At 47.7% G+C, this 219,694-nt stretch overlaps 4 protein-coding genes and 1 long non-coding RNA gene across 10 annotated transcripts; 2 read left to right on the plus strand and 3 right to left on the minus strand.

Moving 5' to 3' along the window:
• Nucleotides 1-14,397: 14,397 nt before the first annotated feature.
• LOC105482061 (ectonucleoside triphosphate diphosphohydrolase 4) lies at nt 14,398-43,705 on the plus strand. 4 transcript variants are annotated; one of them, XM_011741930.2, is made up of 13 exons: nt 14,398-14,548; nt 22,845-22,949; nt 23,905-24,102; nt 24,950-25,155; nt 28,227-28,377; nt 28,887-28,990; nt 30,797-30,856; nt 31,140-31,294; nt 32,945-33,111; nt 35,601-35,925; nt 37,388-37,473; nt 38,382-38,543; nt 39,848-43,705. In XM_011741930.2, the coding sequence occupies exons 2-13, from the start codon at nt 22,942-22,944 to the stop codon at nt 40,074-40,076; spliced, it is 1,851 nt and encodes a 616-aa protein (XP_011740232.2). In that variant the 5' UTR covers nt 14,398-14,548; nt 22,845-22,941; the 3' UTR covers nt 40,077-43,705. The 4 variants fall into 4 exon arrangements, with proteins under 4 accessions (XP_011740232.2, XP_070924593.1, XP_070924591.1 ...); XM_071068490.1 differs by lacking the exons at nt 14,398-14,548; nt 22,845-22,949 and adding an exon at nt 22,995-23,129; XM_071068491.1 differs by lacking the exons at nt 14,398-14,548; nt 22,845-22,949 and adding an exon at nt 22,995-23,129 and having other exon boundaries at nt 31,140-31,270.
• Nucleotides 43,706-57,255: 13,550 nt separating this feature from the next.
• LOC105482145 (uncharacterized) lies at nt 57,256-72,392 on the minus strand. The gene is made up of 3 exons (XR_003018111.2): nt 72,310-72,392; nt 69,620-69,746; nt 57,256-57,513 (listed from the first exon to the last, which is right to left on the minus strand). It is a non-coding gene; the product is annotated as an uncharacterized lncRNA (long non-coding RNA).
• LOC105482063 (lysyl oxidase like 2) lies at nt 72,346-171,491 on the plus strand. The gene is made up of 14 exons (XM_011741933.3): nt 72,346-72,455; nt 101,244-101,681; nt 109,744-109,919; nt 128,968-129,179; nt 136,512-136,734; nt 141,382-141,565; nt 148,691-148,842; nt 151,228-151,395; nt 154,115-154,280; nt 158,387-158,630; nt 165,268-165,383; nt 166,495-166,631; nt 169,737-169,848; nt 170,556-171,491. The coding sequence occupies exons 2-14, from the start codon at nt 101,327-101,329 to the stop codon at nt 170,633-170,635; spliced, it is 2,325 nt and encodes a 774-aa protein (XP_011740235.3). The 5' UTR covers nt 72,346-72,455; nt 101,244-101,326; the 3' UTR covers nt 170,636-171,491.
• Nucleotides 171,492-172,390: 899 nt separating this feature from the next.
• On the minus strand, nt 172,391-180,340 carry LOC105482146 (R3H domain and coiled-coil containing 1). Its single transcript, XM_071067438.1, has 9 exons — nt 180,328-180,340; nt 180,118-180,263; nt 179,643-179,770; nt 179,125-179,262; nt 177,812-178,412; nt 176,816-176,988; nt 175,305-175,375; nt 173,823-173,918; nt 172,391-172,697 (listed from the first exon to the last, which is right to left on the minus strand). The coding sequence occupies exons 1-9, from the start codon at nt 180,338-180,340 to the stop codon at nt 172,567-172,569; spliced, it is 1,497 nt and encodes a 498-aa protein (XP_070923539.1). The 3' UTR covers nt 172,391-172,566.
• Nucleotides 180,341-199,005: 18,665 nt separating this feature from the next.
• On the minus strand, nt 199,006-214,833 carry LOC105482064 (charged multivesicular body protein 7). Of its 3 annotated transcripts, none has more exons than XM_011741934.2 (10): nt 214,094-214,833; nt 211,682-211,853; nt 205,371-205,556; nt 204,217-204,350; nt 202,735-202,783; nt 202,368-202,487; nt 201,990-202,088; nt 201,694-201,754; nt 200,686-200,865; nt 199,006-200,470 (listed from the first exon to the last, which is right to left on the minus strand). In XM_011741934.2, exons 1-10 carry the CDS (start codon nt 214,390-214,392, stop codon nt 200,409-200,411), a joined length of 1,362 nt encoding a protein of 453 aa, XP_011740236.1. In that variant the 5' UTR covers nt 214,393-214,833; the 3' UTR covers nt 199,006-200,408. The 3 variants fall into 3 exon arrangements, with proteins under 3 accessions (XP_011740236.1, XP_070924594.1, XP_070924595.1); XM_071068493.1 differs by lacking the exon at nt 214,094-214,833 and adding an exon at nt 213,538-213,789; XM_071068494.1 differs by lacking the exon at nt 201,694-201,754 and having other exon boundaries at nt 214,094-214,778.
• Between the last annotated feature and the right edge of the window lie 4,861 nt (nt 214,834-219,694).

Consider the following 219,694-nt stretch of genomic DNA (forward strand, 5'->3'; position numbering starts at 1 on the left):
GATGAGGTTGGCACTGGCTTCTTAGGGGAGCCCTCAAGTCACTCCTGAGTACCTGGAGTACCCAGGTGGGGCCGTGGTCACAGCGCCATCTACTGCCATGTCAGGATGTAGCCAGGAAGCCAAGGGGTTAGATGCCCCCTTGATGTTCCTTTCGCTCCAAACAGGGTGGTCTACGAGGGGCAAGGAGCTGCTTGACAAATATTCGAAGGCAGGGGGACGTTTGGAGAGAAAAAGTTAGGGAAGATGTAATGGCAGCTCTTGGCTATTTGAAGAACTGACCTCTGGGAGAGGGATGAAACTCACAGAACTAGTACCCTTAAGGGGGGCTACAGGAAATTTGGGGTGAATGATGACAACTAGAACTGTCTAATGAAGAAGCGGGCTTTCTTCCAAGGGAATGAATTCCCATCCCTGAAAGCGTTTAAGCTGTGATTGGGATATCTTTAGTCAATGATAGGATATAAAATCTCCTATATTGGGTGCAAGATCAAGCCGCAACACGTTTAAGGTAGCTTCCAGATTATAATTACATGAGTTATTCACACCCTGAATGAGGAAGAAATCATCCACCAAATGGTGCAGTAGCTAAATGTTGTCTTCAGTGTCCTTTCACTTCCCTTTTGGGGCTCCTTTTTCCTGTCTCCAGGCACCTCTATTTCATACTTGGAAGCTTGAAGTTCTCATGAGGTCTACCTGCTCACAGGGTTGCCTTCTAGACATAACAATATCCCCGTTGCAAAATTTGTCATCTTCTTCCCATAAAATTTCTAGGGTCTGACAAACAGCCTGTAATCAACAAATAACCCAGATGTCAACTCACCTCTTGAATGTCAGAATTCAAGAAACTGAGCTCTGTTTGAGGAGCTATAAACTTAATTATAAACAGCCAATATCATACATTTTTATTTAATTAATTTATTTTTTTGAGACAGAGTCTCCCTCTGTTGCCCAGGCTGGAGTGCAATGGTACAATCTCGGCTCACTGCAACCTCCACCTCCAGGTTCAAGTGATTCTCCAGCCTCAGCCTCCTGAGTAGCTGGGATTACAGGCATGCACCACCACACTCAGCTAATTTCTGTATTTTTAGTAGAGACGGGGTTCCACCATGTTGGTCAGGCTGGTCTTGAACTCCTGACCTCAAGTGATCTGCCCACCTCAGCCTCCCAAAGTGCTGGGATTACAACCATGAGCCACCACACATGGCCGATCACACATTTTTAATTACTTTTCGTTTAGTAGCTTCTGTGTTCACTGCTAAATGTGTTTTCATTAATCTTGTCTTCTCCGGTCATTTTGTTAGACACCGTAGGCAACAGTTTCATAATATAATCTTCTGAATTCTCTACAAAATTTAGTGTTTCAGTAATAGAATAGTTGATGAAGATCAATGTTTGCAAATCCCATTTGTGAGTTTGTTCCTCTGCATGGAGGATGTCAGGCGCTGTGATAGACAAGAACGTGTAAAGGTGAATAAATAGAGCTCCAATCCACCTGGAATAGAAGTAAGATATAAAGCGCCTACTGAGTGCCAGAAACTGTGCCACACACATGACACAGCATTATTGTGTTTTACTCAGGCAGTTTCATGAGGCAGGAATTTCTAGTTTCATTTTATAAACTAGAAATGTAGGCCCGGAGAGGGCTTTGCCTAGAAAATAAGATCCAAAACTCAAGCCCAAATTAGTATGCCTCTCCTTTTCCTATAAACAAACAAACAAAATAAATTACAAAACAAATTAGTTTTTACTGGAAAAGGTGCACGTTTCATTTTGGGAGTCCCCAGAAGCAAAAGGACCACATTTTCCCTAGGATTGGATCCAGGGAATGGAGGAGCAAAAACTTCCTAGTTTAGTCTTGATGGATACTCCTAGGGAATCAGGCAAAACCAGGGGCAGGAGTGGCTGTGTCTGATGGAATAGAACTCTTGTCACCTCCCTGTCCGTGGCCACTGAGGCACCTCTGGATCGCTTCCTGCCGCCTTGCTGCGCCGCGGTGGAGAGCGCGAGCTCGGACGCCATCTAGTGGTAAATCCGAGGCTTCACTGGAGGGCTCAAAGGGGATCTGGTGCCAACATGCGTTCAGGATTCGCAAAGAGCTGGGATTCAGAGTCAAATGCAGTGGGTCCTGAATCCCAGGTCAGAACACATCATAGCATCCCAAAAGAAAGCCACTTGCTGCCCGTTTTGCGCTCAGTTCCATATCCCGGAGCTCAGTGGCTTCTCTCCACCCATACCCTCAACTTCCAGGCTTCCGGGAAAGATGCTCTCCTTATCCTTCTTTGTATTACACTTCCATTCATGTTAGTCACAAGTGAAAAACAAAAGCCTCAGCTTTCAAGTCTGGCAACTCCAAGACACACACACACACACACACACACACACACACCAACTGTGGCAGAGTCATTCATCACGCACCCTCTCTAGGGGCACTTTTACTAAACACAAGATCCAGGCGAGAAAAATCCAATAGCCTGGGGAAGCAGATGGATGAGGCCCACCAAGGAGGAAGATGTCCTTGCAAAAGGAAGCTCTGCACACAGAGCCTAGGAACCGGAGACATCCTCAGCAAGTCCACCTTGAGGGCCTCGCTCCTGCTCTCACCCCCTCTCTTTGCCTGATGCCATGCCAGGTCATGCCTCTGCCCTAGCCCCACTTTCCCACAATGGCAGGCAGTTGTGCCAAGCTTGAAGAAGGGAGGCAGGCCTCGCCCTGGGGTCACAGGCGATGGACAGCCAGGCTGCGTGGTATCCCAGAGAGCTTTCTCTGAATGCCTCCGGGGATGAAGAGTTCTCTGAGCTCATTTTTATGCTTGACTCACCCAATTTAGTCACTTGTTATGTAAGTGGATAAATAATGTTATATGTTCCATGGATGCGTATATATATTTTTTTTTTATTTTTTTATTTCCATAGGTTTTGGGGGAACAGGTGGTACTTGGTAAAATGAGTAAGTTCTTTATTGGTGATTTTTGAAATTTTGATGCACCCATTTCCCAAGTAGTCTACACTCAGCCCAATTTGTAGTCTTTTATCCCTCACCCCCTTCCTACCCTTTCCCCCTGAGTCCCCGAAGTCTATTATGTCATTCTTAAGATGCATATATTTTTAATTAAAGAAATATATTCCCATTTTAGGTCTTGTAGTAGCCAAAATAATCCCTCTCTCCACCTCTCTCACTCCCACGCATGTCCCTGATCTAATCCTTGGAACCTATAATACATTACCTCACATAACAAAGGGGATTTTACAGATTGATTAAGGACCTTGAAATGGGAGAGTAGCTTGGATTACCCAGGTGAGCCCAATGTAATCACATGAGTCCTTTAACATCAGAGAGACTTTCCAGGCTTAGGGAAGAGAGAGTTGATCGTTGCTGACTGTGAAGATGGAGGAAGAGGCCCAAGCAGCAACCAAGGAAAGATCTCTGGAATTTGGAAGTGGCAAGGGTGGTCTCTGGAAGTTGGAAGTGGCAAGGAAGCAGATTCCCGCTAGAGCCTCCAGAAAAGCATGCAGCCTTGTGACTGGTGAGACCCTTGTAGGCCCATGTCAACCTAACTGTAGGGTAATAAACTCGCATTGTTTTTAGCCACTAAGTTTGTGACAGTTTGTTAGAGAAGCAATAAAAGCTATTAATAGAGTTCTCACGTAGGCTTTATGATCACACAGTTTCATTTAATATCAAAGCAAGACCTGCCTGGAGCTATGCTGCCTCTCAGAGAGTTTGCATTACGGTAGGGCACATTTTTGGATTTTGTTTCAGGACCTAAGAGGAACGGCATCATTTCTGTTAATAATCCATGTTATTACTCAGAAACCAGAAGATCTACTCTGTTCCACCTAACAGAGATGGCCCCTAGTGCTCCTGGCCTCCAATGAATGTCTTCAGACCCTTCGAAGAGATCTCAGTTAGGGGCTTTTGGAAATGGCCTCTGGGCCTTTCATGGTTCACTAGGACATATTTAGAGAGAGATGCATGAATATGTTCTGTAGAGAGGGCAAACCCTTAAGAAACACACATTGAACCATAAAATTGTCCACACCTCCGAAAGGCAGTAATTCCATTCTTGGGAATTGATTCTAAGGCATTTAATTCCAAAGGTGCTAAAAAATGTGCGTGAACCTTTTTATGATAATATGTACAACAGTAAAAACAACAAAGGAAACAGTCAAAATTCAAACTAAATGAAACCTTTAATAAATTATGATTCTCTGCTGGTATGGAAACATTAAAAATTACAATTGTTTATACTCTAGAAGCATAGGGAATTGTTCCTATTACACTCAATGAAAACGGTGTATTAAAAAACAGCATTCAGGCCAGGCGCGGTGGCTCACGCCTGTAATCCCAGCACTTTGGGAGGCCAAGGCGGGTAGATCACTTGAGGCCAGGAGTTCAAGACCAGTCCGGCCAACATGGTGAAACCCCGTCTCTATTAAAAATACAAAAATTAGCCAGGCAAGGTGTCAAGTGCCTGTAAGCCCAGCTACTCCAGGAGGCCAAGGCATAAGAATCGCTTGAACCCTAGGCAGCAAAGGTTGCAGTGAGCCAAGATCGTGCCACAGCACTCCAGCCTGGGCGACAGAGCGAGACTCTCTCCCAAAACAAAAAAAAGTATTTATTCAATAATCATTTGTTGGCCACATGCTATGTATCAAGTATTGCACCAAGCACCAAGTAATGAAAGGGTACCAAAATAAATGTAGTCACTGCTCTTGTAAATTGAAGTATGCCACGATGGCAAAAATGTAAAGTGATCAGGTGTCAGGTGACACACCAAAAAAAAAAATAAAAGCAAGTTGTTTTGTTAGAGTATAGTTAATATTCTGATTAACCTTCTTACATTACCTTTTCAGTTATGATAATTATATTAAAGTACAGGGCAGGAAGAAAACGTAGACCTCTTGATCCAAGTCCCGATGCAGTGGACTCCTCACCGAGGAAGCCAGCCCTGAAAGCATTGTTTAGAAACACAACAACAGCCTCTTCCCCAGCGGGGGAGCAGGAAGCCAGCTGTACACACAGGTCACTCCCGGAGGGTGGTCAGCTTTGGGAGGCCACCTTTGAGCCTGAACTGACACCCTCTGTGTATGCGTATCTGGGAAACTTTCACAGGACTGACTAAGCACGGCCCTGAAAGACAGCAACTCCTGTCTCTACCTGTGCCCCAGCTGCTGAGAGGAGAACTGTGAAAGCAGATGTGTTGCTTTGCTCATCACTGTTTTTATGCTGCCGTCGGTGTGGGGCAAGTCACATACACCGGCCTCCATCTCCCTTCGTGGACAAGGAGACTCAGGGCTTGTTCATTTCTTTTTTGTTTGTTGGTTTTGTTTTTGAGACAAGAGTCTCGCTCTGTCGCCCAGGCTGCAGTGCAGTGGCATGATCTTGGCTCCCTGCAACCTCCGCCTCCCAGGTTCAAGCGATTCTCCCATCTCAGCCTCTCAAGTAGCTGGGATTACAGGCAGCCACCATCACGCCTGGCTAACTTCTGTGTTTTTTAGTAGAGACGGAGTTTCACCACGTTGACCAGGCTGGTCTTAAACTCCTGACCTCAGGTGATCCACCAGCCTCAGCCTCTCAAAGTGCTGGGATTACAGGCTGAGCTTGTTCATTTCTAAAGTGCCTTCTGAAACTGCAGCTATGGGAGCTGTCCAGGGCTCTAGGACAAGTAAGAGGAAACCCAGGTAGCCAGAGCCCCTGACCACTGGATTCTAATCTGAAGACACCTTTAGGATGGTGCAGACATGAAGAACATTTGGATCACCAAACAACTACAGAGCAAATGATATGAGTGAAAGAGAGACTCGTTAGCAATGTACATTAATTTTCCAACAAGTAGCATAGTTTGATTAGGAAGGGCATTTATAGAGATGTATTCTTCTCCCTTGACTTACCGTCCACTATCAAATTAGGAGGTGCCATTTAATAATGATTCACAGTGGACTTTGTATCAATTATTATTATATGTCAAGCTTTGTACTTAGCACTTCAGTTGGATTATTTCATTTAATTCTCACAGCAATCTAAACAGCTGGGTAATGTTACCTCCATTTTACCATTGAGAAAATGGGAGCTTAAAAAAGTAATAACGTGGCCAGGTACAGTGGCTCATACCTGTAATCCCAGCACTTTGGGAGGCCAAGGTGGATGGATCATTTGAGGTCAGGAGTTGGGGACCAGCCTGGCCAATGTGGTGAAACCCTATCTCTACCAAAAATACAAACATTAGCTGAGTGTGGTGGTGCACACCTGTAATCCCAGCTACTTGGGAGGCTGAGGCAGGAGAATTGCTTAAACACGGGAGACAGAGATTGCAGTGAGCCAAGATTATGCCACTGCACTCCAGCTGGGTGACAGAATGAGACTCTGTCTCAAAAAAAAAAAAAAAAGTAGTAACTTGCCCAAGGTCTCATAAGTGACTAATGGTTCAGTTCTTGGAAGTCCAGATTGAGGACTTCATGTATTGTCATTACAATTGGAACTTTGTGTCTGGTTATTTCTACTTGTTCTTCCAAATCCAGCACATGAAACTGCCACCCTGCCCTCCCACTGCCCCACCTCCAACCAGTCTCCAGCCTACTGTGATCTGTGTCTCTGTGATCTGTGATTGCTGCCCACATGATGTCCCTGCTGCCAGCCCCTTGGTCTTGGACCTCCCAGCCTCTGGGACCATGAGATAATACTTTTTTTTTTTTTTTTTTTTTTTTGAGACAGAGTCTTGCTCTGTCACCCAGGCTGGAGTGCAGTGGTACGATCTGGCTCACTGCAACCTCCACCTCCTGGGTTCCAGCGATTCTCCCGCCTCAGCCTCCTGAGTAGTTGGGACTACAGATGTATGCTGCCACGCCCAGCTAATTTTTATATTTTTAGTAGAGACAGGGTTTCACCATGTTGGCCAGGCTGGTCTTGAACCTCTGACCTCAAGTGATCCACCCGCCTCAACCTCCCAAAGTGCTGATATTACAGGTATGAGCCACCTCGCCTGGCCAAAAATTTGTTTCTTTTAAAATCTAAATTTCATTATAAATTACCCAGTTTGTGGTATTCTGTTAGAGCAACACAAAATGGACTAAGACATCCCCCATTTCTGGGTATACATCCAAAGGATTAAAAGCAGAGTCCCAAAGACACATATGCATACCCATGTTCATAGCAGCAGTATTTACAATACCCAAAGGTGGAGGCTACCCACCTGTCCATCAACAGATGAATGGATAAATAAAATGCAGTATATCCACACAGTGGAGTATTATTTGGTCTTAAAGAGGAGAGACATTCCAACACATGCTGCAACACAGATGAACCTTGAAAACCTTATGCTAACTGAAATAAGCCAGTCACAAAAAGACCGATGCTGTATGGTTCCACATATATGAGGTGTCTAGAGTAGACAAATTTATAGGCAGAAAGCAGACTGGGGGTTGCCAGGGGATGGAAAAGAAAGGAATGGGGAGTTGTTTAACAGGTATAGAGTTTCAGTTGTGCAAGATGAAAAAGTTCTGGAGATTGGTGGCACAGTAATATGAAGACACTTAACATTACTGAAGTGTACACTTAAAAATGATCAAGATGGGCTGGGTGCAGTGGCTCATGCCTGTAATCCCAGCACTTTGGGAGGCTGACGCAGGAGGATCACTTGAGCCAAGGAGTTTGAGGTTACAGTGAGCTACTATTGTGCCACTGCACTCCAGCCTGGGTGACAGAGACACTGCCTCTAAAAATAAATAAGTAAGTAAGTAAATAAATAAATAAATAAATTTAAGATGGTAAATTTTATGTTATGTGTATTTTACCACAATTCTTTTTAACAAAAGAAGAATCCTTCCTCCTCTTCACATTTATCGTTCTCCTTGTGTCTTCAATCCCATCTCATGCCACCTCTTCAAGGAGGTTTATTCATTCCTTCTGCGTTCTCCACTCTGGGATTGCCACAAACATTTGGAGGGGCAAGGCTAAGAGGACACACACATGTTTTAAGATGTTTAAGATGATAAATTCAGATAAACTAGTAAATCAAATGTTACAGCCCCTTTAATTTTTACTTTTTTGCATTTATTTTTACATATATATATTAAATCTATATATCTTTGTAACAACAACATAGAAAAGTCTGTAATGCTGTGGTTTCTGTACGACCGAAAGTCAGGCAAGTATCAAGGCTCAAGCTCTGCCCTGAAGCCCCACACTCCCCACCCATCCTCCCAGCTGCTCAGGCCAGCCCACAGCCTTGGGCAACAGCAGAGGCTTCCACAGTCAAGGCCATAGGGCTACACTTTCCTGGGGTAGCTACAGAGCTGCTTCTAGGACGTGGGATCTGTGCAGTCAGTCACAGATGGCTGGCACTTAGAAAAGCCCTGCTCACTGGGCAGAACATGAGGTCAGGAGTTTGAGACCAGCCTGAGCAACATGGTGAAACCCCATCGCTACTAAAAATACAAAAATTAGCCAGGCATAGTGGCACGTGCCTGAAGTCCCAGCTACTCAGGAGGCTGAGGCAGAAGAATCGCTTGAACCTGGGAGGCAGAGGTTGCAGTGAGCCAAGATCATGCCACTGCACTCCAAGGGAAGGGAAGGGGATGGTAGGCGAGGGTAGGTGAGGGTAGGGGGAGGGAGGGGGAGGGAGGGGGAGGGAGGGGGAGGAAGGGGAGGGAGGAGAGGGAGGGGGGGAGGGAAGGGAAGGGAAGGGAAGGGAAGGGAAGGGAAGGGAAGGGAAGGGAAGGGAAGGGAAGGGAAGGGAAGGGGAACAATCGGAAAACAAGCAAATAGTCCACTAAATATGTTAGAACACAGGGAAAATATATACGGGGAAGTGTCTGGACATCAGGCTTAAAAGTTGAAAGCGACTTAACCATGGCTTTGGGGTGTCATGCTAAGGAGACTAGTCTGAAGCCATCCTGTCCATGACAGCTGATCACCCCATTGATTTGCAGCTGATTTGCTCAGGAATTTCAACCTTAACCTAAAGATGATGGTGCATTCGGGAAGGATGCTGAGAGGAAGAATGGTATGTTATCTGGTGTGAGGAAGGAACAGAGGTTTAGAGGTTTAAGGGGTCCAATAAACTAATCACTGCTTCCTGCTTAAGTTTGAATAATTTTAGAAATGAAACAAAAACCGTACGAAAACCTGTGAAAGGAAAATATCTTGGGGCCCCAAAATCACTAAGCCAAAGGGAAAATTCAAACTGGAAACTGCTCAGAGCAAACCTGCCTCCCAATCTACTCAAAGTCATCCCTCTGCTCACTGACATAGATACATATTCTGATTGCCTCCTTTAGAAAGGTTTATCAGAAACTCAAAAGAATGCAACCATTTTCCTCTCACCTACCAGTGATCGGAAGCTCCCTCCTTGCTTTGAGTTGTCCCCGCCTTTCTGGACAGAACCAAAGTACTTCTTACATATATCGATTGATGTCTCATGACTCCCTAAAATGTATAAAACGAAGCAGTACCCCAACCACCTTGGGCACATGTCATCAGGACTTTCTGAGTGTGTGTCACGGGCACACATCCTCAACCTTGGCAAAATAAATTTTCTAAATTAACTGAGACCTGTCTCAGATTTTCTGGGTTTACAAACCAAAGTATCATCTTTATCACAGATGAAGCTGATATTGAAAAATGGGGCTTATATCTGATCAGAACAACATTGACTCATGTGCCCATCATCGTGCCAGGAGACAAAATTACCTTGATTAACCAGGCCAGGGTCATAATTTCTGACGCAAACGGACCAAGTACGACCTAAGTATATTCCTTCAGAAATTTGAGGTACTGTTACCAAAACTAGAGACATGGGTCCCGAGCAGTAAAAGCAACCATGTCTGCTGCCTACATGTGCGCGCGCGTGTGTGTGTGTGTGTGTGTGTTCAGTTACTCGTCTCCCATGTGACTCCTTTATGGTACAGTTTGATCACTCTACTTTGATGAGAAAAGTTTAGAGGAAACCCTGGATTTTGATGTTGCTTTGAACAAGTCACTTTCTCTTTCTCTCCACAACAAAACACCATGAAATAAAAATCCCTTGGCCTTAGGAATGCTGGGCTCATAAATGAGACCACGCCTGTAAAGTGACATGATCTCCTGAAGACAAAGGCTGTGTAAATATATAGGATTATTAGCCAAGTCACTCAAGACTAGCCTGTGCATGAATGTATTGGAAAGCAAACAGGGCCAGGGAAGAGGACTCCTCATTTCCAAGGGCCACAGGACTCCTTTGTTTCCTGACATCTAGCATGGTTACCTCCCCCCAACACCCACACACAGCCAGGAGGGACAGGTGAGCCAATTTAGGTTCCTTGGAATGATGGATTAAAACATTTGGAGAGCAGAATTTCAAGCAATTGCCATGTTGGAGGGTTTTCTAGAAAGATAATTAAAGAGAAATCATAATTGAGTTTTAGATATTGATTGTTGTTCATCTGCCCTAATCCATTCATCAACATTCCCGTATACACTGTTACAAAGAAATCTCAAGTTCAACAAAAGAAGGAAAGAGGTCTTCTATCTTATGTTTGATTTTTTTTTTAAGTTTTCTTTGGAGACAGGACCTTGCTCTGTCACCTAGGATGGAGTGCAGTGGTGCAATCACAGCTCACTGCAGCTTCAAACCCCTGGGCTCGAGCAATCCTCCCACTTTCACCTCCCAAAGCCCTGGAATTATAGGCATGAGCCCCTGTGCCTGGCCCTTATGTTTTATTTCTTAAGAAGAAAGAGGCCGGGTGCAGTGGCTCACGCCTGTAATCCTAGCACTTTGCAAGGCCGAGGCAGGTGGATCACGAGGTCAGGAGATCAAGACCATCCTGGTTAAAACGGTGAAACCCCGTCTCAACTAAAAATACAAAAAAAAAAAAAATAGCTGGGCGTGGTGGCAGGCGCCTGTGTCTCAGCTACTTGGGAGGCTGAGATAGGAGAATGTCGTGAACCTGGGAGGCAGAGCTTGCAGTGAGCTGAGATGGCGCCACTGCACTACAGCCTGGGTGACAGAGTGAGACTCTGTCTCAAAAAAAAAAAAAAAAAGAAAGAAAGAAAAAAGAGAAAAGGAAAAAAGAAGAAGAAGAAGAAAGAGAAGGAAGGGAAAGAAGAGAGAGAAGAAGAGACTGTCTTAGTTCATTTGTGCCACTATAACAAAGTACCATAGAATGGATAATTTATAAAGGACAGAAATTTATTTTCTCACAGTTCTGGAGGCTGGGAAGTCCAAAGCACATTTTGTATCTGGTAAAAACCTGTTCCTCAAAGATTGAGCCATCTAGATGTCTTCATCTGATAGAAGGCATGGAAAGACAGAAAGGATTGAGTACTAGGTACTTACAAGGCAGAAGAGCAGAAGAGAGTAAACACATTTCCTCAAGCCCTTTTATAAGGCCTCTAATCCTACCCCTGAGGGCTCCACCCTCATGACTTAATTAATGCTGAGAGGCAGAACCCCCTAACACTAATCACATTGGCCATTACATTTCAACACATGAAAACTGGGGGGCACATTCAGACCACAGCAGAGAGGGAAAGGAGAAGAGAGAAACGGAAAACCTTACTTCTAGTCTTCTCTTTTGCCTCTCAGAAATCATAGATTTTAGACCTGGAAAGAACCTTAAAGGTCAGCTTAGCCATCTCCACGAACCCCTTTCCTTTTAAAAATTATACATGGGTGGTGAGGACCAGTGAGGCAAACTAAAGTTTCCAAGCTTACACAGCCTATTGGTAGCATAACGGAATAAAGATTCAGGTTTCCTGCCTCCCAACTGGGTACTTTTTACATTAAGTCATCCTGTCTCCCATTCAGTTTTATGACCTTGAGCAAGTCACCTAACCAGTCAATAAACATTTTTAAAGACCTAAGAAGAAGTAATGGAATATCCAACGAAAAGAAATTTAAACAAATAAAGAGCTTATTTTTCTCTCCTAATAAGAAGTCAGGGGGTAGACATAGTCACCGGTACTAGTTCAGCGGCTTAATGATGCCTTCATGGACCCAAACAATTCTATCTTTCAGTTCCATTGTATTTATCGTTGGCTCTTACCAGTATGACTGTTGTCCCATGGTTGCAAAATGGTCACGTATCTCCACATATTTTTTCAATATTTCATTTAACACTTTTTAAGTCCCATGCATGTAATGAGTTACTTTGATTTTACAAGCATGATAACTGTATTCTTTTGTAGATGCTCCATCAAACTGAGGAAAATCATTCCCTTTACAGTTGATAGAGGCTTCTTTAAAAAATCATGAATGGGTGTTGAATTTTGCCAAATTATTTTTACATTGACTGAGATCATATGAATCATATGAATTTTCTTCTTTATTCTGTTATGTAGTGAATGACACTGATTGACTCAAATGTTGAGCCAACTTTGCATTCCTCGAAAAAAATCCCACCTGGTAATGCTTCTTGCTCTTTTCAGATGTCGCTGGATTTGATTTGCCAATTTTGTTTTTGTTTTTGTTTTTGTTTTTTTGAGATGGAGTCTCGCTCTGTCACCCAGGCTGGGTGCAGTGGCGCAATCTCAGCTCACTGCCATCTCCACCTCCCATGTTCAAGCAATTCTCCTGCCTCAGCCTCCTGAGTAGCTGGGATTAAAGGTGCGCACCACCTTGCTTTAAGCCACCCAGTTGAGGGCAATTTGTCACTGCAGTTCTAGGATATAATACTCCAAGTTATATGTTTCCATACTTTCCTGTATTTTTCTTTCCTAGCTCTTTTCAGACAATTATTACATATCAATTATCAGGAAATATGGATGGCGTGATAATACATACTAGTCTGGCTTTTTTTCCTCTCTCTCTGAGCCAGTCTCACTCTGTCACCCAGGCTGGAGTGCATTGGCGTAATCTCAGCTCACTGCAACCTCCGCCTCCCGGGTTCAAGCAAGTCTACTGTTTCAGCCTTCTGAGTAGCTGTGATTACAGGCACAAAAAAGTCACCATGCCCGGCTAGTGTTTCTATTTTTAATAGAAATTTCACCGTGTTGGTCAGGCTGGTCTTCAACTCCTAATCTCAGGCAGTCCACCCGCCTTGGCCTCCCAAAGTGCTGGGATTATAGGTGTGAGCCACCATGCCCAGCCTAGTCTGGCATTTTAGTAGAGTCCTCCTTAAGAAAGACTAACATAACCCCATACAATGTCTCCAATGGTAAGGATTTTGAAAGGCAGATAATTTCGAAGGAGCCTGTCCTTAAAATCACAGTATGTCAGTGGCCACCGTTAGCTTCTCAATGCTGTCCTTGGGTCACAGGGTTTTCTAGTGTATAAATTATCCAAACGAGTAATTTCTTACAGCAACAGATTGTCAAAAAAAGACACTGATGCGCGAGTCATGTGAGAGTCAGAAACATTGGTTCTGCTCTCCTCTCTGCCTCCAGGGGGTCTTGGCCAAGTCACTCAACCTCTCTGGGTTCCAGGCTCTTAACTGTAAAAGAAGGTGATTGGGGCTAGACAGTAGAGTCCCTTTGGCTCTAATCTTCTAAGGCTTCATAGTTTGTTCCATTAACAGTAGCTGAATCCAGGTGGAGGAGGGGACCTAGGCGGGTGCTGGACCAAGAAGGATTCTGTGTTAAGATGTAGAACTTCGAGTTCTGTCTAAGCTTGTTTTACTTGATAAATGAAATTGAGTAGAAGTTTCTAGGACTCTTGTTTTTAAAAATCTTTTAAAGTGGCTGGATTGGCTGGTCACTTCCTATCTCTGGGCCACAGCGCATTCACGTGTATACAAGGCGAAAGAAAGGATGGAACCCGGGATTCCCAAGGTCTCTTCCAGCTCTCAAGTGCAAAGTTCTGTGTCTTCAAAGCAGTTTATTGCTAAACCAGAGAGCTAAGAGAGCTTAGCCTTGAGCTAAGTGTAGGTCATGGGGTCAATCTCAGGAACAGTCCTCACTTTATTTCTTCTCATAACCATTGCGTGTGTTGGGGAGGGATGGGGCAGTCTGTCTCCCCCAACATAGGCTCTAACATATGCCATTGACAGGCAAGAATGAAATCCTGGCTCTACTTCTCACGAATTAGGTGATCTCAAGAGAGACTGAATAAGTGTGGGCCTCCGTTTCCCCATCTGTGAAACAGGGAGAGTTACCAGCAAAGGTGTAAATGTCAAGAGTTGAGCAACAACGCCTAGTCCTTACTAGGTTTTCAACCGCTATTTTCCATAACCGTTAGGAGCGCTAAGGAAAGATAAACTGCGGTGTCCTAAGTACGCTGCGGCTCGCTGACAACCAGACGAGCACCACGCCACAGTACTGGGTGCCTCCGTGCCATCACTTCCACATTCCTCGCGCACTGCGCGGAGGCACGCCCACGCGGATCCACGAAACAACCCAGCGCTCGGACGCCAATCATCCCGGATCAGGCTCCCCCTCCCGGCGCTCAACGTGCCCGTCGGCGTGCGCGCTCCCGCCACCAGCGTGCGCGCTCCTGGCGCAGGCGGTGACGCGTCGCCGGCGGGTGCCGGGTGGGGGTGCGGCTCCAGGAAGGGAGCGCGGCCTCCAGGAAGCCGGCTGGCCGTGATGCTGCCAGTTGGTGGTCCCCCGCTCCCGGGGTCCCCGGCCAGCCAAGCAGGTAAGGCCGCCTTCCGGGCGCGAGTGAGGGAAGGGCGGGCGGCCGAAGGGGCCGGCAACGGCGGGTGGGTTGGAGTGCGGTGGCCGGCGGCTCGGCGAGCGGGCCGCGGACGAGCCTCTCTGCCTCAGGCCCCAACAGCCGCCCTCTTAGCCCCGCGGACAGTTTCCCGCCGCCCCTGCTGCGCGGTCACATCCGGGCGCCCCGGGACCAGCGCCTGTGAGCTGTGGCGGCCGGCGCTGCCCCAGCCCCCGGCAGGGGACATCTGGCGGTCGCGCGCCTCGGTTGACCGCTCGGGATCCCCCCCTCGAATGGGCGGAGCTTGGCCGGGCAGCACGGATGCCGCACCGGGGACCTAGCCGGCCCTGCCTGCCGCTTTAAATGACATTCGCGCGTCTTGTCGTTTTCGGTTTGCTTTGCTTTGCTTTGCTTTTGCCAGATTTCATGTTAGATTTCTTCTTGGGAAAATGGAGCTCATTGGGCAGTAAAGAGATAATACACAGCATTGTTTCTGAACTTGAGTAATGCGCGGACCCCTTTTAAAGGGACAATTCTCTCATGGTCTAGAATATGTCCCAGAACCCTTAGGGTGCTCCAGACCCCAGTTAGATGTACCCTGGTGCAGAGCGTTTTCAGAGAACGTTTATCACGAAGGAAACCAAAGAGATCCTTTATAATCCAGGAACTTTCAGGCTAGAAGGTAAACTACAGGTAATGGAAGAATTCTAAATTAGAGACTCAAAGCCCAGGTTAATTTCACATTGCGCTGTCTGTTGTCTTCTGCTTTTTGTGATGAAAATACCAAATTATCCAGCTTTAGAGAGGCCTAGAAGAGTTATATTATTTGTGTTATATATTTGATGTTTTTGTATCAGATTTGTTAATTCTGTTTGACATATTAGAATTATAAAATGGAATACTAATTTGTATAGTTTAGTCGTTTATTTCTGTGTTTACCTTAACATTGATTTATCTCTTGTAGTTGTTGCATATTGAATCTATGGCTTATATTCTTCTCCTCTAGTAGGAAATGTGTGACCGAGGCCCTTGAGGGTGTAGTCTAGGAAGGAGACAAAAATGAACATTTATGTAAGGATTTATATTCTCTACGTATTTACTTAGCATGTTTACTTAAAATAGAATACCCATGAATAAAGAGACGAATCCAATTGTGAGAAAACCTCAGGATGTGTAACAGGTTAAATCTTGACAAAGAAAAATGTTGACTTGTGCTTTGAAAGAAGTGTAATGTTGAGAGGAGGACACGCTACCTTGGAGGAAGTGCTGTTAGTAAGTGCCTGAGGCAGGCATGGGGACAGCTTGTGTGGGAGAGAAGAGAGAGAACTGCCGCACTAGAGCAGAGAGATGGTATCTGGGACTGATGAGAGGATAGGTTGGTGAGATAAGGTGGACCAGTTGATGGATAAAAGGTTTCAGGTGCCACACAGGAAACTTATTGTTGATCCTTGGGCTTCCAGAAGGTTCTTAGCTGGTCATATTTTGAAGGCCTTGTTTTACAAAGAGTTGCCTGCAAAATGTGCAAAATGTGGCGTGCACAGTGAAGGCAGAAGGTGGGTGAGTCGCCAAGAGATCTGTCTTGAGATAGTGATGCCTGCTATGGTCATCTTAGATATGAGGGATATCTGAGGAAGAATCGACGGGCTTGGAGAATGATAGAATATGTCAACACAGGAAGTGGGAATCAAAGCTGAGAACCAGGTAATCCAGGTCAATGGGGATTGGTGATACCCATCTTAGACCTGGAGAATTTGGAGGGTGGTATTAGTTTACATCAGAAGATTTCAGCCCCAGACTTGGACTAACTGAGTTTGCGGTAACAGGGCTTCAATGAGCTTGGAATGTGGAACTGGAACTTGAGGAAAGTCAGAGTTAATGCAGGAAAAGTGACCAGAAAAAGACTAAAATGGCAACCAGAATTTTGCAAATGAATAGAGAGGGAGAAAGAGGTTAAGACTTTATACTGACAAATAAAATTGAAATGGTTAAGATAAATATTGAAGAACATACAGATCGTAAATAGCAACTACGTACGTTTCTTCTTAAAGAATAAATCAAGTTGTCTTCATGTATCTGTTGTCACAGCTGAGTAATGGTGCCACCCTGCCACCTAGCAGCCTTCACATCAGCCTCTCACTCTCAGAAAGCAAAACGCTGCTGGAATGGTTGAGAGCAAATTTAATTTTTCCAGGTTCTCTTGAATGCTTTGATAGTCAAATCATTCTTTTCTGAAGTACCCTTCCCTATGGTACCTTTGCTTATTCAGAAGCCGAGCTCTCCCAGAGGCTGACTTCTCTGTGATTTTGTTTGCCTGTGATTTGAGTTCACTAACATCTGTTTCCTTGCATCTTGCGTTTTTTCACCAGTGGAACCATTTCCCTTTGTGATTGATTTGCGTTGTTTTTGTCGTTGTCTGTAGAACTGTCAGTGAGAGACTGACAAAGACATTGACACCTGACCATGGGCTTTATTCCAATAAAGAATGATCAGCCAAGCAGGGACCCCCTAGCTGAAATCATGAGAGTTAATGCATCTCTCTGGTGATAGGTCTAACACAATTTAGGCCTTTTTAAAACATGTCAGTTTTGGCCAGGCGCGGTGACTCAAGCCTGTAATCCCAGCACTTTGGGAGGCCGAGACGGGCGGATCACGAGGTCAGGGGATCCAGACCATCCTGGCTAACACGGTGAAACCCCGTCTCTACTAAAAAATACAAAAAAACTAGCCGGGTGAGGTGGCGGGCGCCTGTAGTCCCAGCTACTCAGGAGGCTGAGGCAGGAGAAGGGCGTAAACCCGGAAGGCGGAGCTTGCAGTGAGCTGAGATCCGGCCACTGCACTCCTGCCCGGGCGACAGAGCGGGGCGACAGAGCGAGACTCCGTCTCAAAAAAAAAAAAAAATGTCAGTTTTATGTGGTGGTACTGAATTTGCCTCCCAGAGCCCTGGTGCGAAGATTCTTAACTAGAAGGACAATTGGAGTTTACATTTGAAGATCAAATTACCATATTGTTAACTTTTAGGCAATAATCTGTCGTACTTTTGTCCTGAGTAAAAATTATAGTGCTTCAGCAGTTATAAGCTGTCCTGTTTTCTCTGCTTTTAAACACAAGTTTTGTAACTTAAAATATCTGTTTATCCTTTTGATCAAAATCATCACATATCTCAAAAGAAAAAAAAAAAAAGAAGTCCTGAGACAAACCTCAGATGACACAAAGTTTCCTAAGCGTGCTGTGATCCTTCTCGCGGTCACCTTCCTCTTCGAAGTGTGTTCTCACCCCATCCAGAATTGACCGCCCACCTCCAGAAATCTTTTCCTGCTAAAGCTAGCCTTCGCTGTGCTCTTCTCTGAGCTCTTATAACAAGAATACGAGTAATTTAACATTGCCTTGAATTAGTAGCTTGGTTATTTTCTGGGTATTAGTATTTTCTCTGTAGCAATCTGCAAACTCCTTGAAATTTGGAGTTGGGTTTGTTACTCCTCATATCACCTTTGTAGTCCTGATTTTCTTCCCCAAGGACCAGTTTGCCTTTAACTGTGACTTGAAGCTGCTAACTAAAACTTTCTTTTCTTTGGTTCTCAGTTCAGCTATCACACAGCTCTCACTGAATTTTTTTTTTTTTTTTTTTTAGTGTTTGGATTGGAATTCCTGTGTCCTGATAGGCTTTTAAGATAGGCTTTTTCAGTATGTTCAGAAAAGTATTTGATCCTGGAAACAAGGTTTCATCAGTCAAAGGTAGCTTGTTAAAAATCGTTATTTCTTCTGATGATAAAATTAATATATGTCCTTTGAAAAATATAGGCAAGACTAGGGAAGAAAATAAAGATGATACCTGATCTCATTGCCCAGAAATAACTAAGCACTGTTAACATTTTGGTTTCTTTCCTAACATTTTATCCCCCCCAAGCATGGTGACATTTTTTCAGTTAATATATCATGAACATCTTTTTCATGTCAATAAATAGATCTGTATCATCACCTTTAATAGTCACATTGTATTCCACTGCATAAATGTACCCCACAGTGGACATTAGTAACAGTGTTTTGCTGTTACACACAATACTATGATGAACATCCTATAGATATTTTAGTGAATTTACCCCATGACTTCCTAAAGATGAATTTCTGGAAGTGTGATGGGTAGAGCAGAGGGTCGGCACGCGTAAATGTTTGTATGTGTCACCCCAGTACCCCCAGAATGTTAGTGATGTGCCTGTCCAGAGTCTCACAGTCTTCCCCGTCCCCTGTTAGCCAAGTATCACCAGGCCTTCATGACTGCCAATCTGATAGCTGTTTTTATTTCTATTTATCTGAATACTGGTAATTCTATTTTATCAGCCATTTCAATGAGATCATTTCAATAATCTCACATTGTCTTTGCTTATTTTTCTATTCAGTCTGTCTCTTATTTCTTTATGAGAACTTTGGATATGTAAAAGTTATTTACTCTTTGTCACGCACGTTGCAAGTACTTTTCCCAAGTTGTGTGTATTCGTACCGAGGAGGGAATTTTTTTTTTTTTAAAGCACATAGAAGTTTTAAACTTGTGTAACTATTTTATAAAAACATTAAAATCCATTTAAAGATCTAGATCACTGATTTTTTTTTCCTTTTTACTTTTTGTGTAAACTTTTAAATCACAGACATTGTTTGTCCTAAATTTGGGGTACAGGGTACAATATGGAAACCATATTAAAACTTGAACTAAAGTGATTTTTTCCCTTTGTCAGGTAGGCAGTATTCATACTTTTTACTGTCTAATATCTTTGTGTGTATGTTTTATTTCCTCCACTGCATTATAGATTCTTTAAGGTCTGGGCCTGTATCTAATTCATCTTTGTGTCTCCCATTTCCAGCCATTTGTGAAACCTGCAAGAGTTACCCATGATTTGTGTGGCAGGCACTGGTCACTGGGGAACCAGAAGAATAAGAGGCTGTCCCTGCCCTAGTGGGACTTGTCATGTAATGAGGAAGCCAACCACAAGTGTAATACTTTATCCCACTGCTGTGATAAGCAAATACTCTGGGGATGTGAGGATTAGGGAAACTCACCCAGGACTCATGCTTGGTTTGTGTCAGGACTGATTCTTAGTAATGCAACTGACGACCCAAGGGAGAGGTTCATTCTGCGAATGCCAAAGAATGAGAGGCATTTCAGTGATCTGTAGCTTGTGTTTCGTGTGGCTGGAGCCTAGGGTACATAGGAGGGGTCTGTCAGGATGAGACAGAAGATGGGCCCCAGATCAGTACTTTGCAAAGAGCTTTCTGCGATGATGTCAGTGCTTTATGTCTGGACTGACTAATGCAGAAGCTGTATGTGGCAGTTGAGCACTTCAAAGGTGGCTAGTACAACTGAGGAACTCAATTTTTAATCTTATTTAATTTTAATAACTTTTAATAACCACACGTGGCAAGTGGCTACTTTTATTTAATTTTAATTGGCTAATTTTATTTAATTTTAATTACTTTAAATAACCACTTGTGGCAAGTGGCTACTTAGTGGAGAGCACCGCACTAGATCATGAGGGATCTCTTTTATACCCTAAGGAGTGAGAGAGAAAAGTTGGGGGATGGGGAGGTATGATTCCCTGTTTGTTTTGGAAAGGTCACTCTAGTATAGAGGTTCTTAACCCTTTTGGGTCCCAGAACTCTAAAACTTGACTTCTTGCCAGGCCCTTTCCTGGGGTCTGCAAAGCTGCAACTAGCACTCAGCTGAGCAGACCAAAACCTGGGCCTGGGGGAGCTCCCATTCGGGAGGAAGAGAAAAAAAGAGAAACGTAACACACGCATTATGTTAGAGGATGCGTGTAACATACACATAATACATAATCGACGAGGGTGAGTCGATTCTCACGCTTGCATCCCACCTCCCCTCCCAGGAGCTGTGTGACCTTAGACAAGTTACTTAGCCTCTCTGCCTCATCCATAGAGTATTGTGATAATAGTGTCTGTCTTGTAAGTTGTTAGGAGGATGAAGTTAGTACTTGTGCAATGTGTGGAGCAAGGGCTGGCACGTAATGAGCACTGTATAAGCGTTTAATAAATAAATGCTGAGGAGAAAAGATCAAGCAGGGAAGGGAGTTGGTGGGGAAGGGGTAGGCATTACAGTTATTGATCGGGTGACCAGGAAAGTCCTCCTTGAGAAGGTGACATTTGGGTAAAGACCTGACGGGAATGAAAAAGTGAGCCATACAGATTACTCCCTAGCAGTTGGGGGGGCAACAAGTTGAGAGATCCTGAGACCAGAGAGTGCCTGGCATTTTTGAAGACCGCTCGGCACATCAGTGTGACTGCAATGCAGTGTTAAAGGAGAGAGTAGACGATGAGGTTAGAGCCTTAACAGGTGTCAGATCCTCTACGACTTTGTAGGTTGCAGTCTTTGGTGGATTTTGAGTGCAGAAGTAATCTGATCAGGGTTCTGAGCAAGGGGTGGGAGTGTGGAGCTATCAATTTCCGAGAAAGTATCTGTGCCGGAGGGTGTTGGAGGCAGCATTGTGGGGCCACTGGTTGAGACTGCCGATAGAAGACTAGTTAGTCTGCTCTTTTGATAGAGCAGGCAAGAGATAAGAGCCTGATCTCAGGAGAAGGTGATAACGAAAGGGATTTTAGATAAGCTGAGGTTAAAGAAATTAAAGGAATCGGTAAGAAATTACATTTGGGGCCAGGCGCAGTGGCTCACGCTGGTAGTCCCAGCACTTTGGGAGGCTGAGGCGGTCGGATCACAGGGTCAGGAGTTCGAGAACAGCCTGGCCCACATGGCGAAACCCCATCTCTACTAAAAATACAAAAATTAGCTGGGCGTGGTGGCAGGCACCTGTAATCCCAGCTACTCAGGATTACAGGAGAATCGCTCGAACGCGGGAGGCGGAGGTTGCAGTGAGCTGAGATGGTGCCATTGCACTCCACCAGCCTGGGTGACAAGAACAAGACAACATCTCAAAAAAAAAAGAAAGGAAAAAAAGAAATTACATTTGGAAGATGAAGGAAGAGGGATCACACTTGAGTCTGGTTTCTGATTTGTGTAGCTCTGTGGGATCAAGATTGAGACTGCAGGGGCAGAGCAGATTAGGAGAAAAAGGGGTGAAGACTGCAGTTGTTAGGGGTGCAGTTTTAGAATTTTCTCATGGTTCTGTGCAACATTCAGATAGAGACGGCTCATAGGCTGTTTGAGATGCGTAGAAGAGAAGCCTGAGGTGGAGAAAGAAAAATTTGAGTTACCTGATCATTGAAGCCTCAGTAATGATTGTATTAGAAGAGAATGAGGCTAGACAGAGAGCCTGGAAACATAAGAGTAGTCGGGGTTGGCAGAAAACAACACTTAAAGGATCCTGAGCAGCAGTTACTCCAGAGCTCAGAAGCAGACCAGACGAGACAGCTGTCTTGAGAGCTCAGGCAGCTTTGTGAGACCGAGGAAAGATAGAGACTGCTTGTCCTTTGGCTTCAGCAGATTGGAAGGAGGCCCTGGCTGAAGGCCTCTGTCTGCTCTGCAGTTTGAGGCCTGGAGGCTGGAGGAGGAGTGATGATGGTGGAGTCAGAGAACTAACTAGGGACACAGTGCCTTGCACAGTACTTTGTATATAAAAGGGAAGTCTAGGCCGGGCGCGGTGGCTCAAGCCTGTAATCCCAGCACTTTGGGAGGCCGAGACGGGTGGATCACGAGGTCAGGAGATCGAGACCATCCTGGCGAACACGGTGAAACCCCGTCTCTACTAAAAAATACAAAAAACTAGCCGGGCGAGATGGCGGGCGCCTGTAGTCCCAGCTACTCGGGAGGCTGAGGCAGGAGAATGGCGGGAACCCCGGAGGCAGAGCTTGCGGTGAGCAGAGATCCGGCCACTGCACTCCAGCCCGGGTGACAGAGCGAGACTCCGTCTCAAAAAAAAAAAAAAAAGAAAAAGGGAAGTCTAATAGACATTTATCAAGTGAATGGACATTTCAGGTTCACATTCAATTTATTCTGCCTGTCTCCTACCTCCACCCCAAATCTCCCTTGTACCATAAGGTATTTATGGCGTATTTGATATCCTGATATTTTGGGATCACTTTTGGTTAGAGAGCACTAACTAGTACCAGACGATTATCATCTCTTTTGATTTAGGTCTATATTGGACAGTATGAAATTAACTTAGAAGTGTGTTGCTCAGAATAAACCCTTCCAACAGCTTCAGTGCGAGGATCATGTATGTATAGATTATATGTGGCTGGATTTAAGCACACACTTAAAGAACGTAGACGTTTTCTTTGATGATGCTATCTTTGTGATTTGTCTCACTTCCTGGAACAGGAGGGCTCTAACTCCGTGAGGACCCCAGCATTATTTCTATAATTGTTTGTGAGAAGGACTGAATCCCAGAGCATTGCCTTGTTGCTGACCTTTCAGTATGGGGAGGTGAGTGATGGGCCTAATCACCATGAAACGTGAAATCTTGGTGACACAAAAACAGATCTGGAGAGGGAAAAAAAATCCAAATTGCAAGTGAAAAATGTGAAGTTGTGCTGTGCTTCTGTTTAATACCTTTTTTCTTCCAGGACCCAGTGAGGTATTTTAATGCATGAAGCACTCTTCAAGGTGAATAATAAAGAAATTAAGTGTAAAATAATAAAATTTATCCCAAAGGCAGTGCAGCTTTTTTAAAACCAAATCATATTTCTGGAATGAGCCTCTCATTCTTGACATAAACTGAGGGGAAAAGTTCCTGATTATTTGCAGAAATGTCTTGTAGGAATATTTCTAAAAGCACAGGACATAGAAAACTCATTTATTGATTTTGTTATGGGGGTGTTGTTAAAATGCTGTTTTCTCCCATTCCTCGAGTCATCTGGGAGAGATTTGCCTTGAACTTCAGTGTTAAGCCAATGTGCTCCTCCTGAGCTATTTGTGTATTTCTGATGTAATGGGCAGTGAGCTCAGTCGCATTTGCAGCAGGCCCACCTTACAACATGCCTTTCTCCATACTACGTTCCCGTTTAGTCTCATCATCCTCATACCCTATTTCATGATCAATTTATAGATTTATGTTACTGAACTTATTCTTGTAAGCTGTCTCTAATTCTGTATTTATTTTGGAACAAAGCAGGGTAAAATAAAAAATCTACACGATACTGTCAAGAAAAGGGGAAAACACAGAAGTGTCATAACCGTCAGGGCCAATTCTCATTTAGATGGTTTTATGATAATGGGTTGTGTAGCTGTTGTGTAGCACATGCAAGATGCCAGTATACAGATACCTACAGATAGGGAAATTCAGGTAGCTCAAGCCAAATATCTTATTTTAGGATCACTTTAGGTGAAGGAAGCTTCATTGGAGCAGATTCCTTTAAAATCTTTTTCTTTCTACTTTCAGGATTGGCATCTCCTGTCTTTTTCCTGCTTCTTGGCATTTTAGCATATCTCCAGTAGGGTGTCCTCGAATTCTGAATACCAATTTACGCCAGATTATTGTCATTAGTGTCCTGGCTGCTGCTGTTTCACTTTTATATTTTTCTGTTGTCATAATCCGAAATAAGTATGGGCGACTAACCAGAGACAAGAAATTTCAAAGGTAAGGGATAAAAACATTTGCCTTCTAGACCAGAAGCCATACCTTCTGTCTTACCTGTTTTAGGCTGCTGGAACGGAATTCCATAGACTGGGTGGCTTATCAACAACAGCAATTTGTTTCTCACTGTTCTAGAGGTTGGGCAATCCACGATCAAGGTGCCATAGGTTTTGTGTGTGGTGAGGGCCTGATTCCTTGTTCTGAGATGAGGAGGTCTTCTTGCTGTGTCCTCACATGATGGAAAGGGGCGAGGAGGCTCCCTGAGGTTTCTGCCCTCATGAACTAATCACCCCCCTGAGACCCCACCTCCTAATAGCATCACATTGGTGATTAGGTCTCCAGCATACGAATTTTGGGGGTCCACAAACATTCAGACCGTAACAATCATTTCGTGACTTCACGACGTTTGACTTTAGGTTGGAATTTAAGGAACTGTAGGAACTAGGTTCTGTACCATATACATCATGGCATGAACAGTTAAACCATTTGAAGCTAGTTAACTGCTAACTACCAAATCCCTATCATAAGAGGCCCTGGAATAATTATTTATGCATAAGCGTCTCCTGTAACATATTTTAAGCTGATTTTTGAGTTGGCAGTTTAGAAGTAGAATTTTGCATTTTGGAATTTGTTTGAACTTCTGTAAAGAGGTGTGTGTCTGATTTAGATGATCTTTATCATTATCACTTGTTTTCTTTCGACTCTTCAATTATTCGACAGTTGTGTTAACGTTATAATGAGGCTGCTACATAGCTTAGAAATTATGACTTGGTGTTCGTTGCATTTTTTCTGTTAGACATAAGATGATATTCTCTGTCTAAATTAAAGCGTACGTGTGTTTCTATCTAAGGTACCTGGCACGAGTTACCGACATTGAAGCTACAGACACCAATAACCCCAGTGTGAACTACGGGATTGTGGTGGACTGTGGCAGCAGTGGCTCTCGAGTATTTGTCTATTGCTGGCCAAGGCATAATGGCAATCCACGTGATCTGTTGGATATCAGGCAAATGAGGGATAAAAACCGAAAGCCAGTGGTCATGAAGATAAAACCGGGTATGTAAATGAGAATATCTGCCTGGTAACCAGGGTGCGTCCCGTCATTCTCCGCGGCGTCTTTCATATCGTTCTCTTTCTGCACCCTCATAGCCCTGAGTCAAATCTCACACCGGGACCTGATGGGTCTCCTTGTTTCACTTTCTTTTCCCTTTTCTGTCCATTTGGCATAGGGTGACTAACACCTTGATAAAACATCCAAACAGACATGTCTTTTTGTCTCCTGTAGCATTTTAATAGTGCCTTACTCATAGTATCTACTTAGATGGTTGCTGGTTGGCCTTAACTATGGAGAGTTTTTTTCCTATTTAGTAGTCATTGGTCTCTATCGTTAATGACAAAGTAATTTCAGATAACTCATGAAAATCTATAATATGTTGGCATATATTTTTCATTTTTAAAAATTGCTGGCCAAATATAGTTCTAGTCATCTAGATTGTTTGGTGAGTGTGACCACAGAACTTAGAGCTAATAATAATTATGTATAGTTTTTAAAGATACTATAATTTCTAAGCCAGTGTGACATGTAAAAGTTTAGATTTGGCTTCCTTATTAGGTAATTTATGTCAATGGTGCTCTTTTTTCTGTGTCATCACCATTTCCATGGACAGCAGCTTCTGTCAGGAGCATTTAGAATGGGAGATACTGGGAGTGCCTTGAATCAGGCTTTTTATGTCTTGATAGTTGATCACTGATTTCAAACAGTGGACCACTGATCTTAATAGAGATGCAGCACTTTTATTTCATCTTTCTAATGTATTAAAGTAGTAAAATATCAAATGCAAACAATCCAGGAAATTTATCTTGTAAATTATTAGAGAATATCGATAAATAATAATTTTATAGTTTATTATCCCCATTTCAGAAATAAAATTTAAAAGGATGTTCAGTTTAATGTGAGAAAAATGCATATCCTCATAAAAGAGTCTCCAACCACGTAGAATGGTGACCCCTTGAGTCCTCATTCTTCATGGAATAATTCAGACCCCACCTCCTCCTTCAGGCAGCCCTCAACAAGTTGATTATCCTTTGATGTGTGGGCAGCTAGGAACCAGCATATTACTCAGAAAATCTAAAGTCTGTACCTCACTTTTCAGGTTAAAGAGAGAACCTACTCTATGTCTATATACCAGCATTATTTTATCAGAGTACATTTCCGTGTAATTTTTTAGTGAGTGTCTTTTAAGTTTAGTTGTATGTATTTCTACCCCTTAAATTTTTATGTATCCCTAATCTAGAAACATTTTTAGTTAAATTAATATTGATCAAATAAAAAATTTATGAGAAAACTATAAAAATAAAGCATTTTGCATTTCATCTAGCTTCACATACCAGGTCCCATCAGTGACTAAACAGGTCTCATGGAATAAGATGAAAACTTCCATGCCTTGGAGTTGTTTAGAACAAAGGGTCAACTACATTATCATCCTAGAGTATATACGAAAATCTCATTAAAATCAGGCTTAACATGGGTCTGTCTTGCACTATACAAAGTGTATGAAATGGAAGTCAAAATACTTTTTTATTGCACTACTCTGTCCTCAAGCATGGATTTCCATGTATAGCATTGCAGCAAAGCTCTAGAAATTTCCTTCATAGGGTCTGGCTAGTTTAGGACTTTGACTGCATTGAAATTGAATTGTATGTGGCGTCAAAAGACTTATAGTTTAGTTCATTTTTTGCTAATTCCTTTGATGAATCACTTAATCTTTGTGGGTTTCTAATTTTCTAATGTGTGAAATAAGGAATTTTTAGACTTCTAAAGTGCCCCTCATTTTTAATATTGTAGGCTAAATGACATCTAGAAATATTCATTGATGTATTCATTCATCAGATACATGCTGGGCACCTGCCATTTGCTAGGCACTGTGTTAGGTGCTGGGAGTATAAGTTTGAATAGACGCATTTTGTGCCCTTAAGAAGCTTTCAGTTGTAATGAGACAGGCAAGTAAATAGGTAATTTTGATACGGTGTAATGAGTGTACATCTAGCAAAAGGAAGTAAGCATGGAATTTAACAAGAGTCGTCTTCAGCGTTCTGTTAGGGTGACTTCCATGGAGGCTGGAGCCCAGTGGGTATGCAGGAGTTAACCAGGTGAAAAGGGACAGGGAGGTGGATGGAGAAGACTCTTCCTGGTGGTGGAGTTTGAGCAAGGCCCTAAGGCCACAGTAAGGTGCACTGTGGAAATGTTAGTTCAGTGTAGCTGAAGGCGACAGAAGAAACATGGGAAGAGATAAGGGTGGGTGAGTTATGCAGAGCAGGATGTGCTGTTCTGGAGTTGAGCCTTATCTGGAGGGCACTGAACCACAAAAGAATTGGAAGCCTGAAGAGGCATCATTTGGGTCGGGAATGGTGGGGAGATGGTCAGGATCAGAGGGTGGGATGTGCTGTGGCAGGCTGGCAGAAGGTGTGTCCAAAGGGATGAGGAGTAAAGTCATGTGAGAGGCACCAAGGAGAGGGCATCTATGAAACCCAGGTTGTGTGTCAGGATGAGGGAAAGGGACTTCATTTAAGACCCTGGCTTGGGCCACTGGGTGCCCAGCACTGATAACCTCGGAGGGAGGTAACCGGCGGTGAGACCAGGTTTGTAGCGAAAGTTGAATTCAGATTTTGCCATGATGTGTTGGGGGTGGCTGCAAGGACACGCATGGGCAGTGTCTGGTGGACAGTTACCCCACGCTCACCTGGAGGCTAATGAGCGCTGCATGGCCAGTGGCACAGTTAGGAGTTCGTGGCATGCTGATGGTGATAGCGGCCTCAGGAGGCACTGAGCTCACCTGGCGAGATGGGCAGCACGTTTCTTGAGGGCGGGCAAGAGCCCATCCGCATGGCAGTGACACACCGCAGATGCTCAGTCAGGTCTGTGTGCTTTGATGAAGAAGAAAAGGACATAGCACTGAATAGTGCCACCAACGTTTAAGTAAGGTCTGCAGAAGAAGTTGCTAGAGGGATAGGAAAAACTAAGAAAGTATAATGTGTAGCATGATTTCCCTAAAACTAGCACTTTGAAGAAGCATCGCATGTTATAGCTAAAATATCTGCTTCTTAACTAAAGTATCCTGTTTCTCTAGGCATTTCAGAATTTGCTACCTCTCCAGAGAAAGTCAGTGATTACATTTCTCCACTTTTGAACTTTGCTGCAGAGCATGTGCCACGGGCAAAACACAAAGAGACGCCTCTCTACATTCTCTGCACGGCTGGAATGAGAATCCTCCCTGAAAGGTGATCCTCCACAGAAGGGCAAGGGCGAGGGTGGGCTCCTGGAGGGGAGAAGGGGTGTTCTTCTCCCCCCTCCTCCTCCTCTCCATCATCATCGTCATCGTCAAAAGGAAAACATTCAAAATTCTTTCTTCAAATCTGGAATAGTATCAGAACTCTTCCTTTAGCCAGAATCTACCAAATAGTCTTTAATTGACTTAGGACTATAGTCAACTCTAAAGTTGTCATTTTTAAAAATCTCATCTATTTTATGTAGTTAAGGAATGCTTGCAGTTGCAGTTTTACATCTAGATATCACATAATTCCCACAACTTGTTCATTTTGGAAATTCATTCCTAATATCTTTCCAACGAATTTCTTTGTTTTTAAAATTAACTGTTTCATACAAGATATACCAGAGCCCTGGTTTGTTTTTTGTTTTTGTTTTTTTGTTTTGTTTTGTTTTTTCTTTTCTAAACAGAAGATATCAAGCTGTAATCTTTTGATTTGTAAATGTTTTTGTTGCCTGACAGCCAGCAGAAAGCTATTCTGGAAGACCTTCTGACCGATATTCCCGTGCACTTTGACTTTCTGTTTTCTGACTCTCATGCAGAAGTAATTTCTGGGAAACAAGAAGGTTGGTATATTGGTCTTCAGTTTAAAATTTGGGACGCTATTCCTTTAAATCCTCCCCATTTTCACCAGCGTACCCTTTGTTACACTCCTATTATCTTAACATTTGGGAAATAATAGACTTGAAATATTATAATTTTTAAATAGCTAAACCAGTTTCTTACATGACTAGTCTTTGTTGCCCAGACATTAAGCCATTGAAAAATAACTATTTGTCTTCACCACATGTAGGGACATAGCTTGATGTAAACTCACTTTGATAGAAAAGGCTTGTGTGTCTTGCCTCAGTTGTGTGGCTTCCTGGGACTTTGATCATTATTAAGCTGTTGGAGCTTCTTCTCAACTTTGATACACTGAGAAATATCAAATCTTTGTTCTATTTTCAAAGAAATGATTCTCCTTGAGAATGAAATGTCAAGTCAATGAAATTATTTGGGGTATAGCTTGCTAGAAATGTATACCAAAAAGTATTTCAAAAGTCATGTGTCATTTCAGCGTTAATACTTCCTATGTGAAAGACACTGTAGAAAATACAAAAATGGGGTGAAATTTACACATTGCCATTCAGCTGCTTACAAACAAATGAGCTATACAATTAGCTGTTCTATGAGGGTTTTAGGTACCAGAAAAAAGATAGGAAAAAATACCACAGGCGTTCTTAAGAGGGAGGCATTTTTTTTTTCCAGCTAGGGCCATGTTGGAGAAAGTGACATCTGAACTGCACCTCAAGGGAGGGGATAGTTCTTAATAGAACGTGCCAGAGCATGGGAAGGGTGGGGCTCTGAGGGAGGGGCAGGAAGCACATGCCAGGCAGAAGAAAGGACTTGACTCAGGACAGGTTGGAAAGAGGGCACTGTAGACAAAGAAACACAAATGTTTTAGTGTGGGTGGTGGGCCTTCTGGAAGGAGTGGCGGGAATGTTAGCGATTGGCTGGCTCTTGAATTATCAGTCCAGGAATTTGGACTTCTTTCTGTAGAGGAGTCCAATGCAGAGAGTAGAGCAGGTGGCAACAGGAATAGGGGCAGAGATGGATTAGATGGGCTACCCCCCATCTGTAATGGTTCGAATCAAGGTGGCAATGAAAACCAGGTGTAGGGAATGTGAAACTAGAATCAGACTTGTCAGCTGAGTGAATGGAGGGATAAAGGAAAAAGTGGAAGATACTTTGAAATTTTTTTTCGTTTTTTTTTTTGTTTTTTTGAGATGGAGTTTCGCTCTTTCGCCAGGCTAGAGTGCAATGGCGCGATCTTGACTTACCGCAACCTCCACCTCCCAGGTTCAAGCGATTGTCCTGCCTCAGCCTCCTGAGTAGCTGGGACTACAGGCGCCCGCCACCACGCCCAGCTAATTTTTATGTTTTCAGTAGAGACGGGGTTTCACCTTGTTGGCCAGGATAGTCTCAATCTCTTGACCTCATGATCCACCTGCCTCGGCCTCCCAAAGTGCTGGGATTACAGGCATGAGCCACCATGCCCAGCCAATACCTTGATGTAAAACTTGACAAGTTTAACATCATAAAAGTGAAAATTCCAGTATTTTGAAACAACTCATAAATTTCTAAAGAAAACTAGCACCTAGCGTATTGTATTTTCAACCTATGTAGGTGGTATAACTATAAGCATTAAAGTTGAGAGTTCTTGGAAAGCCATTTGGAGTAATAAAAACATCAGTAGCAAGGTGTTATTTCAGATGACTTTACAGGTTATCAGGGAATGAAATAAATGAGACGTTTGTACAGACTGCACTGATAAGAGTTACACAAAATGTTTTAAAACTTTTTCTTCTCTTCACCCTGTAAAATGTCTGTAGGTGTGTATGCTTGGATTGGCATTAATTTTGTCCTTGGACGATTTGAGCATATTGAAGATGGTAAGTGTCGTGTTTCCAGCAAATGTATCTAGTTGGAAATTGGTGCTTTTCTGTTTAATCCAAAGGCTGAAAAAAGAGCTAAGCTTTGTGACACGTCTAAGCGTGTAGGAGTAGAATGAGAGGAGCTGCAGTTGAACATAATTCAACTTGATTTTAGTTGGGAGGAGTAAACTGGGTTTGCCTGAATATGCTTGAAATCGACCATGAAAAGAAGGTGACTCTTCAGAAGAGCCCAGTTCTCTGGATTAGTTCTGTTCCAATGAACACTTTCTGTTCTTTCCAGATGATGAGGCAGTTGTGGAAGTTAACATTCCTGGAAGTGAAAGCAGTGAAGTCATTGTCCGTAAAAGGACAGCGGGCATTCTCGACATGGGCGGCGTGTCGACTCAGATAGCGTACGAAGTCCCCAAAACTGTAAGCTTTGCGTCCTCACAGCAGGTCATTATCTGTACAGATTTCCTTCTGTTTGGTTTGGTTTTCATTTAACATGTGTCCATCGTTCTTGTTTTGTTTTCTGAGTCTGAACACATCTTTACTGTGCTTGCTGAGGTGCCGCCTCTCAACCCAGGAGAAAGGAGACAGGAGGAACAAGGCAGACCTCAGCTGAGCCGCTTGTGTGTGTTCATTGAAATCAGCTGGTTTGTTTTCTGACCGTAGTTTTTCTTTGGTATATACGCAGTCGCATGCTTGAGTTTCTGTTTCTGTTTTCTCTTCAGTCACGTCTTAACAGATTTTATAAAATGTCACATAATAATATCTGATTTTTTAAGTTAGAATTGGGGGAAATTCTTTTTTTTTAATGGTTCAGACTTTGAGCTTCCTTGGGGAGGACTGAGGTTTGTATCCACTGCTTCCACATCTTTCGACTGGGGCTTTCCCCGAACTGTTCTCCACCCTGTTCTGTGCCCTCTCAGTTGCTGCCTGGGCAACCTTGTGTGGAGAACCCGGCACAGTTTCCGGATGTATTTCTGAATTGCTACACGTCTTTATTACTCCATTTGTGTTCAGCTGTAGATTAACACCAAAGCCTAGCTTCCTGCATTTTCCCCTCAAAGGTGGGAGGCAGCATAGTGTGGCGCGGAGGGGAGGGTTCAAAGTGAGACCGTGGAGCTAGACAGGCCTGGGTTTCTTCATCATCCTCCTCCTCACTAGTTGTGGGACCTTATGCGAGTCATGTACCTTTAAGCTGGTTTCTTCATCTATAAATGTGAATGAAAGTACCTACAACATGGTGTTGTAAGAAGGTTTAAATGAGATAATGCATCCAGTGTATCTGTGCACTGCCAGGCAGCTAGTATGTTCTCAATAAATGTTACTGACATCTTTATTAAGCTTCTTGGAAAAATACTTTGTAAATTCAAGTATTAGAATTTGTGTTTCCTACCTCCCATTCCAGACATGCCTCTAGAGACGGTTATGCTCTTTGTAAAAAATCACGTTTTCCCTTCTCAATATAAAGTAAAAAAAATACATAGAAATAATGTTTGGAACAAATACTGAAAAATCAAGATTAAGAATTTCCCATGGATTCATCATCTAAAAAAGCCCTTGTTAGCCTTTTAATGAATTGCTTTTCTTTTTTTTTTCTACTCATAGTTTTAAAAAATATGGTTGTGATCGTCTTAGTTTATGTGATTTTTGTCCTTTATTTAACACTGCATGAGCATGTTCCTCTGTAAGCTATTGATTACTGTAATTAACCTTCCCTTGCTAGTATATATTTAGATGACATCTAGTTTTTTCTGCCATAGAATGACAAAGGACATATTTGCATATAGAAACATTTCCATGTTTAGGTTTATTTCCACAGCATAGGATTACATAAATAAATAATGTCAGAGGGTATGAACTGTTTGGCTCACTTCCTCTTTCAAAAAGTTGTAACAGTATCACAAATTTGCAGCCCATCTGAAATTTCCTGAATCAGAATTGTCATATTGAATTATGAAGGATGCTTAGAAGGGTCTTTGGGAAGTGCAGAAGCAGATGTTTTTGTTCCTCTTAGATGAGACTGTTTTTAGACCCTTGTTTTTAGTAGGAGGTTAAAGTAGCTTAAGCTATTAAAGTTTGTTATGCTTATGTTTGCAGGAAGAAGTAGCTAAAAACTTGTTAGCTGAATTTAACTTGGGATGTGATGTTCACCAAACTGAGCATGTGTATCGAGTCTATGTGGCCACCTTTCTTGGGTTTGGTGGCAATGCTGCTCGACAGAGATACGAAGACAAAATATTTGCCAACACCATTCAAAAGAACAGGTAAAGCACCTTTCACTCCTTGGCAGTCACTTGCAAACCGAGGTCTCCCCTCCTAGAAAACAGACCCAGGCAAAGCAGGAAGAACTCAATTAGCAAAAGTGTGTTGCACTGTTAGCTTTTTATTCCCCCACTAGCTGAGCAGGGAGAAGAGATGAAAGCACACCAGGGTCCTGCCTTCGGCCCTGTGTCCCACGTGCCCTGAAGGAGGTGCGTGCGTGCTGTCTCTCTCTCACCCGCATCTCAACTGATGGATTAGAAATTTCACCATCAGACTATAGAATAGTTTGGAGCCCTGAGTGATGCTACTCATGATGCAGAGTCCTTGGAAAAGCCAGTATCTGGAGCACTTCTGGTGTCCTGGAGGCCTCAGGTAGTGTGTTGTCTTGTTGTTGCTGAGGAGATTGAAATATGTGATGTTCTGGAGACTGTGTGGATGAACCAGCCTGTGCAGCTAGTTAGTGGATAAAAACCATCGTGAAGGGAATTAGTCGAGAGAAATAAATTATCTAGAAGAGTCAGAGTTAGTGGCTTTTAAATTTAGCAATGAAGCTTTAAAAAATGAGTGTATGTAGAATTGTGCTATAGAAAATATATAAAACAAAACAGCACTCTATTGGTTTAAATTGACTTTATAAGTGTAAGTATATAGCAATTATTTATTTGAAATTTGTAAGAACAGAAAAGCTATTTGGATGAATACAAAAAATCTGACTCTGGGGTTATGTAAGCTATCCTATTTATTACTGTGTTTTATTTGTTTGTTTATTTTGATGAAACAATTTTGAGGGGAAAGAATCCTGATTCATTGAGCTAAGAGATTGTATACTTCATTGATTAATCTTAGTAAACCTGTGAAGGCCTGAACTTGAAAAAAGACCAAGTTGGAGCTGTTCAGTACATTTACCACAAAGTCATGTGTGTAAATAGGAAAAGCAATAAAAACCTTTTCCTATGTCTGAATAGTTTTAATTATAAAATTGATAGTCCCATGGTTTTGTATTTTTAATTGGTATTTAGCATATCTTGGTATAATCATTTTTATAGTAGTCTTAAACTAGAAATATTTTATAAACAACATTTGAAATATATTTTTTCCAAAACCTTAATTTTTACTCATTGGTTTTAATGTCAGAAAGCTTTATATAATGGATAGTTTAGTAATACTTCTTAATTTAGATATAGGACAACTAAAAATAATAGCATGAAATATATATTTGACTATTTGACTTTTATAATAATTACAAATGTTTCATATATCATGAATTGAGCATTGAAATACACATTTATCTGTTTGCCATTTGTAGTGGTGGTTAATTTTTTTTAATTAAGTGAACATTTTTATGGCAAAGACCTTAATTTATTACATTCAACTGCATGATGAGTAACCCTGATCTGAGGAATGCACAACTTGTGAGTGAAGTGAAAAGTGAAAACTTGACTGTTGGTGATGAATATTGAATTCTGACCATGCTTAACTCTACCAGTTCAATACCTGTCAGGCCCCTGTGATTTCACAGTATCCAACACCAACATCACTTGACATTTCGTGAGCTCCTCTCTGTTTCTTACTGCTTTAAGGCGTGCACACACAATAGGATGACAGATGTTCACTCCCAGAAATTTCATTAGCAAGTAATAAACCTAGTGCCTTTCAGTTAACAAAACTAATATTTATTTTCTACAGGGCTTCTCAGAGCCCATCATGCAATGGAAACTGCTGTCTGCTGCATTTGGGACCCATAGCTGATCAAGAAAAAAAATAAATTGAAACAGAATCATAAAAATAGAGCCAGGCCTTAAACATTCTGTCTTAACTTCTGTATTCATTCGCTAATCCTTTGCTCTGAACCAAGGTCTGTTTTTAGACTCCATCCTTTCTTCGGCATGCACTGCACCCCTCATTGAGATACCAGTTTGTCTTTGTTTAAAGAACACTGAGTTCTTAAAGGAGATTTGCAAAGCAATTTGATACCAAATCCTTTTAGACGTTTGCTAATTTTTCCCAGTTTTAAAAATCCTGCCCACACCTGGTTTGATAATTTTCTAGTAACTTGACCTTAGTTTTCTAAAACATCTAACCTGCTATGCCCAGGACCAGATCTTGTCACAGTCACGTTCCTTCCATCTGTATTAGGTAAAATCACAAGCACTAGTGGCAAAAATGGGGCTGGCAACAGCACAGTTGCCTTGTGCCCAGCAACTGGGAACGTCAGGCCCAGTTGCCAGGAGCATCAGGTAATCGGATAGGTCATCTAACTGGCCTCTGGTAGCCTGTCTGCTGCAGACAAATTTGTATCCTGACTCTCCAAGAAAGTCTTAAGTGTGTATTTTCCTAACTAATTATCTCGGAACCCTTTTCTGTTCCACAGACACCGTCCTGCAGGTCTCATGTCCCACAGAGCGTATTTTGAGAAACCCTGGTTTGCAGCCACTTCTTGAAAACACAGTTTTCTGTAGGACTCACGATAAAGTTTCTTGTTTTGCCATAGGCTCCTGGGTAAACAGACTGGTCTGACTCCTGATATGCCGTACCTGGACCCCTGCCTACCCCTAGATATTAAAGATGAAATCCAGCAAAATGGACAAACCATATACCTACGAGGGACTGGAGACTTTGACCTGTGTCGAGAGACTATCCAGCCTTTCATGAATAAAACAAACGAGACCCAGACTTCCCTCAATGGGGTCTACCAGCCCCCAATTCACTTCCAGAACAGTGAATTCTATGGCTTTTCCGAATTCTACTACTGCACCGAGGATGTGTTACGAATTGGGGGAGACTACAATGCTGCTAAATTTACTAAAGCTGCAAAGGTACCCTTGAGAGACGCCATCTGCTCCGCATGCTTTTGAGAGACCAGCGTGGACGGTGATGGGTTGTGTCCTCACTTCACACTGGCAGGGAAGGATGGAGTATGGAAGGCTGCACTGCAGCATGTTGGAATCCTGTTCTCTTTGCTTGGAGGGAGGTTGAATAGTCACAGCAGAAGTAAAAAATGTACTGTAAGCTGACTTCTGCCCACCACTCCATTAGCTACCCTGGTCATCAGTTACCTCCAAATTACAGTGTTTTATGTCATTTTTATGCTTTGCTGCTATCTGACAATTCTCCTACTAGCCTTCCCGCTCCCTGACCTGCCAGGACACTCCTGTTGTGTTCTCTCTGCCTTCCTGACACACCTTAAACTTAGGTGATGCCAGACTTCCACACTTAGCCCCTCACCTTCAGGTTCTTGGATGGTCTCATCCATGCTCAGGGTTTGCTGCTGCCTCTCAGGAAGAGGCTCCAATCCTGACCCCTGCCCAGTTGCCTGCTAGATTCCACAGCTCCAGACAAACCCACCATTTTCTCTCCATTCTGTTCCTGTTGTTCTCTCTTAGTTAATGGCATCACCAACCATCCAGTCCCCCTCCCTGCAGCCTAGGAGTCATGGACTTCTCCCTCTAACCAATTCATGTCTCTGTACACCCCAGTGTAATCAGTCACAAATGTAATATTTTATCTCCCAAATGTTCCTCAAACCCATCTTGAAGCACAGAGCAGTGTATGCTGTAATCATGTCAAACAGCTGGCTTCCCTCGTGCTCTCCACGACGTCTCCTCTGTGTCCATGTTCATGTTCCTGAAGCGCCTATGCTGAGCCCTTTCTCAAGGCCAAGTGCTTTTTCCTTGAGCTCCCTGTCACCCAGGCCCATCTCCCACATCTCTCAGCAGTGTCTTCATCCTTTAAATAGAGGTCGGGATGGTAGCCACCTCGAGGAGTTAAGTATTACACTGAGAAGATGCACTTACACAATGCTCGATAAAAGTTACTAATATTATAACAAATAACTTCAGGAAATAGTGGGATCTCTTTCCCTTCTGTTAAAGACAAAAGCCTTTTGTTTCGATTTTCCCAGTAGCTTGTACTGTGTCCTCCGCAGGTACAGGATTTAGTTTGAAGTAGCTAAAATACTGCTTCACTTTTCCAAAAATGTATGTCTGTACCATGCAGTCATGGAGGGAGAAACTAAACAGTTTTGGAGAGGTTGGTTGTGTACAGCAAAGCTCTCTTTAACAATACCTGGACAAAATTTTAAAGCAAAGCATTGTGTTTGCGAATCAGTAAGTATTCCCTGAGTGTTTGCGTATATCTTGCATTTATTGTATGTTAAGCTTGTGTGTTTCCTAATGGGAAGGATATGCTTGTTACAAATATAAATTTGGTAAACCATTTTTAAAGTGAGAATTTTAATAAGCCTTTAGTAGTGATTTATTTTGGTAAATTTGTTTTCAGGATTATTGTGCAACAAAGTGGTCCATTTTGCGGGAACGCTTTGACCGAGGACTGTACGCCTCTCATGCTGACCTCCACAGGCTTAAGTAAGTACTAGAAGATCAAGCCCAGGGCACTCTTAAGAACCATAATTCAGTGTTGGCCCCACTGGCTGGCCACACCCTGGCCTCAATCCAGCTTCTCCTCACTCAGTGTTCTTCCCATCTACCCTGGACCCCTTTCAAACGGGACAAATACTTGTGCCCAGACATATTCCATATCTTTTTTGTTTTAGTCACTTTTACTGTCTCTTCCGTCTGAAATTCCCATGTTCATACCTTTGCTTGTTCAAGTCCTGCCCAGACATCAGAGTCCAGTCAGAGGCTGTCCCTTTCCAGTCTTGCTGTGTCCCCTCAATCAGACTTCATCCCTTTCTCTGAGTCTCAGGAATTCATCCTACTTCGTTAATGCATTTTATCATGTTCTGCTTTGTTTTTCTGTTGCTTTTTAAAAATCTCCTTTCATCGTAAGTCACTTAAGTGCAGACACTATCTTATTAATTATTCTATCTTACTACTTGCTTAGCACAGTGCTTGGCCAAAAGTAAACCTCTAATAAATATTTAGAGTCATATAATATCAGAGCTGAAAAGAACCTTCCTACCATCTCATTTTATAATCAACTGAGGTACAAAGAGGTTGGAACCTGTTCAGTATTCATTCAGGGAATGAATGGTGAAATGCCAGAGGGAAAAGAAATCTGTCTCAGGGACATATGACATTACGCCGAGACCGGGTTCATGCACTAACTGATTTGACAGGTGGACTGCTCCATGTTGTGGGACTAGGGATGTGAACCAAGTACATCAACCTTGAAACGCACGCAGTGGGTTTGGGAGAGCCGGCCTGAGGAAGCCCCTGCCCCACGGCTGTCCGGAGAGGGAAGGATTGTCTGTGCGCCTGCCGTCTTGACAGAGCGAGTCAGTCTGACTTGCCTTTGTGCTTGCCGTTTGTAGGTATCAGTGCTTCAAATCGGCCTGGATGTTTGAGGTGTTTCATAGGGGCTTCTCATTTCCTGTCAACTATAAAAGCTTAAAGACTGCCTTGCAAGTTTATGACAAGGAGGTTCAGTGGACCCTTGGAGCCATCCTCTACAGGACCCGCTTTCTACCATTAAGGTAGGGCTGTGAATTTGGTAGCAAGAATCAAAAAGATGCTTTTCTGCAGTTACAGTGCCTCATGGCAGCTATGGCCTGTGCCTGTTTGGGGCATTGCTATTAGAGCCAGCCACAGCAGAATTGTGGGGACAGTGATATTTGCTTTTGGTCTTGCCCCCTCCCCACAAGTGCTTCCTCCCTTCCCACCCTACCATCCTGTAATACACAGCCCTCCTGTCCTACTGCCCTGTGTTTGGTTATTCTCAACTGTCTGTTCCCCAACCCTGGTAAAAGGTCAGTTCCGGAGTTCTTTTTTTTTTTGTCTTTTTTTTTTTTTTTTTTTTTTTCCTTTTTGTGGAGAACGGGGTCTCGCTATATTACCCAGGCAGGTCTCGAACTCCTGGGCTCAAGCTATCCTTCCGCCTCTGCCTCCCTGAGAGCTGGGATTACAGGCGTGATTATGACTCAGGCCTCTTTTCCAAATACTGTTTTTAAATGCATGTATAAATACATAGGATTACAGAAGAAACCATCATATTGAAATAATATTCATCAAAATATTACAGAAAACAAGTTTGTGATACTGTGATATGTGTTCTTCTTTATTAACATATTAAATAACAGGATCTGGCAGCAGAATTAGCACTTTCTGTAATTTGTTTAGGCAATGAGCGTCAGTGATATTTTGAGGCATTAGTGGTACCATAATGTGATGTGAAAGATCTGTGATTTTCATTAGTAACAAAGTTGCAGGTGCTGCCAACGCTAATGATAGTTTGTTGTCTGCATTTCTGGTCAAAGAAATGCTACATTCAGTCAGCGCTTGGGTATAACAAAGATGTGCATTTTTCCCCATTCACGTTTGCAGATCTGCTGTCAGTTGACCTGTGGTATGAACCCGAGTTACCAGATAGATGAGATATTTGCTCTTCCTCCCACCCCCTTCATTTAATTGAGCATTTCTCAGCGACCCTTTTAACTGGGTTAACTGTAAAAATAGTGAGTCATGGGTGTTACTGATCACAAGCATGCAGTTTGTTTACACGTTGACTACTTTGTGTCAGCAAATCCCTCACGACTCTTCTAAATTCCTCTGATTTTGGTTACCCAAATTATAATGACAGACTTCAGAGTATACTTTCAGGTGTTATCTCATTGACACTTAGAAATTCCCTGCATTGGGCTGTTCTGTTCTCCATTTCAGAGGTAGGGTTGCAGTTCCTGAAGTACAGCTCTGGGGCCTGGGCCCCGCCATCCCCCGTGCACCGTGTCCCCCCCTTTCCTTGCTTACTGTCCTGTTTGTTGTTTGGTGTTCACATGGGCAGAGACATCCAGCAGGAAGCCTTCCGGGCCAGTCACACCCACTGGCGGGGCGTCTCCTTTGTCTACAACCACTACCTGTTCTCTGGCTGCTTCCTGGTGGTGCTGCTGGCCATCCTGCTGTACCTGCTGCGGCTGCGGCGCATCCACCGGCGCACTCTCCGGAACGGCTCGGCCGCCGCCCTCTGGATGGAGGAGGGCCTTCCCACCCAGAACGCCGCGGGGACCTTGTGATCCTGTGATCTTGTGATCCGGCTCATAGCTCCACGAAGACTCGAAGACTCAAAGACTCGAAAGGAAAAGCCATTTTTGCCTCAGGGTTTCTCCTCTTTATTTTCCTGTGGTTTTGTTTTTTATTTCCCTTTTTTGTTCCTCCAAACAAAAACAAAAAATCCATTGTTTGTAAGCCCTGCTGTCTAGAAGTATTGCATTTAGCCCTTTTGAGTACAGCTTTAAATTGAGGAGTGGGGAAAAGGGAAATTCACTTGATTTTTGCTGCACAGGGTATCTGCCAAAAATAAATGAGATTTCTGGGGTTTCTTTAAGGAATGTTAGATTTAAACAAATGCACTTTGATACCGGAGGGAGGTGGAAAGACACATTCTGTCAGTGGAGAGGGGACTGAATAGTGATGCTTTTATAGAACCAAAAAACTTACTGCCTGAAATGATAATCCTCTTTTTTCTCTGTCTTGAAAGCTCTAACCTGAAGAGGGTGATGTTTATTTTTTATTTATTGTTCAGGTCTGTTACTGTATTGTGTTCTTTGCAAATTTAAATTTTTTAAACCATGTATATCTAAAACAGAGAAATATAGGCACCAGGAGATAACCATTTATAAAAGTGATAGTGAACTATCGACTAGAGCTTTGTGTGAGTGTGTGAAAAATCTCCAGGAACCAGAGTGAGCGGAGGCAATGCTGGTTCTTCAAAAACACACACTTCAGAATTTACTGGTTCATTTTATTTGGAAAAATCCTTGTTACTATTATCTTTTCCTGACCGCAGGTAATTACTCTCCTTATTCTATATTTCAGTGGCGTTAGAACACTTTGGTTTTGAAAGAATTGGAAAAATCCTAGTTTCACCAGTTTCGGTTTTATTGGAACTAGAGCACATGCCCACTTCTTGCTCTTCAGTATTTCTCAGTGTTTCTGCTTAATTGTGCCTCAGTTTCTTCCAGCTTCCAATTGGTGTTTCCACTCCCCCCACCCTCCTTAATTAAAAGTCATCTCAGCTTTTAATCATACTTGGAGACCCCACGCACAGCCTGCCGAGTGTTCTTCGTCACTGCTTTGGCTGAGGCTGTCATTGTCAGTGCCACTGTAAATCCAGAAGGGAAGAGTCTGCATCCAATACAGAAAATAAATTCACATGTGAAGGAAAAAAAAATGACAATTTAAGCCAAAATCTAAAAAGGACAATTGGATTGGCATATGTGAGATCGTGTTTTTTCACCTATTTATTTAGTTGAGAAGTTTGGGGAATTCTCATACAGTTTTTTTAGGTGGAGTTTGTTTTGTGCAAGTGTCTGTATGTGCTGTTCCCTAACTCCAGAACAGTTAAATTCATGTACTTGGTAGCAGATTAGTGGGGTTGTTGCTATAACAGATAGCTGAGAATATGGAAGTGGCTTTGGAACTAGGTACTGGGCAGAGGCTGGACGAGCTTGGAGAAACAGGAGAGAAAAGGCCTGTATTGCCGTGAACTGAGCATTAGAGGCAGTTCTGCTGAAGGGTCAGAAGAGAAGACTAAGGGAATTCTGTCCCATTTGTGGCTCAAACTGCCTCAGGTGTGGCTTAACCTACCTCTCTGGAAGGTAAAATGCATCTAATCCTTGAGGCAAGAGCTGTGGGGGCATAGCTCCCTCCACCTAGATTTCAAAGCATGTTACTAGCAGCCGGGGGACCCAGGCAGAGGCTTGTCACAGGGCAGAGACTGGAGCTGGTTCATCTCCAGCAGTGCCTTGTACAGCCGCAGGGTCTCGTAGTTGTCCAGGTTATCGGGCTCCTGGAGGAGACTCTGCCTGTCTAGATTTGCCTGCATTGTATTTGTGCTTCATGGTCAAAGTTGTTAAGAAAGTGGGTGAGCTTCTGGCTACCTAATAAGTTGGTCCTGCCCACCTAATAAATTGGTCTTGGCCACCCTCCTGTGACTCCTCCTATAGGAGCCATGGATTATTGGTGGAGCTGCAGGGAGCTGACGATGGAGCCACTAGGGGTCAACAGCAGAGACAGAAGGAAGGAAAGGAAGGGGCCACAAATGGGTGAAGTGGGCAGATGGGCACCCAGGGAGTTAGGGGACCCCCGCCTTCCAGCTCTGGACATAAAAGTTAGTCACATACCTGAGGGTCCTGAAACAAGGGCTGAGAAAACCTCGCTGCTCCAGCTGAGAGGCAGCAGTGGATTTGCCATTTTTAAACAGTTACCTGAGAAAAAAACGTTGAAGAATATGCAACAGACACTATGTGTGGCCTGTAAAGCCTAGAATATTTACTAAAATATTTGCAGAAAAATTTGCTGGTCCTTTTGAGAACAGTGCAGTTCAAAAAAGGATACAGACAGCAGCATCCTCTTAAATCAGGAATGTAGTTTCCATTTGTGGGAACAAAAAGGTGGACAAGAGAAGTAACCAAACTTCAATCTTAAAATATTTGTTTATGCACCAGAATTTCACTTAGCATTTTTCTGTCTAGATTATTTTCAAGATGAGTTTTCAAACAAACCAAGAGACCTGCCCCTCCCCCAAAATTGTTTAAAAAGAGACCACTCAAGGGAGTTCATTATGCTGTGTGGAGATGTCTGCAGTCGCAGCAAATCACATTCCAGAGAAGGTCTCGCGTAGGTGAAGACAGCCAGGTGCTTTCTCTAAGAGATACGGGGTGGGTGAGAGAGAAGCCAGGGAGGAGCTTCATTCTAGAGAAGAATTCATATCAAGAGCTGACCAAGAAGGCAGTAAACTCTGTGTACTTGTAACAGAAGAAATTGGACTAGGAACTTGCCCAAAGCTTTATCAAGGAAAAGCATCATGTTCAATCTTGGTAGAAACATGCCAGCAATAAGTGCTTATGTTCCATAGCCATATCATAGGCTTCTCATTTTTAAACCTCCTCCAGGGGATGTTCTCAGAGATTTCACAATCTCTCTGGGGACATTACAGTAGAAGAGAAATACATGGAATTGTACCAGTGCTTTTTGCCCATGTTCATCCTAAGCTCTGGCTTTAGGCAGTGCTTTCTGACCTGGGCAGAGTGAAGGCACTGCTGGTGGCTGAGGCCAGTGACATGGGGCCCCTGCCCAGCTGCCCTGAAGGCTGGATAGGTCCCTGTTTCCACCATCAGTTTTCTATACCTGTGTACTCTAGATTAACTCTGGATAAACAGATATTTACATTTTAAACTCAGGCCTATACAGAGTAGTTTTCCTTAAGAGGAGCATGTATCACTTAGCAAGAAACTAAAAATGGCAAATGAGTTTTCCATCCTTTAAGGAAAAAAATCAGTTTTAGAATTCTGTGCGGTCGGTTGTATGCAATGCAGCAAAACTACCTTTCAGTAAATTACTTAGTTATTTATTTCAGTGTTTTGTTTCTTTTGATACTGTTTCCCTTTCAATAATTAATGATGTGACCAAGGAGAATTTTTTTGTTCTGTACTAAAATTGTTTTACAGTTAGGAATTATAAAAAGCAAGGGAGCATCTTTAAATGTTTTTTGTTTAAGTGATGTCTTCCATCCAAAGTAAGAATAATTCTCTCAGAAGGTCCTTGTGGTGTCATGTCACTTGCTGTATGTGGCAGCCTTACATTGCCACACTTAGGTATTGAAAAATCAATAAAATGAAAGTTCATCATCCCATGGCCCATAGACTGTGTGGGCTTGCTTCCTTGTCATCTTTGAATCTTCTTACTCATTAGAACGATGAGTTGAACTTCAGTCCAGATTCAGTGAAATACGTTGTCTGAGTCTGACACACACGCTTTGCATGTGTTGTGTTGGGTGTGCATACAGTGAATCACAATTGTGTGGGGTTGTGGAGAGGGTATCCACACACTCTGCAGCTCAGAAACCAGATATTTCATAAGTAGTGACCAACCCACGACGTTAAGCCATTTACCAACAATCATTGCCACTGAGATGACTGTTTATAAGGTCATCATTTTAAGGACCTACTTGTGTGTAGACAAGGAAAAGAAATAAAATGAACCAACGCTTATATATTTTATAGTAACAGCAAATGCTGACTTTGTGTTACACCGTTTTGCAGTTCGATCTAAGCTTAGAACCTTTGGCTTATTTCCAGAAAAGTATGACTGTCTTTATTAATGTTACGCGTTACATATATGGAAGATGAAATTAGACACTCAGCATGTTTCTCAGCCGTTGGAGAATACATAGATGTTCTCCTGGAGGAGGAAGGTGGGCCTGAGCCATAACCTGAAAATAGATGACAGAAACAGATGGGAAGGGAAGGGGACCAGCTGTTAGGACCAACAAAAATAAAGGCCTGAGACATGCTGGAGAGGAGAGGGAAGCGCAAAACAAAATGAGAGAACAGAGCCAGCAAAGTGAGCTCAAGGGGGGTGCTCAAGCCGTTGACCGCTAGGAAAACAGGACACAGCATTAAGATGGAACTGTCGTAAATAATTTTTGAGGCAGTGCAATAATTATAGGGCTTTTCGCCTGAGTATAAATACATTAAAATATCTAAGATGTCAAAAGGCATCTAAATTTTTATTCCACTTGGTGGAAGAGAAGTCAATGCCCGTTTCCAACACTAACCATATTGACAGGTCTGAAAAGCCATGGTTCTGTGTGTGTGTGTTTTCAGTCTGTTTCCATTTGTCCTGTGAATTGGCATGTGCCCGTGGTGTTTTTTGGTTTTTTTGAGATCCTGAAACGCTAATGGTTTGCACAGAGGGTTCGTGAAGTGCAGGTCACCTCCGTCAGAGTCAGTGTCTTTTGGAAACGTCATGAAAAGACAAAGGATTGCCCGGCTAATCCCAAAGCGCGCCTTGGCAGAGTGGATCTGCCTGGAGCATCCATCAGTGGCAGCATGAAAAGCAATCCTGTGAGTCTTCCCGGCCTCGCCTAGTCTGGGAGCCTGTGGGCCTCTGGGCCTGTGATCCCACCTCCTCCTAACAATAGAAGAGTGTGTCTGTTGATGTGTTTTATTTTGCTTTTAGCCAGGCTAGTCCCCCTTCCCCTGCGCAGTCCTGCCTCTTTCTATTAATAGATCCATTAAGGTTGACTGAGACCTGCTGCAGGGGACACGAGGGGCACTTTGGCCTTCGATCTTTGCCTTTCACCCTTGACACTGTTTGGCAGGTGAACGACATCCGGGCTCCAGACTTCATGACCACTTCAACATTTCTGTCAGCAGCCTGTGTCTGTTTCATGTAAGAGGCCCAAACAAGAAAACCAAGCCTTAAGAAGGATTTCTGCCCTGAGTAAAGAACTGAAAGCTCCTCACAGAACACAATGGTGACAGGCACAAAAGACAGGCTTCTTGTTTAAATATGTGAACTCCAAAGACGGAGGGAAAAGGAGTTTTTTTCCTCCTGTTCATCCAGTCATCAAATAAACATCTTGGGCCGGGCGCGGTGGCTCAAGCCTGTAATCCCAGCACTTTGGGAGGCCGAGACGGGCGGATCACAAGGTCAGGAGATCGAGACCATCCTGGCTAACACGGTGAAACCCCGTCTCTACTAAAAAATACAAAAACCTAGCCGGGCGAGGTGGCGGGCGTCTATCGTCCCAGCTACTCGGGAGGCTGAGGCAGGAGAATGGCGTGAACCCGGGAGGCGGAGCTTGCAGTGAGCTGAGATCCGGCCACTGCACTCCAGTCTGGGCGACAAAGCGAGACTCTGTCTCAACAAAAAAAAAAAAAAAAACATCTCAGGCATCTGGTGTTTTGTCAAGGGATTGGGATTCCAGTGGCCCCTGTGTGACTGGAAGGGGAAAAGCTGGTCTGTGGCAAGGCCATTGAAACACAAAGGAGCGGCTTTAGAATCCCCAGTGTGGGTCTTTCGTTGTGTTATTTCTACAAGGTCCCTGTGCCGGCTGTTCTTGCTGTTCTCTCAGGCTTCTGATTGGGAGTGTGAATACCACCTTTCACCCTTTTTGCCTTCATGAGAATCAGTTTGAAGTGGACAGTTCTGAAAATATTAATCATCTTATTCTTTTTTTTTTTTTTTTAGACGGAGTCTCACTCTGTCGCCCAGGCTGGAGTGCAGTGGCGTGATCTCAGCTCACTGCAAGCTCCGCCTCCCAGGTTCACACGATTCTGCCTCAGCCTCCTGAGTAGCTGGGACTACAGGCGCCCGCCACCTCGCCCGGCTAATTTTTTGTATTTTTAGTAGAGACGGGTTTCACTGTGTTAGCCAGGATGGTCTCGATCTCCTGACCTCGTGATCCACCCGCCTCAGCCTCCCAAAGTGCTGGGATTACAGGCGTGAGCCACCACGCCGGGCCTAATCATCTTATTCTTGCCTGTGATTATACAAGACTTAAACTCCAGGGACCAGACTTAGCATTTTCTTCTCCTAAGATTGCTGCTTCTCCCCCTTGGCCCAAGCTTTAATACCCAGATTTTAGACTCAAAACACTTAGACATGTAGCAGGCTCTCCTCAGCCTGGTAAAGTTATCTGATGCTGGTCATGGCAGCGCAAGAGAGTTTTCCGGAATTTCCTGGCTGTTTTCTCTAAAGTTCAAATTACACGTTTAAATTCTCTCCCACCTCCCGTTGCCCTGTTGTCCATCGGTGTATCTGTTTCTGCCCCAAATGTCCTTGAACATGGACCATGACAGGTCCTGCGTTTACTTTCTGTTTCTACATTTGTAACCCAACAAAGAAGACAACGAGTAGTACATAGTGTTTCATAAATATTTGTAAACTAATGAAAATCTGGTTTCTTTCACAAATCACCTCTTTAGGTTTCTAAAATTTGTGAAACAAATATTTTAAAAATATTTTATCCTAGGCCGGGGATGGTGGCTCACACCTGTAATCCCTGCCCTTTAGGAGGCCAAGGCAGGCGGATCACAAGGTCAGGAGTTTGAGACCAGCCTGGCCAACATAGTGAAACCCTGTCTCTACTAAAAATACAAAAATTAGCTGGGCAAGGTGGTGGGCGCCTGTAGTCCCAGCTACTCAGGAGGCTGAGGCAGGAGAATCGCTTGAGCCCAGGAGGCAGAGGTTGCAGTGAGCCGAGATTGTGCCACTGCACTCCAGCCTAAGCAACAGAGCGAGACTCTGTCTCAAAAAAAAAAAAAAAAAAGTGTGTGTGTGTGTGTGTGTGTGTATATATATATATATATATTATTCTTGATCTTTGCTGTTCTTTCCAGATGTGTGGAGTTGTGTGGTTTTAAAACCATATGCAATGTGCCGGGAAGGGCGGGATGAAACCCAGGCCTCTGAGTCTCAGTCCTCCGTTCACTTCTTCCCTCCACCAAAGTTTGTTAAGGGAGTGTTGCATTTTAAAGCTGTATTTAGAAAAACTTAGGAAAACCAAATTTACCTCAGGTGGTTTCCTTTCTTCGTAACCTGTTCAGGCTTGACAGAAAGGAAAAAGAAAGCCCAGAATTAGGTAGTAATAATAGAGGCAAAGTAAGACTGATGTTTTCTGAAGCCCTGCTTACAGAAAATAATTCCTGCATATTTATTTTATTCTAAACATAGCTTCAGATTGTTTTTCATTCTAAGTTGTCCTTAAAAGTCACTTTTTAAACCTCACAAGAAGCATCAAATGTAAGGGGGAAAGGATGGATTTGACTACATCTAAAGTAAGGCTTTCTGTTCATCATCAAAGCTAACAGATGGCAGACTAAGAAGGTATTTGCAGTCACTAAAATTGAAAAGGGATTAAAATGTACAAAGTTTCTTGCAAAACAACAAGAAAAAGGAAATCCAAAAGAAAAAACCGGCCATGGATATTAATAGGTGATTCACAGCAGGGGAAGCCCAAATGGTGAGCAAGAGATAAACTAAGAGAGCTGAAGAAATGCAAATGTAAATTAAGAGCCACTACCTTATGCCCCTCAGAATTGCCAGACTTCAAGTGCTGGCAGTGATGCGGGGCCCGGACTTCAATATTGCTGGTGGTGGTGCAAACTGCAATGCATACCCCAGAAGGGGAGCTGGCAGTTTAAAAGTTAGCAGCGTGTGCGCCCTGTGATTCAGAGAGCCACTCGCACGTGGCTCTCCGGAGAGATTTCTACCTGGGTCCATAAATGGACTTACGGAAGGATGCCCTTGCAATGATTTTGAGTGACTGCGTTGTTGGAGGCAAGCAAGGTCTTGGACAAGTCAAAGGCGGCAGGTGAGTGCCCTGGAATACTCTATAGTCCTGAGAGACAGACCTAGACCTATGGATAGCAAGCAGGTGACTTTTAAAAATAGTGCTGAATACTGAAAGCAAGACATGAGAATTGTTGCATAATGCCATTATGTTAATGTGGGACACACGACACTGTGTCCTATGGGGATGTGCATATTTTGACTCAAATACATTAAAATGGACATTATGGGGACACAGATTATTTATGAAAGGAGGACAAAAGATAAAACTGATCTTGTTTCAGGGTACCTCACATCCCAGTGAGCCCCTCAGTTCAGGGCCAGGGAGGATGATTGATTACCCCAACCCAAACCAGACTTTTCAGCACGGCAGCCTGATAAGGTGTGATTCAGACCTTGAAGTTGTCAGGCAAAAGCCCTCCACTCTGCTCTGTATTTGACTCAGGAAGAACCGAAGTATTTATAATGGCCTAGACAGCCCTGCACTGTGGCCTCCCACTCCACACCTCTCTGACCGCGGTCCTCATTTCTCTGCGACTCTCCACTCCAGCCACCCTGGCCTCAGGGCCCTCTGAGGACTTTCCATCCCCCTCACCCTGCTTCACTTTCCCCCCATGATGCTTATGACCTTAGATGTAGCACACTCTGTGTTCATTACATTGCATGTAAGACTCTCCCTACTAACCTACTAGAACGTGATCCAGGAGGCAGGGGGTTTTTGTCTGTCTGTTTTCATGTTGTATCGCCAGGCACAGGATCTGATACACGGTAGACATTCAATAAATATCTGTGGAATGAATGAACAAGGCAGGATCCTTAAAGCGAGGGGGAATAACCAGGCTGAGAACTGAGGAGAGAGCATACTAAACTCTACAGTCTGGCCCCAGGGATGGGGGCAGGAAACATGGCACCACCTGCTTGATTATTGGAGGGAAAGAAGGTGCTGCTTGTGCAGAACCGTCATCATAACAGAATGATAGCTTATTGCACTCCAGGCACTGTTCTAGCTCTTTGTTAGCTTACATAACCCCTGTATTAGTCCGTTTTCACACTGCTATAAAGAACTTCCCAAGATGTGGTAATTGATAAAGGAAAGAGGTTTAATTGACTCTCAGATCAGCATGGCTGGGGAGGTGTCAGGAAACTTACAATCATGGCGGAAGGTGAAGAGGGAACCAAGACACCTTGGCAGGTGGCAGGAGAGAATGAACGCAGAAGGAACTACCAAACACTAATAAAATCATCAGATCTCGTGAGAACACTATCACGAGAACAGCACGGGGGGAAACCAGTCTCATGATTCAATTACCCCCACCTGGTCTCTCCCAGGGATTGTGGGGATTATAATTCAAGATGAGATTTGGGTGGGGACACAAAGCCTAACCGTGTCAATCCCCAAAATGACACGAGGAGGTGCTTTGATTACCTTCACTTTACAGGTGGAGAAACAGATGTGGAAAGGGCACGTAACTTGTCCAAGGTACCCAACTAGCCAGTGGTGGGGCTGGGATTTGAACGCAGGCAGCCTGGCTCCAGTCTGTACTCTAGAGCTGCACTGTCCAGTATGACGGCCTCTGGCCACATGAAACAGGCCAATCCAAACCGAGAGGAGCTCTAAGTATAAAATACACACCGGATTTCAGGCCGGGCATGGCGGCTCATGCGTGTAATACCAGCACTTTGGGAGGCCGAGGTGGGCAGATCATGAGGTCAGGAGATTGAGACTATCCTGGCCAACATGGTGAAACCCTGTCTCTACTAAAAATACAAAAAATAGCCAGGCGTGGTGGTGCACACCTGTAGTCCCAGCTACTCGGGAGGCTGAGGCTGGAGAATCGCTTGAACCCAGGAGGCGGAGGTTGCAGTGAGCTGAGATTGTGCCACTGCACTCCAGCCTGGCAGCAGAGTAAGACTCTGTCTCAAAAAAAAAAAAAGTTTTATGCAAAGACTTTGTATAAAACAAGAAATAAGAAATATCTGTTTCTTTACATTGGGTACATGAGACATGACAGTATTTTAGGTATATTGAGTTAAATAAAATGTTGGATTAACATCACCTGTTTCTTTCTACCTTTTTAATGTGTACACTACACAACTCTAAATTGCCTGTGTGGCTCCCAGTATATTTCTATCAGATGGAGCTGCTCTCGGTCCTTGCTTCTCAAAGTGTGGTCCTTGAATCAGCAGCATCAACATCACTGAAGCCTGACGGAAGTGCTGTATCTCAGGCTTGGTCTCAGGCCTCTTGAATCAAATTCTTCATTTTGCCAGCCCTCCAGGTCACTCATAATGCACGCTCACATTTGAAAAATGCCACTGCAGACCAAGCCAGCAATTTTTTTCTCTAAAGGACCAGATAATAAATATTTTAGTTTTGCAGGCCACATGACTTACCTCACTGCTTCTGTAGTAATGAAATGAGCTAGAATACGCACGTGAATACCGATTCCACTGTAACCTGCACGGACCTAGGGGGACTGAACAAAGCAAGGCGAACGCGGGAATAAAAGACGAGACAAAAGAGTATATTTTGAAGCAGGGGTCAGGGGGTACCTTGCCTCTAGTGGACAAGGGCCCTGAGCTTTACACAGCCCTCCTTATTTATTCGGCAAAAGAGATAGTGAGAAGTGGGGGTGGAAGAAGGGGTCAGTTGCTCAGTCCAGAGTAGGCTTGCAAGACTGCATTCCTCAAACAACAGGCTAAATGTCGCAGTAGACAGCCTCGGCGCCAGGGAGTGATTCCAGCAAACCTTCTGTCGGCAGGAACAGTCGTGAGTTTTGCTCACATCCTGCATTCATGATAAACAGTTTGCTGTTTGATCATATAGCTTCCAGTGGAATGCTGGTTGGTCACATCCCATGGGCCTTCGGCTACCTGCATATCCCCCTTTCTGTTTATGAATTAATTGAAAGAATGTAAGACCAGGCTGGGCAGCTCTCATTCTCTGATTGGCAGTCCATCCGATTTTACAGACTATAAACAGATGACAGAGACAAAGCAACATTATTCCAAGAACCACATATAAGATGTAAATGTGGTGCCTTAGGTAGGTCCAAGGGTTGAGGCTCTCCAGGCCTTGCTGGAATTCGGTCTAGTCTTCAAAAGAAGGCAGAAATTTTTTTTTTTTTTTTTTGAGACGGAGTCTCGCTCTGTCACCCAGGCTGGAGGGCGGTGGCCGGATCTCAGCTCACTGCAAGCTCCGAGAAGGCAGAAATTCTTGAGTTTACCTATTAAAATCAAGAATTTTGTAATTCACCAATATCAAAGGTGATGTTGGATGTGAAAGCTCCCTGCAAATGGGCTTTCACAAGGCCCCAATGCCCCATGGATACTCACTTTGGTTATATTCCAAGTTGGTTACACAAATATGAGTGTGATTAAAATGACAACGCAATTGCTGCTGCAACTGAAAGCTTTGTACTTGTTCCCCTAACCATAGAACCGTGGATTTTAATATTGCCACTTCAGTTTGTAACTCAGTGTTAATTTTATTCTGAATTAGCCATGCTTAGTTGGCTATGCCTGTCCAGTTCTCCACATACTGAGCTGTTTGGATAGAATTATGAAAAGCTACAGGAGATATCACAACAGAAGTTAATAGCGTGACCAAGGAAACAGTAGCAAAAATGATCATGCTTAAGGTTCTATGGACACAATGAGTAAGCTGAGTTAGAAGAAGTTTCACAAAATGCAAAGCAGGTGTGGCAGCCCAAGACTTGGACAGATTAATGGGAATCCATAGCCCAGGGATGAGACCTAAAATAATCAAAGTAGAGATATTATGTGTTGGCAATGTGCTATGATCAATGCAGCGATATAACTGGCAAGACTTACAGGTCAATTGGGTGTTGTTTACCTGGAGCCGGTCCTTCTTAGCTGCCAAAACGACATAAGGATTAAAAACACAAACTGTAAATTGAGTGATGATAATCTTTACAAATGTAATCTTAGTGTGTCGTGACTCCAGTTGGCCTTCTCTCCACCTTTGCACTGAGGCTCCAGCTGACTCATGGCTCGTACCAGAGGGACCAGGTCCATGGTTGGCCACCCTGAGTTCCTCCAGTTTCCCATTCCATGGCCACACGCACCTTGAGGGCACCCACACGGTTTGTCCATCTCATGCAAAAACACAAGCATACCCTCGTCCCCATGTTAGTAAATCCACCAGACCTTTCCATTGTCCTTCTTCCAGGAATTTCCATAACACTTTTGGATAAACCTTCTTCTGTTCCTCTAACACTTACCAATGTCTTTCTGCTGGAGTCTTACCTTCTGTACCAGGAGTCAGAAAATTTAAAGTAAATAAGACTAAATGTAGTTTTGATTGAGGTGGTAGTTGGCCTCCTATACCCCCTTTTTGTTTTTTCAACATGCATTGTAATGTTTGATGTGCCCGCTTTATAATGCCTTGTCCTCTAGGATTATAAAGAATTCCTGTCTTACGGGTTATAGCCCAAAGCTGTAAGAAATTTTGAAAAGCATGACTAGTATCAGCAAGTCCATCGTCAGTTTTTAATTGTTTAGGTATCCCCATATGAGCAAATGATGACAGACAATGTCACCGTACATGACCAGCTGTCTCACCTGTTTGGCATGTAGCATGCAGCACATGAGAATAAGTGTCTATGGTCACATGAACATAGCTAAGCTTACCAAAGGTTGCTACGTGTGTAACATCCATTTGCCAGATTTCATCTGGAGCCAAACCTCATGAGTTACAGTCTTCTACAGGTGTGGTTCAAGGGACATGCTGGCAAGTAGGACAAGCTTGTATTATAGCCCTAGGTTGGCTATGAGATAAATGGAACATGCAAGTAAGGGCGGAAGTATTTTGGTGCAGAAGTGCATGAGACGCTTGAGCTTGCTGAAACACAGAACCAATCAGTTTGTCTGCTTTCTCATTACCTAGAGATAGGGGCCCAGGAAGTTGTGTGTGGGAGCGAATATGAGAAATATGAAAAGGAGCTGCATGAGAACAAATAACTTGTTGAAGTCTTAAAAATAAATTAAGCGGCCAGGCACAGTGGCTAACGCCTGTAATCCCAGCACTTTGGGAGGCCGAGGCAGGCGGATCATGCGGTCAGGAGATCGAGACCATCCTGGCTAACATGGTGAAACCCCGTCTTACTGAAAATACAAAAAATTAGCCAGGCATGGTGGCAGGTGCCTGTAGTCCCAGCTACTCGGGAGGCTGAGGCAGAAGGCTGGCATGAACCCAGGAGGCGGAGCTTGCAGTGAGCCAAGATCACGCCACTGCACTGACAGAGCAAGACTCCATCTCAAAAATAAATAAATTAATTAAACAGTTCTGGGTCTAGTGTACTTTTAATTGTAGCAGTTTCTATGCGACTGGCTACATTTACAACATAAGCTGAATTAGACAATGTTGCCAGAATCTGAGGCTGTGACCTGTAAAACCTGAATGACTGCAATCAGCTCTGAGCATTGAGCTGAAACACCGGAGGTATCTAGCTTCCCCTGTGTTAGAGGCACAACTGTGAGAGCATAAGTGTCTGCTGTTGAGGCCACCCAGTTCGTGGTGCTCTGTCATGAGGGCCCTAGGAGGTGAATATACTTCCTAAGAGCAGAGGACACTTGAGCTCAATAGGGAAGGCTGTGGAGCTTTCAGAGGGGACTGTGCAGGAAAATGTGGTGGGCAGAAGTAACATCACGAAGGCAGGGCCCACAATGTGGAAAAACACAGACACAGTTGTTCAGGCTGGAAGTCAAGTTGAGGAGTCTGCAGGGCCACGCTCCCTCTGAGACCCTGTAGAATCCTTCCTTGCCCCTTGCTGGTTTCTGGTGGTGACCAGCAATCCTCAATGGTCCTTGGCCTGCAGCTGTGTCACTTTCATCTCTGTCTCAGTCTTCACGTGGCATTTTCCTCTTCTTATAAGGACACCTGTCATATTGGATTGGGACTTGCCCTGATGACTTCATCTTAACTTGACTGCATTTGCAAAGAGGTCACATTCAACAAGGTCACATTCAGAGTTTCAAACAAGGTCACATTCAGAGATCCCAGAGTTAGGACTTCAACATATCTTTTGGGGGAACACACATCAACCCCCAACCGGAAGTCTTGCTTGACTGAGTTCAGGTCCTTCTCTCTGCTCACATGGCATCTTTTTACCAAATTTGTCATTGGAAGTGTCCGTTTGTATACTTGTCACCCTGCCCTCTGTCCCACCTCCAAGACTATGAGCTTTCCTTTCTTTTCTTTAGAGGCAGAGTCTTGCTCTGTCACCTAGGCTGGAGTGCAGTGATGCGATCATAGCTCACTGCAGCCTCAAACTCCCGGCTCAATCAGTTCTCCCGCCTAGGCCTCTCAAGTGGCTGGGACTACAGGTGCATGCCACCACACCCAGCTAATTTTTTCAGTTTTTGTAAAGACAGGGTCTCACAATGTTGCCCAGGCTGGTCTCTAACTCCTGGGCTCAAGCAGTTCTCCCACCTTGGCCTCTCAAAGCACAGAGATTACAGGAGTGAGCCACCGTGCCCAGCCTTCTGAGTTTTTTAGGAACAGGGACCCCATGTCAATTTTTATTTCTGCATCCCCATGGCCCAGTGCCCTGACTCATTTGTAGTAAGTGTCTGATGAAAGGAGCTTGCACTCAGAAAGCCCTGGCTGTGGCCTGGAGTCGGAAGGCCCAGCCAAGCCCTGCCTCTGTCACTTCGAATGTGGCCTTCGGCAAGCCGTGTCACTTCTCTGGACTTCAGTTTCCAATCCTATAAAATGTGAGTAAAAACTCCTGTCATGCCTCCCTCACAGAGAGGTCAAGGGGCTCCAAGATGATGTGTGTGATGAAAGCCCTTCGGAGCCGCTGTCTGTAAAACAGAGAAAGTTGTGACATTCATTCTTTTCCAGCCCAGGACTTTATCTCCTGCTCCATCTTTCCTGACTCAGGCCTCAACTGCAGCCTCCGTCATCCCATCTGGAAGGTTTGCCTCAGAGCCCAGCCAAGGTCTGGGCAGGCCTGGGCATCCCCTGATTGGAGTTGGAGGTCGCCTGCTGCCGGTGGAGAAACAATGTCACCACCCAGTGGCTGCCCAACCCAGTTCAGTTCCAACCTGAACTGCCCTTCTGAAAAGACAATGTGACCTTTGCAGCATAATCACTGCCAAAAGTAGTCATTTTATAGCAGAAATCCAGAGATATTGGGTAAACTCTACAAAGTGGAAGAGACAAAAATGTGAAGCTTTCTACCACCTCTCACTGCAGCTCCACTGTTGGAGGGACCACGGGGATGGGGTAATGGAACCAATTCGTTCCCCTGGATAGTAGTTCCCCTGGATAGTAGTTCCCCTGGATAGTAGTTCCCCTGGATAGTAGTTCCCCTGGTTGTCTACATCCAGGGCTCTTCCTCTGGTGTTTGTCTACTCTGGGTGTTTACACCCTGCCAGAGCAGAGGCTGGCTTAAGATCTGTGGGCGGGCAGATCCCAGGGTCCCTCACTCTCACACAAGCAGGTTTTAGCCCATGCTGGTGAGGCGTGAATGACAGACTGGAGAGGAATTCACTTCAAGTCAGTGGTTTGGGATGGCAGGGCTGTTCATTTCCTGTGGCTGCCATAAAAAGGTACCACAAACGTGGATGGCTTAAAACAACAGAAACTGATTCTCTCACAGTTCTGGAGGCTAGAAGTCCAAAATCAAGGAGCCTGTAAGGCCATGCTCCCTCCTTAGGCTCTAGCGTGGAATCCTTCCTTGCCTCTTGCAAGTCCCTGGTTGCTGCCAGTGATCCCTGGCGCTCCTTGGCTGCGGCAGCATCACTCGAATCTCTGCCTCTGTTGTCGCATAGCCATATCTGTGTGTCTCCACTGTGGCTTCACATCTCCCTCTCTTCCTAAGGAGCAGCGTTGGATTTTGACTCAGTGACCACCTGAGCAGGTGCCTGTAATCCCAGCTATTCGGAAGGCTGAGGCGGGAGAATCGCTTGAACCCAGGAGGAGGAGGTTTCAGTGAGCCAAGATCACACCGCTGCACTCCAGCCTGGCAATAGAGTGAGACTCCATCTCAAAAAAGAAAAAAAAAAAAAAAAAAAGAAATGAAATGAAACAAAATATGGAGTCTTATGCAGTTGCACTATCTTTGATCCTCTTGTAGATTTCCAAGAAGAAACAATTTCCACTTTACCTGGGCAAGCTGGTGAGGTCCCATGATGCCACAAGACAGAGCAGAACTCCTAAGGGCAGCGGATATCACTGGTCCCTGGATCCTTCTCCAGAGGTAATAATGGTGTGAGATTCTGTCCATAGGCATCCTGGGAGAGCAGCTGGTCTGTTGGGGGTTTCAAGATAGCCACAGAGAAAATCAACCCAACAACGGGACAAAGCATGATAGACAGTCGCAGCCCTGGGCTTTGTTCTGGATTTCACAGGCTCTTAGTATGACTGGGCTGGAGGAGACCTTCGATCTGTGCAACCTCCTTGGTCTACTGATGAGGAAATGGATGTGTGGGGCAGCAAGAAGGACACTGCGTCACCAAGGAATGTCTGGCCTAAACGAATCACTTCAGGTGCCTGCAGCCACACCGGAAATGGGGCCCTTTTGGTCTGTCCTTCACAGCTTCTCGTTCCCCTTCTTCTGGCCAATTAAGAGAATTGCATTTCCTAGCCATCATGACAGGCTCGGGGATACTCAAGCAGGGCCGGCTCTAGGTGCCCCTGGGATCGATGGGGATGCTGGAAAGAGAGGTGCTCTTTCAGTTGGATTTGCTGGGCTGGGATCATGTTAAGTTGGAACTTCCAAGAGCTATCTTCCCTAGACTCATGAAGAAGTTTTTTGCTGGAAGAGAAATGAAACCAACCCAGAGGGAAGCAGAATTGATAAAATATTCATGCCCCTGAGGCTGTGCACCAGGCAGCCCTGTCTAGCCACATCATCTGAGTCCCTGGATCCATGCTTAAGTCAGTCCACCCTGGGCCTTCCCCACTTCAGGAGTTCCTTTGGCACTCAGGGAGCTCACGTTGGTGAATTTATGATGCCCACTCGCAACTGAAAACAATGATGACTACAGAGGTCTCCCTGTGATGCAGTCCCGACACTAACTTCCCAGAGTCAGGCCACACTTCACAGGTGAAGGGCACAGTCTCTCTCAAGACTGCCCCCTCTTCAGACATCAGCTGCAGGCTCAGGGGTTCCCAGGCCACCTGCAAGGAGCTGATCAGAGAATTGGACATGATCTGATTAGTATTTTAAAAGAATTACTTGTCTGTGGTCTTGAAAATCAACTGTTGAGGCCAAGGTAGAAGCAACACAATCAGTTGGGGCTACTGCAGTCATCCAAATGGGGGATGATGAGCCAGAAGGTGAGGAGTGGCTGAATTCTGGAGATCCTTTGAAGGCAGAGCCAACAGGATGTGTAACAGATCTGAAGAATTAAAAGTAAGAGAGTCAAACAGCAGGAAAAAATGCCTTCCCCTTCAGGAGAAGTGGACTGGGGCAGGATAAGGAGCATAGATTTGGACATCACACAGTGAAACATCTCTTGGACACCCAGTGGTGAGGTTAAGCACAGAGTTGGATACAGGAGTCTGGAGGTTTTGGAGAGGCCCTGGTTGGAGACATGCATTTGGGAATTGGTAGCGTTTAGGAAGTATTTAGAGCCAGTAACCTGGATAAGATCACCCAGCCCTGGGCCCTGGAGCCCTGGACATTAAGAAGTCATGGAGAGAAAAGCAAGGAATTCATTACCATTTTAAAAAGGAGAGTTTACCTTCAGGGCAGGGAGGGAATTTTGGGAAGGAGCATGTGGGTTGTGAGGATGTTTTTGGGGTGCCAGTAATATTCTAGTTCTTGAGCTGGTTGGTAATTGTGTGGATATTCGCTGGATATTAGTCCATGATGCTCATATTTATGACTTATGAACTTTTGTGTATGTAGGTTATAGTTCATCATTTTAAAAGCTGAGAGAGACCAGGTGCAGTGGCTCATGCCTGTAATCCCAGCACTTTGGGAGGCCAATGCTGGTGGATCACCTGAGGTCAGGAGTTTGAGACCAGCCTGGCCAACATGATAAAACCCCATCTCTACTAAAAATACAAAAATTAGCCCAGGCATAGTGGCACATGCCTGTAATCCTAGCTACTCAGGAGGCTGAGGCAGGAGAATCGAGAATCAATTAAACCTGGGAGGCAGAGGTTGCAGTGAGCCAAGATTGCACCATTGCACTCCAGCCTGGCCAACAAGAGCAAAACTCCGTCTCAAAAAAAAAAAAAAAAAAAATGCTGACAGAGAGAAAGAGAGAGGAAATGGAAGAATGGGAATGACCAGAAATGATTTACATTGAGACACAGGAACCTGCATTTTTATTTTTTAATTTAATTTCGTATTTTTAAAAATGGCTTGGGGATCCTTTAAGGGAAAACAAATCCAATTACCAACATGGAAGGTGTGTGGAAGAAAGGGAAACCATGTTCAAAGACTGATGCTGTATTGGATTGAGGATCCTAGCAACAAAGGGCTGGTCTCCTAGCAACAAAGGAAGGCTGAGGATGGGCCTCTGACTAGACCCAGGGCTGACTGCTGATTCTCCTTGGGTTGCTCCTCTCTTAATAATCACATGTAATAATGATGGAACAATTTTCTCTTGTTAGAGAACATTCACATTTAATTTATTTGGCTTCCTTAACAGCTTTGTGAGATGTGTAGGGGATCTAAAATTATATCTCAATCTACGAAAAAGAACACCAAGATTCAGGGAAAATAGGACAATGCCATTTCTACAGTGAGGAGGAGGCTTTGTTATCTAAGTCAATGCCCCATTTCCTGAGGGGAAATCTAAGACTGGAATCCAAGTTGTCTAATGTCCCTGGAGTTCTCCCCAATGATAAGGCCTGGTCAGTATGGAAGAAGTGACTCCAGCTGCTCCTGACATATCACCAGCTCTAAAAAATGAGACTCAAAGGGCAAATAAGGTCTTAGTTTTATTTTTAACACAGTTTGACCCAGTGGACCCCCTGAAAGGGTCTTGGTAACTCCCAGTGGTCCCCAACCACACTTTGAAAACAACCACTGGCCCAGAGCAGGGAGGTAAACTGTGGAGGGGGTGAACAGAGAAGGAAAGTCCCCAGGGTCCCAGTGTTGGCCACAGCCAGCTGTGTGGCTGGAAGGCTGGGAAGGGAACACCACTCATGTGTTTGTCTCAGTCAGCTCAGTTGCTATGACAAAACACCAGACTGGGTGGCGTCAACAACAGACATTTCTCATGGTTCTGGAGGCTGGGAAGTTCAAGGTCAAGATGCTGGCCAATTTGGTTCCTGGTTCATAGACCCGTCTTTTCACCGGATCTTTCCTGGCAAAGAGAAAGAGTGATTCCTCTCTCTGCCTCTTCATAGAAAGCCACTAATAAAATCCCAAGAGCCCTTCCTCATGACCTCATCTAACCCTAATTACCTCCCCAAGGCCTCATGTCCAAATAACATCACATTGGGAGTTACCGCTTTAATGTGAATTTTGGAGGGACATAATTCAGTCCAGAGACGTGTTCATCCTGTTTTGGTGCTAATGCTATTGAGGTTTGGGGGCTAATTTTCCTGAACCATGGCTTCCTCTGAACATCTCATCCTCTGCCCACCATGGGTACCTCCTGGAGGTGCAGGGGGCTGGCGGGCAGAGCAGAATTTGCACCTTTCTTACCTCCCCTGTGATGTAGACCTGGGTCTGGACTCACAGGAGGCTCATAAATACCAGTGACTGGAACAGAGCAGTCAGGCTATGTCCTCAGCCAACCCTGAGCGCCCTAAGCAGGCACCTCATATGCTTTCTGGGAGACCAGTGAGGCGGTGCTGGGCTGCAGCCCGGAGTGTGGGCCTTGCCAAGCGCCAGCCCATCTCTCTGCAGAAAAGCTCCCATTTTTGTCTGGTGCTCCCCCTTCCCTGTTTCAGCTGCATCTTTGAGACAAGGTGGTCAGAGCTGGCAGAAATCAGGTGTCTGGGAATGAGATTTGAATCAGCGTTTTTTCCCCTCTGCATGACTGTGCTAAGTGAAAATCTCCCTCCTCTCCCAGCAGGAGACTCTCCATGTGGAGGGGGCAAAAGGGAAGTTAGGGGAAGCAGCAAAATGAGAATATTGGCCCAGCTTGTCTTCAGAATCTGCCACCCCATGTTCCGAGCATAGTTCAAATTGCCAGGGTCCGTCCACTGTAGCCCTACCCTACCTGCCCTATTCCCAGATGTCCTGGGGCTCCTGCAGGAGGAGGGATTAAACTGGCCTCCCTGGTCCGTGACTCTCTCATGTCACCCAGTTCCTACTCCAGTCTGGAATGCTTTGCTCTTCTTTCCAAGTCATTCCTCCTCTCACCTCAATTTCCTCCTCCTGCACAAGGGCGCCCCCTCCAGACTCCATGCAGCCCCCACCACCATCTCCAATCCCTCAGATCCCTGCTTGCTGCAGGATGCCAGGCATTTGCAATGCATCTCACATTGCTTTTTCTTGTTATTGAATATGAGATCGTCTCTCTCAAATCAGAATATAAGAAACCCCTTGAAGACTACATCAAGTGTTATTCATTCCTAGTACCCTCCCTTCCTTCCGAATGTTGTCCTTCTCTCTCCTCCTCCCACTCCATTAAACACACACACACACACTCTCACAGACAGGAAGGTACGATGGCATTCTAGATGCTTAGTGGAAAATGATTTGGAGAATGGAAAGACAAGCCACGAACTGGGAGAAAATTTTGCAAAACACATATCTGAGAAAAGACTTGAGTCCAAAATATACAAAGAACTCTTAAAAGTCAACACCCAGTTTTTTTTGTTGTTGTTTTTTTTTTTGTTTTTTTTTTTTTTGAGACGGAGTCTCGCTCTGTCACCCAGGCTGGAGTGCAGTGGCCGGATCTCAGCTCACTGCAAGCTCCGCCTCTCGGGTTCACGCCATTCTCCTGCCTCAGCCTCCCGAGTAGCTGGGACTACAGGCGCCCGCCACTTCGCCCGGCTAGTTTTTTGTATTTTTTAGTAGAGACGGGGTTTCACCGTATTAGCCAGGATGGTCTCGATCTCCTGACCTCATGATCCGCCCATCTTGGCCTCCCAAAGTGCTGGGATTACAGGCTTGAGCCACCGCGCCCGGCCAACACCCAGTTTTAAAAAATGAACAAAAATACAAAAAATAGCCAGGCGTGGTGGTGGGCACCTGTAATCCCAGCTACTCAGGAGGCCGAGGCAGAAGATCGCTTGAACCTGGGAGGCAGAGGTTGCAGTGAGCCACGCTCACACCACTGCACTCCAGCCTGGGTGACAGAGGGAGACTGCGTCTCAAAACAAAAAAAAAAAGAGGGGGCAAAAGATCTGAGCAGATACCTCACCAAAGATGTACAGATGGCAGACACAGACATGAAAAGATTCTCCACATCATATGTTATCAGAATTGCAAATTAAAACAACGAGACACCACTAGGCATCTGTTAGAATGGCTAATTCTAATAGATGGCTAAAATCCAGAACACTGACACCACCAAATGCTGACAAAGATGTAGAGTAACAGCAACTCTCATTCACTGCTGGTCAGAATGCAAAACGGTACAGTCATTTCTGAAGACAGTTTAGCAGTTTCTTTCTTTTCTTTTTCTTTCTTTTTTTTTTCTTTTTTTTTTTTTTTTGATATGGAGTCTGGCTCTGTCGCCCAGGCTAGAGTGCAGTGGCGCGATCTCGGCTCACTGCAAGCTCCGCCTCCCGGGTTCACGCCATTCTCCTGCCTCAGCCTCCCCAGTAGCTGGGACTACAGGCACCTGCCACCATGCCTGGCTAATTTTTTGTATTTTTAGTAGAGACGGGGTTTCACCATGTTAGCCAGGATGGTCTCGATCTCCTGACCTCGTGATCCGCCCACCTCAGCCTCCCAAAGTGCTACGATTCCAGGCGTGAGCCACTGCGCCGGGCCAGTTTGACAAAATTAGACATACTTTTACAATAAGATCCAACAACTGTTGTTTGTACTCCTTGAAATGTGCCCACAGGAGTTGAAAGCTTAAGTCCACACAAAAACTTATACATAAATATTTATAATAGCTTCATTCGTAATAGCTCAAACTCAGAAACAACCAAAATGTCTTTTAACAGATGAATGGATGAATAAACTGTGGTACATCCCAACAATGGAATATTATTCAGCAATTTGAAGAATGAGGTATCGGCCGGGCATAGTGGCTTATGCCTGTAATCTGAGGCGGATGGATCATTTGAGGTCAGGAGTTCAAGACCAGTGTGGCCAACATGGTGAAACCCCGCTTCCACTAAAAATACAAAAATTAGCAGGGCATGGGGGTGAGCGCCTGTTATCCCAGTACTCATGAGGCTGAGGCAGGAGAATCACTTGAACCCAGGAGGCAGAGTTTGCAGTGAGCCGAGATCGTGCTACTGCTCTTGAGACTCTGTCTCAAAAAAAAGAAAATAAAAAGAAAAAGAAAAGAAAAAGAAAAATGAGCTATCAGCCCATAAGCAGACGTGGGATCTTAAATGTATATTACTAAGTGAGACCGGTTGCAGTGGCTTGCTCCTGTAATCACAGCACTTTGGAAGGCTGAGGTGGGAGGATCACTTATAAGAGGCCAGGAGTTTGGAACCAGCCTGGGCAATATAGTGAGACTCTGTCTCTAAAAATAAATAAATAAGTATGTATATTATTAAGTGAAAGAGACCCCTCTTGGAAAGTCTACATACTGTATGACTCCAACTATGGGACACTCTGGAGTTGGCAAAACTATGGAGACAGTGAAAAGATCCATGGTTGCCAGGGGTTATGGGGAAGGAAGGGTAAAAAGGTGGAACACAGGGAATTTTTAACGCAGTGAAATCATTCTTCACGGTGCTGCAATGATGCATGATGCATGATGCTGCAAATGAAAATCTCACAAATTTTCATTTGTGAAAATCCATCAAATGTACAACACAAAGAATGAGCCCTAATGTAAACTGTGGACTTCAGTTAATAATCATGTGTCCATATTGGCTCATCAGTTGTGATAAATGTACCACCGAAATGCAAGATGAAAATAGTAAGGGAAACTCACTGTGTATGGGAGGCATATGGGAGCTCTCTACATTTTCTGTTTATTTTTTTCTGTAAATCTAAAACTAGTCTTAACATTTTTAAAGAATTATAACTAGAAAAAAGCTGTCAATTTGAAGCGAGTCTGTGTCTAACAAGTCACGTCCATGTAAATGTTTAAAACTGAGTGGCACTTGCTGTCTGCCAGGCATTGGGCTCTGAGCAGTTCACATGCATACATTCATTTCAGCCTTGCAAGAATCCTATGAGGTCCCTGCCTATTTTACAGGTGAGAAAACTGAGGCCCAGTGAGGTTAAATAACTTGATCAGTTATGGTTAGTAAGTAGTGGAGCTGAGATTCAAACCCAGGCAGTGTTGCTCTAGCTACTGTGCTCTATTACCCCTCATTACTCTTCCCCAAACTTTTCATTTTATTTTATTTCATTTATTTATTTAGAGATGGGATCTTGCTGTGTTGCCCAGGTTGGAGTGCAATGACATCATCATAGTTCACTGCAGTCTTGACCTCCTGAGATCAAGCTATCCTGCTATCTCAGCCTTCCAAAGTGCTGGGATTACAGGCATGAGCCTTCAAGTCTGGCCCAAACTTTTCATTTTGAAAAAGGATAGAAGAGGGGCCCCCAAGGGACTAATTTTTAAAATCAACTTTATTATGGAGTAATTTACCTAAAGTCACCCATTTTAAGTGTTCAGTTTCATGAGTTTGAGACAAACACCTATGCTAATATAAACACCACCACAACCAAGGAATAGGCCATTTCCATCACCACAGAAAGCTCCCTCATGCTCCTTCCCAGGCCACTCCCACCCCACCTCCAGCCTCAGGCCGCCAGTGATCTGCTTTCAGTCCTTGCCATTTAGTTTTGACTTTTTTTTTTTTTTTTTTTTTGAGACGGAGTCTCGCTCTGTCACCCAGGCTGGAGCGCAGTGGCCGGATCTCAGCTCACCGCAAGCTCCGCCCCCCGGGTTTACACCATTCCCCTGCCTCAGCCTCCTGAGTAGCTGGGACTACAGGCACCTGCCACCTCGCCTGGCTAGTTTTCTGCATTTTTTAGTAGAGACAGGGTTTCACCGTGTTAGCCAGGATGGTCTCGATCTCCTGACCTTGTGATCCGCCCGTCTCGGCCTCCCAAAGTGCTGGGATTACAGGCTTGAGCCACCACACCCGGCCGACTTTTCTAGAGTTTTCTAGAGTTATGAGTGGATCATACAGTATGTCACCCTTTTGTAGCTGGCTTTTTTTGTGCGTGTCAGAGCTAGGGTAGGCATCCTGATATGTTTGAAATTCCACCATACTGCTTGCTGTGGTTTGAATGTGTATGCCAGAGTTTATGTGTTGGGAACTTAACCCCCAATGCATCAGAGTTGGGAGTTGGGGTCTAATAAGAGGGGACTAGGTCGTGACAGCTCTGCCCTCATGAATGAATTAATGTTATTTCAAGAGTGGGCTTTTTATAAAGGGGACTCTGGCCCCCTCTTGCTCTCTTGTTTGCTCTCCCTTCCTAGTGCCATGCCCTTGGACTTCCCAGCCTCCACAACCTGGAGTCAAATATATTTCTGTTCATTTTAAATTATCAAGTCTGTGCTATTCTGTTATAGCAACAGAAAATGGACTAAAACACTGTTGCATGTATTGGTAGTTCACTCAAAGGAACTAATTTCTGATTGCAAGATTTCAGATATGGTAATCCCCAGGAGAGGAAAGCACACTTTTTATTATTATTGTTATGAATAGGACCTTCCCAGGCTGCTTGAGTTGTTCTGATCCTGGTCCCACTTCAAAGCAGGGGAGGCTGAGTGATGTCACGCTGAACTGGGCCCCAAATGGGCTCCAAGCACAAGAAGTTGTTGGAGGGACTGAGTCACTCCCAGCCCAAGCGAGTGATGGAAAGGGCAGGTTAGTTGTGGAACCTGGTCTCATGGAAGGGTTCTCCCTCCCAGACTGAATTTCCTTCTTTGCTGAATACAGAGGACTGCCCTGCATGGCTTTCTTCATTAGAGAAAGCTATGAGAAGCTTTGAGCTCCTCCAAGTAAACTGTTTCGTACTCTCAAACAGGCTGTTAATGATGATGATTAATAATAAATTAAGCAAAAGAAGGCCAGGTGCGGTGGTGGCTCATGCCTGTAATCCCAGCACTTTGGGAGGCCGAGGCAGGTGGATCACTTGAGGTCAGGAGTTCGAGACCAGCCTGACCAACATGGTGAAACCCCATGTCTACTAAAAATACAAAAATAAATAAATAAATAAATAAATAAATAAATAATTAGCCAGGCGTAGTGGCGCACGCCTGTAATCCCAGCTACTCAGGAAGCTGAGGCAGGGGAATCACTTGAACCCGGGGTGGAGGTTGCAGTGAGCCAAGATTGTGCCACTGTACTCCAGCCTGGGCAACAAGAGTGAAACTCCATCTCAAAAAGTATATATAATAATAATAATAATAATAAATTAAGCAAAAGGAAAGGAAAGGATGAAGGTAGCATGCTGTGGTTGACAGAATGATTTTACATCCTAGAAAATAGATTAAATGAAATTACACTTTTCAATGTAAAAACGTTGTGTTTCCTAGGAAAAAGGCAGATGTGTCCTAACCGCTCCTGACTGCACACATATGCAATTTACAATTGTGCTTTCTGAGCAGATTTGGAGCTCTCCTGGGGCTTAGCTGACCTGGGTCTGGGTCTGGTCTCAGCACTCCTGCTAAACCCTCCTAGGGAAGGTGCTCGGGTTGACAGCTCTCTGGGCCTCGGCTTCCATGTCTGTAAACAAGATGCTTGGAGCACAAGTTCTCAAGTTACCTGGTGGCTCTTTATATTTTTAACCCTTTAAATCTTCAGATTTTTAGGGTTTTAACCCCATTGGTATAGCTTGGCCCTGAAGAGAGCAAGCGCACATTGCCGTGTGACAGACAGACCACTAAGGGGAGCTGCTTCCTCAGAGGAGGCGGGAGTTCGCTGCCTCCTCCCCATTCTCTCTGAAGAAATGTCCACACTCATCAAAAGTGGTTGTGATAAAATGTTGAGGTTTGGAATGATGAGAAACACGGAAGCCAATCATAGGACCTGATAGATATCTGGCCAACATAGGAACAGTGGAATATGTGATCTTTGTGACCATCCCCTCCCCAAGGCCAGATCGAACACCAACCCCTTGGCATACACTGACGTGAATTGCTTAATGATAGGAGGAAATACATTCTGAAAAATTTGTCATTAGGCGATTTTGTCTTTGTGCAAACATCACAGAGTGTACTTACGCAACCCTAGGGGGTACAGCTTACTACACTCCTAGGGTATATGGGATAGCCAGTTGCTCCTACGATACAGAGTTGTATAGCATATTCAGACTGTTCTGAATACCGCAGGCATTTGTAACACAGTGGTAAGTATTTGCGTATCTAAACATCGCTAAACATAGAAAAGATACAGTAAAAAAAAAAAAAAAAAAAGATAAAGCCGGGCGCAGTGGCTCATGCCTGTAATCCCAGCACTTTGGGAGGCCGAGGCAGGCAGATCATGAGATCAGGGATCGAGACCATCCTGGCCAATACGGTGAAACTTTGTCTCTACTAAAAATACTAAAAATTAGCCGGGTGTGGTGGCGGGCGCCTGTGGTCCCAGCTACTCCGGAGGCTGAGGCAGGAGAATGGCGTGAACCCAGGAGGCAGAGCTTGCAGCGAGCTGAGATCGCGTCAGTGCACTCCAACCTGGGCGACCGAGCCAGACTCCGTCTCAAAATAAAAAAGATAGACCGGTTTAGGGAGGGCATTTACCATGAAGGAAGCTTGCAGGACTGGAAGCTGCTTTGGCTGAGTCAGGCAGTGCGTGGTGAGTGAATGTACACTGTTCTCTACTGTGAGCTTTATAGACACCGCACACTTAGGCTACACTCAATGTATACACAAGATTTCTTTTTTCAACGATAAATTAGCCTGAGCTTACTGTAACTCTTTTACTTTCTAAATGGCTTTTAAGACATTTTTTGACTCTTGTTAATAACGCTTAGCTTAAAACACACTTTGTACAGCTGTTCCAAATTGTTTTCTTGTATTCTGTAAGCTTTTTTCTATTTTTGAAATTATTTATTTTTGTCTGTGTTGTAAACTTCTTTGTTAAAAACTAAGACACAAACATGCATATTAGCCTAGGCCCACACAGGGTCATGATCATCAATGTCAGTCCTCCACCTCCACATTTTGGCCCACTGGAAAGGTCTTCGGGGCGTTAACAGACATGGAGCTGTCATCTCCTAGGATAACAATGCCTTCTTCTGGGTACTTCTTGAAGGACCTGACTGAGGATGTTTTACAGTTAGGCTTTTTTTTTTTTTTTTTTTGAGAGGGAGTCTTGCTTTGTCACCCAGGCTGGAGTGCAGTGGTGTGATCTCAGCTCACTACAACCTCCACCTCCTGGGTTCAAGTGATTCTCCTACCTCAGCCTCCCGAGTAACTGGGATTACAGGCACCCGCCACCATGCCCAGGCTAATTTTTATATATTTTTTTAGTAGAGACAGGGTTTCACCATGTTGGCCAGTCTGGTCTCTAACTCCCCACCACAGGTCATCCGCCCACCTTGGCCTCCCAAAGTGCTGGGATAACAGGCATGAGCCACTACACCTAGACAGTTTTTTTAAAAATAAGTAAAAGTGCACCCTAAAATAACAATTAAAAGTATAATATAGTAAACATATAAGCCAGCACCACAGTGATTTATTATTATCAATTATTATGTACTGTACATAGTGACATGTGCTAGACTGTCATATGACTGGCAGCCTGTAGGTTGTTTACACCAGCATCACTACAAACACATGAATAATTTCTTGCACTACAATGTCACAACAGCTATGGTGTCAATAGCAGAGAGAAATTTTTCAGCTCCGTTATAACATTATGAGACCACCAAGTGATACGGGACAGCCGTCATATACCTGGACTATCTCGACTGAAATGTCATTATGCGTGACTATATTTCCAAATCACTTTCCCACACGGCTGGATCAGTGTTTGTTTGATTGGTTAGTTGAATGGTTTCCCCATTTAATTTAACAAACACACCACAAAGAACTCTTCTTCAGTTCTATAAATTTAACTACTCGTTTCTGCATTTTTATTCATCTAAGTAATCATTACTAATACCTACTAAAATCACTCCGACTTTCCCACTTCATCAGACGGGCCTTCCCTAGCCACCCCCACTGGACTAGCACCTGAGCCTCCTTCACCTTCTGTCCTCCTCACCAGCTTTAGTTTTCTCTGTAGCACTCCGTCACCACCCGACTCCCACATTTCCTCATTTCTGTGTCTTTGTGTCTTGTCGGTCTCCTACCCTGGCATATAAGCAGCATGAAGACACAGACCGGCTACAGCATTCGCTGGGCCTCCCTAGAGCCTCAGCCTGTGCCTACTGGGACATGCTATGCTTCTTTCAATCTAAGTCTGCCCAGACTGGTAGGAGAGTGATTTGGTAAGAGAGTGCAAAAGCCAAGGGAAAAAAAAAAGAAAAAATAGCCTCTAGCCTTTGACTCAGTAATCACATTCTGGGAATGGATCCTAATGCAGTAATTCACATGAGCCCTGGGGATGGGATGGGCTGGAGGTGTTGCCTTCCCTCTCCCTGTGTGGGGTCTGAAGCCCTGAGGGACAAGGAGTCACTGTGCCCTCCTCCAAGATACCCTCCTCACAACGCAACATTTATTGTACAAGTACCATACCAGGGACTGTTCTGAGCCCATTCAGTCCTTTTACTCCTGTGGAGCTGTTTTTTTCTTTCTTTCTTTTTTTTAAACAGGTATCACTTTGTCACCCAGGCTGGAGGGCCGTGGCATGATCTCAGCTCAAATGCAGCCTTGACTTCCTGGGCTCAAGCAATCCTTCTGCCCCAGCCCCCCAAGTAGCTAGGACTACAAGCCCACACCACCATGCCTGGCTAATTTTTATATTTTTTGTAGAGACAGGGTTTTGCCATGTTGCCCAGGCTGGTCTCAAACTCCTGGACTCAGGCAACCCGCCCACCTTGGCCCCCCACAGTGCTGAGATTACAAGCGCGAGCACCCCACCCAACCTCTTAGGAGCATTTTGAGTGAGGCGCTTCGTACAGATGAAGCATGTGAAGGAAAAGGGAGTTCACATCAGTGAACTCCATCAGTGGAGCCAAGATTTGAACCCAGGTCCCCTGACTGCACAAGCATGCCCTGAACTCATTGTACGACTCTGCCTCTGCAGCAGTGCAGGACCTGAGTGGTGGAGGTGGCAGGGTGGGAGGTGTATCCAGACATACAGACATAAGGTACACCGCCATCATTTTGTTTCATCTGGGACAAGAGTCTACTGCTGTCCTGAAGTAGTCTCCTAGGTTTACATTTCAGTTCAACAAAAGTGCACCATTAAACCACTCAGTGCAAGCTTCAAATACTTTACTCATTTTCTCTTGGAAGTGAGGACATGGTGAGGCAGAGGTGTACTTACTGAGGCCTCCAGTGTGGGCCACTAATAATCGCTGGAGGAGTCAAGCTCCTTTTGGTTCTCCCGGCTAGGTCATTTACCGGCTCTGTGACGCTGGGAAAATCACTTCTCTGGGCCTGGGCTTTTTCATCTGTAACAATTAGCAGAAACCACACTGTACCCAATCAATAAATATTACTTTCAAAGGATAATTGTCATGGTGTAATTTACACTAGCAAAAAGCTGTAAACAACTGAATACCCAATAATGGAGAAATGACTCCATTGCACAATAATTTCAGACCAGAACTGTCTAAAACCATTAAAAATTACATTGAAAAATGAACACAAAATGTTATGGTAAAAAAAAAAAAAATCAGAGGCCAGGTGCAGTGGCTCACGTCTGTAACCCCAGCACTTTGGGAGGCAGAGGTGGGTGGATCACTTGAAACCAGGAGTTCGAGGCCAGCCCGGCCAGCATGGTGAAACCCTGTCTTTACTAAAAATACAAGAATTAGGCACGCATGGTAGTGCATGCCTGTAATCCCAGCTACTCGGGAGGCTGAGACAGACATGAGAATCGCCTGAACCTGGGAGGTGGAGGTTGCAGTGAGCCAAGATTGCGCCACTAAACTCCGGCTTGGGAGTCAGAGCTAGACTCTGTCTCCAAAAAAAAAAAAAAACTCAGGCATAACTACATTTTGGTTGAACAAATATTCTGAAGGAAATACCCAAACAGTAGCGTATTTATGGGTGATAAGACACCAGAGTGACAATTTCTTCCTTATATTTTTACATCTTTTCTGAATATTTCAAAAGAAGTTTGCTTTTCTTTGTAACAGACAAAGATTATTAACAAAGTTGGTCTCCTTTCATTTTCTACCGTATTGGTGAATGCTTTAGCAGGAGGGCGTAGGACTAGAAGTGGAAGGATGGGAGATGGGGAAAGCGGAAAGCCCAGTTTCACTAGCGTTTATTGAGCATCTGGTATATCCAGGCACTGTGTAGGGTGTGACAGCTGAGTGAAAGCTCAATAACCAGGCATTACTGTACAGAGAAGACAAGGGAATGTCATGTTCAAAGGCCCTGGGGTGTGAAATAGAAGGCTTATAGGAGCACAGAAAGTAAGGCCCAGGGGGAGAGGTGAGATGGGGTTCAGAGATGGGCAGGCTGGAAATGCCCCAGAGGCCCTGTCAGCTTAATCAAGGGATTCAGATTACATTTTGAGGACCCTGGAGCCACGGAGGATTTATTTTTTAATTTTTTTTTTTTTTTTTTTTTTTTTTTTTGAGATGGAGTCTTGCTCACCGCCCAGGCTGGAGTGCAGTGGCGCGATCTCGGCTCACTGCAAGCTCCGCCTCCCGGGTTCACGCCATTCTCCTGTCTCAGCCTCCCGAGTAGCTGGGACTACAGGCTGAAATTTTATTTGGTGTATTAAGTTCTATACAATTTTATCACCTGTGTGGTTTTCTGTATCTCAAGATACTGAACAATTCCACCACCACAAAGATCCCTCCCCCTGCCTTTGATAACTACACCCCCTTCCTCTGACTCTTTCTTTCCTTCTACTGCCCACCAGAGCCAGGGACTAATCAGTGGGGAGGGTAAGTAGGAGGCAACGGGAGAGCCTGGGAGAGCTCACAGGGGTCAAGGTTTGGGGCCTGCCTGGTTAGCTATGGCCATGGGAATGTCCAGGTGAAAGTCCCTCTGGGGCCAATGGATTTAAATATCCGTAGCTTAGGAGAGAAGCCTGGGCTGGAGGTGAGATTTGGGAGGGTTTTGTCTAGTCAGGGGGTGGAGTAAGAGAGGACTGAGAAAGGAGCTGCCTTTCAGGTGACAGTCCGCTTAGGCACAGGGGTCCCTTGTTTTGCAGTTAGCTGCCTCCTTGGGCCTGGCAAAGCCCTGGTGTTGCTTAAGGAGCCCTCTCTGTGCAGAGGGCTCTCCCAGCATGCCCATCCCCCACCCAGGAGTCTCAGAGCCAGGCACAGGAGGTCCTTCTGCACAATGGCCACCCGTTAGCTGTATCCTGTTCAGTCCCCAAGCACAGGGCTTGTTAATCCCAGCCCTGCCATTCCAGGAAGGACTCCAGAGGTCACGGAATCCAAAGCGTTGAATTTACAAAGAAGAAAATTAGTCCTCGGAGGAGAGGCTTGGCCAAGCCCATAGATGTGATCTGCTGGCCGAAAGGGGGCTGTTTGTTTACTCGTTCAGGATCGGTTTTCCCCCTACAGGAAAAGGGAGGTGAAACCCAGGCGAGATGGATGCAAGTTTCTCAACACTTTAATTCGGCAGCTTTAATTGAGCGTGTACTATGTGCCAGGGAGGGCCAGGGTTTTCGGGATAGGAGGTGAACAAGGCACGGGCCCTAAGGCTGCTGGATAAGGGCATCGAAGGGTTAAATTCTGGGAGCGCTGCGTGGGGGAAGGGGTAGAGGAATCTCCCGAGGAAAGGCCCCCTTCCAGGCTTCTCAGGCTCCGGAAACCCGGGCGCGAGGAGCCTGGGAAGGGCTGCCCCGCAGGCCTTGGCCTCCCCCGCGGAGCTCCCTCTGGCGCTGGGAGGGGCCGCTCTCGAATTACAACAAAAGAGGCTGGAGGCCGGGCCTTCAGCGGCAGCCGCCTTCGGGGAAGGAGGTGGGTCCGGGGAGGGGTTTGCCATCCTCCTCTGGTTAAAAGTAAGGGGGAAAAGAGTAAACGCGCGACTCCTGCGCGCGGCTACCTGCAGTTGGTGCTTGCTTTCTCCAGCCATCGAAGACCTCAGCCGCTTCCTCTGCTGGGGAAAGGGGCTCCGTGGCGGCTGAAGCAGAGGGAGACCACCGTGGAGAGCGCGGTCCCAGCCGGGCCACTGCGGATCCCTGAAACCAAGTAAGAGCGCTTCCCGCGCCACCCCCTCCCCGAAGCGGTTCGCGAGAAAGCGGGAGCGTCCCTGTGGGGTCTCCAGGCTTCGCCCTGCGCGGGGCTGCCTCTCGAAAGTGCCTGGCGGTTCCCGAAGACTTCTTGTGGGGAGCAATGAGAGGACGTGCAGGCTAAAGGGTCCTCCTGCGGCCCCGGGCGGCCCCGCCCAGCTCCACCTCGTCTAGGCCGGGTGCGGCGCGGCTGCTGGCGCGCCCGGGGAGTGAGGCGCTGGATCCCTTGATCGTCCCGAGAGCCCGTAGTCAGGCGGGACACAGCCAGTCGAGTCTCGGTGCGTGTTGGGCGTCTTGGAGAGTGCAGCGTGGCTCCAGGGACAGCGTCTTCCGAGTTCTGGCTTTGAGGAGTTGGGCACGCGGGGCGACGGGGCGTGGGACAGTGGGTGTCCTCGGGGCTGTGGTTTTGGGGATGTAGAGCGTGCTGGGCTGGGACGGAGTAGGGGCGGGAACACGGGGGCTGCGCCCGGGAGCTGTAGCGCCCACTGCCTGAACCCGGTTCAACCCCCAGCCTGCCCGAAAGGCTGTTGGGAGCGCGGGAGCGCCCTGAGTCCTGCGGGAGCAGAGGCGCGCTCGGCACGCCAGGTATGCACTCCCAAGTCTCCCTGGCTCTCCGGGGACCAGGGACCCTTTCCCGCCTCATACCGAGAAGCCCTGGAGTTGGAAAGAACGGGCACGAGCGAATCCACGGCTACAGCTGATCCTAATCTTGCGCCGTTGGTTCCGCGGTCCCCAGCGCCTACAACTTTTACGCAGGAGCTTTGCCCACCGCGTCGCTTCTCACCAACCCAGATCTGGAAGCCTTCCAGGTATAGCTGCCTGCCTGAAGTGTCCCAGGAATCAGCGCTGGAATAGAGATGATTGGGAGAAACAAGCGAGGTTCCCTCCTCTAAGTGCCCGGGCTAAGACCCATCAAAAAACTGCAGGAGTGCGGGGCGGAGCTAGGGTGAGAGGAAGAGAACACCGCAGAACTCGGCGAGGGAGGGGGCTGAACTACTCACTATGGTTAGGAAACTCCAAGCCCTGATGAGGGGGGAGATGTGCATGACAGAAACATGCTCCAAGTTAGTTTCGTCCCTAAGATCTTGAAACTGCGGAGATCTCAAAACCAGTACTTTTTTTTTTTTTTTTTTTTTTTTTTACTCCCAGAGGAAGAAAAACGATGAGACTCAGGGCCACTGGGTTAGTCAGTGTGGGGACTGAAACCGTACCTCTTACTCCAGGTCCCTCCCCTACACCACCGCTAGCCTGTCTGTCCTGGAACCCCAAAACACCATTTGTCATCTTTGGTGGAATGAATTAGTTATTGATGGTGTATCGTGTACTTAATGGTCAGGGGTGGGGTTTAGGATGGAAGAGGAAGAGTTCATTTCCCTGGGCAGCTCCCAGGTAAGTGACTGACTCACTGCATCCTAACTTGACTAAATTTTTAATCTCTCTCCTCACCTTTGTCCCATTCCTCTTCCTGGTCCCTAACATCTGCCCTGGAATGGCCATCAGACCCATGACAAAATGCATGCGCCTCATGGGTCCCTGGTGGCTAGCAGTGCTCTCCCCAAGAAAATTGAGTCACTAATCTGTGTGTGTGTGTATATGTGTGTGTGTGTGCGCTGGCACGTTTGTGTATGCATGTGTGCACGTGTATGTGTGCGCACATGTATGTGTGCGCACATGTATGTGTGCGCGCGTGTGCCCACACGTGTGTTTGTGTATATATGGGCACTGGTGCGTGTTTATGTGCACACATGGGTGTATATGTGTGTGCAGGTGTGTGTATGTGTATGTGCATGTGTGTGCTTATGTGTTCCTGTGTGCACACTTGTATGCGTATTTGTGTGCATGTTTGTGTGCATGTTTGCATGTGTGTGCGCGCGCACGTGTGTATTCCTGTGTGTATGTTTGCATGTTTATGTGTGTGCATATGCATTCCTGTATGCATGTGTGTGCACACCTGTATGTGTGTGTATGTGTATTGGTGTTTGTGTGCATGTTTGCATAGGTATGAGTTTGCATGCGTGTGTGCACTTGTGTATGAGTGCATATGTATGCATGTGTGTGTATGTATATGTGTGTGCATGCACGTGCATTTGCTTCCCTGTAAGTTTGTGTTAGAAAGTGACTTAGTCTAAGGTCACTTAGGCATTGAGTGACAAAATTGAGTATGAAACTCAGGTCTGAAAAGGAAACATGTACTTGACATCACACATTGGCTGACATTTTAAGCATCACAGATAGGAGATTCTGCAAAGATGCTTCTATTTATTTTCTTTCCAACTGGGCTCCTTGCCTGGCCTCTCCTGGCCTCTTCCCAAGTCCTTGTCCTTTGACCTCTAGATGGCCAGTGTGGAAGGGCTTTGTGAAGGAAACAGATTTTCTGTGCTCTGGACATGACCATCAGCGAAGGTGTTGAGTCCCAGAAAACACTACATTGTTTACTTTTTATTCGAAAAAAATTTCAAGTATGCAGAAAGGTAGAGAGAAGGGTGTAATGATGCCTCATAAGCTTCTTACTGAGTTTCAACAGCGATTTTGCCACATGTATGTCATCTGTCCCTTTCTCTGTCATTGAAGTAGTTTAAAGCAAATCCCATACATCATGTCATTTCGTTGCTACGTATTTTAGTGTGATTTCTAAAGATATTAAATAACTATGATGTTATCTTTAGACCTAAGAAAACTAAAAAAAAAAAAACTATTTGGTATCATCTAATGCCAGCTAGCAGTCTATATTTAAACATTTCCCAATTTTCCCCAAAATGTCTTTTTTTATAGTCGATCTGAGTTCTGTTGATTTGTGTAACTTGTTACATTCCTATTGTATGTTATTCCTTTCAAAGCACTTTTCTGTCCACGATGTCATTTGATTCTCACAAGGTCCCACTAAAGAGTTAGGTGGGTATTTTCAAATTCATTTCTCAGCTGAGGAAATGGGTAAACAGATAAGCTGTCCAGAGGGCACAGCTGGTGACCCAGGGAGCCAGGGTCTAACCCAGCCTCCCCAGCCTCCTCATGGCTGGGCTTTGGTGGTTCTGGTTCTCCAGGTTACTCATGGACTCTCAGCTGCTCTCTGAAGAGTTCTTCTTGGCTCAGGCTTCATCCTGGACTTATCACTTCCTATACACCTGCTGTCAGAAATCCCTGTGTAAATATTTAGTAATTGGACATTTGGTGCTTGAGATAAATGAACTGCGAAGTCAGGAAGCCAGGGTTTGTTTCCTAGCTCATTGCAAAACTGTAAGAGCTCAGAGCTGCCCTTTCTGAACTGGAGAGCAGTATACTTCCTCATTATTTGACTCCAAGGTATAAAAATAGGATGAGTGAATTGACTGTTGCTGGGATTCCTGGAAGAAACAAAGGCCCCAGAAAGAAATCTGGTAGAGGACAATCTCCCTTCTTTGAGCGTCACCTGAGTACTCTGACAGCTGGTACCTTCATGCTGAAGCCCTCAAATCCTATGACAGAGAAGTGGGGGTATGTAGGCTTCCCATTGAAATCGTTAGTTTATGCACAACTTTATTCTGCATTTGACCAATGAAGATATGTAACACCTGATATGGCTTGGCTGTGTCCCCACCCAAATCTCATCTTGAATTGTAGCTGCCATAATTCCCATGTGTTGTAGGAAGGACCCGATGAAAGGTATTGAATCATGGGGATAGATCTTTCCCCAGTTGTTCCTGTGGTAGTGAGTAAATCTCATGAGATATGATGGTTTTATAAATAGGAGTCCCCCTGCACATGCTCTCTTGCCTGCCACCGTGTAAGATGTGCCTTTGCTCTTCCTTTGTCCTCTGCCATGATTGTGAGGCCTCCCCAGCCATGTGGCATTGTGAGTCCATTAAACCTCCTTCCTTTACAAAGTACCCAGTCTCAGGTATGTCTTTATTAGCAGCATGAGAACAGACTAATACAACACCAGAGCCTTCTGCTTTTAGCATTTTCATTACTTATGTTTATTTGCTTTTGAAATGCAGTGATGGAGAAATTTCTCCCCCTTGTTAATAAGACTCGTGAGTTGGAATTCTCCTTTCTTGGCAGGTCATGTGGGAAAAAGAATTCCCTTTTCACAGGATTCCTAGATGTTCTGCTGTTATGCTTGTTGCTTTGAAATAGGGAATGAACCGACCTTCCATAAAATAACCAGTTAGAGGCAGAGAAACTGGTCAACCCAATTCCATTCAACTGGAGGAACTGCAAAGTGGCAAGACATTAACCTTAAACCACCCTGCCTTCTGACGGTCATAGATTCTTTTTCCTTAGCTAATAGGCTGTCTTCATGGAGGAAGAATTTCTAGGTGATTCCACACCAGCAGCTGCAGTTGCACAAGCATGACTGCTTCCTTCATTTTAAAGTTTGGGGAGCCTTAGGAGGTATTTTAGTCCATTTTCTGTTGCTTATAACAGAATACCTGAAACTTGGTAGTTTATTAAACAAAAGGAATTTAGTTCTTACAGTTATGGAGACTGAGAAGTCCAAAGTCCAGGAGCTGTATCTGGTGAGGGCCTTCTTGCTGGTGGGGACTTGGCATAATCCCAAGTTGATGCAGGACATCACATTCTGAGGGGGCTGAGCATGGTAACATGCTAGCTCAAGTCTCTCTTCCTCTTGTAAAGCCACCAATTCCCTTCTGTTGATAACCCATTCATCTATTAATTGATGAATGGATTCATCAGTTTATGAGGGCAGAGCACTCATGACTCAACCACCTCTTAAAGGCCCCACCTCTCAAAACTGCCACATTGGGGGTTAAATTTCAACATGAATTTTTTTGGAGGGACACGTATTCAAACCACAGCAAGGAGATATGATTTCCTGTTCCCAGGGGCTGCCTGGCTTTAAATGAGCAGCTTGTTACTGTCACCATCCATTTCCTCCTGGAGAAAGGCTTTTGTGGTCGGTCTGCATGGCATTCACACCCTGGGTGGTCCATGAGGCCTCAGATGAAGTGGCCTGCTCTAGGCTCACAGAATAGCAGGGAATAGCAGTTGCAGGCTAGAAAAGGAAGGGCCAACCAGACATTCACAGAGATGCAGCCAGAGCAACACACAGCTGAGTCTCTTAAGTCTTCAGTCCTGTGTAAGTTGAAGCAAGACATCAGAAATCTCTCACCTGAGCCATTCCACACATGCACCCACTGCTGTTCAACACAGCACTTGCTCAGCAGGGAACACATCTTAGCCGAGCGTGTTGGCAGCCCTTCTTCCGTGACCAGCGTCAGGGACGTCTCTAGGCACCTTTTCAGAATAGCTGGCAACATAGGGAGACCCCGTCTCTACAAAAAGAGAAAAAAAAATTAGCCAGGCGTGGTATAGTCCCAGCTACTCGGGAGGCTGAGGCAGGAAGATTGCTTTAGCCCAGGAGGTCAAGGTTGTAGTGTACTCCAGTCTGGGCAGCAGAGTGGGACCCTGTCTCAAAAACAAACTAAGAAAGAATAGCCACTTGATTGATGATGATGAAGGATGATGAGGAGGTCAAGGCTGTAGTGTACTCCAGTCTGGGCAACAGAGTGGGACCCTGTCTCAAAAACAAACTAAGAAAGAATAGCCACTTGATTGATGATGATGAAGGATGATGAGGAGGTCAAGGCTGTAGTGTACTCCAGTCTGGGCAACAGAGTGGGACCCTGTCTCAAAAACAAACTAAGGGCCGGGCGCGGTGGCTCAAGCCTGTAATCCCAGCACTTTGGGAGGCCGAGACGGGTGGATCACGAGGTCAGGAGATCAAGACCATCCTGGCTAACACGGTGAAACCCCGTCTCTACTAAAAAATACAAAAAACTAGCTGGGCGAGGTGGCGGGCGCCTATAGTCCCAGCTACACAGGAGGCTGAGGCAGGAGAATGGCGTAAACCCGGGAGGCGGAGCTTGCAGTGAGCTGAGATCCGGCCACTGCACTCCAGCCCGGGCGACAGAGCAAGACTCTGTCTCAAAAAAAAAAAAAAAAAAAAAAACAAACTAAGAAAGAATAGCCACTTGATTGATGATGATAAAGGATGATGGGGACTGTTCAGTTCAGATTTCTGTCCAGAGTTTTAACAAATCTTTTGCACTTCCTGTGGCAGTAACAATATTACCAGACAAGTAGCCTGTGTGGCAGATGAGAACAAGAACTAAGCAGATGCTGACGGTGTGGTTAGGAACACAATTAGTAGGTTCTTCTTGTCCAGGGCTTTTGATCCATTCACTTGGGATACCTTAAGTATTATATTTAATTATAGTCTTCCAAGCAAAGAGCGATGTTTTCTTTTTAGTTTTTTCATTCCTACAATCCATGTCAGACAGGCAGACACAGCTGGCCCTCTGGATGTCCTGTGGCAACAGACATATCCTCCTTGATGTGTTGCCAGCAAAGTGCCGAGGATATCTTCTACAAAAATGATGCCGCTTGCCTATAAAACATACACTTATGACAAGGTAACTTATGGTAATGACTTGTGAACAACTTGATTTGCAGTTTCTGTATAATATCTTTCTGGAACTTGGATCCATGAACTTCTTGTGCCCCCAGTCTTGTCCTGATATACCATTGGGGTACCAAGGTAAACACAGTACAGCTCTTCAGGGTGCCTGCATGACTCAAAAATGTAGTGAAAAAGATACTTTTCTAAATATCTTTCTAAAACAATTACAAATATAAAATTGAGAAAAGCACATTTCTTTTCTTTTTCTTTTTTTTTTTTTTGACACAGAGTCTCACTCTGTCACCCAGGCTGGAGTGCAGTGGTGCGATCTCGGCTCACTGCAACCTCCACCTTCCAGGTTCAAGAGATTCTCCTGCCTCAGCCTCCCGAGTAGCTGGGATTGCAGGCGTCCACCATGATACCCAGGGAAAAGCATTTTTTTTTCTTTTTTGAGGCAGAGTCTTGCTCTGTCTCCCAAGCTGGAGTGCAGTGGCACAATCTTGGCTCACTGCAAGCTCCACCTCCCGGGTTCACACCATTCTCCTGCCTCAGCCTCTTGAGTAGCTGGGACCACAGGCGCCCGCCACCATGCCCGGCTAATTTTTTGTATTTTTAGTAGAGACGGGGTTTCACCGTGTTAGCCAGGATGGTCTCGATCTCCTGACCTCGTGATCCGCCCGTCTCGGCCTCCCAAAGTGCTGGGATGACAGGCGTGAGCCACCACACCCGGCCGGAAAAGCATATTTCCAAAGATGCTTTCACCCACCCCAAGAATAGCATATCAGTAAAATCACACTGATCCTAAGTATATACCCATATAGGCTTTTTGGGTTGCTTTTGTGTTTATTGTGGTAAAATATAAATAACATAAAACTCACCGTCTTAACTATTTTCAAGTGTACAGTGCAGTGGCGTTAAGTATGTTGACACTGCTGTGCTACCATCACCGTCAGCCATCTCTGGTACTTCTGCATCTTCCAAAACAGAAACTCTGTGCCCATTGAACACTAACTCCCATCGCCCCCTCCCACCAATCCCTGGCAGCCCCCATTCTACTTTCTGTCTCCGTGAATATGACTGAACTCTAGGTACTTAATGTAATTGGAATATGTGATATTTGTCTTTTCGTGTCTGGCTCGTTTTACTTAGCATGGCTTCCGGGTTTTTTCATGTTGTAACCTGCGTCAGAATGTCCTTGCTTTTTGAGCCTGAATAATATCCCACTGTATGGATAGACCACATTTGTTTATCTCCTCCTCCCCTGGTGGACATGTGGGTTGTTTTCACCTTTTGGTGACTGGGAATAATGCTGCTGTGAACATTGGTGTACAAATGCCTGTTATGGATGGACTTTTACAAAGTGAACGTGCCCTTGCAACTACATCAAGAATGGAACATTAGCAAGAGTGCATGAATTTAAAGGCAAAGCAGGAGATTTCAAACACGTTTTCGTGCCCAAATATGGCTGCTTCAGTTACACCTCGAGATCTTGGGACTGGATGTTGATTTTCTCTACTATGAGGGGGTTTGGAAGAGATATTTGAAAGAACACAGTTTATAATCTGTGATTTGAAAGAGTCAGTTTATAATCACAGATTAGTTAGGAGATTTAAGTAGCTCCTTTCCTTAAAACGTCTAAGGATGGAGGGTACAGCCTGTTGAGATTTGCAGTTGTAGCTGTGTTAGGGGATCACCACTAGGGATCATTCCAGGCTGCCCCTTGGCCACTGTAGGGTTCAAATCCACCTGGAGAACTCCTGCCTTTCTGGCAGCTTCTGCTGAAGCACGAGTCTAGGCATTCTTTGGCTGTATCCTGTCTGCCCTCCTCATTTCCTTCCTTCCTCCTTCCCTTCCCGTCTGATCTCTCTCTCTCTCGTCTTTTTTTTTTTGAGACGGAGTTTCACTCTTGTTGCCAGGCTGGAGTGCAGTGGCCCGATCTTGGCTCACCGCAGCCTCTGCCTCCCGGGTTCAAGCAATTCTCTTGCCTCAGCCTCTCGAGTAGCTGGGATTACAGGCATGCGCCACCACACCCAGCTAGTTTTATATTTTCAGTAGAGATGGGGTTTCTCCACGTTGGTCAGGCTACCCCCAAACTCCCGACCTCAGGCAATCCACCTGCCCCAGCCTCCCAAAGTGCTGGGATTACAGGCGTGAGCCACCGTGCCTGGCTCTCTCTCTCTTCTTAAGTAGAATGATTTATAAGTGACTCTGATAGTTCATGTGTGTATTTAGAAATAAGGCTGGGCACGGTGGCTCACACCTGTAATCCTAGCACACTGGGAGGCCAAGGTGGGGGGATTGCCTGAGCTCGGCAGTTCAGGACCAGCCTGGGCAACAGGGTGAAACCCCATCTCTACTAAAAGTACAAAAATTAGCCAGTCGTGGTGGTGCATGTCTGTAATCCCAGCTACTCAGGAGGCTGAGGTGGAGGTTGCAGTGAGCCAGGATCGTGCTACTGTGCTGCAGCCTGGGCAACAGAATGAGACTCTGCCTCCAAAAATAATAAAATAATAATAATAAAGTCTTAAGAGTAATATTCTGATGCCTGGCAACCAACCCCATGCTGCCTGCATGACACTTTCAAGTGTCATCGAAGTGGATTCTTTTAAAAAAGACTTTATTGAAATATAATTTGCGTATCAGCCAATTCACCCATTAAAATGTACAAGTCAATGTATTTCAGTATATTCACAGGTATGTGCAAATATCACCCCAGTCAACTTTAAAATGTTTTCATCAACATAAAGAGAAGTCCGTATCCGTTAGCCACCACCGCCTATCCTCCCAGCCTTAAACAGCCACTAATCTAGTTTCTGTCTCTATATTGCCAATTTTGGATAATTTGTGTAAATATGTGGGGTTTGTTTGTTTTTTTGTTTTGAGACGGAGTCTTGCTGTGTCACCAGGCTGGAGTGCAGTGGCGCCATCTCAGCTCACTGCAACCTCCGTCTCCTGGGTTCAAGCAATTCTCCTGCCTCATCCTCCTGAGTAGCTGGAACAACAGGCGTGCGCCACAACGCCCAGCTAATTTTTGTATTTTTAGTAGAGACGGGGTTTCACCATGTTGGTCAGGATGGTCTCGATCTCTTGACCTCGTGATCCACCCGCCCTGGCCTCCCAAAGTGCTGGGATTACAGGCGTGAGCAACAGTGCTCCCCTAATGTTTTTAAGCCTCACCCATGTTGTAGCATGTGTCAGTTATTTCATTACTTTTTATGGCCGAATAATATTCTATTGTTTTCCATTTTTGTTAATGGAATAGTTTTATTATTTTGTTAATCCATTTATAGTTGACAGACATTTGGATTGTTTCCACCTTTTGAGCATTATGAATAGTACTGCTATGAACATTCATGTGAAAGTTTTGTTTGAACACCTGTTTCAATGTGTTTCAATTTTGGGGGGTATGTACTTAGGAGAGGGGCTGCTGGGTCATATAGTAATTCTACGTTTAGCTTTTTGAGGAATCACCAAATTGTTTTTCACAGTGGCTGTAGCATTTTACACCACTAGCAACATACGAAGGTTCTAATTTCTCCACGTCTTTGCCGACACTTTTTATTTTCCACTTAGAAAAAAATTCCAGCCACCTTTATGGGTAAGAAGTGGTGTGTCATGGTACTTTGTGTTTGCTTAATGACGAGTGATGTAGCACATCTTTTTATGTGCTTGTAAGCCATTTGTGTATCTTCTTTGGGGAAGTGTCTATTTAAGTTTTTGCCCATTTTTATTTGGGTTGGTTGTCTTTTTTTTTCCTGAGACAGAGTCTCAATCTGTCACCCAGGCTAGAGTGCAGTGGCACGATCTCGACTCATTGCAACCTCCACCTCCTGGGTTCAAGCGATTCTCCTGCCTCAGCCTCCTGAGTAGCTGGGACTACAGGCACATACTACCACATCTGGCTAATTTTTGTATCTTTAGTAGAGACGAGGTTTTGCCATGTTGGCCAGGCTGGTCTCAAACTCCTGACCTCAGATGATCCACCCACCTTGGCCTCCCAAAATGCTGGGATTACAGGCATAAGCCACTGCGCCCGGCCTGGGTTTCTTGTCTTTTTATTGTTAAATTATAAATGATTTTTACATATTCTGAATTCTAGACCATTGCAGATATATGATTTATAAATATTTTCTCCCATTCTGTGGGTTATCTTTTCCCTTTCTTGACAGTGTCTTTTTTCTTTCCAGTTCAAATCACATTTATTCGACGTCTGTTCTGTGTTGAGCACAGGGGATCCAGAAGCGTATAAGCTACAGATGCTTACCCTCTAGAGGGATCACCAGCTTAAGAGAGAAACAGACATGCAAATAGACAATGACAAAATAGTAGAATAAGTGCGATAACTATTTGGTCATCACCCTTTTTTATCACCATCACCACTGCTGCCCTGGTTCCTAAAGCATCTTCAAAACATTTTCTGTTTGATGTGCAGAAGCTTTTTTTATTTTGATAAAGTTTAATTTACATGTATTTTCCTTTTGTTTCTTGTGCTTTTGGTGTAATGTCTTAAGAAATCACTACCAGGCCGGGCGTGGTAGCTCACGCCTGTAATCCCAGCACTTTGGGAGGCCGAGGTGGGTGGATCACAAGGTCAGGAGATCGAGACCATCCTGGCTAACACGGTGAAACCCCGTCTTTACTAAAATACAAAAAAAACTAGCCGGGCATGGTGGCGGGCGCCTGTAGTCCCAGCTACTCGGGAGGCTGAGGCAGGAGAATGGTGTGAACCCGGGAGGCGGAGCTTACAGTGAGTCGAGATCACGCCACTGCACTCCAGCCTGGGTGACAGAGCGAGACTCCGTCTCAAAAAAAAAAAAAAAAGAAATCACTGCCAAATCCATGAAGACTTACTCTATGTTTTATTCTAAGAGTTTTACGGTTTTAGCTTTTACATTTAGGTCTTTGATCCATTTTCAGTTATTTTTGTAAATGCTGTGAGGTTGGGCTCCAACTTCATTCTTTTGCATGTGGCTATGCAGTTGTTCCAGCACTGTTTTTTGAAGACTATTCTTTCCCTATTGAATGATCTTGGGACCTTGTACAAACCAATTGACCGTAGATATATATATGAGTTTATTTCTGGACTCTCAGTTTTATTCCATTGATCTATATGTCTCTCCTTATCCCAGTACCACACTGCCTTGACTTTTGTAGTAAGTTTTGAAAACAGGAAGTATGAGTCCTCTTACTTTGTTCTCCTTTTCAGAATTGTTTTGGCTATTCTGGGTCTCTTGCACTTCCATGGGAATTTTAGAATCAATCAGCTTGCCAGTTTCTACAAAGAAGTCAGCTGGGATTCTGATAGAAATTGTGTTGAATTTGTAGATCAATTTGAGGAGTATTCTCATCTTAACCATTTAAGTCTTCTAATCCATGAACATGGGATGTTTTCCATTTATTTAGATCTTCTTTAATTTCTTTTAACAATGTTTTGTAGTTTTCAGAGTATAAAGTTTACACTTCTTTTGTTAAACTTACTCCCAAGTATTTTATTATTTTTGATGCTATTGTAAATGGGATTGCTTTATTTCATTTTGAATTTTTCATTGTATGTAGAAATATAGTTAATTTTTGTATATTAATATTGTTATCCCATAACCTTACTGAACTCATTTACCAGTTTTAATAGTTTTTGGCAGATTCCTTAGGATGTTTTATACACACACTTGAGTAGATTCTTAAAGAGTAGGTGTTCATGAAGTGGATATGTGATATTCTAGAACAGGAAATGGCAAGTCCAAAGGCAGGGAGGTGTAAAAGCAGTTGGAACGCCTTGCGCACAGGTCAGCATGGCTGGAGCTCAGGGTAGCAGGTTGAAGCTAGTTTGTGTCATGCTAAAGAGGATGGAGACATCCTGTCACTGGTAGTGGAGGCCAATGCAGTCTGGAGACGCAGTGAGAATATTAGAATCATTCTTTAAAAAGAGGCCCAGAAGAGGCATGTGATCAGCACCAGTGAAACTGATCAGCTTCACAGGTAGCTGACAAGGTCTGTCCCCTCAGTAAATGCAAGGACCTGCAGGTCTCTCTCTATATGCCACTACCCTGTGGATGACATTACTTTGATGAATGGTCCCTGGTGACCCAGAACCAGCTGGCATTGTAGCAGCCAAGCCCGGCCAGCTTCAGTGATGTGACACTTGGTGCCTGCTGCTATTGCTCCTTAGGCTTCTGGACAGGATCCAATGCTGTGATGGGCCACAAAGTTCCAGATCACGGGCTCTTAATGAACTTCAGACCAGCACTCCTACCTGACCACCTTATGGAGCCAGAAATTTCCAGACAAGCTGAAAATGTGGCCATGGTCTCTGTACCAGCGGCCCCTGCCATCACTGGGTTCTCTGGGTTTGGCTCTCATAGGACAAGCACAGGCCTGAAGAATTGACTGTTGGCCCAGGTTGCATTGCTTGGATGAGAACTTGGCCTGGCAGCTTCTGGAGATGCAAAAGGTATATGGAGCCAAGGGCGAGGTCTGCTGTGATAAGCCTCACGTGAGGCACGCGACAAGCTAAGCAGGAAGGGCATAGGTAGGATGTCACTTGGGGACTCAGCTCAGAAGGTGCCTCCCTGGCCACTTTTGATGAGTCATCTCAGAAAAACTGGTTCTGTACTCCCTCCAGCCCAGGACTCCCGCCATCTTTCACCCAGTACACTCATCTTATTTCCAACTACCCAAACCCCTCCTGACCTCAGCATCTATGCCTAGGCCAAATCTCAGCACTCCCCCTCCAGGAGTTTTCATGCCACGGGCCCCATCCCTGTAAGCCCTGGACTTGCTTGCAGTGATTTCGTTGCTTACCAAGTTTGCACGCCATTTTGGATTTGGCTTCTGATCACCTCCCCCTTGCCTGCCTTTTGTGGATTCAACATTGCCTTGAAAGTGGCACAGAAACTCAGACCGATTTGGCCATAGATGATTAACTCTGAGAAACAATGTGTCTGAGAGAGAGTGTGTGTGTAGTTGGGGAGGATGATTAAAGCCTGTTACCCAAGAGTGGTGGATGGGAATGATGGATGATATGCCTCCTGGATTTTATTCAGATTGTTGCTGATTTTATAATTTTGGTGACTGAGACAGTCACTATGCTGAGCACTTTAACTTCTTATGTAGCCCGTGAAGACCCTAAAACTCTTCCCCATTTGCAGAAGCCAGATTTGAATCTGAGACCACTCTGAGATGCTGGCCATGTTTTTCCAATTCTTATGTGTTACCTTATAGTCAAACCACATCTCTTGTTTTGTTGTTGTTGTTTGTTTGTTTAGGGTGTAGGGATTGGGTAATATGAACCCGATGGGCATTGATATGAATGGACTGTGTCCACACCCAAATGTCATCTTAAATTGTAGCTCCCATAATTCCCACATGTTGTGGAAGGGGCCTGGTGGGAGATAATTGAATCATGGGGGCAACTTCCCTCATACTGTTCTTGTGGTAGTGAATGAGTCTTACAAGAGCTGATGGTTTTATAAAGAGAAACCCCTTTTGCTTGGCTCTCATATTCTCTCATGTGTGCCGCCATGTAAGACATGCCGTTCACCTTCCACCATGATTGCGAGGCCTCCCCAGCCTCGTGGAACTGTGAGTCCATTAAACCTCTTTTTCTTTATAAATTACCCCGTCTCAGGTATGTCTTTATCAGTGGTGTGAAAACAGACTAATAAGATATGCTTGTCTCAGTCACTTCTGAATTGCCTTTAAGCAAAATCACCAATTTTGGATTTTCCCTGCTCCTTCTTTATGAGCTGCAGAGAAGAGATGTGTCTTATAGACACTATGTATTTGGCTTTTGCACTCTAATCCAATCTGAGAGTCTCTGGTAGGCACATTTTAAAGTCTTTGAAACTGTACCTTCAACCTTCCCAGGAAACAGCCTGGTCAGAATGAGATTCCATGGAGAGCCAGAGGTGGGCTGAAGGGAGCCTCCATCGGTCACAACAAATTATGCCAACAAAGACCTCTTTTTGGAGGCTGGGGAAAAAATGCAGTTTTGTATGCTTACCTTCTCGCCATCTCACTGTGCCCTGAACATTCCCACTTTGTGGCCAGAAATGGAGGAGACTGAAGTAGAATCTTTGGCCAAGGGCCAAGTGGACCAGACAGACCAAACCAAGCCTGATGTTAAAGTCTCCATTCTTGTCTAAGGTGGTTCTAAAGAGTCCTCTGGCTCCTGAGCCACTTCCCTCATTCTCTGAGCAAACCCCTTTCAGCCAAGACAGCCTCTTTCCACAAAGGAATGTGTTCTCCGTGGGGCCAGGAGCAGCCCCAGACCACAGCTGGGATCGCCACTCCACAGTGCGCTCTGGGCCATGAATGAGGACCATTCATCTCTCCTGTTGGTCCAAGCAGGAATCCCAGGCAGGGAGGGTCTGATGGAGGAGAGAGACCCCACCCTAGCCCCTGATCCCAAATGTGAATGCAGGCATCTGGCAGAAATGTCAAGCGGAACATTCTGTCTGGAGGGAAGAATTCAGCCGAGCTCTGGGCCACACGGTTGCAAGCAAGTGCCCTTGGCAGGGTAGGGCACTGTTCCTGGCTGAGAACTGCCAGGTTGTTTATGAGATGCTTCAAATTGGGGGCAGGCAGGACTGTTGCTGGGAGCTCCAGGGCACAAGATGTGGAGCCAGTGCTGGGAGGAATGAATCACTTCCCTATTTACTGGGGGCCTGTTGGAGGCCAGGCAAGCAAAGTAGGGTCCCATTGAAGCCTGCTTTGCGAGAGTCCTATGTCCCACATACTCATATTAGGGAAGGAGGCAGTTAATGAGCATCACATCAGGATCCGGTTGTGTCAGGGCACTTGAAAATCTAAAAGCATGATGTCCAAACACAGTGTATAATTTTTACGTGTTTTCCTTTATCTGTGCATGACTAGGAATTGTTACTGCTATTGGTAATAAAAACAATTGTTGCTATTGACTAGGAATCAGTTGGTCACATGGGGCGTTATTCGACTGCGTGACATAAGGTCAAGTGTCATTGATCAGAGGCCATGTTCTGGGTTTCTCCTGTGTTTAAGAATGAACTAGGAAGCCAGTTGTCACTGGATTTTCCAGAAGGTACCATTAAACAGGTGAATTCTATAACACAGAATGCCTTTTTAGGTGGATGATGAAATGATTCAAAAGGGATTGCTTTTGGAGGAAGAAAAAAATTTGAGTAGCTTCAAGGAAAATCTTGATAGTGGAGCATTTTTTGGAGTAGGCCTTTCACATTCCTTCCTAGGCAGACTGACTCAGCTATCAAGGTGGTAGTCTAAGAAAAGGACCCTGGAAAGGCCAGTTTTACATTTTCTTCTTTTCCTCTGTTAGCTCTGCTGGGTCAAAATTAAGTGAGGCTTCATGAAGGATTTTCAAACACTCATCCATTAGCAGGACAATACTACTACTGGGATGAGAAAATCAGGGATTCTGGAGTATACTGGAAAGTTCTTAGGGTGACAGGTGCTTCAAGGGCTAATGATGTCTTCCAATGAATGATGCTTGTTGGACAATTGTAACAGTACTGCTCATGACCAACTCAGAACCTTGAGTAAGATCAAGGTTTGGAACCTCTTTCTCTCCCTCCAACCCAGCCCCCTTCCCCAGCTCTCAGCAAGATCCGCAAGCACTGGTTGATATAAGCCCTGCTTAAAAGTCTTTTTTTCCCTACCCTCCTGCTTAAAAGCCTTATTTGCAGACGTGGCACAATTTTGCACATACCTAATTTATACAGTATATGAGAAGACACCTTTTTATTTAGATAATTAAGCTTTTTGCTAATACTGTATATTCTTTGGAGTAAATGTACATTTCTAGTTTTGTGTGTGTGTATGTGTGTATATTTTTTGTTTCTTTGTTTTTGTTTTTCTTGGAGACAAGTCTCAGCTCTGTCGCCCACGGTGAACTGGAGTGCGGTGGTACAATCACTGCTCACTGCAGCCTCGACCTCCTGGGCTCAAGTGATCCTCTTGCCTCAGCCTCCCGAGTAGCTGGAACTATAGGCATTTGCCACCATGCCCAGCCAATTAAAAAACATTTTTTTTGTAGAGACAGGATCTCCCTATGTTGCTCAAGCTGGTCTCAAACCCCTGAGCTGAAGCAATCATCCCGCCTTGGCCTCCCAAAGTGCCAGGATTATAGGCATGAGCACCCAGCCCATTTCTAGTTTTTAAGTTGTTGCAAGGAGCTGGATCCAGAAGGAACTACGTAGGCTCAGCCTTGGCAGCTCACAGTTCCCCAAATAACACTTGGGGAAGCTGAAGATAAAAATTAAATATAAACAACTGCATTATGCAGCTTAGTATCACTCAAAACTGTAGCTGGTGCTTGAATAACCTGACCCGAATCTAGCAGGCAGCACCAGTTCGAACCAAGATATATTAGCTGCTGTTTTTATTGACAACCTACTATGGGACAGGAACTTAAGATTTTTACAGCAGGCTTGAAAAGACGTTTCATATTTTTCCTTATAAAAGTTTTTTTTTTTTTTTTTTTTTTTTTTGGAGATGGAGTCTCATTCTTATTGTCCTAGCTGGAGTGAGATGGCGTGATCTCGGCTCACTACAACCTCCACCTTCCAGGTTCAAGTGATTCTCCCGCCTCAGCCTCCCATGTAGCTGGGATTACAGGTGCCCACCACTACGACTGGCTGATTTTTGTATTTTTGGTAAAGACGGGGTTTCACTGTGTTGGCCAGGCTGATCTCGAACTCCTGACCTCCAGTGATCCACCTGCCTCAGCCTCCCAGAATGCTGGGATTACAGGCGTGAGCCACCGCACCCAGCCAGAAAAGTTGTTTTTAACTACATGTTGTTTCCATTTGGTAGATGAAATCCTGAGACTTAGAAAAATCTAAGTGGGCCTAGGTCACAGAGCTAAGAAGCGAAGAAATAAGATGTGAACCAATTTCTGCATGTATAAGCCACGAGTCAATGCCGCTTATGTTCAGTAAAGAGGGGGCAGAGCATCCCGTCTGTTCTTCCTGGAAGGGCGTGCTGTGTGCTGTCTGAGTGAGCCCCTGCATTGGGAGGTGCCCGAGACCCTGGGGAAGGTAAGCTGATCTCAGTCCCCAAGTCCCTGTGATGTGAAGGAATTCTTTCCTGATCTTGCTCTGATACCCCCCAAGGACACAGTGCCTCTTGTTGGCAAAGCTTATACTAGAATCGGCTGTGCAAATGTTGTAGCCTTGAATGGATTGCATTGAATGTAAGAGTGTTCTCAGCCGTGCAGTCAAGAACCCAGTGAGACCGTATTAGGGGGATAATTTTCCCTTTCTGAAGAGCCAGGCACAACCAACTTTTCCTGGTGGTCTCTGGCTTTTATTTGTGTCAGTTGGAGACTTCAGTCCTTCGGCACCTTGCCTTGTCCCTCTAATTATGACCCACTCCTGGGCTCAACTGTGTGAATAATTAAGGCCATCTGCCACAGCAGCTCCCAGATCTCACTCAAACGAGGTTTGAACAGGATACTCTCCAAGGTGGGCCTCCCACCTTGGCTTATGCCTGTGATCCCAGCACCTTGGGAGGCCTTCCCCTTGTGGACGCTTGTGTGCCTGTGAAAGCCGCGTCTCTTTGGAGCGTGTGGAGGGAGCTACGGAAATCCTTGGCCTGAGTCTCCCACGTTCTGCTGACCCAGTTGGCAGATGCTCTCTGCTTGTGTTCAGGGTAGAGGAGGGTCCTGGAATTTCCACGATGGGGACGGAGGTGGCTTCACTGGAGCAGATGCTTCTTAGACAGTCGATGTTGAGACACCCTTGGAGGTCTTCCAAGGTGAATGCTGAGAATAGACCTGCCTGTTTTCTAAAAACTCTCCCCACTGTGATATCTCCACCAGGCTTTTTTATTTCTTTTGTGAAATTAAGATCTCCAAGCAAGGACTAATAGGTATGGAGAAGAGAAATGTGTCTGCCATTAGTACAGATGTCCTCAAATGTCTGGAAGGGTAGATGGAGAACTTACATATTTGTTTATTCTAAGACATCGTAAGAGACACAGAGCACTTATATTTTGTTTTCTTTCTTTTTTTTTTTTTGGAGAAGGAGTCTTGCTCTGTTGCCCAGGCTGGAGTGCAGTGGCATGAGCTCAGCTCACTGCAACCTCCACCTCCAGGGTTCAAGCGAGTCTCCTGCCTCAGCCTCCTGAGCAGCTGGGATTACAGGTGTGTGCCACCATGCCTGGCTAATTTTTGTATTTTTTAGTAGAGACGGGATTTCACCATGTTGGCCAGGCTGGTCTCGAACTCCTGACCTCAACAATTAGTGAATAAGGGCGTCTGCTCTGGTATCTGGCTGGCCTGGTTACAAATTCCAGCTTGATCACTTTTTAGCAGTGTGACTATAGGAAAATCATGGAGCCTTTCTGTCCCTCGGTTTTTCCTTAGGAAAATAGGGATGCTGATAATACCTTGCTCAGGGGGTTGTCCAAAGCTGTGTTGTGCAGTATGGCAGCCACCACCATATGGGGCCACCAAACACTTGCAAGGCACTGGTTGGAACTGAGATGCACTACAAACACAAAGTACATGCTGGATTTCAAAGACTTAGTACAAAAAGAAAAAAACGCAAAACATCTCATTAATAATTTTTGTATTGATTCCATATCGAAATAATATTTGGGATATATTGCATCAAATAAAATACATCTTTAACATTGATTTCATCTGTTTCATTCTACTTTTGGAATGTGGCTACTAGAGAATTTAAAATTTCATATGTAGCTCGCATTACGGTTTTATTGGGCAGTGCTTATCCAGACGAGAGGATGAAATGAGTGAATACCTGTCTTAGCACTTTTCACATGCTGATTGTTACTGATCAAAAACAGATTGATACTGATGAATGATTAATAAATATAGGTTCTGTTTTACTTTTAAACATCCAATTTTGACTGGGTGCGGTGGCTCATGTCTGTAATCCCAGCACTTTGGGAGGCTGAGCCAGACAGATCACTTAAGGTCAAGAGTTCAAGACCAGCCTGGCCAACATGGCGAAACCCCTTCTCTACTGAAAATACAAAAAAGAAAGAAAGAAAGAAAAAAAATTAGCCGGGTGTGGTGGTGTGTGCCTGTAATCCCAGCTACTTGGGAGGCTGAGGCAGGAGAATTGCTTGAACCTGGGAGGCAGAGGTTGCAGTGGGCCGAGATCACACCACCGCACTCCAGCCTGGGCAACAGGAGTGAAAAGCTCTATCTCAAAAAAAAAAAAAAAAAATCCAACATTCTCTTTCACAGAAGCCCACCTTCCACACCAGCCCATGTGGTGTCCAGGTTGCTGTATAAAAGTAGAAATGATCCTCTTCAAACAGGACGGGGGGCCCAGGGAGTGGTAAATAAATACATAAAACAGGCAGAGAGTAGGAAAGTCTTTATGTCCATAGCGGAGGGAAACTGCTGTAGAATTGTTCCCTCCAGTCTGTGCACGAGAAAATTATCAGACTCCCAAAGGTTACTGCAAATTGCCTCTTCGCACCTTCTACTTCACTGTCCATGCTGAGAGGTGGGAAAGCTGGAGCCTTTTTTCTTTTTTTCCTTTAGATGGAGTTTTGCTCTTGTTGCCCAGGCTGGAGTACAACGGTGTGATCTTGGCTCACTGCAACCTCCACCTCCTGGGTTCAAGCGATTCTCCTGCCTCAGCCTTCCGAGTAGCTGGGATTACAGGCACCTGCCACCATGCCTGGCTAATTTTTGTATTTTTAGTAGCGACGGGGTTTCACCACGTTGGCCAGGCTGGTCTCAAACTCCCGACTTCAGGTGATGCGCCCGCCTCGGCCTTCCAAAGTGCTGAGATTACAGGCGTGAACCACTGCGCCCGGCCACTGAAGCCTTTTAAGTTACTCCTTCCTTCTGCCTTCCTGAGACATCTGTTTGGAAATGGACTCAGATAGGGAATGAAATCTGTCCAACCCCTCGAGCCTCCTGAGCCAGCTGCAGGTATTGTTGGAAGTAAGCTGAGTGGACTTCTTGGAGGAGGTGAGACTTGAGGAATTGCCGTTCCCTGTTGGTTCTGCAGAAGTAACTGCAGGTAGCCTGTTCTCCCCTCTGTGTCAGCAGCACTCACTGCCTCAGGTCTTGACAGCCCCTTTGGAGCACCCATGTCCAGCATGTGTTTGGAGGCTCATTACCTTTAGGGCCAGCAGGTGTGTGCAGCTGAGCTGGTGTATTGCCTTGGAAGTCAGCTATGCTGGGCTGGGATCGTGCCTTGCTCTGCCCCTCCTTGGTCCAACCTTATAACCCATAATTCCTGTCTAGACATAAGCCTTGATTATCTGCTAGGGTGAGATTTTCTGATCCCAGATCTTTGTATGCCATAAAGTACCTCAACATTTGCCTACTGCCTTTACTACACAAGTGAATTTCAGAGGCAAACAGGCATATAGGCGAGCTGTTTTGAAGGGCACGGGTCAGGTCCAACTACTCATGAAAAAATCCTAATATTCTTACTTCCAGCCTTGCACAATAGGTAAAATTCATATCTAGAAATTCACATCTAGGAGTTTCTTGTTAGAAACGTAAAAGTGCCCTCATAGAAATAACTAATTATTCCTTAAGACTTAAATGTCTTAATATGAAAAATGACAAGGAATGAATTTGTCAGCTTGCATTCCAATGTAATTAGGTCAGAGGGAAAGGTATTATTGATAGGTTGTGAATATTGGAATAGAAATTTATACTTATTCACTCGGTCAATATTTACTAAGTATGAAGCACAGAGCCCCACAATCAGAGGTTCTAGATTCAAAGGAAGGAAAGAAGAAAATTAACATGACTGATTCGATGCTGTGTGCTAGGGATCTTCACATTATTTCATTTAACCATCACACACACACACACAAGGAAGGTAATTTCTATATTTGGAAGAAGAAATTGAGGCTCTTAATATAGCTAGGAAGTGGGGAAGGCAGGATTCAGACACCATTTTCTGATTCCAAGACATCCAACATCACCTCTGTACGGAAGCAGTGGTGCCAGTAAATTCCAGGAGGAGGGTTGCAGAGAGGCAGGAGGGCCCACACAATTGAAGTCAGGAAGGCCAGAGGTCCCACTCTACGTGCACTTTGACCTGGGGTCATAGGGTCGACTTGTTTAAAACCACTACAGAGAGGCATGTCAGGTACCAGATGACCACCAGGTCAGATCAGCTGGGTGTGGGCAGAGCATCCCTGGAGATGTCAGGGTCCAGAGTAAACACACATGGACTTGAGGGTGGGAGCAGGCATTTGGGGCAGGTTCAGCCATAATAATCGGATGTAGTCGCCTCCAGCAGACACAGCAGGTAGAGAGAATGGTCCACCCCAGAGAAGAGCATCTCCAGGCAGTCTTGAGAGATCCAGGCAGGAAGCATTATGGAGTTCTAGCAGCAGAATCAGGACCAGTGATGTTGGAGCAGGGTTTCGACAGGGAGGGATTCAGGTCCTAGACCGACTGACCACAGCAGGACAGAAAGACACACAATTCAGCCCATAATAATAGTCTTCTTCACCTAGGACTTTCAGGACTTCAGTGGTTCTATAAGTCTCAGGACAGGGCTCCCACCTCCTAGGAAAAAGTGAGGATAAAGTCAGAAAGTTTTTCCTCCGATTTGCCACTGTGTTGATTCGCTGATTGCATTTTTTTTTTTTTTTTTTTTTTTTTTTTTGAGACAGAGACTTGCTCTGTCCCCCAGGCTGGAGTACAGTGGCATGATCTCGACTGACTGTAAGCTCCGCCTCCCGGGTTCAAGCGATTCTTCTGCCTCAGTCTCCCAAGTAGCTGGGATTACAGGCGCGTGCCATGATGCCCAGTTAATTTTTGTATTTTTAGTAGAGATGGGGTTTCACCATGTTGGTCAGGCTGGTCTCGAACTCCTGACCTTATGATCTGCCCGCTTCAGCCTCCCAAAGTGCTGCAATTACAGGCGTGAGCCGCCGCGCCCGGGTGCTGATTGCATTTTATCACAGGTCAGAATGTGTCTACTTCACAGAGATAAAAACTGAAAAAGGGGGCCTGGTTTTCTGGGTGTAATGGAGCCCACTCATTATGCCAACCTAACTATAATCTCTATAATCTCAGAACTTCTGCCTGTGCTCATTCCAGCTGCTTTGTGAGCTCTCAGTTGTTTATAATGACATTGTGGCTCTCTCCAGCACCATCAGCAAAGCTGTGGTTTGCCTGGTCCCCTCCCCTGTCTTTCCCAGGAATGAGGGGTCTACTCCGAGCCATGCATCCCCTGTTATTATCCAACCCATCTTAATTAAGCAGCTAACATGCACCAGGCACTGTGTTAGGCTCGGGGGCCCAGTCAGGTGCCCGTTCACCTGTAACACCCACTTCTGTGTGAGCAATGTAAGCAGAGAGGGGACGACGTTGGCGCCCATGGAACCTGGCATGGCCTCGCTGTTCCCATCCTGATCTGCAGGAGGCATCGTGGTCACCCAGAAGGCCTGGCAATGTTTCCTCCCTGAGGTTGGAAGGATACCAGTGTGAAAAATGAATCTTACAAAGCAACAAGGGAAAAGCTCAATAGAAAAAGGGGTATAAGGCAGGAAGCTGTAATCTCCAAAAAGAAATACAGGTGGACAATAAGCACGGGGCAAGGGAGAGAAAAAGCTCTACCTCTTTAGTAATAAAAAGAATGCTTGTTAAAACAGAATACCCTCTTTTGCTTATCAGATGGAGGAAAGTTTGCAAACATGGTGATAGCCAGAGTTTTTGAGGTTTGGGGGAAACCTACATACTGCTGGCGGAGGTTTCAACTGGCACAGTCTTTCTGGAAGGCAGTTCATATAGTTTTGCAAAAGTGTTGTTTTGTACAAACCCTTGGGCCCAGCAATTTCACTCTTAGGAATTTATCCCAAGATTGTGCCAAGTTTCAACTACAACAACGTTTACAGCAGTAAAAAAATTAGAAACTTGATTATTCTGTATCCGTAAGATTGAATACTATGTTATAAAAATCTTATGAAAGAGTATTCCATAAGGCATAACGTTTGCAATATGCTGTTCAGTGTGAAAAGCAGTTTACAAAGCAGTGGGTAGAAAATGATTCCAATTTTTAAAAGGAAATGTGTACCAAAAAAAAAAGACTGGAGAGGTTTATAACACAGTTTTGATCATGGTTACCCGCCCCCCAGTGGTATTACAAGTTATTTTCTTACTTTTATTTTATTTTATTTTATTTTTTTGAGACGGAGTCTCTCTCTGGAGTACAGTGTCACAATCTCAACTCACTGCAACCTCCGCCTCCCAGGTTCAAGCAATTCTTCTGCCTCAGCCTCCCGAGTAGCTGGGATTACAGGCACCCAGATAATTTTTGTATTTTCAGTAGAGACAGGGTTTCGCCATGTTTCCCAGGCTGGTCTTTAACCCCTGACCTCAAGTGATCCAGCCGTCTTGGCCTCCCAAAGTGCTGAGATTACAGGTGTGAACCACCATGCCCAGCTCTTATTTTCTTCCTTTTACTTGTTTGCGTTTTGCATATTTTTTTCACCAGCTTGTGTAACTTTCACTATAAAGAACAACAACAAAAAAACTTGAGTAATTTTTAAACGGAGAGGAAAGCAGCTGGGTTTAATGTGTTACAATCCCCCAGAGGAGGGAGTAGGCGAAGGCCCTACAAAAGAGGCAAAAAATTCAGGAGCCCCGTTCTGGAAAAGATTTAGGAGTTGAACACTAAAGCATTCCCACAGATTGGAGAATCCAGGAAAATGGGTAGAGCAGTTTACAAATATACAAATCCAGAGATTAACATGTCTTTGTTTTGCTGAGACGGAGTCTCACTCTGTCACCAGGCTGGAGTGCAGTGGCGTGATCTCTCCTCACCACAACCTCTGCTTCCCAGGTTCAAGCAATTCTCCTGCCTCAGCCTCCTGAGTAGCTGGGACTACAGGCGCGCACCACCACGCCCAGCTAATTTGTGTATTTTTAGTAGAGATGGAGTTTCACCATGTTGGCCAGGATGGTCTCGATCTCTTGACCTCGTGATCTGCCTGCCTTGGCCTCCCAAAGTGCTGGGATTACAGGTGTGAGCCACCATGCCCAGCCTAATATGTCTTTTAAAACGTTGCAAGACCACGTATTTTTTTCATTTCTGTCTGGGATAGGATTAGAGGATCTGGAAGTCTCTGCAGCCCTTGGGGGATGGGGTAGGAAGGTCAGGGGAGGGAGATAGACAGGCTGGGGGCAATAGAGCTTTGCGGTGGGGGACAGAACCCAGGTCAGCCTGCCACTGCCTTCAGATCCTGGCTTGCACTTACCGTGAGCGCAACCTTAGGCAAGCTATCAAACTTCTCTGTGCCTCAGTTTCCTCCCAAGGGTAATAACGGTGCCTACCACATCAAGTGAATTAAAACACTAGAGCGTTGAGAACAGTGCCTGCACGTGGGGGTGCTTTATAATGTTAGCTGCCTGCCAAGCACTCTGTGTGACCTTTGGCAATTCATTGGCTTTCTGTCTTTAATTTCCACAAGATGAGGATACATTTAAAAATTAAAAAGCAACCCCAAAACCTAGCTAGGCATGGTGACACATGCCTGTGGTTCCAGTTACACGGGAAGCTGAGCAGCTGAGTAGGAGGATCTCTTGGACTCAAGAGGTTGAGGCTGTGGTGAGCTTTGATCGCACCACTGCACCCCAGCCTGGGTGATATAGCAGACCCTGTCTCAAAAAAAATAAAGACCGGGTGCGGTGGCTCAAGCCTGTAATCCCAGCACTTTGGGAGACCGAGGCGGGCAGTTGGATCACTTGAGGTCAGGAGTTCGAGACCAGCCTGGCCAACATGGTGAAATCCCGTCTCTACTCAAAATACAAAGATTAGCCAGGCGTGGTGGTGCATGCCTGTAATCCCAGCTACTCGGGGGGCTAAGGCGGGAGAATTGCTTGAACTCAGGAGGCAGAGGTTGCAGTGAGCCGAGATGGCGCCACTGCACACTCCAGCCTGGGCAACAGAGCAAGACTCCGTCTCAAAAAAAAAAAAAAAGAAAGAAATATAAAGCTAAATTGTTTTGTTATATTCATTCTGATGATCTTTGTCTTTTGATTGGAGTATTTATTTTATCTAATGTAATTACTCATATATTCGAGTTTAAATCCACCATCTAGTATTTTCTATTTGTAAGAATTGTTTCATGTTACTTTTTCTCTGTTTTATTGCTTCAATTTTGGATTAATCAAGTATTTTTTAATGCTACCACCCCCCCTTATTAACCTGTTAGTTCTACTTTTAGTAGTTCTTGCAATGATTCCTATAAAGATTACAGCATGCATCTATTAGACTTCCTAAAAATCTAATAGACAATAGTACTTTTACCACTTCCCCAGACAACACAAGAACCTCAAACCACTTGAGCTCCATTTAATGCCCTCCTGCCTTTCGTGCTATGGTTGCCATACATTTTAATCATACGTATATTTTAAACCCCACACAGGATGTTTTTCCTGTTTTACACACTCGAACTTTACTGAGATTTACCTACATCGTTTCCCTCTTCATACTCTTCATTCCTTCCTACGCCTCCATACTGACATCTGGGATGATTTTTCCTTTAGCCTAAAGAATTCCCTGTAGCATTTCCGTCTTGTGGATATTCTGGTGACAGACTCGCTCCTCTCTTGTTTATCTGGTATGTCCTTATTTTACCTTCATTCTCTTCACTGGGCATAGATTCTGGGCGGACATTTTTTTCTGCCCTTTGAAAATGTTGTGCTGTTAACGTCTCCTTATTTGTGTTGAGGGACCAGCTGTTAGTCTTTCTGCTGCTCTTTCTAAGGTAACAGCTTTTCTACCCTGACTGTATTTAAGATTTTTCTTTCTGTCTTGTCTTCTCTGCAGTTGGATTTCGATGTGCCCAGATGTGGTTTTCCTTGTAAACTACACTGTGTGGGCTTGATGAATTTTGTCATTCTGGAAAATTCTAGGCCATTATTTCTTCCATTATTTCCTCTGCACATCCTTTCTCTCCTCTCCTTTGGTATTCCATTTATGGGAATGTCAGACCTTCCTATGCCCTGGCTGCTAGAGTGCAGCTCTTCAGGAATGCATCTGAGAGCCTGGGCTGTTTAACGGGTCCCTTTGTCCTTGGCAGGTTCTGAACTCCCAGTCTCCCCGGTCCCTAGAGGCTGCCTGCAGCTTTGCTTAGCTTCTCAGCCTGTTGATCACTGCCGTGGAATTGGCGAGTGTCTTCCGGGGAAACACAGAGGCAAATGTGAGCCTCACCTCAATGCCCTTCCCATCTCTCTGGATTCTTGTCACCTTCAGTCCTTGCTGCCTCGGTAACTTTCTCATGTCTTCAAACATATGTTTTAGTATTTTACCTTCCTTTTCTAGTTGTTCTTGGCAGGAAGCTTTATCTACTAGAAGGTAGCCTGACACATCCAGAGGCAGATGCGTTGCTGAGCAGAAATGACAAAGAGGTGGTTTCTGTCCCTTGAGCCTGAGGGTCCGGTGGCAGAGCCAGACATGACAACAGTGTAAAGCACAAGCAAAATGTGATGTCAAAGGGAAGCAGAAAGACATTCAATCTGATAGGAGGACCTGGGAAGGTCTCCGTGAAGAACAGGAAGGATTGCACCATGTGCCATTTGGAGGGGAGGGGATGGAGGCACATTGTTCTAGGTGACAAAAGCTGAAGCTGGTACAGGCTGATATGATGGGACGTGTGCCATGGGCAGGGCTGGGGTGAGGGAAGGGAGACACCATCGTGGGAACTGAAGCAGGGGAGGTAGGTGCGTGCCACACATAAAGGCTTTTGTATCCAAGCTGAACCAGGACTTTTTATATGGGATGGCAGATTGGGAGTGACCCACTCTGGCTTTGCTTGCACTAACTGTGCAACTCTGGTAAAATCTCTAATCCTCTCTGGTTCTTGATTTTGTTGTAAAATACGAATCCTGATAGTACCTGCCTCTTCCACTCCCCAAGGTTCTTGTGAGACATAGGTAAGCTTGAGGATGCAGATGTGCTTTGATGGGAATGGTGCATGGCCAGGACCCTGATTCCCTTCAGAGTCACACCACTAGCGGATCAGGCTGTGCATTGGTTAGTTGGTCAGGAGCTATCACAGGAACCCTCCATCACTTTCTGGCCTTGTTTGTTAGTCACAGGATGAGGATGGCTGGCTCTCTGGCAACATCAGAAAACTTTCCAAAATCCTCAGTTCTGACTGTCCCCCAAGCTCCAACATCTCCACTCCAGCCTCCTCTTTGGGACACTGGCTGCTGCTGGTCGCCCAATAGATATGGAACTGCCTCTCTCCAAGGCAGATCATCCCTCCATGGGCAGCTCTGGACAGCTCTGACTACAGGAAAGTTACCCAGACCGTCCTCGAAGGTAGTGTGCCATGACCGGAAGAATATGATTAGCCTACTCTGCATAGGGTTAAAATAAAATACCTTATGCCCCCACCTAAGTTTCCACCTGCTTATCCTGTTTTACGGCCCTGCATCTTTCTCTGAGTCACACGTGCGGTCCTTTTACAATAGTCTCCTTTTTTCTCTGAATTACGAGAGGACCAAGATACACAAGGTCTTCTTGCTAGGTGATTTCACTCGGGAATTCTCAGAGGTAGGTTCCACCAGATACGATGACCATGACCTTCAGGATTTTAAAACTCGTTTAGCATTGCAGCCCTCAAAGCTGACAGGAACATTAGAATTCATCTAGCAAATGCTCCTGTAGTGTTTTGGGGTGCCATTCATTTAATGGAGGGTGGGTGTGTTGAATCTCCTGCCCTCGCCCCTTCAAACCTGCTCCTTCTCCACCAGCCCCCATGTTCTAGGAGACCGGCCCATGCAGGCTCCCCCAATGGGCTCAGCTCCCTTGCCACTGGCTTTGAGTTGCAGGGGGCTGGGTTTGCCTAATAGGAGGCACCAGAAAGATTCAAAGATGGGAGGAAAGGGAGTCAGGTATTTATTCTCCCTCCTGCATCCCCGCCGTTGCTGTGGGTTGGCTCTGAGACTCTCCAGTGAAGGCTCCTAAGAGACAGCTCCCTCTGCCACTCTCCAGTTCTCACCCCCCAGGCTCCCTTCAAGCCTAGGGTGGTCACAGCCCCCCTGAGTCACCAGCCCTAGGGTGTGACACCAGCCTTTGTTAGTTCCGCAGAACTCTGCCTGCATGTCTGTAGTCTTAAAAAACTCTCCGCAAATTAAGTTGGAGTGTGCTCTGTTTCCTGCCAGGAACTCTACTGGAAAAAGCATTCCAGAGAGTTCGGGAAGACGGTGGGTAAAGGAGGTGGGACCTCCTAGCCCTGCGTGGTGAAAACGTCAGGTAGGAGTGGGGCTGGATTGGTGTCGAGAATGGACGAGCTTTCCATATTAAGCCAAGGGGTATGAAATCTCTCGTTCTCCTTGTAGGTCTCCGTAGCCCCACGTTCTCATCCTAACACATCTCTCCTGTCTTCCAGAAAGCTCCTGCTGCTTCCGTACCCCGCCTGTCCCTCCCAGCTGCTCAGGGCCCCCTCGTGGGATCATCAGCTCGAAGACAGGGATGGAGAGGCCTCCGTGCTCTCGCCTCTGCAGCTGCCTGGCTGTGCTGGCCCTCCTGTCCCCCCTGAGCCTGGCACAGTATGACAGCTGGCCCCACTACCCCGAGTACTTCCAGCAACCGGCTCCCGAGTATCACCAGCCCCAGGCCCCCGCCAATGTGGCCAAGATTCAGCTGCGCCTGGCCGGACAGAAGAGGAAGCACAGCGAGGGTCGGGTGGAGGTGTACTACGACGGCCAGTGGGGTACCGTGTGTGATGACGACTTCTCCATCCACGCTGCCCACGTCGTCTGCCGGGAGCTGGGCTATGTGGAGGCCAAGTCCTGGACTGCCAGCTCCTCCTACGGCAAGGGGGAAGGTAAACATTCTGTGCTTTGGATCTGAGTGCTGTCACCTGGCAGGGCCCAGAGCTGCCTTCCCTGAGGTCAGCCTGGGAGAGGAGGCTGCACGCACTGAAAAGTGTAAACTCTTGGTGATGCCCATCTAGGGGCTGGCATCCTTCCGAGCACACGCAGGCTGCACCCTGCAGTAAGGCAGGGGTGGGGGACATTTGAGGAGGGGCACAGTAAGTGACCAGCCATACCGATGTGCCCAGGACTTTCCTGACTTTAGCACAGAAAGTCTCACATCCTGGGAAAACCTCAGGAAAACCAGGACAGTTGGTGACCCCACATATGGGGTGAAATCGGCCTGTGCTCCTCTCTCTACCCCATATTCCCTGCCTGGGGGCTGTGCCAGCCCAGGGGAAGTTGCACTTTACTCCAGATCATTCCCTGTTAGGAAAACCTCTTGCTCTTCCTCACAAAGGCTCCCATGTGCTTGAGTTCCCTGACGCCTCCCGCTGTCCTGGCACGTGGAGTTCATCATTTTAACACTAACCTGCTATTGCAGGCTTGCTCACGATAGGCACAGGATGCTTTGGATTTTTTCACTGTTGGTTAGCCTATTCTTTCCTCCCTGTGAGGTTCAAATTTATTAATTTTTTTTTTTTTTTGAGACGGAGTCTCGCTCTGTCCCCCAGGCTGGAGTGCAGTGGCACGATCTTAGCTCACTGCAAGCTCCGCCTCCCGGGTTCACGCCATTCTCCTGCCTCAGCCTCCCGAGTAGCTGGTACTACAGGCGCCCGCGACCGCGCCCGGCTAATTTTTTTGTATTTTTAGTAGAGACAGGGTTTCACGTGGTCTCGACCTCCTGACCTTGTGATCCGCCCGCCTCGGCCTCCCAAAGTGCTGGGATTACAGGCGTGAACCACCACGCCCGGCTATTAATTTATTTTTAAAAATTGTTTTAAGAGCTGGCCAGGCGCGGTGACTCATGCCTGTAATCCCAGCACTTTGGAAGGCTGAGGCAGGCTGATCACTTGAAGTCAGGAGTTCGAGACCAGCCTGGTCAACATGGGGAAACCTTGTCTCTACTGAAAATACAAAAATTAGCCGGGCATTGTGGCGAGTGTCTGTAGTCCCAGCCACTCGGGAGGCTGAGGCACAAAAATCACTTGAACCAGGGAGGCGGAGGCTGCAGTAAGCCGAGGTCGCGCCACTGCACTCCGGCCTGGGTGACAGAGTGAGACTCCATCTCAAAACAAACAAACAAAAAACCCCCAAAACCTTTGCTTTAAGAGCTTTGAGGCAGGACAGGTTTGAAGCCCTGAACCTAGAGCTCAGTCTGTACTGACCTCTGACACCACACTTTGTAGGAAGACACTTGTCCTCTCCAGCCTCATTTTCCCCATCTGGAAGTTGGGCTCTGTAAGAACTCCTGAAACCCTGACGGTGCATGTTCCCAAATGGGAAAGAGATGAGGGTGGAGGGCATTGTTTCTTTTTAAACATTTTTCCAGGAGCTAAGAGTTTCCCATCTGTGGGTCAGCCAGGCAAAGGAAGCTCCCACACCCGCCCCCCGGCTGAGCTGCAGCCCAGACCTCAGCACAAGTCTGGCTGCTGGACTAAAACAGGGCTGCCCACACTCCTGTCCTCGACTAAAGGGCTAATGCCATGCTGACTGCATAAGAATCGCCCAAGGGAGCTTAAAAGTACAGAATAGCACAGACCTCAACCCACCATAAATCTGGTTTAAAAGATCTGGGCTGGAGCCCAGGATTCTTGTCTCTTTTGGAAGCCTGTAAAGTGACAGGTTTGGGAGTCACTGAAATTGATAACTGTTATCCTCCCTTCCAACTTTCTGTTATTCTAGAAATTATAGGAGAAAGGAAGTCCCATCTCACACATCTCACCTCCATGCAATTGAAAATTTCCTGTTGGCATAACTGGATCAGGAGACAGCATAGCGTCACATGTTCTCTGCAGCTCGCTCTGGGCTCCCTGGCAGCGATGAGAGCCATGGAAGTGAAGTTAGCAAATGCTGGGCTTTAGAACCCACTTTCTGTCTTCTTTAAACAAATGTCTGATACTTCCACATCTCTGTTTATCTGACTGGCTGAGCGATCCAGGGGTAACCTCAGATTCATGTTTTCCATTCCAGGCTTTCCAACGCTCATTATTTTATAACAAATGCTTTCCAGTGACTGGGTATTTTTCCAGTGACAATTTTATTTCAACCTCAATTTAAAACTTACCTGTTGTCAGACAAGGGGGTTGTGGTTTTTCCCTATTAGGAGCAGGCATGGGGTAGTAGGAGACAGGTTTTTACCCAGGTGGGACTTTGCCATCCAAGCATGGTGAAGAGTGAAAAGTTCAAGGAGTGGCGGGAATATGAAAGGGAAGGATTAAACTCATGGTCCATGGAGACTGTGCTGGGTAAGGAGGGTGGTAATACATGGAGAAGTTGTAGGATTGTGCATAGCTGCTGTGATCACTGGATTGCGGGTCTCTGTTCAGATGGAGACACAAGAAGTTTACTAAAAGATGAAGGGAGCTGTGTGTGGGTACAGAGCAGGAAGGGTGAAATGGATATTGAAGGGTACAATCTCTGGTAATGAGAGACCATGGGACAGCGGCTGGAGCAGGATGGAGGACAGTCCCTGAGAGAGGAGGTATATCAACGAAGAGACCAGGAGTACTGGAAAGGCCATCTTTGTGGACATGGAATCCATCAAGGGTTTTAAAAGGAATAATGTCAAAGAGAGGACAGGAAGAAACAGGTGCCTGGAAAAAAAAAAAAAACAACAAGCAAACCCCGTCTTGTGTTCAAGGCTTTACGAGTTAAGCAGCTTACGTGAAGTGGTGCTTGGTTTATGACAGGAGAGACCTTTTACATCTAAATGTATTTGAATTTCACCAGCATCAGTCCAGATCTTTATCACTGGGTACATGGTGGGCACTTAGTAAATATTAGCTAATTGATTCATTTTGATTTGGCAGAATAGGAAAAAGAGTTGGCGAAACAGTTCTTGGTATAGTGAGTACAGAATGTGGCCAGCACCCAGGGCTTGCTCCGGTGGGGGTTAGGGGCTTTGTGTGCCGGTCACACTGTGGATAAGGCTGCCCCTCCAGGACCCCTCAAGCTCCTCGGAAGTTCAGGCTGGAGTAATGAAACCAGGGAGGGCACCAGGGACGTTCTGGGTTTTCTAGCCTGGCCTGTCCACAGATTGTTCTCCCAAAGCATCTCTGAGCTCAGGTAAACCGCAGGCCCTTCTAGGGAGTTCTGGAGGGAGCAGCTGTCCTGTTTCTCAATCCCTGGTCGAGGTTATAGCAGCTGAAGCTAAGGTGGTTGCTCTCCTTCACCTGTCTTCAGAATCAGGAGGCTAAGCCTATTCCCAGTCACATCCCTCGTTCTTTAGACCCGAGCAACGAAGCCAGCAATAACCACATTGTGACCCCACAGAGTTTTTTCTTTCCTTTTCTTTGAGACAGCGTCCTGCTTTATCACCCCGGCTGGAGTGCAGTGGTGGGATCTAGGCTCAGTGTAACCTTCGCCTCCCGAGTTCAAGTGATCCCCCCATCTCAGGCCCCCGAGTAGCCGGGATTACAGGTGTGCGCCACTAGGCCCAGCTGATTTTTTAAATTGTATTTTTAGTAGAGACAGGGTTTTGCCATGTTGGCCAGGCTGATCTCAAACTCCTGGCCTCAAGCGATCTTCCCACCTTGGCCTCCCAAAGTGCTAGGATTACAGGCGTGACCCACTGCACCCATTTGCAACCCCACAGATTCTAACTTGAATAGTTTCCATTGTCCTGGGCTCTGGCATTCCAGCTGAATTTCATTTATGATTTTTACTTTCCTAATGATCTGTTAACTTGTATATATATGTGTGTGTGTGTATATATATTTATATATATATATTTATCTCTTCTTTCATCCGGCATTGTAAGGAAAGAGTAAGATAAAATTTGGCTTCTATTGACTGGCTTTCTTGTGGTCCAAAGTTTGACTGTCATCTTGTGTCCCAAGGACACGGCTTTCCTGGCAGTTCTGAGGAGGCATCTACTGGATTGTACCTAGAACCACCCTGCTTTCCAGCAGGCAGACCCAGAAGCTGGTTGCATTGGAATCAGAGTAGTTAATAAGCACAAAACCTGTAGAAGAAAAAAAAAAAGGGCCCTTTGCAGTGGCTCATGACTGTAATCCCAGCACTTTGGGAGGCTGGGGCAGGTGGATCACTTGAGGTCAGGATTTTGAGACCAGCCTGGCCAACATGGTGAAATCCCGTCTCTACCAAAAAAATACAAAAATTAGCTGGGCATGGTGGCATGTGCCTTTGGTCCCAGCTACTTGGGAGGCTGAGGTGGGAGAATTGCTTAAACCTGGGAGGCGGAGGTTGCAGTGAGCTATGATTGCACCACTGCACTCCAGCCTGAGCGACAGAGTGAGACACTGTCTCAAAAAACAAAAAAAATTTTGTTATGAAATCAGGCCAAACGAGTATACCATGCATGGTGATGCTGTCTTGCACTAAGTACAAATTCACATTTCTACCATCTAAGTAGAAATTGACCAAGTATATGTGGAAGGGGTCCATGGAAAATTATGGGGGTCCATGGAAGATTCATAAGAGAGCAGCTCTTTGGGGCAGGCTCCGTAGGATCTCTGGTTTGCAGCTGTTCTCAGTTCCTTTGATGATGCACTGGTGGACTTCCAGGTCCTTAGCGAGGGGGGTTTCTCTCACTGCAGATGGAATAGGGTGACCCTGCTTTTCACCATCTCTGGCACTTCAGCAGCTTTGCGACAGAACGTTCCGCTTAGAATGTGGAGGGTCTTTTCCGTTGCTAGTACTTAGCAAGACAAACATTTGGTTTGTTGTTGAGACAGCAATCGATTAGGGAGTGTATGTTTCAGTGGAGTTTGACTGCTTGGAAACCAGGCCAAATTGAGAAGCCAGTTGGAAAACCTCAGCCCAGATGTTTTCAATTAGCTCTTTGTTCTCCACAATGGATCCAAGGTGCTGTCATTTGGGCCCTGACCAGCAACCGTGAGAACAGACACGTTTCAGCAGGGCCTGGACATCAGGAGACTGGCCCCGGGGTCCTTCTTGACCTTGAAGACCCTCTGTTTCTCTCCTTGGTTTCCTAATCTCTCCAATGGGAATGTTTTTGTTTGCTTTTCTCTTACATCATAGAAGCAGTAGAATGTATTGTTTTTCTGACGGACTGGAAGAAGGAAGGGGAAAAGGAGGTTGAAAGCGTACCAGGCACATACATTACCTCATTGAGTCTCCATGGCAACCTCTTTGCTCGGCATCATTAGTTTGGCTTTAGAAATGAGAAGCAGGTGTGGTGAGGCAGTTGCCCGCATCACACAGTGCCCCAGTGTGTGGCAGATAGAACTTGAACCCAGGTTTGTTTGACTATGTCTGCTGCTCCAGACTCCTAAAAGGAGCTGTGAGAAAAATGAGAGGTTTAGTTTTGTTTTCTTTCATTTTTTCAGCGACACTTATAAAAATCATTATTTGAAAACCCTCTAGTACTTTATGATTTTTTAAAAAATTATGGCAAGATGCGCATCACATAAAATTTACCACCTTAACTTTTTGGGGTTTTTTTTGGAGACAGGGTCTCACTGTCACCCAGGCTGGAGTGCAATGGCACAATCACAGCTCACTGCGGCCTCAACCTTCTGGGCTCAAGCAGTTCTCCCACCTCGGCCTCCTGAATAGCTAGGACTACAGGCATGCGCCACCATGCCCAGCTAAATGTTTTTATTTTTAGTAGAGACGAGGTCTCGCTATGTTGCCCAGGCTGGTCTCGGACTCCTGAGCTTGAAGGATCCTCCCGCCTTGGCCTCCTGAAGTGTTGAGATTACAGGCGTGAACTGTGTCCAGCCCGCCTTAAACATTTTTAAGTGTATAGTTCAGTAGTGTTAAGTATATTCACATTGTTGTGCAGCCATCATCACCGTCTATCTCCAGACTTTTCCATCTTGCAAAACTGAAACTCTGTACCGATTAAACAACCACACTCATTTCTTTCTCATCCCGGACCCTGGCAGCCACCACTCTACTTTCTGTTTCAATGAATTTGACTCTTCTAGATACCCCATATGATATTTGTCTTTTGGGACTGGCTTATTTCACCTAGCATCATGTCTTTATGAATCATCCATATTGCAGCGGGTTTCAGAGTTTCCTCCCTTTTGAAGGCTGACTAATATTCCATTGTATGGATAGACCACATTTTGTTGATGGATACCTGGGTTGCTCCCACCTCTTGGCTATTGTGAATAATGCTGTTATGAACACAGGTGTGCAGATACCTGTTAGAGACGCTGTTTTCAATTCTTTTGCTAGATCATATGGTAATTTTACTTTTAATTTTTTAAGGAAATACCATACTGTTTTCTATAGCACCTGTACCATTTTGCGTTCTCATTGACAGTGCACAAGGGTTCCAGTTTCCACAACCTTGCCAGCACTGTCATTTTCTGTTTTTTTGGTTTTGTTTTGTTTTTTTGGGGTTTTTTGTTGTTGTTGTTTCTTTTTGTTTTTTTGTTTTTTGAGACAGAGTCTTGCTCTGTTGCCGGACTGGAGTGCAGTGTTGTGATCTCAGCTCACTGCAACCTCTGTCTCCCAGGCTCAAGCCATTCCCCTGCCTCAGCCTTCTGAGTAGCTGGGATTATAGGCGTGTGCCACCACGCCCGGCTAATTTTTTGTATTTTAGTAGAGACAGGGTTTCACCATGTTGGCCAGGATGGTCTCAATCTCCTGACCTCGTGATCCACCCGCCTCGGCCTCCCAGAGTGCTGGGATTACAGGTGTGAGCCACTGCGCCCGGCCCATTTTCTGTTGTTTTGATAGTAGCCATCCTAGGGGTGTGAAGTAGTGCTTCACTGTGGTTCACCCTCTAGGACTTTGCATGCTGAATTCTCTACTTAGTGCAAGTGAGAAAAAAAACAGGAGGTAAGCGGAGTCCCATGGTGGCCTTCTGGAACATGATGAGGTGGTTCCATGGGCCAGTCTGGCTGGGCTGTCTCTGAGCCAGTGATGGGAAACATTGAGAAGTAAGAGGAGCTGAATAGGAAGTCAAGGCCCAGGCTTCTGGGCTCAAGGGGTGATAGGATAATCATGCCACCTCATCCTCTAGGTATTGGAAGACCAAGGAGATACTACATGTGAAAATGCCTTAAAAACCTCAAACCAGGCCGGGCACAGTGGCTCATGCCTGTAGTCCCAGCACTTTGGGAGGCCAAGGCAGGCAGATCACGAGATCAGGAGATTGAGACCATCCTGGCCAACATGGTGAAACCCCGTCTCCACTAAAATACAAAAAATAAGCTGGACGTGGTGGCGCACACCTGTAGTCCCAGCTGCTTCGGAGGCTGAGGCAGAATCACTAGAACCCAGGAGGCAGAGGTTGCAGTGAACCGAGATCACCCCACTGCACTCCAGCCTGGAGACAGAGCCAGACTCTGTGTCAAACAACCACCACCACCACAACAAAAAACCCAAATCTTCAGTGGCAGGAGAGTTTAGTTCCTCCCTGAAGGGTCAGAGTTCAGCCTCTGCTACAGATAGAAGGTGAGACTGGCTTGTGCCATAGTCAGTGCCACTAAGACATCATCATCATCACTATTTTTTAGTAACTATGGCCAGCAATGGACTAGGCACATGCTTCGTAGTATCTCTGATCTGCACGCAGCTGTGCAGCTGAAGTGTCATTGTTAGTCCCACTTTACTGATAAGAAAAAGGGCCCTTGACCCTGGCTGAACGAGAGCTCAAACCCGGCTTGGTACCCAAAGCCCCATTCTTTCCACTATCTCATGTGACCTCTGGGCTTAAATCTAATTTCTATCCTAATCATGTTCAACCTTCCACATCCCCAAATCACATCAGCTGCTTACTGTGGTGTGGGAATCCAGGTGGTCTTGAGCTACGTGCAGTATCTTAATATAATAAAAATTAATTGATGGCCACACACAGCTGCCAAAATTAGAGAAAAATTCTCTTTCCATGTAAGACACTGGTGTCCCTCAAAGACTCAGACCTGCATTGACGCATCTCTTGGTTTCTCTCCTCTCTGCTTCCTTCAGGGCCCATCTGGTTGGACAATCTCCACTGTACTGGCAATGAGGCGACCCTTGCAGCATGCACCTCCAATGGCTGGGGCGTCACCGACTGCAAGCACACGGAGGACGTCGGTGTGGTGTGCAGCGACAAAAGGATTCCTGGGTTCAAATTTGACAATTCGTTGATCAACCAGATAGAGGCAAGTCATGTGCTTTTGATGTCTCCGTCATGCAAACATTTTTCTTCTTCCATGTGACTCGCTTTTTGTGTATTGATTTCAGGAAGTGTGTGTGAGCAGGAAGGAGGGTACCTAACCCAATGGGATTAGATGCAAGGGCAGTTTAGGGAAGGATTTGTGGAGAAGGGAATCCCATCCATGGGGAAAGGGCATTTCCAGGCACAAGGAACAGCATGGACAGAGGCACAGAGGTGGGAAGGCTGATCTCAGGGAGCATGATCTCAGGGAGAGTGCATCTGGGAGTAGAGTTAACTGAAGCTGGAAAGACGGGCATGAAACACCTCCTGTGCCATATTCAGGAGCTTGCCCTTTGGGTAGGAAAATGTATTAGTTATCAATTGCTGCATAACAAATTGCCCCCAGATTTTGCAGCTGAAAACAATGAATCTTCATTATCTCACACGGTTTCTGAGAGTCAGGAATTGAGGAGCGGCTTAGCTTCTTGATTCTGCTCAGGGTCTGTCATGGAATTGCACGCAGGCTATCAGTGGGGGCTGGAAGGTCCCCTCCCACACAGGCTGGTATGGTTGTTGGCAGGCTGTGGTTCCTTGCTAGCTGTAGACTGCAGCCCTCTGTTCCTCTCTATGTGGCCTCTTGGTAGGCTGCCTGAGTGGCCTCAGGACATGGTGGTCATCTTCCCTCACAGTGAGTGAGGCAAAGGAGAGTGAGAGAAAGAGCACAGGATGGAAGTCATGTTTCATAACTTAATCTTGGAAGTGATAGGCCATCATTTCACTGTATTCTATGGATCACACAGACTAACCCTGGTAGAGAGTGGGAGGAGATTACACAAACGTGAGACACCAGGTAGGGTTGCTGGGGCCATCTTGAAAGCTGGCTACCACTGGCCAATGTAGCTGAGGATTGGAATCACTTTTTTTAATTAATTAATCTTTTTTTTTTTTTTTGACATGTAGTCTCGCTCTGTCGCCCAGGCAAGGAGTGCAGTGGGGCGATCTCGGCTCACTGCAAGCTCTGCCTCCCGGATTCACGCTATTCTCCTGCCTCAGCCTCCCAAGTAGCTAGGACTACAGGCGCCCGCCACCACACCGGGCTATTTTTTTGTATTTTTAGTAGAGATAGGGTTTCACCATGTTGGCCAGGATGGTCTCAATCTCTTGACCTCGTGATCCACCCACCTCGGCCTCCCAAAGCGCTGGGATTACAGGTGTGAGCCACCGCTCCCGGCCTGGAATCACTTTAAAAATGCAGGTACTGGGCTGGGCGCAGTGGCTTACGCCTGTAATCCCAGCACTTTGGGAGGCTGAGGCGGGCGGATCACGAGGTCAGGACATTAAGACCATCCTGGCTAACACGGTGAAACCCCGTCTCTACTAAACACGCGCACACACACACACACACACAAATTAGCTGGGCGTGGTGGCGGGTGCCTTTAGTCCCAGCTACTCAGGAGGCTGAAGCAGGAGAATGGCATGAACCCGGGAGGCGGAGCTTGCAGTGAGCCGAGATCACGCCACTGCACTCTGGCCTGGGCGACAGAGTGAGACTCCGTCTCAAACAAACAAACAAAAAAAATGGAGGTACTGGGGCCTCCCACTGACCTGCTGGCTCAAAATCTCCTGCTATGGGACCAGTTTATTTTTCTTTAAGCAGCCCCAGATGATTCTGATGTTGCCAGACTGATCATTTCAGCATTTGAAAGTCTACATTTATGGCTAAATTTCAGGGTTAGCTTTCCAGCAAATTCTTTACCGAAACAATTAAATTAACAAACATTTATTACATGACTCTTATTTGCAACATATGTGGGAATTAGGGCAGGAGGAGTTGGCAGCTAACACTCCTGTCCTCAAGGAACATGTCGGATGCCACCTCCAAGGAATTGTGGGATCTGCCCCAAATCCAGGTCAAGGAACCTTCGGTGTGCTTCAGCCTCCAACTGACCCCAGCACTAATGCAGAAGAAAGGTGACTTGAAATTGCCCTACTTGGGCTCCAGAGGAAGTTCTGCCAAGACTGTGGCCTTTACTGTCACGGCTCACACAGTCCTTCTCTCTCCATATATGTTCCCAAGTGTGCTGGGAATTTGTCCAGCCCTGTAGTATAGCATGGAAAAGGATTTCCAGGCTTCTGTCAGCTGTGGAGGAGGCTGCTTCTGGTCGACACCTGTCAAATGCTGCTATTTTATTGAAGATAACTGGAGAGATTGTGATGGAGTTGATGTACTTTCTTCAGTCTTCCAGTCACTAATGACAGCTTTGCTTTCTTTACCATGAAGTTTATGATCTGACAGTTGGGCTCGTCCAACCCAGTTTCACAAAATTTTCCATCTCCATTCCTTATAACCTCATGAGCAATAATTGGCCCCCACTTATGTGTATCTTATCTCTCTCATGAGATTGGAAGCTCCCAGAGGGCAGGGGCTATATCTTATGCATCATTGTATCCAACAGATAAATTCTAGGTACCTAATGGGAACAATGTCTCCAACTTCCAAATTTTCTTCTCCCCAGAAATGCAAGCCAGAAATTGTTATCCCCTTAGGTGGAGAATCTCCCAGGATAAAATATAAGCTAAACAGCAATGAGAAGCACATGGAAGCAAATAATTTCTTCACAGCTTGTCCTGCCTAATCAGACCATGAGCTGATTTGTAACATCTTGGATGGGCTTCTGTTCAACCTAGAACCTCAGGTTAATCTACCTGGAGTGTCCAGTGAAGACCCAGGCTTCTTGGCATAAGAAAGTCATTGATGACTTGAATTAAAAAAAAAAAAAAAAAAAAAAAAAAAGGACAGGCCAAAACATCAGTGAGCTTTGTGTCGAGAAAATGAGAAGGTTCATCTGGCATTAGAAAAAAAAAGATTTTGGAAAAAGGACTCTGAGTGGCACTTCATTAGATAAATGTTTGTTGAATACCTACTAAGTGCCAGTTCCAATGCTTAGCAATTCCAGGGCGAAATAAGATGGGTCATATCAAAAGAAGAGCTTTCATGGGGTGGAATAAACATAGAAAAGACTGAAAATGGCCGGGTGTGGTAGCTCATGCCTGTAATCCCAGCATTTTGGGAGGCCAAGGCGGGTGGATCACCTGAGGTCAGGAGTTCGAGACCAGCCTGGCTAACATGGTAAAATCCCATCTCTACTAAAAATACAAAAATTAGCCAGGCATGGTGGCAGGTGCCTATAATCTCAGCTACTCAGGAGGCTGAGGCAGGAGAATTGCTGGAACCTGGGAGGTGGAGGTTGCAGTGAGCCGAGATCGCACCATTGCACTCCAGCCTGAGCTGACAACAGCAAGACTCCATCTCAAAAAAAAAAAAAAAAAAAAAAAGACTGAAAAAAAAATATGTCGGAGACAACTTTCTTATTCTGGAAGGGCTGAGATTCCATGATGGGAAAGCTTAGCCCCTACCTTTCTTCAGGGCATTTGTTGGGTACCTGCTGGTTTGGGATACCAGTAGAGAAAGAAAACATGGCCCTTGTCCTCCAGCCCTTAGAACCTATAAGACAAGATGTACACCTTGGAGAAAGCTGGGGATCCTTCCAAGGCAAGGAGCATGGACCCTAACGAATCTCCGGAAACCCACAGAGGCAACCTATGGAGACGTCTGGCTTAAAGAGCCAGGTGACATCCACAGCCTTACACACTCTGCATTTTCCTAGAAGGCCTCCCTTTTGCTGTCAGATAGATCTGGCTGGTGCCCACAAGCCAGGGGGAAGCTTTCTGGCCCAACCACAGAGACTGAGGGAACTTTCATTGATGACCAGTCCCCTGCAACTTCTTCCCTTTGGTAGCCACTGAAAGTAGGTCATGAAAGGGCCTAGACTTCAGGATGTCTGGGGAGAACCTCCGTGAGTTGCCAGAAGGTTCTTGCATCCAGGGCTTTGTGGCTGAGGCTCATGCTTACTGGCAGTGCTGGCCTGATGAGTGGAGAACTGCCTGGACCACCTACACGGGATATTTATGGGATGCTGAGACATTTCTCCAAAATACCTTCTGGAATGGCCTGTGTTGGTAGCTGAAGTCATAGGATCATTCCTCTCAGCTAAAGAAATGCCTGCTATTAAATTTTTGTGGATAAGAAGAAGAGACATAGCTTTGGTGGACATGCAGTTGGGTGAGGTCATGAACACACTGACTAATGATACCCAGGGTAAACTGCTGACTAATTTGTGTAAACAGAGTGGATGGTCTCTGATGGCGAGCGCTAGGGCTCTGCTCCGGCCTCCCCATCATGTATCAGGAATGTTCATGGAAATTAAAAGGAATACTGATAAAATCTATGGGAGATACAAAACTAGGAGAGATTGCTGGAGTATAAAATTATGGAATGAACTTTCAGAAAAACTGTTGTAGGTTGAAATAATGGGCCCAAGCTGTAACATACTAGGGATGAATAGAAGGGTCTATATCAAAGTCCATGGGGGAAAAAAAGTCCCAGGAGTGCAGACTTTAGGGAGAGTAACTAAAAAATCATTGATCTTTTTTTTTTTAAAAAAGGCGTCTTTTGGGCCGGGCGCGGTGGCTCAAGCCTGTAATCCCATCACTTTGGGAGGCCGAGACAGGCAGATCACGAGGTCAGGAGATCGAGACCATCCTGGCTAACATGGTGAAACCCCGTCTCTACTAAAAAAATACAAAAAACTAGCCGGGCAAGGTGGCGGGCGCCTGTAGTCCCAGCTACTTGGGAGGCTGAGGCAGGAGAATGGCATAAACCCAGGAGGTGGAGCTTGCAGTGAGCTGAGATCCGGCCACTGCACTCCAGCCTGGGCAACAGAGCGAGACTCCGTCTCAAAAAAAAAAAAAAAGGCATGTTGTGGTGGCTCACACCTGTAATCCCAGCACTTTGGGTGGCAGAGGTGGTCAGATTGCTTGAGCCCAGGAGTTTGAGACCAGCCTGGGCAATATGGCGAGACCGCGTCTCTACCAAATTAAAAAAATTAACCTGACATGGTAGCATGCGCCTGTGGTCCCAGCTACCTGGGAGGCTGAGGTGGAAGGATTGATTGACCCTAGGAGGTGGAGGCTGCAGTGAGCAATGATGGTGCCACTGCATTCCAGCCTGGGTGACAGAGCGAGACCCTATCTCAAAAAAAAAAAAAAAAAGAACAAATCTCTGAGGCAGCAGTGGTTGACAAAAAGCTCGGTATCAGCCAAGAGTGTGGTAGGGCTGCTGGAAAAAAAAAAAAAAAAAAAAAGTTAATGTCAACTACTTTACAGATAGAAGAATTATTTCCCTAAGCTCTTTGCCTTTTGGACCAGTCGCTAACTGCAGGGTTCAGTTCTGGATCCAGATCTTAACCAGGTCACCAGGGAAAAGGCCAGCAGGATGGAGACAAATCTGGAAACCATATCACGAGGAACTGAAGTTTTTTGTCAAGAAAAGAGATATGGGGGGAGATGGTTCTTTTCAAATACTTGAACTACTACCATGCAGAAGAATGTTTAGAATGTATTCCAACTCCCAGCCGGAAGCAGTGGCTCATGCTTGTAATCCCAGCACTTTGGGAGGCCGAGGCAGACAAATCATGTGAGGTCAGGAGTTCAAGACCAGCCTGGCCAACATGGTGAAACCCTGTCTCTACTGAAAATACAAAATTAGCTGGGTGTGGTGGCGGGCGCCTGTAATCCCAGCTACTTGGGAGGCTGAGGTTGAACCCGGGGAGGGGGAGGTTGCAATGAGCCGACATGGTGCCATTGCACTCCAGCCTGGGCAACAAGAGCAAAACTCTGTCTCAAAAAAAAAAAGAATGTATTCCAACTCCCAGAGCCAAAGCGGAGGGGAGCATGATGGGAGATAGATCTTAGGCTCACTGGAAGCCCCACAGTAGGTAGCTCTACCCAAAGTTAGTGGTGAGTGTCACGCGCGTCCGTGTGAAGAGACCACCAAACAGGCTTTGTGTGAGCAACATGGCTGTTTATTTCACCTGGGTGCAGGTGGGCTGAGTCGGAAAAGAGAGTCAGCGAAGGGAGATAAGGGTGGGGCCGTTTTATAGGATTTCGGTAGGTAAAGGAAAATTACAGTCAAAGGGGGGTTGTTCTCTGGCGGGCAGGAGTGGGGGTTACAAGGTGCTCAATGGGGGAGCTTTTTGAGCCAGGATGAGCCAGGAAAAGGACTTTCACAAGGTAATGTCATTGCTTAAGGCAGGGACCGGTCATTTTCACTTCTTTTGTGGTAGAATGTCATCAGTTAAGGCGGGGCAGGGCATTTGTACTTCTTTTGTGATTCTTCAGTTACTTCAGGCCATCTGAGCTTATACGTGCAAGTCACAGGGGATGCAATGGCTTGGCTTGGGCTCGGAGGCCTGACAGTGAGCTCCTTGTCGGTGGAGGAATTCAAGCATGAACTGGACAACACCTGCCAGGAATATTGTGGTCGATTGCCTACATGGGGAGGGAAGTGGGATTAAGTGATTGCCAAGTTTCAAGACCCTATTACTCAGTGTCTGGGAAAATGCACTCATCCCACATAGTGTGTGCCTAGCTGGATATTGACACTGCGTACCATGTGTAAATTGGCATCATGTGTGTGTGAGAACATAGAGAGAGAAGGGATGCCAACCAGCATGTGTATTGTGTGCTTGGGTTCTCTGTTTGCCTTTTCTGCAGCCCCTAATGGCCTTGACCGTGAAACCAGGTACAGACTTTTCACTCTTCATATCAAAGTGTGAGAGTTAAAGCCCTCCTTCGAATTCCCCCAGTTTGGAAGGGGCAAATTGAAAAGTGGCCAGGAACGAAATGTCAGTGAATGATTTCTCTGTGTTTTGCGACCCCAGTCGTAGACCACTGGGCTAAAGAATGTGATGAGGGCCTCTGCGTCCCTTCCCATGCCTACTCTGCAGGGGCGTGGGCTGGGCTCTGTAACATTCACCCTCATTAACCCCTGGAGATTGGGGACAGGTTACAGATCATTACAGATGACCCTCACAACCCATGCTTCCTCCAGAGTGCACTGGAATTCCCAAAGCAGAGAATGGAAGAAAACTGCATCAGTCTAGACCAAGTTCATCCTACTCTGGAATGCCAGAGGCATGAGTCACTGAGCCCTGGAGGCTGGCTGATGGAATTTCACTTAATGAGCAAACTGTGCTTCCCTGGACTCCTACAGCTGCTTGCAGCATCCTTGGGAGCTCCTGATTGTAAAATCCCCTCTAGAGGAGGAAAAAAAAATCACACCTTCTTCACATAAGTGACCCCACCAAGGGAAAGTTCACAGGTTTGTACCCTAACCTGCCTTTTGACCAGCATCCAGAACAACAGGGCAAGTGTCGAGCGAGTTGAATTCAATCCCTTCCAGCTGTGACGGTCTGTAGTTCAGTGGCAATGGTTTCTCCATCAGAATGACGTAGTGTGCATTCATCATTTACAAGGTAGTTTTAAATATTCTGTAGGGGAAAAAATTCAGATGATTTCTGTAAAAGTGCTTTGCAGACTCTAAAAGTGCTGCCCTGGGTTAGTCCTACCACTGAATCCCCAGCCTTGGTTCATTTCATCCAGGAAATTAACCAGGCAGGTTCTCAGTTTTCCCCTTTTCTGACACAGGCTGTGCCGTCATATCTTATTGTATATTCTCAGTTTTGGACTCCAGAATTGAAGGCAGAACCCCTGGGTTCCAGTCCCAGTGGAGACTGGAACTCACAGCTATATATCCAGTGACTGACCCTTCTTGGGCCTCTGGATACTGTCCTACAAAACAGAAGTTTGTCTGGATATAAAGAAAATCAGTTTTAGGTCAATCCTCAAATCTTTCTTAAAAGGAGGTAAGTAGGAGCAAATAAGCAAATGTGAAATACTCTTGGCTCCAAATGAACAGATCTCTTTTAAACCTGGAAAACAGAGCCCAAACCAAACCTCCCAGGATTTCAGAGCCTCTTAAATGGAGAGGCTTTGTTTCCTGCCTGTGGCGGGTAGACTGGTTGGAAAAAGCATTAGATAAGGAAAGATGACAAATCCAGATGCCCTGCTGAGTAAACCTCTGCTCCCCGGCTGCTCTGCACGTTGCCCTGTCATGTGCTCTCACAGGAAGCCTCGTGGCTGGGCTGTGTGTCGCTAATCAGGAAACGTTTTGGTCTTTTTTCTTTACCCCACCCCACCCCACCCCACCCCACCTTCTTCCTTACCCATCCTTTAAAGGCTCTTTTGCAAAAAGCAATTCCATTGCCGGAACTGATTGGAAAATCCCCAGGCTGTGAGATAGATTTAGGTGTTGCCTATCCCCTGAGTGACCTCCAAGCCTCAGTTTCCCATTTGTGAAAGTGGGCAGCGCAGGAGGTCTGGAGGGGCCAACAGAGGGACGATGAGGACAGAACGAGGAGAAAGCCATTTCTTTCCACCCAAGGGGAGAACCCGGTCCCCCTATTCTCTACTCTCTCGCGTTCGTCTGGAAGGATGCTGAGACCTGAAAAAGCCCTTTCTTCTCGTCTTAACCACAGAGACTGAGGCTGCTGTAAATTTTTAAAATTCCTTGGGTCCAGGTTTTTATTAGTTACAGTCAGCTGCCAAATGTTTCAGCATTGCCCTCCCAGCGGCAGCTCTGTCTGTTTGGGGGCGGCCGAGGGTGGAGGGCTTCAGCCTAAAAGGGAAAGGTCTCTAGAAGGACTTCTGAAAATTCTGAACCTTCCCAGCCAGGAATCTCATCCTTCCCCTGACTCCCACCAGAGAGGTTGCACTGGGTGGTCTGGGGAAAAAAGGGGGCCTATTTTCACCTCTGTGCAGTTTAGAAGGTAGTGGTCCCCCCACGCCTAAATTTAGACCCCATTCCTGGATGGTCACAGGGTAGTTGGATGGCCTCTCTCTGTAAGAGGAAGAGAAATGGTAGCCAGGGGATAGTTTGCACCGGACTTTTCGGCAAGGGCAGAAGGAGCCAAGGTGGAGGCCCACAGCCTCTGAACTCTCAGTTTTACTGAACTGTCTGGCTGGACAATCAGATGTAGCTCTCCTGGGTTTTGTCTCTCCTACTTCTTGGGCAAGAGGATATATAACATCCTGTCCAGGGCTGGGCACGGTGGCTCATGCCTATATTCCCAGCACTCTGGGAGGCCAAGATGGGTGGATCACTTGAGGTCAGGAGTTCGAGACCAGCCTGGCCAATGTGACGAGACCCCCCCTCCCCCACTACTAAAAATACAAAAAATTAGTTGGGCATGGTGGCGCGTGCCTGTAGTCCCAGCTACTCGAGAATCGCTTTAACCCAGGAGGTGGAGGTTGTACTAAGCTAACATTGCACCACTGCACTCCAGCCTGGGCGACAAAGGGAGACTCCATCTCAAAAAAAAAAAAAAAAAAGAAAAAAAAGATCCTGTCCAGCCCTCACATTCCACGATTCTATTTACTAAGAGCCTGTATGTAGCCAGGGCTTGCCAGCTACCAAAAGGGACACACAAAGCAAGTAGTTCTAGAGTGACCTATTTTCCCGACTGAACATCTGAAATGCAGAAGGGTGTGTATGTGGATAACAGATGGGAACCTGGTTTCTGACCCGGCTGTTGTAGATACAATGCTTTGAAAAGTATAAATACCATTATAACTGTTTGTGAGATGAAATAAACCAATACATAACATTCTATTTATTTGACAGCACACATGAATAAGGAGGCTTATAATTTGTTTTAGGTGAAATAAATAAATGAACAGGATGTACTCAAACTTTGAAGAATGTGATTGGGTGCTCAAATGCATGGCAGTTTGGAGAAGAGAGAGGTGAATGAGGAAACCTGTGGGATAGTTGCTATCTGGAGGAAGTGGGGGCTTGAGCTGGGCCAGAGAAAGCCTCTGCCTGCCCTGCGTGGGCAGATCCACTCTGCAGGGAGGTCTGGTGACGTGACTAGGGCAGAGTGGGCATCGGTCAGCCTGGTTCTGCAATGCGCCTAAGTGGCTTATTTGAGTCACCTCAGCCATGCTGGGTGTCAGTGCCATGGAATTCCCCCAACCCATCCCCAGGAGCCTGTTGCTAAGGATCTGTTCGTTCATTCACTCAATACATTTCAATTCAGCACCAGACCCTACACTAGGCATGAGGATACAGGGAGTGATGGAACGGACCATCTTGCCCACCTCGAGCTTACCGTCCAGCAGTGGAGAAACAATCTCATGCATCATGACTATGTTACCATGGTGAGGATGGCTGTGAAGAGAACCCCAGATTCACCATGAGGTTGTGTGGTGGGCAGTCGGGCCTGACCAGGACAGGAGGAACTGCTGGGTCACAGGGGCTGGTTGTTGGAGCAGGTGTCCCACCGGCTTCCTGTCGACAGCAGGGTTTGCCCATTCTCCAAAAAAGCAGCCTCTGTTACCTACCCAAGTGGCTGCCTGCTTGGAAAATGAAACACAGAGCATTCAGTTTTCCAGCAGTGTTGCAAAGCTTTTGATTTACAGGAGGAAGGCCCCAACAGACTACCGGCTCTTTCCTTTGGTGGTGTCAGCATGACCTCAGCTCTCCAGGCCACCCCCACCCTACCCCCACTGGCCTCTGTCGCCTAGAGCTGAGGAACAGAAATTGTTGAAATGCCTTTCCTCTCCCACTTTCTTCCATCAAGAAGTCACAGGCTAAAGAACGTTACCAGCAGCTTATTTTTTGTTGAGTTGGAGTTTCGCTCTTGTCGCCCAGGCTGGAGTGCAATGGCATGACCTCGGCTCACTGCAACCTCTGCCTCCTGGGTTCAAGTGATTCTCCTGCCTCAGCCTCCTGAGTAACTGGGATTACAGGTGCGTGCCCACCACGCCTGGCTAATTTTTGTATTTTTAGTAGAGCCCCACGTTGGCCAGGCTGGTCTGAAACTCCTGACCTCAGGTGAACCACCCGCCTCGGCCTCCCAAAGTGTTGGGATTACAGGCATGCGCCACTGCACTCAGCCCCCCAGAAGCCCGTTAAACTAAGAGTTTCTGATTGGATCATCAAAAAGGGATAATTACAACATAGCCAGACTCCTGGAATACAGCATGCCTCATACTGTGTACAGATAATACCCACTTAGCCAAGCCATCTAACTGTGTGCTGAGGATCAGACGGCTTTTAATTCAGTTCAGTAACTATTTATTGGTGTCAGATCTCAAGGGAAAAGGGGAGAGGGTGTTAGGGAGCTCAGGTGACAAAAGGATGCCTGGACAAAGCACAGATGTTCTCCTGTCCTTAAGTCACACAAGTCATGCTTATGTTAGGAAGAGAGGGGAGGACTACGTAGCTGTTTATTTTGCATTAAACAAAGAATAGAAAAAAGTCTTTATTAAAATGTTTTTGTTTTGTTTTGTTTTGTTTTATTTTGTTTTGTTTTTTTTTTTTTTGAGACGGAGTCTCGCTCTGTCACCCAGGCTGGAGTGCAGTGGCCAGATCTCAGCTCACTGTAAGCTCCGCCTCCCGGGTTCACGCCATTCTCCTGCCTCAGCCTCCCGAGTAGCTGGGACTACAGGCGCCTGCCACCTCGCCCGGCTAAGTTTTTGTATTTTTAGTAGAGACGGGGTTTCACTGTGTTACCCAGGATGGTCTCGATCTCCTGACCTCGTGATCCGCCCGTCTCGGCCTCCCAAAGTGCTGGGATTACAGGCTTGAGCCACCGCGCCCGGCCTTTATTAAAATGTTGAACTTGGGCGCACAGCATGTCTAGCTAAGCTAAACTCCTGTTGTTGGATTTTGAAAAAATCATTACTGGTTCCTTCCAAACATGTTTGAGGACCCACTCTGTGTCTGGCTATAGTGAGTCCTCAGACATGGTTGGAAGGAACCAGTAATAATTTCTTACTGTGTGGGTAATAAAAAAATGAATAAGGCACAATTTTGCCCTTAGGGAATTCACAGTCCAATTGAGTGGCAAAAGGATGCGGAAAAGTAAATACTAGTACAAGATAGTCAGCATAAGCCAAGAACTCATGAGTCACCAGATGCCAGTGCTGGAGGAATAAAGAAGAAATGAAATGTGTGGATGTGCTATTTGGGGGCAGGGGAGGGGGCTTCACAGAGGTGCTGGTACTGCCTCTCCTCCTCTAGATCATGGACCTCATGACAGTGAGGACCGTGCCTATCCTTTCAGAGTCTCACACAGCACTTGGGACATGGTAGCACTGGACAAATATTTTTGAATGAGCAAATGATTAACAATTTCCCTGAGGGTTGGCAGGATTCTGATAGGTAAAAAGAAGGGATGGAGAATGGCAGGGTGTGGTTTGGGCCTAACACGGGGGTGCCACCAGGAAGATCTGAGCAAGACCCTTGAATGCACTGTGGTCAAAGAGGATGAACGGATGGGAGAAGAAACCAGGGGCCAGGAGACAGTGTGGGCCTAGGTGAGATGACAGCATTATCACGCCCTTTCTTATGCTCCCACAATTCCCCTTGCACAGCTGACTGGGAATTGGGAGTGAGAATGGCAAGCTAATAGAAGGGCAAAGAGAAGGTCTTGCTTGGGCTGAATGGGCGCATGAGTGAGGAAGAGAGACGGTCACAAAGGTCTGCAAAGCTGGAGGCAGGTGCATCCCTCGGTGACTCAATGAAAAGAGGAAGAGGTGAAGGCATCTTGAATGTGTTTGATTTCAGATGCTGAGGAAAGTGTCAAGCTGGTAGTTGGGACATGGGTCTGTATCTGGGAGGCCCCTGTTTTGTTTTGTTTCTTAGAGGAGATCTCGCTCTGTTGCCCAGGCTGGAGTAGAGTGGCACAATACTGGCTCACTGCAGCCTCAAACTCCTGAGTTCAAGTGATTCTCCCACCTCAGCCTCCTGGGAGCTAGGACTATGGGCAGGTACCACCGTGCCCAGCTAATTTTTTTTCATTATTATTATACTTTAAATTCTAGGGTACATGTGCAGAACATGCAGGCTCGTTACATAGGTATACCTGTGCCATGCTGGCCCACTGCACCCATCAACCCGTCATTTACATTAGGCATTTCTCCCAATGCTATCCCTCCCCCAACCCCACGACAGGCCCCGGTGTGTGATGTTCCCCACCCTGTGTCCAAGTGATCTCATTGTTTAATTCCCACCTATGAGTGAGAACATGCGATGTTTGGTTTTCTGTCCTTGTGATAGTTTGCTCAGAATGATGGTTTCCAGCTTCATCCATGGCCCTGCTAAGGACATGAACTTGTCCTTTTTTATGGCTGCATAGTATTCCATGGTGTATATGTATATATTTTCTTAATCCAGTCTATCATTGATGGACATTTGGGTTGGTTCCAAGTCTTTGCTATTGTGAATAGTGCTGCAATAAACATACGTGTGCATGTGTCTTTATAGTAGCATGATTTATAATCCTTTGGGAATACACGCAGTAATGGGATTGCTGGTGCCCAGCTAATTTTTTAACTTTTTTATTTTAGAAATGAGATCTCATTCTGTTGCCTAGGCTGGTCTTGGACTTCTGGCCTCAAGCCATCCTCCTGCCTCAGCTTCTCAAAGCATGAGGATGATAGGTGTGAGCCACCACACCCAGCCTGTTTTGTTTTTATTATTTATTTATTTATATTTTTTTGAAACGGAGTCTTGGTCTTTCGCCCAGGCTGGAGTGCAGTGGCGCAATCTCAGCTCACTGCCAACTCCGCCTCCCGGGTTTAAGTGATTCTTCTGCCTCAGCCTCCCAAGTAGCTGGGATTACAGATGCCCAGCTAATTTTTTTTTTTTTTTTTGTATTTTTAGTAGAGATGAGGTTTCACCATGTTGGTCAGACTGGTCCTGACCTCAAATGATCCATTCACCTCGGCCTCCCAAAGTACTGGGATCACAGGCGTGAGCCACCATGCCCCATCTATTTATTTATTTTTGAGATAGAGTCTTGCTCAACTGAGTCACCTCAGCTGGGAGTATAGTGGCACAATCTGGGCTCACTGCAACCCCCACCTCCCGAATTCAAGTGATTCTCCTGCCTCAGCCTCCTGAGTTGCTGGGATTACAGGCATGCACCACCATGACCGGCTATTTTTTGTGTTGTTTGTTTGTTTTAGTAGAGATGGGGTCTCACCATGTTGCCCAGGCTGGTCTTGAACTCCTGATCTCCAGTGATCTGCTCACCTCAGCCTCCCAAAGTGCTGGGATTAGAGGTGTGAGTCACCACGCCCGGCCCTGTTTTGTTTTTAGATAGCCAAAGTAAGAAAGCTGCAGGCTCTGAGAGGAAGATGCAGGAACTTGCTGGTGGTTGTGGCAGGCTGCATGCGAGGTGAGTTAGAGGCTGGCTAGAGTTGACAGTCATGCATTCTCGTTGAGATGTTGGCATGATGTTATGTCTTCCCAGCATTATCCTCCCACCCCTCCTCACCCCCAGGATGAGCTCTCAGGTCAGAAAGCCTGGGCTGATATTAAATTATGACCTCTAGAACAGAGGGAAGGAGAATGACTGCTGAGCTAAGACCCAGCCTTGCCAACGTGCCTAGTGCTGAGAGTTTAGGGCAACTGTGATGTGGATTCACGTAGTCTGGCTTGCTTGACTTGCTTCTCCTTGTACCTTTCCCTGATGCAACTTCCAGCTAGACTTTCAAAATGGGTGACTTTTCCTCACTGGCGACAGACCCAGACTATCGCATCCTGGAATTGGCAAGTCATGAACAGATGCTGCAAATATTAAATGTCATTCAGGCATAAACATGAGAGTCAGAGCCCAGAGCTCCCTTCCTCTCCGGCTGAAGTGACAAGTCCCTTGCCTGGCTGTGCCTTGGGTTTCCCTTCTGGGAGCGGATGCAAATCACTCCCAGAGCCTCAGGCCCTGCTGGAGGATGTGATGAGCTCTGAGGACCACGCTTCCCGGAGTGTCTGTGTGTCTCTTGGAGGGAAGCTTTCTGGAGGCCTGGGTGTACTGTTGTCTCTGGCAAGAGGGACAGCATCAGGTTTTAGCTTGAATTTTAATATGTGCAGGGTGTTTGACCGGCTTCTGGCATTTGGAGCTGAATTTTAAACTAGCAAGTCTAGAGTGCCTTTCATTTAAAACAAGAAAAAAAAAAGTGTATATATTTTTATATTTCAAACTTTCTCTTCACTTTTGGGACTGAACTCCTGGGGCAAAAAATATCCTAACACTTGTGGTCATGGAAGGGATTCCACAGCAGTGAAGTGTGTGTGTGTGTTTTCTGAGACGTCTAACTAAGTGTCTGCGAGCTGGTTAGCTAGTGTGAGCATCGAATGTGTGCCCCAGAGGGTTTTCCTGCCTCCGCCCGCTGGCCTGAAGACAAGAATGCCGGGAGCCCAGCTCTCCCCTCACGTACACAATCCAGTCTGACTCACTGCCCCTCGACATGGGGCGCTGGGCTTGCAATGTGCACAGCACCAGCCCCCTTCAGCTGGTTGAAGGGGACACCCAGAATTCTGGGCCCCAGGCCCTGCCCTGGGTGAGTCACTCTCAGTACCAACCAATGTATTGGACACAGGCATGAGATGAGGACTGCTCAGAGACCAGTGGTCATTATGAGCCTGGAGCACAGGTTTGGAGTCAGAACTCGATTTGCATACTTGTTTACCTACTTCTTGGCTGTGTGAACTTGGGTAACTTCCAAAAGCTTGTGAAGATTTATCATGTTTTTACCTCTAAACGGGTGGACCATGAACCATCTTGAAAGCTGCCATGGGGATTAAATAATGGAGTGGATGTAAAGTTTTCTGAATGAAACCTAGCCTGCAATTAATTGGTATTTAATAAATGATGCCCATAGCTGTCATTATTCAAAGCTGCTGGGCTTGGGGTGTAAGAAGGAAGCCCAGCAAGGCCCAGGGAGGGCAGAGACTGCGTTTTGTTAAATGAATGAATGAATAAGATGGATTTGCGCCTTAAAGACTGGGAAGGCTTTGGTTCTTTGGAGGGAGAAGAAGAGAAGATGTTCCAGTTTGAAGGAATGAATGCGAAGCATATCCTGACTGTTTTCCTAAGGCCTTGCAAGGAACAAGATCCTTTCAGAATTTCCTCCTCCACAAGACACACAAATAGATGCATACTTTATACATTCAGAGACCCATGTGTCATAGACACATACAGAGAGTACACGGAGACCCACATGACACACAGGCACACACACACACAACCCTGTCATGCATACATCATCATGCACACAGACACAATCCCAGAGACACACAATCCCAGAGAGACACACACATACACATATGCAGGGGCTTATATGACACATGGACATACAGACACTCAGAAACACACCATCATGCGTATACCACCGTGCACACACACAGACCTAGAGATACACACCACACACACACAGACCATCAAGCACATATCACCATGCATGCACACACACACACACACACATACACACACAGAGAGAGAGATTCATAAACTCATATGCAGTGAGTCGGTGGAAGAATGAGGATGATGACCCCTGGTGCTAGCTCTTTCTCTTCTCCAGGTTGCATTGCCTTCATCGTAGAGCCCCCGAGGCTCTTCCCACCAGCCATATTCAGTGGAGGAACCTGTCCTGCATCATCGCAGGAACGAGTGCAAGCTCCCTTGGCGTTTGGGTTGGTGTATGCTGGCCTCAGGCCCGCATAACTCTTTCCAGTGGGGTCTACTGAGCTCCTCCAGCTGGACCTTCTTCCTCCTCCTGTGGAGGCCAGGTGCTGGGGGTCACATCTTCCCTGCAGCGAGCCGGCACTGCTGCCCAATGCAGGGGAGAGGATCTGTGAACTGAAGGTCAGCCCGGGCCGCCTGCCCCGTGAAGCACAGGCCTGATGCTAGGCAGTAACTTTCCTTCTGGGCATGACAGTTACACACTGGAATTCCAGCCCGGCCTCCTGAGGTGGGAAGAGACAGAAGAGGGCTGGCTCGTGGGCTGGGTTTAGACCTCAGGCCCTTTCTTGGCTCGCCCCTGTCCACGTGTCTTGGTGGCACGGGTCCTGCGGCCTGAATGAGGCTGTAAAGGATCCAGCATCCAGACTGGAAGGCATAATCCTGCCGCTGGCAGCATTCCTTCTGCTGTGGTGGAAAGGAAACGGAGCCAAGTGCCATCACTCCAGGCCCACGTACTTTCCACCGCCTTTCAGGACCTGAGAGCGTGGCCTGGCTGTAGACCCTGAAGGCTGTGGCAAGGAGACCTGAATCCCTGGGCACCCAAAGAATGGTTTGTTCAAACTCGTGGTTCATTTGCATCTTGGCTGGACAGGGCTGGGGCAGTTGGGGTGCTGGGTTCCTCCTACCTTCCAGCCCCGCTTGGACCAGCCCCAACTCCCAGTCCCTGACCCACTCACAGTGTGTGTGTCTTCCCGTGCACCTCGGGGTGGCCCTGGGGAGGGAACTGGAGTCAGCTGGTATTCTCATCTGTAAGATGGGGATGGTAATAGCTATCAACCACCTCATTACAGCATGCGAGGTTAAGTACGAGAACGCAAGGAAGGCACTTCACATAGGGCTGGGCACCTGGCGTGTGCTTTGCGGTAGCTGTTGCTATTATATGCTGCAATTCGTGGTGTTTGCTGATCCATGTGAAGCTGGGAACAGTGAGGGGGCTGGAGGCATAGGTGGAATCAGTCTTGAATGGCTGAGAGCATTTTGCTCAATATTAGGGTATTACATAGACAAAGAGGAGCTAGCCAAGGGACAAGGTTAGATCTGTGTTTTAGAAAGAGCCAGCTGCAGTGCCTCATACCTGTAATTCCAGCACTTCGGGAGGCTGAGGTAGGAGGATGCCTTGAGGCCCGGAGTTCGAAACTACCTTAGGCAACATAGTGAGACCTCGTCTCTGAAATATATTTTTAAATTAGTTGGGCATGGTGATACACACCTGTACTCCCAGCTACTTGGGAGACTGAAACAGGAGGATTGCTTGAGCCCAGGATATGGAAACGGCAGTGAGCCCTGATCACACCACTGCACTCCAGCCTGGGCAACAGAGTGAGACCCTGCCTCAAAAAAGATTAAGAATTAATTAATTAAAAGAAAAAAGAGGCTCTTTGGTGAGTGGCCCTGTGGCAGACAGATGGAGGCAGGGACTCAGTCAGGGACTGTTGGAAGAGCTGGTGATGGCTGGCGGTGACTGATTCGGGAGGGAGCTTCCATAGAATTTGGAGCCTGTTATGGCATGTCTTGGAAAGGCATTAAAAAGTGCCACTGTAACTCCAGGGAACCTCTGCTCCTCTCATCCAGCTTAGCCTCTTGAGGCCCCCTCTCCTCCACATCCCCGGGAGGTCTAGGTGGTACAGGGACATTCCAGCTCCACGTCGAGGGAGGAGGAGCGCCCATGTGGCAGGCAGCCAGGCGCCTTCCTCCCGCCCATGCCCCTCCAGCCCTCCTCTACTTCCTCCCAAAGAGCCCTGCCAATGAATTTTTCCAACCCTGACCCCAGCCCCTGTCCTTTACTCCACAGATAGATGGGTGGGGTGGGTATGGGAAGGGAACCTCAAAGCGTTTGCAGTCTCTCCTTTCCTTGCTGCAGCCAAATAGTTGTCCCCAATCCTACCTCCCTGATCCCTGCCGGCAGGTGTGGGTCTCTGCACACAGCACACTCAACGCCAGGAATCTCTGCTTCCTTTCTCTCTAAGCCCTGACCCTTCTCTCAGGCCTCTCTAAGGATTTTTGAACAGAGGAATGCCCACCCCTGGGGTATACGGTAGTCTGCAGGGTGGCACCACCAGCTTCAGGACATCTGGGGCTCCTCTATCTGAAACTCAAGTTTTACTGAAAGATGAATCAGGGAGACACACACAGACACACTCACAGGCACATACACAGGTACTTTGGAGTGAAATGCAAAATCCACATTCAAAGAACACTTTCTCTCCCATGCATTTATTTCGAGGCCTGTGCAGGAGGAGTCCGCTGCCCTTTGCTCTCCAAGATCTTAGGTTTGGATGTGGGAGAAGCCCATGGGCTCTCCGAGTCTTCCCTGACTGTTCCAGGTCACCCCACTCCCTGTTGGGTCCTGGCAGCCTCACTACCTCCCATGCATAGCGCTTTCTAACTGCAGCTTGGGCCATGTGCCCCTCGGAGGTGCCCAGAGCTGACTGCGGGGTCCAAGGGCACAGGCAGGCCGGCAGCAGGCCCGGCCGGTAATCGCTAAAGAAGGACTGGTTGCCTGGTGTGTCTGCAGGCAGGCCAGAAGGGTAACCCTCTCCTTCCACACCTCCTTCTTCCCAGAACCTGAATATCCAGGTGGAGGACATTCGGATTCGAGCCATCCTCTCGGCCTACCGCAAGCGCACCCCGGTGACGGAGGGCTACGTGGAGGTGAAGGAGGGCAAGACCTGGAAGCAGATCTGTGACAAGCACTGGACGGCCAAGAATTCCCGCGTGGTCTGCGGCATGTTCGGCTTCCCTGGGGAGAGGACATACAACACCAAAGTGTACAAGTAAGAGGACTGCACCACACAGGTGGTTTTGAGGGTATCTGCCCTGCCTACCTGGTTAAAAGAGTCCACGCTGGCGGTGGCCTTTCCTTGGCCAGGCATGGCCAGGCCAGCTAGTATACCTGCAGGCAACCTGCATAGAGTTCCTGGGCCGGGCCAGGCAGCAAGTTCAAGGGCGCCCCGTGGCATCCTTACCCTTGAGGAACTCACACGTCTATAGGAGATAGACCCTAATCCCTAGAGTAGCCTGAGGGAAGGCATATTGCAGCAGTGAGGTGCAAGGTATCCCCAGTCCAGATAACCCCAGCTCGGGGTGCTGCCGGCCAGCTCAGGGACTGCATGAGCTAAGCTAGGACAATACCCTGGCCGGGCTGGGCAGAGACAACACCAACTTAAGAAGAAATGTTTACTTGCCCTCGGCAAATGATTCTTCTGAGAAATCTGGAAATTGCAGCAGGTAGTTGAGAAACTGATCAATGCAGCTCACTTCATCCAATCCCAGTTAAATCTGACAATGCTGTGATGGTCTCTAAGGTTAATATTTCCCAGTAGGGGAAAGAAGTAGACAGGGACAGAACCTGGAGTCGTTTGACTTAGGGGTGTCCAATGGAAGTATTCCAGCACCCCAACAAGCTGATGGCTGCATATACTTGGGATACCTGATTGATCATGGGGTCTTCCTCCCTCCTCTTAATAATGATAGAAATAGTAGCGTCTCTTTACTAAGGGCTTAACAGTGTTCCAGGCACTATTCTCAGTCATTTAATCCTCACAACACCACTGGGAAATAGGAGTCTGTTTCAGAGTTGAGTAAACTGGAGAAAGGCGATAGAACCAGGAAGGGGCAGATCCTGGCCTCTGGAGGTCCCCTGTGTCCAGCTGTAGGGTCCACACTCCTAGAGAGCGCAGACTCTCAGCACTGTCTCTTTCCTTCCAAATCAGAGGAAGAAAAGACATGGCTTCTGAGTCAGGAGACCTGGCTTGAAGCCCCAGCTCTACTCACCAGCTCCCTGGGGTCTGGGCAGACCACATATCCCTCCCTGACCCTGGCCCAGCCCTGCTTGGATGGGGTGGGCCATACTTTGGTCCCAGCCCCCAGCCCCCTGTGTGGGTGAATGAGTGCGGCCGCAGAGCTGCCCAGTTGGGTAAGCACACAACACCCCAGGGTGACCACCATGGTGATCCCAGTCCCCAGACATGGCCCAGACCTTCCTGTTGGCACCAGGAGTCGCCATCCTCTGAATACTTTGGAGAACTCCCACCTGACTCCTTCCTTGGTGACACCTTCTCAGCTTTTCTAACCAGTTGGAGCCAAGAAAAGCAAACCCCCTCCCTGGCAGGCTTCCTACCTGGCTGGCCCTACCAGTGCCCCCAGCCTGGCGCAGTTCTGAGCTGGACAGCACGCGCCTCATTCAGATGATGTTTGGAAGCCATCTCCCAACTGTGGCCAGTCCGGAGTCCTTCTCGGCTTTTGAGGAGTTGATCTCAGGCCAGTTTCAGCAGCTGGGCCCTGGGTAATCCTGTTACGTGCTGGATTGGAACCCCCCCCTGCCCCTCCCACCCTCGCGTCTGTGGCTTTGCCTTTTCAAGGACGGGGAGGACAAGGCTTCCAAGGCTGAGAGCGATCCAAGGAGCGGGTGGTGGGTGGTGCTGTCTGCAGGATGGGAGATGAAGAACAGAAGCTGCTGGAAACCAACCCCTCCTGCAGCCTTCTAGTTGGAGAGATGGGGCGGCCTTCCTAGCGGAGGAGTGGGAGGGGAAGCACGACCTTCTCAGCTTGTCCCTGTCATTTTGTGTTCGTGTCTGGGAGTCAGTTGACAGTTAGGCCTACATGTGCCCCAAAGAGAAAGGTGCTGGGAAGACTCTGTGTGCCTCGGTGGGCTGTCGGGGCTAAACTGCCAGCAAAACTAGGACTCCTAGGGAATTGTAAGGCTCAGAGACCACTGGCCTAAGCCCTGGATCTGCATGGAAGAGGCCTGAAGGGCAGTGGACTCAGGGTGTCACAGCCCACACCTAGCAGAGCCTGCAGGACAGCCCAGCTCTCTAGGGAGAGCACCACCCAGCAGTCTCCACCTGCTGGCACCGTTGCAGCTCCTATTCTCCCTGGGGTAGGGCCAGCTCAGAAGCACTGGCCAGTCTGAGGGCTGGGGCACAACTGGCCTGGGCCTAGGGATATCAGTGGGCCCTGCTCAGAGGCTGAGGACTGCAGAGGTCTGGAGGCCAGACTGAGGACCACTCCCCTGCCTGGCACTTGAAGCGGTGGCTTCCGGTTGCATCTTTCCCGTGTCCCTTTCCCTCTTCCTACAGTTTGTGGCTGCTGTTGCTAGCAGCACACCTCTGAGGCCCAGGAAGGGACCCCTTCCCTCCCGCCCTGCAGCACTGCCCACTCTATGCAGGAAATTATTTTCAAAGTAATTCTCGGTCTGGGGTGGAGTTAGTAATCTCCATGTATCCACCAAGGTCCCTGAAGGACCTTATAGCCTCAGAAACTCACCTGCTTAACCCCTGAGGGCCCCCCACCTTGGGCCCCCCGCCCCACTGCTGCCTTACTGGACTGGCTCCCTCTGTGAACCTGCTGGGCTGGTGGCCACTCGGAAGCCTTAGAGCTGCCCCCGGCCTCCAACTGCAGCTCTTCCTCAGCACCTCTGCTTCCCCCAGTGATAACGGTTTGGCTGTGTCCCCACCCACATCTCATCTCGAACTGTAGCTCCCATAACCCCACATGTCGTGGGAGGGACCCAGTGGGAGGTAACTGAATCATGGGACTGGGTTTTTCCCATGCTATTCTCATGATGGTGAATAAGTCTCATGAGACCTGATGGTTTTATAAAGGCCAGTTCCCCTGCACACACGCTCTTGCCTGCTGTCATGTAAGACGTGCCTTTGCTCCTCCTTCACCTTCCGCCGTGATTGTGAGGCCTCCCCAGCCATGTGGAACTGTTGAGTTTTTTGAACCTCTTTCCTTTATATATTACCCAGGCTCAGGTATGTCCTTATTAGTAGCATGAGAATGGACTAATACCCCCCAGTTACCTGCACACACCCCAGAGGCCTCTGCAGCCACAGGTAGAGTCAGGGGCTCCTCACCAAGGGCTGCTCTCCGATTGGCTTGGCCATGGCACTGACTTCCACGTCGGGCTGGGGTGCAATGCATGTACCTTGAAGCTAATGAAGCTTAAACTTCAGGCCCCCATTCCTGGTGCCGGGAGGGAGCATTGTGTAGTCATGATTTTGTTCTCCCGAAAGTAGGATCTCAATACTGACATCATTTAATTGAAATGAGCTCTCTAAGCAGAGATTCTGCATTTAATGTTGCAGCTCAGAAAGTTAGAAAGGCCTCCAGCAGTTTGCTTGGTGGATCGACTGAAATGTGGACCAAAGTGTGGCCCACAGTGAGTAAGCAGAAATGCTGACCCTGCCTCTGTTGTGTGTAGAAGACAGAATTCAAAAGCTTAGGGAGGTTGAATGTTAGAATGGATCTTACCTTTAAGACCTCCTCACCCACACTGTCCTGAAGACACGCCTTTCACCTTGACGGTGAAAAGTAAATATATGAAAGGAGCCCCAGCCTCCTTGAGGAGCTGTGATCACTCTTCTCTGAAGGCCAGGACTCACAGCAGGAACAGCAGCCACTGAACCAGTGACCTGAATGCGATGGGAGTAATTGGCTTCAGGGTGGCAGGGGTCCCGTGGCTGTAGTACTACCAAAGGTGGACATGCTGACCTTATTGGACACTGGAGTCAAAGCAGCGATCAGTCTGACTGCTGCAGACCTGTGGTGTTGGCTGGTTGATCATGGTGTTCCTCGAAGTGAAATAGACAGGAAGCCTACTAAGTTCGTACTTAATAATCTGCATAAGCAGAAAAGTTCTAGGCCAAGCAAACAAAAGTCTATCCCGAATCATAAAAGCAGAGTCATGACCCCTCAATCCATTCCCATACTTGAGCCAGTTTTACCAGTTCTTGGATGAGGGAAAGGCTGGGTACCCTCAAGGAAGCACCCTGGTACCCTGCCAGAAATTTATACTGTATTCTTTCTCCCACTTCTCCAAAGGCACCTTTCACCAGGATGAGCATGCATTGGAGAAAAGGAAATAATCAGATCTTTCGGACTACTAGCCACTGGTTCTGAGCTTACACTAATTCTAAGAGACTGAGAACATCAAAGTGGGGGCTTATGGGGTTTTAGCTTAAGTCCATCTCAAATCCATCCTGTGCTATTTCCCCACTTCCAGAAAGCATCATGGAAATAGTTGTACTCAGCAGCTGGCAGGATCCCACATCTGCCTTCACTCTAGGTCAGGGTAGGACTCTTGGTTGAATCAGTCCAGCTCCGTGTTCTTCCTACAGCCCAGCTATTGGCCTAGCTGCCTCTTTCACAGGCAGGCTTCCCGCTCCACTCCACCCAAGGCTGCCTCACTCACTCCAGTCACCCCTCCAGTCTCCAGGCCTGGAGCCGGGTGGGCTGTCCACCACCCACCGAGGGCCTCCATCTGCAGCTCAGAAGCCTGTCCCCAGTGAAACACTGGGATGGAGGAGGGGAGAAGCGCCTCGGCAAGGCCTGAATGTGCTAGAGGGTCTGCAGCACATTCCTGGGGGCTGATGTCAGAGGGATCTGGGCTGCTGGGGACAGTTGTTTGCTGTGGGCTCTGCATTGTCCAGTTAGAACGCAGAACATCTGTTCCTGGAGAGGGTGGCGCTGACTGATGGCCAGAAGCAGAGGGGTTTTCCTGAGCCAAGGCAGGCGGTGAGGTCTGACCAATCCCCAAGCAGCTGGTGTTCCCCCCGAGTATCTTCTCCCGCCCCTTGTGGGGGCGTCATGGAACATGCTGTAGGCTTCCAAGTGCAGGGGCCTTGCAGGAAGTGTGTCGGGAGGGCAGTGGTTCCTGGAATTATTAATAGCCCTCCTGAGCAGTTCTCTGCTCTGGGCTGCCGCTGTGGTGAGCACGCACCCTGGATTTGCCAGGGTAGTGGATAGTCCTCGGCAAGATTCCGTGTCATTGCATTCACAGGCACACTAGAATTCTAACAAGTCTCAGATTTGGGTTAAGGAGAGATGATAACTGTGTCTGTAGGATTTGCCCCTCCTCTGTCTTCACACTCCATTCACACTGAGATAAAGGAGGTACTTCCAGGACTGCTTGCTGGACCAGCAGGGATGGGATCTCGCCTCTGCCCTGTCTTGGGGTCAGCCTGCCCAGCGAGTCCCCTCTGCTGGCTCCTTCTGGCGTCTCACTGGGTCCTGCCATGCAGGGACAAGCACATGGGCCCTGAAAAGCTGGGTTGGCATGAGCAGGCAGCAGGGCCTTCCTGGACCTCCTTTGTTTCGAATTCCACCATCATTCAGGGCCCAATTTAAAGTCTTCTCTTCCGTAAAGTCGTCTCTCATCACTCCAACCACGGAATCCCTCCCTCCTCTCACTCTTCTTTTTCTTTTTTTCTTTAACCAAATACAATTTTATTTATTTACTTATTTATTTCACAAACTCTTATGTAGCCCTTCCTACGTCTGGGCACTATTTTAAGTGACAAGTATTAACGAATTTAAACTGTCACCACAGGCCAGGCGCAGTGGCACATGCCTGTAATCCCAGCACTTTGGGAGACAGAGGTGGGTAGATCACCTGTGGTCAAGAGTTCAAGACCACCCTGGTCCCGGAAGACCTCAACCTCTCCAGAGTGCTAGCCTCTTCTTAAAGGGCCAGAGTCATCGGAACCCAGATGGGGTGAAGGGGTCTCCTGCCAAGGCCTCCTTACAATGATATGACTTTGCAGACATTTGGACACTACCTCCAAATACAGATTTATGGCCCGGCGTGGTGGCTCATGCCTATAATTCCCAATACTTTGGGAGGCCGAGGGAGGCAGATTACCTGAGGTTAGGAGTTCGAGACCAGCCTGGCCAACACAGTGAAACCCCGTCTCTACTAAAAATACAAAATTAGGCGGTGTGGTGGCAGGTACCTGTAATCCCAGTTACGCGGGAGGCTGAAGCAGGAGAATTGCTTGAACTTGGGAGGCGGAGGTTGCAGTGAGCCGAGATCGCACCAAAGCACTTGAGCCTGGGCGACAGAGTGAGACTCCATCTCAAAAAAAAAAACAACAAACAAATAAGTAAACAAACTATCATAACAATCTAGTGAAGTAGATACTATTACTACTTCTGATTTTGGACATGAGAAACTGAGGTACAGTATCCTTTTGTTAGCCAATCTATTAGTTATCAGTTGGTTACTGTTTCAGAAAAACAAAAAAACAGAAAACAAAAAACACTGAATTACCTGCATCCATATTCTGCCTTAAAAAAAAAAAGAAAAGAAACATACAAAGGAACACTTTGCCTGTGCTAGCAATACAGGCTAAGGGCTTCCCTAGGATATGGTACAGAGACAACCTCAACCTCACTCATCTTCCTGGGTGCAGGAAGCAGCAGTTTTGTTCCATTATAATTTCTACTGCTAGGCAGATTGTACTTTGATTCAGCAGATGGAGTAATTTAAGACTGTTTGCATTGCTTCTCATTGGAAATACAAATTTAATCTTGTATATCACTGGGAGAGTTTAGCAATCAGCTTGTACTGCTCATTGACAAAGAAAAATAAAGCTAAAGAATGACAACGGGCCGGGCGCATTGGCCCACGCCTATAATCCCAGCACTTTGGGAGGCCGAGGCAGGCAGATCACTTGAGATCAGGAGTTTGAGACCATCCTGGCCAACATGGCGAAACCCCGTCTCTATTAAAAATACAAAAATTAGCTTGGCATGGTGGTGGGTACCTGTAGTCCCAGCTACTCAGGAGGCTGAGGCATGAGAATTGCTTGAACCTGGGAGGCGGAGGTTGCAGTGATTACACCACTGCACTTCTGCCTGGGGGGATAGAGACTGTGTCTCAAAAAAAAAGAATGACAGCAAATTATGTTGGAATTATCTGAAGAGTTAGGGTAAACAAATGGTTTACCTTAGACTGTGAGGGGTTTTCTAGGACCAGGGATCTCACCTGTTTTAAATACCTTTGTGCATTCTGTATTCTTGGGCTTCATTATTATTATTACTTCACTACGTTGAGTGAGTCCTTTCTTTCCTAGAATGAAAGCTGCCTGAGGGCAGGAGGCCTTGTCCACACTCTGGGTCCTGTCCCCCAGTGCCCAGTGTGGCGCCTGGCGTTAGGAGGTGCTCAGTGAATGCTGGCTGAATGGACTGAGCTAGGACCCCTCTGTGAAGCAGGGCTGAGCTCCAGGAGCAGGGCCCAGTCTCTCTTGTTCTGCCTCGTTGCAGAAGGAATCAGGATAGGTGTCATGATGCCCTGATCACCTGTCCCCTCCCACCGTCTGCAGAATGTTTGCCTCACGGAGGAAACAGCGCTACTGGCCATTCTCCATGGACTGCACCGGCACAGAGGCCCACATCTCCAGCTGCAAGCTGGGCCCCCAGGTGTCACTGGACCCCATGAAGAATGTCACCTGTGAGAATGGGCTGCCGGCCGTGGTGAGTTGTGTGCCTGGGCAGGTCTTCAGCCCTGACGGACCCTCGAGATTCCGGAAAGCCTACAAGCCAGAGGTGAGGACAGGGCACGAGGTGTGGCCACTTGGCACCTGGAGGGGATGGGAGGGTGTTGAGGGAGTAGGCAGGATCCCCCAGGAGAGTGAGGAAGGGTGGCCTCAGCTGAGATCACCATCATGGCTGCTTTACTCTGAGACCTGAGCGCCCTCTGCAGGGAAGGACCATCTGGGGGAGAAGACTACCCTAGCATCAGTTGTCATAGGCTGTGCGCTGTCTGCTTACCCAGCAGGAACAGATGATGAAGGGTGTGCAACAGGGACCTGGTGCCCCTGCACAGTTCCCAAAGGAGAACTGGAAATGTGACCCAACTCTGAAAAGTACACGCAGCCAACGACACGTTTTCAAGCATGTTTGGTTTATTTTGCAACAGAAAGGATAACAATTTTAAAAAGCTCCCACCAAGGTAGAAAATCTGCCATTATCCTAAGTCATCCATACATTAGTCACATTATACTTATGTGAAACAGCACGTGTATGTGTATGAGTGTGTATTATGAGTGTGTGGGGGGGTGTGAGTGTGGGGGGTGTGTATGAGTGTGTGTATGAGTGTGCGGGGGTATGTATGTGTGGGGGTGTATGAGTGTGTGGGGGGGTGTGGGCGTGTATATGAGTGTGTGGGGGTATATATGAGTGTGTGTGGGGGTGTGAGTGGGGGGTGTGTGTATGTGGGGGTATGTGTGTGTGTGGGTGTGTGTGTGGGGGGTTTGGGAGTGTGTGGGGGTGAGTGTGTGGGGGTGTGGGTGTGGGGATGTGTGTGGGGGGGTGTGGGTGTGTGTGGTGGATGTGTGTGAGGGTGTGGGTGTGTGTGTGTGGGGGTGTGTGTGGGTATGAGTGTGTGTGGGGAGGTGTGTGTGTGGGGAGGTGTGTGTGGGGGGTGTGTGAGTGTGTGGGGTGTGTGTGCAGTTGTGTGTGTGGGGGGCTGTGAGTGTGTGGGGGTGTGTGTGTGGAGGGTGTATGTGGGGGGCTGTGTGGGAGTGTGTGTGTGGGGGGGTGTGTGGGGGTATGTGAGTGTGGGGCTGTGTGCGGAGGTGTGTGTGTGTGGGGGTGTGTGTCAGGGTGTGTGTAGGGCTGTGTATGGGGGGGTGAGTGTGTGGGGGTATGTGAGTGTGGGACTGTGTGGGGGTGTGTGTGTAGGGGTGTGAGTGTGTGGGGTTGTGTGTGTGGGGGGTGTGTGTGTGGGGGAGGTGTGTGAGTGTGTGGGGGGTGTGTGAGTGTGTGGGGCTGTGTGTGTGTGGGGTGTGTGTGGGGGGGGTGTGTGTGTGTCGGGGTGTGTGAGTGTGGGGCTGTGTGTGTGTGGGGATGTGTGAGTGTGTGTGGGGGTGGGTGTGGGGGGGTGTGTGTATGGGGGTGTGTGTGAGTGTGTGGGCGTGTGTGAATGTGTGGAACCGTGTGTGAGTGTATTCCTAAAATGTAGATGAACATCTTCCCATATAAAGTAACAGCCCCATTTCAATGGGCCGATTTCTTTTTTTTTTTTTTTTTTTTTTTTTTTTGAGACAGAGTTTCACTCTTGTTGCCAGGCTGGAGTGCAATGGCATGATCTCTGCTCACTGCAACCTCTGGCTCCTGGATTCACGCAATTCTCCTGCCTCGGCCTCCCGAGTAGCTGGAATTATAGGCACCCGCCACCATGCCTTGCTAATGTTTATATTTTTAGTAGAGACGGGGTTTCACCATGTTTGCCAGGCTGGTCTTGAACTCCTGACCTCAGATGGCCCACCCGCCTTGGCCTCCCAAAGTGCTAGGATCACAGACATGAGCCACCATGCCTGGCCTAACGGGCCGATTTTCTAGAACAAGTAAAGTACCCCAACCATGGTAGGCTTGACCCAGCCTCTGAAAAAGAGCAGGTGCCCTATCTGTCTCTTCTTGATTCGCTTTTCTTTCTCCTCCTCTTCCTTCTTCCTGTATCCATCAAAGGGTCTCTGTGATTTCTGTGTTCAGGAAACAGCTACTATCTGGTGAGTGGGTGGGAACAGCAACTGGGAAGAGGAGAGGGAGGGATAGGAGAAGTGACTGATCATTTCTCAGGGGCTGGTTCCCTGTGCCAGGTAAAACCCCAGTATTTAGTGCACTGTGTGCTGACTCAGCATGAGTAGACGAGACAGCATCTGATTAGCGTGATGGTCGTAGTAATCATCACCTTGGCAGGGGTGAGTTCCAGGTGGGCTGTCACCAAGTCGGGGGTAAGAGGGAGCCAGAGCAGGGAGAAGAGCTCTGGGGTGGGGCAGAGAGTGTATCAACCAGGTGTGTCAGCCGGGTCCAGGCAGCTGAGCAGAAGCAGCAGAGGCTGAGCCAACCAGCCTTCCCCCAACCATGCCCTTTGTCTCCTCTCCTCTACCCTCCCTCCTTCCCCTCTCCCCTCTGCGGTCTCCCCTCTTTGTTGAGACCTGCTCTGGAAAGGAGGTGATTACACTCCTCCAATAGAAAAGGGACACCATGACAAGAGCTGGATAAACCACACTGGGCACCCCCCTTCCCGGGCTTGGTGGTGATTTGAACAAAAGACCGAGCCTTCAGTGAGGGGAGCAGAATGCATGCTGCGAGCCCAGCCCTCCTCAGCCAGAGGGAGTGGGAACTATTAGGAGTAACTTCCTGGCACTTTCAGGAGGCCCTGCCTCCTCTGTCCCCTCAAGGGCCTCTGAAGAGCACAGAGGTGACCACACCATCATATGTGTGCCTCCAGGACATACCTGGACAGCGCCACTTCCCCCTCCTCCGACAGTCAGCCCACCACCCCCTAAACCTCCATGCCCCCTGTGTGTGATTTCATGGCCACAGCCTTTCCACAGCCTCAGCCTGAGCCTCTGAGCTTTCCTTGTGTGTCATCCAGAATACCAGATCCTACTGTCTTGGAATTCCTCTACTGTGCGGTTTAAAAAAAAGGAATCAAGTTCATACCAAACCAATTAAAACAGAGCGAGCGTGCCTTACATCATATTTTCCCTTGGTTTCTTTCTTTCCTCTGGGGCCAGCCGACTGCTTGGCCACTACCGGGCTGGAGCGAGGTTATTGGACACTCTGCCTCCATTAAGCTTAGGTCATGGATGGTCCACTCTGTGGGAAGACAGCTTGGGAAGGGAGGTCAGGGAAGCAGGAGGCCACCATTCTGCAGAAAACAGAGCTTGGAGCCAGCCAGCAGTTATACTCGTTTTGCTCTGTTTGGGGTGTTCTTTCAAAGCTAGGATAAAAGATCCTGCAGCCACTGAGCGTTTTCCCCTTTCTTCTTCTCCCCATGCTGCCAGAGTCAGGGCAGTCCCTGAGGTCTGTAAATCTGGGTGCTGTCCCAGCACCCCACCCTGCCATGGCCAGCCCCAAGGTACAGTTGGTGGAGAGGCAAGTTCTTGTATGATGCCATCCCCCTCAACGTAGCTGGTGGACGTGAATGCTTGAAAAGGTCACCTCCACCCAGGCCTGTCTCGGCCTGGCCATCAATGGTAGGGTGAAGGCAGTTATGGGCTGAGGACAACATAGGCCAGGACAGGCAATGACTCTGGTCTGAGGTGACACACTTAGAATGGCTACACAGTCTTCCTCACTCCCTCTGTGGAGTGGAATTGAGCATCAGCAGTAGCTGAGAGCCTCACAGGCTTCTGAGCCTCCTCCAAAACACACACGCGCATACATGCAGCATGCATGCAGGTGAGCTTGCACACACATGAGCCACACATGCACGTGCATGCACACACATGCAGAGAAACAGATGCAAACCCAGGTATGTGGACAGCTGGAGTCAAGTGACCCAGCTCCCATCTTGTAAGACATGATCCACTGTGACCAAGACGTAGAGAGTGTCTTACTCCTGTCTAACTCAGTAAAGCCCACAAAGAGATGAAAGCTGCCAGACTGTCAGTGAACACTAGGGGTGTTCAAACTGTAATTCTCCACCCTCTCTGCATAGCCGGTTGGCTGCATCTTCTGGAGTCAGGCCAGCTGGGACTTGGAGTCAAATCCGGGGAGGCTGGGCATGCCCCCAGCCCTGGGACAAATCAGTGTGAGGCTCCCCATCCATTCTGTGAGTCGTGACTGTGTGAAGCTTGGCTTTCCAGCTCCCTGTCTTCCCGTTCTCCTGTCTGCTCCCTCCTGCCTCTGGTTGCTGTGCATAGCAGAATCGTTCCAGTGCCTGCCTACTACTGTGGAGTCTCCGCAGGCCTAGACTGTAGCACCGTGTTATAAGCAAGGTTGATCCAAACTTGCTTAGAAGCAACCTACGTTGTTATAAGAAAGAATTATGATCCATTTGGAATCTGCAGACTTTGGAGGATAGGCGCTTCTTTCTCTAGCTCTAAAGCATGAGGCTCTGGAGTTGGTGGGGAAAGTGCTGATGGAAGGTTGTGCCACGCATAGGTTGGGGTGATGAGTGATTGACAGTCCCCGATGGGCTCCCCAGGGGACCAGGACAGAAGATCCATGCGAGGGCTGCAAAGGGAGCTTGCACCAGAGCTGTCTCGGTAGAGGAAGCTCCCACAGCCCGACACACCCATGACACACACACACACACATCCATACATCAAGCACAGTTGCAGCTCTCAGACAGTGCCTGGCCTGGGAACAGGGTGGCGGTGAAGGGAGGGGGAGGGGACAGTGGTCACCCGCTGAACGTGCATCAGCATCTGTACTCAGCAGGACCGTGTGTCTCTTTAGCAACCCCTGGTGCGACTGCGAGGCGGTGCCTACATCGGGGAGGGCCGCGTGGAGGTGCTCAAAAATGGAGAATGGGGGACCGTCTGCGACGACAAGTGGGACCTGGTGTCGGCCAGTGTGGTCTGCAGAGAGCTGGGCTTTGGGAGTGCCAAAGAGGCAGTCACTGGCTCCCGACTGGGGCAAGGTAAGGAATGGGGAGGCTAGAGGGGGCCTCTCTTGCCGGGAGCATGGTGCCGGGAGCATGGTGCCGTGAGCACAGCCTGGCTGCTGGCCGTGAGCTCTCGGGCAGTCCTCACTTTCCCTCCTCCCTTTGGCGGCTGCCTAGGAGAGAATCCCAGGCCTCTCCCTAGACAGAGCTGAAAGGGGCCTTAGAGAACATTGAGACCCTATTTTATGGATTTGGAAGCTAAGGCCCAAAAAGCAGAGTAAACGTCCAAGGTGAGATAACATATTAGTGGCCAATGAATACTCCCCCGTAGATCTCCCAGCTCCTAACCCACTGATCTCTGCTGCCCCACCAAAAAAGCGGGGTTCTCAGGCCCCTCCTGCAGGAGAGGGCTCCGAGTTCACCAGACTGAACCACTCTGTACAACAAAAGGACCAAATGCCATCTTACTTTTCCTCCCCGGAGCAGCCCTGCACACAGTCCCTGCCTGACAGCAGAGAAAGGGAACAAGATGCCGCCCTCCGGATGTCCTCAGACTCATTAAGAAAGGGCCTGCTTTTTATTAACTGTCCTGAACAAATCTTTCATGTGAGCAAAAAAACAGAAGGAAAGGAGGCTTTCAAGTGGGTCCCTTGGTGGAAAGTGATGTTGCAGCTAGAAGATGACACAGAAGAGGCCATTTCCCCTCCCCAGGAAGCCTCACGAACACCACTTATCCTTGCGAACCTTGGTCATTGAACAGGAGGGGTTTTTTTTTTTTTTTTTTTTTTTGAGACGGAGTCTCGCTCTGCTGCCCAGGCTGGAGTGCAGTGGCCGGATCTCAGCTCACTGCAAGCTCCGCCTCCCGGGTTCACGCCATTCTCCTGCCTCAGCCTCCCGAGTAGTTGGGACTACAGGCGCCCGCCACCGCGCCCAGCTAGTTTTTTTTGTATTTTTTTAGTAGAGACGGGGTTTCACCGTGTTAGCCAGGATGGTCTCGATCTCCTGACCTCGTGATCCGCCCGTCTCGGCCTCCCAAAGTGCTGGGATTACAGGCTTGAGCCACCGCGCCCGGCCCACAGGAGGGGTTTTTACCCCAAACAGACTGTGCAGTCTAGGAGTGCCCAGCCCTCCCCGAGACAACTGTGACTTGAGCGAGAGAAGTCCTAGTCATTTCCTGGAATTTTTTCAGCCTTGACCAGCAGGGAGGCCACTGCAGACCGTCGGCTGCTATGGCTGGGAAGGGATGGGTAGGAAGCAGAATGGGCTACAGACACGGGGTGGGGTGGCCTGTCCAGTGGGGAGGGGATATTTCCATAGTGTCAGATGTCGGGCCATCACCCCACAGAAAGGAATGTGGTGAGGTCACTGATCACAGCCTGGAGGAAATGATAGTCCTCACTAGCCCAGGGCCTGACACCACATCCAGTGGTTTTTGGTGTGAGGCTCTAGAATCCTGCATTGAACTTAGCCTCCAGCTGAGTCAAAGACCGTGGAGCTTTCCCCCTTCTAGAAGTGGAGCTCATCTGTCTAGTGCCATTGGTTGTTTCCTTCTTCGGCGTCCCCACATCCTGGCCTGCAATTGGTCAGCTCTTACAGGGTCTCCGGATGTTGGAAGGAGGCCTGCATTCCAGAGGCCTGGAGAGAGTCCTGAAATCATGGACAGTACTGCTGGAGAGACCTCAGGTCCTGTAGTGCAAGAGACGCAAGTCTGAGGTCACCCCAATCGTTGCTGGCAGAGAAAGACTGAAAGCCAAGTCTTCTAACTCTCAGACGTGGGCCTCTTCCTTATGCCCACCTTGGCCCAGTCCTGTTCACATTCAGAATGTCTCTGCCTCTATTCTCCAGTCTGTGCAAGCTTCCAGGTGTACACTGAAGTTTGGGGGTCTGGGGTGTACTCTGAGTCACATTGTGCCACCTGGCAGCTTCCACTGGGCCATATAACAGTGCTCCTTCCCTGGGCACGGTGAGCTCCTCAGGATCCCCTGGATCTTTTTTTGAAGCAGAGTCTCACTCAGTCACCCAGTTCAGTGGTGCGATCTCAGCTCACTGCAACCTCCGCCTCCCGGGTTCAAGCAGTTCTCCTGCCTTAGCCTCCCAAGTAGCTGGGATTATGGGTGTGCACCACCATACCCAGCTAATTTTTGTATTTTTAGTAGAGACGGGGTTTCACCATGTTGGCCAGGCTGGTGTCGAACTCCTGACCTCAAGTGATTCACCCACCTCAGTCTCCCAAAGTGCTGGGATTACAGACATGAGCCACTGCACTCGGCCTCCCTGGATCTTGACTATCCCTGCAGTTATTTACTGATTGGCCAACGTGTGGGTTTGTGCTCTCCCAGGGCCTACAGGACAGAGTCCACTCATTCTGAGGAATAAACAGGCCCTCGATGACATAAACATTCCATTTATCATGGGTGTGTGCTATGTGACCTTATTATTTCACTGCCCAGAGCAGCCAGAGGTTTCCAGGGGCCTGCAGAACTCTGGGAGAAAGAGGCATTTGGCATTTTTGATGCTGTCCTGGAAAGAACCAGTGGATGATTGATCATCTCCTGTCATGCTGGGCGGGGTAACTCCAGTAGGCAGAAAGGGAAAAGTACCACATTTAATATCAAGTCACAGAGCAGACAGGGTCAGCCCCTCAGCCCTGGCTCTAGCCGACGGACTCAGTGACCACACCCACAGCCAGGAGGCATGAAAGAGCAACGACTGGGAGTCAGGCAATCTGAGTCCTCCTCCCTGCCTGGCCACCTGCTTGCTTGGTGACCTTGAGCAACCTTCTGGGCCTCAGATTCTTCACTGTGAAACAAGGTGACTGGACGCACAGCACCTGCAGCTCTGACTGGCTCCAGCCTCACCAGCATAGATGTGAGGTCCTGGTCAGGCTCTGCTCTCTGTGCCTCAGGACTCCCGCCCACATCGGGACTCCAACTGCCTGTTGGTGCCTCCACCTCCCTGCAAGGCTGCGTGCCACATTAGGGCGTTCCTGTTTCTGTATCTCTGTGTCCTTAGTGCCGAGGCTGCCAGCACGCAGCGCTCCAGAGCTGTTGACGTTGTAAAGAATGAATGAATGTGTTCTAGTTGAATCAGTAGGGTCAGCAGAACAAATACTTGGTGAAGAAGTTACAGCATTAGACAAGTTCCAACACTAGACCAGTGCTGTCTGATAGAAACAGAACAGGACTCACGCCTGTAATCCCAGGACTTTGGGAAGCAACAGGCAGGAGGATCACTTGAGCCTGGGAGTTCAAGACCAGCCTCGTCAACATAGTGAGACCCCCCCCTTTACAAAAATTTTTTTTAAATTAGCCAGGCATAGGCTGGGTGCGGTGGCTCACACCTGCAATCCCAGCACTTTGGGAGGCTGAGGCAGGCAGATCATGAGGTCAGGAGAGTGAGACCATCCTGGCTAACATGGTGAAACCCTGTCTTCACTAAAAGTACAAAAAAGTAGCATGGTGGCGGGCGCCTGTGGTCCCAACTACTCAGGAGGCTGAGGCAGGAGAATAGCGTGAACCCGGGAGGCGGAGCTTGCTGTGAGCTGAGATCGTGCCACTGCACTCCATCCTGGGCGGCAGAGGGAGACTCTGTCAGAAAAGAAAAGGAAAGAAAAATTAGCCGGCATGGTGGCACACACCTGTGGTCCCAGCTGCTCTGAAGGCTGAGGTGGGAGGATCACTTGAGCCCGGGAGGTAGGCTGCAGTGAACCATGATCACATCACTGCTCTCCAGCTTGGGTGACATAGCGAGACTCTGTCTCTCAAAAAGAAACGAAATAGAACAGGAACCTCGCATGTAACTTTGCATTTTCTAGTAGCCACAATTTTAAAAAGATGATATTAACTTTAATAACGTATTTTCTTTAAACCAGTGTATCCAAAATATTATTTCAACATGTAATCAATATGAATGCTATTAGTGAGATCATTTGCATATTTGGTGCTAAGTCTTTGAAATCCAGGATGTATTTGACACTTACCAGACATCTCAGTTTGTCTGCATCCCTGAGTAGACAAACTGGCTGGCTACATTTCAAGTGCTCCATAGCCACATGCGGCTGGTGGCTCCTGTACTGGAGGGGGCAGCTCCCCAGTTTTACAGCAGTGGCTTGAAAACCCTTTTGCATGCAATCCCCAAGAAGGAATGCATGTGACATGTAAAACTCCAGCAAAGGTTTTCTAAACAAGAGCTTAGCTTTACAACATGCAGAACCCGTGACATGTCCTGTTCTGTTCTCTTGTGCCTCCTACAATCTGATTGTAACCAGCTTAGTTGACAGTTCAGCCCACTCATTGGCCTGGACCCATGGAAGCCAAAACACTGCTCTATGATATTAGACGTGGCTTTTCCACCAAGCCCTAATTCTGCCTCAAGCCTCCTGGTCACCTAGGCCAGGGTTTGTATGTGGAGAACAACAGAGCCAAGGTGGAGACGGGGAAGGCACCGTGAGGAGGAGCAATTCAGGGGTGCTCCAGAACCCAGGAGTAGGTGACAGCTGCAGGTCAAGGTGCCGAATGCCAAGCCCAGGTCAGCAGAAGGAACCAGAAGCCCACAGACGCCATGGGCACGCTGAAGCCAGATGCCCAGTCCAGTGTCCTTTGGAGCATCTTCCACCCCCTGCCCAACCCCCCACGGAACTCAATGGGGCAGGAAGAGGGTGAGCCATGCTGGGCCTCTTTCTCTGTGCCCTTCCTTGGATGCACCATGGGTATATGTGCTTCAGGAGGGAGGCCCTGCCCCCCGAGGCCTCGTCCCCAGATGTCTGAGACAGCCACACAAGTTTACATAGAAGTTCAGCCAGAAGGAGACCAACCAGTTGAGTCTGAGGCGTGCTAGGCTCTTAAGTTGGCTTTACCTATCCTGTCCAGTCTTGAGCTCTAGTCTTAGCAATCCACAAACATTGGTTGAGTGCTCTTCAGCCTGGATCTTGGAAAGGAGAATTCATTTATTCCACAAATACTCCACTCTCCAGGAGCTCATGTCAAGTGGGAGAAATAAGAAATAACCTTAATCAGGCCAGGCATGGTGGCTCAATGCCCGTAATCCCAGCACTTTGGGAGGCCAAAGCGGGCAGATCACAAGGTCAAGAGATCGAGACCATCCTGGCCAACATGGTGAAACCCCGTGTGTACTAAAAACACAAAAATTAGCTGGGCGTGGTGGTGTGCACCTGTATTTCCAGCCACTCAGGAGGCTGAGGCAGAAGAATCTCTGGAACCTGGGGGGCGGAGGTTGCAGTGAACTGGGACTATGCCATTGCACTCCAGCCTGGTGACAGAGTGAGACTCCATCTCAAGATTAAAAAAAAGAAGAAGAAGAAGAAATAATCTTAGTCAGAAATAACTTACACTAACAAATAGATGATCTAGAAGACATAATACTGAAAATGCCCACCATTTACTGAGTCCCTAGTCATTTGACATACTTAGACACTTCATTCCCCATAATCTTAACCTGGGCCGGGCGCAGTGGCTCACGCCTGTAATCCCAGCACTTTGGGAGGACAAGGCGGGCAGATCACTTGAGGTCAGGAGTTAGAGACCAGCCTGGCTAACATGGGGAAACCCCATCTCTACTAAAAATACAAAAATCAGCTGGGCACGGTGGCACACACTTGTAGTCCCAGCTACTTGGGAAGCTGAGGCAGGAGAATTGCTTGAACCTGGGAGGCGGAGGTTGCAGTGAGCCGAGATCACATCACTGCACTCCAGCCTGGTAACCGAGCAAAACTTTGTTCCCCCCCCCAAAAAAAAATCCCAACCTGGCAAAACACATATTATAATTAATTGGCCTTTTACAGATGAGGAAGGTAGAGGTAAAGCTTTATCACTCTCCAAGGATTCAACCTAATCTTCAACCTCAAGCTGAATTCAGTCTCACGCTGCCTGCCCAGTTCATTGCCGCTTGAGCAAGATGTGTAACAAGCAGAAGTTCAGACAAGTGGGAGTTCTTTCAAGCTGCACCACGAAGGAGGATGGAGGTTTTTCTTCAAGGCAGGCTTCTCCTTAGATGGAGGCAGAAAGAGGGCAGTCCAGGAGGCAGGAGACAGTGAGGGCTTCCCTAGAGGGAGGAGAGCTCGGGCGTTTGGACCAGATCAGCCCAGCTGTTTCCCAGACAGAACCTTGTGCTCTTTCCCAACATGCGGTTTTCTCTCCTGACTGTCTCTGTGCCCATGAGCTGTGGGCCTTGCTTGCTTCCTGGGCTCTGATTAGGATCGATGCCTTGTCACAGCCTTTCCATGCTAGTCCTTCGATGCTTCCAGCCGCCATCACCAATGCGTTTTTATGCATTTTATAACATTCCAAGGAATTGGAAGCATCATTTATGAATTTCCAAGGAAATAGAAACTTGGCTCCTGCCTGCTAATATGGGTTGATCTAGAAGTCGGTTTTTGGCCTCAGTAAGCCTCGATACCAGCTGTCTCCAGAACCCCCCGGCAGAGTCAGGGGCCTCCTTTGAGCCCCAGAGCACCTGTTGTGAACTTCATCTTTGTTACTGACCACGTCAGTAACACAAGCCTTTGTGTAAGTTCTGCCTCCCCCGGGAACTGGGAGCTTTTCGGGGCAGGGGCCTGCCTTACCCATCTTTGAATCCATAGCCCCTAGCAGGGAGGCAGAGGGTAACAGGCGTGGTATCTATGCCTGTATCACTAGCTCCTGAGTACTGGACTGTGCTCTGTGATTTCCCTTCACTCCATCCATACCTTTATTTTTAAAATCCCTTTTTCTAACTCAATCCAATTTGTACATGCCATCTGTTTCTTGCAGGGACCCTTACAGATACAGCAGTAGTCGTACCTTTGAGATTCATAAATGCATGGAACATTAAAGTCGGGAAGGAAACGTATACTTCTAGTCCAATTCCTTTGGACTAGAAAAAGAATGAGAGAAAAGTGGTATTCAGAGAGGCTGAGTGATCAGCCAAGGTCACACAGCAAATTAGTAGCAAACTTTATTTGCTCTTATGGGATAAGTGAATCCCAAGAGAATTGGCACTGTTCTGTCTGGAGAGAAGAGGCTTGGGTCACTGAGCTGATTATGAGAGGCAGTGGGGAGAGTTCTGAGGATGGGAGAGGCATGTTGTTATTGTCCGGCCTTTCTTGCCGATCCAGAAAGTTTCCTTCCAAAGCTTTCATAGCGCCTGTTTATTGTCCCTCTGCAGGGATTGGACCCATCCACCTCAACGAGATCCAGTGCACGGGCAATGAGAAATCCATCATAGACTGCAAGTTCAACGCCGAGTCTCAGGGCTGCAACCACGAGGAGGACGCTGGTGTGAGATGCAACACCCCTGCCATGGGCTTGCAGAAAAAGGTGAGGGGACTGGACACCTCGAGGGGACTATAACTGAGGCCACAGAAAGTATAGCCACAGAGCTCTGGGGTGAACCCAGGAAGTGACCAGGCACTGCTGCTAGTACTGCTGCAGACATTGCCACTTGGCATTTGCAATGTTTCGTTCCCCCTCTGAACTTCGGGCCTGGCCTTGGCCTGGCAGCAGGCGCAAGCCCCTGTGTGCAATGTGAGCTGGAAAGGCCCTGCCTCCTTGCATGTTAACATCTGAGTTGAGTTACCTCACCTCTGCCTCACCACCTCCAAAGACAGGCGTGGGACCGGCTAGCCACAACCTTATCAAAACACGGTGCAGCCTGGCTGTGCTCCGCTGGCTGGAGGCGTTCTGTTTTCTCTATTCATGTTCAGAAAAAAAACTGGGCTGCCACACACTTCGCTCCCTTCTTTAAAACTCTGTGCTGCTGCCACTGAGAACCAAAGGAACAGGAAAAGGGAAATGCCTGGGCTGCTTTAAGAGACTTGGAGAGGGCCTGACCTTCCCTGGCATCCTCCTTGGGTGAGGAGGTGGAGAGGGTGAGGACAGAGGCTCCTGGCTGACCATGAAGTCCCATAGGCTCCATTGTCATCGGTGAGGTTAGACCCCGCTCACCAGAAAGCCACACGGTTTCCACGATGCTGGCGCCCCGCGTGGGGCCCTGGGAGTGGCAAGCTGGGTCCTTTGCTGAGTTAGAACTGCATGCCAGCTACACTGTGCGCTGCAGTCTAATCTAGAAAATGAGAAAAGCCCCCCAGTGTGTGAAGTGTCCAGATTCCTTCCGGAACAGTCAACCCTTCTCTCTGTCATGGAGGCCATTGCAGGCCTGGTCAGCCTTAACGTCTTGGAGCCTTGGGAAGTGCCCTTGATGACCACATGTTTTCCTGGCCCCAGAGGCAACGAGGCAGCCACATTCTGCAGCCAGAGCCTCTGAGACTTGCCTTGGCTTTAGGACCTAGAACAGGAACACTGCTCTGGCTCAGGCAAGAGATGAGGGAGGGTAGGGAAGGACTGGAGGAAAGTGGATGCATTGCAGAGAGACGAGAGATAAAACCCACAGGTGAAGACTTAGATAGGATGTGAGATAAGAGAGTGGGAGATGTCAAGAATTGCTCCTCTCTTTCTGGCTTGAATAACAGCAGATTCAGGAGCCCAGCAAACTATGATGTGTGGCCAAGCCCACCCCTCCTCCTGGTTTTTTATTCGTTTGTTTTTTGAGACAGGGTCTTGCTCTGTTGCCCAAGCTGGAGTGCAGTGGTATGATCATAGCTCACTGCAACCTGAAACTTCTGGGCTCAAGGGATCCTCCCACCTCCCAAGTAGCTGTAACTACAGGTGTGTGCCACCATACCTGGCTAATTTTTTAAAGTTATTTTTTGTAGCGATGGGGTCTCGCTGTGTTGCATAGGCTGGTCTCAAAATCCTGGGCTCCAGTGATCCTCCCACCTTGGCCCCCCAAAGTGCTGGGATTACAGGCATGAGCTACCATACCCAGCCTATTTTTTAAAATAAAGTATTGGAACATAGCCACACCCAATCATTTAGGGTAAAGGGAAAAGACAGCAAGTTCAGATTTGTGATCTCTGAGATACCAAGTGGAGTTGTCAAACAGGCAGCTAGTTAGGTGGGTCTCAGAGAGACCAGCAGGGGAGCCATGGGACAAGATGCCAGCAGGCTCTGGAACTTGCCAGGTAGGGGGTGTGGCAAAGAGAAAAGGGCCCAGGCAGGAGTCTCGTGAGATTCCAACATGTCAAGGTCCCGAGAGCACCATCCTTCCAAAGAGCAGCCCCCAATGATAGGCTCCTGGGGAGCAGCGTCAGCTTCTGCTGTGGTGCTCAGTGGAGTCACTGGGCCTCCCCAGCTGCTTAGGGTGCCTGGGGTGGGGACCTCACTATAAGACCACGCTAGGTGGCCGGGTGCGGTGCCTCAAGCCTGTAATCCCAGCACTTTGGGAGGCCGAGACGGGCGGATCACGAGGTCAGGAGATCGAGACCATCCTGGCTAACATGGTGAAACCCCGTCTCTACTAAAAAATACAAAAAACTAGCTGGGTGAGGTGGCAGGCACCTGTAGTCCCAGCTATTTGGGAGGCTGAGGCAGGAGAATGGCGTAAACCCAGGAGGCAGAGCTTGCAGTGAGCTGAGATCCAGCCTGGGCGACAGAGCGAGACTCCGTCTCAAAAAAAAAAAAAAAAGACCACGCTAGGTATGGCACTGCCACCAGGGGGCTGCCAAGAGTGCTGCTGAATCTGAGTGTGTGTGTCCCGGGCAGCACCACTTGGCTTAGGACTCCAGGACACTGGGGCTGATGGCAGTGCAGTGGGGAAGCTCCCTTGTCCCTCTTGGTGACCGCGGCCTTCCTTTGTGTCTGCAGCTGCGCCTGAATGGGGGCCGCAATCCCTACGAGGGCCGAGTGGAGGTGCTGGTGGAGAGAAACGGGTCCCTTGTGTGGGGGATGGTGTGTGGCCAGAACTGGGGCATCGTGGAGGCCATGGTGGTCTGCCGCCAGCTGGGCCTGGGATTCGCCAGCAACGCCTTCCAGGTGAGAAGCCCCGGCCTCAGACTCCACATTCACCCCCCGTGCTGTCTGACCACGCTGTCTTCAATCAGCCCCCCTCTCCCGCATACCTTCCCTAGCCGTGCAGGAAGGACTGAGCAAGGTGCCTGGATCCGGAGGCAGGGAGCCTCACCCTGGCCACAGCGCTGCTCCTTACAGGCCTGAGTCCTCAGGCAGGTTGCTCCCACCTCTGCTTCGATTTCTTGGCTGCAGAATGAGGGGCTGGGCTCTGCTTTTCATGGTCCACTCCTGCACTGCACACTGGGGTTCACCCTGAGCTCAAGGCTGATCCTGGAGCGGTCCTGATGTGCGTTGCGCAGAAGGAAACAACTCAGTCCTTCAGGGAGGTGGCCCAACGCTCAACGCCCCCTAAACACCTTAGCTTGCTCCCTTGGAAGCCCGCTCTGGTCTGAACACATTTCTCCACTGGCATCTGTGCCTAATGCATTCTCCCATTGACATGCTAGGGAATCTCCAAGACTTGTCACATCATCTGCACTTCCTCCAACTCCCCTTCTCCAAAGAGAGAGTGACTTAGCTGAGAACAGCTGAGCTCTGGTCCTAGTTCCCACCCTCCCACCCCCATCACAAAAGGAGCAACAGTATAGGAGGCTCTGGGTCTAATCCCGACGCATTCCCACCAGCTGGCTGTGTAATGGTCTGGGGCAAAGCAGCCAACCTTCCCTGCCTCAGTTGTCCTCCACGTGACGTGGAATGAATAATCCCAAGTCCTCAGTATCCTGGCTCTAAACACTTCCATTAAGCAAGCAGCTTACAGAATGGGAAGATGCTTGGAGACCCTCCTCTTGTGTTGTTAATCCTGACTCCAGCTCTCCTTCCCCAGTGGCCCTTCTTGGGACCTAAGAAAGGGGTTTAGGGAGAGAAGAGGAGAACTCCTACATCCTTGCTGAGCCTGACTGTCTCCCATGGGCTGGGTGGGTCCAGGTCGCTCTGATGGGAGGTCCTGAGCCCTGAGCAGAAGCTGCCCGGGGTCCCCTGCCCTGTGGCTCTTCATTCCAGCCTCTAGAAGGGGCAGGCGTTTGAAATAGCTGCTTACGCCCTCTGGGAGCTCAGCTTCCCCAGGCAACGCAGTGTTTCTGCTAATACTGTTTATGACAAGCCAGTGCACTCTCTAAATCTCCAAGGAGAGTGGAAAAACAGTGCTGCGTTTCAAGGGAGTCTTTGTCCACATATTTTTCTTCCCGGTCAGCTCATTCCTAAGACACCTGGGCCTCAGCTGGGGTCATGAAACTGGCCTGGGGTTGACATTTGTACCAAATCTGCCACTGATCACAAGCCCCATCCCTTCTCAAGTCCCCAGTTCTTCATCTGGAGGATGGAGGTGGGTATTGGTCAAGTTCTCTAGAGAAACAGAACCAATAGGTTGCATGAATGCGTATTTGTGTGTGTGTGTGTGTGTGTGTGTGTGTGCACGCGCTATCAACCAATAGGATGTATGAGTGTGTATTTATATATGTGTGTGTATATCTCACACATACAGCATGAAGAAAGGTATTTCTTTTCAGGAATTGGCTCATCCAGTTATGGGGTTGGCAAGTCTGAAGTCTGCAGAGTAGACCAGCAGGCTGGAAGCATTGATGTTGCAGCTTGAGTCTGAAGTCAGTCTGTGGTCAGAACGGCCTCTTCCTTGGGGGGGGCCTCAGGTTTTTTTTTTTTTAACCCCTTATGATCTTCAACTGATTGAATGAGAATCACCCATATTATGGAGGTTAATCTGCCTTACTCCAAGTCTACTGATTAAAATGTTAATCTCATCTAAAAACAGCCTCACATAAACATCTAGAATAATATTTGACCAAGTATCTGGGTACTGTGGCTTAGCCAAGTTGACACATAGTATGAACCATCACAGGAGAGCTTAGATGAGATATAAATACTTCCAAGGCCCTTCCTATCCTGATGGTCTGTCTCTGACGATCCTGAGAAGACCTCCTTGAGCTCTAATCCTACCTCAGCCTCCAAGCCCGAGAGACCTGAGGAACACAGCACCTGTGTGCTCATCCCGTTTCTATACCTGACGGCCCCCATTCTGCTCCTCATTTTTCTCTACTCGAAACTTCTCTGAAGTGTGAGAGTAAATCCTAACAGTATTTTGAAGCCCCATAGAGCAAAGGAGCCAAATAAATCCCAGCATCCTAAGCCTCGGATCTCCTCAGCTTCTGTGCAGAACTGCTCTATTAATTGCTCTTTAAACTGGGGAAAAGTCTAAATTCAGAAGTTCATCTTTATAACATGTCTAACGATTGACATATGCAAATAGATTTCTTCTCTCTCGCCACTTCCAATCAACCAATAGCATCTAATCCCATTCGGGATTAGAGGAGAGAGTGCAGTGATTGATTAGCAATGTCTGCCCTGGCTCAGGACTAGGAAGTGGGCAACCTGAGTTGTGTGCACCTGCCATTGCTGACATGCAGCCTTGCAGTGTTTGACCACAACCTTAGCTCTACTTCCCTAAGGGAGAGAGTGACAGAGTCCAAGTGCTAGGGTCAGGAGACCTGGATTCCCACCCACTCTGCCACCAACTAACTGCACAGCTTGGATAGGTGACTCTCTGTGCTGTCTCCATTCGAAAAATGGGATCATAAAAGTTGGGATTTTTGTGAGGCTGCAAGTTGCCAGGATATCAGAAAGTGACAGTTCAAGGTGATGTACCCACCACTTGTTTTGTTGGTTCTTCCAGGAGACCTGGTATTGGCATGGAGATGTCTACGCCAACAAAGTGGTCATGAGCGGAGTGAAGTGCTCGGGAACGGAGCTGTCCCTGGCGCACTGCCGTCACGACGGGGAGGACGTGGCCTGCCCCCAGGGAGGAGTGCAGTACGGGGCCGGAGTTGCCTGCTCAGAAAGTGAGAGCTCCTCCCCTCCCTCCCCACCGGGCTTCCGAGGGGACCAGAGTCCCACCAGTTATTCTTCAAGAGACTCTGAAGCCTTGCCATGAGCCAAGCAATAGAGGAAGGTGGAATGAAATCCTAAGGGAGAAAAACTGGGGGCAAGAGAGATGACCGCCACCCCAACCACATAGTGAGGAGAAAAGGGGGAGGGAGGGGCTGCAATCTGTAGCCCAGGTTCAGTCACAGGACCACTGCTACCGCAGTGACCCAGGGCAGACTACGTGACTGAGAGCTCCTCCGTCATGCTAGTTAAATGAGAACGATGACACCCTCCATGGGTGTTGGCTTCCTCCCTCCACCTCCTCCGTGGAGCATTTCCTGTTTTCAGACCCTGAAAGTCACTTAGCTGCCTGGTGGTTCACTGGGAGTCCTAGAGAGATTGAGGCCATAGAGGGAATGCCAGCGAGGGATTCAGGATGACCCACTTCCTGAAGCCTCCCTCCCATGCTGAGAGAAGAGGAGCAGTAGACTCCCTTTTGGAATGCTGTCCTCCTGAGCCCAAACCCTGCCCTCCCTTTCCTGGCGTTATAATATAAACCCACACGTAGCCATCTCCATTGGGAGGCCCAGATTCTGGCCAGAGAACTTGAGACCAGAGCCTGCCTTATTGGCTGATCTTGGAAAAGCGTGTCAGCCTCTGTGGTCTATAGTTGTAGTTTTCCCTAGAAATTAGAAATCAAGTGTGACAATATGCGCAAGGGCTTGGTAAACAAAGATTCACTGTCATCCTGCCATCACGGAGAATGAGGGATTGAACTGAGCCCAGCAGCTGCGTCTCCCACCAACCCCTTTTAGATTCACTAGCATCTCCTAGCCCTCACAAAGCAGGACCTCAGGGCAGGCTTCTCTGGGTAGACATAACACGCTATCACATCCTGTGTGAGAGGAGAGATGGTGAGATCACCACCCTACCAGCTCCCCAGGGGAAAGCATCCCAGCAGAGAGGAACAGCCACTCCCCTGTCGGGGAACTTTTCTTTATTTATCAATTTATTTATATTTGCAGTAGTCCATCTTTTCTAGAAGGAAATTAAGATAATACAAACCTAAATACAATTCAAGATAGCAGAAAATAAAAACAGATGAAAGACAGGTGCTGGCAAAATGGTAGTGGCTTAAGATGGAGCCAGGGAGGGGTTAATTTTAAAAACGTGTACTGGGGGTTCTATACATTTATTATGAGTAGCTCATTAATTTCACAGTGAGCTTCCTAGCGGCCAGAGCAAAGAGAAAACTGGTCACTAATATAACTAACAGTACCTATGAGATGAAAACTAACCCATGAGTCAAGAGAAGCCCACAACTCTAGAGATTAAAGGGAATTTCTCTCTGAGGACTGAGATTTATGAGATGAACGATGCCCTCAGATTCTCATGGAAGATCCAAAAATGAGTTTTGTGGGGCGATTTCTCAGAATGCTCTGCAGCTTAGGCTGAAGCATCACTGGGAGTGTGTCTGCAGCGGGGCAGTAGCCCTTGGGGCCAGGAACACAGCGCTTGTCTCCTCTGGCCGAATGCATGTGGGAGTATTCAGGGAAATAAAGTAATTCTTCAGCAACCCTTCATAATATCTTACTCTCACCCCACCAATTGCATGTGCTGGAAATCTACACATCCTCCTTGATTCTCCCTCTTCCTCACCATTCCCCATGTCCAGTCCCTCTTGATTTTTACCTTTCAGTATTTTCTCAACCTTCTCTGTATCTTTCTCTGCCACTGTTGCTGCCTGTGTCCAGATGACCACCTTCCACACAGCATCACTGCAAAGGATATCCCCACAGTGACACGTGCCCCTGCGGTGGTTTCCCCTCCTCTCCCCTCCCCAAAGCCAGAGCCAAGACCACCTCCCACTTAAATCCCACCCAAGGGTCCCACCGCACTTCTGTGACCAGGGGCTCACACAGGGCTCGTGTTGTCCGGCTTCCTCCCAGGCCACCCCCACCCATCCTCAGTGTCTGCACCACACTGGCTTTGACCCTCCCTCGTGCCACAGGGGCCTGGCACAGGCTGTGTGTTTTGTCCCAACCTCATCCTTAGTGTTATTTCCTCAAATCCCCACCCCTCCTTCAGAGAAACACTAAAACACAACTTCTCCCAAAGAAGCCTCCTGACCACCCACCCGACAGGCTCCTCCTGTTACAATTCCCATCATACCCCGCATTTCTCCTGCCAGCTCTTGTTGCAGTAGTCATTATTATGTGCTGCATATGTCTCTCTCTTGCCAGAGTCTAGGGTAGTTCCACCTTGCCTTGCTCAGCTCTGTCCAGAGAGCCTAGCACAGTGCATCGTAATACTCAAGCCATGGGTAGGTGGAAGGATGCCACTTAGGAGTTCCGCTGCCTGCAGGATGCAGGGGAGGCCAAGCCCCAGCCCATGGCAGGTGTTGAGATTGCAGGTCCCAGGCTCCCAGCTAAGCACAGAACATGGTACATTAACAATCTCTTTCCTCGAGAGCTGGAGGGAGAGCCCAAGTGGAGACCCCTGTGCTCAGCTCAGAAGTATTCAGAGGAGCTGTCAACTAATAAGAGGCTCACATGACACCCTCATAAAAATCAGCATGTCCAAAACACTCAGTGCTGGGCAATGCTGCATCTTGCATAGCCTCCAAGAAGACATACTTGTCAGTAAACGGGAGCCTCCTGATTTACGGCTTCCATGCCCCACCCCACATGCCATCTGTGTGCACCCTTTCCCTGCCCTTCGGTTCCATACCCAATTCTTGCGAGTGGATCTGCTCTCTAGAGGATGCCAGCTCCTTCAGGTGCCAGTGAGCGCACAGGGTTTACTGAGAACCCGCTGGGCTCTGCCGCAGCCTATAAGCCTGGAGGGGGAGGGGAAGAAGGGAGACAGAGCTCCCTCCATGTGCTGGTGAACTTGAGGGAAGCAAAACTCACAGACTCTGCTTGCTTAAAATTTACAAGCAATTCTGCCAAGCAGTCTAGGGGAAAAAAAAATTTACAAGCAACTTGTCAAAATAAAAGATGGCAGGATCTTGTGATCACTGATTCATATATGGCATTTTTCTAGGTACTAGAAATGCTCACTGAAAGCTCACTTTTAAAGGTAAAGCCTACAGTTACTCCTTTTGCAAAGAAGCTAAGCTTCCTAATACAATTGTTTAGTAAACGTAGATTGTAGCCATCAGTCATTCTTTTAACACCTGCTATGTGCAGTGCGCTAATTGAGTAAATCAAGCGTTGTAAAAGACAGGCACCTGGGGAAAACTCTCCCGTAAGGCAGCGGTATGTGCCGTGGAACCTGGAAGAACCTGTTAAGAAGGCAATTTGGCAATAGGAATCAGAGACTTAAAAATAGACAGTGCTTTCTCCTAGCAGTTTCACTTACAGAGATATATTCTAAAGGAAAAAAATAACTTAGATGCACAGATTTACTACAGGGTGTTTATCGCACCTTGTAACTGCAAAATTCCAAACAGCCAATATATCTAAAAATATGAGATAGAGCTAGGAATTAAATATTATGTAGCCATGAAATGAGTATGCTGTAATGGATATATGTCAACGTGAAAATATGACAAGATGGATTTTAAGGGAAACAGTATTAGCACACCATAACTCTACATACAATATTATACATGTTGGAAAATACATCATTTCCAGAAGAAGCAGACCAAGGTATGAGAGGTGTTCTTTCTCTCTGGGTAGAACAATCACATCGTTACTGTTGTTTGTTGCATTTTGTTATTGAAAATTTGAAGCCACTTGAAAGTAGAATAATACAATCAACCCCCGTGTGCTCCTCACTCACATTCAGTGCTCACGCGGCACGGGATCTGTTAACATACCATGGTCTGTGCTTAGCTGGAAATTTCAACATCTGGCTCATCTGCACCGATAACTGAAGAGTTGTCAAAGAGGACTCACAGCAGAGGGAAAGAGGAATTTAGGGTCTTGCTAAACAAGAAGGTAACCTTGAGGAGCCCTCGAGCCATTCCAGAAGGTGGTGGTAGGCAGGAGAGGGGTGTGTCCCAGCTCAAGACTCAGAAGTGGGAGCCCTGGGGAGGGGTCTCTTGCCTTGTTGACCAGCATGCCATCCTCCGCAGCCGCCCCAGACCTGGTCCTCAATGCGGAGATGGTGCAGCAGACCACCTACCTGGAGGACCGGCCCATGTTCATGCTGCAGTGTGCCATGGAGGAGAACTGCCTCTCGGCCTCAGCCGCACAGACCAACCCCACCACGGGCTACCGCCGGCTCCTGCGCTTCTCCTCCCAGATCCACAACAATGGCCAGTCCGACTTCCGGCCCAAGAACGGCCGCCACGCGTGGATCTGGCATGACTGTCACAGGTAGGCCTGGCTCACCACCCTCCCCGCTAAGCTGCCCGGTGGACGTCCTGCGGGCCCCAGATGGGAGTTCAGAGTTGCCAGGGTCACTTAGAGCCAAGAGGCTGCATGGCCTGGAGATAGGATCCTCCTAAGTGGGGGGCTTGCGTCTGCCACACTGGCTGTCACATTTCCCGAAGTCATTCTCCACTCCAAGTTCCCCTGGCCTGCCGCCCCTTCTTCCTGCCTCCAACACTTCTAACATCAGGAAACACACTTTGTGTTGAGCGCCCATACCCTCCTTGTTGACCTTCAGCCCATGGTTTCCAAGTGTGTCCACAGGTTTGTGCGCTGCCAGGTACTCCAGGCTCTGCAGTTGTTGGACTCTGAGTTCCTTTAGAAATATTCCCAGCCTGGCGCGGCGGCTCACGCCTATAATCCCAGCACTTTGGGAGGCCGAGGTGGGCAGATCACGAGGTCAGGAGATCGAGACCATCCTGGCGAACACGGTGAAACCCCGTCTCTACTAAAAATAAAAAAAATTAGCCGGGCGAGGTGGCGGGCGCCTGTAGTCCCAGCTACTCGGGAGGCTGAGGCAGGAGAATGGCGTGAACCCGGGAGGCGGCGGTTGCTGTGAGCTGAGATCATGCCACCACACTCCAGCCTAGGCGACAGAGCTAGACTCTGTCTCAAAAAATATGTGTGTGTGTGTGTATATATATATATATATATATATATATATATATTTTATATTTATATATATTTATATATGTATTTATTTATATATTCCATGTACTGGTATGTATTTTAAATACCTCTAGGAAGACAATGGATGTGGAGACTGAAGTCTAGGCCCAAGAGTCCTGAGACTTGGTCTCTAAACGCAGCCATGCTTCTAGCCAGCTGCATAATGTCGGGTCAGCTGGGCCACATCACCTGGGACCTCGCCTGTCCCTTCCAGCTCTGTCAGTCTGTGGACCTGATCCCAATGCTGCAAATCCCAGACAAGGACAGAAGAACAGGGTGAAATCCCACAGCCAACCCTGGCTAGAGCCACCACAAGCCATCTGCTCATCCTCTTACCTTCCCTTGTTCCTTTGTTTTCCCTTTTTTGCCTGGACTCTTAATCTAATCCAGAACCTGCTGTCTCTGCCTGTCCAGGGATTTTCTTGCTCAGACCCGAGCTGAGTGCATAGAGGGAGGAGAAGCAGGCACACTCCAGGAAAGGAAGGGAGAGAGGCCTCTGCCACTCAATACAGCAGGAAGCCCCCGAGGGGCTACAGATGTGGCCTAGTCATTGCCCTTCCCCACACTTGGATGGCCCATCTATACAACTGAGCCTTTGCACCACATCCCTGCTTCTCAAAGTGAGGTCCTTGGACCAGAGGTATCTGCCACCACCTGAGAGCCTGGCACCTGCTCAATCCCAGGGCCCGTTGCAGACCTACGCATCAGCATCTGCATTTAGCGGGATTCTCAGGTGACCATGTGCACACTGAAGTCTGAGAAGCCCTTGTCTAGATGATGCTGAGGCTCCGCTGCAGCTCTGGAATGTGGTCATCACTGTTACGGGCAGAACTAACATGTCCTGCCCCCTTCTAAGTGTCAGGCCCAGGGAACCCTCATTTTCCTAGAAAAGGACACAGAGGCTTGGAGTTATCTCTTGCCCAAGATAACGCTAGGAGTTGCAGAGAGCAGGGATCCCGGCTCGTGCCTATCTGACTCCAAACCACATGCTCTTTCTTTTTTGTCCGCTGACTCTTCATCAGAAATCTATCTTTGGGGCCGGGCGCGGTGGCTCAAGCCTGTAATCCCAGCACTTTGGGAGGCCGAGGCGGGTGGATCACGAGGTCAGGAGATCGAGACCATCCTGGCTAACATGGTGAAACCCCGTCTCTACTAAAAATACAAAAAACTAGCCAGGCGTGGTGGCGGGCGCCTGTAGTCCCAGCTACTCGGAGGCTGAGGCGGGAGAATGGTGTGAACCCGGGAGGTAGAGCTTGCAGTGAGCCGAGATCGCGCCACTGCACTCCAGCCTGGGCGACAGAGCGAGACTCCGTCTCAAAAAAAAAAAAAAAAAAAAAAGAAATCTATCTTTGGCTTTTATTTTATTTTATTTTATTTTCATGTCGCAACTGATGATCTGGTTCCATTCAAATCAGTTTGGGGATAGAGTTGTTCCACTAGTCTCCCAAGGAAGGACTGTGGTAGAATTCAGGGGTGCTGATTTTCCATTCAAACAGTTGAACGTTCTGAACGTCCTAATTAGCCCAAGAAAGTGTGGTCTTTATAGAGAAGTACGTCAGTCTTCTTCAGGGCGTAAGTCAGTAGAGTTAAAGTCATGACGGTATCGGTGCTTGGCTCCCTTTGGGGAACGTGTGGGTGGAAGCCCTGGGCGGCAGGGGCTGACGCTGCCTATGGGTCTATAAGCAGAAGATAATTGCATCCCAGCCCTGCATATAGCGGCCCACCCAGAGATTACATGGTAGGAACCTCCCTGTGCCATGTACTTACTCTCCAAGGAATCGGTCTCCTCTAAGAATAGGCACATGGTGACATCCTAGAAATGTTCTTCTGATCTGGAGACTCTGGCTCCCTGCCTGCTCCCCGCCACCCCCCACCCCCTCCACCCCCGCTTTTCCTGTGGTCTATTTTATTTCTTTGTTTACAGATGTTCCAGTCAATGGCTTGGGAGGGGATGGGAGGGGAAGGAAGGACATGCTGAGCACATGTACCTTCTGGTCTCCCCCTCCTGGTCCATAGCTGAGAAAAGATGACCATAAGATCCTAGGAACCTTAAGAGGAGTCCCTTGAGCTCCAGGTGACTTCTCCAGGTGCTGTGGGAGGAACAGGATCCTGGCCTCAAACCGCTGTTGGGTTCTTTTTGGAAGCTGATGAGAGCTGGCTCTTCCTCTGCTCAAAACAAATATTTCTAGAAGTTTAATAGCCTATGTCAGCAGATTTGCAGACACTCTGAAGGCCATCTGGAGCCAGGCTTGAGAACCCTGGCTCAAATTAGTGGGAATGGGGAAAAAAAGCCATTTCCAGTTTAATTGATGCTACCTCGGGGAAGAGAGCTCTGTTCTTTGAAAGCCCTCGACTGAAACACAAAGATTGGCCCCCTTGGAAATGTCCTCGACAACCAGACCTGGAGGAAAGTGCCCCCAGAGTTATTTTCTCTCATGTGCACTGTGCCCTGGCCGACGGTCTCCATGCATCTCTCTCCTGCCTCTTGTGGGGCCACCGCTGCTCAACTGGCACGATGTGCCACAGTTCTGACAGGACAGAGCATGGGGCACAGATGCACAACAGGCTCCACAGGCCGAGGGGCTTGGCTGTCCCACCTTGGGGGAGCCCCAGGAGAGGAGCTAGGAGTTGGAGAAGCAGGGGGAATGGGCTGCAGCTCAGATGACAGTCCTCCGGGTCAGGGGTGGCATTGCTGCAAAGAGGAGAGATGCCCTTTCACTCCACCCTGCCTACCACATGTGCGGCGCAGCTTCCTGGGAGGATCAAAGCCCATAGATGTGATGTGGCCCCTGGGAGCCAATCTGAGGCCCTCATCTCATCTGTGGGGCTTGCTCCTGCCAAGCCGCTTGGCACAGGGGGATGGCAGAGTGGAGCGAGCAGAAGGGCCTCTGCCTTTCTGGCATCTCCTCCCGGGATGGAAGCATCCCCAGCGTTCTCTGAAACAAGGACAGGAGTGTTGTCCCCACTGTGGCAGAGCGCCTCCAGGACTGTCCCTTCCGGATGCCCTGGGGGCACGTGGCTGGGGTGGGAAAAGATGTAGAGCGCAAGTATCTCCTCTGTAAAGGGCACGGAGCTTCTGACTGGGAGTTTGATTGGGGCCACCAACGACCTAGGACAGCAAAGAACATACCTGCTTCTCCCATCTTTCTCTGTACCAGCTTTATCTGCCATCCGTTTTGCATCCAACACCTGCTCCCTTGACGAGTGCCATGTCTTAAAACACTGAGCTCTGGGCTGGACACAGTGGCTCACACCTGTAATCCCAGCACTTTGGGAGACCGAGGCGGGTGGATCACTTGAGGTCAGGAGTTCAAGACCAGCCTGGCCAACATGGTGAAACCCCATCTCTACTAAAAATACAAAAATTTGCCAGGCATGGTGGTATGCACTGTAGTCCCAACTACTCAGGAGGCTGTGGCAGGAGAATTGCTTGAACCCGGAAGGCGGAGGTTGCAGTGAGCCGAGATCGCACCACTGCACTCCAGCCTGGGTGACAGTGAGACTCCATCTCAAAAAAAAACAAAAACAAAAAAGCATTGAGCTCTGGACTCTCACGGTAGAAGGCCGTGTCTCCTTTTGTCCGGATCACAGTGACCTCCGCCAAGCGTCAGGCTCTCTCTCCCCTTAGCGTTCTGGATTTTCCTTCCAAGTCCACGCTTCCCTAACTACCCCAGGGATCCAGTCCCCTCCTAACCGTCCAAGGGTCACGACAGCTCAGCCTGGGAAGAGGAGGAATACCTTCCTCGCCAGGACTCACCATCCCATTTCCCAGAGTCCTGCTCTGTATTTCCTGGGGGGCATGGGTGGGTAGTGCTGGTGGCGGGGGCGGTGGGGCTCTAGGCTCTAATCCAGGCAGCTGGGAAGGAGATGTGGCTCTAGGGAGGGATGACTGCATACGCCCGAGAGGCAAAGCGAAGATGCCCCGGACAGAAGCCAGGGAAAATTGGGAGACCATAAAACCAGCTGTTCCCCTCTTGAGTGTTTGCAGGGGAAAAACTGAAGCTAGGGAAGATTTAAATCAAGTCTGCAGGAAGCTGAGGAGCGGGATGGGGTCAGCCTTACAAGAGTCCGTCTGTGCACTCCGTCTGAATTCTGTTTAGACAACGGAGCATCAACCTATTTCTCTTCAGTCTTTCCAGCCGGTAAACATGGTCACATAAGCCCCTCTCTGAGCGATGCAGACATTTTTTAGGCAGTGAGTCAGACCTCATGTCTCTTCTTGCTCCTTCAAGAAGCCAAAATAGACTTTCTCAAAGTCGTCACTTCCACGGCCACAAAATGCCTCCTTGTGAATGTTCTCTGGAGCTCAGGCTCAGCGTCATTTTACCCAGAAACATGAGTGACCGAGGGAAGCCCAACTTAGCAACTCCTGATATTTTTAGCACAGACAAATGCAGGAGGAAGGGAAAAGAGCCTCGAATTTCCTCGCAGGAAACCTATCCCGTTCATTGCTGTCTTCCCCGTGCCCCCACCACCACCCGTTCACAGCAGAGGGAACCTGAAGCCAAGGGCAGGGGGCTGGGGAAGTGAGGAGCTCCCGCCGGCCTCGGAGTCGTAGCAGCAGTGGTAGTAGAGGTAATAAAAATCCTGCTACTGTGACTGCTATGATGGGAGTGTCACAAGGAAGGGGACAGGTATGTCAAATCTTGAGTACTCATGTGCTACCAGCCTCGTGTTAGTTATTTGACGCCATTCATCTTACTCAATCTTGCAGCCCCAAGAGCAGGCAAAGCCACCCTCTCCCCTTTGCCAAAGAGGAGGCTCAGATCCTGCACCAACAAAGCAGGGGACTCTGCTCCCATGACTTGGCACCTCGTTCCTCAGTTTCCCCCTTTTTCCAAATGTCCCTGTGATGGCAGAGACAAGCGTATAGGAATAGTTGCAGACACTTGGCGACGTGCCCGTTGGAGGCTGGGATCAGGCTAAGACAACCTGCTTCCTTCAGCCCCGGGCCTGGGCAGTGCAGGCTTCGGGAAGGCCCCGCAGCAACAGGCGACAGCCCCAGCCCCGTTTCCCTTGTTTATTCTGAACCAAGGGCTATTCTAAACCAAGCACATGTGTTCCAAGACTGCATCTGTTCTCAATTCCTCCCGAGGGAAGAGAGGGAGCGTTCCGTTATGTAAACCAGCGGCGAGGGATTTGCAGCCTGCTTGCACAAGCTCTCCTGCAGAACTCCCAGAACCCCGAGGGATGTGCCTCCCTTTGCTGCTAGTGTGTGCCCCCGAGGATGAGTCAATGTCTCCTTCCCAGAGGGCCTCCCGGCTGTCTTTCTGCTCCTCCCTGCTTTATTTGCACACTCGCTGCTCACCTCCCAGGGCTGGAGGCGAAGCTGCAGGCCCTTCCTGACTGGGTCTGAAGCGCAGGCGCGACCTTGGGGCACCTGCGTGTCCACACGTTTTATTCCTTACTGCTCCTGTTCTTTCTGCTTCTCCCCCTTAATCATGCCTCCTCCCCTTTGGTTTTTCTCCCTACCCTATTCCATTTCAAAAGACATCAAAATGTGGGTTTTTTAAATTACCCGGAAGAAAGTGCATCAAACAGGAAGGGGCTGTGGAGAGCCAGTTGCGCGCTTATTAAAAACAATAGCTGGAGTTCTGTGCTTATCATATGCAGTGCCGGCTAATCGCTACCTCCCCAGTACCCACAGCACCCATGCATTACAACAGTCATTCCCATTCAGCGGAGGAGAGGACAGAGGCTTAGCAAGGTGAGCAGTGGTCTGACCTCAGAGCCCTGCAGCTGCCTCCGAAGCACCAGCTTTCCTTTCCTCAGGCCTCTTATCCGCTCCTCTCCCCACCCGGCCCCCTCTGGTCCCCTCGAAGTATTCCCAGAGGCAAATCGCCAGCCAGACCTCTGCTTGCAAGCAGCAGTTGCTCCAGAAACTGACCTCCAGGCCGTCTCTCTCTCACTCCAGGCACTACCACAGCATGGAGGTGTTCACCCACTACGACCTGCTGAACCTCAACGGCACCAAGGTGGCAGAGGGTCACAAGGCCAGCTTCTGCTTGGAGGACACAGAATGTGAAGGAGGTATCTGTGGGTGGAGTGGGGGGATGGGGGGCCTCAGAGGGACTCGAATGCCCCTGTCTCCACGATCACCTGACTGTAGCCCAGGCCTGGCACTGACCCTGTGTCACTCTGACCACTGCCACCTTTCCCCACCTGGACCTTCCTTAGCTATAGTGAGGTGCTGGAGGCATGGGCATGACCTGGTTCCAGGGGCACCCGGATTCCCCAGAGCTGTGCTGACAGGCACTGGTCGGTCCACAGGGCCTCCTGGACAAGATCCAGGCCTCAGGACCCTGCTTCATCTGGGCTCAGCAGCCCAGACCCTGATCTCAATGCCCCTCCCACTCTGGCTGCCACCAACCTTTTTCTGGTGTCCCAATGCCAAGTGTCCCTACCACACCAGGCTCTCACCCTTCAATTCTAACTCAGATGCCCCCTCTAAATCGCACCCCCAGGCAGGAGTGGCACTCTGCTCACACTTCTAGTAGGTCACTACACCTGCCCTGTGATCACCCGTTAGTGCACCTGCAGCCCTGGGGGCTCTTCATGGGGAGACATGTCAGTTTTTCTTGCTAGACCCACTGTTTACAGCAGTGTCCAGGCATGGCAGCTTCTCAATAAATGTGTGTTTAATTTGTTCTTCATTGAAGCGGCCCGCCACTGACTTGCCGTGAAATCACACAGCAGACAGGTTTTGACCTCTTACCATGTGCAGATAACATGTGAGTGTCAGAGACATGGGCCTACACTCTACCTGCTGATCCTCTAGAGGAGACAGACAGTATGACCCGCATGTTATGCTAAACCACAGGCACCAGAGATTTCCCCAGTGCACACACATGCAGTTATCCCTAGGCTGAGGATATCACAGAAAGGCGAGGGTGGATCAGAGTAGTCAGGGAGGGCTTCATGGAGGAAGGGGACCTTGAGCCTGGCCTGAGGGAAGAGGCAGGATGTGGGTAGGGAACTGATTGGGGGGTTCTATTGAAATGATAACAGATGAGCAGCCCACACAGTGGGGTGGGATGCTGAGCCCAGATGAAGCAGTGGAGGCGGCCTTGGGAGCAGGAAGAGGGCACGGCAGTGGGGCCATGGTTCCCTGGTGATGAGCTCCCCTCTGCCCCACCTGCAGATATCCAGAAGAATTACGAGTGCGCCAACTTCGGCGATCAGGGTATCACCATGGGCTGCTGGGACATGTACCGCCATGACATCGACTGCCAGTGGATTGACATCACTGACGTGCCCCCTGGAGACTACCTGTTCCAGGTGAGGTGGGCAGGAAGGGGTTCCAGCCCTCCAGGGGGAGGAGGGGAGGCCACCTCCACAGGCTCCTTCCCACTGGTGTCCACACAGGGGCATGGGAGTCAGTCCGTCTAAAGGGCAAGGTGCTACCCCCAGAGCCCATCACAGTCCATCAGTTAACCCAACGATGTCAGGCATGGGGGCCTGAGAATTAGGCCGTGCACAGGACCAGAGCTGCCAGAGACGTTCACATTTGATTTAGTTAACACCTGGTGCATGCCAATCATAACTCATCAGCAGGCTAGATTTGCTCCTCCGGCCAGTTTATTCCATCGATGCTCAGGCAACCCACACCTCTTGTCTCCTATGGAGCTCTTCTCTCCACCAGCCCTGTTTCTCCTATGGCCCTAGCCTGCCTTGGTCTGTGCTGTCAAGACTGAAAACAAACTCATAAAGAGCCAGTCGCTCGCAAGTGTCTATGATTTAGCTCTTCCGGAAATATCTGCCTCATAGAGGAGGATCTGCAGAAGGGGCCGTTCTCAATACAAAGCAAATCTATAAGAATCAAATATGGAACATGAAAGACAGCCTGGCCAGGTGACTTCTTTGTCAGAGGGGTTGCCGGCGTTTGTTTCCACATACTCTGCCTGGGCGGAAGGCCAGCCCTGAGGAGGAACCGGGGGCCCTGGCTTCCCTCCTTCCTGAAAACAGCGGCATGTTCTGGCCAGGGCTCTGACTGGGGGAGACAAGGGGCATGGGGACCCCAATGTCTCTCTGCCGGTGCACGGGTGCACGTCCGCCTGCAGAAGCTTTATCTCAGCCTCTCACTGTCTCCTGCATCCCAACCCAGCTCGTTTCCCCGCTTGCCCTGTTGGCTGGCAAAGTGGATGACCAGAAATGTGTCATTCCACCTTGAAAGCTTTCCTGAGGGGGCATCCAGCCAGCCCAGGGCCTGGCCCACAGTCCCCACCTACAGACAGTCCTCTGAAGAAACAACACCTTCAGAGAAGTCACCACAGAGGGGCTTTCAGAGGATTCCTGGGCAGTGTCAGAGGCTGGAAAGCAGACAGCCAAGCACTTTTCCAGCCACAAGCCCAGAACCACAGACTTGGAGAGGTCTAACCAGAGAGTCATTTATTTTAAAAGATGAGTAGCCGTGGCCATGTGCACGTCTACAGTGCCTGGTGGTTTCTGTTTGAGGTTTGCTATCATTTTGCCGGGTGAGTGTGTATCTCCCTGTATTCTGGCCAGTGCCATCCACTTGATAACCACTATGAATTGCCTAAGCTTGGGGAACCCATTATTTCATTTAATCTCCCAAGGAAGGGGCATCATCATCACCCTCCTTTCACAGCCACACAACCCCAGACATATCAACTCTTGATTTTGTGTTCTCAACCCCTAAATGATACAATTAGCAAATGGACTCATTAGGGGCATGTTAATACCTCCGATTAATCAAAAAGAATATTCCCCTTAAGATAGACATGGAACTTTAGGCGCTACAAGCGCCGACCTGGGGATTCACGGGACACAAGTGCTGGCCTTCATTTCAGACATCAGTGGTGCTGTGAAGGATGGGAGGAGGGAGCTGGGCAAGAAGGAAGTGGCCTTCCACACAGAGGGGCCTGTGCAGAGCTCAGAGGCAGGGCTGAAGGGGCCTCCTGGCTCCTGGTGGCCCCTGCTTTATCCTCTTCCTCATCATTTCCTAGATTCATAGATGTACAGAAACCTAAAGCCACTTCCCACAGGCCCTCGTGAGACTTCAGCCTGCAGTAGTTGAATGGGGTGAGACAGTGGGGGACACAGATTGCCAGCCCCACCTCCACCTCACACGTCACACTGGCTCTCATGCCCCCAACACAAGCCCTTGCTGCATTCAGCCGGCTTCATGGCTGCACTCAGCCGGCTTCATGGCTGCACTGTGGAGACGCCTGGGCGGCCGAGGAGCTGCCTGGACCTGCACAGCTGGAGGCCTTGGCATGTGGAGCTGTGTTTGCCCCATGCCATGTGTGGGCCAGGGATGAGGGGGCAGCTAGAATGGTTGGGTGGAAGAGAAAACTCAAGCCACCCCGGAGCGGAGCATGTACCTCCTTAGCTAAAGGGACAGGACCCCAGCTGGGCCAGGTGCAGGCCCCCAGAACAGCCCCACAGAGCCAAAACACAGGGCTGGCTGCCAGGCTGGCCTTGGCTTCCCACAGCACCTCTTTGGGCAAGCCCAGTGGCCTGTTAAAGGGTCACGTCCAGGCCCTTCTGGGGCCCCAAATTTAGAGAATGTTCCTGAACGAGCAGCCTGTACCCGCCCCCACGCTATGGGTCCCAGCCCTTCCAAATGTGGCAGGACCCTTGAGGGAAGGCCTGTCATCTGCGTCCTCTGCCCCTCTGTTCACCACTGTTGTCTCTTCTCCCTCCCCCTCCCTTTCACTTTTCTCCTCGGGTCCTCACCGTGAACCTCCCCTTTTCTGTCCCCTCACAGACACCCTCTCAGAATATGTCCTTCCTATTCCTGCTGTTCTGGGCAAAGTCCCTGCAGCTGGGGGGATGCAGAGGCAGGGGTGGAAGGACGGGGAGAGGATGTGGCTTCTCCAGCAGCCCCAGAGCCAGGCCCTGGCCCAGCAGAACAGGCAGGGACACAGATCCCCAGGTCCCACCCGTCATTTCACAGAGAGAGGAAGGGACGTGTCCACAGTCACATGGCTGTGACGAGTGTCCCATCTCCAGTGCCCAGGCAGCCCTCTTCCCGCTTCCCACACTGCCAGGTCCTCCCCATACCCTTCTGCTTCTCCAGCATCTTCTTCTGGGGTCTCCCCAGACCCCAACTCCTGCCTCCCTCAGAACTCCCAGGAGGGGGTGACCCCCTTCCGAAGGCCCACCCTGGGTAGAGGGGTGTGTGTTACACCGCCATGGACAGAGGGCAGGGTCTCCCTCCTCCGGGCCATGCTCCCTGTGCTCCCTGACTCATCTCTGCCCCACCCCAAGGACTTTGTTGGGACCCACAGACTCCCTTCTTGGGTCCCGGCACCTGCCACGCTCCCCTTCCCTGAGGTCGCTGGTCTCGCAGATCCCCGGGCCTGGGTGGAGGTGGCCACAGAGGGATCCAGCAGCCTCCTCTGCCCTGCTTCTCCCCAGGTTGTGATTAACCCCAACTTCGAGGTTGCAGAATCTGATTACTCCAACAACATCATGAAGTGCAGGAGCCGCTATGACGGCCACCGCATCTGGATGTACAACTGCCACATAGGTAAGGTCCAGGCCGCCCCCGCTCCAGGAAGCAGGCGGGAGCTGCCCTACTTTCTCAAGGACCCAGAGGCAGCTTCCTAATTTGGGTAAAGAGCTCAGGGAATGCAGCCAGCATCACATTTCCACATTCAGGACGGAAGCCACAGACACACAGGCCTGGATGGAGACTGAGTTTTTACAGCCAGCTCCGGCCATGGAGAGAGGGTGGTACAGGACTGGGCCGGCCCAGCGCAGACCCCAAGGCTATTTAAGGGTTGGAGCCGAGGCCACTGGCTCATCGTGCATGTGACCTCAAAAATGTGGGCATCAGCAATCTGTGGGCTCTGCCTATCAGGTTTTTCTGTCAAGAGCTGGAAGCTAGCAAAGCACGGTTATTCCTAGTGTCCAATAAAGACACTTTTTTCCTTGGATGATAGGACTTGGGGAACAAGAGGGAAGGCAGAGCTTTTTCCTCTGCAGGAGAAGTCATGGGCCTCACTCTTGGCAAAATGTTAAAATTAAAGGCGCTATATTTATTCACTCGTTCACTCAACTTTGACAGAGCACCTGCCATGTGCCCACCCCTAGAGATGGCCAGCGCCTCGCACCTGTCCTTGTGAGGGCACACAGAGGTGACCCCGGCAGAGCCCCTGCGGCCCACTTACCAGGGTCAGGCAAGGCCTGAGCACCTCCTTTGCCCACTTTCTCCCCCCGATTCTCACTCTTCAGGTGGTTCCTTCAGTGAAGAGACGGAAAAAAAGTTTGAGCACTTCAGCGGGCTCTTAAACAACCAGCTCTCCCCGCAGTAAAGAAATCTGCGTGGTCATCTCCTGTCTTCAGGCCACACCACATCTTCCGTGGGACTTCCCCCAACAACTGAGTCTGAACGAACGCCACCGCGCCCTCACCCAGCCCGGCCCCCACCCCGTCCAGACCCCTGCAGCCGTGTCCAAGCTCAGGAGGAAGGGGACCCTTCCGTCACTCACCGGGGGCTGCTGCCTGACCCTTGGGGCCTGAGAAGGCCTTGGAGGCTGGGGTTTGTCCACAGAGCTGCTGGAGCAGCACTGAGAGCCAACCTTGACCAGGACGAGGCCCACAGACAGGTTGTCATCAGCTTGTCCCATTCAAGCCACCGAGCTCACCACAGACACAGTGCAGGCGTGTTCTTCTCCAGTGACACGTGGACAAATGTGGGCTCATCAGCCCCCAGAGAGGGTCAGGCCGAATCCTGTTTCTCCTCCTCTTAGGTCGTTTTCAGCAAACTTGAATATCTAGACCTCTCTTCCATGGAAACCCTCTAGTCTATTATAGTCACATAGATAATGGTGCCACGTGTTTTCTGATTCAGTGAGCTCAGACTTGGTGCTTCTCTCTCCACACCCCCCGACCTTGTTTTTCAGGATACTATTATTATATTTTCACAGACTTTTGAGACACAAGTTTATTGGCATTTAATATTGGACATCTGGGCCTTTGGAAGTACAAATCTAAGGAAAAACCAACCCACCTGTGTAAGTGACTCATCTTCCTATTGTTCCAATTCTGTGGGTTTTTGATTGAACGGTGCTATAACCAGGGTCCTGGGTGACAGGGCGCTCGCTGAGCACCATGTGTCATCACAGACACTTACACATACTTGAAACTTGGAATAAAAGATTTATGAAACGCGTCTGTGTTTCCTTTGACCCACAGCACCTGGGCCCCGAGCAGCAGACTTCCTGTGTTCAGTGGCCGGAAGCGGAACTTCAGATACATTCATGGTTTTCCTTCTGTGGACATGGGTCCCCAGATCCCCTCCAGCCCAGTGTGGCTGCTAGGAGGCTCCTTCAGTGGACTCCAAAAGGGGCAGCTCCTGCCCTCTGGGAGAAGCAGTCTAAGAAGATCACAAAAAGCAGCGAACAGGGGTCATAACCTTTCTTGCACTCCTGTGGTTTTTACTGAAACTTGTCAGGAGGCGTAGCAGTTATGTTAGGGTCGGATGGGAAGTCTAGATTTAAACAGCCGCCAGGCAGCTTCTCAAAGCAAGAGGGCATCCTTTCGCAGGACGGGCTCCCAGCCATTCTCAGTGGCGGTGGGGGTGGCCGGCCCAAACCAGCCACTCACCCAGACACAGGGGCTCCCCCTTGTGTCAACAGCATGCTAGGACCCAGCAAACTAGAGGGTAGGTAGGACAACCTTAGCACCAACTCCACCCAAACCACAATCGATGAGGGCATCGGGGCACATTCAGATCTCACCTCTTGCCTTTGTTCACGTTTATTTCTGCAAGAACCGGCACTGACAGGTAACACCAGGACCAGCCCAGGGGTCCCAGAACTGTCCCACAGCACAGGCCAGCGGGCTGGATACCTGAACTGCCAAAGGAGTGTGGGCAGGTGCTACACAGCAGGTGCAACCCAGCTCCCAAAACTGGGCAGGCTGTGCACAGAGGCCCTGCAGGCCTAGCGGGGTTCCTCCCAGCCAAGCTCCTCAAGTGACCTTCCTTCAGCAGCCACAGGCCTGCACTGCAAGGTGGAACAGCACCCCCTAGCGTCCCCCACAGACCACATTTCAAAGCGATCACATTAGAACAATGTGAGTTTTTATTTTTTCTCCATTTGTGAGACTAAACTAAAGCCCACCACACCCCATGGTGAAGCTTGAGGGTGGCGCGGGGCTGCTCTGGCATCTGTGAAGGCTTATGGTGTTCGGGCACCAGCTACATCAGGGCGCAGATCCAGGCCGGCTGGGTCTCCAGGCCTCAGGGCGGCAGCGGACCCCGGACAGCAGGCCGCTCTTTCTTTTTGTGTTGGAGTCCCAGGGCCCGGGCCACCAGCCTCCGGGCCACCGTCACATTTGTCTGCGGCCTCTCCTTCACCAGACGCAGGAGTTCTAGAAGGAAAGCCCCACGGTGGGGACCTGAACACAAGGCCGTGGCTGCCTCTCCCCCAGCAACACAGCAGCCGTCGAGACCATCGGAGCCAGCCTCTCATGTGACATGTGTGAGGCCTGGGCCCACCTGTGCCTGTGGTGCGGCCGGATGCTTGTGCGAGGGGGCCCACTTAGGGATCCTGGCCCCCCAGGGGATGCTGACCCAAACCTGTTGCCTCTCCATGCCCTTGTTTCTCTGTCTCTACAGTGAGGGGGCTGAGGGGTTCATCCTGCACACCTCCCTGCTTTTTAGGGTCCTTTGGGAGGGATATCAAGTCAGGATGGAACACCCAGAGCTCACAAATATCCTGAGCTACGGACAGGATATTTACTGTTCCAAGAAACCTTGGACAGTTTTGGCTACGTAACCACCCATGAGAGCACAGCCGGCCTCGGCAGGCCTCTTGCAGGCCCATTTTACTAGTTGCTAGTTTGAAGTCATGGAAAACTCGTGTCTGAAATCTCCCACCATGGTTTCTGGAGGGGGAAGGGGAAAGGGAGGCGCTAACGGTTATCTGGTACCTTCTGTGTGCCCTCAGGGCTCCAGGCAGGTATGCCAGGCTCTCATTCAATCCTCCAGACTGAAGAGTCTGCTCATTTTACAGAAGAAGAAACCAACTCACACACTGAGTGACTTCCTCAGTGTCACTGAGGCCGACTGAAGTAACTGACAGAGCCATTTAGGGGTCCTCCAAAGCCCAGGCCCTTCCCGGACCTGTGGGATACGGTTTCCAGGGCCCTCCAGAAGAAAGAACCAGCTTTCCCCTGAGCGGTGCCCAGAAGAGGGTGTGAGCACGAGGGCCTCCCTGCACAGCAGCTGGCAGATGCCACTCCCCAAGGGAGACCCCTGCCCTAGACCCCCCTAGGCCTGCTAGGGAGGGGAAACCCAGCCCCACTGGCTACTGCAGCCCAGGGCTCCCAAAGAGCAGAGAAGTCAAGAGGGAAGAATGAACGGAGAAGACCCTGCTCAAACCAGACACGCACATACACACGCTCACACACACATGCACACACGCGCGCACACACATGCACACACGCGCACACACACACATAGCCTCCCTATCCACGGACATCCGCTTTCCTTACTTGGCCTCTGCAAGGCTTTGAGCTTTGACTGCTTGCTTCCCTGCGTGAGGGGCCGGATCTTGAGCACCGAGAACTCCCGGGTCAGAGCTTCAGCAGCTGCGGAGAGAAAGCAGGTGCGGAGTCACTCCCTCCTCCTCAGGATCCTGCGGCACACCTACCACCCCGAACGCCAGCAGCCGTGTTGTGCACCTGTTCGAAGCTCAGGGCAGGGCTGCTCCAACACCGCCCTGGATGGGCAAGAGACGCCTGCCGCCTGCTTGCCTCGTCCCCCAGAGCCCCACAGGCCTGCACAGGGACCCCTGCGCTCAGAGGACACTCCCACCCCAGGCTGGTCAGGGAGAGCACTGGTGAGGCTGTGATTCTGACATCAGAAGAGGCGGGCTCCCAGTTTCCGAAGCCCCAGGGCTAAACACAGCCTCTCCCCCTTTCACCACTCAGGACCCTCCAGGGAACATGTGTTCACCGTCCTGAGTCACACCTGGCACTGCAGCACCCCGGCTATTTACAGAGTACGGCAGAGCAGACCTGGGAGACGCTTCAGGTCCAAGCTGCCCACTGCTCTACAGAAGAGGAAACTGAACCCAGGGAACCTGCTCCCGCCGTAGTCTGTGGAGACCAGAACGCCATGGCCAACCCCGGCCAGAGCTCATTCCTCTCACAGCACATGGCAGCCTCTTGGCCTCCCTCCCTGCCTTTCTTTCTACAATCTCCCTTTCTGGGGTTTGAGACCCCACCGTGCCCTGTTCCCTCCCTAAATGCTGCCCCCTCCCTCCTGAGGACTGGACCCCACCAGCAGTGGTGCTCCCAGCCCCCGGCTCAGGAGTTCAGAAGGCTGTTTCTAGGAAGCCCAGCGAAGGGGGCGTGGTGTATACACGTTTGGTGTATACCAAGGTGTGGTGTGACAAGGCAGTGCAGGCAAGTGGCTGAGAGGGACAGGAGCACTGGAGTCATGAGGAGGCAGCGTGGCGCCCCCAGCTGTGGCACTGAGAGGCTGTGTAACTTGGAGTGTACCCCTGACACTCTGGGATCCTTAAGTCTCCCTAGCTGTACAGTGGAGGTAACCTGACCTATATCTTGAGGCCGAAGTGAAAATCGAGTAAGAATGTGTCTACTTGAACCATATGAAATCGCCGGAATTCAAATTCTTTTGGCCGTTAAAGCAGCACTTTCCTGTGCTTTCACTTAATACAGGGACCTCCGCTGGGCTTGGCCGGTGACCTTCCTCAGCAAAGGTCGCCTGAATCTGATGCCTTTTCACTGAAAGCACTAACACAATAGGAAAGGCTTCTTCATTAAGGCGCATTACTATGGGCCAGAGACTGCTCGGCTCCCCCTGGGTTTTAGGCTGGAAACAGAACCCCAAGAGCCCAGTGGCTCAGCTGAGCCTGCGCCCAGGAGATGGTGGCCTCCACCCAGGGAACCAAGAGTCCTCCCTCTCAGTGGGGATCCGAGTGAGGGCCGGGCCCACCGGGGGTGCCTTACCTGAGGCCAGGCAGGGAAAGATGCCGAGTGCATGAGTATCATCCACCCACTGAATCCTGAACCCCTTCTCTCTGTGCGGGGAGAGAGGAGACAGCACATTCAGGAAAGCAAGCGGTCAAACTCCTCTTCGAATCCCGCAGCCGCGCCCCCTCGCCTCCAGCCCACAGATGCCACGAGCCAGAGGCAAAGTCCCATCTCCTCGGGGACGGAGACAACCATTTGCAGCAAACTTCCTCTGAAGCCCGTATGGTTGGCTTCAGAAAGACAAACGTCACTCCTGTCAATATGTCAGGCAGGTCACCAGTTTCTAGAACTAAAGAAGCCAGGACTCAAACAGCTCATATGGCACAACACAAAGAAAAGACTCCTCACAGGCTTGTCTCAGCCAGGCCAAGGCCATGGGGTCTGAGGCTGGGGAAGAAAGGGTTTCTGTGGCGGGGGAGGGGAACAGGAGCTCAAACCAGCAGGGCCACCAAGCTCCTGTTGGCTTTCTTCCTATTGCTCAGGAAGGTGCCACCTACCCTGCAGCCTGTGAGAGACCTAAGGCAGTGTGGCCCTACCCGGGCTGAGGAAGGCACAGGGGCCCCAGCCTGGCTGCACCATCAAGGTAGAGAATACAAGCGTAGAACATGTTGCCCCTAGCCACCCCTTTGGCTCTCCTCCTGCTCAGGGGCAGAGCACAGGGGAAGAAGGCTTTAGGAAGCAGGGTTAACGAGGGCCATGCAGAAAGGGGTTTCCAAAAGCCTAGGCAGAGCTGGGCACAGTGGTGCATGCCTGTAGTCCCAGCTACTTGGGAGGCCAAGGTGGGAGGATCACTTGAGCCCAGGAGGTTGAGGCTGCAGCAAGCTGTGATCGCACCACTGCACTCCTGCCTGGGCAAAAGAGCAAGATCCTGTCTCAAAACAAAAGAAGAGAAAGAAAGCCTGAGCAGGAACAAAGAAGGGGAAGGGGAGAAGGCAAAATGAGAATAAAAAGGAAAAGAAAAAAGAAGGAAAGACAGGAGGGTCGATCTAAAGGCATGTGGGGAAGCTGAGGAGGAGGGAAGTCGTGTCTCTCAATGCAGACTCTGGCCACCATCCCAACCTCCACTCTGCCCCAGCAGGCTGCTCAGTGTACCCTAGAAACAGTTGCCACATGGAGCTGGCCTGTAGCCTGCTGGAGACCCACTGAGCAGCTGCTGGGAGGTGGGCAAGGGGAAGAGAGGGGGCTGTCATGTCCCTCAAGACTGAGGGAGGGTACGTGGGGTCCTGGCAGGCATGTGGCCAGGCAGAGGGGCTAGCCCAGGTCTAGGGCCTCCAGGGTGTATCTACGACCAACAAATCAGTGCTCTCTTTCCCCAAGGATGGCTGGCAGGGTGAACTGCCCAGGAATACAGAACCCAGGCAACACACCCACTTTCTGTCTCTCTTGCTGAAGCATTAAGGCACTGGGGGTGGGGCAGGCAAGCACCCCAGCTACCAAGCGTGTCCTAGCTTCTCTCTGAAGGCAGCACCTCCCCAGCCACCACTCACTGGAACTCAGAAAACGTTGCCAGCAGGTCCTCCGTCTTGAGCGCTGGTTCAAAGTCATAGATCTCTACCACGTGGGCAAGGTCCTTCTCTCCAGGCAGTTCCTCTACAAAGGAGGACGTGTCCAAGTGGATCTTCTCTATCTGAATCTCCTTCTTCGTCAGGTTGTCTGTGATCTAGGAGAGATCGGACCCTTTAGCAAGGGGAGCCTGGACACGCAGAGCTCCAAACCACTAGCCCGTGCGCTGAGAGCTCTGCGGGGAGAAGGGGCCCTCACAGCAAAAGTCTGGGAAGGGCAGCAGCAGGCAGGCTGGGCTGGAAGGTCAAGAAGCGTGGGTTTTACGGGAGGGCATTTACTTGTATGGAGTCCCCACTAAGTGACTGGCAATTACACACACAACGTTCCATAGAATCCTGAAAACTATATTCTAGAAAGCTGCTTTACAGATGGGGAAACTGAAGGCCCAAGAGTTAAGTAATTTTTCCCAAAGTTGCAAAGTCAGTTAAGAGGCAGAACTGGGCGAGTCCAAGACCCTTCCTTTCCCTGCTAGCGCTGTGATATTTGGCAGGTCTGTGGTCTGCATTCTTCATGTATAAAATAGCCATAAAAGATTCTACTCTCCCAACCGAACCCACAGCCAGTCTCAGGGGCAGTCACATGGTCCCCAGGAAACAAGATTTGTAAGATAAAACTTCAGGCTAAAGAGTAATTTCCATGACTGGCATCCATAACACATGACGATGTACTTGTACACAGAGTCCGTGACCTAGCGAAGGCTGTGTTATCTGGTTTTAGTTTCAGATGAGGAAACTGAGACTCAGCAACACAAAATAACTTGCCTAGGGTCAAGCAGCTCCTACATGGCTGGGCTGGGACCCAAATCCACACCTCCTCTCCTGTGTTCCCTAAGGAATCCCTGTCACCCAACACCCAGCCCTACCCATGGCCACACCCACCTCACCTCCGCCCTCCCTTTCTGGGCTCAAGAGCCTCATCACCTCCTGCAGCAGCTCAGTGTAATCGTCTTCCAAGCAGCTGCTGGGGCCGTCCTCTTCCACCTCCTCTTCGTCCTCTTCCTCCTCTGCCACGAGCCTCTTCTCCAGCGGACTCTCCTTCCCCTCTTCCAGGTCTAGCTGCAGGGTGGACCCAAACCGTGTGGCCGTCTCCACCCTGTCTCCCTTCCCTGACTGACTCTCAGGCCCCAGGGGCTCAGGGCCAACAGGGTCCGGCAGCGGCTCATTCTCACACCTTTGTCCTGGGCTCTTTAGGTCCTCTGATCCCTGAGTCATCAGCACAGGGAGTCCCTGATCAGAGTTGGGGTCTCCAGCACCAACATCTCCAGGTTCTTCTGGATCCCTGCCAGCTGGGGCCTCTCCCTTGAGCCCCGAGGTAGAGGTCAGCCCCCATTCTTCCTGCCTGCGCAGCACCCGGGGCACATACAAAGGCTGGTCTGGCTTGCGTCCACGATACCACCGGCCAGCCCGGGCACCTCGGGGAGCAGCTGCTCCTTGGTTGGAGGTGGGCCGAGGACCGTGGTACTTGCTGGGGTAGGAGGCAGGAGGGCGGCAGGGGCCAGAGAGGCCATCTGAACTGGGTACCCTGGAGCAGGAATGGGAGGAGGTAATCAGAGTGTATAGGGGCCCAAAGGAAAATGATTTACTAGAGCCACTTGTCATTCAGGAGTGACATTCAGGTCAGCATTAGGCGAAAACCACAGCCAAAATGACCCTCGAAAATCCCTTAGGAAGGCATCACAGTGGAGGCTGTCACTTTTGAACAAGCCCAGAGCAGCCAGCTCGCCCCTCTAGTGCTATGATCAAAATTAGAGATTAGTCCATCTTCAATTACACACCAGGCAGGTAAGCTTTTGCATTTAAGAATTAGGCTATCAGAAAAACATGTCACTTCAAACACTAGGATCACAGTCATTAAAGTATGATGCTCACTGTGAGATGCACATGGGAACAGAGGGGACCCAAGCCCAGCAGGGGCTTTTCTGGTCTCTGTGGGGCACAAGCTCACTGAGAGGAATGCTAGGGAGACCCCCCCACCACACCCACTACTTAAACAGATCTCTCTCTCTTTTGGCCCAACCACATAGCTGATTTTGCCAAGTGAATTCCACAAACTGCATATCTGCTCCACTGTTGATGCAAAAGGCAGCCCTGGTTAAGCGGCTGCGGCTAGGAATGGCAGCAGCCCTGGGGTCCCAGCCCTGGTTCCACCCAGCCCTGCCCTTCCAAAGGCTGACCAGCTGGCTGGCCGCCCACACACCACTGCTGCAGGCACTCCAAGGTGGGAGGCTACACACCTGATGTCCTGGTGACAGATGACCGTCCTCCTCTTCCAGCCCTCCCCAACGGAGAAGCTGCTCAAGAGATCAAAATTCTCTGCTGTTCTATGGATCAGGTACCGGAGGCGACTGGAGAGTGGGGGGAAAAGAAGAACCCTGGGGAGGGAGGGGAAGAAGCGCTGAGCAGGTGTCCAGGGCCTGACCCCTACCAGGTCCACTCCCAGGTTAATCGCGGATTAACGCTGGCCTCCCTTCCGCCCCCTGGGTCCCAGGTGGACTGCAAAGGATCTGAGCATAGACAGAGGTGACCGCAGGGACCCACAGGTCCCATCCGCCTCCCTGTGCGGGGACCCTTCAGTCTCAGGGTGATGCTCAGAATTACAAAGATGCAGCTGGAAGCGGCAGCTGGCGTTATGAAGACTAAAGGCCAAGGTCAGAGCCAGCTGCCAGGCACCACCTGGGGGAGGGCACACAGGCGGCTCGGGAACACTGCCCTTCCCAGCAAAGAGGCACCCTCGCCCCTCCCACGAGCCTACTTTGACAGCTGCTTCTGCAGCAGAAAGCGGTCCAGTTCCTCCTGGATCCGGTGGACGAAGTCATTCTCAGCTGAGGAGAGGAAGACACCGTCCAAGCAGAGAAGGGCCAGGGTGACAGGTGGGAGAGCCTGTAAGAGAGACGGGCAGGGCCGGGGATCAGAGCACAGACCCCGGGATCACCCGCGACCCCGCAACGCCGGAACCGAAAGGGCCTTAGAAACCCTCTGGTCCAAGTCTCGGCGGCGGGGAAGTGATGCCAGGGATCCCCGGCAAGTCAGCGGTCAGGGGAGGGGTCTCCTGGCTGCTGCCCAAGGCTCTCGTCCCCGCCTGCGGTCAGATGCTGAGGGTGGCCCCACACCCTGCGCTGCGTTCCTTCCCGGGGCTCACGAGGGCCTGCTCCGCGCAGCCCAGCTGCCCCTTCCCACCCGGGAGCCCGGGGGCCGGGAAGATCACCCCCTAGTGCCGCCGCACTCACCACGGCCTCTCTGCGCTTCGCAGCCGCCCTCGGCGTCCCCAGGGGCCAGCGCGCCCGAGTGCCCCAGAGAGGCCCGGGCCGCTGCGGAGACGCAGCGCCATCGCGCGGCCTGGGGGAGGTAACGCAGAAACGGGAGAGGGCGTGTTCTTGTCACCTATTGGGAGGGGGCGCACCTGCCACTAACACGAACCGCTTCTCCTAGAGGGACACGACTAGCTTTCATATTCGTGGCAAAACCAAGACCCAGAAAGGTGAAATAACTTGCCCCAAGTTGCACAGATAGTACATTCCAGAGTCTTACTTTGAGCAAAGATGGGTCTGATTCCAAGATGGGCTTTTTTCTTTTTGTCCTCAATGTTGGCACAGTCTTCCAGGATCAATTAAGTTCAACAAACACTTTTGTTCAGCTACTAATAGGTTGGTGCAAAAGTAATTGTGGTTTTACCATTAAGTAAAAAACTGCAATTACTTTTGCACCAACCTAATAGTGCTATATGCTAGCTAGCGGCGGTGCTAGAGTTTCCCATTCATTGTTCCCCTCCCCAGGGACCTAACAGAGGAATAAAGAGGAAGGAAGTTTCTGAGCATCAGATATTCCAGCACTCTTGCCCATCATTGCCCTTCCTTCTCCCGCATTGATGTCACCTGTAAAAAAGTCTAATTCACACCACAGTGGCACTGACAAGGCATGCTAGCCTTGTGGGTTACTGGGTTGGCCAGTCACTATTGCAGTGATTTGCAGCTCAGCAACCTGTGCTACTTTGCTCCATCTAGAAATAATTCCAGCGTCCACCTTAAATGGGGCTTAAAATTCTTGCCATCAGACAGCCTGTGGGATGGATGATTATAATCTAGGAGACCAGGGTTGAAATCGTTCTGTTCCCTGAAAGTAATGAAAATGCAATCCCTTGGTCACTCTGAATCTGGAAGCACTCACCTAAGGGCACTTAACACCTAGGTTTTGGTCAGGGGTGGGGCAGTCTGAGTGGGCTCTGACATAAGGTACAGGCAGGATGGGGGAGGGAGGGCTGTCCCTCAAAAAGCTGACTGGGAGAAGTGGCTTGGGGATGGAGAAATGGAGAAAAAATTAGATGCATTTTGCTGTCTCACATTTTTCCAAAGCATTTCTAAAAATGACAGTGGAATTATATTATATTTACAAAACCTATCTTCTCAGATACCCAGCAAGAAGAATAAAAAAGGGCCTAGAATAAAGACAAAACTGAAGTGCAGACAGAACTCAGGTAGCTGAGTCATGAATTTCCTTTCTGAGCATGGTTGTGAGAGGAGATTCAGGAGATCTGACAGGTCCCCCGTGCCTAGACTGGAGGGCATTCAACTCCAGGGGAAAAAGGATGAGCAGGGGGCACCCGTTTGGATTCTGGTTCCACCAGCCCTACCCACACTCCATGCTGGCTTAATGGAAGTGGGAGCAGGCCACACCGTGGCATTGTTTTGTCTGCCCAGGTTCCCTGGACTGGGCACGTGAGGCTGAGAGGCAAGTCCACTTAGCACCACATGTTTTCTCTGAAAACACAGGCCCAGCTTTTTTGACAAAGTCGCTGTACCTCCCCGAAATGGAGGAACAAACCCAAAACCCAGGAAGCAAGCTATGTCCCCACCTCTTTAGAGCTGGGTCATGCTATTGAGGTGTTCAACAAATTCAGAGAGAGACTCAGTAGGAACAAGCTCCCGGGGAAGGCTGCCCAGGAATCTAGTTTCTAGTTTCTACCAAACCCTCTTTAGGCAACTCAGAGGTTAAACAGGAAAAAAGGTATCAGTGTCCAGGTCTCCATCATGGGTAGAGGTTATCTAGAGATTCCTAGATAAACAGGGAAGGGAGTCAAAGCACAGCTACCCACACCTTTGGGGGCAAACAGCAGGTAAGGCAGAATGGTCACCGTTCAAAGGTGAATAAATGCAACAAAAGCAGCACAAACGATGGGCAGAATTTCGAAAGAAAGAGAAAGAAAGAAAGAAAGAAAGAAAAGAAAGAAAGAAAGAAAGAAAGAAAGAAAGAAAGAAAGAAAGAAAGAAAGAAAGAAAGAAAGAAAGAAAAGAAAGAAAAGAAAGAAAGAAAGAAAGAAAGAAAGAAAGAAAGAAAGAAAGAAAGAAAGAAAAGAAAGAAAGAAAGAGAGAGAGAGAGAAAGAAAGAAAGAGAGAGAGAGAAAGGAAGAAACCAGAGCAAGGAACAGATACAGGATAAGAATATTTTGGAAGACTCTCTTGAGAAAACAAGAAATTTCCAGTTAATAACTGCTTCACACTCTCAAGGAGGTCAAAGCCTGATTTCCATGTTCAATGCGTAAGCTATGAATTGAGATGAAAGGAAATTGTCAGAGCTATGGAAAGACGTGAAAGAGGCAATCATGTTCATCATCAAACCAGCAAAGCTAGAGTCAACAATGTTGAAAACCGGTGATATGGAGTAAAGGCTTACAAAAATCAAGATAGTTGCTACTTATTGACATAAAGCTTGCCATACAAATTGCACTTTAAACTTTGTAGCAGCCCTCTCAGATGAAAATTATTACCCATATGGTATGGGGATAAACTGAGGTTTAGCCAAAGGAGACCCAGAGAGTTGGAACTCAAACCCAGATCTAGCCTGTCAACCCCCTGCTTTTCAACACCCCAAGGTGAAGACTCTCCAACTTTAGCATGTCATTACAATTGTCTTTTTTTTTTTTTTTTTTTTTTTTTTGAGGCAGTCTCACTCTGTCATCCAGGCTGGAGTGCAGTGGCACAGTCTCGGCTCACTGCACCCTCCTGGGTTCAAGCAATTCTCCTGCCTCAGCCTCCCAAGTAGCTGGGACTACAGGCATGTGCAACCATGCCCGGCTAAATTTTGTACTTTTAGTAGAGATGGGGTTTCACTATGTTAGCCAGGCTGGTCTCAAACTCCTGGCCTCAGGTGATCTGCCCACCTCGGCCTCCTAAAGTGCTGGGATTACAGGCATGAGCCACCGCGCCCAGTCTAGGATTATCTTAATCCTGTGGCCAATAGCCAGGTACCAAAGTCAGGGGTTAAATAAATTAGATGTACCTTATCAGTGGGAGAAGCAGGCTGGGTGTGAGCTACAGAATTTTACCCAAAACTGGAAGTATAATTGAAAGATTATGAAAGGATTGAATCCAGGGCACATGGGGTAGCAAACGGCGAATCACAAGGTCAGGAGATCAAGATGATCCTGGCTAACATGGTGAAACCCCGTCTCTACTAAAAATACAAAAAAAATAGCAGGGCGTGGTGGTGGGCGCCTGTAGTCGCAGCTACTCAGGAGGCTGAGGCAGGAGAATGGCGTGAACCCAGGAGGCGGAGCTTGCAGTGAGCGGAGATCATCACACCACTGCACTGGAGCCTGGGCGACAGAGCGAGATTCCGTTTCAATAATAATAATAATAATAATAATAATAATAATAATTCGCCAGGCATGGTAGCGCATGCCTGTAGTCCCAGCTACTTTGGAGGCTGAGGTGGGAGGATCATTTTTGCCTGGGAGGTTGAGGCTGCAGTGAGCTGTGGTTGTGCCACTGTACTCCAGCCTAGGTGACAGAGTGAGACCCTGTCTCTCACACACACACACACACACACACACACAATGTAAATGCAACAATATTTTATTAAAACACAAGAAAATGTGAATCTACAGATTAAAATGGTGTTCTAGAAAATAAACATATAAATAAAAGGTTGATCCAGATTATGGTAAAAATATTTTCTCTGAAGATTAAAAAAATGAATTTTGATTTAGGCAAAATTCAAAAGAAAAAAATTAAGTGGCTGACAGATTTTTCCTAGCAACTCATCTGCCGGAAAACAACGGAACAGTATCTGTAGAATTTTACATGGAAAATGTTAAGACTGGAAAATCCTGTAAACTGTGATGGCAACAGAAAGATATTCTCAAACCTGCAGTCACATTCTGCCAAGAGAAATGGAGTGATGCTGGCCTGTCAGGTGGAGACGCCAGGCCATACTGGCAGACACTGTGTGGGGACAGCCTGCCACGTGTACCGCATAGCTTAACTCAAAAGACGTCTTGCAAAATCCACAGATAACTGACTTTTTTTTTTTTCTCTAGTGAGCTCTTCAATCTCTTCCAGCATAGATCGCCCAGACTAGCCTCTTTGATAACCTCCAGCTAATCATTAGAAAAATCACCCTGTCTAGGCTGGCACCTTTTTCTTCTTTATCAGTCCTCGCATTGGTTTGTTTGTTTGTTCGTTTAGGTCTTTGTCCCTTGGTAAGAATCTAATGGCTGTTTCCTTGGTGTGCTTGTGAACTAGTTACCCAGCTAACGAAATATTTCTGAGTTATGCTTTGACATTCACGGTCCTTCCTGGAAAGCCACTGGAAGACATGGTCCCGACAATCAAGAGACGAATTCAGATATATGATTCACAAGCTGGGATGTCCTGGGAGAAGACGCCTTGTGCTAAGTCATTTACTTAAAACATTCAATTAACTTAAATAATCAGAGTAACAAAATGGTATACAAATATTATAAATCTTGAAAGGAGGGCTATAGAATGTAATAACAAAAGCAATTTCTTTTCTTTTTTTTTTTTTTGAGACAGAGTCTCGCTCTGTCGCCCAGGCTGGAGTGCAGTGGCCGGATCTCAGCTCACTGCAAGCTCCGCCTCCCGGGTTCACACCATTCTCCTGCCTCAGCCTCCCGAGTAGCTGGGACTACAGGCGGCTGCCACCTCACCCGGCTCGTTTTTTGTATTTTTTAGTAGAGACGGGGGTTTCACCGTGTTAGCCAGGATGGTCTCGATCTCGTGACCTCATGATCCACCCATCTCGGCCTCCCAAAGTGCTGGGATTACAGGCGTGAGCCACCGCGCCCGGCAGCAATTTCTTTATTGCCATAAATTGGGACAGGAACCCCGGAGTACATTCCAAAGTGTCGGGGGTAGGAGCAGAGGCATATAACTGTGGCAAAGTCAGTAAATGCTATGTTTTCCAAATAATTGCCAGAAGTTAGGGAAGTTGGTTAAGAAAGAAACACTGCCCATATAGAAAAATGTAACTGGGGAGGGAGAGGAAGCCAGAAAAAAAAAAAAAAATCAGTGATAGAAGTAATACCAAAGTGTTTTAAGGAAACCAGAGGTGGGATAATTCAATTATATTACAAACATTAAAATGGATTAAAAATAGGCTGGGCGTGGTAGCTTATGCCTGTAATCCCAGCACTTTGGGAGGCCAAGGTGGGTGGATCACTTGAGGTCAGGAGTTTGAGACCAACCTGGCCAACATGGCAAAACCCTGGGTGTGGTGGTGTACTTCTGTAATCCCAGCTACTGGGGAGACTGAGGCATGAGAATCACTTGAACCCAAGAGACAGAGTTTGTAGTGAGCCGAGATTGCGCCACTGCACACTCCACCCTGGAGAGAGAGACTCCATCTCAAAAAAAAAAAAAAGGTTCAAAAAGCGAAACATTGTTATATGTTCTTTACCCAACTCACACTTAGAAGAACTCGATGCAAATTCATTTAAGGATCCAAATAGAGTGATCAAAACACCACACAGGGCTAAATAGAGAATCACAGAGGAACCACATTCACTTCAGGACAAGTCAAGGCTTTGTATCCATGCCTCTAGTGTTTACCTTTTTTTAAAGCGGTACTAACAAAAGCAAATTGACATAAAAACCGGAAAGTTCAGACATTTGAGGAGATCAACTTCTCACTGTTTGCAGAATATTTGTGTTTTTGGTGGGTTGTTGTGTTCGTTCGTTTGTTTGCTTTTGAGACAAAGTCTCCCTCTGTCACCCAGCCTGGAGTGTAGTGACATGATCATAGCTCACTGTAACCTGGACTCCTGGGCTCAAGCCATCCTCCTGCCTCTGGTACCCGGAACTACAGACGCACGCCAGCACACCCGACTAATTTTTGTATTTTTTTGTAGAGACGGAGGTCACACTATGTTGCCCAGGCTGGTCTTGAACTCCTGGCTCAAGCCATCCTCCTGCCTCAGCCTCCCAAAGTGCCGGGATTACAGGCATGAGACACCGCACCTGACCTTTGATTTTTTCTTTTTTAACCTAAAAAATCCAAGAAAATCAACTAAGAAACTTTTTTTTTTTTTTTTGAGACGGAATCTCGCTCTGTCGCCCAGGCTAGAGTGCAGTGGCCGGATCTCAGCTCACTGCAAGTTCCGCTTCCTGGGTTTACGCCATTCTCCTGCCTCAGCCTCCTGAGTAGCTGGGACTACAGGCGCCCACCACCTCACCCAGCTAATTTTTTGTATTTTTTTTAGTAGAGACGGGGTTTCACCGTGTTAGCCAGTATGGTCTCGATCTCCTGACCTCGTGATCCGCCCGTCTTGGCCTCCCAAAGTGCTGGGATTACAGGCTTGAGCCACCGTGCCCAGCCAAAAATCAACTGAGAAACTCTTACAAGCCAGAGCTGTTTTCAGAAGTGAAGAGCATTCTGGAGCCAAGGCAGTGGGAGTGATTAAAGGGCAGAGAAAGGCAGAGATGGTGGAGAAGGAGCCAGAACTAGAGAGGGAAAGTGGGAGAGAGGGGAGGGTGCGGAGGTGCAGGGGCTGGTGGGAGAGGGGAATGAGTCATCTTCCCTGGTTCCCGCTCTACCTGATTAGCCTCTGTGTGTGCCACCCCAGCCAGGAGAGTCCCCACCACACTCCCCAAATCTCTGACACTTTTGTTGCCCCTCAGTTCCAAGGAGACCTCAACCTCTCCAGAGTTCTAGCCTCTTCTTAAAGGGCCAGAGTCATGGGAACCCAGATGGGGTGAGGGGGTCTCCTGTGAAGGTCTCCTTACAATGAAATGACTTTGCAGAAATTTGGACACTACCTCCCAATGCAGATTTATGGCCCGGCATGGCGGCTCATGCCTGTAATCCCAACACTTTGGGAGGCCAAGGCAGGGAGATTACCTGAGGTCAGGAGTTTGAGAGTAGCCTGGTCAACACAGTGAAACCCTGTCTCTACTAAAAATACAAATTAACCAGGCATGTTGGTGGGTGCCTGTAATTCCAGCTGCTTGGGAGGTTGAGGCAAGAGAATCATTTGAACCCAGGAGGCGGAGGTTGCAGTGAGCCGAGATCACGCCACTGCCCTCCAGCCTGGGCAACAGAGCGAGACTCAGTCTCAAAAAGTAAAATAAAATAAAATAAAATAATTTGAAAAAAAAATCCAGACTTATTTTCCCTAGCTCAAAAGGCAACCTCACATCAGAGCCTGTCTGTGGCCCCACTGGGGTCCAAGGGGATGGAGGAAAAATAGATACTAAAAATGAATATTAAGCCTTTGTAACAGCATAAGAAGTACCTATGTTTAAAAGTTCAAAGGTTATGAAAAAAAAAGGACACAAAATTGATCTTACTTACTAAACAAAAGGCAACAGAGGCTGGGCGCAGCGTCTCACACCTGTAATCCCAGAACTTTGGGAGTCGGAGGCAGGCAGATAACTTGAGGCCAAGAGTTCAAGACCAGCCTGGCCAACATGGTGAAACCCCATGTTTACTAAGATTACAAAAACTAACCAGGCGTTATGGTAGGCATCTGTAATCCCAGCTACTCAGAGGCTGAGGCAGGAGAATTGCTTGAACCCGGGAGGCGGAGTCTGCAGTGAGCTGAGCTTGAGCCACTGCACTCCAGCCTGGGTGACAGAGCCAGACTCCATCTCAAGGAAGGAAAAAAAAAAAAAAAAAAAAAAAAAGGCAATAGAAAAGACAGTGAAGGAAAATGCACTGAAATGTGGGCAGTGGTTGTCTCTGAGTGCTATGATTATCAGTTGTTTCCTCTTTAGACTCCTGCTCTTTTCACATAAAATTGTCTGTAATGTATGTATCCAAATGTATATCTCTGTAGTGTATGTATAATATAGGCATGCGAGGCCAGGCGCGGTGGCTCATGCCTGTAATCCCAGCACTTAAGGAGCCCAAGTCGGGCAGATCATGAGGTCAGGAGATTGAGACCATCCTGGCTAACACGGTGAAACCCCATGTCTACTAAAAATACAAAAAATTAGCCGGGTGTGGTGGCAGGCGCCTGTAGTCCCAGCTACTCAGGAGGCTGAGGCAGGAGAATGGCATGAACCCAGGAGGCAGAGCTTGCAGTGAGCTGAGATCGCGCCACTGCACTCCAGCCTGGGTGACAGAGTGAGACTCCGTCTCAAAAAAAAAAAAAAAAAAATATATATATATATATATAGGCATGCAATTTTCATAAGCTATAGGATATACCTATTTTTTATTCTTCCCAAATCATTCAAAGTAGCACTACTTGCAAATTTGGCAAAATTTTGAAAATGTATTAACTAAGCAAACATTTTTTAAAATGACTCCCCTTAATTGCAAAGTGCACTGATTTCCAGCCCTCCCCAGTGCAGTCCCATTGGGCAGGACATGGCGTCACTAAAGTCACTAGAGCAGTGTCCGCCCAGCCCAGGTCCTGGGGAGGGCTGGGGTCAGTATCCTCATTAATTGGGCTTCTACTGTGCACCTGGCACTTTACATCCATTACCCCATACAATCCCCATGGAAATCCCTCCAAGTAGGTGTTATTACCCCAGTTTACAGACATAAAAATTGGGTCCCAGCATTCAGTAAATGGCCCAATATTAACGTGCTACTAAACAGCAATACTGTGCTTCCAACCGAGGTGAACATCCCAAAGCTCGTGCTCCATTCCAGTGATTTCCAACAGTTATTAGCTGTGGAACCCTCTGCTCAAACAAATACTACCCTGGTGAATTAGCTTGCCAGGGCTGCCATACCAAAGTAGCACAGGCTGGATGGCTTAAACAACAGAATTATATTTTCGCACTGTTCTAGAGACTGGAAGTCCATGATCAAGATGTCAGCAGCGTTGGGTTTCCTCTGAGGCCTCTCTCCCTGGCTGGCAGATGGCTGACCACTTGCTGCCTCTTCACGTGGTGGTCCTTCTGTGCACCGTGCACCCCTGATGTCTCTCTATGTCCAATTTTCCTCTTCTTCTTCTTTTTTTTTTCTTTTTTGAGACAGAGTCTTGCTCTCTCTCCCAGGCCAAAGTGCAATGGCGCAGTCTCAGCTCACTGCAACCTCTGCCTCCTGGGCTCAAGCAATTCTCGTGCCTCAGCCTCCTGAGTAGCTGGGATTATAGGCATGCACAATGTCCAGCAAATTATTATTATTATTTGAGACAGAGTCTTGCTGTCAGCCAGGCTAGAGTGCAGTGGCACGATATCGGCTTACTGCAACCTCCACCTCTTGGGTTCAAGCGATTCTCCTGCCTCAGCCTCCCGAGTAGCTAGGACTACAGGCGCCTGCCACCATGCCCGGCTAATTTTTTTTTTTTTTTTTTTTTAGTAGAAATGGGTTTTCACCATGTTAGCCAGGAAGGTCTCGATCTCCTGACCTTGTGATCCACCTGCCTCAGCCTCCCAAAGTGCTGGGATTACAGGCGTGAGCCACCATGCCTGACCCCCAAATTTCCTCTTCTTATATGGACTCCAGTCTTACTGGATTAGGGCCCACCCTAACAACCTTATTTTAACCCAATCACCATTTTAAAGACCTGATCTCCAAATGCAGTCACATTTCAGAGTGGAGGAGGACTGGGGGGTGGTTAGGGCTGCAATGAGTGAATGTAGAGGGGTCACGATTTAGCCCATAACACCTGGACTTTAATGTTTAAATGGGGTCTGTTCTGGTGGAAGCTGGGCTGAGGGGCTTGGAGTCTAACTTTCCAATTCCCTCCCTTCAACTTCCTAAAAAGCCTCTTTACGGCCTTGAGAGGGAAATATTAGGAAATCACTAGTTTTTATGGCTTTGGAAAAAGAGAAAATATTCAAGGAAACTCAGTAAACTAAAACACCACACATGAGTCATTTCTGTGAAAATACAGATGGGGCCATCAGCTAATTTAATATGAATGCCGACACAGTTCATTTGATGTTTTCCTCAACTCGCCCAGAATTTCTCTGTGTTGGCCAGAATTACCTCTGAATTATTTTCCTCACCAACTTCTGCAATTAAAAGGATAAGGCCAAGTGCAGTAGCTCACACCTGTAATCCCAGCACTTTGGGAGGCTGAGGCGGGTGGATCTCTTGAACTCAGGAATTTAAGAAAAGCCTGGGCAACAGAGCAAGAACCTATCTCTACAAAAAATACCAAAGATTAGCCAGGTGAGGTGGCACATGCTTGTGGTCCCAGCTACTCAGGAGGTTGAGGTGGGAGGATCACTTGGGTCCAGGAGATCAAGGCTGCAGTGAGCCATGATTGCGCCACTGCACTCCAGCCTGGGCAACAGAGTGAAACCTGTCTCAAAATAAATAAACAAATAAATAAAAGGATAAATACTCCTCCAGGAGACAGTAAGCTTTACCCTTATGTATTTATAGTTGAAGATAAAATATTGACTATTTTGGTGGCATAACTAGCATATTTGATGCCAGGTGAACTGATCATTTTTAAACATCTTCCTCCTCCAAACAACAGAGTTATTTTTGGCAATAATTACATAGTAATACGTAATAATCAGCACTGTCTTGATTTGTTCTTTATCTGAACAACAATGAACACTTTGAAAAGAATAAATTTCCATTTAAAGATATTCAAAGTTGGTAAAATATTTCATGCATGAACTAAAATTTTCACTTACCAAATAAAAGTATACCACGTGGTTTGTTCTTTTCCACAGTTTATTTATTTATTTATTTATTTATTTATTTATTTATTTATTTGAGATAGATAGGGTTGCCCAGGCTGAAGTGCATTGGCACAATCATGGCTCACTGCAGCCTCAACCTCCCAGGCCCAAATGATCCTCCCACCTCAGCCTCCTGAGTAGCTGGGACCACAGGCGTGTGCCACCATGCCCAGTTAATTTTTTAATTTTTGTAGCGATGGGGTCTTCCTATGTTGCTTACGTCAGTTTTGAACTCCTAGACTCAAGTAATCCACCCGCCGCAGCATCCCAAAGTGCTGGGATTACAGGCATGAGCCACCGCACCCAGCCCACTGTTTTGAATGTTAAACACAAGCAAAACTCCAAGTGGCCATAGACAATGACATAATTACAGTAACTCATGCTCTGTGTCCTTGGTCTTTACAATTACTACACTGTCCTGGCTTATTTTGAAGCTACTATTTAAACCCAGGAATACATATTATCATAAGGGTTGAAGACAAGCTGCAACCACAAATGAGCTCTAGTGATTCCAAACCGTTAAGAACCTACCTGCAAACTGAGTATGTGAGGCAGCCGCCGGTATCATTGTGAGTTCTCTGAATGAACTTCCAAGTACAAGGGTTAGTAAAGCCCAGGTGATAGGAATGTGCCCACTGAAGCTCAGATAACCACAATAGTTATTTGGAACTTAGACCAATAAATCACCCACATTGTTTAGAACTGTCAGCACACGGTGATAGTGAAATACAGACTGGGTTCTCTTCTTGTTTTTCTCTCATCTGCAGACAATGCCTCCCTCTGTGCCTGCCCCTGGAACAGAGGGCTCCCACTGCCTGGTTCTCAGCACAACTCAATGATGGCCATTCTCACTTTCCATTACCTTATAGGTTCGGGTTTCCTTCTTCCTCCCCAGCCCCTTTTGGTTTTCTTTTCTGGCTCCTCCTCTCCTACTCAACCTCTAAAAGCTGGAATGCCTCGGGTTCCATCCTAGGCTGACCTTCAAGTTTATTCCTCCTCAAGTTCTCACCATCTCAATATATGGCACCAGCGCCCACCCACTCGTTCAAGCCCACAGTGTATTAATCACCCTTTATTTCTCCCTTCCCACCCTACCTTAAGCCTTCGGGAACCTGTGGGTTCTGGCTCCAGTGTATACCTGGGAACTGGCCGCTGCTGACACCCTACTCCTATTGCTCTCTACTTAGGCAGACCTTCTTTTATGGGCTGATGTCTCCCCACGCCCCCAAAAAATCGTATGGTGTGGCTGGGCATGGTAACTCAATGCCTGTAATCCCAGCACTTTGAGAGGCAGTGGGTCAAGAGATCAAGACCATCCTGGCCAACACGGTGAAACCCCTTCTCTACTAAAAATACAAAAATTAGCCAGGCGTGGTGGTGGGCGCCTGTAGTCCCAGCTACTCAGGAGGCTGAGGCAGGAGAATCGCTTGAACCCAGGAGGCGGAACTTGCAGTGAGCTGAGATCCGGCCACTGCACTCCAGCCTGGCGACAGAGCGAGACTGTCTCAAAGAAAAAAAAAAAAATCATATGGTGAAGTCCTAACCCCCAGCACCTCAGAATGTGACTGTATTTGGAGATATGGGCTTTAAAGAGGTAATGAAGTTAACATTAGGTCATTAGGGTGGCCCTTAATCCAATGAGACTGTTGTCCTTACAAGAAGAGGAGATTAGCACACAGACTTTCATAGGAGGGAGCCCATGTGAAGACACAGGGAGAAGGCGGCCACCCACAAGCCAATGAGAGGCCTGAGAAGGAATCGACCCTGCCAGCACCTTGACCTTGGACTGCCAGCCTCCAGGGCTGCGAAAGAGTGCATTTCAGTTAAGCACCCAGTCTGCCGGATTGTATTAAGGCAGCCAGACCTGCCTAAGGCACCCTCCTCACCACTCTTCCCGCTTCCCACTCTGAAAACTGCCTTTTTCCCTCTTGAGAATTGATTGTTCATGCACCTTACTGGCTCCTTATCCCCTTTGAGGTTTTCTTTTTCTTTTAGATTTGTAGGACTTTGTCAATTACGAGTTGAAACTGTTTCCTTCTGGTTTTAGGCTCACATTTTCACCTTTTAAAAAATTATGTCTGGGCTGGGCACAGTGGCTCACGCCTGTAATCTCAGTACTTTGAGAGGCTGAGGGGAGCAAATTGTTTGAGGTCAGGTGAGGCAGTTCTGCAGTCATTTATACCCATTTTAAATTATATGCAAATCAAGGGGCAGGTTATGCAGACATTTCTAGAAAAAGGGCTGTAACTTCCAGGTCATTGGGTTGTTGCCATGGAAAGAGGTGGTAAATTTGGGTGTCAGCATGGCAGTGGTAAACTGACATGGCACACTGGTGAACATGTCGTATGAAAAGCTGCTTCCACCTCGTCCCTGTTTTAGCTAATCCTCAACTTAGTCCAGTGCCTAAACCCCGCCTCTGGAGTCCAGTCCCACTTCCTACCTCAGATACAGTCCCTTTTTTGATCCTTTTATTTAAAATCTTTGTATGAACTTAAGTATATCCCTTGCAAATAGCTCAGGATTGAATCGTATTTTTTTAAAACCTAAAATCATCTGTATTTATTCTATTCTATTGTATTTTATTTTGAGGTGGAGTCTCACTCTGTTGCCCAGGCTGGAGTGCAGTGGCAAGATCTCAGCTCACCACAACCTCCGCCTCCAGGTTCAAGTGATTCTCCTGCCTTAGCCTCCCGAGTAGCTGGGATTACAGATGTGCATCACCATGCCCAGCTACTTTTTGTATTTTTGGTAGACATAGGGTTTCGCTATGTTGGCCAGACTGGTCTCAAACTCCTGACCTCAGGTGATCCACCCGCCACTGCCTCCCAAAGTGCTGGGATTACAGGCGTGAGCCACCACACCCGGATCAACATCTGTCTTTTATCTGGCAAGTTCAATTCATTTACACTCGTTGTGATTACTGACATATTTTTATTACCTTTTACTGGCTCATTTAGTACTTTCTGTTAAGAGTTTCTGTACTTCTGTTTCAAAATTTTCCTGTCTTCTATTGTACTGTTATTCTTATTGCCCTTTTATACCCACAAGTGGTTTGGAAGTTATTCATTCAATATCTTTTAGTGTTATTCACTTTTAAAAAGTTGAAGTATGGCATACATACAGAAAATTGTGTCCTCCATTTTTTTTTTTTTTTTTTTTTTTTTTTTTTTTTTTGAGACAGTCTCTCACTCTTTTGCCCAGGCTGGAGCACAATGGTGCAATCATGGCTCGCTGCAGCCTTGACCTTCTAGGCTCAAGCAATACTCCCACCTCAGCCTCCCAAGTAGCTGGGACCACAAATGCACACCATCACGCCTGGCTAAATTTTTAAAAATTATTTTCTGTAGGAACAGGATCTCCCTATGTTCCCCCAGGCTGGTCTTGAACTCTTGGACTCAACTGATTTTTCCACCTTGGCCCCCTAAAGTGCTGGGATTACAGGTGTGAGCCACCACACCCAGCAGTCCTCCAGCTTTATTTCACTTCTTCAAGACTGAAGTTTGGCTATTTTTCGTTCTTTGCCTTTCTATATAATTTAGAATTGCCTTTGTCTGTCCGTCCGTCCTTCCTTCCTTCCTTCCTTCCTTCCTTCCTTCCTTCCTTCCTTCCTTCCTTCCTTCCTTCCTTCCTTCCTCCTTTCTTTCCTTCCTTCCTTCCTTCTTTCTTTCCTCTTTCCTTCAATCTCGGCTCACTGCAACCTCTGGCTCTGGGTTCAAGTCATTCTCCCACCTCAGCCCCCCGAGTAGTTGGTTTACAGGCACAAGCCACCACGCCCAGCTAATTTTGAATTTTTAATAGAGACGGGGTTTCACCATGTTGACCAGTCTGGTCTCGAACTCCTGACCTCAAGTGATCCACCCGCCTCAGCCTCCCAAAGTGCTGGGGTTACAGGTGTGTGAGCCACCGCGCCCGGCCTAGAGTTGCTTTTTAATTTGCACATACACACACGTGCACACATGCACAAAATCTGCTGGCATTCTGACTGGGTTTTCATTGACCGTATAAATTTTGGAAGAATGGATGGAATCTTTAACTTTTTTTTTCTCTATAATATTTTATAGTTTTCAGTGTAGGGCAGTGGTTTTTAACTAGGGGTGATTTTGCTCCCATCCTCCCTGTCCCCCAGGGCAGTATCTGGAGTCATTTTTGGCTGTTATGCTAGGGGATGGACAGTGCTAATGGAATCTTGCGCATAGAGGCAAGGATGCTTCTGAACATCCCAAAATGTATGAGTCCCGTAACAAATAATTACAGGCTCAAAATATCAATAGCACCAAGGTTGAGAAGCCATGGTAAAGGGTATTAAACTTTTTCCTTAGAATTCAATATATTGGGCGCTAGCATAGATAATTTCTTTTAAATTTTTATATTTTTGTATATAGAACTACACTACATGCTTAAAATATTGAGCTTGTGTCCAGTGACCATGCTAAAATACATTTTTCATTCAAGCAGTTTCTCTATAGGTTCCTTGGATTAGTACATACACAATTGTATCACCTGTGAATAAAGACGGCTTTACTACTTTTGTGAACCTGCTCCTTCAGGAAGTGCTATGCGGCCAATAGCTGGCTCTTTTCTGCACAGTTGAAGGGCCTGCTGCAAAATACAATCCAAACGTTATCTACGGGTTGCAGACCAGCAAAACAAAAAAACAATCTTAATCCTTTCTTTGGTTTCCCTAAAAATGGGGAGATTCTGAGGCACAGCCTTACCCAGTATCTCCTGGGAGGCAATTTTCTTTTTTCTTTTCTTTTTTTTTTTTGAGATGGGATCTCACTCTTTTGCCCAGGCAGATATGCAGTGGTGCGATCTCAGCTCACTGCAACCTCCACCTCCCGGGTTCAAGTGATTCTTGTTCCTCATCCTCCCAAGTAGCTGGGACTACAGGCACCCGCCACCACGCCTGGCTAATTTTTGTATTTTTAGTAGAGATGGGGTTTCACCACATTGGCCAGCCTTGTCTGGAACTCCTGACCTCAAGTGATCTGCCCACCTCTGCCTCCCAAAGTGCTGGGATTACAGGCATGAGCCACCGCACCCAGCCTGTAATTTCCAATCTGTAGAAGTCTGTGTAACTGCACAAATGTCAGCCAAAGAAAGCTGATCTGCCAACCGTAAGCACTGACATGGGGTCAGGGCACATGCCCACTACAGAAAGTAATTTCAGAGTTATTTTTTGAGAGTGTTTTTTTTTTTTCTTCTTCTTCCATTTTTAGAGATGGGGTCTCACTATGTTGCCCAGGCTGGTCTTGAACTCCTGGGCTCAAGTGATCCATCCATCTTGGTCTCCCAAAGTGCTGGGATTACAGGTGTGAGCCACTGCACCTGGTCATGAGAATGCATTTCTGAGAGTGTGGTTAGGAGTAGCCTGGTGCAAGAGTGGAAAGGGGTGATCTCTTTCTTCCATCCTATTAAGGGTCATAGCCAATACTCTTACAATAAAAGACAGGTTAACAGGAGAAAAACATAACAAATTTATTAACATGCATGAAGCAGGGGAGCCATATAAAAAATATGAACATACACAGAAAGGCCCAATGGTTGGCACTTAAGTACTCTCTTCACTGGGGAAAGGGAAGTAGGGGGGCTTTAAATGAATGGACCCAAAGACCTGACAGTGGTTTGTAAATGGTTCTCTTTGGACGCTGAATGGGACTGAAGGACAAACAATAGCTTGTGGACAAGTCACGAAAGGTGAGGGGTAGTACTGCACTGTGAACCAAGGTTGTCTTACTATGCGGATACAGTCTCCCAGGTGATCTCTTGAAACTGCCCTCAGAAGAAAAGATGAAAAGTCTGTCTGGTATGCTATCCTGGCTGTAGCTTCTTTTTTAGTCTTTTCTTGGGTGATTAATCATTCCTGGTTATTTAATGAGATTCACAGGGAGGGGGCTTTAAGACAACTGCATTTATTTTAGAAGAAGTTTTCTCAATCAGGTAACGGAACTTCCAGAGAAAGAGCTCCTCCTGGTGCTTTAGAAAAAGAAAGGGTCCAAAAAAAAGGAAAGAAAAAGGGTCAGAGAGATAGCATGCTCCTGGTGCTTTAGAAGAGTGTCAAAAAAAAGAAAAAAAGAAAAAAAAAGAAAAAAAAGAAAGAAAGAAAAGAAAGGGTCAGAAAGACACCATGGTGGGGGAAAGTCAAGAGAGAGAGCTTGAGGCTGCTGCTTTAGTTCAGCTCGTCAAATGCCACATTTGGGGCATTATTTTCTGATCCTCAACACTTGTGTAACAAAGAATTCCAAGCTGGAAGTCAATAAACTAAATTCCCCTGTGAGCTCTGTGGCTTCAGCAAGCTGTCTAAGATTCAGGGTCCTCTTCTGTAAAACAGACATTTCCCCTACCCTTCTCGTGGCTCCTTCTGGCCATATTCGAGTCCATATTCTGGTTATATTCCAGGGTCTATAACCTTGCATTGCTTCTGTGCAGAAAGAGAAAAGAAGCCACACTTTCCCCAAAGAGTAGCCACAACTACGTAAAAATGAGAAGACATGAAGACACTTCAGAAGAAAGGAGGGTCACCAGGCTCACCCACAAGCCTCAGAGCAGGGCTTCGTTTTGATTCTTTGGGAGTCAGTGCTCTCAATGATCTCATCTTTCTTCACAGCTCCAGCTCTTCCCTCCTCTTTTCTGATGGCCTAGATTATATTTTCGGCAGATTGAGCCAGATCCTCATGACCACCTCCCGGAGGTCTGCTCAGCCCTGGGCTGTCACTTCAGGCAGGCAGTGAGAACTGCAGTGTAACCCTTTCATCTCTTTCACAACTTCTGACTGCAGAGCCCACCCCGGTCCCAGGACTCTAGTTACACAACCTTTTGAGGCAGCCCCAAGAGATTCCCAGGTAGCACCCTTCCCCTCACCTCCAAATACCCACTTACCCTTCTATCCACACCTCCTCTCTGCAAACCATCACCGTTCCCATACTAGCAGTGATGGGGGACTCTCCAGCCACCCTCCCAGGCACGGCATCATCTCTTCACTTTGTCAGGCTCTGACTCCTGTCACGAGGCAGCAAAGATTCAAGAGAAGGAAGTTGGCCAGGTGCCGTGGCTCACACCTGTAATCCCAGCACTTTGAGAGGCTAAGGTGGGCGGGTCTCTTGAGGCCAGGAGTTTGAGACCTCATCTCTACCAAAAATAAAGAAAATTAGCCAGGTGTGGTGGCATACCTGTAGGCCCAGCTCCTCGGGAGGCTGAGGTGGGAGGATTGCTTGATCCTAGGTCGAGGCTACAGTGAGCCACGATCTCACACTGCACTCCAGCCTGGGTGACAGAGCAAGATCCTGTCTCAAAAAAAAAAAAAAAAAAAAGAGAGAGAGAAAACTCTCAAGAGGAGTGAATCCCTCCGCGGTGCTGACTCCTGAGGCCACTCAGCCCTGATTGCCCAGCTGTGGGAATCCCATGCTGGCAGCTGCAGCCGCCGCCACCAGAGTCCTGTAGATGACCCCTTCTTGTTCTCTGCTCCCAGCAGACTCAATAGCTCCTTTTAATTTCCTGTAGCACAGCAAAGAATAAGACTGGATCATTTAACAGGATTCTTCAGTGGCTCAGGATAGCGAAAGAAAAAGCAACCTTAAACCAGACTAACAAGGCTCACCAGGTCCAGGCCACTTCCTTCCAGCAGAAGGAATGGAACAGCGGTTCTGCCCTCTCTTTGGCTGGGCCTGTGAACTCCAGTCCCTCTCGCCCTTCTCACCAGGTCCTTTAGATTCTCCCAGGGCTTTCTGAGCCGCTGCTCTCACCACCTTTTCCTGGCCAGTTCACCTCTGACTTACCTGGAGCTGCAGACCGAGTGCTGCAGCCAATTGTTTCGCCTGTTCCTAATGCTGCCCTCAGCCTCAAAGCCCATCTCCCTCACAGGGCGTGGCAAACACCATCCCTGGAGGAGGGGCTGAGAAATACCAGTGCCAGACTAAAATATGATACAATCACATGAGCAGAAGAAATTAGGCCACTCATAGAGCCCAGGCAACGGAAAACTGTAGCAAGAGCACACTGCTAAAACCAGGGAGGCCATTCAAAGAGTGAGTTCTCCCCAGGAGAGCTCACTGTGCGCGGCCACTTGGATGGAGCAGCAGCTGCTGCAGCTCAAAGCTCACATGATCAGGCGCTCCACATTCTCCTCTGGACTTCAGAGAAAGAACCAAAGTGTGCAGAAGCTGGAAGCGTGGGGAGGCACGAAGGAACAAGACATTGATACAACCTAAAGAAGAGACGGGACAAGTGTTCTGGTTTTTCTTTTAATTATTTACCAGATAAAAAAGAAAAAAAATAGTGATTGTTTCTCTTCACCCCCAACATTTCCGTTTACCAAGGTCGAGTTGGAGAGAAATTCATTGAACAATGATTTGTGCTCCTGGCCTGGAGCAAATTCTCCTCCTCTGCTCTACGCCACCTCAGGCAGCAGGGACAGGGCAAAGGGCTCCAGGCAGAGATCCTGGCGGCTGGGCAGCGGAGTGGCATTGTGGCTATCGTTTCTTCTCACCGTTGCCAGAGCATTCAGACCCCTTCCTGTCTATCCCCCTACCCCGCCCTGCCCCGTCCCTCAGAGGAGGCAGGGAGCGGGGACTGCAGGAAGCAGGACAGGTGCACGGGTGGCCCAGGTAGCTCCCGGCAGATCTGGCAGAAGGCACAGCCCCTGCTTCTATTGCACATCCTGGCTCAGCTCCCCTGCCCCGAGCAGTAGGCCACAAAGTGAAACGCTTTCCAAATTCACAGAGCCCGGTGCTGTGCGCCAGGCTCAAGGAGGGGAGGTGTGTTGTTGTGTGGCTTGTTCTGGAAGATAGGTATGTATTTTTAAGTTATCCCATGATGGGGCCAAGGCCACAGTTTCACCTCTTTAGAAAAGTATAAAGGGTCTGGACATCTCGGGGTCCTGTAGTGACTGGGCCTCTTCCCAGGCGAGTGCAGAGGCCTCGGAAGAAGCTTTCCCCCACCAGCGGACCTCCTGCTGCATCGGATGAAGAGGCAGTGCCCACCGGCCACACCAGCCCCTTCGGACTGTCACGACTCTGGGCCACTTGGGGCGACCTCTTTCTCTGAACACCTGGAGAATTCTGACAAATGACCCTAGAGAAAAACCTTTTACACTACATGTTTCTCCATAAAATGGCAGCTAAGTCCCCTCAAATAAAACCTTGAAGTGTTTCATTCTCATTCTTCTCTTACCAGTGAAATCAAGTGGGGCAGAGTAAGTTATTTAACTGACATTAGCGAGAGGATAAACCCCTCTAAAAAATCACAGGGGGAAGTGGGAACTGATTCAGATTTGGCAAAACTGCAAATCTTTCCCCTTCATAGGCTGGAACGAAGCTGGTGGGTGAAGACAAACTAAGTGTGCCAATGGCAAGAACTGCAGGCTATGAAATGACAGGTCAGACACAGGACTGTATAAATTGTGGCACTATAAAGATGAGAAGGCAGGTCCATAATACAGCTGGGAGCAAGCCTTTGGAGCATCGCTTCCAGAAATTCTATCTGTCCTGTAGTAAGTAGTAGCATCCAGATAAATCAGTAGTTCTCCTTCCTCCTCTTCCAAACACATTCTGAGAGTTTCTTGTTTAAATAACTATGTACACACCCAGCAAGCCTGGTCTCTCTTTTACATGAGGGTCCTTCACTTGAGGGTCCTACAATGGCTTTAGAGTCGGTTCCAATTGCCTTTTCGGAGATTTACTGCTTGGGACCAAACCTGCAAGGCAAAGAAATGACTGAACACTATAACAGGAAAATCTTGAAGATGAAGGCATTCCAGTGTTTATGAGACTGAGTCTTAATATAAACAAACCCTCAACTCCCTATAGGGCTCTGGTACTCTGGCAAATTGAGTAATTGGGCTTGGGCCCATCAACTCTGTCAGCCAGAAGGCCACATGCCCGCCTGAGGCCTTGGAAAACAGCTCCATACCTCCCTCTGATAAGGACAGTTTCTCAAGTTCAGCTTCAAGTTCAGCATCTGAGATCCTAGGGTTAGGCACACTGTTGGTAAAATGCCTATTGCGGGGGTTGTCAGGCAGATCCAAAGGTTCTTTGGTGGTATCCTGAAGGAGGATGTCCAATTCCTTCTCCAGTTCTTCACTGTCAAAATCTGGAAATTAAAGAGAACATAAAGATGCATAAACTCCAGGGAGAAATGCATTAATGAGTACAGGACTGAGGTTACCAAAACTCCGCTTAGCTTTTCAAAAGATGCCAGGCCTCCTTGCAAATTAAAAAAAAATCCCGAAAGTCAGGAAACTGAGGGTAGCTTCAAGCAGAGACGCTTCTTCCACACTCAGAGTTAAGTCACCAAGGAGGTGTATTCTGTTAACCCCATGGACCTGACCCTGATTCCCCTTGCCCTTGAAGGAGGATCCTCCAGTCGGAAGCCTTGTGAATGAGGAATGCCGGAGCACAGATGGCTCATGAGCACAGCTGTCAAGGAGGAAATGGCAATTCCCTGATTGCTCCTGCAGATGGACCCCAGGGAGGGCAGGCTAGGAGAGGCCTGCCTGCAGCCGGAAAAGCAAATCTACCATCAAACTCATCACAGCACAGGGAAACGAAGTCTTCTAGGATGAAAAGAAGAAACAATTGCTTTGGGCCAGGCATGGTGGCTCATGCCTGTAATCCCAGCACTTCGGGAGGCGGAGGCAGGCGGATCACGAGGTCAGGAGTTCGAGACCAGCCTGACCAACATGGTGAAACCCCATCTCTACTAAAAATACAAAAATTAGCCCGGTGTGGTGGTGTGCGCCTATAATCCCAGCTACTCAGGAGGCTGAGGCAGGAGAATCGCTTGAACCCAGGAGGCGGAGGTTGCAGTGAGCCGAGAATGTGTCACTGCACTCCAGCCTAGGTGACAGAGTGAGACTCCATCTAAAAATAAATAAATAAATAAATAAATAAAATAAAAATAACCACCTTGTCCACTCACCTAAGCCATTGGTTACCCCACCAGCCAGAGTCTGAGAAACTTCATCCTGGGTGTCACAGAGCTGTAAGAGACAAGTGCAAAGCCCTGAGTTGGGCATGGTGGCTCTGAGCATCTCAGGTTTCGGTGGAAAATATCTAGGGTGACAAAGCAATCCTGCCCCAAATGAGAATCAAGAAAAGCTTCCTCAAGTTCACAAGGTCACAAGTCAAGTTTCATTAAAGAGGATGTACAATGAAGTCAAATCTGTCCTCTGTCACTTCCTTCTCTGTGTCTCCCTCCCTGGCCCCTTTCTGTACCTCTTGGATCTGATCCACAAGGCTCTCTGCCTTCTCCACTGTGACATCCTTCATGGAGAGTTTGAGTGCTCCCACCCCAGCCTGGTAGGCATTAAAAACCTAAAGACAAAGCAAAGCTATCAGTGCATATGACAGACATTTGGCAAAATACAGACAATATTGTTTCAACTCCAAAAGGCAGCTTTGGGGTTTTTTGGGCACCCAATCTCAATTTACCCTATACCCACTGAGGCCAAACCTCCTGACTGGAAAGACAAAGGCAACCCCAGCTACATCCCGAAAGAACCCAGGGATCCTCCAAACGGCAAAGCCGAAGCTGCAAGTGACCAACACCCACGGAGAGACCAGCTGAGTGCTGGAGTAGGGGGGAGTGGCTACCATTTGATCTGTCTGGGAGGCATAGATCCGGTCCAGGATGCCTTGAACAGTGTCCAGCTTGGCATGCAAGGCCTCGATGCGCTTCTCTGTCCGTTGCTTGGCCTTGAGAGACCTCAGTGCCTGGGGGGCATGGAGACTTGGGTCAGTGCTGAACTGGGAAGCCAAAGGGCAAGAGGAAGACAGCCCTTCCCAGACCCTAAGGCCGTCCCAGCCTTCTTCCCTCCCGTCTGTAAAATAAGCCGTGGTGCCTGGGCCCCTGCAGACTCTGTCCCCCTCAAAACCCCAGCAGGCTGCTCTCCGAACTGCTGGGCATCGCTCCAGGCCTGCCTGGGGCACTGCTATGGGGCTGGAGGAGACAAGAACTCACCAGCTGCTTCTTTCCTGCTCGGCATGCCCGGCGGGCTTCTTCTTTACACCTAGAAACAGAGGGACAGATAAGATGACTGAGTCACAGGACGGGAGGGGCAGGGTCCCAAAGGGTCCCTGAGAGCAGCACTCAAGTCAAGGTGGTTTTAAATCTGAAGACTAAACCCACTCTGCCCAGTGGCAAGAAAAATGCTGCTGAAGGTCAAAAACTCTTGTGGCAAGTCAACAGGCAGCTCAAGCAGGCTGACTGAGGACAAGCTTTTTCTACCCACCACGACAGAACATGCCAACAGGGCACCTCGTACATGTCTTCCCAATTTGGGGAGACAGGGAATGAACTGTTAACACCAACAATGACCTTGGACACATCCCTCTGCCTCCCAACAAGGCGAGGCTTTCCCAACTGGAAGACAGACTTCAATGTCTGTGTCCCCCTGCCGGAGTGTGTGTCTCTATCAGGGATTCCTTGTACAGTCATCCAGGGGAAAGGGCAGGGGAAGGGCCCCTCAGAAAGACCTCTGCAAAGGCAGGAACCTGTCTTGTCCACGCCTATATCCCCAGTCCCTAAGACAATGCCTAGCTCAATAAATATTAGTTGAATGGATACTGGTAAGGAAGAGCATAAACATTACACTCACAGTCATGGTCTGCGGGGGAAGAATTAAGACTCGTGTTTTCAGCTGGGCACAGTGGCTCACCCCAGCAATGCCAGCACTTTGGGAGGCTGAGGTGGGAGGTGGGAGGCTCGCTTGCGCCGAGGAGTTTGAGACCAGCCTGGGCAACACGGTGAGACCCCATCTCAACAAAAAATTTAAAAACTAGCCAGGCATGGTGGTGCGCACTTGTGGTCCCAGCTACTAAGGAGGCTAAGGCAGGAAGATTGTTTGAGCCCAGGAGTTTGAGACTGCAGTGAGCTAAGATCGTGTCACTGCTCTCCAGCCTGGGGCATAGTGCAAGACCCTGTCTCAATTTAGGAAAAAAAAAAAAAAAAAAAAGGCCAGGCGCAGTGGCTCACGCCTGTAATCCCAGCACTTTGGGAGGCCAAGATGGGCAGCTCACGAGGTCACAAGATTGAGACCATCCTGGCTAACACAGTGAAACCCCGTCTCTACTAAAAATATAAAAAAATTAGCCAGGCGTGGTGGCAGGTACCTGCAGTCCCAGCTACTCAGGAGGCTGGGGTAGGACAATGGTGTGAACCCAGGAGGCGGAGCTTGCAGTGAGCCGAGATCACACCACTGCACACCAGCCTGAGTGACAGAGCAAAAAAAAAAAAAAAAAGAAAGAAAAGGCCTCATTTTTTTTTCTCTTTTGTGATATTCTGTGCTTTCTATGATTTCTGCATTGAGCAGTGAGTACTTCTGTAATTAGCTTAAAAAAAAAAAAAAACCTATCTTTTTAAAAGCCCACATACAGTAACATTTTGCTGGCTCTGGGGGCCAGCCACAGTGGGGAGGGGGCTCAGCTAGGGGTTAAAAGTTACCTCTCTGCTTCCTGGGATAAGGACTCCACTTTGCGCGAGAGAAGCTGTTCACTCTGCATCAGCTGGTACACCCCAACGTCTACGTCATTGACTGGAGAGACCTTGGCATGTGGCCCTCGGGCAAACTTCACAATCTGAGGGACAGGGAGAAATTACTACTGCTGCTACCACAAAGGCTGAGAACTTCCCAAGCAGGAGTGCTGGTGGGCATATGAGAACAGCAGGCCCCCCTTATCCATGGGGGATACATTCCAGTGAATGGAACCCCCCGTGGATGCCTGAACCCTCGGAGAATATTGAACCCTATATATACAGCTATGCAAACATTTTTCCTTCTTCACAGTTTTTCCTATAGAAGATTCATTCTTACTGTAGATCCTAGCAACCTTAGCAAATGATATTTTGTCTTCCTTATTTAGTCCAGAACTTTCACCTTTTCACTTAAAGGAAGCACCTGACAGCTTCTCTTTGGTAAATCTGGACCGCCAGCACCACTGCTCTTGTGCTTTGGGGCCATTATTAAGTACAATAGGCCAGGCACGGTGGTTCACACCTGTAATCCTAGCACTTCGGGAGGCCGAGGCAGGAGGATCACTTGAGGTCAGGAATTCAAGATAGCCTGGCCAAATGGTGAAACCCCTTCTCTACTAAAAATACAAAAATTAGCCAGGCGCTGTGGCCATGCCTGTAATCCCAACTACTCGGGAGGCTGAGGCAGAAGAATCGTTTGAACCTGGGAGGTGGAGGCTGCAGTGAGCCGAGATTGTGCGATTGCTGGGTGACAGCAAGATTCTATCTCAAAAAAAAAAAAAAAAGTACAATAAGGGTGGCTTGAACACAACCACTGCAGTGCCATGACAGTCAATCTGATGACTGAGACAACTCCTAAGTGACTCAGGCAGGGAGATGCTGGACAAAGAGGGGATGAGCATTCAGGCGGAATACTACGAGGTCCCATCACACTACTCAGAACAGTGCACAACTGAAATCTATGGAACTGTTAATGTTTGGAATTTTCCACTTATTATTTTTGGACCGTGGTTGACTGCAGGTAACTGAAACTCTGGAAAGCAAAATCTCAGATAAGGGGTCGCTACTATATGTACTGAATCAATCACCGCTGAGTCAGAGAATGAACAGGTGAGCCTCCGTACCTTCTCCCCGTTCTGCTCGAGGACTGTGACCCTCTTCTCCTTCTGCAGCTGCAGCAACACCAAGTAGAAGGTCCTCTCATCTGGGCAGGAGTTAGCGCAGAGGGTGCTCAGCTCTGACAGGGCCACCACGGGGTGGGAGGAGAGGGGCGAGTTCTGATACAGACGATACACCTCCTCAGCCTTTTCCTGCGGGAAAGGCAACATGGGCTGACAGGCCCTGGCCACTGCCACAGGACGCAGGGACCCTGACCCTGAGCTTCAAAACCATGACCACACAAGGCAAGCACCCGGGAATCCCAAGCCCATCCTCCCCAAGTAGCGGCTTTTTAAAAAGGAGGAAGGATCTGTGTTTTTAAGCCTTGGAGGAAAGTTTGGTGACTCCATATGAAATGCACATGAGATGCTGGGAGCCAGCTCTGCACTGCACGTCCACTGGGGATTTTACACTCCTGCCTCTCTCTGGTCTGTGGTTTCCCAAGGGAAGACTGAGGAGGTGAGCTGAAGTAGAACATCTGTGAAGGAGACCTGAGGCCTGATTTCCAGCCCAGCCTGGGTGACGCTGGGCCAGTCACAGCCTCACTAGTCCTCAGTATCACTCTCTGAAGAGGGTGGATGAAATGATATCTAATTCCCTTCCAATTGTAGTCTCTCCATTTTCCTGCCAATTGGCTATACTGCAAACACAAACATTACTGAGTCTGTAAAGAGTCTTAAGTGAAAAGGGCCAGGCATGGTGGTTCATGCTGGTAATCCCAGCACTTTGGGAGGCGGAGGCAGGCGGATTACCTGAGGTCAGGAGTTCGAGACCAGCCCGGCCAACATGGCAAAACCCCGTCTTTACTAAAAATACAAAAAACATTAGCCGGGTGTGATGGTGGGCCCCTATAATCCCAGCTACTTGGGAGGTTGAGGCAGGAGAATCACTTGAACCTGGGAGGCAGAGGTTGCAGTGAGCTGAGATTGTGCCACTGCACTCTAGCCTGGGCAACAAGAGCAAAACTCTGTTTCAAAACAACACAAAACAAAAAACAAAGAAAAGTATATGATAAGCAGATGGGATAAGATTAGTGACAAGACTAAGAAATGTAAGTTCCAAGAAACAATGTCACTATTTTGCTCATACATGGAAATTACTACCAGAAACAAGAAAGACTTACTGAGGTGTGCATGGGATGCTGTGAAAATATAGGAAAAGACTGCCTGGGGATTCAGGATTTCTTGGAAAAAAAAAAAAAAGTTTAGCAGAATTCTGAAGAGTGAGCAAGCTGCTAGGTGAAGAGGTGAAAGGGGTATCTCGGGAAGAGAGAGGAACATAAGTATAGAAGGGTGGGTCAATGTGGCACGTGTACAAATGTAGAGGGGAAAGGAAAGAGAGGAGAAGCACTCCTATGTATATACATACATATATATATATATATATATATATATATATTTTTTTTTTTTTTTTGAGATGGAGTCTCGCTCTGTCGCCCAGGCTGGAGTGCAGTGGCTGGATCTCTGCTCACTGCAAGCTCCACCGCCTCCCGGGTTAACGCCATTCTCCTGCCTCAGCCTCCCTAGAAGCTGGGACTACAGGCGCCCGCCACCATGCCCGGCTAATTTTTTTGTATTTTCAGTAGAGACGGGGTTTCGCCGTGTTCGCCAGGATGGTCTCGATCTCCTGACCTCGTGATCCACCCGCCTCGGCCTCCCAAAGTGCTGGGATTACAGGCGTGAGCCACCGCGCCTGGCCAAGCACTCCTATATTATAGAAAGTATAATATCTTATGATGATCCTTTATTCTGTAGATGGTGGGTGGTCACTGAAGAAAACTGACATTGCTAGATTAACAGAAAGCTAACTGCCAATTGGGATAGGATGGATTGTAGAGTTAAGATTAGAGGCAAGGAGACCAGGAGATTATGTGGGGTTGAACAACAGACTATTTGAATAATAGACACAGAAAGAGGAGTGGTGGAGCCAAACAAAATTCAGAAGATAACACTGGTAACTGGATACAGGGTTGGAGGAGAAAGTTGAGAGGAAAGCCACCATGGATTGCGTGACTGATGGATGTGACGCTATTAATAGCAAAAAACACAGGAGGAAAAGACTAGTTTAAAGGAAAGACAAAATATCTCATCTTGGATATGATGTTTTAAGATGTCTGACAGAGGCCGGGCGCGGTGATTCACGCCTATAATATAGCACTTCGGGAGGCTGAGGTGGGTGGATCACCTGAGGTCAAGAGTTTGAGACCAGTCTGGACAACATGGTGCAATCCCGTCTCCACTAAAAAAATACAAAAAAATTAGCTGGGCATGGTGGCAGCGCCTGTAATCCCAGCTACTTGGGAGGCTGAGGCAGGAGAATTGCTTGAACCCGGTAGGCGGAGCTTGCAGTGAGCCAAGATTGCGCCACTGCACTCCAGCCTGGGCAACAGAGCGAGACTCCATCTGAAAATAGACAAATAAATAAATAAAAAAGATGTCTGAGAGATATCCAAAAATATATATACAACATATAAGTGGATATACAAATCTGAAACTCAAAGGAGACGGCAGGACAGTGATACAATGGTTGAAAGTCCTCAGCATATCCACGGCAAATATCCAAGGACACTCAGGGAGGAAAGTAATAAGCTGAAGGAAGATCACTGTTTAGGAAGTGAAGGAACCCACAAAAGAGAGCCAGCAGGACTGCTTTGGGGGAACCAAGGAGAGCTTGCTGCATCATGTAAACAAATTCAAGGAAATTAGACATTTTAAGAAGCGACTCGTCAATGGTGTCAAAGGGTGGAAAAGAGCCTAGAAAGACACAGACATTGAGTTTTCATGGACTCGACTGCCCTACCAGATACGCAACTACTGCACTAACTGCACAGTAACCACACACAAATAAATTAATGTTATACGACATCAAGAAAAAATACTGAGACAACTGGCCATCCATTTGGAAGAAGAGCTTTTCCCCACCACATACACAAAAATAAGTATTGAAGTAACGACATGTAAAGGGAAAAACTTAAAGTACAAAGTAATAAAAGAATACCCACTTAAGCTTGAGTCAGAAGATGCCTTCCTAAAGAAGACCTGAAATTCAATAGCTATACGGAAAGGTTTGAGACATCTGACTACAGAAATATGAACCCTTCTATATGGTAAAAGACATCATAAATAAAAATTAAGCAAGCAACAGACTGGGAAACAATATTTACATCCTTAATACTAAATACATTATACGTATCTATCTCTAATACATAAAGAATACAGATTAACATAAAAGATAGCACAATACGGCCGGGCGTGGTGGCTCACACCTGTAAGCCCAGCATTTGGGAGGCCAAGGTGGGCGGATCACGAGGTCACGAGATTGAGACCATCCTGGCTAACAAGGTGAAACCCCGTCTCTACTAAAAATACAAAAAATTAGCCGGGTGTGGTGGCGGGCACCTGTAGTCCCAGCTGCTCAGGAGGCTGAGGCAGGAGAATGGTGTGAGCCCGGGAGGTGGAGCTTGCAGTGAGTGGAGATCACGCCACTGGACTCCAGTCTGGGAGACAGATTCCATCTCAAAAAAAAAAAAAAAAAAAAGATAACACAATACGAAACAGGCAAAGGATATAAACAGACAATTTACAGAAGGGGATATGTAAATGGCTAGTACATAGGTGAAAAAAATGCTTAATTCACAAACAGGACGTATCATTTTTTTTCCCAATAAGTTGGTAAGATTGAAAAGACTGATATTATCCAGTGCTGATAAGGATGTGGGGAGACTGGACTATAGAATCTTGATGAAAGTGCAACTTATTACAAACTTTTGAAAAGTAGTTTGGCAATTTTTGTTAAAATTTAAAAAGTACATAGGCATTTCTGAAAATCAATTCCATAAAAATAAAGGGAGAAGTACATAGATCTCTGCCCAAGTGGCATTTTTTTGTAATGGAAAAATGGAGAGAGAAATCGGAATGACTTAAATGTCCATCTGCAGAGCACCTGTTGCATAAATTGTGGCATATCAATAGATTATCATGCAGGCATCAAAAAGAATCAAGTAAATCCATACTGTGTAGGGCCTGCAAAGAGGCACCTGATATAATGCAGTGGAAGAAAACAAAGCAGATTGCACACCGATTCCATTTCTAGAAAAAAATGGAGTGATGTGTACACATGTGTCTGTGTGTATATATTCATTCACTCGACAGGGATCTGTTGACTGTCTATCAGGTACCAGGCACCAGGCACTGCTCCCAGGGTCCCAGGGCCCATGGCACTGTTCCCTTCTAGCAGGAAAGACAGACAAGAAAAAAGTGAATAAGATTTTCAGGAAGAACTAGAGTTGACAAGGCCATTAAGGAAACATAAGTCTGTAAACATACACACTCACACACTCACACAAATGTGAAGAGAGTGCCCAAAGAGAGAAAAGTTGGATGAACAGAAAGAAAACTTTCGTTTCTTTGTATTTTTTTTTTAATAACAAAATAACAGACAATGTTTGCTTTTTTGTATTTTTCAGTACCATCCAAAAGTAAAAAGTTACTGGCTGTTTCTCTGTCTGGACTCGGGAAAACCAATTTACATCAAGAGCAGGCTTGTTTTGTTTGCAAACCTCACCTGTGGGGATCCACGGGTCTGCCTCTCCTCCGCCCCAGGCTGGAGGACAATGTGAGATGAGAGGCAGACTCAAATCATCCTGCAGTCTTTGCGGGGACCTTGACTGAGCCCTGGAGACCAGGGCACCGGGCAGGGGAATAACCGCGTGGGTGCGGGGAGGGCGTGTAGATGGAGCAAAGGGGCTGCCCCTGAGGAAAATGTGGGCTGCTTAGTCAAAGTCCTGGGGGACAGCGAGACACTGGCAGATTTGGGAGACCTCTTCCTCCATCTGAGGCAAGAGTGCGCTGGAGTCTCTCACGGTGAGGAGAAATGAGTGCGTCTCTTGGGGTGGGGGTGGGGATTCTGGGCTGGCTCCAGCTGTGTGAAGCCTCTAGGGCTATGCAAGGGCCCTGAGGTCAGGCTTGGTCTGTGAATTTCAAAAATACTCTCTGCAATGTACTTTGGCCACCAGGTGCTCAGTCAACTTTGTAGACACACACACACACACACACACACACACACACACACACACACACACAGAGACTCATCCACAGCATCCGGGTGGAGGGGGTGGTTGAAGCAGGTCTGCACCGGGTGACAGAGTGAATGGGAGGTGAGGAAATGGTGACGCAAAGGTCAGCTGAGAAGAAAACAGCAGTCACTAGGTAGGGCCCAGGTACCACAAAAGAGACAATCCGTGTTCAGAAAAGCACGAGTGGGTTTGGGTTTACAGGCTGAGAGGTAGATGGAACATACCGGGCAAGAGGCCAGCCAATGGGACAAAGGGACAAGAGGGGCAGACGCACAGCAGACGAGGGGCAGAGGAAGGACACTACACTCTGAGCACAGAAGGAGGTGGGCTCTGAGGAGGTCAGGCTTGGGGTAGGAGGACAGAAAACTGAAGGCCAACTCAGGAACCCTGAGTCTACCTTCTCAGTGAAGTGCCTGCAGAGAGGAAAGAGGACACAGCGTGTGAGGGGACAGAGAGAAAGAAAAATGAGGCTGTGGTGTGGCTCTGAGGGCCTCCCACAGCTGGGGACTGTGAAGGGGACCTCAGTCTGATGACAGGTGATTTTCTCCAGCAGGGGTGTTAGACCCCATGTGGCTGATCTAGGGCTATGGATTTGCTGGGAGTCTCCTGGTGTGGACCAAAGGAGATGCAAAGGAGCTGAGGGTGTTGCTGAGGAAGGGAGTGGAGCAATGAGCCATGCGATTAAGGCTGTGGGGAAGGCAGGCCGGGAGGAGGCTGACTGACCAGGAGGCTAGGACGGGACCATGGCCCCAGTGGCCTCTTCAAGGGAGAGGAGCATGTGCAGCAGAAGGCAGGCCATCAGAAAGCTGGAAGGGGAAAGGGCACGGTCACAAAGTAGGAAAGCGGAGCTGAGTGCGCCAGTTCAGAGGTGGCAATACCGAAAGCCGCAAGGTCCTCAGGAATCCTGAGAAACTCCTGTCAGTAAACTACAGAAGGCAAAGCATTTCCTAAACGGCTGCTTAACATGAATCCCTACAGATACTAGAAAAGAATCCACTGTTAGTTGCTGAAAATTCCCAGACAAAGGCTAACCCTTGAAATGTACAAGTCCCACTAATGAATATACAAAGCGCAAGTACAAGGGAGGGCAGATAAACTCAGTTATCAACTCAGTCACCATGTAAAAAAGAACGCACCCAAGGGACGTGGAGGATGCTATGATCACATCAGGTGACACCCAGACACCCCCTTCTGAGTACCCACCTTCAACAGCTCCACAGCGACAAGGACCTCCTCGGCTGGAACCTTATTATCTCCCAGCATGTTAGAAAGAGTCCACTTGAGAGGCTTCAGCAGGAAGACCCCGACCCCCCAGGAGATCCAGCTGCTGTCTACACTGGCCATGAAGTCTGACTCCCGCTGCAGCTCCCCTCGACTGCAGGGAAGAAAAAGAAGGGCGTGTAGTAGCACTTAATGCAATATCCCATTCCAGTCTCCAGCTCCCCCTTTACCCGAAAAGAGGAATTTTATCATCATCATCACTACCATTTACTAAGCACCTACGCTGTGCCAACTACATGCAGCATTGTTTATACTCCAGCTCTAAGCCTCACAACACCTCTGCATAGGAGGCGGTGTTATGAGCATTTTAACAAATGAGAAAACTGAGGGACTCAGAAGGTAAGCAGAGAGGTCAAATCTACACCACGATAGAGCTGGAACCAAAAGGCAAGTGCCCCACTAAGACAACAGAAACACAGGCAGCTTCTGAGCCTTCTCTGAGATTTTCTTTTACAAATGGTGCTCAAAACAATCAAATGAAAATAAATCACTGTCGAGTGCAAGACACAAGGAAGAAAACAAAGATGTACACAGAAAGACTTCGTGCTCTTCCAAGGCAAGGGTGGGGATACGATGTATATGTAAGTACATGTAAGTATTTCGTGGTGCTGGTAACAGTAACAGCAGCTCAATTTATTAAATGCTTGCTGCTGGCCAGTCACTATGCTGAAGGCTATATAAGGAATATCTCTTCAAATCCTCACAATAAACCTAGGTACAATTATCATCACCATTTTAGAATTTGTCAAACTGAGAGTTAAAGACAGCATAAAATTTGTGCAGGGCCACATAATTTAGCAAATGGCAGAGCCAAGATTCAGGCCTAGGCCAGTTGGCCCTCAAGCTGAGCTGTTAACTATTAGGTTGGTGCAAAAGTAATTGTGGTTTTTGATACTACTTTTAATACTAATACTATGCCACGTCGCCTCTGTGGAGAAGTATCACCCTCAGAAATTCTTCAGGACCCAGGTAAGCAACAGGAAGCTTCAGTGGAGCGTCAGCAGTCAGGAGAAGAGACTTTAATACCATCGATGTATTAAAGTGTCTGGATCGGAAGTGAAAGATCGTCACCCTTCTACAGTAAGGAGGTCCATTCTGGTCTCATCCCTCACTGACTTCTTCAACTACTGTTTCTCCTGTTTCCTACTTCAGGCATGAACAAAAACGGTTTCCACTGTACACATTCTCCGAAAGCCTTGCTGGCCAGGTGCAGTGGCTCAACACCTGTAATTCTAACACTTTGGGAGGCCGAGGTGGGAGGATCGCTTGAGTTCGGGAGTTCGAGACCATCCTAGGCAATATCAATGTCAGCCAATGGGAAGGTACTGAGAACAAAAGTAGAGAAGGGAGAGCTCTTAATCAGAAAGAGCAGCAAACTAAAAAAAAAAAAAAGAAAAAAAGAAACAAACAAAAAAAACACATCAGAGTTGACTTTCTCCCTCCTTCACTGAGAAGGGTATCACGCTAGGCTGGTCTCAGAATGATACGTACATTGAACTGCAAATGACTTATCCAAAGACCAGGTATCCAGTCCCGGTATCAGCTTTAACCACCTGTGTAACTCTGAGGAAGTCACTTGATCTCTCTGAAACTCAGTTTCCTCTTCTGTCTGCTGAGGATAATCTACCTACCACCGCACCACAAGACCGCTGAGTGGGTCAAATGGTGCATACAAAGTATCAGCATGCTGCCAAGCACTGTACATCTATTAGTTATCAATGTTACCCCTCAGATACCGCCAAAACACTGCACCTGTCACACACGTATCTCCTACAGACCTTTTAAGGGCACTCAGATACTCAGCAAAGCCCTCGTTCTCCTTCACGTCCTCTCTGCTCCAAAAAGCCTGTGCCAAGGACAAGCCAGACGCATGAGCTGTGCCAGGGGTTGTTGGCAAGATGCCTACAGGCCTCTTCCCCACGAATGCCCGCTTTTTAGCTCTGACCTTCTCTAGGTTAATGAATACTATCTCTTAGACCTTCTGCTCCACGGGCCATTCAAATTTGGAGGCTCTTACGAAATAACTACATAACGGGGTCCCAGTTCAGGCAAATCACTGTCACCTTTGCTAGGCTGGTTTCTCTGGAACTCATCTAATGGGACTATCCCCGACCCCAAATCTTCCCCCAGACCCCCCCCTTCCTCTCCCTCCAAGCCTCCCTAGCCCGGCCTCCTTATTTTCCTTCTTCGCCTTCTGAACCCACACTGGATGCCTTCTCTGGGCCAGACACTGGGCTGGGCGCAGCGCACTGTGCAGAGAACAGGACCAGGGCCCGGCCCTCGGAGAGCTGCCCCCGCCCGCCCTCGTGACCCCGGCCCCGGCCCGCCCCTCACCGCAGCAGGTCCTGCAGCACCGTGGCCAGCCCCAGCGGGACGCTCCCCTTGCGTTGAAAGGCCTCCTGCAAGTCCCGCAGACGCAGGCGCACCACCCCCTGGCGGCGGCTGTGGCTCAGCACCAACGGCGCCCAGAAGCCCATCTTGCTGTCCCAGTCGGTGCTGTTCACCTCGCGACTCCTCTTGAAAGCGGAGAACAGGAAGGACATGCGCTCCTCGTCCTCCTCCCACTCGGGGGGCAGTAGGCCCGCCGGGTCTCCCCCGGCCGGAGCCTCGGCCTCCCGCTCCGGGGACCACATCGGAACCCCCCAGCCCCGGCAAGGCACCGAACACAAGCCCGGCCCTGGTCCCCTTCCGCCCTAGTTCCCTCCCGGCTTCCGTTCCTTGACCACCTCCTTCTCGTTCATACGTCACCGCCGCCCCGAGCATGAAATAAGTTCCGTAAGTCTTCAAGGCGCATGCGTTGCGCTACGCTCCGTAACCGGGCGGCAGGATGATGAAGTTCTTTTCAGAGAGACACCGAGCGCTTGCGCCGACCCCTCCTCCCACGGTCTTTGTGCGGAAAGAAAGGCTTGCGCCTGCGCGGCAGGTAGCTGCAGCTTACGTTCCCTTCAAGATCCTGGAGTTTGGCAAAGCGTTCTACAGCGGCTTCTGACCTGTGGCTTCAGAAAATGGAACAGGGGAATCGCCGCAGAGGGGCGCCAGTGGTGCCCGGACCACCCGGATGGATCCATGAATCTCTGTATAGAGGGAAATTTATATCAATGAATGTACAAACCAGAAAAGAAGAGAGATCTAAAATAACCTAAGATTCCACCTTGGTAATCTAGAATAAGAACAAATTAAGTTCAAAGTAAACAGAAGAGAAAAAATAAAAGAACAGAAATCAATGAAATTGAAAACAAAATCAAAAGAATATCAACAAAACCTAAAGCTGATATTTTGAAAAGGTCAATGAAATTGATTAACCTCTAGCCTGGCTAACAAAGAGAAAAAACAAATAGTCAATATCAGAAATGAAATAAGGGACATTACTACAGATCCCATGGGCATGAAAATGATAATAAAGGAATCCTATGAATAACTGTATGTCCACAAATTTGATAACCTAGGCGAAATTGACACATTTCTTGAAAGCACACTCTGCCAAAACACACAAGAGGAAACAGACCACTTGAATATGTTTATGTCTAATTAATTGAATCAATAATTAATAACATCCAAACAAAGCATTAGGCTCAAATGGTTTCATTTGATAAGTTCTACCAAATATTTAAAAAACAAGTTATGCCAGTTCTGTGCCATCTCTTTTATATGATAGAAACAAAAGGAATACATCTCAACTGAGCCTATGAGGCAAGAATTACCCTAATGCCAAAACCACACAAACGACATTACAGGAAAGAAAAAACACCACCGGGTGTGGTGGCTCACGCCTGTAATCCCAGCACTTTGGGAGGCCAAGGCAGGCAGGTCACGAGGTCAGGAGATTGAGACCATGCTCACTAACTCGGTGAAACTCCGTCTCTATTAAAAATGCAAAAAATTAGCCGGGCGTGGTGGCGGGCGCTTGTAGTCCCAGCTACTCCGGAGGCTGAGGCAGAAGAATGGCGTGAACCCGGGGGGCGGAGCTTGCAGTGAGCGGAGATCACGCCACTGCACTCCAGCCTGGGCGACAGAGCTAGACTCCGTCTCGGAAAAAACAAAAACAAACAAACAAAAAACGCAAAATAATATATCTTGTGAATACAGAGGCAAAAATCCTCAATAGAATATTAGCAAATTGAAACCCACAATGTATTGAAAGAATTGTACACCAGGATAAAGTGGAATTTATTACAGCTAGGCAAGGCTAGTTCAATGTTCAAAAATCAATTAATATAAGCCACCAATAGGCTAAAGAAAAATCATATGATCATATCGCCAGATGCGGAAAAAGCATTTGACAAAATCCAACACCAGCTCATGATAAAAAGTCTCGGCACTCCAGGAACAGAGGGACACATCCTCCACTTGATAAAGAACATAAGCAAGAACCTTACAGCCAACATAAGAATTAATGGTGAGAACCTAGATCCTTTTCCACTGGAATCAGGAATAACACAAGAATGTCTGCTTACACCATTCCTAGTCAATGCTGTACGGGAAATCCTAGCTAACATAGTTAGCCAAGTAAAGGAAATAAAAGTTGTACAGACTGAAGAGGAAGAAATAAAATGGTATGTCTTTACAAATGACATAATTATCCATGTAGAAAATTATGAAAGTATTGCCAAATCAATGTCCTGGAACTAAGAAGCCATGAGAACAAGATTGCAGATACAAAGTCAATTTATAAAAGTCAATTCCTTTCCTATATACCTATAATGATCAAGTGGAATATGAAATTAAAAACGCAATACCATTTACATTAGCACCCCCTATAAAAAAATTAGGTAAAAATCTAACAAGATATGTACAAATTCTACATGAGGAAAACTACAAAATTCTGATGAAAGAAATCGACGAAGGACTAAATAAATATAGAGGCATTTTATATTCATGGACAGGAAAACTCAATATTATCAAGATATCGATTCTTCCCAAATTGATCTGTAGATCCAATGCAATTCCAAAATCATGGCTAGTTATTTTGTAGATATCAACAAACTAATTCTAAAGTTTGTGTGGAAAAGCAAAAGACTCAGAAGAGCCAAAATAATATTGAAGAAGTCAGTCAGAGGATGGATACAACCCAACTTCAAGAATTACTATAAATCAACAGTAATCAAGATAGTGTGTTATTGGTTTAAGAATAAACAAATAACTTTGGGAGGCCGAGGCGGGCGGATCACGAGGTCAGGAGACGGAAACCATCCTGGCTAACACGGTGAAACCCCATCTCTACTAAAAATACAAAAAATTAGCCAGGCGTTGTGGCAGGCGCCTGTAGTCCCAGCTACTCGGGAGGCTGAGGCAGGAGAATGGCATGAACCCGGGAGGCGGAGCTTGCAGTGAGCCAAGATTGCACCACTGCACTCCAGCCTGGGCAACAGAGCGAGATTCATCTCAAAAATAAATACATAAAAATAAACAAATAGATAAATGGAACAGAATAGGAATCCCAGAAATAGACACACATAAATATAGTCAACCGAACTTTCAAAAAAAGAAAGGCAATACAATGGTTCAAAGAGTCTTTTCAACAATGAGCACTGGAACACCTATATGCAAAAACAAAAACAAATCCAGGTACAGATCTTACACCATTCACAAAAGCCAAATCAAAGGGATCATGGACTTAGATGTAAAAACACAAAACAATAAAACTCCTAGAAGACAAAACATCTAGATGACCTTGGGGATCATGATTACTTTTTAGATACAACACAAAAAGCATAATCCATGAAAGAAATAATTGATAAATTAGACATAATAATTATTATTTTTTTTGCTCGGTGAAAGACACTGTGAAGAGAATATGAAGATAAGCCACAGACTGGTAGAAACTATTTGCAAAAGACATCTCCGATAAAGGACTGTTAATCCAAAACACACGAATAATTCTTAAGACTCAACAAAAAGAAGAATAACCCAATTAAAACATGAATAAAAGATCTGAGCAGACATCTCACCAAAGAAGATATACCAACGGCAAATAAGTATATGATAATATGCTCAATAGCATATGTCATTGGGAAACTGCAAATTAGACAAGAATAGGATACTACTACACACCTATTAGAATGGTGAAAATCCAAAATACTGACCACACCAAATGCTGATGAGGATGCAGAGCAACAGGAACTCTCATTCATTGCTGGTGGAAATGCAAAGTGGTACAGCTATTGTAAGGTCGGCGGAGAGAAAGGACCAGTAGGCTCAAAGTCAGGCAAGCAAGTTTGTTGACCTGCCGGCTTGCTCCATAACCCTCAGAGGAGGCAGCCCAGAGTGTTTAAGGTGAGGGGCTTATATAGGGATTTGAGGGCCTAGGGGCTTTCTGAGGTTAGTCTACATCCTGCAGTTGTTTGTCACTTCTTGCCCCACCTGGCTTAGAGTACCAGGATGTCGTTTGGCCTGGGGGTGGATACAGCTGTACCTAAGTTCTGAGAACTTGGGGCGGAGCCGGCATCTTGGAAGAAATAAGCTGCAGGGTATTTAGGGGAGGGGGCTTGCTGCTTTCTTCTGGGAGCAGGTTGTCTCTGACAGCTACTTTGGAAGACAGTTTGGTCGTTTTTCACAAAATTAAACATTCTTTTACCATGCAAGTTTACTTATAGTTTAACTTTGAAACAAAGATTGTAACAGTCCTTTCCCAAAACAAACCTCCTTACTGCCTGTGGACTAGACTACCTAGACTGCCGCAAGATTAGAAATTATGGTAATTTTGCTAAATAATTCAAGATGTAGCTATTTTCATTAAACCAATATCAATGTCTTATTTATTAGTGATTACAGGAGCAGAGGTCATTCTATCTTGGGCTGGGTTTATAGTTTTGTAAGCTCTGTGCCAAATTTTGACACCTTATAGTATTTGGTAGGGTTAAGTATGAAATTTCTTGATTAATAAATGCAAATAAAAATGTATGCTGGCAATTCTTAAGACATTTCTAATATTACTTTACCAGTAATTTTAAAGCTAGCTTATTTATTAAAGATTTTACTTATCAGATAACTTGAAAAAGCATTTGACCAGTCTTTCCTTTTTCTAATAAAGTACTTGATGTAAATGCTTTTATTTTTTAAGACCATTAATTAGAGCTCTTTTATATATTTTCAGGAGTGCAACATTGTGTACACAACATATAAATACATAGATGTATTAGGCATGTTGATAGAAGAAGTACATCTTACAGATTCACAAAAATGCTTTTTTTCTTTATCTTAGGCGTTCAGATTCCTGATAACCTGTTTCACAACCCTAGGCAGTTGTCAGCTAAATAGTCTTAAATTTGCATATTAAAGGAAACAATTCAAGTGAAAGTCAGATAGCAAAATTTACATTATAAGGTCTGAAGAGAAATTCTGGTGAGCTGGAGGGAAATTAAAACAGATTTAATTGCTAATTTAACATAAAATTATAGAAATTTATCATTGGATTATATAAGGAGATCAATTTTATTTAGATCGGGATTACCAATTCTTTTTTAACTGGATCTCTGAGCTCTGGGAAGAGCCCACACTGAATCCTGGGTCTCCAAAAAGGGAGAATTATTATAAGGCTAGACCACATGATGCTTTTACAGTGCACTTAAAACGTTTTTTTAAACAAAGCATTTCTAAGTGTCTAAACTATACTCTTTCTTAAAAACCCAAGAGTAGCCTCTGTTGCAATAACTGAGTAAAAAAAAATCGGGTGGCCGGGCACTGTAACTCACGCCTGTAATCCCAGCCCTTTGGGAGGCAGAGGCAGGCCGATCACGAGGTCAGGAAATCAAGGACCATCCTGGCTAACAGGGTGAAACCTCATCTCTACTAAAAATACAAAAAATTAGCCGGGCATGGTGGCACACACCTGTAGTCCCAGCTACTTGGAAGGCTGAGACAGGAGAATCGCTTGGACCCGGGAGGCGGAGGTTGCAGTGAGCCAAGATAGTGTCAATGCATTCCAGCCTGGGCCAC

Source organism: Macaca nemestrina, chromosome 8 (genome assembly GCF_043159975.1).
Source record: "Macaca nemestrina isolate mMacNem1 chromosome 8, mMacNem.hap1, whole genome shotgun sequence".
Taxonomy (NCBI): Eukaryota; Metazoa; Chordata; class Mammalia; order Primates; family Cercopithecidae; genus Macaca; species Macaca nemestrina.

Coding starts and splice junctions, on each gene's coding strand:
- LOC105482061 (XM_071068490.1), top strand. Junction 31,295..32,944: donor GCTTTGCGTCCTCACAGCAG/GTCATTATCTGT, acceptor TTATGTTTGCAG/GAAGAAGTAGCTAAAAACTT. Junction 38,544..39,847: donor ACCCGCTTTCTACCATTAAG/GTAGGGCTGTGA, acceptor TCACATGGGCAG/AGACATCCAGCAGGAAGCCT.
- LOC105482064 (XM_011741934.2), bottom strand. CDS start 214,392: ATGTGGTCCCCGGAGCGGGAGGCCGAGGCTCCGGCCGGGGGAGACCCG. Junction 204,351..205,370: donor TCGAGCAGAACGGGGAGAAG/GTACGGAGGCTC, acceptor CCTGTCCCTCAG/ATTGTGAAGTTTGCCCGAGG. Junction 202,089..202,367: donor CCTCCCAGACAGATCAAATG/GTAGCCACTCCC, acceptor CTTTGTCTTTAG/GTTTTTAATGCCTACCAGGC.
- LOC105482146 (XM_071067438.1), bottom strand. Junction 179,771..180,117: donor CGAAGCGCAGAGAGGCCGTG/GTGAGTGCGGCG, acceptor TCTCTCTTACAG/GCTCTCCCACCTGTCACCCT. Junction 172,698..173,822: donor CAAAGCCTTGCAGAGGCCAA/GTAAGGAAAGCG, acceptor CTTTCCTTCTAG/AACTCCTGCGTCTGGTGAAG.
- LOC105482063 (XM_011741933.3), top strand. CDS start 101,327: ATGGAGAGGCCTCCGTGCTCTCGCCTCTGCAGCTGCCTGGCTGTGCTG. Junction 154,281..158,386: donor CGGAGTTGCCTGCTCAGAAA/GTGAGAGCTCCT, acceptor CATCCTCCGCAG/CCGCCCCAGACCTGGTCCTC. Junction 166,632..169,736: donor CTGGAGACTACCTGTTCCAG/GTGAGGTGGGCA, acceptor GCTTCTCCCCAG/GTTGTGATTAACCCCAACTT.